Genomic DNA, 288,358 nt, shown 5'->3' with positions numbered 1-288,358 from the left:
CAATACATCTCATTGCGGCCTCATTCTGTCTCTCGTAGACTTGCATTGGGAGCTTGTGACGTAACTTCTGACTTCCTGCCTGTCAGAAGTTCCTTTTACAAGATGGTGCTGCATGACTGGAGCGGAGACGAAAAAGACTGAAGACCAATGGCATAACTACCGCGGTTGCAGAGTTCGCCATTGCGACCGGGCCTGGCAGGTTAAGGGCATGCGCAGGGCCGGATTATAGGCGGGGCAGGCGGGGCTTCAGCCCCGGGGCCCCCACCATAAGAGCTTCCAAGGGGGCCCCCGCCACCAGGGCCATACTTGCCACCCGTCAGCAATTTTTTTTTTTTTTTTCTTCACACCCTCTCCCCCTCCGTAAAGACAGTCTAATACATCAGCTGTGTTTTCGGGGGGGGGGGGTGCACACCTACATTTATTTGTATCTGCGTCTCTAAGACGCAAAAACAGACTGCGGGCGCAGGACGCTGATTGACCCCGGAAGTAGTTTGTACTTCCGGGGTCAGAGGTATGCCTGCTCCCTGCTCTGCTGCGGGGTCCAATGCCGCGGCCGTCACAGCAGGACGCCGCCCAGGCCGCGGATGAGAAGACCGGCACCGCGGCCGCGGATGAGAAGACCGGCGCCGCGGATGAGAAGACCGGCACCGCGGCCGCGGATGAGAAGACCGGCGCCGCGGATGAGAAGACCGGCGCCGCGGCCGCGGATGAGAAGACCGGCGCCGCGGATGAGAAGACCGGCGCCGCGGATGAGAAGACCGGCGCCGCGGCCGCAGATGAGAAGACCGGCGCCGCGGCCAGGAGAGGAGACTCACCGGAGCAGGAGGATGGCCGCGGCACCGGAACAGCAGCAGGAGGACGGCGGCCTATACCGGAGTAGCAGGAGGATGGCATCAGAGCAGGTAAGGGCAGAGCTGAAGAAAGATGTGTGGTGTGTGAAGCAGAGCTGTGTGTGAAGCAGAGCTGTGTGTGTGTGAAGCAGAGCTGTGTGTGTGTGTGAAGCAGGGCTGTGTGTGTGTGTGAAGCAGAGCTGTGTGTGTGTGTGAAGCAGAGCTGTGTGTGTGTGTGAAGCAGAGCTGTGTGTGTGTGTGAAGCAGATCTGTGTGTGTGTGTGTGAAGCAGAGCTGTGTGTGTGTGAAGCAGAGCTGTGTGTGTGTGTAGCAGAGCTGTGTGTGTGTGTGAAGCAGAGCTGAAGAAAGATGTGTAGTGTGAAGCAGATGTGTGTGTGTGTGAAGCAGAGCTGAAGAAAGATGTGTGGTGTGAAGCAGAGCTGTGTGTGAAGCAGAGCTGTGTGTGAAGCAGAGCTGTGTGTGTGTGAAGCAGAGCTGTGTGTGTGTGTGAAGCAGAGCTGTGTGTGTGTGTGAAGCAGAGCTGTGTGTGTGTGTGAAGCAGAGCTGTGTGTGTGTGTGTGTGTGTGAAACAGAGGTGTGTGTGTGAAGCAGAGCTGAAGAAAGATGTGTGTGTGAAGCAGAGCTGTGTGTGTGAAGCAGAGCTGTGTGTGTGAAGCAGAGCTGTGTGTGTGTGTGAAGCAGAGCTATGTGTGTGTGAAGCAGAGCTGTGTGTGTGTGTAAAGCAGAGCTGTGTGTGTGAAGCAGAGCTGTGTGTGTGTGAAGCAGAGCTGTGTGTGTGTGTGTGTGAAGCAGAGCTGTGTGTGTGTGTGAAGCAGAGCTGTGTGTGTGTAGCAGAGCTGTGTGTGTGTAGCAGAGCTGTGTGTGTGTGAAGCAGAGCTGAAGAAAGATGTGTGGTGTGAAGCAGAGCTGTGTGTGAAGCAGAGCTGTGTTTGTGTGAAGCAGAGCTGTGTGTGTGTGTGAAGCAGAGCTCTGTGTGTGTGTGTGAAGCAGAGCTCTGTGTGTGTGTGTGTGTGTGTGTGTGAAGCAGAGCTGTGTGTGTGAAGCAGAGCTGTGTGTGTGTGTGTGTGTGTGTGTGTGAAACAGAGGTGTGTGTGTGAAGCAGAGCTGAAGAAAGATGTGTGTGTGAAGCAGAGCTGTGTGTGTGAAGCAGAGCTGTGTGTGTGAAGCAGAGCTGTGTGTGTGAAGCAGAGCTGTGTGTGTGTGTGAAGCAGAGCTGTGTGTGTGTGTAAAGCAGAGCTGTGTGTGTGAAGCAGAGCTGTGTGTGTGTGAAGCAGAGCTGTGTGTGTGTGTGTGTGAAGCAGAGCTGTGTGTGTGTGTGTGTGAAGCAGAGCTGTGTGTGTGTAGCAGAGCTGTGTGTGTGTAGCAGAGCTGTGTGTGTGTGAAGCAGAGCTGAAGAAAGATGTGTGGTGTGAAGCAGAGCTGTGTGTGAAGCAGAGCTGTGTGTGTGAAGCAGAGCTGTGTGTGTGTGTGTGAAGCAGAGCTCTGTGTGTGTGTGAAGCAGAGCTCTGTGTGTGTGTGTGTGTGTGTGAAGCAGAGCTGTGTGTGTGTAGCAGAGCTGTGTGTGTGTGAAGCAGAGCTGTGTGTGTGTGTGAAGCAGAGCTGTGTGTGTGTGTGTAGCAGAGTGTGTGTGTGTGTGGCAGAGTGTGTGTGTGTAGCAGAGTGTGTGTGTGTAGCAGAGTGTGTGTGTGAGAAGCAGAGCTGTGTGTGAAGCAGAGCTGTGTGTGTGTGTGTGAAGCAGAGCTGTGTGTGTGAAGCAGCTGTGTGTGTGTGTGTGTGTGTGTGTGTGTGTGAAGCAGAGCTGTGTGTGTGTGTGTGTGTGTGAAGCAGAGCTGTGTGTGTGAAGCAGAGCTGTGTGTGTGTAGCAGAGCTGTGTGTGTGTAGCAGAGCTGTGTGTGTGTGAAGCAGAGCTGTGTGTGTGTGTGAAGCAGAGCTGTGTGTGTGTGTGTAGCAGAGTGTGTGTGTGTGTGTGTAGCAGAGTGTGTGTGTGAGAAGCAGAGCTGTGTGTGAAGCAGAGCTGTGTGTGTGTGTGTGAAGCAGAGCTGTGTGTGTGAAGCAGCTGTGTGTGTGTGTGTGTGTGTGAAGCAGAGCTGTGTGTGTGTGTGAAGCAGAGCTGTGTGTGTGTGAAGCAGAGCTGTGTGTGTGTGAAGCAGAGCTGTGTGTGTGAAGCAGAGCTGTGTGTGTGTGTGTGAAGCAGAGCTGTGTGTGTGTGTGTGAAGCAGAGCTGTGTGTGTGTGTGTGAAGCAGAGCTGTGTGTGTGTGTAGCAGAGCTGTGTGTGTGTGAAGCAGAGCTGAAGAAAGATGTGTAGTGTGAAGCAGGTCTGTGTGTGTGTGTGAAGCAGAGCTGAAGAAAGATGTGTGGTGTGAAGCAGAGCTGTGTGTGAAGCAGAGCTGTGTGTGTGTGAAGCAGAGCTGTGTGTGTGTGTGAAGCAGAGCTCTGTGTGTGTGTGTGAAGCAGAGCTCTGTGTGTGTGTGTGTGTGTGTGTGAAGCAGAGCTGTGTGTGTGTGTGTGAAGCAGAGCTGTGTGTGTGTGTGTGTGTGTGTAGCAGAGCTGTGTGTGTGTAGCAGAGCTGTGTGTGTGTGAAGCAGAGCTGTGTGTGTGTGTGAAGCAGAGCTGTGTGTGTGTGTGTAGCAGAGTGTGTGTGTGTGTGTGTGTAGCAGAGTGTGTGTGTGTAGCAGAGTGTGTGTGTGTAGCAGAGTGTGTGTGTGTGTAGCAGAGTGTGTGTGTGTGTAGCAGAGTGTGTGTGTGTGTAGCAGAGTGTGTGTGTGAGAAGCAGAGCTGTGTGTGAAGCAGAGCTGTGTGTGTGAAGCAGCTGTGTGTGTGTGTGTGTGTGTGTGTGTGTGAAGCAGAGCTGTGTGTGTGTAGCAGAGCTGTGTGTGTAGCAGAGCTGTGTGTGTGTGTGAAGCAGAGCTGTGTGTGTATATATGAATCAGAGCAGTCAGTGCAGCACCCCAGAGCGCTAAGCCACCCATCCCAGTAATGTGTACGCCACCAGAGCTGTTTGCCACTCCAGCAACATCTATGCCCCCCAGTAACGTCTATGCCCCCTGCCCCTCCTGTAATGTATATATTGTAGGCCCTAGCCCCTCCTGTGATGTATATACAGCAGTGCTGTGTCAGTGTGCATGGTGTGCAGTCATGTTAGTGATGGCCATCATGCAACACAGCCACATGTCCTGGAGGACCTGGACGGAAACAAGCGGGGGAGGTGAGTGAGGCTGCTTGTGACTTCTCCATATTAACACCTTTAATGCGTCTGTGTCTGCATGTGTGTCAGTGTATATGATTGTGCATATATTTGTCTGTTTAAATGTATTTTTGTGAATTTGTCTTCAAATATGTATATGTACGTATGCCTGTATGTGTATGTGCGTGTCTGTGTGTGGATGGGGCCCACTAAGACTCAACCGGGGACCACAAAAACCTGGAGCCGGCCCTGGCTGCCTTAACATTGGGATGAATAAAAAAATATGTGAGCAACTCTACTTTCTGTGTATAAGTGACAGCTGTGAGTTATCCTGGACTGTATCTGTATTGTACTGTGTATAAGTGACGGCTGTGAGTGATCCTGGACTGTATCTGTATTGTACTGTGTATAAGTGGCGGCTGTGAGTGATTCTGGACTGTATCTGTATTGTACTGTGTGTGTATAAGTGACAGCTGTGAGTGATCTTGGACTGTATCTGTATTGTACTGTGTGTGTATAAGTGACAGCTGTGAGTGATCCTGGACTGTATCTGTATTGTACTGTGTGTGTATGGGTGACAGCTGTGAGTGATCCTGGACTGTATCTGTATTGTACTGTGTGTATATGTGACGGCTGTGAGTGATTCTGGACTGTATCTGTATTGTACTGTGTGTATATGTGACGGCTGTGAGTGATCCTGGACTGTATCTGTATTGTACTGTGTGTATAAGTGACGGCTGTGAGTGATCCTGGACTGTGTCTGTATTGTACTGTGTGTATAAGTGACAGCTGTGAGTGATCCTGGACTGTATCTGTATTGTACTGTGTGTATAAGTGACGGCTGTGAGTGATCCTGGACTGTGTCTGTATTGTACTGTGTGTATAAGTGACAGCTGTGAGTGATCCTGGACTGTATTTGTACTGTAAATCTGAATGTGGCAGAACAGGAGAAGATAAATGTTCATTAAATTTATATCTAAATGCTACAGTTCGCGCTCTACTGTTATGGCTAAAAATGTTAACGTTTATGGGGCCCCCACCAGATTTTCTGCCCAGGGGCCCCCACCAACCTTAATCCGGCCCTGGGCATGCGGCCGCCCTGCAGATCAGCAGCCAGCTCTTTTCTTTGAGTGAGGAGCTGCGCTGTTTTGTCACAGACCATGCAGCCGCTATATGACCCGGTGCTGCCGCCCCTGACACCGGGCCCCCCGCCCCGTCATCGCACACAGCAATTATAAAGCATTGAGCAGCCCGCGCCGCTCCATGCTTCATCATTCTCCCCCTGTGCCTGCGCGGTGACTTCACTCCTGTGCGACTGCTGTGCTGAGAGCATAGAGCGCAGGATGGGAGGACGCTTACCGGAGCAGCGGTGGAACAAGGAGAGAGCTGAGGACGAAGCAGCGGTGGAATGAAGAGAAAGGTGAGTACTTGTTGGGGTTTTTTTTTTTTAAATAAATCAGTGACTACATGGAGGCCTGGGGGGCTGGCTGCATGATAGATGGAGGCCTGGGGGGGCTGGTTGCATGATACATGGAGGCCTGGGGGGCTGCATTATACATGGAGGTCTGGGGGTGCTGCATTATACATGGAGGCCTAGGGGGGGATGCATTACAGATGGAGGCGTAGGGGGCTGCATTATACATGGAGGTCTATGCGGCTGCATAATAAACATTGAGGACACCTTATACATGGACTATAGGAATGCATTATACATAGCGGTCTATGGGGCTGCATTATACATGCATGGAGGTCTATGGAGCTGCATTATACATGCATGGAGGTCTCTGGGGCGGCATTATACTTGGAGGTCTATGGGGATGCATTATACAACATGAAGGACACCTTATACATGGACGAGAGGCGTAACTTTTTTATTTTTCCATCAATCTTGCCATATGAGGGCTTGTTTTTTGTGGGACGAGTTGTACTTTTAAATGAAACCATAAGTTTTACCATATAGTGTACTGGAAAATGGCAAAAAAATTCCAAGTGCGGAAAAATTGCAAAAAAGTGGGATTATACAATAGTTTTTGGGATATTTTATTCACCGTGTTCACTATATGGTAAAACTGATGTGTGGGTATGATGCCTCAGGTCGGTGCGAGTTTGTAGACACCAAACATGTATAGGTTTACTTGTATCTAAGGGGTTAAAAAAAATTCACAAGCTTGTCCAAAAAACGTGGCGCACGTTTTGCGCCATTTTCCAAAACCCGTAGCGTTCTCATTTTTCAGGATCTGAGGCTAAGTGATGGCTTATTTTTTGCGTCTCGACCTGACGTTCTTAACGGTATCATTTTTGCGCAGATGCTACGTTTTGATCGCCTGTTATTGCATTTTGCGCAAAATTTGCGGCGACCAAAAAACGTAATTTTGGCGTTTGGAATTTTTTTGCCACTACGCCGTTTACTGATCAGATTCATTGATTTTATATTTTGATAGATCGGGCATTTCTGAACGTGGCGATACCAAATATGTGTGTATTTTTTATTTTTTTAACCCTTTAATTTTCAATGGGGTGAAAGGGGGGTGATTTGAACTTTTAGGTTTTTTTTATTTTTTTTTAATTTTTTAAAACTTTTTTTTTACTTTTTTTTTTATTTTACTAGTTCCCCTAGGGGGCTATTGCGATCAGCAATCCGATCGCTCTGCACTATCTGCAGATCTCAGCTACAGAGCTGAGAACTGCAGATTTGCTGCTTCACTTTCAATGCCGGCTGTATTCCGGCATTGAGAGGAAGTGACTCATGTTAGCTACAGGCGTCATCACATGACCCTGTGCTACCATGGCAACCGCCGAAAGTCACGTGATCATGTCACGTGACTTCCGGTGGGGGTGGGGTAAGTCACTGTCATGGCGGCGCCCATATACATATCGCTGCCAAGACTTTGACAGCGAAATGTAAGGGGTTAATGGCCGCGGGTGGAAGCGATTCCACCCGCGGCTAGCAGGCACACATATCAGCTGTAGATAACAGCTGATATGTGCGCCGATCGCCGCCGCCTGCCGGCAGCAGGGGGCGGGGCTTACCGGCACACGATCCATGACGTATCTAGTACGTCATGGGTCGTTAAGGGGTTAAAGGGGTTATCTAGGATTATACTGTTTTCTTAAAGGGAACCTGTCATCAGAAATTTAGCTTGAAACCTAAAAGTTTCCCCCTCTGCAGCTCCTGGGCTGCATTCTAGCAAGGTTCCTGTACTTTTTGTGCCCTCTTTCTGACCAAAATAAAGACTTTATAAAGTGGTACCTTTTTGTATTGAAATCTTGATAATGGTACACGGGGGCGGGCTCTCTGGTAGGTCATCTGGCCTCCGACACACATCCGTGCCGCCGGTACGTGTTTGCCATTTTTTGCACGTACCGGCGGCACGGAGACACGTTCAGCAATGCTACCCTATTGTAGCAAGCACACACATGTAAAACCACACAGAACGTGTGTCCTTGTGCGTTTGTACGTGTGTGCGTTTTTCTACACGCTGACATGTCCACGTTTTCTCCGGCAGCACGGGTGTCACACGGTCCGCACCCGTATCACACGGATGTAGTGTGGATGCGGTCCCGTGTGACACGCACCAAAGAAAACACATGTGTCAATGAAAAAAAAAAACATTTACTCACCTTCTCCAGCCCTCCTGTCTCTGCCACTTGCTGCCGACCGCCGCTCATTATGCTCATTTAATATTCACTTCACTGTGGCCGGCAGCAGCAGCAGCGGGGAGTCGGCAGGGCTGGAGACCGAAGATCAGCACCACGGACAGCAGCGCGTACCACGTGAGTATGCAAATTACCGGTTCTACGTGTGCTATCGCGGATAGCACACGTAGAACACACGTGGACCGCACGTACCCGAGACATGTACTTAAGGGTAAATACGTGTCTCGCGGCACGTGCGTGTTTTTAACGCAAGTGTGTTTCAGACCTAAAGCACCACACCAGCTTTTTTTTTTTTTATTTCAGCGCTTGACGGGTACCTTAAATGTAAGTCCCCTTCCCCTGTATCATACTCACCTTTCGCCATCTTCATCTTTTTCCAGCGTCGTTTCCATCAGTCTCCTGTACCTTTTGACAATATCATGGAGTGCCCTGGAGGTCACTTATCAATACATCTCATTGCGGCCTCATTCTGTCTCTCGTAGACTTGCATTGGGAGCTTGTGACGTAACTTCTGACTTCCTGCCTGTCAGAAGTTCCTTTTACAAGATGGTGCTGCATGACTGGAGCGGAGACGAAAAAGACTGAAGACCAATGGCATAACTACCGCGGTTGCAGAGTTCACCATTGCGACCGGGCCTGGCAGGTTAAGGGCATGCGCAGGGCCGGATTATAGGCGGGGCAGGCGGGGCTTCAGCCCCGGGGCCCCCACCATAAGAGCTTCCAAGGGGGCCCCCACCACCAGGGCCATACTTGCCACCCGTCAGCAATTTTTTTTTTTTTTTCTTCACACCCTCTCCCTCTCCGTAAAGACAGTCTAATACATCAGCTGTGTTTTCGGGGGGGGGGGGGGTGCACACCTACATTTATTTGTATCTGCGTCTCTAAGACGCAAAAACAAACTGCGGGCGCAGGACGCTGATTGACCCCGGAAGTAGTTTGTACTTCCGGGGTCAGAGGTATGCCTGCTCCCTGCTCTGCTGCGGGGTCCAATGCCGCGGCCGTCACAGCAGGACGCCGCCCAGGCCGCGGATGAGAAGACCGGCACCGCGGCCGCGGATGAGAAGACCGGCGCCGCGGATGAGAAGACCGGCACCGCGGCCGCGGATGAGAAGACCGGCGCCGCGGCCAGGAGAGGAGACTCACCGGAGCAGGAGGATGGCCGCGGCACCGGAACAGCAGCAGGAGGACGGCGGCCTATACCGGAGTAGCAGGAGGATGGCATCAGAGCAGGTAAGGGCAGAGCTGAAGAAAGATGTGTGGTGTGTGAAGCAGAGCTGTGTGTGAAGCAGAGCTGTGTGTGTGTGAAGCAGAGCTGTGTGTGTGTGTGAAGCAGGGCTGTGTGTGTGTGTGAAGCAGAGCTGTGTGTGTGTGTGAAGCAGAGCTGTGTGTGTGTGTGAAGCAGAGCTGTGTGTGTGTGTGTGAAGCAGATCTGTGTGTGTGTGTGAAGCAGAGCTGTGTGTGTGAAGCAGAGCTGTGTGTGTGTGTAGCAGAGCTGTGTGTGTGTGTGAAGCAGAGCTGAAGAAAGATGTGTAGTGTGAAGCAGATGTGTGTGTGTGTGAAGCAGAGCTGAAGAAAGATGTGTGGTGTGAAGCAGAGCTCTGTGTGAAGCAGAGCTGTGTGTGAAGCAGAGCTGTGTGTGAAGCAGAGCTGTGTGTGTGTGAAGCAGAGCTGTGTGTGTGTGTGAAGCAGAGCTGTGTGTGTGTGTGAAGCAGAGCTGTGTGTGTGTGTGAAGCAGAGCTGTGTGTGTGTGTGTGTGTGTGTGAGAAACAGAGGTGTGTGTGTGAAGCAGAGCTGAAGAAAGATGTGTGTGTGAAGCAGAGCTGTGTGTGTGAAGCAGAGCTGTGTGTGTGAAGCAGAGCTGTGTGTGTGTGTGAAGCAGAGCTATGTGTGTGTGAAGCAGAGCTGTGTGTGTGTGTAAAGCAGAGCTGTGTGTGTGAAGCAGAGCTGTGTGTGTGTGTGAAGCAGAGCTGTGTGTGTGTAGCAGAGCTGTGTGTGTGTAGCAGAGCTGTGTGTGTGTGAAGCAGAGCTGAAGAAAGATGTGTGGTGTGAAGCAGAGCTGTGTGTGAAGCAGAGCTGTGTTTGTGTGAAGCAGAGCTGTGTGTGTGTGTGAAGCAGAGCTCTGTGTGTGTGTGTGAAGCAGAGCTCTGTGTGTGTGTGTGTGTGTGTGTGTGAAGCAGAGCTGTGTGTGTGAAGCAGAGCTGTGTGTGTGTGTGTGTGTGTGAAACAGAGGTGTGTGTGTGAAGCAGAGCTGAAGAAAGATGTGTGTGTGAAGCAGAGCTGTGTGTGTGAAGCAGAGCTGTGTGTGTGAAGCAGAGCTGTGTGTGTGAAGCAGAGCTGTGTGTGTGTGTGAAGCAGAGCTGTGTGTGTGTGTAAAGCAGAGCTGTGTGTGTGAAGCAGAGCTGTGTGTGTGTGAAGCAGAGCTGTGTGTGTGTGTGTGTGAAGCAGAGCTGTGTGTGTGTGTGAAGCAGAGCTGTGTGTGTGTAGCAGAGCTGTGTGTGTGTAGCAGAGCTGTGTGTGTGTGAAGCAGAGCTGAAGAAAGATGTGTGGTGTGAAGCAGAGCTGTGTGTGAAGCAGAGCTGTGTGTGTGTGAAGCAGAGCTGTGTGTGTGTGTGTGAAGCAGAGCTCTGTGTGTGTGTGAAGCAGAGCTCTGTGTGTGTGTGTGTGTGTGTGAAGCAGAGCTGTGTGTGTGAAGCAGAGCTGTGTGTGTGTAGCAGAGCTGTGTGTGTGTGTAGCAGAGTGTGTGTGTGTAGCAGAGTGTGTGTGTGTAGCAGAGTGTGTGTGTGTAGCAGAGTGTGTGTGTGAGAAGCAGAGCTGTGTGTGAAGCAGAGCTGTGTGTGTGTGTGTGAAGCAGAGCTGTGTGTGTGAAGCAGCTGTGTGTGTGTGTGTGTGTGTGAAGCAGAGCTGTGTGTGTGTGTGTGTGTGTGAAGCAGAGCTGTGTGTGTGAAGCAGAGCTGTGTGTGTGTAGCAGAGCTGTGTGTGTGTGAAGCAGAGCTGTGTGTGTGTGTGTAGCAGAGTGTGTGTGTGTGTAGCAGAGTGTGTGTGTGTGTGTGTAGCAGAGTGTGTGTGTGAGAAGCAGAGCTGTGTGTGAAGCAGAGCTGTGTGTGTGTGTGAAGCAGAGCTGTGTGTGTGAAGCAGCTGTGTGTGTGTGTGTGTGTGTGAAGCAGAGCTGTGTGTGTGTGAAGCAGAGCTGTGTGTGTGTGAAGCAGAGCTGTGTGTGTGTGAAGCAGAGCTGTGTGTGTGTGAAGCAGAGCTGTGTGTGTGAAGCAGAGCTGTGTGTGTGTGTGAAGCAGAGCTGTGTGTGTGTGAAGCAGAGCTGTGTGTGTGTGAAGCAGAGCTGTGTGTGTGTGTGAAGCAGAGCTGTGTGTGTGTGAAGCAGAGCTGAAGAAAGATGTGTAGTGTGAAGCAGGTCTGTGTGTGTGTGTGAAGCAGAGCTGAAGAAAGATGTGTGGTGTGAAGCAGAGCTGTGTGTGAAGCAGAGCTGTGTGTGTGTGAAGCAGAGCTGTGTGTGTGTGTGAAGCAGAGCTCTGTGTGTGTGTGTGAAGCAGAGCTCTGTGTGTGTGTGTGTGTGTGTGTGTGTGTGTGTGTGTGTGTGTGAAGCAGAGCTGTGTGTGTGTGTGTGTGAAGCAGAGCTGTGTGTGTGTGTGTGTGTGTAGCAGAGCTGTGTGTGTGTAGCAGAGCTGTGTGTGTGTGAAGCAGAGCTGTGTGTGTGTGTGAAGCAGAGCTGTGTGTGTGTGTGTAGCAGAGTGTGTGTGTGTGTGTGTAGCAGAGTGTGTGTGTGTAGCAGAGTGTGTGTGTGTAGCAGAGTGTGTGTGTGTGTGTAGCAGAGTGTGTGTGTGTGTAGCAGAGTGTGTGTGTGTGTAGCAGAGTGTGTGTGTGTGTAGCAGAGTGTGTGTGTGAGAAGCAGAGCTGTGTGTGAAGCAGAGCTGTGTGTGTGAAGCAGCTGTGTGTGTGTGTGTGTGTGTGTGTGTGTGTGAAGCAGAGCTGTGTGTGTGTAGCAGAGCTGTGTGTGTAGCAGAGCTGTGTGTGTGTGTGAAGCAGAGCTGTGTGTGTATATATGAATCAGAGCAGTCAGTGCAGCACCCCAGAGCGCTAAGCCACCCATCCCAGTAATGTGTACGCCACCAGAGCTGTTTGCCACTCCAGCAACATCTATGCCCCCCAGTAACGTCTATGCCCCCTGCCCCTCCTGTAATGTATATATTGTAGGCCCTAGCCCCTCCTGTGATGTATATACAGCAGTGCTGTGTCAGTGTGCATGGTGTGCAGTCATGTTAGTGATGGCCATCATGCAACACAGCCACATGTCCTGGAGGACCTGGACGGAAACAAGCGGGGGAGGTGAGTGAGGCTGCTTGTGACTTCTCCATATTAACACCTTTAATGCGTCTGTGTCTGCATGTGTGTCAGTGTATATGATTGTGCATATATTTGTCTGTTTAAATGTATTTTTGTGAATTTGTCTTCAAATATGTATATGTACGTATGCCTGTATGTGTATGTGCGTGTCTGTGTGTGGATGGGGCCCACTAAGACTCAACCGGGGACCACAAAAACCTGGAGCCGGCCCTGGCTGCCTTAACATTGGGATGAATAAAAAAATATGTGAGCAACTCTACTTTCTGTGTATAAGTGACAGCTGTGAGTTATCCTGGACTGTATCTGTATTGTACTGTGTATAAGTGACGGCTGTGAGTGATCCTGGACTGTATCTGTATTGTACTGTGTATAAGTGGCGGCTGTGAGTGATTCTGGACTGTATCTGTATTGTACTGTGTGTGTATAAGTGACAGCTGTGAGTGATCTTGGACTGTATCTGTATTGTACTGTGTGTGTATAAGTGACAGCTGTGAGTGATCCTGGACTGTATCTGTATTGTACTGTGTGTGTATGGGTGACAGCTGTGAGTGATCCTGGACTGTATCTGTATTGTACTGTGTGTATATGTGACGGCTGTGAGTGATTCTGGACTGTATCTGTATTGTACTGTGTGTATATGTGACGGCTGTGAGTGATCCTGGACTGTATCTGTATTGTACTGTGTGTATAAGTGACGGCTGTGAGTGATCCTGGACTGTGTCTGTATTGTACTGTGTGTATAAGTGACAGCTGTGAGTGATCCTGGACTGTATCTGTATTGTACTGTGTGTATAAGTGACGGCTGTGAGTGATCCTGGACTGTGTCTGTATTGTACTGTGTGTATAAGTGACAGCTGTGAGTGATCCTGGACTGTATTTGTACTGTAAATCTGAATGTGGCAGAACAGGAGAAGATAAATGTTCATTAAATTTATATCTAAATGCTACAGTTCGCGCTCTACTGTTATGGCTAAAAATGTTAACGTTTATGGGGCCCCCACCAGATTTTCTGCCCAGGGGCCCCCACCAACCTTAATCCGGCCCTGGGCATGCGGCCGCCCTGCAGATCAGCAGCCAGCTCTTTTCTTTGAGTGAGGAGCTGCGCTGTTTTGTCACAGACCATGCAGCCGCTATATGACCCGGTGCTGCCGCCCCTGACACCGGGCCCCCCGCCCCGTCATCGCACACAGCAATTATAAAGCATTGAGCAGCCCGCGCCGCTCCATGCTTCATCATTCTCCCCCTGTGCCTGCGCGGTGACTTCACTCCTGTGCGACTGCTGTGCTGAGAGCATAGAGCGCAGGATGGGAGGACGCTTACCGGAGCAGCGGTGGAACAAGGAGAGAGCTGAGGACGAAGCAGCGGTGGAATGAAGAGAAAGGTGAGTACTTGTTGGGTTTTTTTTTTTTTAAATAAATCAGTGACTACATGGAGGCCTGGGGGGCTGGCTGCATGATAGATGGAGGCCTGGGGGGGCTGGTTGCATGATACATGGAGGCCTGGGGGGCTGCATTATACATGGAGGTCTGGGGGTGCTGCATTATATGGGCGGCACGGTGGCTCAGTGGTTAGCACTGCAGTCTTGCAGCGCTGGTGTCCTGGGTTCAAGTCCCACCAAGGACACCATCTGCAAGGAGTTTGTATGTTCTCCCCGTGTTTGCGTGGGTTTCCTCCGGGTACTCCGGTTTCCTCCCACACTCCAAAGACATACAGATAGGGACTCTAGATTGTGAGCCCCAAATGGGGACAGTGTTGCCAATGTATGTAAAGCGCTGTGGAATTAATAGCGCTATATAAATGAATAAAATTATTATTATTATTATTATTATACATGGAGGCCTAGGGGGGGATGCATTACAGATGGAGGCGTAGGGGGCTGCATTATACATGGAGGTCTATGCGGCTGCATAATAAACATTGAGGACACCTTATACATGGACTATAGGAATGCATTATACATAGCGGTCTATGGGGCTGCATTATACATGCATGGAGGTCTATGGAGCTGCATTATACATGCATGGAGGTCTCTGGGGCGGCATTATACTTGGAGGTCTATGGGGATGCATTATACAACATGAAGGACACCTTATACATGGACTATAGGGGTGCATTATATATGGAGGAGTATGGGGCTGCATAATACAATATGAAGGTTTATGGGGCTGCATTATAATACATATAGGACTATGGGGGCTACATTATAATATATGGAGGACTATGGAGGGTACCTTATACATGGACTATGGTGGTGCATTATAAAACATGGAGGACTATGTGGTGCAGTATAATATATGGAGAACTATGGGGTGAATTATAATATATGGAGAACTATGAGGTGAATTATAATACATGGAAAACTATGGTTAATTCATTATAATAATTGGAGGGCTATGAGGGCTACTTTATACATGGAGGACTATTGGAATGCATTATAATATATGGAGGACTATGTGGTGAATTATAATACATGGAGAATTATGGGAATTGCATAATAATACACATGCACAACCTGTCTCCTCCCTACATCTGTGACCTAGTCTCCCGGTACCTACCTGCACGCAACCTCAGATCCTCACAAGATCTCCTTCTCTGCTCCTCTCTTATCTCCTCTTCCCACAATCGCGTACAAGATTTCTCCTATGCATCCCCCATACTCTGGAACGCTCTACCTCGGCACATCTGACTCTCCCCTACCGTGGAAAGCTTCAAGAGGAACCTCAAGACCCACCTCTTCCAACAGGCCTACAACCTACAATAGCCCTCAGTCCAGTAGAGCAATGCGCAACCAGCTCTGTCCTCACCTATTGTACCATCAACCATTCCCTGTAGACTGTGAGCCCTCGCGGGCAGGGTCCTGTCTCCTCCTATACCAGTCTGTTTTGTACTGTTAATAATTGTTGTACGTATACCCTCTTTCACTTCTAAAGCGTCATGGAATAAATGGCGCTATAATAATAAATAATAATAATACATGGAGGACTATGGAGTTGCATTCTAATATATGAAGGGTTATGTGGGACCCTTTATACTATATGGAAGGCTATGTGGGGGCCATTATAGAATTTGGAGAACTATATACGAGGGGGGACAAAGATACAAGCATGGGATGGGAATGTTTTGTGCTGAGGGAAAAAGGCTCTTTGTCTCAGCACCCAGCTTCACCATGCTCTGTTATACATCTTCTCTCAGCACCCAGCTTGCCCATGCTCTGATATGGGAAAGCTGGGTGCTGAGGGAAAGATGCATAGCAGAGCATGGTGAAGTTGGGTGCCGAGGGCAAGATGGATATCGGAACATAGGAAAGCAGGGTACTGATAGAGGGATTTCAGATCATGGGAAACCTGGGTGCTGTGGGTAAGAGCCAAGTGTCAGTGTCATTATCTTGTACCCCAAGTGCCAGCATCATTATCTCGTACCCCGAGTGTCAGTGTCAGTACCTCGTACCTCAAGTGTCAGTGTCATTATCCTGTAACCCAAGTGTTGGTGTACATGCAGGGGGGGCCCAGGTCCAAACTTTGCCCCAGGGCCCATCAAACTCTAGTTACGTCACTGCTGAAGACGTATTATACTCACCTGCCGATGTGTTCTTCCTTTTCGGGCCTAAAAACTAACAGGTAGGTAGATGCTAACTACCTGATTGCCCTGCCCATGCAGTTCTCTGCTGGCACAGAGCATTCAATGACCACATCTGCCGGCGATTCTGTGGCTTCTGCTGATGTCACGTCTACAGAGCAGCAGCTTGTCTTCCACTCTGTTGACGGGGTGTGATTTCTTATGTCATGTTGATTGGCAGCCGGTTCCCTTCAGCATAACTACGGGAAGTCGGCTGACAATTAGCATAGCATCAGCAGTTATACGCCGCGGGCACAGCAGCCCAGAAAAAGAATTGCTCTGTTGACGTGAAGCAGCTGAATCGCCGGCAGGAGTGGGCAGGGGCGTACACAGAAATCATGGGGCCCCATAGCAAAAGTTTTCATTGCCTCGGCCCCCGTGGCCATCACATAAGAACATATCTTTACAACTTTACAACCCTTAGGCCCTGTGCGCTCTTGCCATTTTTTGCCACAGATTTCCTGCGGTTTTGCTGCATGTTTCGCTGCATGTTATGTTCATAACATCTGTGCAGTGATTCACCAGCAAAACCTATGGGACAAAAAAAATGCTGTGCGCACTATGCGGATTTTGACAGCTGCATGTTTTGCTGCAGGATTCCCGCAGCAAAAACAATTGCATGTCACTTATTTTCCGCACGTCGCTGCGGGATTTCACTCCATTGACTGCCATGTAATCGTGAAATCCCGCAGGGAATAACGCAGGCAGCAAATTCTGTGCGGTTCATTGCGTTTTCCTGCGAATATTCCCTCTGGTATTTCGCGGTTTACCTGCGGTAATGTTCATCGCTGCCCTGCGGTTTGCAGGGAAGTGATGTCATTATGACAGGAAGAGGAAGCGGAGCAGAGAGTAAACACACAGATCAGACACAGACATAGAACACACACATATATCACTCACCCACAGACATATAGAATACACATAGAAAGCAAATGTCCATATAGAAAAAAAAAACACGTGGGCTCCGCCGTATTTTTACCGTCCAGCCGAGGTAAGCACACAGCGGCGGCCCGGTATTCTCAGGCTGGGGAGGGCAAGGGCAGGGTTAAGGGTGCCCCTTCCTCCCGCAGCCGAGAATATCAGCCTGCAGCTGCCCCGGGACTGTTGCATCCATTGTGCGACAGTCCCGAAGTGTCCCCGCTCTTCCTGTTGCCGTGATGTGGTGGCAATCAGGATAATATAAGGAGTTAATGGCGGCGGATCGCCGCCATTAAGTCCAGGCTTGATCATGGCAGCGTCTGTGAGACAGCTGACATGATCAACCCGTAAGTAAAGTTAAAAAACACACACACCGAAAATTCCTTTATTTTAAATAAAACACAAAAAAGCCCGTGGTTCACCCTTTACCCCCCACGAAACACACAGCTCCGGCGTAATCCACGTCCTCCGATGCTTGCATCCAGCCGCGACTGACACACATCGCTGAAAGCAGCCTGGCAACGAGCCTGCAGAGGTAGCCACAGGTCATTTCCCACTGTCGGTAATGTGAACAACACATTACCGCTCGGGAGAAATGCAGCGTGTGCTCACAGGGACTCTATCTATCTATCCCTCTATCTATCCCTCTATCTATCCTTCTATCTATTCTTCTATCTGTCTTCTATTCTTCTATCTGTCTATTTATCTGTCTGCTATCTATCTCAGAAGGAAATTACTTTTTTTTTTTTCAATATGCTTTATTGCATTGAATGCATTAAAGCACATGTACCAACCCACATGCGGTAAAACCGCGGCAATACCGCAAACAATACCGCGGTAAAACCGGGGCAGACCCTGTGGAATTTTCTTAAGAAAATTCCGTTTTCCAGTGCACACAGGGCCTTACAAAGTAATTTTCCTCCTATTGAAGCCCCTAGCTTCCCCTTTCATTGCACCCATAAAGTATGATGGCAACATAAGGGCAAACACTGCATGATACCCCTAAAATGAATTCCTCTTCACGCACAGTATGATGACCCTACCGTACCCCTCCTCAACTACTCCGGCAAAATATGGTGACCCCCCCAACTATGAACCCCCCCACACAGTCCTCCATGCAGTATGATAGGCCTACATACAGTATAATGGCCCCCACACCTTTTCCCACTGTATAATGGCTCCCACTTACCCTCTAAGCATATAATGGCCCCCACACAGCCCTTTGCACAGTATGATGGACCCCACGCAAACCTTGACCACTAGAAAGTATAAAGGCTCCCTTATAGCTCTCCAAATATTATAATGGACCTCACATAGCCCTCCAAATATTATAATGGCCATTGTAAATGTATTAAGCAAGGCCAGGTCTTTTTAGTTGGAATGTGGCCAGAAGTATGCATATTGCATTCTTGCAGCCAGATGACCTACGCAAACTCCAGTATGGAGACCGGCCAGAGGAAGACATTTTTTCTGAATCTCGAAGATGGGCCACTGATACCGGGTGGAATAATCCAGACCTTAGAAGCCATTTTAAACAGGGTCTGTCAGAAAGGCTCAAGGACGCATTGGTGAGACTTCTGAGGCATTGGAGGCCACCGTGCTTCTGAGCATACTTATCGATAGATGCCTCAGAGATAGACTGATAATGAGTCCACCTCCTGTTGTACTTCCTAAGGCTGAAGTACTTCCTGTAAGCTTTGATAAACCAATGCAGTTAGGGGTGGGCTTCCTCTCAGTTTGATGCAAGACATTGGTGTGTTTCTTCTGTGGTGATAAGGTTAATTTTGTCGGGGTCTGACCATCGTGTCCTAAGGAAAATCGTCGCAAAAGTTGTGTCAACGATTACAACCTGGATGCATATATTTCCTCCATATGTGCGTCTCAGGTTATTTTACCTGCTGAGATTGTCATAGGTACCAAAAATAAGATCAAATCTGTCCTTTTGGATAGTGGGGCGAGAGCCAACATGGTGGATTATAGGTTTGCAAAGATTCATAGCCTCTGCAGAAATACACTGGCTAAATCCATCCCCATATTCGCCATTGACTTCACACCTGTCGGCCACAGAAGTTTTACAAAAGCAGTGCATAATATAAACATACACATGGGGACTCTTGACAAGCATCTCCTTTCCTGTTGTCTTGAAGGGTCTCCCTACTCCTATCATACTGGGCATTCCTTGGTTAGTTATGCATAATCTAGTGGTTGACTGGCAGTCTACACTGGGTGCAGACTTATTAGGCAAGTTGTATTTTAGAGGATTTTTTTTATTGTTGATCAACAACTATGTTCTCAATCAACCCAAAAGACTCATAAATATCAAGGCTTAATATTTTTGGAAGTTGGAGTGGGGTTTCTTTTAGATTTGGCTATCTTAGGAGGATATCTGTTTGTGCAGGTAACTATTACAGTACAGAATTATTAGGCAACTTAATAAAAAACAAATATATTCCTATCTCAATTGTCTTCTGAGCATCCGCAGTGCGCTTCTGAAGACGAGAAGCAAGAACCCGGATAACAAGGCTGTGGGAATCGTACGTGCGCACGAGCGGGATCTCAAGGAGCTGACGGTGACGTCGCTCATGAAAATCCATGGTATCATGCCCACAGGGGCGTGATACCACGGAAAATATGCAGACGCCCATGGGGCTAGAGCCCCTTCTCATTTACATAGGGTACGCATAAGTAATAAAACATATTTTTATACATGCACATTACACACTATTACAACACAGGGATGGGTAGGAAGGGGTTACTAGGCCACATATCACACTGCTACTATAGGTTAGAACACTTAAATTACCTGACAGGTTCCTTTTAAGAAAAAAGATCGAGTTCTATGTCCCTGATCAGACTTTTGCAAGTTGATTCCAATTACCATCTGAAACCCTTATCCTCTTCAGCTCCTCCCTGATTTATTTAATTAGATTGTTGGTACTAAGTGGCTCTACAAGTTGGATCTCAGGGTGGCCTACAAAATGATTAGAATCAGAGAAGGAGATGAGTGGCAAATGGCCTTTAACACAACTGTAGGGCATTATAAAAACTTGGTAATTAGAGTTGAGCGGATCGGTCATAATCCGGGTCCGGCGGATCCGGATTGGGTTGCCGCCGAAGTCCGGATCCAATCCGGAATCCGAGGCCATAGAAATCAATGGGGGAAAGAGAGAGAGAGAGAGACACATCAGGTAGGTATTACAGATTTTTTGTGATAATAAGATGTTTGCCAAGCTATAAAAGTGTGTTTTCGCTGTAAGGGAGGTCCAATTTTTGGACTTCTTGGTGTCATCTGCTGGTCTCCGCATGTACCCAGATAAGGTTCGTGCTTTTCTGGAGTGGGATCCTCCTGAAAATCTGAAAGCACTACAATGCACTCTGGGGTTTGTTAATTATTACAGAAAGTTCTTCTGAAACTTCTTGTGTATTGTCACAGATTTTTCAAGATGGTACAACCATTTTCCTTTTTGTAATTTTATTAATTTAAAAGATGAAAATATACAGTACAGACCAAAAGTTTGGACACACCTTCTCATCTCTAGAACAACTATTAACCAAAAGTTTGGACACACCTTCTCATCTCTAGAACAACTATTAAGAGGAGACTTTGTGCAGCAGGCCTTCATGGTAAAATAGCTGCTAGGAAACCACTGCTAAGGACAGGCAACAAGCAGAAGAGACTTGTTTGGGCTAAAGAACACAAAGAATGGACATTAGACCAGTGAAAATCTGTGCTTTGGTCTGATGAGTCCAAATTTGAGATCTTTGTATCCAACTACCGTGTCTTTGTAGAAAAGGTGAATGGATGGACTCTACATGCCTGGTTCCCACCGTGAAGCATGTAGGAGGAGGTGTGACGGTGTGGAGGTACTTTGCTGGTGACACTGTTGGGGTTTTATTCAAAATTGAAGGCATACTAAACCAGCATGGCTACCACAGCATCTTGCAGCGGCATGTTATTCCATCCGGTTTGCGTTTAGTTGGACCATCATTTATTTTTCAACAGGACAATGACCCCAAACACACCTCCAGGCTGTGTAAGGGCTATTTGACTAAGAAGGAGAGTGATGGGATGCTACGCCAGATGACCTGGCCTCCACAGTCACCAGACCTGAACCCAATCAAGATGGTTTGGGGTGAGCTGGACCGCAGAGTGAAGGCAAAAGGGCCAACAAGTGCTAAGCATCTCTCGGAACTCCTTCAAGACTGTTGGAAAACCATTTCCGGTGACTACCTCTTGAAGTTCATCAAGAGAATGCCAAGAGTGTGCAAAGCAGTAATCAAAGCAAAAGGTGGCTACTTTGAAGAACCTAGAATATAAGACATAATTTCAGTTGTTTCACACTTTCAGTATTTCATTTCACATGTTTTCATTCATAGTTCTGATGTCTTCAATGTGAATCTACAATTTTTAGAGTCATGAACTTTGAATGAGAAGGTGTGTCCAAACTTTTGGTCTGTACTGTATATATTCTTTGTTGCTTAAAATACAAAGAAAATGTGTCATCTTTAACTTTATGCCTTTTAGCGATCACTTCATATTTAACTTGCTAAGTGCTAACCTGTACACAATAACAGTAATTTTGACCAGGGGTGCCCAAATTTTTACATGCCACTGTAGCTACTGGTCTGGCTACATTGCAGTGCTCAGACATATGCACACTGCACGTTGTGTGTGCTGAAGTGACGTCAGCGTGCCTGCAGCTGCTTGATCCTGCCGGAGAGGAGCTTCTGGATCTGAATGCAAATCCCATTGAATTAGTACGAGGTGATCATGTCGCGGGCGGGGAGGGGACGCTGCGCTCACCACGCTCGGGTCCGGCGCTGCTGCTGCTTCGCTTGCTGCTCGGTGGCTCGAGCGGTGGGTAAAACCGCGGCAATACCGCAAACAATACCGCGGTAAAACCGGGGCAGACCCTGTGGAATTTTCTTAAGAAAATTCCGTTTTCCAGTGCACACAGGGCCTTACAAAGTAATTTTCCTCCTATTGAAGCCCCTAGCTTCCCCTTTCATTGCACCCATAAAGTATGATGGCAACATAAGGGCAAACACTGCATGATACCCCTAAAATGAATTCCTCTTCACGCACAGTATGATGACCCTACCGTACCCCTCCTCAACTACTCCGGCAAAATATGGTGACCCCCCCAACTATGAACCCCCCCACACAGTCCTCCATGCAGTATGATAGGCCTACATACAGTATAATGGCCCCCACACCTTTTCCCACTGTATAATGGCTCCCACTTACCCTCTAAGCATATAATGGCCCCCACACAGCCCTTTGCACAGTATGATGGACCCCACGCAAACCTTGACCACTAGAAAGTATAAAGGCTCCCTTATAGCTCTCCAAATATTATAATGGACCTCACATAGCCCTCCAAATATTATAATGGCCATTGTAAATGTATTAAGCAAGGCCAGGTCTTTTTAGTTGGAATGTGGCCAGAAGTATGCATATTGCATTCTTGCAGCCAGATGACCTACGCAAACTCCAGTATGGAGACCGGCCAGAGGAAGACATTTTTTCTGAATCTCGAAGATGGGCCACTGATACCGGGTGGAATAATCCAGACCTTAGAAGCCATTTTAAACAGGGTCTGTCAGAAAGGCTCAAGGACGCATTGGTGAGACTTCTGAGGCATTGGAGGCCACCGTGCTTCTGAGCATACTTATCGATAGATGCCTCAGAGATAGACTGATAATGAGTCCACCTCCTGTTGTACTTCCTAAGGCTGAAGTACTTCCTGTAAGCTTTGATAAACCAATGCAGTTAGGGGTGGGCTTCCTCTCAGTTTGATGCAAGACATTGGTGTGTTTCTTCTGTGGTGATAAGGTTAATTTTGTCGGGGTCTGACCATCGTGTCCTAAGGAAAATCGTCGCAAAAGTTGTGTCAACGATTACAACCTGGATGCATATATTTCCTCCATATGTGCGTCTCAGGTTATTTTACCTGCTGAGATTGTCATAGGTACCAAAAATAAGATCAAATCTGTCCTTTTGGATAGTGGGGCGAGAGCCAACATGGTGGATTATAGGTTTGCATAGATTCATAGCCTCTGCAGAAATACACTGGCTAAATCCATCCCCATATTCGCCATTGACTTCACACCTGTCGGCCACAGAAGTTTTACAAAAGCAGTGCATAATATAAACATACACATGGGGACTCTTGACAAGCATCTCCTTTCCTGTTGTCTTGAAGGGTCTCCCTACTCCTATCATACTGGGCATTCCTTGGTTAGTTATGCATAATCTAGTGGTTGACTGGCAGTCTACACTGGGTGCAGACTTATTAGGCAAGTTGTATTTTAGAGGATTTTTTTTATTGTTGATCAACAACTATGTTCTCAATCAACCCAAAAGACTCATAAATATCAAGGCTTAATATTTTTGGAAGTTGGAGTGGGGTTTCTTTTAGATTTGGCTATCTTAGGAGGATATCTGTTTGTGCAGGTAACTATTACAGTACAGAATTATTAGGCAACTTAATAAAAAACAAATATATTCCTATCTCAATTGTCTTCTGAGCATCCGCAGTGCGCTTCTGAAGACGAGAAGCAAGAACCCGGATAACAAGGCTGTGGGAATCGTACGTGCGCACGAGCGGGATCTCAAGGAGCTGACGGTGACGTCGCTCATGAAAATCCATGGTATCATGCCCACAGGGGCGTGATACCACGGAAAATATGCAGACGCCCATGGGGCTAGAGCCCCTTCTCATTTACATAGGGTACGCATAAGTAATAAAACATATTTTTATACATGCACATTACACACTATTACAACACAGGGATGGGTAGGAAGGGGTTACTAGGCCACATATCACACTGCTACTATAGGTTAGAACACTTAAATTACCTGACAGGTTCCTTTTAAGAAAAAAGATCGAGTTCTATGTCCCTGATCAGACTTTTGCAAGTTGATTCCAATTACCATCTGAAACCCTTATCCTCTTCAGCTCCTCCCTGATTTATTTAATTAGATTGTTGGTACTAAGTGGCTCTACAAGTTGGATCTCAGGGTGGCCTACAAAATGATTAGAATCAGAGAAGGAGATGAGTGGCAAATGGCCTTTAACACAACTGTAGGGCATTATAAAAACTTGGTAATTAGAGTTGAGCGGATCGGTCATAATCCGGGTCCGGCGGATCCGGATTGGGTTGCCGCCGAAGTCCGGATCCAATCCGGAATCCGAGGCCATAGAAATCAATGGGGGAAAGAGAGAGAGAGAGAGACACATCAGGTAGGTATTACAGATTTTTTGTGATAATAAGATGTTTGCCAAGCTATAAAAGTGTGTTTTCGCTGTAAGGGAGGTCCAATTTTTGGACTTCTTGGTGTCATCTGCTGGTCTCCGCATGTACCCAGATAAGGTTCGTGCTTTTCTGGAGTGGGATCCTCCTGAAAATCTGAAAGCACTACAATGCACTCTGGGGTTTGTTAATTATTACAGAAAGTTCTTCTGAAACTTCTTGTGTATTGTCACAGATTTTTCAAGATGGTACAACCATTTTCCTTTTTGTAATTTTATTAATTTAAAAGATGAAAATATACAGTACAGACCAAAAGTTTGGACACACCTTCTCATCTCTAGAACAACTATTAACCAAAAGTTTGGACACACCTTCTCATCTCTAGAACAACTATTAAGAGGAGACTTTGTGCAGCAGGCCTTCATGGTAAAATAGCTGCTAGGAAACCACTGCTAAGGACAGGCAACAAGCAGAAGAGACTTGTTTGGGCTAAAGAACACAAAGAATGGACATTAGACCAGTGAAAATCTGTGCTTTGGTCTGATGAGTCCAAATTTGAGATCTTTGTATCCAACTACCGTGTCTTTGTAGAAAAGGTGAATGGATGGACTCTACATGCCTGGTTCCCACCGTGAAGCATGTAGGAGGAGGTGTGACGGTGTGGAGGTACTTTGCTGGTGACACTGTTGGGGTTTTATTCAAAATTGAAGGCATACTAAACCAGCATGGCTACCACAGCATCTTGCAGCGGCATGTTATTCCATCCGGTTTGCGTTTAGTTGGACCATCATTTATTTTTCAACAGGACAATGACCCCAAACACACCTCCAGGCTGTGTAAGGGCTATTTGACTAAGAAGGAGAGTGATGGGATGCTACGCCAGATGACCTGGCCTCCACAGTCACCAGACCTGAACCCAATCAAGATGGTTTGGGGTGAGCTGGACCGCAGAGTGAAGGCAAAAGGGCCAACAAGTGCTAAGCATCTCTCGGAACTCCTTCAAGACTGTTGGAAAACCATTTCCGGTGACTACCTCTTGAAGTTCATCAAGAGAATGCCAAGAGTGTGCAAAGCAGTAATCAAAGCAAAAGGTGGCTACTTTGAAGAACCTAGAATATAAGACATAATTTCAGTTGTTTCACACTTTCAGTATTTCATTTCACATGTTTTCATTCATAGTTCTGATGTCTTCAATGTGAATCTACAATTTTTAGAGTCATGAACTTTGAATGAGAAGGTGTGTCCAAACTTTTGGTCTGTACTGTATATATTCTTTGTTGCTTAAAATACAAAGAAAATGTGTCATCTTTAACTTTATGCCTTTTAGCGATCACTTCATATTTAACTTGCTAAGTGCTAACCTGTACACAATAACAGTAATTTTGACCAGGGGTGCCCAAATTTTTACATGCCACTGTAGCTACTGGTCTGGCTACATTGCAGTGCTCAGACATATGCACACTGCACGTTGTGTGTGCTGAAGTGACGTCAGCGTGCCTGCAGCTGCTTGATCCTGCCGGAGAGGAGCTTCTGGATCTGAATGCAAATCCCATTGAATTAGTACGAGGTGATCATGTCGCGGGCGGGGAGGGGACGCTGCGCTCACCACGCTCTGGTCCGGCGCTGCTGCTGCTTCGCTTGCTGCTCGGTGGCTCGAGCGGTGGGCCGGATCCTGGGGACTCGAGCGGCGCTCCTCGCCCGTGAGTGAAAAGGGGAATGGTTTTGGGGATTTATTGTCCGTGACGCCACCCACGGTTGTGGTGAGGTTGTGACACCACCGCTGCTCTGGACGGGGATCCCGGGCCCGGTGAGGGAGGGATGGCAGGCGGGTTACGGGGCCTGGTGAGGTGCAGGGTCGCGGGGGCTGCGCAGTGCCGCACGGCACGGTTGTACTCACTCAGCCAATGACGAATGCAAAGTCTCCGGTAAAACAAACGGCTGGATGGACGGGTCCCACAGACGGCTGCGGTTGTTCTCCTCCCGGTAGGTTGGTGGTGACTGCCTTTCCCTGCACCTGTGTTATGTTCTCGGTTCTGGTGGCTTCCCACCGGAAACCCGCTCCCCAACTTGGATGGATGCTGAGGGAGCCCCTTTTGCCCGCAGGCTCTGGCCCTGGGAACTGTAGCCTTGGCGGTGACTGGATTTCCCTTCACGGTTTGAGCTGTTGCCTTCAATCGGGTCTTGACTGCTGGGAAACCCCGGAGGTTCCCTTCGCTAACGGATTTGACCGGTTTTACGGCGACTCCTAGCCTGGTCGGGGTCCGTAAGCCCTGCCGAATGGTGCTGGCTTCTCTTCGCTCCCCGATCCGGTACCGGCGGGCCACCGCCCGTCCCCGGTCCTTACGGTTCACCTCAGTCAGCCTCTCCTGCAGACGGTCACCACCGTCTGCCAACCTTGCTGTCAAGTGCCCGGGCCACGCACCCGGACATGGTCAGTCTCCTCCACTACCACTTCACTCCTCCACTTCACGCTACTCTCCAAACTGATCTGACTTCCTTTTCCCGCCTCCAGGACTGTGAACTCCTCGGTGGGTGGGGCCAACCGCCTCGCTCCACCCACTGGTGTGGACATCAGCCCCTGGAGGGAGGCAACAAGGATTTTTGTTTGACCTTGATGTGCCTAGCCGGGGTGTGGGGTGTGTTGTTGCAGTACCTGGCTTGTCCAGGGCACCACAATCATAGTGCTGAGGCAGGAGATCTTCAGTGAGGGGGTAGCTGGATGCTTATCACCTCCTGACAAGTTTTCACAGGACTGCAGTTACAACCCCTTTGCTAGGGCTCTGAGTGTGTTATTGCAGTGGTCTGAGCTTTGATACAGATTTGGTCGGGCTGTAAGTATCAGGTCACTAGCCCTAGTGTCACCCGCCCTGCATAACAATTCAGACCAGGGCCAGACACGGACAGCTTGGGGCTCCTTTGAAAGAAATTATACAAGCCCCCCCCTTCTATGGCGGCATAATTATACATATATATATATATATATATATATATATATATATATACAGTGCCTACAAGTAGTATTCAACCCCCTGCAGATTTAGCAGGTTTACACATTCGGAATTAACTTGGCATTGTGACATTTGGACTGTAGATCAGCCTGGAAGTGTGAAATGCACTGCAGCAAAAAAGAATGTTATTTCTTTTTTATTTTTTTTTTTAAAATTGAGAAAAGTTTATTCAGAGGGTCATTTATTATTCAACCCCTCAAACCACCAGAATTCTGTTTGGTTCCCCTAAAGTATTAAGAAGTATTTCAGGCACAAAGAACAATGAGCTTCACATGTTTGGATTAATTATCTCTTTTTCCAGCCTTTTCTGACTAATTAAGACCCTCCCCAAACTTGTGAACAGCACTCATACATGGTCAACATGGGAAAGACAAAGGAGCATTCCAAGGCCATCAGAGACAAGATCGTGGAGGGTCGCAAGGCTGGCAAGGGGTACAAAACCCTTTCCAAGGAGTTGGGCCTACCTGTCTCCACTGTTGGGAGCATCATCCGGAAGTGGAAGTCTTATGGAACTACTGTTAGCCTTCCACGGTCTGGACAGCCTTTGAAAGTTTCCACCCGTGCCGAGGCCAGGCTTGTCCGAAGAGTCAAGGCTAACCCAAGGACAACAAGGAAGGAGCTCCGGGAAGATCTCATGGCAGTGGGGACATTGGTTTCAGTCAATACCATAAGTAACGTACTCCACCGCAATGGTCTCCGTTCCAGACGAGCCCGTAAGGTACCTTTACTTTCAAAGCGTCATGTCAAGGCTCGTCTACAGTTTGCTCATGATCACTTTGAGGACTCTGAGACAGACTGGTTCAAGGTTCTCTGGTCTGATGAGACCAAGATCGAGATCTTTGGTGCCAACCACACACGTGACGTTTGGAGACTGGATGGCACTGCATACGACCCCAAGAATAACATCCCTACAGTCAAGCATGGTGGTGGCAGCATCATGCTGTGGGGCTGTTTCTCAGCCAAGGGGCCTGGCCATCTGGTCCGCATCCATGGGAAGATGGATAGCACGGCCTACCTGGAGATTTTGGCCAAGAACCTCCGCTCCTCCATCAAGGATCTTAAGATGGGTCGTCATTTCATCTTCCAACAAGACAACGACCCAAAGCACACAGCCAAGAAAACCAAGGCCTGGTTCAAGAGGGAAAAAATCAAGGTGTTGCAGTGGCCTAGTCAGTCTCCTGACCTTAACCCAATTGAAAACTTGTGGAAGGAGCTCAAGATTAAAGTCCACATGAGACACCCAAAGAACCTAGATAACTTGGAGAAGATCTGCATGGAGGAGTGGGCCAAGATAACTCCAGAGACCTGTGCCGGCCTGATCAGGTCTTATAAAAGACAATTATTAGCTGTAATTGCAAACAAGGGTTATTCCACAAAATATTAAACCTAGGGGTTGAATAATAATTGACCCACACTTTTATGTTGAAAATTGATTAAAAATTAACTGAGCAACATAACTTGTTGGTTTGTAAGATTTATGCATCCGTTCATAAATCCTGCTCTTATTTGAAGTTTGCAGGCGCTAACTTATTTGCATCTTATCAAACCTGCTAAATCTGCAGGGGGTTGAATACTACTTGTAGGCACTGTATATATATAATTTTTTTTTTATACATATATATATATATATATATATATATATATATATGTATATATATATATATATTTTTTTTTTATTTTTTATTATATAAATATTATTATATTATATATATATATATATATATATATGCAGTACAGACCACAAGTTTGGACACACCTTCTCATTCAAAGAGTGTTCTTTATTTTCATGACTCTAAAAATTGTAGATTCACATTGAAGGCATCAAAACTATGAATTAACACGTGGAATGAAATACTTAACAAAAGAGTGAAACAACTGAAAATATGTCTTATATTCTAGGTTCTTCAAAGTAGCCACCTATTGCTTTGATTACTGCTTTGCACAGCACACTCTTGGCATTGTCTTCATGAGCTTCAAGAGGTAGTCACCGGAAATGGTTTTCACTTCACAGGTGTGCCCTGTCAGGTTTAATAAGTGGGATTTCTTTCCTTATAAATGGGGTTGGGACCATCAGTTGTGTTGTGCAGAAGTCTGGGGGATACACAGCTGATAGTTCTACTGAATAGACTGTTAGAATTTGTATTACGGTAAGAAAAAAGCAGCTAAGTAAAGAAAAACGAGTGTCCATCATTACTTTAAGAAATGAAGGTCAGTCAGTCCAAAAAATTGGGAAAACTTTGAAAGTGTCCTTATGTGTGACCACCTTTATTCTGGGATGTTTCATTTTAAGAGTGTAGGAAAGCACAGCGTACCTTGCTTTACTGCACCTCTGAAAACATCTACCTGGCTTAAAGACAGTAATATCTATGCATAATATGTATTACAACTGACTAGTACAAAAACTCATCTGAACTTTTCTGAGTGCTGTCAGTTTTTTTCCACAGGCAGCACTCACAGACAATATGCTTGTGTGAATATAGCCTAAGAAGCAGACGAACGTAAACATGTTAAAGGGAATCTGTCATCAGGTTTTCCTAATATAAAGTACGGCCACTACTTTTTAGGTATGTGCACACACTGCAGTTTTGTTTCTCCAGCGAAAAATGCACACTCAGACCGAAAAACGTACCTCTGGCTGAAAAAACGCAAAAAAAACGCATGTGTTTTCGGTGCATTTTTGCCTGAGTTTTTGCCCCTACATTTTTTTTTAACATTGTCAATGGCAAAACGTAGGGAAAAACGCAGAAAAGAAGTGACATGCTGCAACCAAAACTGCAACTTGTGCACATCCTTTTGGATTTCTCAGACTTTGCTGGGGAAGGTCATACATGCAGTTTAGGACCACAAAGTGCATCCAAAACTGCAGCAAAAACGTAGCAAAAAAAAAAAGCAGCAAGAGCACAAGGCCGCTCACTTTTACAGAATTCTAGTAACGCTGGTTTCACATCAGCGTTTTCCTGCCGCACTCGCAGATCCGGCACAAGGACAGTACAGTACATTAAAGTTCACTGGCAAGCTCTGGGCACATTCGATCATGTGATCGGAGCATGTGACAGCATGTGACCGGGGCTTGCCGCACTGTCTGTGAACTGTATTGTACTGTATTGCCCTTATGCCGGATCTGGCAGTGCGGTAGAAAACCGCTGATGTGTTTGTGCCCTAAGCTGTATGGAAGTCCCCAAGCCTTTCTGCATAGAACAAAAAAAGCTTTTTTTTTATATATATATATCCACAGCCTGTATGGTCTGGTTCGATGGGCGTCTCTGGTCTTGATCCTGCGCCTCATGTCTTCCTATAATCACCATCATCTTTCCCTGTTTCTTGTGGATGATGCAGGCGCACTTCTCTCTGGTCTGCCGAGGGCTGAGCAAAGTACTGTAGTGCACATGCACAGGCAAATGCACACTACAGTCATGGCCAAAGGTTTTGAGAATGACACCAAAATTATATTTTCACATGATCTGTTGCCCTCTGGTTTTTAATTGTGTTTGTCTGATGTTTATATCACATACAGAAATATAATTGCAATCATATTATGAGTGCCAAAAGGTTATATTGACAGTTAGAATGAGTTAATGCAGCAAGTCAATATTTGCAGTGTTGACCCTTCTTCTTCATGACCTCTGCAATTTTCCCTGGCATGCTCTCAATCAACTTCTGGATCAAATCCTGACTGATGGCTGTCCATTCTTGCATAAGCAATGCTTGCATTTTGCCAGAATTTGTTGGTTTTTGTTTGTCCACCCGTCTCTTGATGATTGCCCACAAGTTCTCAATGGGATTAAGATCTGGGGAGTTTCCAGGCCATGGACACAAAATCTCTATGTTTTGTTCAATGAGCCATTTAGTGATCACCTTTGCTTTATGGCAAGGTGCTCCATCATGCTGGAAAAGGCATTGTTGGGCGCCAAACTGCTCTTGGACAGTTGGGAGAAGTTACACTTGGAGGACATTCTGGTACCATTCTTTATTCATGGCTGTGTTTTTAGGCAAGACTGTGAGTGAGCCGATTACCTTGGCTGAGAAGCAACCCCACACATGAATCGTTTCAGGATGCTTAACAGTTAGCATGAGACAAGACTGGTGGCAGCGCTCACCTCTTCTTCTCCTAATAAGCTGTTTTCCAGATGTCCCAACAATCGAAAAGGGGATTCATCTGAGAAAATGACTTTACCCCAGTCCTCAGCAGTCCACTCCCTGTACCTTTTGCAGAATATCAGTCGGTCCCTGATGTTTTTTCTGGAGAAAAGTGGCTTCTTTGCTGCCCTCCTTGAAACCAGGCCTTGTTCAAGCAGTCTCCGCCTCACAGTGCGTGCAGAAGCACTCACACCAGCCTGCTGCCATTGCTGAGTTAGCTCGGCACTGCTGGTAGTCCGATCCCGCAGCTGAAACAGTTTTAAGATATGGTCCTGGCGTTTGCTGGTCCTTCTTGGGTGCCCTGGAGCCTTTTGGCAACAATGGAAGCTCTCTCCTTGAAGTTCTTGATGATGCGATAGATTGTTGACTGAGGTGCAATCTTTGTAGCTGCGATACTCTTCCCTGTTAGGCCATTTTTGTGCAGAGGAATGATGGCTGCACTTGTTTCTTTAGAGATAACCATGGTTAACTGAAGAGAAACAATGATACCAAGCACCAGCCTCCTTTTAAAGTGTCCAGTGGTGTCATTCTTACTTAATCATGACTGATTGATCGCCAGCCCTGTCCTCATCAACACCCACACCTGTGTTAATGGAACAATCACTAAAATAATGTTAGCTGCTCCTTTTAAGGCAGGAATGCAATGAGGTTGAAATGTGTTTTGGGGGTTGAAGTTCATTTTCTTAGGCAATATTGACTTTGCAAGTAATTGCTGTTAAGCTGATCACTCTTTATGACATTCTGAAGTATATGCAAATTGCCATTAGAAAAACTTAAGCAGTAAACTTTGTAAAAATTAATATTTGTAGCATTCTCAAAACTTTTGGCCATGACTGTACATTACCATGCTCTGCCCTCAGCAGACCTGAGAGAAGTGTGCCTGTGTAGGAGTGTGACTGGGAGACTTTGTAGCGATTGTAAGTATGGAGGAGGGGTTGGATGAAGACCAGAGACGCCCATTGGACCAGACCGCAATGGCTGTGGGTATAATAAAAGCTCTTATTTGTACTATAAAGTGGGGCTTGGGGAGGTACATACAGCTTGCTAGAATACTTTACATAAGGACTTAAAGTTGGTGGCTGTATTTTATATCAGAAAAACTTGATAACGGGTTCCCTTTAAGAATGGGTTGCTACTCATGGGCCACTGCTGTGTGATTTTACCCCTAGGCCAAAGTTTGCCAGTTCCTGAATGTACTCCAATGTGCTCACATGCTTAACTTGTATGGGAACAGAATAGCAATTACAGTCGTTCATTTGTGAAAACAGGGGCGAACAGTTCATAGTGACAAACCATGCGGCTGCTATGAGACCCCCCTGTTGCCCCTTTATAACAATTTCAACGGTAACAACATTTTTGGGATCAGGAAGCCAACGGCTCACTGATCCTCTATTCATCCTGCGCGTGTATGAGTTTCTTTGGAACCATCACTCTGTGTGGTGGACTGTGAAGCTCCTACGGCTGTGTGAGGGGCATATCATACTGAATTGGGGCTGTGAGGGCCATTATGCAGAGTGTGGGTGGACTTTGGGGGTCCACCGTACTGAGCAGAGGGCTTTGGGGACCTGTGACGCCCTGGACTAGTCGGGTCATCACAGGGTACTGCACAATCTTTCTCTCCCAGTGCAGGACTCAATCTCCATGGTTCTGGGTCCCCATCTTGCAGTACTGTCTCCACCAGCATTCACAAATCCTAGTTACACCTCACACCACACCTTTCAGGCACACCAGTGGCTGCTTAAGCTGGAATAGGGTTGCCCACCTAGGGGTCAGGCAGGAAGGTGGGAGGTGACAAGTCAGAATAGTGGTAGCCCTCGAGCAGTGAGGAGCTTGAGGAAGCTGGGAGTTGGAGCTCCCAGGGGAAAGGAGACTGGGTCGCAGACGGTGATCTGGACCCGGAGGAGTCGGAGACCCGGTTGCGGGAGATTGTGACTGGGTGCTTGGCTAGTCTTGGAGGATAGCCAGCAGCCACAGTTCAATAGCCACGCTGGGACCGAAGGCACAACGGGGTACACGGACCCTAGGTCTGGGAGAAGCTTCAGGTAACCCAGCAATTAACCTGCGGAGGACAGGGCCTATATGGACTGTTCCCACGAAGCTCAGAGATCGGGGGCTCTAGCGCAATGAGGGGTATAGGGCTTTCCAAGCAAAGCATTACACTGAAATCCCAAGCGTGAGCTCCTGAGAGCAAGCTCCTCTTGCTACTCATAGCAGGGAGCGGGGCCCAGAAAGCTCCAAGCTGACGGGCCACAAAGCACACTTTAAACTACTATGCAGGAGGTAGGCCACAGACCACCCGGCAGTGCTGCGGGGGATGGGACCTGGACGAGCTCCCCTCGGAAGACAGCGACATTCAGAGACTTGGTTTACTACGTTGTCAGTGTCTGCTTTCTTCTGAGTGAGTACCTGATTAACCCCTGCAACTAGCGAGCTTGCGCTTCCCCCTGCACCCCAGACCACTATCCAGAGTCCCGGGGCCTTTCCCTACCCGTGGAGAGTAACGTCATATGGCTGCCCCACTCCATCACCCCGGGTTCTCTCAATGGCAGCGGAGGTACTCCCTATTACCGCACATCATGGGTGGCGTCACTAACTATATCTCCCCTGTAAATAACCCCCTTCTTCATTTGAGTGTGGCCCCTAGCCCCCGGGTCTGGAGACTCTCGAGCCATGAGTAATCACCCCCGGATCCGAGCGATTCGACCGCTGCAGGAGCGGCACACCTCAAATTTATGGCGTCACGAACAGGATTTGGACAGGACTCACTAACCTGGGTGACGTGCATCTTAGAATCCAAGTTGCGGTGTCAAAATTCCGTTCCCGCCATTTTCCACCCTCTTTGGCGCCAAAACGCCATCTTCCAGACCAAAAGCACGCAAAGATGAAGCCCCGCCCTTCGTTCTGAGAGTGTGGCCGGAACCGGAAGTTCCCAGAGTGCCCCAGCGTGAGAGTGAGTGGCTGGCGAAAACTGAGGGGGTGTGACGGCATGTAGCAGCGGAAGTAGAGCAGGGTCGCCAGGACTCTGCCATAAAGTTCCTGGGCACCGCAGAGGCAAAATGGCGGCAGCACGAAACTGGTCACCGGAGCGCGCTGCTCCTGGGACCGCGGCCTGGATAGAGCAGGAGATAGAGCAACTCTGCAGGAGGATGCGGACGCAATTCCTCTATATCCTAAATCACTGGAGGGAAGAGATGAGGAGCCTGGCGATGGTGGTGTGAGCCCGTGAGATCGAAGTCCCACGCAAGGAGCGGGTAAGCAGCTACCCAGTCCCGGTTGACCCGGCCCATTCGGCTGCGGGATCCAGTCTGCCCCTGCCCGCCGCAAGCATGCAGCCACCGTAACCCTCACCCTCGGCGGATGCCGAGCTGCAATCTCCAAGACCAGCAGCGGAACCTCCAGTCCCTATTTGCAAGGAGCAGGCTGCAGAGCCAATAACCCTGCCACCTGACCAGGCCACGACAGCGGTCACCCCAGCAACGGCCCGACCAGACTCTGCCACATCACCGGGACCTGTTACGGTGCACCCGGACTCTGCATCCCCGGCTGCGGAACAGCTGGTCTTTCTACCTACCAAGGCGGAGGCGAAGCCTGTGGAGATACCAGCTCCGCCGCTGCGCGGCATCCCGGCGGCTGCTGGGGCCGCAGGAGTACACCTGCAACCGATGCCAGTGAGGCAGGCGAGGCCGGATGCTGACGCCCCCTACTGGGAACAACAGCAGCAAAAGCTGCATCTGGAAATGACGAACCGAGAACAGCGACGACGAGAGATTGCTGCTCGCACCAACAGAGAGAAAGAGCATCTGAGGAATGCCACCTTCCGAGGTTGAGGGCCGCGGCACCTGGGCCATGTGTGGTGCTTCGACCCCAACAAAGGATGGGGGTTCATTATGGAAGCGGGCCTCACAGATGGGGTGTTTGTGTCCCGACGAGATGTAGAGGAGCATCTCCTGAGGGGGCACCCGGGCTGTAACCTGGAACCAGGAGAGGTGGTTTCCTACACCCAGCATTGTGGAGAGCGGGGCTGGTATGCCCTAGATGTGAAAAGGCTTGTCGTGATTGATGAGAAGGTCATGCCAGCTACCGCCATGGATTACAAGCTTTGATGGTAGCGGTACCAGGCTATCTGAAATTAATGTATATACTGTGTTTTCTTTTATTGTTTTCCTTAGTTTGTTATTTTCCTAGAAAGTAATAAGTAAAGTTTTGAAAATGCTGCTAATGTTGAATGAAAATGTTGATCATCCGGGAAAGTCACCTGATTGTCTACTAAATAATCAAAGTTAAATATGGACCATGGCTGCAGGACTACATAGGTAAGGATGGTTAACCACGGGGAGATCAACATCCAACACTGCAAAGACACCATCACGTGTTTCTCAATGCAGTGACACTAGAACAAGGCCCCCAGGAAAATATGAACAAGAATGCCACGCAGACACCATCACATGTTTCTCAACGCTGGCAGGAAACTAGCCACGTCTTTCACCGGGAAGGAACAACCACGGGAAGGGCAGTCTTTAGTCAAGGAAACCGCCTATGCCAAACATGGTATCCATCCACAGACAGCTGTTTTGGGGTATTTGCCCCTCATCAGTGTAGAGTAGGAAACTGGCTAGTGGGAGCAATGCCTAGTAGAGAACTACATAGGTAAGGATGGTTAACCTCGGGGAGATCAACATCCAACACCGCGGAGACACCATCCCGTGTTTCTCAACGCAGTGACACTAGAATGAGGGGCAAATACCCCAAAACAGCTGTCTTTGGATGGATACCATGTTTGGCATAGGCAGTTTCCTTGACTGGAGACTGCCGTTCCCGTGGTTGTTCCTTCCCAGTGAAAGACCTGGCTAGTTGGCTACAGCAGCACACTCCATGATGTCCATGAAAGGTGTATCATTGATTAATAATGACAATCTCTTTGTAGATGACACAATACATGTCCTCCCAGATATGGTATGACACAAGCAAATATATGCTTATATATTTAGTTTTTGTCTGTGTGTGCATGCGGTTGGAAGGGGCAATTAGAACTTTTGCTATGGGGACATGTGTTTTCTATGTGCACCCCTATGTGAAAACTAGTGAATGAGAACAGTAGTGATACAGCTAATTTATTCACATGCTCAATATTTAGCTTTGCCGTGGCAACAGCTAAAATGTTCAGCAACAGTTTTCTATTCCTTCGCAGCTTCAAGAACATGAAGCATTCAGTTTTTGACCTTATTGTGAATCACTTCTATAAATCATTACCATAACAATAAGCCTTCTTGATATTAGAAATGGCCCTACAGTTTTATAATTTCACACCTGATACTCATCACCATGTGCTGCGAATTTCTAATTGGGAACTTCAGCACCTGAAAACCAGGCAACTGTACAAAGTGAAGCCATATTGACTGAACCAGGGTGGTCTTCGGCTATGTCCGCACGCTACATTCTGGTTTGACAAAAAAATGCACCCTCTGGCAGACTCTTGACAAATGTAAACACTGTGTTTGACAAAAAAAGCAGTAAAAATGCATGCGTTTTCGATGCGTTTTCCTGCATTTGCGCTGCGTTCTGGACAGTGCGTTTTTAAAGGAGAAATAAAATGATAGGATAGGATTTTATAGATAGCTAGAATACATAGATAGAGGGATAGATAGAAAAAATAGATAGGAGTAGATAGCATGACTGACGGCAGACAGAGACAGAGCCATGTGATGAGAATGAACTCAGTTGAACCTCTGAGGTCAGTGCTGGGACACAGGCAGTAGGGCAAAAACTCACAGACTAATGGCAGAAGATGTAAACTGCCCAGGCCAAAAAGACTAATGCACTGCCAGGATGCAGCAAGACCTCCATTAAATGGAGACATCACAGGTGCAAAGGAAGATGGTAGTAAAATTGCACACTTGTGGCTTGCATAGGTCACTGTTCACACACACAGGCACACAGTATCTGGTAAGCAGCCTATTAGTTACTCCCATCACAATCGATGCAAGCGGGCTACGCCAGTACTAAATATGTGTTCCATGCAGGGACAGTGAGTATAATATGCAAGGCCTAACATTAAGAGGCCCGGCTGCATCCTGTATAAAATATTCTGTGCAAAAGAATAAATATGAGGTATTGGTAGGTAATATGGCCATAGTACGGTAAGCCCACAATCCGCATCACCCTCATGTTTGTGGGTCCCTAGACTAATCTATATATAAAATTGCCTTATTCTGTCTGTCTGTCTGTCTGTCTGTCTGTCTGTCTGTCTTGCTCCAAAATTGTGTCCTTACGGTGACACAAAGCTGATTGGCCGCTGGGCTCGCCATGGCCCCGCCCCCCCGCACGGATTGGCCACTCGCCCAGGCTGCTCCCCCACACGGATTGGCCGGCCGCTCACCCAGGCTCCGCCCCCCCACAGATTGGCCTCTCGCCCCAGCACCCTGCAGGCATTGGCAACTCGGCCACGCCCCGCCCCCCTCACGCAATGCACGCTAGCTCTGGCCCCGCCCCCCCACGCATTCCCCGAACCGACACGGTCACGGAGCCACGACTACCAGGTGAGTACTGTACCCCTGGGAGCCCACATCAGCGTACGCCGCCAAACCAGCCGACACATACCCTCGCATTGCTGGGGCTGGCCGGCGTATGCTGGTGTGGGCTCCCGTGCGAGCGGGGGACGAGATACGCTGGTAACCATGGTAGCATAGTTACCAGCGCATCAAGGTCCTGCAGCGGCGGAACATACACACACACATCAGATCACACTCCCTCTCACACACACATCACATCGCATCCACACACTCACAACATCCTGGGATATCGCTTGCTTCTCGGTGGCGATACTGTGCTGTGAGCTTCCAGGACCTGCTGGAGGATCACATGGCCAGAAGCATATCTCCGGATGTTGTGAGTATGAGCGCGTATGTGCAATATCGTCAATGTGTGTGTGTGTGTGTGAGTGTATGCGATCGGGTGTGTGTGAGTGTATGCGATCGGGTGTGTGTGTGTGGGTGTGTGTGAGTGTATGCGATCGGATCTGTGAGTGTCGGCAGAGGAGCACGGCGTGCTGGAGGAGGCTGGGAGTAGAGAGGCTGATCCTGGGGAAGGCTGGGATGGGGAGGCTGAGAGAAGAGAGGCTGATGATGGGGGAGGCTGAGGCTGGGGTAGGCTGGGAGGAGAGAGGCTGATGATGGGGACCGAAAAGGCTGATGCTGGGAGGAGAGAGGCTGATGCTGGGGGAGGCTGAGGCTGGGGTAGGCTGGGAGGAGAGAGGCTGATGCTGGGAGGAGAGAGGCTGATGCTGGGAGGAGAGAGGCTGATGCTGGGGGAGGCTGAGGCTGGGGTAGGCTGGGAGGAGAGAGGCTGATGCTGGGAGGAGAGAGGCTGATGCTGGGAGGAGAGAGGCTGATGCTGGGGGAGGCTGAGGCTGGGGTAGGCTGGGAGGAGTGAGGCTGATGCTGGGAAGAGAGAGGCTGATGCTGGGAGGAGAGAGGCTGATGCTGGGGGAGGCTGATGCTGGGGGAGGCTGAGGCTGGGGTTGGCTGGGAGGAGAGAGGCTGATGCTGGGAAGAGAGATGATGATGCTGGGAGGAGAGAGGCTGATGCTGGGGGAGGCTGATGCTGGGGGAGGCTGAGGCTGAGGCTGGGGTAGGCTGGGAGGAGAGAGGCTGATGCTGGGAGGAGAGAGGCTGATGCTGGGAGGAGAGAGGCTGATGCTGGGGGAGGCTGAGGCTGGGGTAGGCTGGGAGGAGAGAGGCTGATGCTCGGAGGAGAGAGGCTGATGCTGGGGACAGAAAAGGCTGATGCTGGGAGGAGAGAGGCTGATGCTGGGGACAGAAAAGGCTGATGCTGGGAGGAGAGAGGCTGATGCTGGGGGAGGCTGAGGCTGGGGTAGGCTGGGAGGAGAGAGGCTGATGCTGGGAGGAGAGAGGCTGATGCTGGGAGGAGAGAGGCTGATGCTGGGGGAGGCTGAGGCTGGGGTAGGCTGGGAGTAGAGAGGCTGATCCTGGGGAAGGCTGGGATGGGGAGGCTGAGAGAAGAGAGGCTGATGATGGGGGAGGCTGAGGCTGGGGTAGGCTGGGAGGAGAGAGGCTGATGATGGGGACCGAAAAGGCTGATGCTGGGAGGAGAGAGGCTGATGCTGGGGGAGGCTGAGGCTGGGGTAGGCTGGGAGGAGAGAGGCTGATGCTGGGAGGAGAGAGGCTGATGCTGGGAGGAGAGAGGCTGATGCTGGGGGAGGCTGAGGCTGGGGTAGGCTGGGAGGAGAGAGGCTGATGCTGGGAGGAGAGAGGCTGATGCTGGGAGGAGAGAGGCTGATGCTGGGAGGAGAGAGGCTGATGCTGGGGGAGGCTGAGGCTGGGGTAGGCTGGGAGGAGTGAGGCTGATGCTGGGAAGAGAGAGGCTGATGCTGGGAGGAGAGAGGCTGATGCTGGGGGAGGCTGATGCTGGGGGAGGCTGAGGCTGGGGTTGGCTGGGAGGAGAGAGGCTGATGCTGGGAAGAGAGATGATGATGCTGGGAGGAGAGAGGCTGATGCTGGGGGAGGCTGATGCTGGGGGAGGCTGAGGCTGAGGCTGGGGTAGGCTGGGAGGAGAGAGGCTGATGCTGGGAGGAGAGAGGCTGATGCTGGGAGGAGAGAGGCTGATGCTGGGGGAGGCTGAGGCTGGGGTAGGCTGGGAGGAGAGAGGCTGATGCTCGGAGGAGAGAGGCTGATGCTGGGGACAGAAAAGGCTGATGCTGGGAGGAGAGAGGCTGATGCTGGGGACAGAAAAGGCTGATGCTGGGAGGAGAGAGGCTGATGCTGGGGACAGAAAAGGCTGATGCTGGGAGGAGAGAGGCTGATGCTGGGATGAGAGAGGCTGATGCTGGGGACAGAGAGGCTGATGCGATGCTGGGAGGAGAGAGGCTGATGCTGGGAGGAGAGAGGCTGATGCTGCGGGTAGAGAGGCTGATGCTGCGGGTAGAGAGGCTGATGCTGGGAGGAGAGAGGCTGATGCTGGGAGGAGAGAGGCTGATGCTGCGGGCAGAGAGGCTGATGCTGGTGCAGCATGGGGGATGGAGCACGATGGGGGGTGCGCAGCATGGGGGATGGAGTACGTTTGGGAGTGCGCAGCATGGCGGATGGAGCACGTTTGGGAGTGCGCAGCATGGCGGATGGAGCACGTTTGGGAGTGCGCAGCATGGCGGATGGAGCACGTTTGGGAGTGCGCAGCATGGCGGATGGAGCACGTTTGGGAGTGCGCAGCATGGCGGATGGAGCACGTTTGGGAGTGCGCAGCATTGGGGATGCAGCAGGATGGGGAGTGCGGAGTATGGCGGATGGAGCACGTTTGGGAGTGCGCAGCATGGTGGATGGACCACGTTTGGGAGTGCGCAGCATGGCGGATGGAGCATGTTTGGGAGTGCGCAGCATGGGAGATGGAGCACAATGGGGGGTGCGCAGCATAGGGGATGGAGCACGATGGGGAGTGCGCTGCATGGGGGATGGAGCACGATGGGGAGTGCGGAGTATGGCGGATGGAGCACGTTTGGGAGTGCGCAGCATGGCGGATGGAGCACGTTTGGGAGTGCGCAGCATGGGAGATGGAGCACGATGGGGGGGTGCGCAGCATAGGGGATGGAGCATGATGGGGAGTGCGCTGCATGGGGGATGGAGCACGATGGGGGCTGCAGCATGGGGGATGGAGCACGATGGGAAGTGCACACCTCCCCCCAACACACACACACACACACGCACGCACTGCACAACACACCACACACACACACACTGGGAACCACAAACAACTGCCCTACACAGACACCCACACACACAGACAACGCTGCACACACACAACACCCAACACACAAACACCGCGGCACTCACAAATATACGCACATACCGCACAACACACACATTGCACAAAACATACCTCCCCCCAAAACACACCACACACACACAAACCGCGCAACACCCACACACACAACGCTACAGACACACAGCGCTCCACAAACAACGCAACACACGCAACACACATACAACACCGCTCTCACCCCCCGCCACACCCAGACAACACCAAGAACATGTACAGCGCCTACACAAACACTTGGTAACTATACACAACAACATCTATATATATGTATATATATATAACAAAATCATACATGAACTACACAATACGTAAATTCTAGAATACCCGATGCGTAGAATCGGGCCACCTTGTAGTCTATATATATAATTGCCTTATTCTGTCTGTCTGTCTGTCTGTCTGTCTTGCTCCAAAATTGTGTCCTTACGGTGACACAAAGCTGATTGGCCGCTGGGCTCGCCATGGCCCCGCCCCCACGCACGGATTGGCCGCTCGCCTCGCCTCGGCTCCGCCTCCCCACGGATTGGTCGCTCGCCTCGGCCTGGCCCCGCCCTCCGCATGGATTGCCCGCTCGCATCGGCCCTCCGCACGCATCGCCAGACATAACCTTGCGCTGCTGGGATCGTGACGGAGCCGGTGTACGCTGGTAACCATTATACACATCGGGTAACTAAGGTCCCTTGGTTACCCGATGTGTATCATAGTTACCAGTGTACACCGGCTCCGTCACGATCCCAGCAGCGCCAGACATACCCTTGCGATGCTGGGATCGTGACGGAGCCGGTGAACGCTGGTAACCATTATGTGGTATGTGGTACCATTATATGGTACCCGATGTGTATCATAGTTACCAGCGTACACCGGATCCCAGTACACATGTGCAGGGAGCCGGCATTATACTCCTCTCCCCCCAGGACTACTCCTCCTATTATAGTCCTCCTATTATACTCCTCTCTGAGTATAATAGGAGAACTATTATAGCATGGGGGATGGAGCACGATGGGGTGCACAGCATGGGGGATGTAGCACGATGGGGGGTGCGCAGCATGGGGGATGTAGCACGATGGGGAGTGCGCAGCATGGGGGATGGAGCACGATGGGGAGTGTTCAGCATGGGGGATGGAGCACGATGGGGGGTGCGCAGTATGGGGGATGGAGCACGATGGGGGGTGCGCAGCATGGGGGATGGAGCACGATGGGGGGTGCGCACCATGGGGGATGGAGCACGATGGGGGTGCGCAACATGGGGAATGGAGCACGATGGGGAGTGCGCAGCATGGAGGATGGAGCACGATGGGGAGTGCACAGCATGGGGGATGGAGCACGATGGGGAATGCGCAGCATGGGGCATGGAGCACGATGGGGGTGCGCAGGATGGGGGATGGAGCACGATGGGGAGTGCGCAGCATGGGGGATGGAGCACGATGGGGAGTGCGCAGCATGGGGGATGGAGCACGATGGGGAGTGTGCAGCATGGGGGATGGAGCACGATGGGGGGTGCGCAGCATGGGGGATGGAGCACGATGGGGGGTGCGCAGCATGGGGGATGGAGCACGATGGGGGGTGCGCAGCATGGGGGATGGAGCACGATGGGGGGCGCGCAGAATGGGGGATGGAGCACGATGGGGGGTGCGCAGCATGGGGGATGGAGCACGATGGGGGGCGCGCAGAATGGGGGATGGAGCACGATGGGGGGTGTGCAGCATGGGGGATGGAGCACGATGGGGAGTGCGCAGCATGGAGGATGGAGCACGATGGGGAGTGCGCAGCATGGGGGATGGAGCACGATGGGGAGTGCGCAGCATGGGGGATGGAGCACGATGGGGGGTGCGCAGCATCGGGGATGGAGCACGATGGGGAGTGCGCAGCATGGGGGATGGAGTACGATGGGGGGTGCGCAGCATCGGGGATGGAGAACGATGGGGAATGCGCAGCATAGGGGATGGAGCACGATGGGGGTTGGGCAGCATGGGGGATGGAGCACGATGGGGGTTGGGCAGCATGGGGGATGGAGCACGATGGGTGGTGCGCAGCATGGGGGATGGGGCACGATGGGGGGTGCACAGCATGGGGGATGGAGCACGATGGGAGGTGCACACCTCCCCCCAACACACACAACACACCACACACACACTGGGAACCTCAAACACCGCCCTACACAGACACCCACACACACAGACAACGCCGCACACACACAACACCCAACACACAAACACCGCGGCATACATAAATATGCACACATACCGCACAATACACACATTGCACAAAACATACCTCCCCCAAAACACACCACACCCCCACAAACCGCGCAACACACATACACACAACGCTCCACAAACAACGCAACACACGCAACACACATACAACACCGCTCTCACCCCCCGCCACACCCAGACAACACCCAGAACATGTACAGCGCCCTACACAAACACTTGGTAACTACACACAACAACATCTATATATATATATATATATATATATATATAAATAACAAAAATCATACATGAACTACACAATACGTAAATTCTAGAATACCCGATGCGTAGAATCGGGCCACCTTCTAGTATATCATATATGTACATACATAAAAAAACACCAAAAAGAGGAATGGAATAAAAACCTCCAAAAGTTAAGCAAAAACTCACAGACTAATGGCAGAAGATGTAAACTGCCCAGGCCAAACACAGGCAGTAGTACGGGGCCCGCAGCAGTGATGTCAGAGCTTCACCCGAGTTCATTGTCATCGTGCTACTCTGTCTCTGTGTGCTGTCATGAACTCAGGTGAACCTCTGACGTCAGTTCCGGGAACACAGGTAGTAGGGTGGGGTCTGCAGTTGTGATGTCAGAGCTTCACCCGAGTTCACTGTCATCGCGCGGCTCTGTCTCTGTGTCGCGGACTGATTTGTGTCACAGGTGAAGAACTCATCTGTAACTGCAAATCACCTGAGTGATGGCACTGCTCACTTCAGTCACTCGGGCGACTTTCTTTCACAGGAGGAGTACTTCAGTTGTGGCCGCAGGTAACCTGAGTGACGTCACCGCTGATAGCGCGACTCACTTCAGTTGCTGCGTGGAGCTCACAGTTAGCTGTTGTGCTCTATGGCCGCTCGCTGTGACCTTCCAATGTAGCAGAGATGAAAGCATTGTGGGACCTTGTGCAGTTTACATTGGACCTGGAAGGCTGTTTGGCGGTTAATAAAGTGGTGAAAGAGGGTGTTTTTTTGTCTTTAATTCCAAATAAAGGATTTTTTGGGTGTATGTGTAGCGCCCCTGAATACATCAGGGTGCTATAGGGAACTGCATCCTTCTGCCAGGGTGCAGGACCTACCCCCATGGTTCCAAGTTCCCAGAAACCGGTGTCTATCAGCACCACAAATCCCAACCAACACCTCACATCATGACCTGTCAAGACACACCAGTGGGTTGGTCTAGCTGGAACAGGGCCACCCACATAGGGGTCAGGCAGACTGGTAGGAGGGAAGTAGAGGAGTCGAGTGAGAGCCCTCAAAGTGAGAGGAGCTGGAGTGATAGCTCCCAGGGAGCTAGAACGACCGAAGTTGGGTTACAGACCGTCATCTGGGACCAGAGGAATCAGGGACCGGTAGCAGTGACATTGGATCAGGGTGTGACGGACATAGTCTTGGAGGACTGTTGGTACCAGAAAACCCAAAAGAACTGACCGGTTCCGAGCACGATGGGGTACAGGACCCTAGGTCAGGAGCCGATTCAACGTCCTGACAATTGACTTGCAGAGGAAGGGGACCTTTAGGGACCTTCCCAGAGAGCTCAAAGACTGAGGGCATCAGCACACCACGGGGGACAGGGTTTTCCACAGAAAACAACTTACTAAAGTCCCAAGTGCCAGCCCTTGGGAGCAAGTCTTCACTTAAAAACTGAAGAGCTGGACCTTACAGATTCAAGCTATAGGGACCCACACAGACACAAAACTGTGCACGGAAGCAGGCTCCGGATTACTATGTGACACCGGTGGGACCGGGTACTTGGATGGGCTCCCCGCAGTGGCAGCGACACACAGAGAATTTGGTTTACCTACAGCGTGTGTGTTTCCTTTATAAACCTCATCAAGCACCCTGACTACCCACAGTGAGAACCTTGGTCCCCTGCACCCTGCGCTCCCAAATAGCTACCAACACCCTGAGCCCGGGGCCTTCCCTACTTGTGAAGGGACTAACATCAGGCTGCTTAACTCCATCTGCCCTGGTACTCCTTACAGCAGCGGCGGTACTCCCATTACCGCAACCCACAGGTGGCATCACGAACTCCTCCCCTGCAAATATCCCCTTTTACGAATCAAAGTGTCCGCCAAGCCAGGTCCGGATCCCTCGAGCCACAACGATCCCGGATCCGAGCAGCCCGACTAACACCGGGGCAGCAAAGATGTGCTATCTACTTTTATTTACACACAGAAAGATGGCAGTAGATGTAAACAGCTCAGGCCAAAAAAACCCCAAACTAATGCACTACTAGGATGCTGCAGGACCTCCAATAAATGGAGGCATCACAGGTGCAAGAGGAGAAAATCACTCTACCGTTTCCAATGATGGAGGGGAGTGATTGCTTGATGGTAAAATTGCACACTTGTGGCTTGCATAGGGCACCATTCACACATGCAGGTTCACAGTATCTGGTAAGCAGCCTATTAGTTACGCTCATCCTATTAGATGCCAGCGGGCCGCGCCAGTACTACAAATGTGCACCAGGAACAGTGACTATAGTATGCAAGGCCTAACAAAAAGAGGCCTGGCTGCATCCTGTATAAAATGTTCTGTGCAAAAGAATATATAAATATATGAGGTATTGGTTGGTATTATGACCATAGTACGGTAGGCCACAATCCACATCATGGATCCTCATTCTTGTGGGTCCCTACACTAATATATATGTATATACAGTATAGACCAAAAGTGTGGACACACCTTCTCATTCAAAGTGTTTTCTTTATTTTCATGACTCTGAAAATTGTAGATTCACATTGAAGGCATCAAAACTATGAATTAACACATGTGGAATGAAATACTTAAAAAAGTGTGAAACAACTGAAAATATGTCTTATATTCTAGGTTCTTCAAAGTAGCCACCTTTTGCTTTGATTACTGCTTTGCATACTCTTGGCATTCTCTTGATGAGCTTCAAGAGGTAGTCACCGGAAATGGTTTTCCAACCGTCTTGAAGGAGTTCCCAGAGATGCTTAGCACTTGTTGGCCCTTTTGCCTTCACTCTGCGTTCCAGCTCACCCCAAACTATCTCGATTGGGCTCAGGTCTGGTGACTGTGGAGGCCAGGTCATCTGGCATAGCACCCCATCACTCTCCTTCTTAGTCAAATAGCTCTTACACAGCCTGGGGTCATTGTCCTATTCAAAAATAAATGATGGTCCAACTAACGCAAACCAGATGAAATAGCATACCACTGCAAGATGCTGTGGTAGCCATGCTGGTTCAGTATGCCTTCAATTTTGAATAAATCCCCAACAGTGTCATCAGCAAAGCACCCCCACCCCATCACATCTCCTCCTCCATGCTTCACGGTGGGAACAAGGCATGTAGAGTCCATCCGTTCACCTTTTCTGAGTCGCACAAAGATCCAAAGATCTCAAATTTGGACTCATCAGACCAAAGCACAGATTTCCAATGGTCTAATGTCCATTCCTTGTGTTATTTAGCCCAAACAAGTCTCTTCTACTTTTTGCCTGTCCTGAGCAGTAGTTTCCTAGCAGCTATTTTACCATGAAGTCCTGCTGCACAAAGTCTCCTCTTAACAGTTGTGCTAGAGATGTGTCTGCCGCTAGAACTCTGTGTGGCATTGACCTGGACTCTAATCTGAGCTGCTATTAACCTGCGAATTCTGAGGCTGGTGACTCGAATAAACTTATCCTCCACAGCAGAGGTGACTCTTGGTCTTCCTTTCCTGGGGCGGTCCTCATGTGAGCCAGTTAATTTGTAGCGTTTAATGGTTTTTGTCACTGTACTTTGGGACACTTTCAAAGTTTTCCCAATTTTTCGGACTGACTGATCTTCATTTCTTAAAGTAATGATGGACACTCGTTTTTCTTTACTTAGCTGCTTTTTTCTTGCCATAATACAAATTCTAACAGTTTATTCAGTAGGAGTATCAGCTGTGTATCCACCAGACGTCGGCACAACACAACTGATGGTCCCAACCCCATTTATAAAGCAAGAAATCCCACTTATTAAACCTGACAGGGCACACCTGTGAAGTGAAAACCATTTCCGGTGACTACCTCTTGAAGCTCATTAAGAGAATTCCAAGAGTGTGCAAAGCAGTAATCAAAGCAATAGGTGGCTACTTTGAAGAACCTAGAATATAAGACATATATTTTCAGTTGTTTCACACTTTTTTGTTAAGTATTTCATTCCACATGTGTTAATTCACAGTTTTGATGCCTTCAATGTGAATCTACAATTTTTAGAGTCATGAAAATAAAGAAAACTCTTTGAATGAGAAGGTGTGTCCAAACTTTTGGTCGGGAAAGGTCCCGGGACTGTCGCATCTAATGGATGCGGCAATTCCGGCAGGCTGTGGGCTGATATTTTTAGGCTGGGGGAGAGCCTAAAAACATTAGGCCTCCCCTGTCTGAGAATACCCGCCAGAAGCTGTGAGGCTTTATCTTGGCTGGGTATCTATTAGGGGGGACCGCACGTCAGGTTTTTTTAATTATGTATTTTACTGCACCATATAGACCCGCTCACTAGCAGCTGTGATGGGTTGCAGTGAGACAACTGTCACTCAGCATGTGGGCTTGTCTGACTGCAACAAATCATAGGCGCCGGTGGGCGGGGGAAGCAATGAATATGAGATGAGCCTAATGAGTGGCCGGCACTTTCAGAAGCAGGAGAAACAGCAGGAGCAGTGTGACAGCTGTGCAGCGCTGCGCCTGTGATTGGTGAATATGAAGGAGGGAGAGACCGACCGACCTAGAGACAGAGAGATTGAGACCGACAGAGAGAGACCAACACCGAAAGAGAGACCAACACCGACAGAGAGAGAGAAAGACCGAGACCGATAGAGAGAGACTGACACTGACAGAGAGAGAGACTGACACTGACAGAGACCAACACCGATAGAGAGAGAGAGACTGACACCGACAGAGAGAGAGAGACCGAAAGACCTGCATTTTTGTTGACAAGAACGTATCCAAAATGCAACCAAAATGCAGTACAAACGCACAGCTAAACATGTTGGTTGCATATTGACACACCTCATCATTTCAATGGGTGGAAAATGCAACCAAAACGCAATGAAGAAGTGACATGCTGCTTTTTTACGCAACGATTTTGACAAATATTTGTCAAACAAAACGTTGCCGAAAAAAAAAAGCACGGTGCTCATGGAATTTTGTGACTTCTCATACACTTTGCTGGGGAAGCACAATTCATGCATTTTGTCATTGAAATGGTGTAGTATAAAACGCAACCAAAATGCAAGAAAAAACGCAACGTGCGCACATGGCCTTAAAACAGACACTACAAATCTGGTGTGAAGCAGAACATAATTTTCAGAGGTACGGCAGAGAATTTCAGGTTCTAGTTGACTTATAAACTATTCCTACTTCTTCATGAGAAAATGTTTACTAAATAGTAAAGGAATTTCTGCCTATAAATGTGTTCATAGTGAGTTTCCGTTGCAGAAATAAATAAAAAAAAAATGCATGTAATCCACACATGACTAACAATAGTTTTCCCAAAGTCAAATACCAGAACGTAAAATATGAGATGTCAGAAAGAGGCAAAAAGTGTAGGGTCAAAAATGTCACAAAAAGGCATGTAAAAAGCGCACTCAAAAATCTGGTGCAAAAATGCTGTAGAAAATCTTCAATATTATACACCAAAAACTCAGATTTGGAACATAGCCACAGGCAGTAGTTTTTTTGTTTTGCTGTTTTTTTATGCAAAATAAAAGCTGCATTTTACAGTACTAGCAAAAGCTATGAGATTGCATAAATCTTATGCACACGCTTGCTTTTTTTCTCCTGAATGAATTTGAAAACTGCCCCTTGGGTTGTTTTTTTTTTTTTTGTTTTTTTGTTTTTTTAAATCTGCAGCATGCCAAGTCAATGTTTTTGCAGCATTTCAACTAATCCTAATGAAATGGGGGGGAAATTGCATAATGAACATGCAAAGAAAGTCTAAAAAAAAAAGCAGCAAAGTATTAAGAAAGGAAAGCTTGGTATTGTGTTAGCCAGTTAAAAAAAGATTAATTGCTCTCAGTGGGAGAAACAAAATTATAATCTTGTAGCTATGATACCTTTTAATGGCTAACAAAAATAAAAAAAATTAAGTAAATTATGTTACAGGCAAGCTTTTGAGACTTCTTAAGTCTCTTTATCAGGCATGGTATAAACATCATTATTAAGGTATAAACATCATTATTAACATCATTTAATTTATTTTTGTTAGCCATTAAAAGGTATCATAGGCTAGTGATAAGCGAACTTGTGGATATTTGGGTCCGCTGAACCAGCACAGGAAAAAAAAAAATCAAGATTGGCGAGCAAACTTGATGCTGAACAACAAACCGCATACAAGTCAATGGGGACGATTCAAGGCTGTAAAATGGCCATAGTAAGCGCTAGAGGGCTGTGGTGAAAGTTAAATAGTAGTAAGAGCAGTATAGTTATACATACCATGTTTCCCGATGTTTTCCAGAGGATCACGCTGCAGTTGGACACTCTTCCGGGTCCGCTAATTAAGATTCATGAATATTCACTGCTTTCCCCACCCACCATCTGTGCCATTGTCTGTGATTAGTTGCAGACTGCTATACACCCCCCACTCTGTGTCTGTGTGTGTGTCCCCACCTGTGAGCTTTACTGTGGCTGGATATCAAATTAGAGGGGAAAAAAAGATGTGGGGTCCCCCTCATTTTTTTACATTCCTCCACAATAAAGCAAACAGGTGGAACTGGTATTATCAGGATGGGAAGCGCCATGAATATTGCCCCCCCAGCCTAAATATACCAGCCCACAGCTGCCAGAATTAGCACATCATATTAGATGCGACATTGCTGGGCTGTACCCAGCTCATTCCGATTGCCCTGGTGGGGTGGCAAACAGGGTAATATAAAAGGTTAATGAGAGCTCACAGCTGCCACTAAGACTTAATGGGAGGCATCTATGAGACCCCCTATTACTTATCCTGTAAGTGAAAGGAAATAAAACACAAACAGAAAAAATCCTTTAATTGAAATAAAATGTACACACCCTTTTTCACCTCTCTATTAACCCCCAAAACACCCTTGAAGATCCAACGTGATCCATATGAAGTTCCACGATGATCCCAGCACTGCTACATCCAGAGACTGAAGAGAGAGAAAACATGTTCGCTCTTCACAGGCTCCGGGAAACACTGACAGCAGCGGGGGAATGCCAAGGGTGTTTTTGGGGTTAATAAAGGGGTAAAAGAGGGTGTGTGTATTTTATTTCAAATAAAGGATTTTTTTGGTGTGCATGTATTATTTCTCTTCACTTACAAGATTAGTAATAGCGGGGGTCTCATAGACGTCTCCCGTTACTAATCTAAGACTTAGTGGTAGCTGTGAGCTGTCCTTAACCCCTTCTTAGCTCAATTGCCACTGCACCAGGCAATCGAGATGAGCCGGTAAAGCCCAGAATTGTCGCATCTAATGGATGCGACATTTCTATGCAGCTGCGGGCTGGTATGTTTAGTCTGGGGGGCAATATCCATGGCGCCTCCCATTCTGATAATAACAGCCCCCACCTGTCTGCTTTATCATGGCTGGAAATCAAAAAAGGGGGGGACCCTATGTCTTTCTTTTCTCCTATATTTTGAAATCCAGCCACGGTAAAGCTCACTGGTGGGGGCTGCAGCTTGCCACTGTTGCTTTACTAGCACTGGCTATCAAAACACGTATTTTACTAAAATTATTTATGTATTTATTTTTACACTACTATACAGCAAACTAATTGCAACCAATCACAGATGCGGACACAGGGTGGGGGTGTGTATAGTAATCTGCAACCAATCACAGACACTAGCACAGAGGGTGGGCAGGGGAAGCAGTGTATATGAACCTTAATTAGTGGGCCCAGAAGAGAGTCTGACTGCAGCGTGATCCTCCAGGAAACATGATATGTTTGATAACTATTCTGCTCTCACTACCATTTAACCTCCATTTGTAGCTCACGTGATAGCAAAAACCTGCTGACAGCTTTCCTTTTAATTATGCAAGTTTTTTCAGAAATATATCTGTTGGGAAGGTGGCAACTATGGGCAAGAAAGTATCTGCTTATTTCAACTGTTCTTAGGTGACGAGGCATACCTCCTGGCTTTACAAAAACAGAATGACCTACCAAAGCACAGCATGATTTGCGAAGTAGCAACTGGCTAGGACTTAACGCTGTATAAGTTGGAGAGTCTCTATGAGAAGTGTAAAGTGTTGTCAGACTATATCATGCAACAGACAAACTGGAGCATGCTTGAGCCATTGGCAGCTAATGATGGACGGGGGTTGCCTACTTAAGCCCTTCAAAGAGGGACTCATGTCAGTACGAACAACTGTGGAATTAACAATGTATTCCCCCTCATATTTTACCTAGAAGAAAACAGTCACCCAGAATGTAAGAGGGGGTAGAGGAAGGATTGCAACTTGCTGATATGCATGGATGCCAGTGTCTGTTGGGGATCATCCAGTTCCATGTTACATACTGCAGGATGAGGAGAAGGAGGAGGAACAGGAGAGAAGTAGCAACAGATGGATTTAGACAGGGTCATTGCGTTGACACTGGTAGGGGACAACGATGATGTAACAGAAGTGAACAAATTATGCCCTTGGTTGTGCTGGCAAGCATATCAAGATCTTTGCTGGAATGTTTCTAGGATAACAGGCATATTGTTACCATTAAACAAAGAGATAACCATAGAATAGACATGCTTTTAGATCCTTACTATAAAAGCAAACTTTGGGAGTTAAAATTGGCTTATTACTTAGGATAAATTCTGGTACCTGTTCTGCAGAGCTTTCAGGAAACGATGACTGCTAACTGACCAGGAGACCCCTCTCTGATCCCCGCAGACCCAAAACATCCTTACCTGTGCAAGCATTAGGGCTACAAGTGTGCCGCCCCCGCGTCAACAGCCTGCCACTGCTGCTCGGATCCGTGGTGGCTCGATGGGTCTCCGGGTTGCGCTGCCACTCGGAATTAAAAGGGGGATATATACAAGGATGTGGAAAGTTTGTGACGCCACCCGTGGTGTGTGGTAAGGTGGAGTACCACCGCTGCAGTTGGGAGTACCCAGTGGCGATGGTGCGGGCAGCCAGGTGTTTAACCTCTCCACAGGTAGGGGGATGCCCTGGGACTCGGTGATGGTGACGGGGAGGTGCCATTGGGACGGTAAGGGTCACTTTTGTACTCACGCAGTCCAATAACGCTGAAACCGACAACTGTGGTAAACCAAAGTTCTTGATATCGCTGCAGCAGAGAGGGAGCATGCCTGGATCCCGTGCCCATTGGTGTTGCCTGTTAGTCTTGGACCTTTTTCTTGGCACCTTTTCTTCTAACTGGTCCCTTTAGCATAAAACTAGTCGGGTCCCGCTCACCACTGTGGCTAACTGGGTGAGCTTGCTCTCAGGGTTCACGCTTGGGATTTTCTGGACTATGTATTGGGAAAGTCCTATCCCTCTCGTTGCGCTAGTACCCTGAATTTGGAGTGGGTGGAGAACGGATCTTGAAGGCTCCTTCCTCGTCGGGTAAATTACCAGGACGCCTGAAGCTACTTCCTGGCCTAGGGTCCATGTACCTTGTTGTGCCCTGGCCCCTGCCCAGTGATGGCACAAGGCCACCGGCTGTCCTTCTCGACAGTCCGTGCCCCTTGTCACGATCCCCTGCGACTGGGGTCCAGCTCCTACCAGGCCCAGACCAACGTCTGCCACCTAGTAGTAACAAGGAGCACAGCTCCTGACCTCTCCTCTCGAGAGTCACCACTCAACTGAACTACTACTGACACTTCTGATCTCCCCTTCACCCAACCCCCTAAAGTGGCCAACCCTATTCCCTTCAGGCTGTCCACTGGTGTGTCTGGTGGGTGTGGTGCAGAGTGTTCCTAGGATTTTGATTAGCTTGTTCTTGGCAACACCAAAGTTCAGGGACCCATAACCAAGGAGGAGGTGGATACTGTGCATAAGGGCAGATTGCACAATACCCTGTGACAACCTGATAGGCCAGGGCATCACACAAGTAGCCAAGGCTGCAGCAGCAACAGCTACAGTATATTTAACATGATGGACCAGATGTTTTATCTGCCATTCTGCCAACTTGACCCCCATTCAACAAACAGAAATGCACTGGCTGAAGAGTCTAGTTCAGTTGTACCTAGACTGTATCCTTTCTCATGGAGATACCTTGAGTGTCAAGAACATACAATGTACTGCTAGGTCAGCAGATGGGATCAGTGACAAAACTGTCCCAGTTTGGTACGGGTGAACTGTCATGTCTAGTCTGTAGTGAACTGTACAAAGAGTTCATTTAATGTGGCTTGTGGCTTTCTCAAACCCAAGAAGACAAAGGTATCTGCAGCAAGAGTAGAAAACTTTACATTTGTCAAAATAATTCAGGTGAGTCAGGACCGACTTTCATTTACAAGCCATACCATCTAATCATCCGCATCAGAATTAGATGATTGAAAGCCTACCTAACCGTTGACTGTATTCGACATACAGTGGGGAAAAAAGTATTTAGTCAGCCACCAATTGTGCAAGTTCTCCCTGTTAAAAAGATAAGAGAGACCTGTAATTGACATCATAGGTAGACCAAAACTATGAGACACAAAATGAGAAAACAAATCCAGAAAATCACCTTGTCTGATTTGGCAAGATTTTTTTTGCAAATTAGGGTGGAAAATAAGTATTTGGTCAATAACAAAAGTTCATTTCAATATTTTGTTATATATCCTTTGTTGGCAATGACAGAGGTCAAACATTTTCTGTAAGTCTTCACAAAGTTCGCACACACTGTTGGTGGTATGTTGGCCTATTCCTCCATGCAGATCTCCTCTAGAACAGTGATGTTTTGGGCCTGTCGCTGGGAAACATGGACTTTTAACTCCTTCAAAGGTTTTCTATGGGGTTGAGATCTGGAGACTCGCCAGGCCACTCCAGGGCCTTCATATGCTTCTTACGAAGCCACTCCTTCATTGTTCTATTGGTGTGCTTGGCAATGTAACAGAGCTGGGAATGTCCAAAGGCAGACAAGATAAAGAAGAAGCTATCATGGGTGTATCATGGTAGACAGATAAACCTGTGGTGTCCATCTGCAGTCGCTGCATTTGGCTGCATAAAGTGCTCTTTGATATTCCATTCTTTCTTCCTTGGTGTGAATGGAGATCTATGTATCTTTCCCGTTAGGGTTAACGCTTTCCCTTTTAGACCCTGTGGATATCTTGAGAGTTCAGCTGCAAATCCTTATCCCCACTCCCTTAGTCTATATATGCCTGCATTTTCCATTGGTTTGTTGCCGGTGATAGAGTTTACTCCTATGCTGTCTAGATTGCAAGCAGTCAGCTTGAAATCTTCTGTGGTAGCACGTTCTTTTATGTTGCTGTCATTCTCCCAAAGTCATTTTGCAGATAAGTTGTCCGTTTGTATTCCCTATTTGTTTTCCCTGTTTGTTCTTTATGTCTGCGTAGGGTTGGCTAATGCTCATCCCGTCCGGTCACTTCCTGGGTTCTATTTCAGGGTCAGCCATTGCCTAGGTATCTTGATAAGGTGTATAGAGGCGGAACCTACCCAGAGACATCAGGAGAGCCAGGGGCCAGTGGTACGTTTTACCAGGGGCCACCATCTTCCCCCTTCCTTAGACCTAGAGACAGGGTTTTCCTCTTCCCCCATCCCTTTCGCCGTTTGTCTGGTATTCCCCCATACCTAGTGTGACAGAAGGTAATAGAAAAGTTTTTTTCAACTCACCCGATAATAGAATCACCTAGGTCCTTTTTCAGGTAGATGGTGCAAGGAGGTCAGCTCTGTGTCCATAGAGGCAATATCCACCAAAAAGTCATTTCCAGCAACACGTCCATTTTATAAATTAAAAAGCCTTTTTATTTCCATAAATTAAAACAACAGTAGGTTGTATGGATATCCATGAAAAAAACATAAAAAACACGTCTTACACGTTTCGAACTTTGTGAGTTCTTAATCCTAGACATATTGGACAAGTAAATGCAAACAGATATACTAGTGAATAGGTGGACACTCCCCCATCAGCTGACACATCATCTCTGGTAAAACATATGATGATTAATTAATGAGGACAGAATAGCAATGCTAGCAACCATGAAATTGAAAAGACTATTCTAAATCGGCTAATAAATATAAATCAGATCCGATCTAACATTCATGCGTTTAGGCACACGAGTCATACATCAAAATCCATTTTGCTTTCTTGCCTTGCAACTCACGCAATCGGTCACCCCCTTCTAGGTTGGGGAACATGTTCCACTGCATTAATACGCAGGGCTGCAACATTACCTGCATGCTCATGCAGAAAATGATGGAAAGCGCATGACAAACTTCTTGAAGTGGGGTTTAATACATCATATATGTGCGGCTGGTACAACCAACATACTGTTTGTCTCAAATTGTACAGGTGATCACATAGATGCAAAACTCGCTACTACAATTAATAAATTATTTTATCCTGTCACGGGATCCTGTAGTTGATGAAACACTTACATTTGTGTTATGCATGTATGAACACAACCCACACTGTTTGCGGCTGCACTTATAAGATCCCATTGTGGGCAACCAATTGCTATTGGAAAGAAAATTTTTTAGTAACAGGATCACTAGAAGAAATTATGTTACCAATTGTGGGTGCACGTCTAGACACAAAACGACATCCTTCATTTAGAATGTTTTTCAAAATATCATCAGTATCTAAAATAGGTAAATATTTGCGAATCACCTGTACAATTTTGTCAAAACTGGGACTGTACTGAGTTGAAAAAACAGTTAAAGCTTTATCAGTACTGATTTCATGCGTTTTTTAGATTGCCGCAAGTGGGGTTTAATACATCATATATGTGCTCACCAATGCGCTTCCTGAAACTGCGGTTGGTACAACCAACATACTGTTTGTCTCAAATTGTACAGGTGATCACATAGATGCAAAACTCGCTACTACAATTAATAAATGATTTTATCCTGTAGTGATTTTATCCTGTAGTACAGATCCTGTAGTTGATGAAACACTAAGGCTAAGTTCACACTTCCGTTGTTTTTGCATCAGTCACATGCGTCGCTTGACGCATGTGACTGATGCGCTGTACAACTGATGACAACGGATGACAAAGAACAGAATTCTTTGTCGGATTCCGTTGTGTGCGGGGGGCGGAGTTCGGGGGGCGGAGTTCGGGGTGGGTGGAGCCGAGCGGGCCCGTGGCACTGAGGACATCAGTGCCGCGGGGACTGCAGGACAAGTGAGTGTGAGTGTAAGTGTGAGAGTGTGTGTGTGTGTGTATGTATATGCATGCTGAGTGCGGGAGGGGGCGGAGCCGAGCGGTGAAGTGTCTGGCTCTGTGCACAGCCAGGGTAAATAACGGGTAAAAGCAAAGCACTTTTTGCTTGGTTACCCGATATTTATCTTGGTTACCAGCATACACCGCTCAGAGCTGGCTCCCTGCACCCGTAACCAGTGTAAATACCGGGTAACTAACCGAAGCGCGTTGCTTAGTAACCCGATGTTTATCCTGGTTACCTGTGTGGGGAGCCAGAGAGCGCATGTGCAGCAAAATCCAACGGATTCCACTGCACAAAAAAACGTTACATGCTGCGTTGCTCCCGCCCGGCGGTCAGTCAAAAAACAACTGACCGCGATGCAGCGGATGCAACGCAGCATCATCAGTCACAATCCATCGCCAATAGAAGTCTATGGGGAAAAACTGGAATCCTGCAAAATATTTTGCAGGATACCGTAATTCCTCAAGGCGACGGATTGTGACTGATACAAAACAACGGAAGTGTGAACTCAGCCTAACATTTGTGTTATGCATGTATGAACACAACCCACACTGTTTGCGGCTGCACTTATAAGATCCCATTGTGGGCAACCAATTGCTATTGGAAAGAAAATTTTTAGTAACAGGATCACTAGAAGAAATTATGTTACCGATTGTGGGTGCACGTCTAGACACAAAACGACATCCTTCATTTAGAATGTTTTTCAAAATATCATCAGTATGTAAAATAGGTAAATATTTGTGAATCACCTGAACAATTTTGTCAAAACTAGGACTGTACTGAGTTGAAAAAAACGTTAAAGCTTTATCAATACTGATTTCATGCGTTTTTTAGATTGCCGCAAGTAATAAGACCTGGGTTTACTTCCCGTTATTTCCCGATTTAATAATGCATTAGAATAACCCCTACATATCAATCGATTGTCAATGCGTTTACTTTCCTCAAAATAAGTCTGCTCAGTACTGCATGATCTGCGTGCTCTTATATATATACCCACTGGAATATTTTTGACAATATGCCTGGGATAACTACTGCTCGCATGAAAAAGTGAATTCCCAGCTATAAGTTTTCCATAAAGCCCTGATGTTATTTTACCGCTACCACAGTCTCCAGGGAGAATCAAGTCCAAAAAAGAAATAGATTCTTTCTGGATATTAGACACAAATTTCAAATTAAAATCGTTGAGGTTGATATAATCCAAAAATTCCGGTATGGCCGCTTCATGATCGTGCCAAATAATCAAAATATCGTCAATGAATTGGCCATACCAGAAAAATGTCAAAAAGAAAGGGATTTCCAACATTATAAACAAATTTGTCCTTCCACCAGTTCATGTATATGTTTGCAAAAGAGGGCGAATGTTTTGCCCCCATGCTGCAACCACACACCAGAACATAGCATGACAGAAGCAGAGTTTAACAATGTAGCAGAGCTGATTATGTCTGGTGAGTTACCATGGCTGAATAGCAGAGCTGGATTGTTGGAGGTTTCACTGAGGCAGCAGAGCGGAACTGGAAAAAACTTCATCCACAGATGATTGACATTAGTAGCAGACGCCAACTACACGAATACTCAAGTGGCGTTTTGCCAACTCAGCCAGGCTACATGCCCCTATAGAGTGTCATCACAGGAGAGCAACAGATTGCTTTGACATCCAGGTGAGCAGACGATCAAAGAAAGCTGGCAGCTGCATATAAGATAGCGTGCTTGACGCTGGATCCAGCTGAGATGAGTAAAGTACTTTTGTAGCACATATTTGATTAGGTTTTTATGTAGTTTTATGTGTTTCATAAAATAGTACCATGCATCAAGAAGGCCTTGAGAGACAATTGTTATGAAACAATGGACTATTGCAGCTTGTTCATTGCCAAGGAGATACCTTACATCTGCACTTTCTCCCCATATTATAAATGAAATATAAAATTGTCTTATAGTGCATACAAACAGTTGGCACACTTTCTCTATAAGGTATTCGTGGATGTGGTAAAGGATCGTGTATGGACTACATATCGCAGCATGCAGAGTCCTCAATGAGAAATTACATATATGTAGCAAATTACGCTGCATTTCATGAAATCCATGAGAAAAAATAGTTTTGTCCATGTGCGTCATATAACAGATTTATTTAACACATGTTTATAAGACAGTCATGGTCAGAAAGTTATTTATTTTGAAACTAATATTGAACAAGTGTAAGGATTAGAGATAGAGATATACGTCATTGCCACAAACAGCCACTATAAATATCATTCAGAAAACGATTGATAGATTTTATATGTGGCAATTTTCCTATATATCTGAAATAGGTTGAAAAGAATATTAAGGAAATTGAATATTGAATGGAAAAAAAGATTTGATCCTGTAACACTAGAAAATCTATATAATACGTAACTAGAGTATTTTAGGTGCATTATATAGGTTGGGCCTCAGAAAACCATACCCAGCTTCTTACTAAAATAAACAGTGCTAACTTTTGTGATCAGTTAACTATGCATAAAATTGCTGAAAGATGTCCATGTTCACAATTTAATCAAAGAATACTGGCCTCACAGTCCACGCACCTTACAACTATTTTTGGATCATGAAGTTGCTGTTGGTGCTGCTCATGTGAATTTTCTTTGGGGCAGTACCTATTGTTTCGGGAAGTAACACACACGATTAGATGGAAACACACTTCTATAGACATGATATATTGCAACGTGTGCACGTATATCTGAACAGTGACAGGAGTTTTAACAAATTATTGTTTTGTTTTTTTTTTGCAAAGACCACAGATCCTGTGTTATGCAACTTCATCACCAAGCCAAGTACACTGTTTTTTGCTTTAAGGGGGAAATCTGGAAATGCACCTAAAAAGCTGTCATGTTTCTGTAAATTAATCTGTAGGTACGTAGGCTTCCAGTATGGTGATTCCCTGTTTGGTTGATGATGACCTGTTCGGCACACGTACTGTAGAACACTACTGCCTTCTACAATGTACACTGGAGATCAAAATTAGAGAACAATGTATAATCACTGGCTTTTTTTCAGAAATAATGTAATCTACATTGATGAACATTTGACTTTTTTTGTAAGGGGTACACCATGTCACTAGAACCGTGTTTTACAACAGATGCAAAGTTTATTATCATAAAACCTTTATTTTGCCCAGAATGTGATATTATAATATAATTAGGGAACAAAAATGACTGTAGCACAGAGAAAGAATGTAACTAAATTTTCTGAAGGTAACAACAGTCACCAATCAGTAGAAAGTGTACAGGTCTTTCCTTTGAATGTGTTCAGCACATCTATGGCAACAGGACATCACCAGTCCCTCTCACTGCCCTGGTGTGATTTCGGTCCACTCTTCTTCCAGTCTTTTCCATAGTTCTTTGACTATTGTGGGTTTCTTGGCCATAATTTTGTCACCAAGGATTTTCTAGAGGTTTTCTATTGGATTTAGATCAGGACTCTGGGCTGGCCATTTCACTGTTTCAGTGTTTTCTGTTTCAAGGAACTGCTTTTCCAGTTTTACTGTCTGACAAGGGGCATTATCCTGCATGAAAATTGCTGGCTGATTGATTGATTGATTGATGAACAAAAGTAAGGAACCATGTGTTGATACACACTTGCATTCACTATGCATGTAGCTCTATGAGCAGTCCAACTCCTGCTGCAGAAAACATTCCCCAAACCATGACACTTCATTCACCACCTTTCACTGACTTCTTAACGCACTTTGGGTTCCCCAGTTTGTCGACGAACATAATGTTTCCCATCATACCCAAATAAATTAAACTTGCTTTAATCACTAAAATGAATTGTGGACCACTTCTCTGTCCACACAATATGCTCCTCACAAAAGGTGAGTCTAGCATTTTATGTTTAATATATCTTTATTATTATATCAAAAGCAAAGGTACAAAGATATAATTTTCAGTCAACATTAACAAAACATATTAAGTAGATAAAATTTGTGAAACAAGTGAGCATGTATTTTCAACACTTAATGACGTCCTCTGTATATAAAGTGTGAAGTTTCCGGACTCAGAAATAAAACTGCTTGTATAATGATCACCGGAGTCCTATGTGAATGTACACTTGCTGCCCAAAGTCCCTCTTACAAATATTTCTGTGTAAATTATAACATTATATATCACTAAGTTAATGGAATGGAAGGGACAAAGTCCTAGAATTGACCATTCCAGGATTATATCAAGGGTAAAAAAAAATATAGGGGGAGGAGAAATGAGTCAGGGGGAGGAAGAAAAAAAAAAACCAAAAAGAGAGAGAGAAAAAAAGGAAAAGGCAGGTAGGAGAAAAGAAATGAGTGAGAAAGGATATAGTACCATGATGTCGCACCCCACCCCACCTTGGTTGTATGCCCCAACCTACGCGGGACACTCCTAAGCCAGAACGCCTTGAGTTAGCGAAATTTGAAATTGTTGTGACTCTTTGAAGTCAAGCCAAGGGTACCAGGTAGCAAACCATGTCTGATTTGTGTTGGTGTCAGACGCCCTCAACTCCTCTAAGTGTCGTAATGTATGTAATGCGTCAACCCAATCCACTCTTTTTAACTCCTATGATGATCTCCAATGCCTGGGTATAATCTGTCTCATTGAGACTATATGAAGTAGGACAACAAATCTTTACCTATTTTGGAAAACATGGACAGTAATGCTATTTCTGGGGAGGGAATCACATCCAAGTCTGTAAAATGATTATATAGGGAGAAAACTTCATCCCAAAGTTTTCTAAGCCCTGGGCAGGACCACCAAATGTGTAACATTGATCCCGGAGATCCCCAACACCTCCAACATTCATCCGCAACCTCCTGGAAGATCCTGTGGAGTTTGTCAGGTGTTCTATGAGTCTAGCATTTTGATTCTTTCTGCTAATGAGGTTTGGTCACTGCAGAGTGGGCTTTCAGTCCAAATGTTCTTAAATGTCATGACACTGTATGACAAGACAGATCTTTATCCTATTCAGTGCTGAACTGATGAGCAATTCCAGCTGCAGTGTTAAAACGATTACCCATAGAGATTCTCTGCATTATCTTGTCCTCTCTTGCATTTGTCTTTCTAGGGCAACCAGCCTTCTTGGGGACTTGAAAGAGTTTGTGACGTGCTGGAGGGTTTCACTCACTTTGGAACAGCACACAATTTTTGCAAAGTCAGTGCAAACTAGAAAGTTAGGCTGACAGTTAAATAGGGGATGTCAGATAATTAAGGAAATTAGCACCAGGTGCCAGATTAGCACCAATAACTTGCAGTTATCTGAAAGTGTTCTCTAATTTTGATCAATCTTCTTTTTCATTTATCTCATTTACATTTTTATTATGTGCTTTACAATAAAATCAATTATGAAATAAGCTTAAAATACTGCGAGTTTACTCGTTAGGATATAATCACATATGACTACACAATGACCTTAACATTTAGGAAACTGTGTGTTGTTCTCTAATTTGATCTCCAGTGTATATGATTACTGACAGCAGCTTATCCCTCCTTGAACAGAAAAGTATCAAGGGTTGAAATACCAATTGCCCAATACTTCTCTCCCCCAATATGACTAGGGAGAGTCAGGAAGACCATATGAACATCAGATGGTCTTGCTGAAATTGGTGGCTTGAGACGAGCCTCCATACAAAAAAGCTGTAACAAAACCTGTGCATTTAGAACTTCTGTCAGCAATTCAGTTACATTTAAAGGGGTTGTCCCTCAAACAAATTTCATTTTAATCAATATTTATTGGAATAATTATAAGTTCCATACTTTGATGTTTTTTTTTAAATGCTCCCATGCTGAGATCTTACATATGTGTTCCTACTATGTACTGTGTAATGTCTGTGTCTGACCGTACAGGGGATATTGTGTGATCATAAAACATTTCCTGGGTGGGGGAGGAACCAAAAGAGCACACAGACATTACAGCACGGCATCGCAAATAATTCTTTCTTTGAGGTGAAACATTTTTTAAAAACAGGCAGAAAAATGTTTTACCTCACAAAAAGAATTAGCTATGATCCCGTGCTGTAATGTCTGTACATTCTTTTTTACTTCCTCCCTCGCCCAGGAGATGTGGTAAAATCAGACCATGTCCACGGTCAGACACAGCCATTACACAGTGCATAGCAGGGACACATATATAAGATTACCTCAGCACAGGAACATTTTTTTCTTTAAACACATCTAATTGTATACATTTTTTATTACTCCAAGATCTATTGATTAAAATCAACTTTGTTAGTGGGGAAATCTCTTTACTGCAAAGAATAGCAGAGCCTGCAGCACTTTTTTATGCCAAAATTATGGGTTCCAAGACAGCACAAAATGAGATTTTTTTTTCTAAACTTTCAAGATTCTATGGCCATAAGTATGCAGAAATTGAGATGGTGTCACAAGTATCTCCAGTCTTTGGGAGACTTTTGAAGCGTCTGGGACCTAAAGTTCACATTTCCAAGTGTTTTTTAAATGCATATTCTTTCTTTGTTCCTTGTTAGTCCAAATTGATGTGCAACCAGTTTGTGACCATGCCTATCCAATTTAAATAGTCATATGGTCCATCACCTGATGCTGGTTATAGAATCCATTTCTAAACTAACCATTGTGGAAGGAGCAAGTCTCTGGAAGTTGCTGAAGTCATGTTGCCTACAGCCCTGGTGTTTGGCTGAGACTGTGGAGTTACTGTATATCGTTTGTGTCTATGTACCCTTCTGTCTTTCTTCCCGTGTCTACTGCACTGATGGGCCTTTTCACTATTCAGGGTGAGTGGAGAGATAGCCAGTGACTGGGTGCATGACGACGATTGGGGGAAGGACCCGTTTAGGGATGTTAGGGAGCTCAGGGTTCAGACACAGGTTAGTGTCAAGAGGTGACTTGTCTTCACTCTCATTTCTGCTAGGGCCTACCTATCCGTTCCACCTCCGTTGTTACCTCTCTCTTGCGCCATGTGTTGCCTTGCCCGTGCGTGTCATTATGACCGGCCCAAAATGATTTTTACATAATTCATTATGAATCCAGCTGCAACTTTTGCACAACAATTAGGGCATCTATCACAGAAGGTGATGGATCTGCATTCACAGGTTGTGCAGATGCTGCAGCAAATTGGGGGTCTGTGGGTCTTAGCTTACTCCCAGACTCAGCCTCAACCCAACATTGCCCTCACGGACAGGTTTTCTGTGGGGGAGGGATACATTTATGGTGTTTAGGCTTGTAAATAATATTTCAAGATTCGCTATTGTTCCTCAGGGAGTGAGGAACAGCAAGTGGAGATTGTTGTGTCTCTTCTCCAGGAAAATCCCCAGTCCTGGGCCTTCTCCCTTTTGACCAATTCCCAGTCCTTGCGGTTGATGGATGAGATTTTTGTGGCTTTGACCTTTGTTTATGATGCCCCTGATTGTGTCTCCGGCAGAGGAGTTCTGCTCGGAGTAATGTAGATGGGCCCCAGACACCTAGTGTAATGACCCTGACCCTAGTAACCCATAATCATCAACATTAACAGAAATAAACACTTGAAATAGATCACTGTGTTTGTAATGACTCTATATAATATACAGTCATATGATAATTGGGCACTTGGGGATAATTTGGGCACCCCTATTAATGTTAACCTTTTTTCTTTATAACAATTTGTGTTTTTGCAACAGCTATTTCAGTTTCATATATCTAATAAATGATGGACTGAGTAATATTTCTGGATTGAAATGAGGTTTATTGTACTAACAGAAAATGTGCAATCTGCATTTAAACTAAATTTGACAGGTGCATAAGTATGGGCACGAACTTCATAGGCAGGTGTATCCAATCATGAGAAAAGGTATTTAAGGTGGCCACTTGAAAGTAGTTCTCCTATTTGAATCTCCTATGAAGAATGGCATCATGGGCTCCTCAAAACAACTCTCAAATGATCTGAAAACAGAGATTATTCAACATAGTTGTTCAGGGGAAGTATAGAAAAAGTTGTCTCAGAGATTTAAACTGTCAGTTTCCACTGTGAGGAACATAGTAAGGAAATGGAAGAACACAGGTACAGTTCTTGTTAAGCCCAGGAGTGACAGGCCAAGAAAAGCACTTGCTACTCACAGTAAAATTTGGTGGAGGTTCCATCATGCTTTGGGGCTGTGTGGCCAATGCCAGCACCGGGAATCTTGTTAAAGTTGATGGTCGCATGGATTCAACTCAGTATCAGCAGATTCTTGACAATAATGTGCAAGAATCAGTGACGAAGTTGAAGTTACGCAGGGGATGGATATTTCAGCAAGACAATGATCCAAAGCACCGCTCCAAATCTACTCAGGCATTCATGCAGAGGAACAATTACAATGTTCTGGAATGGCCATCCCAGTCCCCAGACCTGAATATCATTGAACATCTGTGGGATGATTTGAAGCGGGCTGTCCATGCTCGGCGACCATCAAACAACTGAACTGGAATTGTTTTGTAAACAGGAATGGTCAAAAATATGTATTAAATATATATATAATAATATGTATGTAAATATATGAAACTGAAATAGCTGTTGCAAAAACCCAAATTGTTATAAAGAAAAAAGGTTAACATTAATAGAGGTGCCCAAACTTTATCATATGACTGTATGTGTTTCCCTTTTTGTATTGAATTACTGAAATAAATTAATTTTTTGATGATATTCCTGTAGGTCTCTTGCGGTTTGCCGTTGGACAGGGGCATGTTTTTACTGCAGTCTTAACGGTCATTTTATTGCGGTCTTTCCATCATTTGTAACCACTGCTCTCCACTTAAAATAGTCACATGTTCCTTCACCTGATGCTGGTTATAGAATGCATTTCTAAACTAATTACTGTGGAAAGAGCAAGTCTCTGGAAGTTGCTGAAGTCATATCACTTGCAGCCATAGTGTTTGCTTAAACAGTAGAGTTGATGTAAATCCTTTTTTTTCTAGGTCCCCATCTGTCCTTCTTCCCCTGTATGTAATTATTGCAGTGGTGAAGTCTAGTGCACTCACCGGCATTTGCAGTCTTCATGGTGAGAGGAGGGATAGACAGGGACTAGGCACAGGACAGTGACGGGGAAGGGGAGAACGACCAGTTTGTGTACGTTAGGAAGGTCAGGATTCAGACACAAGTTAGTGTCAAGAGGTGACCCATCTCCGCTCACCACTCCTTACTACTAGGGCTTTCCTACCCTTTTCATCCCCATTGTTACCTCTGTGGTGTGATGGGAATACCCTTGCCCGTTCATGACAGATAGTTAAACATTGCATTCCAAAACCATGAGAATTAACATTGAGTTGGGTCCCCCTTTCTGGCTCTTAGAGCTTTCACCTTTCTAAAAAAAAAGCTTTCCACAAGATTTTGAAGTACAGATATGAGGTTTTATGATCATTTAGCATTTCCTTCACATCAAACTTTTCAAAGGTCCTTATAGACCTTGCTTTTTGTACATGTACACAGTAATGCTTGAAACTAAAAGAAGACTTTCTAAAATGTTCCCACAAAATTAGAAGCATACAAATGTCTAATGTGTCATTGCACATTTTATCATTGCTATACTCTATCACTGGGCCCAGCCCAAAATCTGCTAAAGACAACTCCTTACCACTCTTCTCCATCAATTTCAACATGAAGCATTACATACATTCCTTTGGGTATTGATTGATGAGCAGCTAACAAGCCTGGATTAATCCATCAGACTATAAGATACTAAAATGTGATGTATCCCTTGAGAGAACACATTTCCACTGTTCCAGAGTCCAGTAGTATCCTACTTTACATGTTGGAGCTGTCCATGAGTTTGCAGGCTTCAGCACAGACCTTCAGCTGCTCAGTCACAAATGGATTTGGACTCTACAGTGAAAGAAAGAATGGATCTTCAAATTTTACGTTTTACTCACTTCATACTATGGTGATTATGCTCTTTCATTTTGTGCGGTCTATTGCTTTGTGGGTGACTTCCTGAGCAGAGATGTGCAAACCCGTGGAAGTTCGGTTCGGCAGGAGCAGCTGAACCAAAACCTCCACGGGATTGGACTTGACCCGAACCTCAATGGAAGTCACTAATTCGCAGTTTGGGTCTTCACCCTCATACAGTCAGCGATAAGCAGGACACTTCCTGGGGCGGGGTTTTTTACATTTTTTTTTTTAGTTGTACACTGCATCACGCTCTTGTTCCTCCGAATACAATCCGTTCAAACACTGCAAGCGGCTTGTACTTGGCTGAGCGCCCAGTGTACCTGAGCACAGCGATGCTCGCGTGAATGGTTTGCATACGTAAAACATCCAACTCCGAATTTAAACTCTGCTTTTTTTTTATCAAGCCGGTGTTCAACCCGAAAACCGAACATCGGGTTCGCTCATCTCTATTCCTGAGCAGTATAAAGTAAAAGGTATACCAAAAATGAGGGATCAACCAGACAAAATTTTAGGTACAAAATAAACAAAATGTTTTTATTGGTGACACAAACAACACAAATCAGAAAAAAAAGTGGTAAAGTGTAATAGCCACTTACAATTAAAAACCACAACAATGGACCACCAGGATATTAAAATACATAGTACATGAATAAGATTCAAATACAGGTCACAGCAATGTTCTAACAGTACGATCACTGACTGTCTATATATTTGGTGAATTAACCTTGAGATGCTATTCACATTATATAGATGTGTTACGCTGTTTATTAAGATTCAATGTGATTTGACCATCTATACCTTGTGGTTATTTTATTTTTTTAGGTGGTCACCTACACTATGCACATACGCCATATAATTTATTTAGCGAAAAAACTGTGGGAAGAAAGGCGCAAATAGGGTCTTACCCGGTATAAAAATGGGAGGTGAATGTATAACAGGAACACTCACCTGATGCGGTTGTGCCAGTCACAACCCCTTTGATAGCATGAAAGTAACGTGGAAGGCAGCGGTCCCGCAAAAACGGAGTGATTTCAGACAACAGGAGGAAAGCAGGTTTAAATACCGCGCCAAACCACAGGAGTCCAGATGAAGTTAGTAAATCTCTTTTCTTTATTTTCACAGGTCTACGCGTTTCAAGGACATATCCGTCCTCTTCCTCAGGACAAATGCAGAGAATACTATCTATTCTATAGATAGTATTCTCTGCATTTGTCCTGAGGAAGAGGACGGATATGTCCTTGAAACGCGTAGACCTGTGAAAATAAAGAAAAGAGATTAACTAACTTCATCTGGACTCCTGTGGTTTGGCGCGGTATTTAAACCTGCTTTCCTCCTGTTGTCTGAAATCATATAATTTATTTAGGATCTGACTGGAGTTTGTCTTGCACTTTACATGTGTTTTTAAAAAAAAATGTGAGGTTCAGGTGATGTAGCACATTTTGGTGTTTACGCAAGTACTGTGTTGGATGTTCCACTGCCACAAATACCTTGTGTTTATTTCATTTCTTTAGGTGGTTATCCATACAATGCGCATATGCCATACAATCCATTTAGGATCTGACTGGAGTTTGTCCTGACCTTACACATGTACAGTGCCTACAAGTAGTATTCAACCCCCTGCAGATTTAGCAGGTTTGATAAGATGCAAATAAGTTAGAGCCTGCAAACTTCAAACAAGAGCAGGATTTATTAACAGATGCATAAATCTTACAAACCAACAAGTTATGTTGCTCAGTTAAATTTTAATAAATTTTCAACATAAAAGTGTGGGTCAATTATTATTCAACCCCTAGGTTTAATATTTTGTGGAATAACCCTTGTTTGCAATTACAGCTAATAATCGTCTTTTATAAGACCTGATCAGGCCGGCACAGGTCTCTGGAGTTATCTTGGCCCACTCCTCCATGCAGATCTTCTCCAAGTTATCTAGGTTCTTTGGGTGTCTCATTTGGACTTTAATCTTGAGCTCCTTCCACAAGTTTTCAATTGGGTTAAGGTCAGGAGACTGACTAGGCCACTGCAACACCTTGATTTTTTCCCTCTTGAACCAGGCCTTGGTTTTCTTGGCTGTGTGCTTTGGGTCGTTGTCTTGTTGGAAGATGAAATGATGACCCATCTTAAGATCCTTGATGGAGGAGCGGAGATTCTTGGCCAAAATCTACAGGTCGGCCGTGCTATCCATCTTCCCATGGATGCGGACCAGATGGCCAGGCCCCTTGGCTGAGAAACAGCCCCACAGCATGATGCTGCCACCACCATGCTTGACTGTAGGGATGGTATTCTTGGGGTCGTATGCAGTGCCATCCAGTCTCCAAACGTCACGTGTGTGGTTGGCACCAAAGATCTCAATCTTGGTCTCATCAGACCAGAGAACCTTGAACCAGTCTGTCTCAGAGTCCTCCAAGTGATCATGAGCAAACTGTAGACGAGCCTTGACATGACGCTTTGAAAGTAAAGGTACCTTACTGGCTCGTCTGGAACGGAGACCATTGCGGTGGAGTACGTTACTTATGGTATTGACTGAAACCAATGTCCCCACTGCCATGAGATCTTCCCGGAGCTCCTTCCTTGATGTCCTTGGGTTAGCCTTGACTCTTCGGACAAGCCTGGCCTCGGCACGGGTGGAAACTTTCAAAGGCTGTCCAGGCCGTGGAAGGCTAACAGAAGTTCCATAAGCCTTCCACTTCCGGATGATGCTCCCAACAGTGGAGACAGGTAGGCCAAACTCCTTGGAAAGGGTTTTGTACCCCTTGCCAGCCTTGTGACCCTCCACGATCTTGTCTCTGATGGCCTTGGAATGCTCCTTTGTCTTTCCCATGTTGACCAAGTATGAGTGCTGTTCACAAGTTTGGGGAGGGTCTTAATTAGTCAGAAAAGGCTGGAAAAAGAGATAAGTAATCCAAACATGTGAAGCTCATTGTTCTTGGTGCCTGAAACACTTCTTAATACTTTAGGGGAAGCAAACAGAATTCTTGTGGTTTGAGGGGTTGAATAATAAATGACCCTCTGAATAAACTTTTTACAATTTAAAAAAAAATAACATTCTTTTTTGCTGCAGTGCATTTCACACTTCCAGGCTGATCTACAGTCCAAATGTCACAATGTCAAGTTAATTCCGAATGTGTAAACCTGCTAAATCTGCAGGGGGTGGAATACTACTTGTAGGCACTGTATATATAACATTTGTGTGGTTCAGGTGACTTAGCGCATTATTATATACGTACTTTGTGCATGCATACGCAGTACACATGGTTCTCAATACGTTTATGTTTCTTGGTGCCTGCGCGGACGCTGAGACATGCAATGCTCATGCGCTGGCTGTCGGTGATGGTGGATTTGCTTTATGGCTCCAAACACATGTGCCGGCATTCGCCACCGCTCAGGTGGTTACTGCTCATTTTCATAGATTTAAATAGCCACCAAATACTACACATCTCACTTTTTGCTGCCCTTGAGGATGTCACTACGTGTCGATACGCGTGGGGATGAGACCACCAGGAATTCCAAGTATTTTTTGAGGGTTCTTCACCTTTGATTTGGGTTGAGGTTCTTGGGATCAATTTAGTACTAGGAATGGTTTTTATTTTTTCCAGACCTCTAATAGCATTCCTACATATGCCCTTGAGCCATGATCAATTGGCTGCATTTTAAATCCCATGAGTAGATCTGCATTTATCTTGATATTTGCAATAGTGAAACATTTGTGGAACCTCAAATTGAATATTGGTGATCCTTGCTTGAACTCTTATAATTTGAATATGATTGAATTATTATTGCTGTGACCTGTATTTGAATCAAACTCATGTACTATGTATTTTAATATCCTGGTGGTCCATTGTTGTGATTTTTAATTGTATGCGTATATTGTAAGTGGCTATTACACTTTACCACTTTTTTCTGATTTGTGTTGTTTGTGTCACCAATAAAAACGGGCGGCACGGTGGCTCAGTGGTTAGCACTGCAGTCTTTCAGAGCTGGGGTCCTGGGTTCAAATCCCACCAAGGACACCATCTGCAAGGAGTTTGTATGTTCTCTCCGTGTTTGCGTAGGTTTCCTCCGGGTACTCTGGTTTCCTCCCACACTCCAAAAAACATACTCATAGAGAACTTAGATTGTGAGCCCCAATGGGGAGAGTGTTGCCATTGTATGTAAAGCGCTGTGGAATTACCAACGATATATAAAGGAATAAATATTATTATTATTATATTTATGTGCTTTGACTCCTTTCAGTGTCAGGGGTGATCCCAGGAGTATAGTAGTGCCCTCCCCCTTTTTGTTTTTCTGAGCAGTATAAAGTAGTTATAGTGTGATCCTTATCACAGATGTATATACAGTTCCTTGAAAAAGTATTCATACCTTTTGAACTTTTCAATATTTTATAATTAAATGGATTTTATATGATATAGCAACACAAAGAGGCAAGTATTTATGAATGTAAATGAATAATACATGGTTGTCTACTTTAATTTAAAAATACAAATCTGAAAATTGTGACATGCATTTGTATTCAGGAACATCACGCGTTTTGATGCGTTTTTTTGCCAGAAGATGCAGATTTGGAGCAGGAATTTGGTGTATAAATTTGAGCATCAAATTTGCGTCTCTTGGGGGAGAGAAAAACGTGGTTTTCTGCCAGGAGATGCAGGTCTGATTGAACTCCATTCACCTGAGGTCACTGAGTTCAATCAGTTCACCTGAGGGGAGTATACCTGTGAAGCTGTACCATGGAAACCTCCAGCTGTGACCATACATAAACTCAGTGATGTCACACCTTAGTTGTGGCTCATTCAGTCTCTGCCTGAAGCCGCAGTGGGCGGTCATGTTTTCTAATGTGCCCACGCGCTGCAACTTTAGTATGTAGCAGAGCCAGGATCGTCGTGGGACCTTCAGTGGATTACATCAGACCTGAGTGGTTGTAGCATTAATAAACTGGAGAAAGAGGGTGCTTATTTAAAAATTGTATTTTAAATAAAGGATTTTTTCAGTGTTTGTGTTTATTTCTTTTCACTTACACCTGTGAACAATCATTAACCCCTTATATTACCCTAATTGCCACCAGAACAGGGCAATCTGGATGAGTCGGGCATCTAACGGATGCGACAATTTTGGGTGGGTGCAGGCTGCAATTTTTAGGCTTTATCTTGGCTGGGTATCAAAATTGGGGGGGAAACTGCACGACATTTTTATAAATTATTTAACAAAAAGCCACATATCGTCCCTCTTATTTTGATACACAGCCAAGATAAGCACATGGCTGGGGGCTGCAGCCTTTAGCCGTATGCTTTATCTGTGCTGGTACAAATCTCAAAAAAATCTCCTATAAGTGAATGCAAAAACCAACATATAGGGGACAAGGTGACAATGAACAACTAAAATTAGTTAAAATTTTAATTTATTTAAATAGTTTAAAAAGATTATTTCCTGAAATAAGTTTAGTATATAAAAATCAACAACAGGCAGGGTATTTTTTAGAAAGAGGCAAACAATGATATAAAAAATGTAGGACTGTCCAGGGTAAGATTATTATTATTTTTTTTTTACAAAATCCTAGGTAGAAAACGAAGCCTAACTATGATAATTATTAATTATACAATAAATGACCAAAGGAGATATATATTGGCTCAGTGACCTCTGATGTAAATTATCTTGGTCATATGCGACGCGCATTTCATCGCATATGACTTCCTCAGCGCTCCTTTGATATATCTACTTTGGACATTTATTGTATAATTATCACATTTAGGCTTCTTTTTCTATCTAGGATTTTAACTATAGTCTTGTAAAAAAAAAAAAAATAAATAATTCTTACCCTGGACAGTCCTAAATTTTAATATCTTTGTCTGCCTCTTTCTCAGAAATACCCCGTCTGTTGGTTTTTATATCCTAAACCTATTTCAGGAAATAATCTTTATATTCTATTTAAATAAAGACATTTTTAATTATATTTTAGTTGTTCATTGTCATCTTGTCCCCATATGATTATTTTGCCTTCACTTATATGTACAAATCTCAAAAAATCCCCTATATCAGTGACAGTTACTATACGAAATTTTGATGTTCTCTATCTGCGCTGGGTATCACAATATACAGGGGACCATATGCCAATTTTTTTTATTTATTTTAACACCACTACAGGGATGCAGCGAGTGTGTGATTCCAACCAATCACAAACGCTGTTACACAGGGTGAGGGTGTGGCCTGACTGCAACCATCATAGACACTGTGGGACTAACAGTGAGCGGGGAAGCAAAGAATATGTATGAGGGTTAATCAGCGGACCCAGAAGCAGTGTGACAGCCGGTGGTGAGGTCAGTAAGTATAACGCTCCTGCTTTATTCCTTATTTTCTTTTGTTTTTTTTATTTCTAGAATAATCTGGGTGACCGAACCTAAACAGTTACACTGATTTCCCTGAGAAGTCCTTGTTCATTGTCTGTGCATGGACACTAGGTATTCGAGTTCGCTCATCGCTAGTACTCTGTGTTGATTACTCCTCCTGCCTTGCCTCCTTTTCTTCATTTCAATTTTGCATCAAAGCCACCTGTTGGTGCGATGTGTGCATTGCTATTTTGTAGTTGTTTTCAATAAAATGACCCTGGAATCAGACCATACGTGTACCGTGATTTCTGGCACCATTTTACTGAGGACACTGGAGAGGACTGTGAGCGGTGGTGGTACATGGGGTGCTGAAACAAAAAATTCAATATGCTTATGCACCACTGCCACTCATATTTGTCTCCACAGTGTCTTCAATAAAATGGCGCCCGAGATTGCGGTACGCGCATGAGCCAATTCTGATGTCATTTTATTGACGACGTCACAATAGCAATGCGCACACGCCTCCAACATTGGTAATGGCAGCAGTGGTGCAAATGAAGAAAAGGAGACAAGGCACGAGGAGGAATCATTTACAGGACCCGACCAATAAACTACCGCTTAAGGCATTGCAAAATTACGTCATTTCTCAAAGTCTGAACATGAATTATTCTGCAATCAAGCTTCAGATTTCTCAAATGAAAGGTATCAATTTTAATCAGCATCCTAGCATCACTGCCTCTAGTTTATAATGTAAAAACCTGGTAGTTGGTTCCCTTTAAATATACTGCCAGAGCTACAATGGAATGGTTTAGATCAAAGCAAATTTATGTTTTTAAATAGGCCAAAGTCCAGATGTATATACTCATTGAAAATCTGTGAACAGCCATTTTCAAGTCTTGCCACAGACGCTTTCTATCCAATCTAACTGAGCTAGAGCTATTCTACAAATAATAATAATGGGCAAAAATATCCTCTACAAGTGGAAAGCTGGTAGAAACATACTCCAAAAGACTTGCAACAGTAATTGCAATGAAAAGTGGTATTGCAACATATTGACTCAGTGGGGTAAATACCAATGCACATCACAATTTCTAGATACATGGTTTTATAAATATTTTAAAAATATGAATCATTTCTATTATACTTCACAAATACTTGCTAATTTGTGATAGTATATCACATAAAATCCCAATAAGATAAATTCACGTTTGTGGGTGTAACGTGAAAAAATGAAGAAGAGTTCTAGGGGTCTGAATAGTTTTTTAAGGAACTGTCACTTTTTTTAAAATAGTTTTCACTTAATCAAAGTTTAACAGCTGCAAGGAGAGCCCAACAACATAGTCTAAGGGAGTGTTCAAATTTTCTATCTTCAGGAGCACATCACTCATCTGCCTCCTGATTGTGAGGGTAGGTGTACTCCTGAAGACTAAAGGGTGCTTTACACGCTGCGACATCGCTAGCGATCTCTTTAGCGATGTTACATGCTAGATCGCAGATGCGATATGCCGAGATCGCACATGCGACCGGCGCTATAAAAATTTTGACCTATGTGCGATCACGTGATCGCTAGCGATGTCGCAGCGTGTAAAGCACCCTTAAGGCTAAGTTCACACTTCCGTTGTTTTGCATCAGTCACAATCCATCGCCTTGAGGAGTTACGGTATCCGGCAAAATATTTTTCAGGAATCCGTTTTTTCCCCATAGACCTCTATTAGTGACGGATTGTGACTGATGGCCCAGCTTTGCATCCGCCACGTGACGGATCAGTCGTTTACTGACTGACCGTCAGGCGGGAGCAACGCTGAATGTAACGTTTTTTGTGTGCAGTGGATTGTTTTTTTACTGTGAGCATGTGCACAGTAAAAACCACTGTAAATCCAGTTCCAGCGGCCGAAATGATTAGCTGATCGTCCAGCTTTTGTGAACGATCAGCTGATCGCCCGGTGGCAGGCTTTTTTGAACGATCAGCTGATCGCCGGGCTTTTGCGAACGATCAGCTGATCGCACGGCGGCCGGCATATGTGAACGATGATCACTCACAAAAGTCGGCCACTGGGCGATCAGCTGATCGTTCACAAAAGCCGGCCGCCGGTAAAACAGTAAAAAAACAAACAAACAACGGATCATTTTTTTTCAGCATCAGTCACATCAGTTGTGCCAATATCTGCAACACATCTGTTGCATCAGTCACACAACTGATTGTGACTGATGCAAAACAACGGAAGTGTGAAAGTAGCCTAGGCTATATCCGCATGCTGCAGTTTAGTTGTACCAACAAAACTGCACCTTCTCTGGCAGAAAAATGCATCTTGCGGCAGAAAACACAACAACAAAAAAACTCATGCGTTTTTGCCGCGTTTTTTTTTGGATGAAATCAATGGCTGAAAGGGCTAAAAAAATGCAGGACAAAAACACACAAAGAATTGACATGCTGCAGTTTTTTTGTCACATAAAAACAATGTGCGCACAGCAAATCTAATTGTCATAAACTTTGCAGGAGAAGGAAAGACATGCAGTTTTTGGCCACAACTGCACCAAAAATTACGGCATAAGCATGGCAAAAAACGTAGCTGCACATTGGGACAAATAGTTGGAACAAGTGGCAAGATCGCACCACTGGTCCGAACTGAACATTCTTCCATGCTACTAGCAGCAGAATGTGAGAAGAGCAGGGGGACTGAAGCTCTAAAGCACAGCACCTGCAAGATGTGCATACTCCTCCCTCGAGGAACCGGTCACTCTAAGACTGCAGTGTGGCAGGTAACCCCAGCAACAAATTGTAAACAAAATTAAAAATCCCTCCACTCTTGAGAACGGAGAGGAATTTAAATATGAGAGAAATTACAAAGTTGCTTGTTTTTACTATTTACTTCGCTATCTCGACTTAAGTGTCGGCTCTGGTTCCTTCGCCTATGACCAATTCCCTTTATGCAAGTGTGCTCTGAGTTAATGTGGTAACCCAGCAACCTCTTGACATCATCACTGAAGGCCTTATAAGGTAAACTCAAACGGATATATATATTGTCTAAGTATTCAGTAAGTACAGTATTCCGTTACCACTTTAGTTTGCCTCACAATCGACTTCACTTAGTTGGTTACGTCACATCAATAAACTTGTGCTTATTTATCAACTATCTCATTAACTTTGTGCCTCAAATCTGCAGTTAACCATGTGTCTGCTGTAAGCTTCCCAATTTTTTCTCTGCTGATACGGGAGCTGCACACACTACAACTCTGCAACAGTGTGTATCTTCTTTGTAAGCAAGTATTCACTTTGCCTGTTGAACACTGTTTTACAGCTAAAGGGAACCTCTCACCTACTCACCGGCGGGGCAGTCCGATATGTTCCGGTCCAATGGGTGTCGCTGCTCTTGAGTACGGCGCCTCCTCTATTGTTGCGATCACAATCCTCCCTCTTGATTCGTGTGGCTGACACGTTCTATGCATTCCACACAGTGCCCACCATTATGCTCCTGCGCACGTGCACTTTGCAAGGCATTCTGTGACCTTTCCCCATGCCTGTGCATTACAGCACTTTGCTCTGCCCATAGCAGGGCAGCGCAAAGTGCTCGTGCATAGAAGCGCAACTGTGTGGAAGAAGTAGGACACGTCATCCACAATAAGCAGGAAGGAGGACGGCAATTGCATGGATAGAGAAGGCACCGGACCCTAGATCAGTGATGCCCATCAGACCGGAACGTATTAGAACTCTCTGCAGGTGACAGGCTCCCTTTAAGCATTTGTAGCATATGTACAGTTAGGTCCAGAAATATTTGGACAGTGACACAATTTTCGCGAGTTGGGCTCTGCATGCCACCACATTGGATTTGAAATGAAATCTCTACAACAGAATTCAAGTGCAGATTGCAACATTTAATTTGAAGGTTTGAACAAAAATATCTGATAGAAATTGTAGGAATTGTACACATTTCTTTACAAACACTCCACATTTTAGGAGGTCAAAAGTAATTGGACAAATAAACCAAACCCAAACAAAATATTTTTATTTTCAATATTTTGTTGCGAATCCTTTGGAGGCAATCACTGCCTTAAGTCTGGAACCCATGGACATCACCAAACGCTGGGTTTCCTCCTTCTTAATGCTTTGCCAGGCCTTTACAGCCGCAGCCTTCAGGTCTTGCTTGTTTGTGGGTCTTAAGTCTGGATTTGAGCAAGTGAAATGCATGCTCAATTGGGTTAAGATCTGGTGATTGACTTGGCCATTGCAGAATGTTCCACTTTTTTGCACTCATGAACTCCTGGGTAGCTTTGGCTGTATGCTTGGGGTCATTGTCCATCTGTACTATGAAGCGCCGTCCGATCAACTTTGCGGCATTTGGCTGAATCTGGGCTGAAAGTATATCCCGGTACACTTCAGAATTCATCCGGCTACTCTTGTCTGCTGTTATGTCATCAATAAACACAAGTGACCCAGTGCCATTGAAAGCCATGCATGCCCATGCCATCACGTTGCCTCCACCATGTTTTACAGAGGATGTGGTGTGCCTTGGATCATGTGCCGTTCCCTTTCTTCTCCAAACTTTTTTCTTCCCATCATTCTGGTACAGGTTGATCTTTGTCTCATCTGTCCATAGAATACTTTTCCAGAACTGAGCTGGCTTCATGAGGTGTTTTTCAGCAAATTTAACTCTGGCCTGTCTATTTTTGGAATTGATGAATGGTTTGCATCTAGATGTGAACCCTTTGTATATTTACTTTCATAGAGTCTTCTCTTTACTGTTGACTTAGAGACAGATACACCTACTTCACTGAGAGTGTTCTGGACTTCAGTTGATGTTGTGAACGGGTTCTTCTTCACCAAAGAAAGTATGCAGCGATCATCCACCACTGTTGTCATCCGTGGACGCCCAGGCCTTTTTGAGTTCCCAAGCTCACCAGTCAATTCCTTTTTTCTCAGAATGTACCCGACTGTTGATTTTGCTACTCCAAGCATGTCTGCTATCTCTCTGATGGATTTTTTCTTTTTTTTCAGCCTCAGGATGTTCTGCTTCACCTTAATTGAGAGTTCCTTAGACCGCATGTTGTCTGGTCACAGCAACAGCTTCCAAATGCAAAACCACACACCTGTAATCAACCCCAGACCTTTTAACTACTTCATTGATTACAGGTTAACGAGGGAGACGCCTTCAGAGTTAATTGCAGCCCTTAGAGTCCCTTGTCCAATTACTTTTGGTCCCTTGAAAAAGAGGAGGCTATGCATTACAGAGCTATGATTCCTAAACCCTTTCTCCGATTTGGATGTGAAAACTCTCATATTGCAGCTGGGAGTGTGCACTTTCAGCCCATATTATATATATAATTGTATTTCTGAACATGTTTTTGTAAACAGCTAAAATAACAAAACTTGTGTCACTGTCCAAATATTTCTGGACCTAACTGTATATACCATTGATCATCTGTTTGCAGATAGTATACAACTTTAATATTTGTAGACCGACGATACGTCTCCCGTACCGGAGTATTTAAGACCTTGAGATAACCAGTTTAACATACTCCTCAATATTCATGAACTGAGGTTCCCCTCAGGGCTGATTGACTGCTATACTGTTCCAAAGGCGAAAGTTGTCAATCAGCCACAAGAGGGCAGAGAAAGCTGGTGACAGATTTTCTTTAAAGGGAACCTGTCACCACTTTTTTGGCGTATAAGCTGCGGCCACCACCACCGAGCTCTTATATACAGCATTCTAACATGCTGTATATAAGAGCCCAGGCCACTGTAAGAATAAGAGATGAGCGAACCGGTCGCGGTTCGGCTCGAGGTGGTTCGCCGAACGGAGGTCTCGTTCGAGTTCGGTTCGTCGAACGTTCGACGAACCAAACTCGAACCAATAGGCTATAATGGGAGGCAATCACAAACACATAAAAATGCATTATAAATGTACACATACAGTAAATAAACATTGCCATAACACTTACCGGTCCCCGCGATCCCTCCTGCACTCTGTCTCCTGCCGCTATTCCATCCGATGATCGCTGAATCCTCCCGGTGACCGGCACTGTCAGCAGAGAAGCAGGACCTATCGTGACGTCAAAATAGCCATGTGACCAGTCACGTGGCTATTATCTCATTGGCTACAGACTGGTCACATGACTATGACACGTCATGTAGGACCTGCGAGTGCATCTCTCCGGTACACGGTGCACATTTGTGTATCGCCGTGTACCGGCGATATGCTCTAGCACACGGTCGACTCCCCGTTCCGTTAGGGACCGGCTGACACAGCCGGTCATTAACGGAGATCACCGTTGCCATAGCAACGCAGTTAGCGGTGACGTCAACGCTAACCGCGGCTCCGGGAGCACGGTTGCTATGGTAACGCGTCTGTCAGCGTTACCGCTGTTACCGCTAGCAGCACTGATCACTCACAGAGTGAAGGCTGCACGCTGCTTCCCGATTGTAGTGAGGATTGTAGTGAGGATGAGGTGCCCCAGCCCATCGGGCTGGGGCACCTCATCCTCACTACAATCGTCACTACTACTACACTAGTGAGGATTGTAGTGAGGATGAGGTGCCCCAGCCCATCAAGTGATGGGCTGGGGCACCTCATCCTCACTGCAATCGTCACTACTACTACACTAGTGAGGCTTGTAGTGAGGATGAGGTGCCCCAGCCCATCAAGTGATGGGCTCGGGCACCTCATCCTCACTACAATCGTCACTACTACTATAGTGAGGATTGTAGTGAGGATGAGGTGCCCCAGCCCATCAAGTGATGGCCTGGGGCACCTCATCCTCACTACAATCGTCACTACTTCTACACTAGTGAGGCTTGTAGTGAGGATGAGGTGCCCCAGCCCATCAAGTGATGGGCTGGGGCACCTCATCCTCACTACAATCCTCACTACAATCCTGAAGTGCAGTTTCTTCAAATTCATTTAAAGGCACTTGGAACGCTGAAATTGCTGCTTATAATTTAAGCCTCTATTAAAAACCTCTTATCAGCGCTGGTTTATTGGGGATTTATTGGGCTGACAGGGGTAATAAAGATGGAGTCTCTAATGTGTCTGTGTATTTATTTCTATTAAAGTATTTTTTCTCTGTGTGGTGTCTTTTTTTTTAACCCTTTATTGGAGATTCTTAATGGCCGGGTCAAACGTGCCTGACATTAAGAATCTCTGGCTTAATACTGGCTAGTAAAACAAAGCCAGTATTAACTCATGATTACCCAACAAGCCACCTGGCTCCAGGGCTGTTGGAAGAGTTGGATACAGCGCCAGATGATGGCGCTTCTATGAGAGCGCCATTTTCTGGGACGGCTGCGGACTGAAATTCGCAGCAGAGGCGCCCAGAAACCTCGGGCTAACCTGTGCTGCGGATTCCAGTCCCCAGCTGCCTAGTTGTACCTGGCTGGACACAAAAATGGGGCGAAGCCCACATCATTTGTTTTTTAATTATTTCATGAAATAAGTGAAATAATTAAAAAAAACGGGCTTCCCTATATTTTTGGTTCCCAGCCGGGTACAAATAGGCAACTGGGGGTTGGAGGCAGCCCGTGGCTGCCTGCTGTACCTGGCTAGCATACAAAAATATGGCGAAGCCCACGTCATTTTTTTGGTGGGCAAAAAACTTCTGCATACAGTCCTGGATGGAGTATGCTGAGCCTTGTAGTTCTGCAGCTGCTGTCTGCTCTTCTCCATACAGACAGCAGCTGCAGAACTACAAGGCTCAGCATACTCCATCCAGGACTGTATGCAGAAGTTTTTTGCCCCCTGAAAAAATTGTGGGCTTCGCCATATTTTTGTATGCTAGCCAGGTACAGCAGGCAGGTACGGCTGCCCCCAACCCCCAGTTGCCTATTTGTACCCGGCTGGGAACCAAAAATAAAGGGAAGCCCTTTTTTTATTATTTCATGAATTTCATGAAATAATTAGAAAACAAATGACGTAGGCTTCGCCCCATTTTTGTGTCCAGCCAGGTACAACTAGGCAGCTGGGGATTGGAATCCGCAGCACAGGTTGGCCTGAGCTTTCTGGGCCCCACTACTGCGAATTGCAGTCTGCAGCCGCCTCAGAAAATGGCATTTTCATAGAAGCGCCATCTTCTGGCGCTGTATCCAACTCTTCTAGCACCTGCCTGCTATACCTGGCTAGCATACAAAAATATGGCGAAGCTCACGTCCTTTTTTTGTAGTTTTTTGGCAAAAAAAAATAAAAAATGCTTCCCTGGATTTTCCATTGCCAGTGAAGGTAACACCAAGCAGTGGGGGTTAGCAGCCAGTAGCTGCTTGGATTACCCTTAGCTAGCAATACAAAAAATGCAGCGGGAGCCCATATATATTTTTTTTAATTATTTATTTAAATAACTAAAAACAAAATGGGCTTCCCTGTATTTTGATTGCTGGACATCACAGTGCTGTAAAAATAAATCTTTAAAAAAAATGACGTAGCGCTCCGCGGTATTTTTGATTCTCAGCGCAGATAAAGCAGACAGCTATGGGTTGCCACCCCCATCTGCCTGCCGTTACCTTGGTTGGCAATCAAAATACAGGGAAGCCCATTAATTTTTTCTATTTAAAAAATAGTTAAAAAAAGAATGACGTTGGGTCCCCCCATTTTTGATAACCAGCTAGGGTAAAGCAGACGGCTGTAGCCTGAAAACCACAGTTGGCAGCTTTACTGTGGTTGGGGATCCAATGTGGAGGTCCCCCCAGGCTCTTTTTTTATAATTATTTTATAAATATTAATAATTACACAAAAAAAGTAGGGTTCCGCCCCAAATTGGATCACCAGCCAAGGTAAAGCGGACAGCTGTGGTCTGGTATTCTCAGGGTGGGAAGGTCCATAGTTATTGGGCCTTCACAGCCTAAAAATAGCAGGCCGCAGGCACCCCAGACGTGGCGCATCCACTAGATGCGCCAATCCTGGCGCTTCACCCCAGCTCATCCCGTGCCCTGGTGCAGTGGCAAACGGGGTAATAAATCGGGTTGATACTAGCTGTAAAGTCACCTGAGATCAAGCCCAGCAGTTTGTGATGTCATGGCGTCTATTAGATACCCAACATCATAAACTGTCAGTACTAACAAAAAAAAGAAATCGACAAAAGAAATTTATTTGAAAAAACAGTCCCCAAAACATTTCCTCTTTCACCATTTTATTGTAAGAAAAAAAATAAAGGGGTCCCACGACGACTCTGGACCGTCTAGAATATGGGGGGGAGACACTCAGGGAACGTATCCCCCATTTTCTAGGAGTGCGGACTGTGAGGCAAATCCCGGGATATGAAGATGAATTATGACTCCAGTCATAGTCCCTCATCACTCCCTGGCAGTGCCCCCTCCCTTCTTGTTCTCAGTGTTCCACTTACACCTCCATGGCCATGTCCTGTGATATGGAGATGAGGTGGTGTGGGAACAATGGACACAGGATGACTCCCTGCCGTCACCCTGTAGTGGGGGCTGCTAGCTAGTTAGCAAGGCTATGGAAATAGCCAGACAGAACGACTCCAGTAAAAAATGGTTCATATCTCGCAAGCCATATTTCCGATAAATATGGCAACCATAAAAATGGTGTCTCTGCATGCGGACGATGCCGGCACACCCTTTTTATGGGAGCAGGACATTGGGAAATGCCCCAGGCGTGATATCAGCCAATGGGGAACTGGCAGACAGGTCATGAGTCCCCTCGTTCTGTAGCTAAATTCATAACTGTCACAATGAGAGCATTGGCGTCCGCCTACGACGCTCCCAGGCAAAGTTATGGCCCATATTCCATGTTGGGATATTGTCCATAACTCAAGCCAGGGGTGGAGCAGTGCTCCCTGTGAGGTCACGAAGGTAGGAGGGGACCTGGATTGGCCCAGGTTGATAACCCTACTTCGGCCATTTTCCAGTGTTCTTTCGCTGGGGGTCACGTGTAGGAAACATCTGTGGGAGTTCCTGGAAACCTGGTCTACAGCGCCCCCCTGTGGCCAGACGCAACAAGGTAACTGCTGGAACTGTGTATGCCTGTTTGTAACCCATGCTTTGATTGTAACTGTACTCTGACATATGTATATTCTGTAGATTCCCTATTGTATATATTGTAGGTTCTAGTGTGCTTTAGGCTGATTAAATTATATAATTAATCTTGGGCTGTTCTGTTATCTCGATCTTGAATCCCACGTCTGTGTGTTCGGCTAATAGTTACCGTAAATCGGTTGGTGGCAGCGAATTGTGCCAAGGATTATTGTGGGGAGGCCAGTGAGATTCGGGGAGATTTTATATATTCCGCCCGCGGAGGTCGGGGGAATATATACCTTACTCTCACCGGGGACCCTTCAATAATCGGCATAAGTAGTATAGCGGCCTCCTTGCTTATGGTCGGGCAATTCCATAATTGGCCTGACTATAAGAGGGGCGCTAGAGAGCGCGTCACGTGCTCTGTCTGTCGGTCGGGAGGTATAAAGGAGGGGTGACCCCCACTTGTTACCCCCCGATTGTGACGTACTGGTAGCCAGCGCGGGGGATTTCTGAGTGACCCCCCGGTGGTTCCTGACATATTGGTGGCATAGCGGTGGGATCGAGATAATAGTGTGTGTGAGTGTGAGACCCATACTCCCAGACACTAAAGACTGCCTGCAGCAGCTGTGGCTGCTGGGGTCTTCAGACTAGCTCAACACTAGAGTGTCAGAGTGCAGATACTGTAAGGTGTGTGGAGGCATCAGGTGTCAGTTCTGTGTCAGTGACCAAAAGTCTGCAAGAATGGCTGATGGCACCAGGAGCAGAGCTATGCAACTGGCCAATGCTAAGGCAGGAGCCGAAGAGAGGGAGGACGGTGCTGTGGACAGCAATGAGGAGGTTGCCCACGAGTCCTCCAGGAGCTCGACGCCAGAAAACCGTTCTGCCGAGGACATTGCACAACCTGGCACTGCTGGACAAGATGAGGAGGAGCTCACCCAAGGTTCCTCAACGAGCCAGATGCCAGCCCTCCGCTCTGAAAGGGACAGTGAATCGCCTAGCTCTGCAGCGTGCCGCAGATCACCACGTGCCATTCCACCGAGCCTGGGAGGCTCGGATAGCCTTCTTCAAATGGCTATGGCCCTTCTCCAGGCTGGAGACCAGAAGGGCTACAAGGAACTCCTGGCAGAGCGCAGGGCAGAGCGGCAGGCAGCGCGTGACGCTGAGGCTGCGGAGCGGCACGCAGAGCGTGAGGCTGCGGAGCGAGAGCGGCAGGCAGCGCGTGAAGAGCGAGAGCGAGAGCGACAGGCAGACCGTGACTACCAGCTGCAGCTAGCTCAGCTCCGGCCCTCATCAGCCACACGTGACCTTCGAGACACCAAACTTCCAAAGGTCCGTGTTGAGGACTTCCCAGTGCTGGAGAAGGATGGAGACTTGGACTCTTTCTTGACTGCTTTTGAACGGACTTGCTTGCAGCACCATCTGGACAAGGACCAGTGGGCCAAATACCTGACCCCCCGTTTAAGGGGTAAGGCCCTGGATGTCCTTGGGGACTTGCCTGCTGAGGCAGATCAGGGCTACGACACCATCAAGCGGGCCCTGATCCAACAGTACAACCTCACTCCAGAGTCCTACCGCAAGAAGTTCCGGAGCCTACAGAAGGGACCAAAGGACTCCTGGGCTGACCACCGGCGGGCACTTGCCCGAGCTGCCGACCACTGGACCCAAGGCCTGCAGCTTTCCACCGGACCGGAGATCCTGGACTTGTTCATCACGGAGCAACTCTTGTGGAACTGCCCTGAGGATCTCCGCCAGTTCATCCGAGACCAGAAGCCAAAGGGGTCCACGGCTACAGCTGCCCTGGCCGATGACTACACCAACAATCGGGCTCCGGAAGCCAGGAGAGCAGCCACCAGCAGCACCTGGAGAGGGGGTAAGATGAATTCTGCGACTGCCCCACCTGCCCCTAGACTGCAGGGGGTGTCCCCCTCAACTCCCCTCTCCAGGCCCGTGGCAGAGCCAAGACGGTGCCACCAGTGCAACCTACCTGGACACTTCAAGGCCATGTGCCCTCAGCGTCCCAAGGCCCCGGCTCCGTCCCCGTCCCAAGGGCCGCCCAAGGTGTATTGTGTGGGTGGGGGTGGTGGTAGGTCCCTGGACAGCTTCCAACCTGTCACCGTCGGCCGGTCTGTGACCATAGGACTGCGAGACAGCGCCTCGGAGGTGACTCTGGTGCGGCCTGAGATGGTGTCCCCCCAAGACTTGATCCCTGGAAAAACCCTCGCTGTCTCCGGGATTGGAGGCACTGACCCGGCGCTGCCTGTTGCTGACATTTATGTAGACTGGGGCGCAGGGCGGGGGGTGAGGGAGGTGGGGGTAACTGATCGGATCCCTGCAAACGTGCTACTTGGGACAGATTTGGGGCAGATAACCTCCCAGTTTGGGCCCCCCCCAAGGGCTGAACCTTCAGCCCGTACTGACATGACTCCTAACAATGTTAATGTGTTATCTATGAATGATGTAAGGGAGGAGGGAGTGAACTCTGATATTTCTGCTTGCATAGACACCATAGACACACACTCAGCTGCAGCTGTGACAGGGGAGGGGGTCAGAGAAAGGTGTGACAATGCCTCTACAAGTAATCAGCCTGTGAGCTGGGATCTGCTGCCCTCTGCAGGGATAAGCAGAGAGCAGGGTGCTGCAGGGGGAGGACCAGTGTGTGGGGTGGGGGCTACCACAGCAAATGTGGGGTCCCCAGAGATTTCACAGCGGGGTTCTGTTGCTGCAGGAGGGGAACAGGCAGGTGAGATTGGGGCCGGTCCAGGAGCGGAAGTGCTCCCAGGTAAGATCTCGGTGCATGGTTCCCCCACAACCGGGGTGTCAGGAAGCCAGGTAGGTCTGCCTGAACCGGCGACTTGGTCAGGAACGGAGGAGGAGCAGGCACGACCCACGGTCGCAGCGGCTGTGGCCGCTGTCACCCGCAGTGGGAGTGCTGGAAGCCAAGGGGCCTCCCGGAGGTCCGATAGCTCTTCCCCTTCTGACCAAGTGGCAGCCGAGTCAGGTGGAGGCCAGGACACAGGTCCCGGGGTACTGACTGAAGATGTGACAGTCTCGTCGATTCTGGCCACATCTAGTCAGGGGTTTCAGGCAGCGTTAGAAGCTGACGACAGCCTGAAAGCTCTTAAGGAGCAGGCGGCACAGCCTCCCTCGGACTCGGACCCGGAGCGAGTGGTCTGGGACCAAGGACGGCTGTACCGGGCCACGGTCCAGCAGGGTTCACCGGAGGCGTGGCCCAGGGACCGACAGTTGGTGGTACCCTATCCGTTCCGGACGGAGTTGTTGCGGATTGCACATGAGATTCCGATGGCCGGACACCTAGGGATCGCTAAGACCAAGGCCAGGTTAAACCAGCAGTTCTACTGGCCAAAAATGGGGGCCGATGTGGCTGCCTACTGCCGTTCGTGTGAAACCTGTCAGAGAGTGGGGAAGGCGGGGCCACGCCCCAATGCCCCACTGGTATCTCTGCCAATCATCGATGAGCCTTTCAGGAGGGTGGCTGTGGATCTGGTCGGCCCGCTGGCCATCCCCAGCAGCTCCGGGAAACGCTTCATACTGACGGTAGTGGACTATGCCACCCGGTACCCAGAAGCAGTGGCCTTGTCGTCCATTCGGGCTGACAAGGTGGCCACCGCATTGCTGGAGATTTTCTCCAGAGTGGGTTTTCCCCAGGAAATGCTCACGGACCGGGGGACCCAATTCATGTCCCAGCTGATGGAGGCCCTCTGTAAGCAAGTCCAGGTGCGACATCTGGTGGCCAGCCCGTACCATCCACAGACTAATGGCCTGTGCGAGCGGTTCAATGGCACCTTAAAGCAGATGCTTAAGATGTTGGTCGACTCCCATGGGCGTGACTGGGAGCGGTATCTCCCACACCTGTTATTTGCTTACCGGGAGGTTCCACAGGCCTCAACAGGATTCTCACCGTTTGAGCTCCTGTACGGGCGACGTGTGCGGGGCCCCCTGGCTCTGGTGAAAGAGGCTTGGGAAGGGGATTTGGCCACCCCTGGAGTGTCGGTTATCGAGTATGTCATGCGCTTCCGGGACAAAATGCAGGCCTTGACGCAACTGGTACACGACAATATGGCTCAAGCCCAGGCCGATCAGAAGCGTTGGTACGACCAGAACGCTTGTGAGAGGACCTACCAAGTGGGTCAAAAGGTGTGGGTACTGGTCCCCGTACCACAGGACAAGCTTCAGGCAGCCTGGGAAGGCCCATACCTCGTGTACCAGCAGCTCAACCCTGTAACGTACCTGGTCACCCTGGACCCTGCCCGTGGAAGGCGGAAGCCCTTCCATGTGAACATGATGAAGGCACATCATGAGCGGGAGGCATGTGCGCTCCCCGTGTGCAACCTGCCCGAGGAGGGAGAAGCGGAAACCCTCTTGGATATGCTAGCCCAGGTTAGGGCAGGCGGATCCATTGAGGATGTGGAGGTTGGCCACCAGCTCTTGGAGGACCAACGGTCCCAGCTGTGGGCCACCCTACACCCCTTCCGGGGGTTGTTTACCAACCAGCCCGGAAGGACTGACTTGGCTGTCCATCACGTGGACACTGGGGATCATCCCCCGATCCGGCGTTCAGCATATCGGGTCTCCCTGGAGGTGCAGCAACACATGCGCCAGGAGATTGACGAGATGCTGAAGCTGGGGGTGATCCAGGCATCCAACAGCGCTTGGGCCTCGCCTGTAGTCCTCGTCCCTAAGAAGGACCGAACCACTCGGTTCTGCGTGGACTACAGGGGGCTCAATGCGGTCACGGTCGCCGATGCGTACCCAATGCCACGCATCGATGACCTGCTCGATCAGTTGGCCGGGGCTCAGTACCTGACCATCATGGATCTGAGCCGGGGATATTGGCAGATCCCCCTGACTCGCAAGGCCAGGGAACGCTCTGCCTTTATTACCCCATTTGGACTGTACGAGTCCACGGTGATGCCATTCGGGATGAGGAATGCCCCTGCCACTTTCCAGCGGATGGTCAACACCCTGCTCAAGGGACTTGAAGGGTACGCGGCCGCGTACCTGGATGACATTGCCGTCTTCAGTCCCACCTGGGAGGACCACCTAGAGCATCTAGCACAGGTGCTCAGGCGGATCCACCGGGCAGGTTTGACCATCAAGCCGGGAAAGTGTCAGCTGGCCATGAGCGAGGTCCAGTACCTCGGTCACCGGGTAGGTGGGAGAACACTGAAGCCCGAGCCTGAGAAAGTGGAAGCCATCGCATCCTGGCCCACCCCCAGGACCAAGAAGCAGGTGATGTCCTTCTTGGGGACCGCTGGGTACTATAGGAGGTTTGTTCCATGCTATAGTAGCCTGGCAAAGCCCTTGACGGACCTCACCAAGAAGAAGCTGCCCTCTGCAGTCGATTGGACAATGGACTGCGAGACAGCCTTCCGGGCCCTAAAGGACGCCCTGTCCAGCCCGCCCGTGCTACAGGCAGCCGACTTCACGCGGCCGTTTGTAGTACAGACCGACGCCAGTGACTTCGGCCTCGGTGCGGTGCTCAGCCAGGTGGACTCTGCGAGCCAAGAGCACCCAGTCTTGTACCTGAGCAGGAAGCTGTTACCAAGGGAAGTTGCCTATTCCACGATGGAGAAGGAGTGCCTGGCCATAGTGTGGGCCCTGCAGCGTCTGCAACCCTATCTATACGGGCGCCACTTCATCGTGGAGACGGACCACAATCCCCTCAGCTGGTTGCACACCGTCTCTGGGACGAATGGGCGATTGTTGCGATGGAGCCTTGCGCTCCAGCAATACAACTTCACCATTCGCCACAAAAGGGGCCGTGACCACGGTAACGCAGACGGGCTGTCCCGACAAGGAGAGGTCGCGGACGGGCGCACGGGGGAACACCGGAGTGTGCTGCCCCCTAGCGCCCTCAAAAGGGGGGAGGTGTGAGGCATATCCCGGGATATGAAGATGAATTATGACTCCAGTCATAGTCCCTCATCACTCCCTGGCAGTGCCCCCTCCCTTCTTGTTCTCAGTGTTCCACTTACACCTCCATGGCCATGTCCTGTGATATGGAGATGAGGTGGTGTGGGAACAATGGACACAGGATGACTCCCTGCCGTCACCCTGTAGTGGGGGCTGCTAGCTAGTTAGCAAGGCTATGGAAATAGCCAGACAGAACGACTCCAGTAAAAAATGGTTCATATCTCGCAAGCCATATTTCCGATAAATATGGCAACCATAAAAATGGTGTCTCTGCATGCGGACGATGCCGGCACACCCTTTTTATGGGAGCAGGACATTGGGAAATGCCCCAGGCGTGATATCAGCCAATGGGGAACTGGCAGACAGGTCATGAGTCCCCTCGTTCTGTAGCTAAATTCATAACTGTCACAATGAGAGCATTGGCGTCCGCCTACGACGCTCCCAGGCAAAGTTATGGCCCATATTCCATGTTGGGATATTGTCCATAACTCAAGCCAGGGGTGGAGCAGTGCTCCCTGTGAGGTCACGAAGGTAGGAGGGGACCTGGATTGGCCCAGGTTGATAACCCTACTTCGGCCATTTTCCAGTGTTCTTTCGCTGGGGGTCACGTGTAGGAAACATCTGTGGGAGTTCCTGGAAACCTGGTCTACAGCGCCCCCCTGTGGCCAGACGCAACAAGGTAACTGCTGGAACTGTGTATGCCTGTTTGTAACCCATGCTTTGATTGTAACTGTACTCTGACATATGTATATTCTGTAGATTCCCTATTGTATATATTGTAGGTTCTAGTGTGCTTTAGGCTGATTAAATTATATAATTAATCTTGGGCTGTTCTGTTATCTCGATCTTGAATCCCACGTCTGTGTGTTCGGCTAATAGTTACCGTAAATCGGTTGGTGGCAGCGAATTGTGCCAAGGATTATTGTGGGGAGGCCAGTGAGATTCGGGGAGATTTTATATATTCCGCCCGCGGAGGTCGGGGGAATATATACCTTACTCTCACCGGGGACCCTTCAATAATCGGCATAAGTAGTATAGCGGCCTCCTTGCTTATGGTCGGGCAATTCCATAATTGGCCTGACTATAAGAGGGGCGCTAGAGAGCGCGTCACGTGCTCTGTCTGTCGGTCGGGAGGTATAAAGGAGGGGTGACCCCCACTTGTTACCCCCCGATTGTGACGTACTGGTAGCCAGCGCGGGGGATTTCTGAGTGACCCCCCGGTGGTTCCTGACACGGACCCTTCATGTGAGGAGTGTGGGTGCAATGAATCTGCACTCACTCTCCCCGGGTCCACAGCAGCAGAGTCCATGTCGTAATGGTTGCTACCAAAGCTGCAATGCCCTGCTCATGAGGTAAGGGCATGCCTAATCAGGAGAACTACTGTAGAGGAAGCTCTGCTCACTGGTATATAGGTGCTCAGAGGTAATAATAGATAAAATTAGTGAGTAACCTCGGCACTCTAAATCTCCCAGACTAAGTCAGTAAGTCACAACGGATAGTAATGCAAAATCACTCTTTATTGGTCTGTATTAAGAAAATTTTTTTGTCCAAAACAAGTTACAAATGACGTTTCGGCCTGAGCCTTCGTCAGATTGGACTTATCTGCATGTAATCCTGAAAAATGACAATAATCAGTATCACATAAGAGTGAGAGAACAATAACATAAACTCGAACAATGTAGAGGTACAATTGGGATGCAGCAAAAAAATTGCAACACAGCAAGAAATGAAACACATGATACAAATGTCATAATACAGTACAAGGACAATATAGTAATGACAAATATGGGGTCAGAGTAGGCTTAGACAGCTCTGGTACAAAAGAGATGTCAATCATAAAGTAACATGTGCAGTAGGTGTAGAGCTACACTATGCATGTCAGAGCTAATGGGTAGACCGACCATAGAAAAACAACGGAGAAAAAGTGGAGAAAAAAATGTAGAAAAAGTGGAGAAAAAGTGGAGAAAAAATGGAGAAAGAGTGGAGAAAAAATGTAGAAAAAGTGGAGAAAAAAATGGAGAAAAAGTGGAGAAAAAATGTAGAAAAAGTGGAGAAAAAATGTAGAAAAAGTGGAGAAAAAATGTAGAAAAAGTGGAGAAAAAATGTAGACAAAGTGGAGAAAAAGTGGAGAAAAAGTGGAGAAAAAGTGGAGAAAAAGTGGAGAAAAAAATGGAGAAAAAATGGAGAAAAAATGGAGAAAAAGTGGAGAAAAAGTGGAGAAAAAGTGGAGAAAAAATGGAAAAAAAGTGGAGAAGTGGAGAAGAAGTGGAGAAGAAGTGGAGAAGAAGTGTTTGTTCATGCCAGATGGGAGATAAATAATTTTTTACCGGCGCTGACATTTACTGTAACGTGATCATCGGTGTACGGTGTATACCAGTGATCACGTGAGCGGGGACCGGAAAAACCGTCCTGAATCATGATCTCCAGGGTCTCAGCTAGCCCTGAAACCCCGGAGATTTTCTGACGCCGGGGAGCGTTATTCACTTATTTCTGCCTGCTGTTTATAAACGGCAGATCAGAATAAGGCTACATTAACACGACCGATCCATTTTTGCGGTCTGCAAAAAACAGTCCGTTTTTTTTCACGGGTGCATCCGTGTGGCATCCGTTTCCGTTCCGTAGACGGTCCGTATGTCATCTGTTTGTCATCCGTGTGCCTTCCGTTTTTTTTGTGTACTGCAAAAAAACTGAAGGAGGGTAAATGCATAAATTTACCCAGGATCCATAGCTTCATCCTACATGAGGCAGTCACATGTTCACTCCAGTGCCATTTTCTACTGCTTTTCACAGCGTAGAGCGCTCTGGTGATTTTCTTGTGCTTGTGCACTTCATATCAGTCTTTTCTGTCATTATAATGGCAGAAAGACACATAATGTCCCACTCTCCTGCATTTTGTAATTTTGCACCATTTGGTGCCTTTCATGTGCCACTAAGGGGTGCTTAGCTTTGTATTTAGCCAAAAAAATGACGTAGGGTTCCCCCTAGTTTTGTAGCCAGCTAGGGTAAAGCAGACGGCTGCAGCCTGCAGACCACAGCTGGCAACCTCACCTTGGCTGGTAATCCAAAACTGAGGGCACCCCACGCTGTTATTTTAAATTAAATAAATAATTTTAAAAAAAACCACGTAGGGGTCCCCCCAAAATTGGATCACCAGCCAAGGTAAAGCAGACAGCTGGGGTCTGATATTCTCAGACTAGGGAGGTCCATGGTTATTGGACTCTCCCCAGCCTAAAAATAGCAGGCCGCAGCCGCCCCAGAAGTGGCGCATCCATTAGATGCGCCAATCCTGGTGCTTCGCCCCAGCTCATCCCGCGCCCTGGTGCGGTGGCAAACGGGGTAATATATGGGGTTAATACCAGATGTGTAATGTCACCTGGCATCAAGCCCTGGGGTTGGTGAGGTCAGGCGTCTATCAGATACCCGACATCACCAACCCAGTCAGTAATAAAAAAAAATAGACGACAAACACATTTTTATTTGAAAAAACACTCCCCAAAACATTCCCTCTTTAACCAATTTATTACAAAGAAAAACAAATCCAGGTCTGGTGTAATCCAAGGGGTTGCCATGACGATCCACAATGTCCCAGTCAATGAAGAGCAGAATGTTCCCCATTGGCTGGGAGAGCAATGCAATGCAAAGTGGTGACAGGTTCCCTTTAATACTAATCTATCAATGACCACGTTAGTCCTAGCCAGTACAGCACCAATTTAATTCCATTTATTAATGTGCCTGATCCAATAAATCATAGCCCTACCATATTGCATAGGTTGAAAAAAGACTGAGATCCATCTAGTTCAACCTTCCTACACCAATTATACATTTAGGCACTAAATCATTTATAATAACGTTGGGTGTATTAAGGAAATTATCCAGCCCTTTTTTTAAAAGTTGGTATAGTGTCTGCCATTATGTCATGTGCCATACATTTAGATGTCCCCACAGAAGGCAGTGACTGTATCTACACTTGAGTATGGAAAACTGATTCAGTGGGCAAGTCATTTATCTTTATTTTAGGTCTCCCTAAGCTTGGTCAAGTTTAATAAAATACTGGAAAACCCCTTCACCATTCTGTAACGTTTCCATTGGTTTCTATGACAACAATGCATGCCAAAAAGCTGGGGAGTAGAAATGTGAACATTTTATTAAAGAAGCTCAATTGAGTAGCCTGCATTTTTAATAGTCACAAAAAAATTAACAGGATATGGATTTTTTCCCCCCCTTATAGCAGATGTTAAAGTGAACCTGTCAGGTCCAATATGCACACAGAACCACGAGCAGTTCTGGGTGTATATTGCTAATCCCTGCCTAACCGTCTCTGCATCTAGTTGTATAGATAAAGAGATCTTTAGAAAATGTATTTCTAAGGCTAAGGTCACACAGGACATCTTTGCTGTGTTTTTGAGGTCATAAAGATGCACCTAAATGCATGTATTTCCTTGTCCCAGCAAAGTCTATGAGATTTCGATTTTACTGTCCACACTGGGCATCTTTTGTTGGCTGCATCTTGGCTGCGGTTGTGCGTTCTTCCAGCGTTTTTGGGCCCTCCAGTTATTAGATTTTACTTAAAAAACACATTGGGCGAAACGCGGTAAAAATGCGTCAAAAACACATTTCGTTTTTGGTGCTTTTTTGGGCCAAAATGCTGCATCTTTGTGGTAAAAAAAAAGATGCCATGTGTGAACAGTCCCTAAAAATTCTTCATTATTTGCTAATGAAGCCAGGGACTATTCGCACGGGTGTTAGTTCCCTTGGCTAGCCAGCCTTCTTAGCATGTAAGCAAGCCCCTGTGGGCGTGCTAAGATTGTAATGAATGTGCAGAGTCATGGTTGCACTCATCTTTGCTGCCACCGCACCTGATGCCGGATTTCGGCTCAGTGCGCATAATCCCTGGCCTTCTGGTCATGCGCACTATGAAGCTGGGTGTACGCATCCCAGCTTCAAACTAGTGTTGTGCGAATGAGCAGAACTGCCGAGGACTCATGATTATGTACACTGACCCTATGCCCAGCGTTCTGAGGCGGTGCAACAGACACAGGTACGCGCGTCACTGCCGATGATGATGTTGGGCAGTGGGCATTAAATAGCTTATTAGCACACCACTGTGGGTATGCAAAGCGGGCGGAATGAGCTCAGGAACTAATGCCCTTGTGACTAGTCGCTGGCCTCATTAGCATATCAGAGGATCTTTAGAAATACTTTTTCTAAACATATCTTTATCTATGCTACTAGATACAGGGACGGTTAGGCAGGGATTAGCAATATGCACCCAGAACTGCTCTTGGTTTTGGGTGCATATTGCACCTGACAGGTTCACTTTAAAGGGTTATTAAATAAAATAAAAAAAAAATAAGTATTTTTCCCCCGTGGCTAGAGTAGGGTATAACTTGCTGATTGTTGGGGGTCTGACTTGTAAAACCCCCAAAGATCCAGGATTTGTTATTTAATAAAGCACAGGTGTGCACAGGCGGCCTACGTTCCATTGTCCATAGGACAGCCCAAGTAAGGAGTTTAGCTGTTTACAGCATGCCTATAGCCAATGAATGGTGTAGAGGCCGCTCATATGCACCTCTGCTCCATTCAGGATGGAGCTGAACCTCAGTGATCTGCAAGTTATAGTTCACGGATGTACATAATCTGAACAATTTCTTACGTAGGGGCTGCACAGTGACTTTGGCTGCACCACAGGTCGTATGGCCAAAGTGAGCTCTACCGTGCTCGGTATTCGTAATACTTCGATGTTAATGCTTCGATGGGCGCGACTTGAGTATAATGGAAGACAATGGGGAACTAGAGCATTTTGCTGGAAGATTTCACAGAAAAATGCTCAAGTTCCCCATTAATTTCCATTATTCTCTGTACACGACTTGTGCCCATCCAAGCATCCACCTGCTCATTATGAGCACCAAGCACCTGAGCATGGTAGTGCTCGCTCATCACTGTGTCGTGGCCACATCAAGGCCCAATGCAAGTGAATAGGGTCGGTGACCCAGAGGAAACTGCAACAACGACAAGCAAATAAAAAATATTGGACCTGGTCTGCTTTTTCTGAATGTGCAACACTGGTGGACACAGAAAGAAGGGGGCTCCTGTGCCACAGCAAGTTATGGGTGCTTCAGTCCAACAGGCCATCATAATGCACTATCCCTCCTGCTTTGGAGGTGGATGTGGCCCCCTTACTTTTTGGGCCCCTGTGAGGCTGCACAGGATGCACCACTGATATGTTTGCCCCTGGGTTGTGGTAACCTAAGGAGTAGAGTAGAGCGATGTTCGAGGTTCGCCAATTTCATGTTCGAGTGATTTTGGGGGTGCTCGAGATCGAATGCGAACGTGTTACGTTACGGTCGAGAATGGTTCGATCAGCAAAAAACCTAGCTAGTGTCTAGCTGGCTTTTCACTGTAATAGTGTGAGTCACTCTGTGATTCACACTATTATCTTATTTCAGCGCATAGTGTGCGGGGGCGGCGCGTTTAGATCATAAGTGGCATCCAAAAAGTGGCTGCTATACTAATTTTGTGTCCCACTGGTGCCAAGCATTTTCCAGCACCTCTGCATTCAACCCTCATGCACATTTTGCTATGCTATTTTTATAGCAAATAGTGCTGACAGTTTTAGGGCCATAGTTGCATTGTCAGGGATAGTCAGTGTTGGTTCTTCAGCTGTCAATAAAGTTAGACCACCTCTGCAATCTACACCACCTCTCAATTTTTGCTACCACATTTTAAGTGGCTAATCTTGTCACTAACAAAATGAGTGGCAAAAGGACAGATGCTGGTGGAAAGGGAAACAGGCGTGTTGGAAAAGGAAAAAACGTTTGTGTCCGTGAGGAAGGTGGCAAAGCTACATTAACATCTGCTGAAGATAAGTGATCTTCCAGCAAAAGTAAGATGTCTACTACTTTCCGTGAACAATCCGATGTGCTCCCTTTTTTACGGACCCGAACAACTGTAAGAAAGGTACATGATGCACAAAAAAAGAACATGCTTGAATGGATCTCAAGTGCTCCAACAAGTGGCCTCTCCTCCACCTCAACTAGCACATAGTACTAAACAAAATACAAAAAGTACAAAATAGTATTCTGAGTTGTCATCCCAATCACACTTGCTTTCTCCCAGCTATCAAGTCTCCACCTGCCCTGCACAGTATGGTGTACCAGAGATGGCTGAGTCTGCAGAGCTGTTCAGTCACACTATAGCCTGTGAATCAGAGGTCTGCTCCCAAGCTACAGTGAGTACAGACCAGGAAATGGTCTGCAGTGATGCCCAGAAGCTTTGAGTCAGATTCAGGCCCTGATGACCAAGTTTCTGAGCATAATGTAGACCCTCATTCCCAAACTGTAACACCTGTTGGTGGAGACAATGAGGAACATACTGATGACGATGAGACGCAGATACCAGATTGGGATGACAACTTAAATATTCGGTCAGGGCAGGAAGAGGCTCGGTCTGAGGGCAAGGGAAGTGCAAACACAACGCTTGATGATGAAGTTCTAGATCCCACTTACGGTCAACCCACAGTCAGGCACTTGAGGAGGTCAACAGAGGCGGTGGAGGAGGATGCAACTGACGACGAAGTTACCTTGCGCCTTCCTGGACAGAGTCGGAGTACTGGTAGCACATCTACAACTGCATCCTCAGCCACCACTCTGCCTCTGAGCACAAGTCGGGGTGGCTCTGCAGGTCGCATTACCTAGCCTAGCCTACCAAGCCTTACCTAGCCTGGTCCTTTTTTGACCTTGCAAAGGATCTCCCAAATCATGTGATGTGTAAAATTTGTAGGGAATCTATAAGTAGAGGCAAAAAGCTCACCAGTTTGGCAACTTCTTCCATGAATCGTCACATGAATACCAAGCATAATTCCCAGTGTAAAGCTCACTGTGCTGCAATGCGGCCTAGCGTAGCGGGCAAACCACCGCCTGCCCCTTCCAGTGCATCCGCGCGCTCTACATCTTCTATGACTGTTGGGACAGCTGTCACACCTGGTTTTCCACGCACACCTTCCACCACTGTAACCGCAACAGGCAGTTTGCTTGGTAGGTCGTCAGTTGGTTTGGAAGGGGAAACAAGTGCGGGTGTACAGCTCTCTCAGACATCGATAGCACCAACGTTGGATGAAGGCAACATCATGTCTACGCCTGCACTTTCCTCACAAACCTGCATTTTTCCAGGGACCCCCTACTCACCACCGTCTACACACAGCAGCCAGATCTCTGTCCCTCAGATGTGGACAAATAAAAGGCCATTTCCTCCGACCCATGACAAAGCTAAGAGGTTGACTTTATCCCTCTGTAAGCTCTTGGCTACCGAAATGCTGCCTTTCCGCCTGGTGGACACAGAGGATTTTCGAGACCTTATGTCCGTCGCTGTGCCCCAGTACCAGATGCCCAGTCGCCACTACTTCTCTAAGAAAGGTGTGCCTGCCTTACACCAGCATGTCGCACACATCACCACTTCCTTGAGAAACTCTGTGTGTGAATGGGTGCATTTCACCACCGATACTTGGACCAGTAAACATGGACAGCGGCATTACATGTCGCTGACTGGGCACTGGGTAACTATGGTGATAGATGGAGAAGGGTCTGCTGAACAAGTCTTGCCGTTCCCACGACTTGTGCATCAATCCTCTGTATGTATAAGTTCCTCCAACGCTTCTGCCTCCTTAACCACGTCTGGGCCCTCCACCTCCGCCCCAAGCCTGCCTGGTCAGGCCACCAGCGTTGTAACTGCGCACAAGGAATCACACACACCTCCTTACTATGCTGGCAGCAGAGCGCAACGTCATCAGGCGGTCTTTAGCTTGAAATGTCTTGGAAATAAGAGTCACACAGTGGCTGAGTTGTGGGCAGCTCTGCTGTCCGAGTTTCATAAATGGTTGTCTCCACTCAACCTGCAGCCAGGTAAGGCCGTTTGCGACAATGCTGCAAACCTGGGTGCGGCCCTTCTCCTGGGCAACGTGACACACGTGCCTTGTATGGCTCACATGTTGAACCTTGTTGTCCAGCAATTTTTAACACACTATCCCGGCCTAGATGGCCTTCTGACCAGGGCACGAAAACTGTCTGCTCACTTCCACCGTTCAACCGCCACAGCTGAGCGACTTGCATCGCTCCAGAAGTCTTTTGGCCTGCCAGTTCATCGCCTGAAATGCGATGTGCCGACACGCTGGGATTCGACTCTCCACATGTTACAGCGACTGTGGCAGCACCGCCGAGCACTGGTGCAATACATCATGACGTATAGACTGGGCCAACGGGATGCAGAGGTGGGGCAGATCACCCTGATGGAGTGGTCTCAGATCAAGGACCTATGCACCCTTCTGCACAGTTTCGACAGGGCGACGAATATGTTTAGCGCTGACAATGCCATTATCAGCATGACAATTCCAGTCATTTTCATGCTGGAGCACACGCTAAACACTATTCGGAGTCAGGGGGTGGTTCAACAGGAAGGGGAGGAAGTACATGAGGATTCCTATGCGCAAGGGATAACAACATCACCAAGAACCAGACGTTCATCATCACCAAGGTGGCAGGCATGGGACGGTGGGGGAGAGGGATTCACAAGGGCGCATGGTAGCAGGCAAATTGAGGAAGGTGCAGGAGAACATGAAGAAATGGAGGACGAACTGTCCATGGACATGGAAAACTCAGCAGATGAGGGAGGCCTTGGTCACATTTCAGTTGAAAGAGGTTGGGGGGAGATGTCAGAGGAAGAAAGAACGGTTAGCACCTCTATGCCACAAACACAGCAAGGACTTGGTCCGCATGGATGCGCAAGACACATGAGTGCCTTCTTGCTACACTACCTACAACATGACCCTCGGATTGTCAAAATTAGAAGTGATGATGACTACTGGCTTGCCACACTATTAGATCCCCGGTACAAGTCCAAATTTTGTGAAATAAATCCAGCCATAGAAAGGAACGCACGTATGCAGGAGTATCAGCAGAAGCTGTTACTCAATCTTATCTCGGCTTTTCCACCAAACCCCAGTGGTGCACGGAGTGAATCTCCCAGTTGTAACTTGACAAACATGGGACAGTCTCGTCATCAACAGTCTAACTGTACCAGCAGCACCGTATCTGGTGCTGGTAACAGCAATTTTATTGAATCGTTTCATATTTTTTTTAGACCATCCTTTGCAAGGCCAACAGAGACAAGAAGTCTGACACATAGTCAACGGCTGCAGAGGATGATACAGGAGTATCTCTAAATGAACATTGATGCCATGACTTTGCAACTGGAGCCTTGCTCATTTTGGGCTTCAAATCTTGAAAAATGTCCTGAGCTCTCCTCTCTCTTAAAAATGAGCCAAGATGAACAGATCTGGGATCAGCAAAGACTTTGCTAGACCTTCCCCGGTGTCATCCGGGCGACAGCTATTGCTGGCCTATTTTTGAATGTTCTTGATGCAAATCAAAACATTTTTTTTGCAACTAGGGGACAAGTGCTGCCACTGAAGTGGTGTCTGTGTGGCCCAATTTTTGGAAAAAAGGGAGACTCCGCTTGGAGTATCCCTTGCTGTGTTTTTAAAAAGGAGCCAAGATGAACAAGTCATGGTTAAGCAAAGACTTTGCTACCCACCCCAATGTCATCCTGGGGACAGTTAAGGCTGGCGTATTTTTGAATGTGATTGATGCAAATCAAAACATCCTTTTTGCGACTAGGGCACAAGTGCTGCCACTGAAGTGGTGTCTGTGGGGCCCAATTTTTGGAAAAAAGGGAGACTCCGCTTGGAGTAACCCTTGCTGTGTTTTTAAAAAGGAGCCAAGATGAACAAGTCATGGTTCAGCAAAGACTTTGCTAGACCTTCCCTGGTGTCATCCGGGTGACAGCTAAGGCTGGCGTATTTTTGAATGTGCTTGATGCAAATCTACCTGTGAAGTGTACAACAGGGGCACAAGTGCTGCCACTGAAGGGGTGTCTGTGTGGCCCAATTTTTGGAATAAAAAGACTCTGCTTGGAGTCCGCTTGCTGTGTTTTACATGATTTTAGAAGGGCATGCCATGCCTATATCTGTGCCTCGTCCTCTTTTTCCTTGTCCAGCTGTTTAGTTTTCGCATGCGTATTTGTCCTTGTCACTTTCCCATGTGTTTGTGTTGTCTTGGGAGTTGTTTGTCACCTTTTGGACAACTTTGAGGGTGTTTTCAAGGCGTTTATGATTGCCTCCCATTGTTTTCAATAGGGTTCGAGAGGTTTGTCGAACGGGGAACCGTTCGACGAACCGAACTGGAACTCTAGGGGGTGGCTCATCTCTACTAAGCAGGTCACAGCCATTGACATGTGATGTAGCAGCAACGCATGGCCACACGACCTGTGCAGCCTCAACCTTGGGCCATGTGCACATATTGGGTATTTGGGGACTTTTTACCTGAGTATTTGTAGCCAAAACAGGACTGGGACAGTCAGAGGAAAAGTAGAATAGAAACACGGCTCCATTTCTGTATGTATGACCACTCCTGATTATGGCTTACAAATACTGAGGTAAAAAGTCACTAAACACTCAGTGTGCACATGGGCTAATGACTTTCACTGTGTCCATATAACAATTTTGGCTACAAGCAGCACAGGTAAAATAAGAGTTCTGGTTGCCCTGACAGGATGGCTAGTGCTTCAGGTGATGGCACTCCCTAGTGTTAGCCTTCCTGCATCCTTTTCCAGCCATGTGGCTACTCCATTTCTCCCAGACTTTCCTGTCAGTTCTCCCATCCTGTGCCCTCCCTTCCTGCACACATTATCTATGTACACATATGGCCAGAATTCGGTGACAGGGCTGAGCCTGGGCACACGGCATCACGGCTCCGGTGTCCACATGGACATTACTTCTCAGCCAAAACAAACTAGAAAAGCTGAGCGTGACGTCTACAGTTTGAAAAGGGAAGGCTCTTTCACCACAGTCCCTTGGCGGTCCCAACGGTCGCTTTCATGTTGTGAGGGTTTTGGTTCGTCCTCTACCGCTTTCGTCACTTTATTCACCTCCCCTAAGGCAGCACACAGGCTTTGCTTTTCCTTCCTATTGTTTCCCGCCGCGACCGCGCCACAGTCCCCGATAGACGCGCGCTCATGTGTGCCCTCAGTGGTTCCCCCTCGTGCTCGGCCACGTCCTCCCTCTTCACCGGTACGTACGCGAGCATGGCGCGGGGTCGCGCTCTCTCTGTGCGAGGTGCAGGCCCGGCTTGTAGTACCCGCGGCCGACGCTAAGGGGTCGCTGTTCTGCGCTTTTTGCCCCCCTCACCACCACCAGCAGCAGGAGCAGCAGTGGCCGCCGCGGCCTTAGGTCTTTTTGTCTGTGAGGCAGAGTGAGGAGCGCTCGATTCCGCGGCAGCTCAGCTCAGCCGCCTAAGCGCGGGTACATGAGAGAGAAGCCGCCGAGCGGAGAGCGCAGGAGGCCGCGGACAGCAGCGCACACGCAGCCCAGCCGCTAACACAAAGGGAGACCTGGAGCCCGCAGCGGCCCGGCAAAACATGCCCTGTGTCAGGCAGCAGTCAGCCGGGTGTCCGTGCTGAAGAAGGGGGACCGTGAGAACGAGGTGTCCGCTCAGCGGCGGCCCGACCCTCCGCCGTCGCCGTGAAGCCCCCCTCTCTGGCCGCGGCCTGAACTTTTCCGTGTCCCCCCCCCCCCTCTCCCCAGACCGGCTCCCCCGCTCCTGCCAGCGCCTCCTGTGCGGTCCATGAGCGGGCTCCGGCCGGCCGCTGGCTCCCTCCTCTCCTGAGAGCCGAGGAGCGGAGGCCGCCACCCCCTCGCCTCGGAGCCGCTCGCCTCCCGCATTAACTCTAGCGCTCTCCACACCTCGACACCACTAATCGGTTATCTGAGGACACCCCGGGGTCGCCCTGCCTCCTGCAGCCAGGTCGTACGATGTCTAACTCGACGGTAAAATCGGAGCCCGATCACCGGAGGAAGGGGCTGGCTTTCCTGGACGAGCTGCGGCAGTTCCACGAGAGCCGAGGGTGAGAGTGCTGCACATGCAGCGGGACTGCTCGGATCACGGGGGGAGGGGAGCTACCGGGGCTATATAGATCAGGGTGCACATGTGGACCGGAACAGCACAGCTGTGTGCGCGGGGGAGTCCCCCGATAGTGGGGTTACCCCATGTCAGCCTGGCCAGCTATGCCGGAATGTTATTTACTGTGGCCAGCCTGCCATGCTGGGAACTTTCTGCTCTGCCTCCAGATTGGGGAGCCTGGTAACCCCCGACCTGGCAACCTGTGCCCTCTGATCACTGATTATCCCCACAGCAGGGCTGCATTATTCCAGCCAGATTATTAAATTACAGGTTACGCAGCCGCCCCCATCTGTACACTATTACCTTGCTTTGGGATTCATTATGGCTTTTTTTTTTTAGTTTGTGTAAGGAAAATAGTTTATGTTGTGGCGCTGTACTTGATTCATACATGTGTATTGTGTCCTATGATTAATTTGTTAGAGCCAAAACATGTAATACCACTCCGACAGTATGTATCTGACCACAGGTTGGCTGTCAATAGCGGTGTCCTGTACACGCCGGTGCCCTGTACACTTAAATGCCCCATACACTTAAATGCCCCGTTACACTCCGGTGTGCCGTGCACTCCAGTGCACTGTACACTTAAATGCCCCATACACTCCAGTGCCCTGTACACTTAAATGCCCCGTACACTCCAGTGCCCTGTACACTTAAATGCCCCGTACACTCCAGTGCCCTGTACACTTAAATGCCCCATACACTCCAGTGCCCTGTACACTTAAATGCCCCGTACACTCCAGTGCCCTGTACACTTAAATGCCCCGTACACTCCAGTGCCCTGTACACTTAAATGCCCCGTACACTCCAGTGCCCTGTACACTTAAATGCCCCGTACACTCCAGTGCCTTGTACACTTAAATGCCCCATACACTTAAATGCCCCGTTACACTCCGGTGTGCCGTGCACTCCAGTGCACTGTACACTTAAATGCCCCATACACTCAGGTGCCCCATACACTTAAATTCCCCCTACACTGCAGTGCCCTGTACACTTAAATTCCCCCTACACTGCAGTGCCCTGTACACTTAAATGCCCCGTACACTCCAGTGCCCTGTACACTTAAATGCCCCGTACACTCCAGTGCCCTGTACACTTAAATGCCCCGTACACTCCAGTGCCCTGTACACTTAAATGCCCCGTACACTCCAGTGCCTTGTACACTTAAATGCCCCGTACACTCCAGTGCCTTGTACACTTAAATGCCCCGTACACTCCAGTGCCCCGTACACTCCAGTGCCCCGTACACTCCAGTGCCCCGTACACTCCAGTGCCCCGTACACTTAAATGCCCCGTACACTTCAGTGCCCAGTCTGGCATGGGTCACAGGAGGCCACGTGTATTTGTCCTGGATGATATCTTTGTATTGTATGATATACTTTACAGTGTACATTTTGTATTGGCGCATGACTTGATGAAGAAGGCCAGACATGGCATTACCTTGTCCCCTGTTAATTCTTTGTTGTGTTCCTGTTAATGAGCACATGCAGTTGTGAACCTATTGCTCCTCCTGCGTACATGGAGGTCTGTATGTGTACACGTGCACCTGACCTGTAAATAAACTCGGCTCACCCATACTGCAGGGATCTCTGAAGTTTGTTATATAGGTGGGTCACAGCATCTGGGGGTATATACCGCTGTGCTTTAGTAGTCTATGCACACACTTAGTATTGTAGTCATTGGCTTTTGGCATATTGCATATTCAAGGTGTTGTCTAGGACATTTTTTTGCTTATAGCAGCCCATATATAACCACTGCTTGCAGTAAATGGAAGCGCAGCCCACTGTTTACATGTGCTAGATCTAATTGATGGTTGTGATCACTGGAATCTGGACAGATAAGACTGTGTTCACACTGTACACAATGTGAACCTTCTCCACATCTGGAAACCTCCTGACTCGCACACCAATTTTATCCATACACTTGCATTGACACAATGAAGGCCAATAATATCCTTTTGGCTTCCAAAGCGTTAGATAATTCAGCATTTATTTTTCTAATCTGTATAGAAAAGAGCAGCAGATTGCACGTTTATTTATAAAAAAAAATAATCTTTAAAGACAACGTGGCAAATAGTGGATATAGCGCTGTATGGCTTTGCAGTGACGTGCGTCAGTTGTATTGGGGAGTACAGAGGCTGTCCCAGGGATGGGCACAGGCAGGAGACTGTCCCATGCATACAGTGTATGGGCTCCTGGCTGTCCAATGTGTGATAGAAGCTGCTGTGGAGGTGACAGTGTGCCCTATAACCTCCTGCAAGGGCTCCACCATTGCTATGTGTGCCCCTGCCTCTGCAGTGTAACCAGATTACTCACATATACAGTGCCGTTAATATCAATGTCCGTCCCCTCTGGGGCTCACAATATAAATCCCCTATCAATATATCTTTGGAACTGAATTGAGGCTAAAAAAATAGTAATCTATGGCAGCAATGTTTACTTATGGACAGCAGTTTCAGGCCAGGGATAGGTACCATTTGTTTGGTTTTTTTTTTTAGAAAGTAGTTCTATCTACTAGAGCTATTACAATAATGGAAACCCCCTCTAAACATAGGCCTACTGCTAGTGATATTGCTATAATGAGGCTATATAGAATGATGACTGCCATACACTGGCCTTCACGTAGCGCTCCTTTCCGTGTCTCAGCAGGTCCCGATTCCGGAAGATCCCTGCAGTGGGGGGCAGAGAGCTGGACCTGCATACTCTCTACACCAGGGTCATTACTTTGGGAGGATTTGCAAAGGTAAGGAAACTTTCCACGTGTTGTAGATGTCCGCTGACTTACGACCCTGCGGCATAGATTGTATACCAACCAACATGAGTCCGTGTATATACTTCACACCATCTGACCCTTCTTACTATCCCCTCAGTCAGTAGGAACCTGTTGCATGTATTGTATAAAATATTGTATAAATTTGTGTATGCACACAGTCTGACCGCTTATTTATATTACACACACAGACACACTTCTATGCTGTGTGTACAAGCCTCCTGGCTGACACACACACACGCCTCCTGGCTGATATATACACAAGCACACACATTTCTATGCTGTGTGCACAAGCCTCCTGGCTGATAGATAGATATCTATATCTATCTATCTATTTTACATACACACACATTTCTATGCTGTGTGCATTAGGCTAGTTTCACACTTGCGTTGGGTTGAATCCGCTGGGTCCGTTGCTGCGTCGTTTTGACGCATCCGTTATTTTTGTGTTGTCAACGGATCCGTTATTTTACAGGAATCCGTCAGCTGATTCCTGTGAAATAACGGACCCGTTGCGTCTGTTAGGCGTTCGTCTAATGGAATGCGTCTGCTCCGTTTTTCTTTTTTCCATTGTTTTCATTCTGGGCATGCTCAGTAGAAATTAGCGGAATCCAGCAGCGGATTCCATTGTAAAGCACTTTGCAACGGAATCCGCCACCATAGGGATCCATTATAACGATTGACGGATGTAACGGAATCCGCCGCTCGGCGTCATTTTAACGCAAGCAATTAACGTTACATGCTGCGTTCCTTCCGCCCAGCGGAAGCAACGCAGGTACATCTATCGCAATCCGTCATCCATACAAGTCTATGGGAAACAGCGGAATCCGTTAACGGATTCCGCTGTTTTCCAAAAGTGCGGATTGCGACTGAAGGGAAAAAACGCAAGTGTGAAACTGGCCTAAGCCTCCTGGCTGATATCTATACACACTCACACTACTATGCTATAGATTGTGTGTTATATATATAACACACACATACACGTATGTCTACGCTGTGTGCACGTGCCCGGCTGATGCACACACATCTATGATGCTGTGTGCACGTGCTTGGCTAATATGTACACACACCCCTATACTGTGTGCACGTGCCCGGCTCAGACATACACACATACGTTTATACTAGAAAATGGAGAAATGCACAGCTCACTGGAGAAAATTAAGGGTGGTGGTGCACGGACAACCTGCTTCGGCTGGAAGGTGAAGAACAAAATTAGAAAGGTGAAAAAATCCAGCACCAGCAAATAAAACATAAAAATTTTATTGAAGCATAATTAAAAAGCCCATAACAAAAATTGTTAGGGAGGGTACAGAGCAAAGAAACGTCAACGCGGTTCAAGTTAAAAAGGCTCTCACTCTGTCATGATTAAGAGCCTTTTTTTTTCCCGCTTGAAACGCGTTGTTTCTCTGCTCTGTACCCTCCCTAACAATTTTTGTTATGGGCTTTTTAATTATGCTTCAATAAAATGTTTGTTTTATTTGCTGGTGCTGGATTTTTTCACCTTCTAATACGTTTATACTGTGTGAATATGCCTGGCTGATGCACACACGTCTATGCTGTGTGTGTACACACACACACACACACACACACACACACACACACACACACACACACACACTAATGTGCTGTGTGCACATGCTCGGCTGATACATGCATACACATTGTGCTGTGTGCACATGCTCGGCTGATACATACATGCATACATACACATTGTGCTGTGTGCACATGCTCGGCTGATACATACATACACATTGTGCTGTGTGCACATGCTCTGCTGATACATACATGCATACATACACATTGTGCTGTATGCACATGCTCGGCTGATACATACATACACATTGTGCTGTGTGCACATGCTCTGCTGATACATACATGCATACATACACATTGTGCTGTATGCACATGCTCAGCTGATACATACATACACATTGTGCTGTGTGCACATGCTCTGCTGATACATACATGCATACTTTCACATTGTGCTGTATGCACATGCTCGGCTGATACATACATACACATTGTGCTGTGTGCACATGCTCTGCTGATACATACATGCATACATACACATTGTGCTGTGTGCACATGCTCGGCTGATACATACATACACACAGTGCTGTGTGCACACGCTCGGCTCATAGATACATACATACACACACGTGGCGCAGTGTGCACATACTCTGCTGATACATACACATTGTGCTGTGTGTACACGCTCAGCTGATACATACACGTGTGTGCACATGCTCGGTTGATACATACACATTGCGCTGTGTGCACATGCTCTGCTGATACATACATACATACATATTGTGCTGTGTGCACACGATCGGCTGATACATACATACATACACATTATGCTGTGTGCACATGCTCGGCTGATACATACATACACATTGTGCTGTGTGCACATGCTCGGCTGATACATACATACATATTGTGCTGTGTGCACACGCTCGGCTGATACATATATATATTGTGCTGTGTGCACACGCTCGGCTGATACATACATACATACACACACATTATGCTGTGTGTGCACATGCTCGGCTGATACATACATACATATTGTGCTGTGTGCACATGCTCGGCTGATACATACATACATATTGTGCTGTGTGCACACGCTCGGCTGATACATACACATTATGCTGTGTGTGCACATGCTTGGCTGATACACACACACACACTGCTGTGTGCACACGCTCGGCTGATACATACACATTATGCTGTGTGTGCACATGCTTGGCTGATACACACACATACACACACACACTCTGCTGTGTGCACACGCTCGGCTGATACATACATCCATACACATTATGCTGTGTGTGCACATGCTTGGCTGATACACACACACACACACACACACTGCTGTGTGCACACGCTCGGCTGATACATACATACATACACATTATGCTGTGTGTGCACATGCTTGGCTGATACACACACACACACTCTGCTGTGTGCACACGATCGGCTGATACATACATACATACACATTATGCTGTGTGCACATGCTCGGCTGATACATACATACACATTGTGCTGTGTGCACATGCTCGGCTGATACATACATACATATTGTGCTGTGTGCACATGCTCGGCTGATACATACATACATATTGTGCTGTGTGCACACGCTCGGCTGATACATACATATATATTGTGCTGTGTGCACACGCTCGGCTGATACATACATACATACACACACATTATGCTGTGTGTGCACATGCTCGGCTGATACATACATACATATTGTGCTGTGTGCACATGCTCGGCTGATACATACATACATATTGTGCTGTGTGCACACGCTTGGCTGATACATACACATTATGCTGTGTGTGCACATGCTTGGCTGATACACACACACACACACACACTGCTGTGTGCACACGCTCGGCTGATACATACATACATACACATTATGCTGTGTGTGCACATGCTTGGATGATACACACACTGATGTGTGCACACGCTCGGCTGATACATACATACATACATACACATTATGCTGTGTGTGCACATGCTTGGCTGATACACACACACACACTGCTGTGTGCACACGCTCGGCTGATACATACATACATACACATTATGCTGTGTGTGCACATGCTTGGCTGATACACACACACACACTCTGCTGTGTGCACACGCTCGGCTGATACATACATACATACATACATACACATTATGCTGTGTGTGCACACGCTCGGCTGATACATACATACATACATACACATTATGCTGTGTGTGCACATGCTTGGCTGATACACACACACACACTGATGTGTGCACACGCTCGGCTGATACATACATACATACACATTATGCTGTATGTGCACATGCTTGGATGATACACACACTGATGTGTGCACACGCTCGGCTGATACATACATACATACACATTATGCTGTGTGTGCACATGCTTGGCTGATACACACACACACACTGATGTGTGCACACGCTCGGCTGATACATACATACATACACATTATGCTGTGTGTGCACATGCTTGGCTGACACACACACACACACTGCTGTGTGCACACGCTCGGCTGATGTGTACACACTGGGGCAGGTCAGTCTCGGGCTCTCCCTCATGCCCGCAGCGGGTGTGGGCAGCTTCCCTGGCCTCTGCGGCTTGCTGTACGGGAGGCACTTGTGGGCCCGGCAGGCTTCCGTGCACGCAGGGCCTCGCTGCAGGCGCATATCCGGCCGCCGCTCCATGTGTGCAGCTTCCCCTCACTCACAACTTTCCGTGCAAGTCAAAATTAGCGGGGAAAGCTTCCCACATCGCTAATCGTCCCCAGAGCACGGCGCCTCGGCTGGGGGAGGGACCCACGGCTTCCCGGCCTCCGTCCCACCCCCGTGTGACAATGGAGCTTTGCGTGGAGCGGCCGTGTCCTGCCTCCGTGCCCCTACACCGGCGCCCGCCCTCTGTTACAGCTGTGCTCTCCTGTCCTAGGTCTCCGAGAAGAACCAGTGGGGAGAGATCGCAGAGGAGTTCGGCTTCCCTCGGGGCTGCGCCAATGCTGCCTTCGCTCTCAAACAGTATTACTTGCGGTGAGTTGTGCCGGCTCGCTCTGCTGGGCGTGGTGTCAGCTATACAGGTCTATGTATGGGTGACTTTACATATCTACAGGGACAGTGCGGGCCTTGGTTGTCTGTGAGCGCTGTATTAGTGGACTTTTCAGCATTGTGCTGTCAGAGGTGGCAGACTATCTGTGTGTGTCATTTCTTCTCTTATTAGTCTTGTATTTCTTAGCACACGATGATAATAGGACTGCTACTTTATTAACTCTTTAAATATGGCTTTTTCTCTGGTTCTTTACACTACTTGTTGCTTTGGCCCAATGTGCCTCTTTTAACCTTTTATGACCTTGCCAATGCTAGCTGATATATATATATATATATATATATATATATATATATATATATATATATATATATATATATATATGTATGTATGTGTGATATTACCTTATGCAAATCCTTCTCAAGTGACTTGTGCAGTCCAGGCTGCTGTCAGAAGGGATCTTGTAATTGTTGAATCATTTAAGCTTTTCCTTATGTCTCACCATAAGTTCTATAAAAACTAAAGAAATGACTGTGGGTATAGGCCAGATTTATTCTCTGTAGTAACAATAGCGGCCCATTGGATAATGACCAGAAAGCAACCCCAGATTTTCTAAGCTTGTGCTCAGTTACCATCACTGCATACTAAAGGAGTTTTTCATGATCACGAAGGTGCAACAAAGTATAATTTTTGATATCTGTTTATTGGCTAACATAGGCTCATGAATATATTATAGGGGTTGTCAAGGCTTGGGACAAAAGTCTACAGACACTGTATTTCACTGCAGATTCCAGCAACGTGTAGTGCACAGAATGGCATGCGTGATTGCATGTATGTGATTTCCATGCTGCCTTTCTTGTTAACGTATGTGATATCCATACTTGTGGTCATGTTCTGACCAAACGTCTCTGCCTTTTCACGATTCACATCTATTGATGGAACGCATGTAATCAGCACATGAACGCTGGTATACAACTCACATACATGCAGTCACATGGCCGCCCGTAATCAGCACATGAACGCTGGTATACAAATTACATACATGCGGTCACATGGCCGCTCATAATCAGCACATGAACGCAGGTATACAAATCACATACATGCAGTCACATGGCCGCCCGTAATCAGCACATGAACGCTGGTATACAAATTACATACATGCGGTCACATGGCCGCCCGTAATCAGCACATGAACGCAGGTATACAAATCACATGAACGCTGGTATACAAATCACATGAACGCTGGTATACAAATCACATACATGCAGTCACATGGCCGCCCGTAATCAGCACATGAACGCTGGTATACAAATTACATACATGCGGTCACATGGCCGCCCGTAATCAGCACATGAACGCAGGTATACAAATTACATACATGCGGTCACATGGCCGCCCGTAATCAGCACATGAACGCTGGTATACAAATTACATACATGCAGTCACATGGCCGCCCGTAATCAGCACATGAACGCTGGTATACAAATTACATACATGCGGTCACATGGCCGCCCGTAATCAGCACATGAACGCAGGTATACAAATCACATGAACGCTGGTATACAAATCACATACATGCAGTCACATGGCCGCCCGTAATCAGCACATGAACGCTGGTATACAAATCACATACATGCAGTCACATGGCCGCCCGCTCACACTGGGACCACACACTGTCACAATTCTGCAGTCACATCGAGTGCCTGCAGACATTTTGTTCCAAGCCTGGAGACTCCCTATAAGGCTGCTTTCACACATCTGGTTTTTGCCGTGCGGCACAATACGGCGCGCTGCAGAAAAAACACAACCGTTTTTTTTTGCCGCCGGTTGCGTTTTTCCCGCATAGACTTGCATTAGCGCCGTATTGTGCCGCATGGCCTTGTGTTGCGTCCGTTTTTCATCCGGCATATTAAGCCCATGTGGCGGCCGGATGGAACGTTGCCTGGCATGTTTTTTTGTGCGGCGGAAAAACCGCATTGTGCCGAATCCGGTGCGATTCACAATGCAAGCCTATGGACGCCAGATGCGGCGTCCTGCGGCAAAAAACGCATCCGGCTACCGGATGCGTTTTTTTGCACTGCGCCTACTCAGTATCAAGCCGCATCCGTCAAAAACCGGACGGGCCGCATGGAAAAACTTATGCAATGGATCCGTTTTTTTCGCCGCATCCGTTGCATAGGTTATTGAGCTGGATTGTGCCGCACTGCAAAAAACGGATGTGTGAAAGCAGCCTTAGGCCCCTTTCACATTGCGTTTTTCTCTACGTCTACAGGTCCCGTCGGGGCATCCGTCTGGACCGCCCCTCCCCCACTCTGCAAAACGTGCTCTGGATGCATGCGCCCGACAGGGCCATTCACTGTTATGAAGCGCACTGCGTTAGCGTGTTCTTTGTTTTGTGCAATTTTGTGCACATATATACGTTTCTGCAGACGGACACCCGAACGTTTTGGTGTCCGTCTTCAGAAACGTATATGTGCACAAAATTGCACAAAACAGAGCACACGCTAACGCAGTGCGCTTCATAACAGTGAATGGCCCTATCGGGCGCATGCGTCCGGAGCACGTTTTTCAGAGTGGGGGAGGGGCGGTCCAGACGGATGCCCCGACGGGACCTGTAGACGTAGAGAAAAACGCAATGTGAAAGGGGCCTTAGTGCACACGTGCTATTATTTTAAGGAAAATTATTGTTAAAGGGGTTGTCCATTAATGTGATAACCCCTTTTCCCTTCCTACGTTTTCCCCTAACAAAACAACACCTTTACAACGTCTTGCAATTCTTGGAAGAGGCAGTGATTATATCACAGGAACAGCATCATCACCGGAGGGGAGTATAGGTGGTGGTGTTTTGTTGGGGGGGGAAATGGACAAGGTATTGTCCAATGGATAACCCCTTCAAAAATACTGCCTGGCTATGGGGCCTCTAGCAGCCAGATTTCAGATTTCAACTTCCAAATTGAACTGTAGATCGGACTTGTCCTGCCTATAGAGCTAAATTCAGGTGCTTCCAACTTGAGTAACTTCAGCAGGGCTTCATGGATTGTGTTGGATATTTTGGCTCTCAAAACCTTCCGCTGCAGTTTTGCTTAGTCTTTAGTACATGGTACAGTCACTTTTGCTTTTAACATCACACGTTTTTCTTTTCTTACTGTGATGAAGTTAATTTTGATTCCTGTTGCTCTGCCATGTTTCCGTGCTGGGCATATTAGTGGATTAGCATTTGTTGATTGTTTCACCCAATACTTTGTCATGTGATGATGTGTGAATGCTGTGCTTGTTTGCTTCATTCATGATCTATTGAATGAGCTTCAGTACTTTGCATGTATCTCCCTTCGAGCTGGGGTTGGGATAGGCGATGTGTACACGCGGAGGCTGTCATCACACATATTGTAGACAGAGCTTGTGTTACTGGCTGCAGGAGCGTTCCCTGCTCAGGCGGCCTTCCTATTGGCTGTCCTAGGCTGACTCCACACGTGAGTCTGTAGTGACTACAGCAGCGTAGACATAGACTGCTAGCTAACTATCCGGAGATGGAGATCTACTCTGAAATGTGTTGGATTAGCTCCCAGTTTCTTGTCTCTCCTTATTGCTGTACTGTATATAGTTTGAATGTAGGTGCATGGGTCAGCTACTCTACTTAGTATTCACAAATAAGAGCAGTGGAGTATTAGGCCTTTTATGTAGATGTCTTATTGCTTGGATAATACTTTGATACCTGGTATTCTGTATCGTGTTTCCACTATGTAATATTCCCAAGGTGTTTTAATTTGTAGGATTCAAGATTTGGCATAAGACTAGATTGCACGATTTTGTTTTGCCCACTAAATGTTACTGCACCTTAATGCGGTCCACACTAATATATACGGGTTTTTTTTTTTAATTTATTTTTTAAATAAAATCTACTTTTCATTGCTGGTTTTACAAATGCTCTGCTCACATCCTGTATTCTACTATATAAAAAGACATGTTACTATGTTTAGTTACAATAAAGAAAAAATCCTGATGCAAGTCCCTCTGATACCAAAAATAACAAAAAACGTCTAATACATATCTCAATGAATCTTCACTGTTTATGCTGGCCATAAATGGCATATATGATGTGAACACAGGAGCCAGGCATTCTGTATTATTTATATATATAATATAATATATATAGATATATAGATATATAGATGTATAGATAGATATATAGATAGATAGATTCCTTGAGCTTTGTGACTAATTGTTGCCATCTTTAGTAGTGGCCTAATTACGTTCTGTCCACTGCAGACAGTGAGTCTAAGGCTATGTGCGCACGTTGCATACTAGCCCTGCAGAAATTTCTGCAGCAATCTGAAGAGCACACGTGCGCTTCAAATCGCTGCAGAAAATGTCCGTAGAAAAAAAAAAAAAAAAAGCCGATTCCATGCGCTCTGCCTGCAGCTCCTGCCATAGACAGAGCAGGGCTGCCGGCAAAGCGCACGGAAGAAGTGACATGTCACTTCTTGAACGCAGCGCTTCGGGCAGCAGCCGAAGCGCTGCGCTTTAAGACGCCACGTGCGCACGGCCCCTGCACAATCTCCATAGACTGTGCAGGGGACGCAGGACGCATGCAGTTACACTGAGCTACAAAGCGCAGCGTAACTGCATGTATTTACGCAACGTGCGCACATAGCCTAAAATCTTACCTTTCCCCTCAGATGGCAGAATGCTAGTGAGTGTTCTGCATCAGGATTTGTAAGGTAAAAGCAAGGGAAACCTATAATGGAAATTTTACTAGCACCTCTTCTGTGGTTGTGTTCAGCTCCTAGTTACAAATTGTATTGTATTGACAAAATACTGAAGTGCTTTAGGATCTAAAAGGGAAAGGGTCACATTTTTTACTTTTTTTTTTTTTTTTAAATAAATGTGACAAGCATTTATTTAAAAACCTAATGAAATGTACTGCTTTTTAACTTTTTTTTTTTTTTGCGGCCACTGGGGACTGCATTTTTATTTTCTGGCATGTCACTATCTAAGCATGACACTTACACATCACATATATGGCAGACAGGGTATAGGAGACTATGGTCGTGTCCGACTGCATCCCCTATACCAGGGCTGTGGAGTCGGTAAGCCAAACCTTCGACTCAGACTCCTCAATTTCTCTTGCACCGACTCCGACTCCTACATATATTGCTTATAGTTAGGTGAAAAATTTATTGTAGTACATGAACATGTGTATGTGAACATCACATATTTAATAATTTTTATGATAGAATAATCAATATATTTGGATAGAACATAAAATATATTTATTGGAATACAACTTTAGAACACAAAAAACTGTAATAAATTGCAACTATGTAATACACTATGTAATATACAGTAGATTACATATATATCTTGTGTGTGTATTTATCTTGTGTGTGTGTGTGTGTGTGTGTGTGTGTGTGTATGTATATGTGTGTATATATATATATATATATATATATATATATATATATATATATATTATACTATACTGTATATTACATATTTACAATTTATTACAGATTTACAATTTATTAGTTTTTTGTGTTCTAAAGTTGTATACTAATAAGTATATTTTATGTTCTAGCTAAATATCTTGATTATTGTATCATAAAAATAATTAAATGTCTGATGTTCACATTGTACTACACTAAATTTTTCACTTAAATATAAGCATTATACTAAATGTTGTTATTTAGTAAAAAATTCAGCACATTCTGCATTGCACTACTGTCCCCAATTTATTATATATTTTCGGAGTCGGTGCATTTTATACCGACTCCGACTCCACCAAAATGAGCTCAGACTCCACGACTCAGACTACGACTCCACAGCCCTGGTGTGCACATAGACTTATTGATCTGCAGAGCATTTACTGAAACAAGTGAACCTTAGTAAAAGTTGGCAAAGGGGGGGATGAAGGGTCTAAAAAAATAAATAAATAAAAGCATAATCTTACCGCTTGGGTTTCCAAGCATCAACCTTTTTTGCAGATTTCAGCTGAGGCCTATAAATGTGAATGCATTTCTTGGTTTACTAAAAGCGGCTGCTGTCAGAAGGCCCAAAACGTTGCAGTCTCTTAAATGCCTGTATTGCAGCTCCAAGTTATGGGCCATTACACCTGCTTTCCTGCCAGGATTTGTAGACGTACTACTTTGTTGCATCACTGCAGGCTAAGGACTTAAAGGACTAAGGCTCTGTGCCCACGTAGCGTATTTTCATGCAGTTACGCTGCGTTCTGCACCGCAGCGTAACTGCATGCGTCCTGCGTCCCCTGCACAATCTATGAAGATTGTGCCTATTCCATGCCCACGTGGCGTATTAGAACGCAGCGATTTGCATGCTGCCGAAGCCCTGCGTTCTGAAAAGAAACATGTCACTTCTTTCATGCGCTTTGGATGCAGGTCCCGCTCTGTCTATGGGAGAGGCTGCATCCAGAGCGCATGAAATCAGCTTTTCATTACGGACTATTTCTGCAGCGATTTGAAGCGCACGTGTGCTGTTCAAATCACTGCAGAAATTTCTGCAGGGACGGAATGCAACGTGGGCACATAGCCTAAGGCTGCTTTCACACATCCGGTTTGAGCCGTGCGGCTCAATCCGGCTGTGAAACCTATGCAACGGATGCGGTGAAAACACCGCATCCTTTGCATACGTTTTTTACATGCGGCCTGTCCGTTTTTTGCCGCTTGCGGCATGCTACTGAGCATGCGCAGTGGCAAAAACCGCATGCGGCGGCCGGATGCATTTTTTGCCGCATCCGGCATCCATAGGGATGCATTGGGAAAAGCGCCGCATCGGCCGAATGCGGCGCGATGCAGGTTTTTTTGCCGCACAAAAAACGTGCCAGGCAACGTTCCATCCGGCCGCCGCATCGGCTAAATCTGCCGCATGCTTAAAAAAACGGACGGAACGCAAGGCCATGCAGCACTAATTAAAGTCTATGCAGGAAAAACGCAACCGGCAGCAAAAAAAAAAAACTGTTGCGTTTTTCCTGCAAAGTGCCGGATTGTGCCGCATAGCAAAAACCGGAGGTGTGAAAGCAGCCTACCAGAGAAAAAGCCATCTCACCTGTCACCTGTGCCTACAGCTTCGATAAAGGACAAGAAAGATCTGAAACGCATTGCTGGTTTCTATGATCATTTGCCCGCCTTGAGGTTTTTTATATTACCTTTGTAAGTCTGCCCTTTTTGGATTTTATTGATTTTTGTAATAAAGCCTTGGAAATTTTACGGAGCACATGGACCTAGATCCTTTCTGCTTTTTGTACTGAGGACGTAAAGCGGTTGTCCCACAAACACCACTAATTTTAATCAATTGATCTTGGAATAATAATAATTTCCACAATTGGATGTGTTAAAAAAAAAAAACATGTTACTGTGCTGAGATAATCTGATAAATAAAAGATAAAATCTAAATGATTGAAAACGCTTTGTGTGAACATATTCTACCTCCAATAGTTTCGGCAACCCTAGTCTTCAGGATTTTGTTTTTCTGTTTTGGTTTTCAAAAAAAGTATGGATTCACAGCCACACAACCCAGTACTGCTGTGTTTGTTTTTATGCCTCTGCTGCTTCTTATAGAGAAAGAAGAGCAGGAATCCATCTCTAAGTGCAGTGTATAGGGGACATCTTAGCAGTTGGTCTCCATTCATTAGCTCAGAGAGAACTGAAAATTACAGAGATCCCGCAGTGGGGAGAACTGGTGAAAATTACAAGATACAAGCCATAGAATGGCCAGAACTAACGTTAATCCTCATGTGCACACGCATGCCAGCTTATTCTGAAAAGTTACCGTATTTGAAAGGCTTGACGTTTTTAAGTGTTTTTTTTTGTTTTGTTTTTTTACATTGTTACCCTAAAATACATGTTTTGTTTCTGTTAGCTATTGTCTGCTATTAATGATGATATACTACATTTTTATTTTAGGGTAATTTGGTAGGGGCTAGCATTATGAATATGATACTTGTAGATAGATGGGCTTTTTACATTGTATGTATTAAAGGGAACCAATTACCAGGATTTTCGTATATAACCTAAAGCCAGTGCCAGTACTGCACTTGCTCATGGGATCCCATGCTCACCCCCCGTCCTTGCCTCCACATTCTCTAATCATCCTCTCCTTTAGAGGGAAGTATAGTATAGACATACTTATGGTCTGTATATGAGCATAGGCATATTGCTATATCAGGTTATTTGACTACAGTCAGTAATTGTAATTTTATACTTCTGACTATGTCCTGGTACTGCTGGGCCTCTTTCTGTCCTGTGGCTTTATGAGGGTATAGGTTCATATTGATTTTCACTGTCATTCTCCCTCTTGGTATTGTTACGGCTGTATACATGCTGTTCATTGTTACTTCAAATTTTGCCACGTGTCATTATTGCTTGTATTTCATGATTTGTAATACTCACAATATTGCTGTGGAACTGGGCGGTGGGCGCATGCCGTGTTATTAGGTGTGTTTTTGTATTTTAATGGTTTTTAACTTTTTGCTACAAATAAAGGTTGCTTTTTACCATTTATTGTTGCTGTGCTCCCCATTATGTGCGGTACTTTTTTCTTCTTGTCTCCATAGTCCCCTTGCCGCACGGGTGAGCACTTGCCTTTAATACACAATATAATCATTTTTGGCGGTGCACCCTTTTCCTTGGTTGTTAGTACTGCACTATCAGGCTGATTCTATACATACCTGTAGTGGTCAGCTCGGATGTTTAGGTTTTGAAATCCAAAAAAGTAAAGTTTATACAATCACCAGCTTCTTGAGTGACAGCAGCTGAGGAGCAGATAATATATTCAGAGTTATCCCCTTCCCCTGTTAGAATTAGCATAAGTATTATACAAACAATTCACTGTCTCTTGCAGGACCTGTGAGGTCATACCCATGTGACCTGGTATCCAGCTTTGTTGCCTAAGGCCCCGCCCCTTCTGGTCACATGGGTATGACCTCACACAGGTCCTGCACGAGACAAATTGCATCGTTTGTATAATACTTATGCTAATTCTAACAGGGGGAGGGGCTAACTCTAAATATATTATCTGATCCTCAGCTGCTGTCACTTTAAGAAGCAGGTACTTTTATAAACTTTAGGTTTTCAAATCCAAAAAAGTAAACATCCGAGCTGACCACTACAGGTATGTGGAGAATCAGCCTGATAGTGCCAGTATAGCACTGGCTTTAGGTTATATAGGAACATTTTGGTGATTGGTTCCCTTTAAAATTAGAAGTTGCCACTTTTTTTTTTTTTTTTTTTTTTTTTTATAGCCTAGCCTGATTGCTGGGCTCTGCTCATTGGATCCGCACCACTCTTCTATTATGAGTCCCATTCAAATGGAATAGAGGCCAGGCATGTGCCCCTCTGCTTATTTAATTAATTCATTATTAATAGGAGTGCTGCAAACGGCTGAGATCAGAGCTATCCCATTGATAATTACTAGAGCAGAAGTGTGCATACTTGGCCTCGGGTTCTGTAGGGTTCCTAACAGTCAGACCTGCAGCGATCGGGAAGGTATCACTTATCCTATGCATAGGGCTGACTTCTAATCTTGTTATACATACTCTTTAACCCCTTCACGATCAAGGACGTGTACGAGGGGCTGCTGATAAGTCTTGAAAGAAGCGAGAGAGGATGATGAAACTTTACATTTATTCCACATACTCTCCACTGATGTCAACACACTTCCTACATCTGTATTCCAAGTTCTGTAAGCCTAGCAAAAAGAAGGTTTTGCCTCAAACCAGGCATCCGTAGCAGCCAAGGCATCAGCAGTGGTGTGAAATTTGGTACCCTTGAGGTGTTTGTTCAGGTTTGGAAACAGATGATCCCACTCCTGTTAGCCCCTCAGATTGCACTGTCAAACTATGACAAAGTGATCTAACATGCTCCAGCGGTGATCGCTCTGTTCCCCGCTCCCATTGGGGCTCCCGCGATGCAATTACGGGGTGTCAATGGGTTGCCATGACAGTGTGGAGTCAGATGATGACCCATGTTGCTATCATGACTCATGTCCTGTGAATGCCAGCAGAGCGCTGGCACTCACGGGTGGTCAACATTTCTGCTGATGAGAGCGATGCTGAAGCACTCCTCTGATCAGCAGAAGCAATCAGACAGTGCAGGCATAAAGTCCACTAGGGAACTAGTAAAATCAATAAAAATTGTAAAAAAAAAAGTTTTTAACAAGATATGGAAAAAAACACTCAAAGTTCAAATCACCCTTTTGCCCCATTGAAAACAAGGCAATAATAATAAAAATAAACAATACACATATTAGCGATCACCACATTCAGAAATGCCCAGTCTGTCAAAATATAAAAGCAATTAATCTAATCTGCAAAAGGCGTAGTGAGGAAAAAGTCTAAAAGCGCCACATTTCCATTTTTTTGGCCTTCGCAAGATTGAATTAAAATGCAATAAAAGGCGATAAAAACATCACATCTACACAAAATTGGTATAAATAAAAATTTCAGTTAAAGACGCCAAAAATAAGTTGTCACTCAGCCCCAAATCCCAAAAAATGAGAACGCCATGGGTCTCTGAAAAGGACGACTAAAGCTCAATTCCTTTTTTTAACAAACTTCTGAATTTTTTATTTTTACCACTTAGATAAAGGTAAAACACATGTTTGTGGTATCTACCAACTCGTACAGACCTGGGGAATCACACTGCCAAGTCAGTTTTATCATGTAATGAACAGGGTAAATAAAGGCCAAAACAATCGTGTGATTGCCCTCACCTATCCCCCCAGTGTAATTACCTTCTTAGGCTATGTGCCCACGCTGCGGATTTACCGCGGATTTCGCCGCGGATTTACCGAAAATCTGCAGCAGCGGCACTTCCAAGCCATTTCAATGGCATTTTGGAAATGCTGTGTCCATGCTGCGGATTTTTCCGCTGCGGATTTGCCGCGGATTTTGATGCGGAATAATCTGCAGCATGTCAATTATTTGTTGCGGATTTTGGTGCGGATTTGGGTATAGAATGGGGGAAAAAAAAAAAAAATCCGCGGCAAATCCGCGGGTGCGGAGGTACATTCTACCGTGGACACATAGCCTTAGATTGTGGTCCTGCTAAAGGATAAAATAAGTTTTTGTGTTTATAGATACTAAACTGTGAATTGCAATGAGACAACCATTCTATCTATTCTGGAGCACTGTCTCCCATGTAGTAATCTGCAGAGGCCGATTAATCATTGCAAAAAGTCTCATGCATAAGTTACTGCGACTTGCGTGTGGGAATTTCTCTCCCTGTAACATAGTGTGGATGTAATATCTGCTGTTTTAAGCTCACCTATCCACACGGCTTCCACACTGCATTGCTTGAATAGAGTTACAATGAAAAATGGGAAAACAAGTAGGTGGGAAGGTGCACTGAACAGTTTGGCCACTTCATGTGTGCACTGAGGCTTGTATTTGGGTGAAGTCATTCTGTGCTGACAGATTCCCTTTAACATATCATTTACATATTAAGAAAAATGTGTGTTTCTCTAGAATAAGGGGTGCTTCACACACAGCGAGATCGCTGCCGAGTCACGCTTTTTGTGACGCAGCAGTGACGTCATTAGCGATCACGCTGAGTGTGACACTGAGCAGCGATCTGGCCCCTGCTGTGAGATCGCTGCTCGTTACACACAGCCCTGGTTTGTTTTCTTCAAAGGCGCTCTCCCACTGTGACACACAGATCGCTGTATGTGACAGCGAGAGAGCGACGAATGAAGCGAGCAGGGGAGCAGGAGCCGGCGTCTGGCAGCTCCGATAAGCTGTATCCAAGATAAACATCGGGTAACCAAGGTGGTTACCCGATGTTTACCTTAGTTACCAGCAGGGCTGTGGAGTCGGGAAGCCAAACCTTCGACTCCGACTCCTCAAATTCTCTTGCACCGACTCCGACTCCTACATATATTGCTTATAGTTAGGTGAAAAATTTATTGTAGTACATGAACATGTGTATGTGAACATCAGACATTTAATAATTTTTATGATACAATAATCAAGATATTTGGATAGAACATAAAATATATTTATTGGAATACAACTTTAGAACACAAAAAACTGTAATAAATTGTAAATATGTAATACACTATGTAATATACAGTAGATTACATATATATCTTGTGTGTGTATATACACTGTATATATATATATATATATATATATATATATATATTACATATTTACAATTTATTAGTTTTTTGTGTTCTAAAGTTGTATTCCAATAAATATTTTATGTTCTATCCAAATATCTTGATTATTGTATCATAAAAACAATTAAATGTCTGATGTTCACACTGTACTACAATACATTTTTCACTTAAATATAAGCATTATACTAAATGTTATTATTTAGTAAAATATTCAGCACATTCTGCATTGCACTCCTGTCCCCAATTTATTATATATTTTAGGAGTCGGAGTCGGTGCATTTTATACCGACTCCAACTCCGACTCCGACTCCACCAAAATGAGCTCCGACTCCGACTCCACGACTCCGACTCCGACTCCACAGCCCTGGTTACCAGCCTCCGCAGCTCTCACGCTGCCTGTGCTACCGGCTCTCTGCACATGTAGCTGCATTACACATCGGGTTAATTAACCCGATGTGTACTGTAGCTAGGAGAGCAAGGAGCCAGTGCTAAACAGTGTGCGCGGCTCCCTGCTCTCTGTACATGTAGCTGCATTACACATCGGGTTAATTAACCCGATGTGTACTGTAGCTAGGAGAGCAAAGCTAAGCGCTGGTAACTAATGTAAACATCGGGTAACCATACCCGATGTTTACCTTAGTTACCAGTGTCCGCAGCTTCCAGACGCCGGCTCCGTGCAAGCGCAGGGTCGCTTGCATGTTGCTGCTGGCTGGGGGCTGGTCACTGGTCGCTGGTGAGATCTGCCTGTTTGACAGCTCACCAGCGACCATGTAGCGATGCAGCAGCGATCCTGACCAGGTCAGATCGCTGGTCGGATCGCTGCTGCATCGGTAAAGTGTGAAGGCACCCTAAGACATCAGCCAGATATCCAGGTCTAATTTTTTCACCACTTACTATGACCAGCATGCCCATATATGTGGCTTAGGAGTGTTGATCTTAGGCCTAGTGTGCACGCTGCTTTTTTTGCTGTGTTTTTTATGCTTTTTTTTTTTGGTGCAGTTTTAAGTGTTGTTTGTGGCCCTAAACTGCATGTATGACCTTCCCCAGCAAAGTCTATGAGAAATCTGAAAGGCTGTGCGCACGCTGCTTCTTTTTTGCCTGCAGTTTTGGTTGCAGAATAAAGAAGCAGCATGTCACTTCTGTTCTGTGTTTTGCCATTGACCATGTTAAAAAAAAAATGCAGGAGCAAAAACGCACCAAAACGTGGCAAAAATGCATGCATTGTTTTGATGCGTTTTTTTCGACCACAGGTGTGTTTTTCTACTAGAGGGTGCGTTTTTTGCTGGAGAAACAAAACTGCAGTTTGCACACGTACCATTACTCATAGATTCCTTTCAATATCACAAAAATATACATATTTTGACATGGATTTTTAAAGTATATACACTAGTTTCATCAGGTGTAAGAGATCTGTATAATGCTCAGCTTCACTCTCCCCACCTTTTGGTTGTATCAAACATTTAGGCTATGTGCGCACGCTGCATTCTGACTTGACAAACTGCAGCGTTTTGACAACTGTAAACGCTGCATTTGACAAAAAAATGCATCCAAAACGCATGCATTTTGGATGCATTTTTGACAGTGCGGTCCCACTCTGCTCTGCTACTCCCCCATAGAGCATCGTTTGCTGCGAGACAGAGCCACGCGATCAGAATGAACTCTGATGAACTTCACCCAACTTCATTGTCATCCCACGGCTCTGTCTGTGTGCCGGGGCCTGATTTGCAGTCACCGGTTAAGGACTCACTGGTGACCGCAAGTCCCCTGAGTGACTGAAGTAAGTCGCGCGATCAGCGGTGCCTTCACTCAGGTTACCTGTGGCCAGCTGGAGTCCTCCACCCGAGTCCCCAAATCACCCGAGTCCCCAAATCACCTGAGTGAGGGCACCGCTGATCGCACGGCTCACTCGGGCGACTTGCTGTCACAGTTGGAGGGTCCAGCGGTGGCCGCGGGTGACCTGCGTGACATCACCGCTGATAACTGATAACGCGACTCACTTCAGTTGCTCCGTGGACCTGACAGAGAACGGTTGTGGTCTGTGGCCGCTCGCTGTCATTTTCCGATGTAGCAGAGCTGGACTCGTCGTGGGACCTCATGTGGATTACGTCGGACCTGGAGGGGTATTTGGGGATTAATAAAGTGGTGAAAGGGGTTTTTTTTTGTCTTTTATTCCAAATGAAGGATTTTTTCGAGTGTATGTGTTTATGTGCTTTCACTACAGATTAATCATGGGGGGTATCTCAGACTGCCATGATTAACCTAGGACTTAGTGGCAGCTATGGCCTGCCATTAACTCCTTATTACCCCGATTGCCACCGCACCAGGGCAATTCTGGATGAGCCGTGTAGAGTCCCAGGACTGTCGCATCTAATGGATGCAACAACTGCGAGCGGCTGGTGGCAGATATTTTTAGGCTGGGGGGCTCTCCATAACGTGGCTCCCCATCCTGAGAATACCAGCCTTCAGCCGTGAGGCTTTACCTTGGCTGTTATCAAAATTGGGGCGGGACCGCATGTCGTTTTTTTTTTTTCATTTATTTTACTGCACGATACAGACCCGCCCACCGGCGGCTGTGATTGGTTGTAGTGAGACAGCTGTCACTCAGCGTGGGGGCTCGTCTGAATGCAACCAATCCTAGGCGCCGGTGGGTGGGGGAAGCAGGGAAGACGAGAAAATAATGAGCGGCCGGCACTTTTGGAAGCAGGAGAAGCTGCCGCAGTGTGACAGCCGTGCCACACCGGTGATCGGTGAGTATGAGAGAGGGGGAGACCGACCGACAGAGAGTGGGTAGAAAATGTAACCAAAACACACTGAAGAAGTGACATGCTGCTTTTTTTTTTTTTTTTACGCAACGATTTTGTCAAATATTTGGCATCCAAAACGCGGTCTAAAAAAAAAAAAGCAACGTGGCCATGGAATTTGCTGACTTCTCATAGACTTTGCTGGGGAAGCGGAACACATGCATTTTGTAAATGACGCAGTGCAGTTTTAAACGCAGGAAAAAACGCAACGTGAGCACACAGCCTAAGGGGATGTGAGCAGCCATCGCAGCTGTGACTTCCTCTTGATGTTCGATTCGTCCAAAGGTAGGGAGAGGAGCCAGCACTGATAGGCCGCAGGGCTCACATGACATAATGAGCCTCGGAAGTGGGAAAACATTGATTGAGAGGGGGTTGTCAGAGTAGTGGACAACCCATTAGGCTATGTGCGCACTAGGCTGTTTTACCCGCGGATTTGCTGCGGAAATTTCTTGAGAAATGTCTGCAATCTTTGTGCAGACATTTCCCAGCAAATCCTATGAGAAAAAAAAATAGCTGTGCGCACGCTGCGGATTATTCTCAAGAAATTTCCTTGAAGATTTTCTTGAGCAAATTTCTTGAGAAAATGAGCATGTCAATTCTTTTCCGCAGGTACCTGTGGATTTCTGCAGTACAGCCTGCAAAATCCACAGGGAACAACCTGTGGGAAAATCGCGGCTAATCCGCGGCAAATCCGCATGCGGATTTACCGCGGATTTGGTGCGGATTTTTTCCGGAGGTCCGGAAATCTTCCACTCCCAGAAGTTTCTCAAGAAATTTTCTTGAGAAACTTCACATTTCTAGTGCGCACAAAGCCTTAAAGGAGTTGTCCGACATTAGCGTAACAAAAATTTTTGAGTTTATCTGTGCTGTATTGTCATATAAATCACACCTACATTGTTATTTTTTGTTTTCTAACTTTTGTTCCTCTTGAATTATCCCTTTTATTCTCTGCAGCTCCTTGTTTACATTCAGCTCCAGCAAACATGACCACTTCCTGTGCTGAATCTCAGTCAGAGCTGTCACCACCCAGCCCAGTGTCCAGCCTCACCCCCTGCCCGCCCCCTGCACACACACCCTGTCAGTATTCTTCCCCAGCACCTGACCTGGTATCACTACAGCATTGCAAATAACAGCCCCACATCGGGCTCTGCACCGCACACGCACACATATGGCTCTGCACCGCACACATATGGCTCTGCACCGCACACATATGGCTTTGTTCCGCACACATGGCTCTGCATCGCACACGCACACATATGGCTCTGCACCGCACACATGGCTCTGTATCGCACACATGGCTCTGCATCGCACACGCACACATATGGCTCTGCACACGCACACATATGGCTCTGCACCGCACACGCACACATATGGCTCTGCACCGCACACATATGGCTCTGTACCGCACACGCACACATATGGATCTGTACCGCGCACATATGGCTCTGCACCGCACACGCACACATATGGCTCTGCACACGCACACATATGGCTCTGCACCGCACACATGGCTCTGCACACGCACACATATGGCTCTGCAACCCCCCCATCCCCATAGGGAACACATGTAGGGAGTACATACTCACCCGTCCTCGGTCCCCGCCGCTCCTGCACGTTCGCGCGCTGTCTGTGCTCTGGACATATCAGCACAGTAGTGACGTCACCGCTGTGCTGAAGAGAGCACAGACAGCGGGAGGGACAGTGATGAGAAGCAGCGCTGCGCTCCTTCTCATCAGCACTTTCAAATGTACTGGCATCGGTGATCTGTGATGCCGGTACATTTGATTGTGTGATCCTGAGCAGGGGGCCCGGTGCTGGAGCTGACACCACGGCAGCTGGCGCCAGGCCCCGCCCCCAGGTCACGGACCCCACAGCAGTGCAGGGGGAGGTTACTGGAGAGTAAAAGAGGTGCGGGGGAATGTGTGGGAGGGTGCAGGGACGGGGCGGTGACTCCTCGCACTGTACAGCCCAGCACGGAGGCGACATGCTGTTTCCACATTTGCATGTCAACATGGCCCTGCCCATGTTGACATGAAATGACCGGAAGCAGCAAAATCGTGGCAGGAGCGGTCACATGACCACTCTGAGCCGGGGGAGAGGGGCTGACAGCAGGGCAGGTAAGTGGTCTCTATCTACTTACCTGCCCCAATGTAGCCCAATGGGGAAATAAAAAAAAAAAATGTCAAAGAAGCCGGATAACCCCTTTTAAGCCTCTTTATAATTTATAGCTATTATAGTCCTGTGAGCCACTGACAGCTTAAATTAAGGGGGACGGAAACACTCAGCAAATCTGAGTTTGTACACATTATTACTTTTGGTTTACCAGTTTTGTTTTTTTTTTCTTTTTTAGTTTAGACAAGCGGCTTTTGAATTACCACTCCAGTATGTGTTTTATTCCCCCATTGAAGTGATTTAAATGTAAGTCCCCTCCCCCTGTATTGTACTCACCTGCTGCCGCTTTCATCTTTTTCCAGCGTCCTTCCCATCAATGTCCGGTGATTTGTGACCTGCCGTCTGCTTCAGTATTTCACGGATGGCACTGTAGGTCACAAATTAATGTAACTCTGAGAGCTTTGTCTCTGCATCGTTCTAGCCTGGTTCTCTTGCTCATAAACTTGCATTGGGAACTTGTGATGTAACTTTTGACTTCTGGACACTCAGAGGTTACAGGCACAAGATGGCGCCGCGGAACTGGAGCAGAGCAGAGCTGAAAATGATGAAGGCGGCAGCAGGGGGACTTGTATCTAAGGCCATGTGCACACGTGGAGTATTTGGGAAATTTTTAAACTCCGTTTTTTTAAGCCCAAACTAGGATTGGAAGCATCAGAGGAAAGGTATAATTGAAAGATGGGCTCCACTTCTGTATGTATTACCCACTCCTGGCTTGACTACAAATACTGAGGGGAAAAAAACTAGCCAAATACTCCAGCACTGTTAAAAAAAAATAAAAAAAATAAATAAATAAATAATCCTCTGCTGGTGCTTTAAACCACAACAAAATGCAAACGTTTTTGAGCAGATTTGCTGCTGTGGATTTCCCTTATGCCATGCCATATTGTGCAGTGAAACAGATGAAAGGGACTTTTTTCCTTTTTGAGTCTTTCAAAACTACCAGCAGTTGTGCCCTGATAAACTGGGATGTGCTGTTCATCTGCAGGCAGTTCAGTGTAAAGCAGCAGAGATAACTGATGCCTTCTGCCACTACATGTTAACACACAATTGCAGTGTGATCCAAGTTCACTGGGACATGAATTCTGTAGGTTTTTAACCCACTGATTGGAGTTAATAAATAAAAGTGAAGTTTTATCCAAGTCATTTATATTATAGTGTATTTAATTGCCTTTTTGGCAGTTTTGGGAGTACAAGTTCCATATTCTCACACTTGGGGGAAAAAAAAATAAAAATATTTGCAACTTTTGCATCAGCAGTTCTTATAGAAAACATGCATACAATCGGAATATTATTCTCTGAAGCATAAAAAATCTAAATCACTGCTATAAATGTACTAAATGTGCAGAGGTTAGCTGTTGAATTTTATTTGGGAAAAGTATACAAACAGAACACATCAGCATTCTATATACACTATGATACATGCAAACAATGTGTATATGAAATTGAAACTGCATTACTGCTATATAGAATATACACTTTTTTAAAATGAAGGACCAGCTTCTGTGAACCCACCAGCCACAACAAGAGCACCTTTCTCTGTTGTTCTCTTAATTACCAAACATGCCTCTCCCAGGCTAAATGCCAACAAATTTAAAGTTCATCACTAGTTAAAACCACCCTTCACTGATGCGAGAAGTGCTCAGTTAAAGAGGTATTCCCATCTCTAAGATCCTATCCCAATAATAATATGAACAAATACCTCCAATTAGGAATGTCGTATAGTTCTCCTGATATAGCCATGTCTCTTACCTCATGTGCATGGCATTGCAGCTTGGGTATCCACGGTTGCAACCACAAGCAACTTAACTGTCACTATAAGGCTATGTGCGCACGTTGCGTACAGTCACTGCAGAAATTTCTGCAGCGATCTGAAGAGCACACGTGCGCTTTAAATCGCTGCAGATATGTCCGTAGTGAAAAAAAAAAAAAGCCGATTCCATGCGCTCTGCCTGCAGCTCCTGCCATAGACAGAGCAGGAGCTGCCGGCAAAGCACACGGAAGAAGTGACATGACACTTCTTAGAACGCAGCGCTTCGCAGAAGCCGAAGCGCTGCACTCTAAAACGCCACGTGCGCACGGCCCCTGCACAATCTCCATAGACTGTGCAGGGGACGCAGGATGCATGCAGTTACGCTGCGCTACAAAGCGCAGCGTAACTGCATGTATTTACGCAACGTGCATAGCCTAAGAGTGGACGTAACCATGGATATCTTAGGCGCAATGCCCTGCACTTGCGGTAGGAGACATGGATAGATCAGTAGACTTATACTACATTTCTAATTGGAGGTATTTGCTATTATTACTGTTATTATTATTATTACTACACCTACTACATATTGGAATATGATCTTGAAATTGGAAATAACCCTTTAAGGCCTTGTGCGCACACTGCGGTTTTACTTGCGTTTTTCCTGCAGAAATTTCTTGAGAAATGTTTGCAACCTTTCTGCAGACATTTCCCAGCAAAACCTATGGGAAAAAAAAATAGCTGTGCGCACACTGCGTTTTTTTTCTCAAGAAAATTCTTTCTGCAGAATTTCTTGAGAAAATGTGCATGTCACTTCTTTTCCGCAGGTACCTGCGGTATTTCACTCCGTTCACTGTAATGTAATCGCGAAATACCGCAGGTATACCGCAGGTAGCAAGTGAAGTGCGGTATACCCTCGGTATAGCCGCGGTTTACCTGCGGTAATGTTCATCACTGCCTGCGTTTTGCAGGGAAGTGATGTCATTATGACAGGAAGAGGAAGAGGAAGCGGAGCAGAAAGTAAACACACATATCACACTCACACACAGACACACACATATAGAATACACATACAAATCAAACGTGCATATAAAAATAAAACAAAACCGCAAGCTCCGCTGTATTTTTACCGTCCAGTCGAAATAAACACACAGCGGTGGCCCGGTATTCTCAGGCTGGGGAGGGCGAGGGTCAGGGTTAATGCCCCCCTCCTCCTCCCGCAGCCAAGAATATCAGCCCGCAGCTGCTCCGGGACTGTCGCATCCATTATGCGGCAGTTCCGGAGTGTCCCGGCTCTTCCAGATTGCCGTGATGCGGTGGCAATCAGGGTAATAATGAGTTAAGTGGCAGTGGATCGCTGCCATTTAACTTCAAGCTTAATCATGGCAGCGTCTGAGACAGTTTTCATGATAAACCTTTAAGTAAAGTGAATAAACACACACCACGAAAAATACTTTATTTTAAATAAAAGACAAAAAGCCCCCTCTTTCACCATTTTATTAACCCCCGCAACACACCGCTCCGGCGTAATCCACTGAGGTCCCACGACGCTTGGATCCAGCCGCGACTGACACTGTAGTGAATGCAGCCTCGTAACGAGCCTGCAGAGGTAACTACAGGTCATTTCCCACGGCCGGTAAATGTGAATGTCCTATAATGTATCTATCCTATCCTTCTATCTATCCCATCCTTCTATCTATCCCATCCTTCTATCTATCCCATCCTTCTATCTATCCCATCCTTCTATCTATCCCATCCTTCTATCTATCCCATCCTTCTATCTATCCCATCCTTCTATCTATAGATCTATCCATTATCTTATCTATTTCTCTATCTATATCAGAAGGAAATGACCTTTTTTATTTTCTCTTTTTCAACATGCTTTATTTATAAAAAAAAAAAAACCGCAGGGACCAACCTGCGGCAAAACCGCACGAGTTTTTGGTGCGTTTTTTTTACCGCAGATGCGGTAATCTTCATCTCCCAGAAGTTTCTCAAGAATTTTTCTTGATAAAAATCACTTTTCTAGTGCGCACATAGCCTAAAGAGTGTGTCAGCACAGAATTACTGTTCAGGCCATGTACCTGTACTTGGTGCACCCTTGGTGTAGCCGTACATTTAAAGGGGTTTTCCCACAAACAATGTTAATTTTATTCAATAGATCTTGGAATAATAATAATTTCCACAATTAGATGTGTTTAAAAAAGAAAAAATTAAAAATTGTTCCTATGCTGAGATAATGTTATACATGTGTCCCTGCTATGTACTGTGTAATGGCTGCGTCTGACTGTACAGGGACGGGACATGGTCTGATCATACCACAGCTCCTGGGCAGGGGAAGAAAAAAAGTGTATAGACATTACAGTTTGAGACCACAAATTTATTTATTTTTTCTTTGAGGTAAAACATTTTTTTTTTTTTTTTATATAAACAAGCTGGGAAATGCTTTACCTCACAAAAAGAATCAGCTGTGACCCCATGCTGTAGTGTCTTTATACTATACTGCATCCTTCCCCACCCAGGATATAGCAGAGGCACATACCGTATTTTTCACTTGGTAAGTGGCACTTTTTCCTCAAACTGGGAGTAAAATGTGGATGCATCTTAGAAAATGGATATGGCTTACCAGGGTGGCGGTGGTCGAGCGGGGTCATAGGAGACAGGCTCACATAACACGCTCGGGGGTGTCGTGGCGGGCGCTCTGCAAGGGGGGTCTCGGTGGGGGGGTGCATTGAACTGACTGCTCAATTGAATCCCCCGTAGTTCACCTGATGGACTTCGAAAAAATTACCAAGTACGTGGCGCTTGAGCAGCTTGATGAGATGGACTTCAAGAAAATGGCCATGGAGTTCTATCTGCCCATGCACCACCTCTGCGGCCAGTTTCTTGAAGTCCATCTCGTCAACCGCGGGCGATTCAGTGGAGCCGGCAATCACCTCAATGCACATGCCGCCGAGACACCTCCTCAGACCGTATGCCCGCAGATCAATGATGGCCGCCGCAACACCCCCGAGTGCATCTTGTGACCCTGCCTCCTATGACCCTGCTTCACCAACGTCGCCCTGGTAAGCCATACCTGGGGGATTCAAATGTGCCCCACCGCCACAACCCCAAGCCGCAGCATCGCCGACCCTCCTGAGCTGCAACACCCCCTACTTGGAGCCCGCCACATCACATACCCGGCCTCCTGTGACCTTCCTGAACTGCTCCACCACCTCCGCTACTCCTGGTGAGCTTTAGGATTAAGACGCACTAGGATTATAAGATGGACCCTCATTTTAAAATTATTTTTTCCTATTTTCCTCCTCTAAATTTGGGGTGTGGCTTATAATCCAGTGCGTCTTATAAAACGAAAAATACAGTATATAAGATAAAAAAAACTGTTCCTGTGTTGAGGTAAACCTCTCAATTTGTTGAAATTATTATTTATTATTATTATTACTACAAGATCTATTGATTAAAATAAACTTTGTTCGTGGGAAGACCCCTTTTAAGTACACCTTCCCACCTACTTGTTTTCCATCAATCTCTCCCCTTTTCTGGCTCTATAAATCCAGAGCTGTCAATCAAGGTAGTGAAGATAGATGGATAGAAAACCAGTAGTCAGAAAGGTGCACCTAAATGTTTGGCCACACAAAGGGTGCTCTGAGTGCCTGTATTTGGTTTGAGCAGTCATTCTGACAGACTCCTTTTTAAATATTTAGGCAGTCACCACCTCCAATAGTGTACTACAAACAAACCCCCCCAACAATTAATCAGTACCTCCTAACAGATTAGAACAAGTGTAAACAGGTGCAAGCTGCTATGACTGCATAATATATACACAGTGTATACAGAGTGCTGCTGTTTTGTTTTTTTAGAATGTATGCAAATAATAAATATAAAGGTTAAACTGTTTTTAGCCTGGGAGAGACAAGTTTGATAAGTATTAGGTTAGGGTCCCAGCAGAGAGAGATTGCATCGTTGTGGTTGGTGGGCGCACTTGAATTGGCCAATTTATACCTTCTTTTTGTAAGTATATTCTATGTAGCAGAAGTGCAATTTACATTTCTCATAGTCAATGTTTGCATACATCTTAGTGCTTACAGCGTGCTTTGGCTCTGTTTTGTTTGTATATTATGGAGCCATAGTAGTTTGCACCTGTTCACACTTGCTAGGAGGTCCTGGTCAGTTTGTTTTTGTTTTTTTTTCTTTTCTTTATTTTTTCATATTCTAGAGAAGTAATATAAAAAATTATGCAAACCACTTTATACTGACTAGTTGGATAACAAGCGTTTTTACATAGCAAGAAATTGGGTAACTAGAAAGATGAGAGCTATAGTCTTTGCTTTGGTTTTGCTATGAGGCTGAAGCTACACACAGATGATTCATGCAATAGTTTCAATTGGAGCTGACCCTTGAACAGTCTGTTTTTCCCCAACCTCATATATGAGGCCCTTTTTTTGATAATAGAATGTATAAATAATGCATTTACTAAAATCTTCCATGTGTCTTCTACTCAAGCAATGCTTATTTGGGTAGCTTGAGAAGACTTTAGTGCATAAACAAGTCACCTCTTCAATCCATGTGCATAAGAAGACAGTCATAGGAATGGAGATCAGATGAGAGGCAGTGTCTGTTGTAAAGCGTTGGGAGCCGCAAACACAATAGATAGTGGACAGCCGAACGATGGCTCGACCATTCATACTCCTCCATACAGCGCTTGCTCTGCCGAGTGCTGGTGTTTTCTCTAACAGTACCACCACTGCCAGACTCCTGGTGTTAGCTTAGGCTGCTTTCACACTACGTTTTTTTAACATGCGTTATGAACGTTTTTTTTGCTGTAAAAGCGGATCCTGCTTTTACAGCAAAAAAACGCATGCAAATGCATGTGATATTTTGCAGGATCCTGTCACTTTAAGTTTATGGGCGGGCATTGGAGTCATGTGATCGGGAGTCAGTGGAACTGAACGTGATATACAAAAAGAGACTCCGGCACACTGACTGAAGAGATGAGAAAAATCAATTGCGTGCTCAAAAGATTTTTTATTTATTTCTCATTATTTTCATGAAAAGTATTGACATTGTCCGACGTTTCAACCCAGTGGGTTTTTTTCAAGGACTTTGTCTATTTGTTATAGAGAAATATTCACAGGGAGCACCAAAGGTAATGTCTTTCAGATAATCAAGATGCTATCTTGTGTCAGATAATAGCTCACATTTCCATATATGGTATATCGTTTTAAAGGTACAAAGCACCTGGCAGGCTCCCCGGCTCCAGGTCACCCCCTGCACCACCAATGCGCCTTTTTGGCCTATTACCAGTACTCCACACACTATCTTTGACTGTTTCAGTATTGGGAGCCACGTACTTTTGGGACCCCCTACATCCAGTCCGTTCATTCAATAGTCCGAACCTTATCACGTTTGTTTAAACACAGGTGCTTTGTACCTTTAAAACGATATACCATATATGGAAATGTGAGCTATTATCTGACACAAGATAGCATCTTGATTATCTGAAAGACATTACCTTTGGTGCTCCCTGTGAATATTTCTCTATAACAAATAGACAAAGTCCTTGAAAAAAACCCACTGGGTTGAAACGTCGGACAATGTCAATACTTTTCATGAAAATAATGAGAAATAAATAAAAAATCTTTTGAGCACGCAATTGATTTTTCTCATCTCTTCAGTCAGTGTGCCGGAGTCTCTTTTTGTATATGGACTTTCTTTCTCCAGAGCACCTGTTATAGAGGTAGTTGAGCCAGGTTTATTCTCTCTACTGAACTGAACGTGATAGACTGGGAGCCGGCATCTGACAGCTGTGGAGGCTCGTAACCAAGGTAAACATCTGGTAACTTGCTTGGATACCCGATATTTACCTTGGTTATGAGCAGTTGCTAGGAGCCGGGCTCCCTGCACATGAAACCAACGTAAACATCGGGTAACTAAGAGAAGCGCTTTGCTTGGTTACCCGATATTTATCTTGGTTACCCGATATTTATCTTGGTTACGAGTGTCCGCAGCTCTCAGGCAGGGGAGAGGGAGGGGGAGAGAGGGAGGGGTAGACGGAGAGACTGATCACGTGAGGCTGGTTTCTGGGCATGCTCAGTAGAGTAAGCAGGATCCTGTCTATCAGCATGCCAGCGTTCACATGCGTTTGCGTGCAGTATAGTCAGGATCCAGCAATTTGCAGTATTTGGGCGTAGCTCAAAAACGCTACAAGTAGCGTTTTTGAAAAATGTTAAAAAACTGCAAGTCGCTGGATCCTCACTATAACGCACGCAAACGCAGGTGAACGCATGTTGACGCAAGTCCATTGCAAATGCATTGAAATGAAAACGCATTTGCACTGGATCCGTTTTTTGCATTAAAAAAAACGTTCAGGACGCATGTTAAAAAAAAACGTAGTGTGAAAGCAACCTTACCTCAGTAAAAACAAAACAATCGGCAGTATGAAATCGGCCGTGCTTCATCCTTATTTCCCTTGACCTCATCGATGCGGGCAGAATTGGGGCTCCCATACACTTTAGACTGTCGGTTCAGCCCATCGATGTTGGTCTAATGTGTATGGAGAGGCTGTTAGCCTTTTTTATATTGCTATATCTGATTTGAGGTGGGGGAATAAAAGATGTTTATTGAAAAGTACTAGAAGGTGGCCCGATTCTACGCATCGGGTATTCTAGAATTTACGTATTGTGTAGTTCATGTATGATTTTTGTTATATATATATATATATATATATAATATATATATAATATATATATATATATATATATATATATATATATATATATATATATATTAGATGTTGTTGTGTGTAGTTACTAAGTGTTTGTGTAGGGGCTGTACATGTTCTGGGTGTTGTCTGGGTGTGACGGGGGGTGAGAGCGGTGTTGTATGTGTGTTGCGTTGTTTGTGGAGCGCTGTGTGTCTGTAGCGTTGTGTGTGTGTGTGTGTGTGTGTGTGTTGCGCGGTTTGTGTGTGTGTGTGTGTGTGTGTTTTGGGGGGAGGTATGTTTTGTGCAATGTGTGTGTTGTGCGGTATGTGCGTATATTTATGTATGCCGCGGTGTTTGTGTGTTGGGTGTTGTGTGTGTGCAGCGTTGTCTGTGTGTGTGGGTGTCTGTGTAGGGCGGTGTTTGTGGTTCCCAGTGTGTGTGTGGTGTGTTGTGCAGTGCGCGTGTATGTGTGTTGGAGGGAGGTGTGCACCTCCCATCGTGCTCCATCCCCCATGCTGCGCACCCCCCATCGTGCTCCATCCCCCATGCTGCGCACTCCCCATCGTGCTCCATCCCCCATGCTGCGCACTCCCCATCGTGCTCCATCCCCTATGCTGCGCACTCCCCATCGTGCTCCATCCCCCATGCTGCGCACTCCCCATCGTGCTCCATCCCCCATGCTGCGCACTCCCCATCGTGCTCCATCCCCCATGCTGCGCACTCCCCATCGTGCTCCATCCCCCATGCTGCGCACTCCCCATCGTGCTCCATCCCCCATGCTGCGCACTCCCCATCGTGCTCCATCCCCCATGCTGCGCACTCCCCATCGTGCTCCATCCCCCATGCTGCGCACTCCCCATCGTGCTCCATCCCCCATGCTGCGCACCCCCCCATCGTGCTCCATCCCCCATGCTGCACCAGCATCAGCCTCACTGCCCCCAGCATCAGCCTCCCTGCCCCCAGCATCAGCCTCCCTGCCCCCAGCATCAGCCTCCCTGCCCCCAGCATCAGCCTCCCTGCCCCCAGCATCAGCCTCCCTGCCCCCAGCATCAGCCTCCCTGCCCCCAGCATCAGCCTCCCTGCCCCCAGCATCAGCCTCCCTGCCCCCAGCATCAGCCTCCCTGCCCCCAGCATCAGCCTCCCTGCCCCCAGCATCAGCCTCCCTGCCCCCAGCATCAGCCTCCCTGCCCCCAGCATCAGCCTCTCTGCCCCCAGCATCAGCCTCCCTGCCCCCAGCATCAGCCTCTCTGCCCCCAGCATCAGCCTCTCTGCCCCCAGCATCAGCCTCTCTGCCCCCAGCATCAGCCTCTCTGCCCCCAGCATCAGCCTCTCTGCCCCCAGCATCAGCCTCTCTGCCCCCAGCATCAGCCTCTCTGCCCCCAGCATCAGCCTCTCTGCCCCCAGCATCAGCCTCTCTGCCCCCAGCATCAGCCTCTCTGCCCCCAGCATCAGCCTCCCTGCCCCCAGCATCAGCCTCCCTGCCCCCAGCATCAGCCTCCCTGCCCCCAGCATCAGCCTCCCTGCCCCCAGCATCAGCCTCCCTGCCCCCAGCATCAGCCTCCCTGCCCCCAGCATCAGCCTCCCTGCCCCCAGCATCAGCCTCCCTGCCCCCAGCATCAGCCTCCCTGCCCCCAGCATCAGCCTCTCCTCTCTGTCCCCAGCATCAGCCTCTCCTCTCTGTCCCCAGCATCAGCCTCTCTCCTCCCAGCCTCCCCCAGCATCAGCCTCTCTCCTCCCAGCCTCCCCCAGCATCAGCCTCTCCCCTCCCAGCCTCCCCCAGCCTCAGCCTCCCCCAGCATCAGCCTCCCCCAGCATCAGCCTACACCCTCCCAGCCTCCCCCAGCATCAGCCTCCCCCAGCATCAGCCTCTCTCCTCCCAGCCTCCCCCAGCATCAGCCTCTCTCCTCCCAGCCTCCCCCAGCATCAGCCTCTCTCCTCCCAGCCTCCCCCAGCATCAGCCTTCCCCAGGATCAGCCTCTCTCCTCCAAGACTCCTCCAGCACGCCGTGCTCCTCTGCCGACACTCACAGATCCGATCGCATACACTCACACACACACACACACACACACACACACACACACACACACACACTGACGATATTGCACATACGCGCTCTCACTCACAACATCCGGAGATACCACATGCTTCTGGCCATGTGATCCTCCGGCAGGTCCTGGAAGCTCACTGCACAGTATCGCCGACGAGAAGCAAGCAATATCCCAGGATGTTGTGAGTGTGTGGATGCGATGTGATGTGTGTGTGAGAGTGAGTGTGATCTGATGTGTGTGTGTTATGTGTGTGTGTGTGTGTGTGTGTTCCGCCGCTGCAGGACCTTGATGCGCTGGTAACTATGCTACCATGGTTACCAGCGTATCCCGTCCCCCGCTCGCACGGGAGCCCACACCAGCATACGGCGGCAACCCCAGCAATGCGAGGGTATGTGTTGGCTGGGTTGGCGGCGTACGCTGATGTGGGCTCCCGGGGGTACAGTACTCACCTGGGAGTCGTGGCTCCGTGTCGCTTCGGGGAATGCGTGCGGGTCCACAGCGAGCGTGCATTGCGTGAGGGGGGCGGGGCGGGGCCGAGTTGCCAATACGTGCAGGGTGCTGGGGGCAAGAGGCCAATCCGAGTGGGGGGCGGAGCCTGGGCGAGCGGCCGGCCAATCTGTGTGGGGGCGGAGCCTGGGCGAGCGGCCAATGGTGCGGGGGGCGGGGCCATGGCGAGCCCAGCGGCCAATCCACTTTGTGTCACCGTAAGGACACAATTTTGGAGCAAGACAGACAGACAGACAGACAGAATAAGGCAATTATATATATAGATTGTTTAAAGTAATACTTTGTAAAAATAAATAATCTCTTTATTTAGTATTGGTGACTGGAAAGTTATGCTGGGTTCACACATAGCGACAGCGACAACAACATCGCTGTTACGTCACCATTTTCTGTGACGCAACAGCGACCTTGTATGTCGCTGTTATGATCGCTGCTTAGCTGTCAAACACAGCAGACGTAGCAGCGATCATAACGTCGCTAAATGTGCAGAGAGCAGGGAGCCGCGCACACTGCTTAGCGCTGGCTCCCTGCTCTCCTAGCTACAGTACACATCGGGTTAATTAACCCGATGTGTACTGCAGCTACATGTGCAGAGAGCAGGGAGCCGCCACTGGCAGCGTGAGAGCGGCGGAGGCTGGTAACGAAGATAAATATCGGGTAACCACCTTGGTTACCCGATGTTTACCTTGGTTACAGCTTACCGCAGCTGCCAGACGCCAGCTCCTGCTCCCTACTCGCTTCATTTCGTCACTCTCTCGCTGTCACACACAGCGATCTGTGCGTCACAGCGGGAGAGCAACAATAAAAAAACGAACCAGGGCTGTGTGTAATGAGCAGCAATTTCACAGCAGGGGCCAGATCGCTGCTCAGTGTCACACACAGCGAGATCGCTAATGAGGTCACTGCTGCGTCACCAAAACCGTGACTCAGCAGTGATCTCGCTGTGTGTGAAGCACCCCTTAGTGTTTTATATCTCTTCACAAGTTTATTTTGTCTATCGCCTCTTCAAAAACTACTAGAACTGTTGGTGAATAGTGGAGATATATATATATATAAAGTATTTGTATGTTCTAAGCGATTCCTTGCCCAAGGGATAGCATAGATAGGCAAGTGGGTGGCAAGTGAGACTAATGTGTAATTAATTAGTAAATTGTGCTCATTGTATAGAACTTATATTGCATTTAATTTTTTCTTTCTCAAGCAAAGAATATACATTTGTATATCCCTCATCAATTGTGTTTTTATTTCTTTTGCTTTGTTTTTGAAACTGCCTCTATATATTCAATTGTAGTAGAAAAATTAAAAAATTATGATCTGACTCTGTGTAGAGTACCTATCACCAAAATGAACATGGTTTCAGAAGAGAAGTAGCAAGGACCTGCTCTCTGAATGCAGCTCTGCAGTGCTCTTCCCATGTGTCATCCACATAGCAGCAATCCACGGAGAGCAACGCTTGATCTATCTCCTAATCAGTTGATCCGCAGTTTTCACCCATCCAGCAACCCCATGCGAGTCCTGCTCTCGATCCCTCTTTTGAGCAGGAGCACTTGTAGCCCCATCTCCCCATGGACCAGCAGCGTGCTCAGATTTACATTGTTGATCTCATGTCACCTTTCAAGCACTTTGCTCCTCAACATCCTCTCCTGCTCATTGTTAGATCCACCTAGCCCACAGTAGGTCCATGTAAATCACCCAGTCCTTACAGATAGATGTGTATAATAAATTCACATGATACATTGATTACATATATTATACATGAAGAACCCCAAAAATAAGTCCAAGCAGGATTTTTAGGCCTTTTTGCAGTATGCTTAAAATATCAGCCCTAGTCCAAAAATAAGCTCTGGTTGCAGATCATCATACTAATAGTATCTTTGTAATAGCGCCTGGGCAGCCCTTTCAGGATATATAACTTTTATTGGTGTACATTGCCCCATTGTGTTGCTGTAAGCCCCCGAAGTTTACAGTCACATGCCGCTAGTTAATGGAATGAATATTCACCCCTCTTCCCCAGCCTACCCTCTGCCAGCGTCAGTGATTGGAATGTTTATGAAAAATTTGATTATTCAACCCCTTCCCCACTCACCCCATTTGTGTCGGGTGTCAGTGATTCACTCACTGTTTACTGCCGAAGGGTCTCAGAGCAATGCTTGACTGGCCTGAGTGTGACTGCCGGCATAGAAATACATGCTGACACGCCTCGGGTCAGAAGAGCCGCTGGCCAGTCCAAGCATTGCGCTGTAATCCTCAGGCAGTACTATGGCTGTCTGAGTGACTCACTGACACCGCGAGGAAGGGGGTGAAAAGTCAGTCGGTCATTACCCAGCGACCCAATCACTGCCGCCAATATAAAATATAAGACATTCCACGATAATAAGCCCTAGCAACATCTTTTGTAGCCAAAACTAATACACTGTCTTATTTTTGGGGAAACACGATGTCTATCTGGGAGGACTGGATGATTTCCAAGCTTCTACAGCAGGCTGGGTAGATCTAGTGAGGAGCAGGAGGAGGGGACGTAGAGAAACTGTGTTCTGTTGGATATATGTATATATTATAAATATGTAAGATAAATTAGCTGCAGCAGGAAGGCATTAATCTTTTTGGGTGCCTTCTTTGAAGAGGCACAATTTTTTTTTCTATACACTCAACCCATATGCTTGCTTGTTTTTTCCAGGATGTGTTGAATTTGTTTTCGCTGGATCCTACCATTTTAACAACATATAATATACTAGAAAATGGATATATATATATATATATATATTATATATATATATATATATATATATATATATATAATATATATATATATATATATATATATATATAATACATACATACATACATACATACTACATACATACATACATACATACATACATACATACATACATACATACATACATACATACATACATACATACATACATACAGTGGTACCTCGCATAACGTGTAACCCTCTTAAAGAGAATTTCGCTTAACAAGCAAAGCTTTCTGAATTTCGCTTAACAAGCAAAGCTTTCTGTAAATTTGTAACCCGCTTTACGAGAAAGCTTTGCTGTACGAGCGAAATTCTCACCGCACACACTTCCGGTTCCGTCCATCCACCACACTCTAACCCGCACTTGCAGTCCACACAAACACACACATGTACGCACGCACACACATACAGTATTATGCTCACCTTACCTTCCGTTCCACCGCCGGTCTCATGGTTCTTGTAGCTCCCGGCGAACTACAAGACCCAGGAGGCTTGCGATGGAACGGAAGGTAAGGTGAGCATATAATATAACATAATCTGTTTACCTTTTCGTTTCATCGCCGGCCTCCTGGGTGCTGTAGTGCGCCGCTACGCTCCAGTCCACGCTGTGTATCTGCAGCCATAGCGACGAGGGAGGAACTTCCTGTCATCGCTAATGAAAGGCAGAGCGCTGGCCAATCAGAGGCAAGCGGCTCTGCCTTTGACGTCAGCGCTCTGGCCGGGAACTTCCTGCCTCGTTGTTATGGTAACGCGTTACACAGCCCGGCCCCGTACCAGAGAACAGCAAGTCCCAGCAGACCGGCGATGGAACAGAAGGTAAGGTAAGCATATAACATGTGCGTGCGTGCATGTGTGTTTGTGTGACATTTTAGAAGTTGTGGAACGGATCGTCAGCATTGCAATGATTTCCTATGGGAAATCTTGCTCTGCTGAATGAGTACCTTGATTAACAAGCACAGTCCCAGAACGGATTGTTCTCGTTAAGCAAGGTACCACTGTGTGTGTGTGTGTGTGTGTGTGTGTGTATATATTTATATATTACAGTTAGGTCCAGAAATATTTGGACAGTGACACAAGTTTTGTTATTTTAGCTGTTTACAAAAACATGTTCAGAAATACAATTATATATATAATATGGGCTGAAAGTGCACACTCCCAGCTGCAATATGAGAGTTTTCACATCCAAATCGGAGAAAGGGTTTAGGAATCATAGCTCTGTAATGCATAGCCTCTTCTTTTTCAAGGGACCAAAAGTAATTGGACAAGGGACTCTAAGGGCTGCAATTAACTCTGAAGGCGTCTCCCTCGTTAACCTGTAATCAATGAAGTAGTTAAAAGGTCTGGGGTTGATTACAGGTGTGTGGTTTTGCATTTGGAAGCTGTTGCTGTGACCAGACAACATGCGGTCTAAGGAACTCTCAATTGAGGTGAAGCAGAACATCCTGAGGCTGAAAAAAAAGAAAAAATCCATCAGAGAGATAGCAGACATGCTTGGAGTAGCAAAATCAACAGTCGGGTACATTCTGAGAAAAAAGGAATTGACTGGTGAGCTTGGGAACTCAAAAAGGCCTGGGCGTCCACGGATGACAACAGTGGTGGATGATCGCCGCATACTTTCTTTGGTGAAGAAGAACCCGTTCACAACATCAACTGAAGTCCAGAACACTCTCAGTGAAGTAGGTGTATCTGTCTCTAAGTCAACAGTAAAGAGAAGACTCCATGAAATTAAATACAAAGGGTTCACATCTAGATGCAAACCACTCATCAATTCCAAAAATAGACAGGCCAGAGTTAAATTTCCTGAAAAACACCTCATGAAGCCAGCTCAGTTCTGGAAAAGTATTCTATGGACAGATGAGACAAAGATCAACCTGTACCAGAATGATGGGAAGAAAAAGGTTTGGAGAAGAAAGGGAACGGCGCATGATCCAAGGCACACCACATCCTCTGTAAAACATGGTGGAGGCAACGTGATGGCATGGGCATGCATGGCTTTCAATGGCACTGGGTCACTTGTGTTTATTGATGACATAACAGCAGACAAGAGTAGCCGGATGAATTCTGAAGTGTACCGGGATATACTTTCAGCCCAGATTCAGCCAAATGCCGCAAAGTTGATCGGACGGTGCTTCATAGTACAGATGGACAATGACCCCAAGCATACAGCCAAGCTACCCAGGAGTTCATGAGTGCAAAAAAGTGGAACATTCTGCAATGGCCAAGTCAATCACCAGATCTTAACCCAATTGAGCATGCATTTCACTTGTTCAAATCCAGACTTAAGACGGAAAGACCCACAAACAAGCAAGACCTGAAGGCTGCGGCTGTAAAGGCCTGGCAAACATTAAGAAGGAGGAAACCCAGCGTTTGGTGATGTCCATGGGTTCCAGACTTAAGGCAGTGATTGCCTCCAAAGGATTCGCAACAAAATATTGAAAAAAAAAAAAAATTTTGTTTTGGGTTTGGTTTATTTGTCCAATTACTTTTGACCTCCTAAAATGTGGAGTGTTTGTAAAGAAATGTGTACAATTCCTACAATTTCTATCAGATATTTTTGTTCAAACCTTCAAATTAAACGTTACAATCTGCACTTGAATTCTGTTGTAGAGATTTCATTTCAAATCCAATGTGGTGGCATGCAGAGCCCAACTCGCGAAAATTGTGTCACTGTCCAAATATTTCTGGACCTAACTGTGTGTGTGTATATATATATATATATATATATATATATATATATATATATATATATACAATACCGTATTTTTCAGACCATAAGACGCACTTTTTTTCCTCCAAATTTGGGAGGAAAGTGTGGGGTGCGTCTTATGGTCTGAAGCTGCAGGGTAGGGAGCTGTGGGGAGTCAGCGCTATGCAGTGGGATCACAGGAGGCAGGGAGGGTCGCAGCTACACACACACATACACACACACATACACATAAATACACACACACACACACACACACACACACACACACACACACACATATACACACACATACACACCAGATTGGAGGATCACACATATAATGATGGGGGAACATACATATTCCATGATGGGGGCCATATATACCTGGAAGGTACCCAGAATGGGGGATATTATTACCTCAGTAACACTGTCAGCAGTAAAATAACAGTGTGTCATGACCACATTCTTTTACTTTAATTTTATTTTTTTTCTATTTTTTCCTCGTCTAAAACAAGGGTCTTCTAGTCCGGAGCGTCTTATAGTCCGAAAAATCCGGTATATATAACATTTTGCTATTTTCTCTGTATTTTTAGGTGTACATTATGCAATATAAATTACCTGTAGGTCTGTACAATTTTGGTGCTATCAAGATTTCAAAATTCTTTAGTTAGGCATTTGTTTGTAAACTTTGTTTTTTTGGGGGGTTTTTTTGTTTTACTTCTGTAAAAGAAAAAAAAAAGTTTGTTGCCATTTTCTGAGACCCATAATTTTTTATTTATTTTTTATTATTCTTCTGTCATTCTGGAATTGCAGCTTTGGAGCTTGTTTTTGTGTCACAAGGTTTTGTATCATTTTGGGGTACATATTTTTTCTTTACTGTTGTGTTGGGGTCAGCCTTCAAAAAATCTGGTGTCTCAATTTTTTTTTTGTCAGTGTTTACCGTATGGTAAAATAACTTTATATTTTGAGGTGACCTTTCCAGACCTGGTGATACTGGATGTTTATTGTTAATTTGGAAGGGGGGCTGTGACTTCTTTTTCTTCCAACATTTTCTAAATGGTTTGTTTTTCTGCCCTTTTTTTTTCCCCCTCTCTTTTGGTTTAAGCTTTAGTCCTCTTAGTAGACTTTAACATGCTATAGTGGGGTTGTTTGATCTATAGTACCGAATATCACAAAAGTAGTAACGACCCCAAACACGCCTCCAAGACGACCACTGCCTAGCTAAAGAAACCGAGGGTAAGGCTCTGTGCGCATTGGGAAATGGAATTTTCTTGTGAAAATTCCGCATGTCCTCAAAGATTACCGCACCCGCGGTAAAAAACCGCGGGAAACCGCATCCGAAAACCGCATGCGGTTTGCCGCGGTTTTACCGCGGTGTTATTCGCGGTATTGCCCCGGTTTTGCCGCGTGCGGGTTGGGATGTGCTTTATTGCATTCAATGCAATAAAGCACATTGAAGAAAAAAAAAAAGTCCTTTAATTCTGAGATAGTAGATAGACAGAAGAATAGATAGAGGGATAGATAGATAGACAGATAGATAGAGGGATAGATAGATAGAAGGATAGATAGATGACAGATCGCTGCATTTCCCACGGTCGGCAGTGAGTTCACATTACCGGCCGTGGGAAATGACCGGTAATTACCTCTGTGTCTGCTGCATTCAGCCTGTCTGTGACAGTCGCGGCTGGATGTCAGCAGTGCAGGACCCTGTGGATTACGCCGGAGCTTTGCTTGGGGGGGTTAATAAAAGGGTGAACGAGGCTTGTTTGTTTTATTTAAAATAAAGGATTTTTCGGTGTCTGTGTCTTTTTTACTTTACTTACGGGTTGATCATGTCAGCTGTCACATAGACGCTGCCATGATCAAGCCTGGGGTTAATGGCGGTGGTCCCCCATCACCATTAACCCCTTGTATTACCTTGCCACCACTGCTACACGGTGGCAAGAAGAGCCGAGGACACGCCGGCATTGCCGCATATTGCATGCGACAGTGCCGGGGCAGCTGCGGCTGATATTCTCGGCTGCCGGAGGGGGAGTGAGGCAGGGGACATTATCCCTGCCCCTCTCCCTCCCCAGCCTGAGAATACCGGGCCGCCGCTGTGTGATTACCTCGGCTGGAAGGTAAATATGCAGCGGAGCCCACGTTCTTTTTTTTCTATATTTCCGTTTTCTTTCTGTGTGTGTTCTATGTGTCTGTGTCTATGTGTTCTATGTCTGTGATGTCTGTGTGTGTGATGTGTGTGTGTTTACTCTCTGCACGGCTTCCTCTTCCTGTAATGACATCACTTCCCTGCAAAACCGCAAGCAAGTGATGCACATTACCGGAGGTAAACCGCGAAATACCGCAGGGAATAACGCAGGAAAACGCAGTGAACCGCACAGAATTTGCTGCCTGCGTTATTCCCTGCGGGATTTCATGATTAACATTGAGTCAATGGAGGGAAATCCTGCAGCGATGTGCGGAAAAGAAGTGACATGCACTTGTTTTTGCTGCGGGATTCCCGCAGCAAAACATGCAGCTGTCAAATTCCGCCCAGTGCGCACAGGATTTTTTTTCTCCATAGGATTTGCTGGTGATTCACTGCAGAGATGTTATGAACATTTTCTGCAGCGAAACATGCAGCAAATCCGCGAAAAATCCGCGGCAAAATCCGGTAAGTGCGCACATAGCCTAAAGGTGCTGGACTGGCCAAGCATGTCTCCAGAACTAAACCCTATTGAGCATCTGTGTGCTGAGATAATCTTATATATGTGTCCCTGCTATGTACTGTGTAATGGATGTGTCTGACTGTACAGGGACATGGTCTGATCATACCACAGCATCTGGGCATGGGAGGAAGTAAAAAAGTTATACAGACATTACAGCTTAGGATCACGGTTGATTCTTTTTGTGAGGTAAAGCATTCCCCTTCCTGTTTTTGAAAATGTTTTACCTCAAAGAATTATTTGTGATCCCGTGCTGATATACAGTTTTTTGCATCCTCCCCTGCCCAGAAGATGAGGTATGATCAGACCATGTCCCTGTACGGTCAGAAATGGCCATTACACAGTACATAGCAAGGACACATATTTAAAGGGAACCGGTCACCAGTTTTTTCCCTATTAAAACAAAAATATCACCTTCTGCAGCTCCTGGGCTGGGTCATTTCATGTCAAAATGAACCAATGATTGCCTCTATATTTTTAATTCTTTTGAGCTTTTGTTATTTGATAATAGTATGTCAGACAATGCAAAATGTGAAGAGAAAACATTTTTAATTTTTTTTTTATTTTTTATTGATTTTCAAAGTTTGAAAAAAGTGAATTTCGGTGTTGCCTGCCTTTACAGCTCTCCTCATAACTTAGGCTAGAAATAAGATAGTGACAACATAAACACCATTCTACTCAGAACTGTACAGGCTTTTACTAGATATGTCACAAGAGTATCTTTGTTAATGGTTTACCCATGCAAATGCAAAACTTTAAAATGCATTTATGCAAAATTGGTTTCATTTAAAAATTTCCCCAAAACTGCACGTGTCTGCTATGCTCTTAGCCACATCTGTACCAAAATTCAAGTTAGGATCGCGATGGGATCATATTTTAAAATATTTTACTCTTAATAGCGTCAATGGGTATCAAGTGATCTAAATATGAAAAAAAATGTACCTGACGCCTTTAGATTGTTTTTATTTTTTTTTCTATATGAAGTACAACTTTAGTTAATTACAAATTAAAAGATTAGAATTTTTTTCTTAATCATTTAATTTTTTACAGATTTTTAATGTTTGAAAAAGTGTGAATTTTGGCCTGGTATGGCTTTACATATTTTTATCTCGGGTTACAAATAAGATAATGAAGTGGGAGAGGCATCATTTTACTCAGAACGGTACCCGGCTTTCATTTGATATGTCACTAGACTATGTTTCTTTTATATTTTGTTTTGAAAAAATCAAATTCAAAATTTTGATGCACAATTGTGAAAAAAATGTTAGTTTGAAAATTGTGAAAAATGCACAGTTATATTTCTACAGAGATTCAACTTGGGACCTATCAAATTTATATATTTTATTATATGGTTGTGTGAGTTATTACAACCTATTGAATAAAACATTTCAAAGCAACAAAAAAGAAACACAAAAAACAAATCCTGTAAGTGCCAGGATAAATACAGCTTAATCATCAGAACACAACTTGCTCAGCATTTTAAACCTGAATGCATTGAACAAACCAAAAGAAAAAAGGTGATCATATCCTCAAGTTTGATTAAACCAGGTTAAAAGAACCAAGAATTGTAACGCCTATTTATACATGTAAATTTGTTTATTATATCGCTAAACATGACATTTATGAAGTATTTAAGAAGAATAGTACAGTAGTTAAATCATTGTTAAAATATGAATTAATGAAACAATTAATAGTACGTTTTTAAATGGCCTTTTATCATCAATTTGTCCCTTCTAGTGGGTGAAATGTAATCTTGTCCATAAGCGCTTACTAGCAATGGAAATATCCTTTTGTGTTAGAGTATGTACGGCCTGTCACGGTGTTCGGCTCCTCCTGAGTTAATATCTTACTTTTGTGCACTTTTAAAGTGTCTGGCTTTCTTGGATACACAAAGGATGGCGCTGGACCAGAAGGACGCAATAAAGTCAATTCTACTTCTTCATTTTCACAATCTTTGGAGAGTACATTAGCCAGCCACATAGCCAGTTATGTCATCCATTGCCAATCTTGTGCCGCCTTCTACCGCTTCATGGATTTACTGTCTTTGCTGAATGAAAAAAATCCTTGTTTTTATTTCTGTTTCACTACATGGAATGAAAGTGTGGTATTGCCGAGTCCCTTTTATGGGTTCTGCTTCATGTAAACAATGTTTTAACAAAGCCTCCTCCTCTTCGTAATCCTGGTTTGTACAATACATGAACTGGATATTAAGAATATTTTTCTCACTCCATTTGAAAAGTTGCATGGGTGTTAAGATTTGGTCTAAATATGGCCTCTGGAGGATAGCACGAGCTGCAAGGCGTTTCACCGTGCCTCCTAAACCATCACATACACCTTTGCCATGAGCAGTGGCAAAAAAGTGCCATTCAGCTTCCACTCCAAAATCTTTCTTGTGATGGCATACATTTATAATATTTTTCTTGTTTTTATACTGTGCACAAGAGTCATCCGAGAAGTAGTAGACCTTGCTCAAACTTAGTAGGATATCTGTTTTTATCACTGAAATCAATTTTTTTTGGAACAAATGAACAGCTGTTAGGCTATGTGCGCACGTTGCGTATTTGCATGCAGTTACGCTGCGATCTGCACCGCAGCGTAACTGCCTGCGTCCCCAGCATAATCTATGAAGATTGTGCATGAGACGTGTGCACGTGGCGTATTAGAGCGCAGCGCTTCGGCTGCTGCCCGAAGCGCGCGTTCTAAGAAGTGACATGTCACTTCTTCCGTGCGCTCTGCATGCATCGCCCGCTCTGTCTATGGGAGGGGTTGCGCTCGCATGGGTACAAAAATACTCTTGTGATATATCTGGTGAAAGCCTGTACAGTTCTGAGCAGATTGGTGTTTATTTTGTTTCTCTGTCTTATTTCTAGCCCAAGATATGATAGAAAATGTAAAGCCATACCAGGCCAAAATTCACGCTTTTTTAAAACTTTAAAATCTGTAACAAAAAATAACTGATAAAAAAATTCAAAACTTTTTATTTGTAATAAACTAAAGTTGTACTTCATATAGAAAAAAAATTAAAAAATTCTAAAGGCATCAGGTAAAAAAAATATTCATATTTGGATCACTTGATATGGAATGGCCCGGCTGCATTCTATGAAGGTGCATCTTGTTGCTGGCCCCCCTTGCAGAACCCTAAAAGAACTTTATAAAATCTTACCGTTTCCTATGCAAATGAGTTTGGTTGGCCAGATGGGCGGGCTCTAATTCGTCTCCTGTCCCCCCTCCTGCCGCTGTTCGCAATCCCCCAGCTTTCAAGAGCGCCGGTGATGTAGTTGCGCAGGCGCGAGATTATGGGCGGCGCTCAGCGTCATCCTCGTACCTGCCCATAATCTCGTGCCTGCGCAACTACATCACCGGCACTCGCGCGAGGGAAACTTTATGCTCAGTCCCGCGATAGGGGCACAGTGAAATGCGCCTGCATGAGACTCCAGCAGCATGGATGATGATGATGGGGGTGGCGTCATCCATGTAAATGATGAGTGGGGGACAAGTTCTGAATTAGAGCCCACTCGTCTGGCCAAGCAAACTCATTTGTATAGGAAATGGTAAGATTTTATAAAGTTCTTTTACGGGTCTGCCAGGGGGGCCAGCAGCAAGGTGCACCTTCCTAGAATGCAGCCCAGGAGCTGCAGAAGGTGAGATTTTTGGTTTGATAGGGAAAAATCTGGTGACAGGTTCCCTTTAAGATTATCTCAGCACAGGAACATTTTGCTTAAACACATTCAATTGTGGACATAATTTTAATCAAGAGATCTTGGAATAATAATAAACTTTGTTCATGGGAAGTCTTCTTTAATGGCTGTGTCATGTAGAGGGCACACCATATTTACACTGTTATACAAGCTGTACACTGACTACTTTACATTGTATTAAATGTCAAATCTTCAGTGTTGTCCCATAAAAAGAAAATATTTACAAAAATGCTAGGGGTGTACTCACTTTTGTGATATACTGTATCTATTGCAATACGATAATTACACAATATAGCTAAAAGCCACAGGCTCCTATGAAGCTTAGTCTTTGGCTGGGTTTTACCGGAATAACTAGACAGTCAAGTGGAGACCTGTGAGAGCACTGCAGTTGGGATTGACAGCAGCATTTAAAGGGGATTAAAGCCTAAGCCACACGGCGAGAAAAACGGTGCGAGTGGAGTGCAATAAAACATCGCATTCCACTCGGACCAATATTAGCCTGTGTGTCAGCACCCATGAGCGATTATTTTCTCAGCCCTAATCGGACCGAGAAAACAATCGCAGCATGCTGCTGGTGTAATGCGAGACTCTTTTCTCTCATACCCATTCAAGTGAATGGAGCGAGAGAAAAAATCGCACTGCACTCGCGGTACACCGGTGTCCTGCCAGTGCAGTGCGAGAATGGCAATAGCCGACTACGCAGGAGAGAGGGAGAGAAATCCCTCCCTCCCCTCCTGAGTGCCGGGCCCGCCCCCCCGCAGCTGAGGTCTGCTCGCACGCACGGACCTCAGTAGCAAGGACACATGCATGACTCTCGGCTCTGCTGTACTGCCAGCATGAGCCGAGTGTCATGCAAGGGGATCGCAGTAGTCCCCGTGTGGCCCCAGCCTAACAGTAGCAATCAGAGCTTGGCTGTATAACACAGCTGGCATCTGTATGGTACAGGCCCCATACACATGTACAGCAGGTGTCAGGAAAGAGTTAATATTTATTGTTATTTATGTCCAGCTATAATTAGCACATTGTGAAAATAATTATATATGTTATAATGTGCATGAAGAAATATAGTGAACACACCTTTTGGAGAATATATACATAAACATTAGCCACTCTAATATGACAAACAACGCATGCAAATACATAAGGGCACATAGTGTGGAAAACACAGTTTTGGCATATCCTTCGTGCATAGTTCCCTACTGATATGTTCGGTATGGGTAGTTTTTTTGTGCACATATGAACAGCAAAACCAAAGGGACCGATTCATTACACAGCTTTTATCAGAATTCTGTCTTAAAACTGAAGTGTAGCAAAGTTTTTATGCAAGCACAAAGTTGTGAAAAAGGTAGCTACATTACAGTTTTACCAGAAAATTGTGTCACAAACCAATTGATGAATTGCTACCTTAGGCTTTGTGCGCACAGCTGTATCTTTACGTTGACCACAAAGATGCACATTTTTGGTCCCAAAAAAAACGCTCCTTCAGCATGCATTTCTTTTTTTTTTTTTTAAATCAGATCTTTTTTTATTAAATCATTAGGGATCAATACAGAGAGTATTTCACTTTTCATATAACTGATAACAATAAACAGATACACATGTGATTTATAATCAGGTTCTTTCTCTGCATATATGTAAATATAATAGAGTTCCCAAATCATAATTATATTATATAGCTTGAGCCTACAAACCTCGTGGCTCTACAAATAAACAAAACTTAAATTATGCAGTAATGCCTCAGACTAACAGGAACACCTCCTCCATCAGCCGTGTCGCTCCACATCATATTGCTGTACTCTCCCGCCCCTCCCAGTCCGTGCAGTCATCCATGAAACCATTCCAGTCCTCTCTCACCTCTTCATTCAAAGTCCACTTCGTCACAGAAAAAACTAGTTTTAATTCCCTTCCTCACACATGCCATCACTGCAGGCACAACAGTAACCGGTCCAGCATTGCATCCCGAACCAGTGCACTAGAGGGTAGGCCCAGCAACTCCATCCATGGCCGCCAAATGCTGGAAAACTTTTTCAATCTTTTTCTTTTTAAATAAACTCCCCTTTCCAATCTTATGACGTTATTTAATTTGTTTTTGAGCTCTGGTAATGTTGGTGGTAGAGGGTCTAACCAGTGATATGCAAGTAGCCTTTCTTGCTTGGTATAAGATACGTGTTATTCCCAGGGCTGTTGGAGAATCCGGATCCACTTCTCCTTCCCACAGACTCAACAGGCACAGGCGGGGCGACGTTTGTATTGTGATATGATATATTTGATCTATAAGTCCCAGGGTTTGGTTCCAGAAATCACCAATGTGTCCACACTCCCACATAACATGCATCAAATGGGCATCATCCTGTCCACACCTAACACACTGTGTGTTTGGTCTGAGTCCCATCTTAAATAGTAGACTGGGAGTTTTATATACCCTGTGGATGAGATATATTTGAGACAGCTTTTGGCACTCCGATACCGCCAGTTTAGGAACTTGTTCCAGTATAATCAGACCACTGGCCTTCCGTCAGGGGACCGACGTCTCGTTCCCATTTGCTTTTAACAATCAATGGATGTGTTTCCAGATGGGCAGGTAGTAATTTTTTATATAATTCCGAAATAAGACCCTTAGAGGACTCAGATGTAAGCAGCCTATGTAATGTTTGATTATGTGTCACTGTTACCGGGGTTTGTCCCTCCCCTGTCCTTTCCAGTGCGTGTCTCAGCTGCAAATACTGATAAAAGAAGACATGCGGAAGGTGAAACTCCGTTCTCAGTTGTTCAAAGCTTTTAAGAGTATTATTTTGTAGTACTTGTGACACTAAATGGATCCCTTTATCCTCCCATCCTCTGAACCCTACTAATTTTCTGGCAAGTCGGGGTTCTGCCACAGTGGCCAGAGCTCTGTAGGTCCGCTTATCCCCAAAAGAGACTTACCCCTGTCCCACACCCGAATATCATAGCCAGTGTGGAATATCGTGCCCCATTTATCTGTCTTTGTCCCACATCCAACCGGCAACCTGGGTACTTCCATACTGATCCCTCTCTCACTATATCACCACTGGTATCATACCCTCCTTCTTTGCCCCAACCCCTCAGATGTTGCATCTGGGAGGCTATATAGTATATATATGGGTTTGACCGCCAGTCCTCCCTCCTCCTTTCCCCGCTGTAGCACTTCCAGTCGAATCCTAGCTTGCTTTTCCTTCCAAATAAGTTCCCGGAATATTGTATTAATTTTTACAAAAAATTCCCTACATATCCACACTGGAGAATTATGTATAAGGTATAGTAATTGTGGCATCATTACCATTTTAATTAAATTGGATCTGCCGATATTTGATAGCGGCAAACGGCACCAGGTATGCACTTTTGCTCTGAATCGCTGTAACAGGGGTTCCAGATTTAGGGCCTGGAAATCCTTCGGGATTGGGCTGACAATTACTCCCAGATATTTAAACTCCCGGACCACAGGAACTGGAATCTGTAAGTCCGAAAAGTCCCCCGGAAGGGGGTCCAACGGCATTAAAGCCGACTTGGACCAGTTGATTCGTAGACCAGACCTCTGTCCAAAATCCCGAATGATATTCATTGCCGGCAAAATCGAGGAACGTACCCTGTCTAAATATAAGAGTAGATCGTCTGCGTATAATGATATCTTTTGTTCCACTGCTCCACACCGAAATCCCTCTACCTCCCTGGATTTCCATATTGCCACTGCCAACGGCTCCACTGCAGTCGCGAATAGCAAGGGTGAAAGCGGGCACCCCTGTCTAGTACCTCTTCCAAGAGGAAAAGACTCGGAGACCCTGCCATTAACCCTAACCTTCGCCACCGGTGAGTCATATAGCAGTTTTACCCAATTTATGAATCTATGTCCAAAGCCCATTTTCCGAAGTACAGCCCACATATATTCCCATTCAAGGCTATCGAACGCCTTAGCGGCGTCTAAAGACAAAATTGCCCTTTCCCCCGGTACCTCAGAACTATGTTGAATTCCCAAATATAATTTCCTGAGATTCATAGATGTGGCTCTGCATGGAATGAAGCCTGTCTGATCACTCTGCACTATAGATGAGATGACTCGGGACATCCTATTGGCGAGCACCTTGGCCAGCAATTTAATGTCTGTTTGTAGGAGAGAAATTGGGCGATACGAATCCGGGATCTCTGGATCTTTTCCGGGTTTTAATATTAAGACTATTAAGGCTTCCCTCATAGAGGGCGGGAGGACCCTCTGCCTTTCAGCAGCCTCTTCAAATACCTTAAGTAGTTTGGGTAGCAGTAAGGGTGCATACGTTTTATAAAACTCTCCAGGCAGGCCATCCGTTCCCGGAGCTTTTTCATTTTGTGTCTGGCCAAGCGCTTCCTCCAGTTCTTCCAATGAGATGTCCCGGTCCAGCAATTCCCTGTTTACATCACTCAGTGTAGGAAGACGAGAGCGCATCCAAATACTGCTCAATCTCAGTCTCCGTGAGTGTCACAGTTTGATGTGTATAGCCGCATATAATACCTCTTTATTTCTCTTATTATATCCTCGCTTTCTGTTACAAAGTCACCCGATTCCGTCTTTAACCTATTTATATAAGAAGATCCTTCCTGTGCTCTAATGACTGTGGCCAGTAGGTGCCCCACGCCCTCCCCCGCCATAAAATAATTTTGTTTAAGGAAATAGCGTTTATTTTCTGCCACCCACATGAGATTTTCTTTGAGTGACCTCTGTGCCTTCTCTAGAGTGGTTTTAGTTTCTTCTGTCGGGTTGAGCACCACCGCAGCCTCCGCATCAGATACCTTCTGAATCAGACTCTGGGTGTAACATTTGGTTTGATTTTTGCGTATGCATATTTCTCTAATATATATGCCCCTTACCACAGCTTTCATAGAGTCCCAAACTATATGTGGCGGTGCAGAGCACTCATGAAGATGAAAGTATTCCAGAATGTTACCAATATAAAGATCCCCCAATAAGCTGGATCCAGAAGGGATTACCGTATTTTTCGGACTATAAGACGCACCCTGGTTTTAGAGGAGGAAAATGGGAAAATAAAACTTTAAGCAAAAAATGTGGTCATGACACACTGTTATGGGGCGAGGATCTGCTGCTGAAACTGTTATGGGGTAATGTCCCCAAATTCTCTACTAAGGTACCCCATCCTGGTAATGATCCTCCTGCCTTGTATATGATCCTGCTATAAACCCCCATCCAGCCTGTTCACATACCCCCCCCCATCCAGCCTGTTCACATACCCCCCCCATCCAGCCTGTTCACATACCCCCTCCCCATCCAGCCTGTTCACATACCCCCCCCATCCAGCCTGTTCACATACCCCCCCCATCCAGCCTGTTCACATACCCCCCCCATCCAGCCTGTTCACATACCCCCCCCCCATCCAGCCTGTTCACATCCCCCCCCATCCAGCCTGTTCACATCCCCCCCCCATCCAGCCTGTTCACATCCCCCCCCCATCCAGCCTGTTCACATCCCCCCCCCATCAGCCTGTTCACATCCCCCCCCATCCAGCCTGTTCACATACCCCCCCCATCCTGCCTGTTCACATACCCCCCCCTCCATCCAGCCTGTTCACATACCCCCCCCCCATCCTGCCTGTTCACATACCCCCCCCATCCAGCCTGTTCACATACCCCCCCCCATCCAGCCTGTTCACATACCCCCCCCCCATCCAGCCTGTTCACATACCCCCCCCCCCCCATCCAGCCTGTTCACATACCCCCCCCATCCAGCCTGTTCACATAACCCCCCCCATCCAGCCTGTTCACATAACCCCACATCCAGCCTGTTCACATAACCCCACATCCAGCCTGTTCACATAACCCCCCCCATCCAGCCTGTTCACATCCCCTCCCCCCCCATCCAGCCAGCCTGTGCACATACCCCTCCCCATCCAGCCTGTTCACATACCCCCCCATCCAGCCTGTTCACATCCCCCCCCACATCCAGCCTGTTCACATCCCCCCCCCCATCCAGCCTGTTCACATCCCCCCCCCATCCAGCCTGTTCACATCCCCCCCCCATCCAGCCTGTTCAACATCCCCCCCATCCAGCCTTGTTCACATCCCCCCCCCATCCAGCCTGTTCACATCCCCCCCCCTCCCCTCCAGCCTGTTCACATCCCTCCCCATCCAGCCTGTTCACATCCCCCCATCCAGCCTGTTCACATCCCCCCCCCCATCCAGCCTGTTCACATCCCCCCCCCCATCCAGCCTGTTCACATCCCCCCCCCCATCCAGCCTGTTCACATCTCCCCCTCCTCCATCCAGCCTGTTCACATCCCCCCCCACATCCAGCCTGTTCACATACCCCCCCCCCCCATCCAGCCTGTTCACATACCCCCCCCCCATCCAGCCTGTTCACATACCCCCCTCCCCATCCAGCCTGTTCACATACCCCCCCCATCCAGCCTGTTCACATACCCCCCCCCATCCAGCCTGTTCACATACCCCCCCCATCCAGCCTGTTCACATACCCCCCCATCCAGCCTGTTCACATACCCACCCCCCATCCAGCCTGTTCACATACCCCCCCCCCATCCAGCCTGTTCACATACCCCCCCCCCATCCAGCCTGTTCACATACCCCCCCCATCCAGCCTGTTCACATACCCCCCCCATCCAGCCTGTTCACATACCCCCCCCCCATCCAGCCTGTTCACATACCCCCCCCCCATCCAGCCTGTTCACATACCCCCCCCCATCCAGCCTGTTCACATACCCCCCCCCCCATCCAGCCTGTTCACATACCCCCCCCCCCATCCAGCCTGTTCACATACCCCCCCCCCCCATCCAGCTGTTCACATACCCCCCCCGCCATCCAGCCTGTTCACATACCCCCCCCGCCATCCAGCCTGTTCACATACCCCCCCCCATCCAGCCTGTTCACATACCCCCCCCCCCATCCAGCCTGTTCACATACCCCCCCCCCATCCAGCCTGTTCACATACCCCCCCCCCCATCCAGCCTGTTCACATACCCCCCCCCCATCCAGCCTGTTCACATACCCCCCCCCATCCAGCCTGTTCACATACCCCCCCCCCATCCAGCCTGTTCACATACCCCCCCCCCCATCCAGCCTGTTCACATACTCCCATCCTGCTATATGCCCCCATCGTGCTCATATACCATCCTGGTATATGGCCTGTATCCTATAGCACAGAGAAAGAAAATAAACGTTTATACTCACCGTTTCCTCACTCCCTGCAGCACCGATCATCTTCCTCTCTGGCACGCTGATCTGTGTGTGTGGAGCCGTTCCCCTACAGCACGCGATGTCTTCCTGTCTGTGCCGATCAGCTGACCGGCTCAGCACAGATCAGCTGACCGGCTCAGCACAGATCAGCTGACCGGCACAAACAGGAAGACATCGCGTGCAGCAGGGGGGCGGCTCCACACACGGGGACGGGTGAGTGTACTGATTCACTGCACCCCGTGCTGGTAATGACGCGCGGGGAGCAGTGAATACAGCCGCACATGATCACTCCAGGCTGTAATTGCCAGGGGTGATCATGCGGCCGGCTCTTTACTATGCACGTGTCCCCGCTCGTCCTCCCGCCCACCTGTCAGCGCCGGCTTCTGCGCTGAGAAATGGGCGGGAGGATGGGCGTGCATATGTAATGAGCGGGCCCACGTGGTCACGGCAGGCGCTGCTGCAGCCTGCTCGTGTCCCCGATGACCCGCTCCACCACAGCACCCTCGTTCCCGGCCGCAGCCCTATAGTCAGACCATAAGACGCACCCCCAACTTTCCCCCAACATTTGGGGGAAAAAAAGTGCGTCTTATGGTCCGAAAAATACGGTAAGTTTCCAGATAGGCCTGGGCAGAGCGAGGGGGTTTCCCCATGCAAGCGTAACATGTAATGGTGAGTGATCAGATACACTTCTAGGTAGGTAGGCCACCTTTTGTGTATATGAGGCCATAAGTGCGTTTCCAATAGCCAAGTCTATCCGTGACATGGTGTGGTGGGAGCTAGAGTAACAGGAGAATTGTTTGGTTGTGGGGTGTTGGGCACGCCAAAGATCTACAAAACCCAGCTCTGTTAGCATTCTAGCAAATGAAGTCGGGGCGGCGTTCTCCGATATGTTTCCCGAGTGTAATTTATCTAGATAGGGGATTTTAATAATTACTTACATCCCTATCAAAAGCGTCGGCACAGATGGAAGGGAATCTAAAATAGACAATATCCTTTTTACCGGTTCGACTGAATATGGTGGAGGGATATATATCGCAACCAGAATAAATTGTATACCATACAGCGTGCAAAGCAAACATACAAATCTGCCCCCCGGGTCAATCACTGATTTGGCACATGAGAACGGGATGGATTTGTGCACCAACACACTCACACCCCGTGCATGGGTCGAGTATGTGGAATGATATTCATGCGCGATCCATCCCTTCCTCAGCCAATGAACATTATCCCTGACCATGTGGGTCTCGGAGAGACATAAAATAGCCGGTAAAAGTTTCTGTAGGTGAGTAAATATAGCACATCTTTTGTTCGCATCTCCGAGCCCTCTAACATTCCACGCTACAATATTTAAAGATGTCGCCATAAGCGTAGACTAAGATATGATCTGGATACTTCATACCTGGAGGAGAGAGGCGTTCTCCACCGATTCTCAAAAACATTAGGTTGAGCGACACGACTGAGGCACACCACACTTCCCAAACAGATTGCATCATACAACAATAAACAAGAAAAACAAGGAGAGAGATAGGGCTCCGCACACTAGTGCGCAGTGCCCCTGCCCTCAAAATCAAGTGTATCTTACACATTTCTCCCAAATAGAGAGAATCAGGGCTAAAAATACGCCCCAAGTCCATGCAGGGAGGGGGGTCCACAACTCGCTAGTGCAGCGTGTGTCCACAATGAACCGGCCGTCTCCCAACCTGGATCCTAGATGAATGTAACTGTAATGAGCTCACCAGCATAGCGTCCCAAACAAAAACAACGCCTGGCGGCAGAAAGGGAAATCTCAGGTATTCTTCGTCCTCAGGGATCTCTCATTGATATCCAGCCAAGACAATGCCGCCCCAGCCGTATCAAAAAAATGAGTCTCTCCGTTCGCAGCAATCCGCAGCTTAGCAGGGTACATCATGGAATATGGCACTTGTAGGTTGCGCAATCGTTTTTTGATCTCAATAAATTGCGCTCTTTTACGTTGCACTTCCATGGAGAAATCAGGAAATATTGATATCTTCCTCCCATCAATTGCAAGTTCTTTGATATCTCTGGCTCTGCGCAGGATAGTGTCCCTATCTTTATAGTGCAGTAGTTTAATCAGAATAGGACGTGGGGGTGCTCCCGGCTGTGGGGCACGCGCAGGGACCCTGTGCGCTCTTTCAATGGTGAAAAAAGAGGATAGTATGTCTCTTCCCATGGTGTCTTTAAGCCATTTTTCAAAGAAATTCAGTGGGTCATTGCCCTCCATCCTCTCTGGGACCCCCACCAGTCTCAAATTACTTCTGCGGAAGCGGTTCTCTAAATCATCCACCTTATTTAGCACTGTGTAGATATTTTGCGTGGCCTTTCCCAGCTCTCGTGACATTGGTGGTAATTTATCCTCTGTTGTACTCACTCTTTCCTCCAGCTCCCCCATTCTGACAGTCATCCCTTGCAGCTCACGTTTAATACAGGCCATATCTGAGGTGACAGTTCCCATCTGGCTGCTTAGAGTGGCCAATGTGGTATTGCAAGAGTTAATTGCTGCCAGAATGTCTCTCAGTATGGCCTCAGTGAAAACAGGTGTTGTTTGCTCCACATCTCCCCCTCCTCCCTCTGCCAGCGCAGGCCTCTGTGTCTGCATATCTTGTGCTGCTGAACATGCAGGGCCCAGGGTACTCACAGTCTCACCGTCGGGTATGTTTTCTCCCTGCTCCAGGGCCCGTTCAGCGCTGCCATCGGGTGCCTCGTTGTAGGTAGGCTCTATGCCAGGGGCCACTCTGGCAAACCGCTCCAACCTGCTTGCTACTCCCACTGCTCCAGCTCGGGATGGTGTGGATGCCGGCGGCGCCATATTGGATTCTTCAGAGGCGCGCTCCTGCGCGTCTCTGTCCCTTTTATTGCTGCTGCGGGTCGGCATATCCTCGCTGTGCTCGCTTCCCCGGGTGTTATAAGTAGTGTTGCAGCCCTCCAGGGTCGGTACTGCCTGTCAGCAAGGCCGGTGTGCAAGATATTTCGGGATCCAGGCAGGAGCTCACCCACGCTGCTTCCTCTCTACATGAGGTCCAGGCCACGCCCCTTCAGCATGCATTTCTTGCCACGTTTTACTGCTTTTTTTTTTTTTTACAGCTTTTTTGTCCAGTGCATTTTTCAAATCAAATCAATTGACTGGAAGGGCTCAAAAACGCAGAAAGAATTGACATGCTGCATGTTTGTGGTCACCACAAAGACGCAGCCAAAAAAAAAGCTGCAATGTGCAGACAGCAAAAATGAAATCTCAGACTTTGCTGGGTAAGGAAATGCATGCAGTTTTGACACCACAACTGCACCCCAAAGACGTGGCAAAAAACGCAGCGTGCACACAAGGCCTTAAGGTCCTTTTACCCTGCACGATTATCATCAGTAGGAGTTAGGCTATGTGTGCACGTTGTGTACTAGCCCTGCAGAAATTTCTGCAGCGATCTGAAGAGCACACGTGCGCTTCAAATCGCTGCAGAAAATGTCCGTAGAGAAAAAAAAAAAAGCCGATTCCATGCGCTCTGCCTGCAGCTCCTGCCATAGACAGAGCAGGGGCTGCCGGCAAAGCGCACGGAAGAAGTGACATGTCACTTCTTAGAACGCAGCGCTTCGGGCAGCAGCCGAAGCGCTGCGCTCTAAGACGCCACGTGCGCACGTCCCCTGCACAATCTCCATAGACTGTGCAGGGGACGCAGGACGCATGCAGTTACGCTGCGCTACAAAGCGCAGCGTAACTGCATGTATTTACGCAACGCGCGCACATAGCCTTAGGCCTTGTGCGCACTAGAAAATGGAATTTTCTTACGAAAATTCCGCAGGCACTTAAAGATTTCCACACCCGCGGGAAAAAAACCCCGCAAAAAACGCACCGAAATCCACATGCGTTTTGTTGCGTTTTCGTGCGGTTTTGGTGCGGTTTTTCCTCAGGCTGGTACATGTGTTTTAATGCATTCAATGCAATAAAGCACATTTGAAAAAAAGAAAAAAAAAGGTAATTTTCTTCTGAGATGGATAATGGATAGATAAATAGAAAGATAGAGGGATAGATAATCGATAGATGATGGATAGATAGATAATCAATAGATAGAGGACAGATCAATCAATCACCAGAGTCCCTGTGACTGCAGTTCTCCCGAGCGGTAGTGTGTTCACATTACCGACCGTGAGAAATGACCTGTGGGTGTGCGGAGCTGCCGCCCGACCACTGTGCGCAGCTGCCGCCCAATGTACACCCCACCTACTGTCTCCTCCCCATAATCCTATAGAATGTAAGCCCGCAAGGGTAGGGCCCTCTTCCCTCTGTACTAGTCGGTCTACTGTAACTTGTATATGTATTTTGTATGTAACCCCCTTCTCATGTACAGCACCATGAAATTAATGGTGCTCTATAAATAAATAATAAATAAATGGTTACCTCTCTGCAGTCTCGTTACGAGGCTGCATTCAGTACAGTGTGTCAGACGCGGCTGGATGCAAGCGTCGTGGGACGTGCGTGTATTACGCCGGAGCTGTGTGTTGGGAGGGGTTAATAAAGGGGTGAAAGAGGGGCTTTTTTGTTATTTTATTTAAAATAAAGGATTTTTCAGTGTGTCTGGTTTTTTTTTACTTAACTTACGGGTTAATCATGAAAGCTGTCTCATAGACGCTGCCATGATTAAGCTGTGACTTAGTGATGGCGATCCCCTGCCATTAACTCGTTATTACCTCGAATTGCCACTGCAATCGGGAAGAGCCGGAGACACTCCGGGACTGTCACATAATAGATGCGACAGTCCCCGGGCAGCGGTGGGCTGATGTTCTCGGCTGCAGGAGGGGGGGCATTAACCCTGGCCCTTGCCCTCCCCAGCCTGAGAATACCGGGTTGCCGCTGTGTTTTTACCTCGGCTGGACGGTAAAAATACGGCGGAGCCCACGTTTTTTTTTTTTTATTTGTAATATGTACGTTTTGTTTTTTATGTGTATTCTATATGTCTGTGTGTGTGTTATCTGTGTGTTTACTATATGTATGTGTCTGTGTGTGTGTTTACTCTGCTCCGCTTCCTCTTCCTGTCATAATGACATCACTTCCCTGCAAACTCAGGCAATAATGAACATGATGTCCTGAAAACGCGAAATACCGCAGGGAATAACACAGGAAAACACAATGAAACGCACACAATTTGCTACCTGCATTATTCCCTGTGGGATGTCATGATTACTTTACAGTCAATGGAGTGAAATACCGCACCTATCTGCGGAAAAGAAGTGACATGCAATTGTTTTTGCTGTGGGAATCCTGCAGCAAAACATGCAGCTATCAAAATCCGCCTAGTGCACACAGCTTTTTTTTTTTTCCATAGGATTTTCTGGTGAATCACTGCAGAGATGTTATGAACATTTTCTGTAGCGAAACATGTAGCAAAACCGCAGGAAATCCTCGGCAAAAAACTGCAAGTGCGCACAGGGCCTTAATAGGGTTGTTCATTTCCTTATATTCATGCAGCCTAAACAGGCTGCCGCTGATAATTTCATCACTCTTAAGCCCCCGTCACACGTAGCGAGATCGCTGCAATGTCACAGGTTTTGTGACATATCAGCAACATCGCCAGCGATATCGCTGTGTGTGACAACCAGCAGCGAGCAGGCCCCTGCTGCGAGGTCGTTGATCGTGACAAAACGATCAGGACCATTTTTTTGCTCGTTTGTCTCCACGCATCGGCATGTTTGATGGCGGGAGACCAACGAGCGCCGGTTCAGAGTGTGCAGGGAGCCGTCGTTACATGGGTCGCTGATGGCTGGTCGCTGTGGAGATCTGCCTCATTGACAGCTCAACAGCGACCATGTAGCGACGTACCAGCGATTCTGACAAGGTCGTATTATTGCCTGGATCGCTGGAATGTCTCTACGTGTAACGGGACCCATAGTTGGGAGTGCATTGTACTGTGTAAACAGTACATGTGCTGCAGAGAACAGATTGACCTGTACATACAAGTGCTTCTCAATAAATTAGAATATAATCAATAAGTTAATTTACTTCAGTAATTCAATACAAAAAGTGAAACACATTATATAGTCATTACAAACAGAGTGATCTATTTCAAGTGTTTATTTCTGTTAATGTTGATGATTATGGCTTACAGACAATAAAACCCAAAAGTCATTATCTCAGAAAATTAGAATATTACATAAGACCAACTGAAAAAAAAATCATTTTAAACTCAGAAATATTGGCCTACTGAAAAGAATATACAATAAATGCACTCAATACCTGGGTCTCCTTTTGCATGAATTACTGCGTCAATGTGGCACGCATGGCATGCAGGCGATCAGCCTGTTGCACTGCTGACGTGTTATGGAAGCCCAGGTTGCTTTGATAGCAGCCTTCAGCTCGTCTGCATTGTTGGGTCTGGTGTCTCTCCTCTTCCTCTTGACAACATGGTTTAGGTCAGGCGAGTGTGCTGGCCAATCAAGCACAGTGATACTGGGGTTATTAAACCAGGTATTGCTACTTTTGGGCAGTGTGGACAGGTGCCAAGTCTTGCTGGAAAATTTAATTTCCTTATCCAAAAATCTTGTCTGCAGAGGGAAGCATGAAGTGCTATAAAATGTCCTGGTAGACGGTTGCGCTGACTTTGGTCTTGATTTAGTGATGAGCAGACCCGTACTGTAAAAGTCCAGATCCGCACGGTTTCAAAGGTACCCGGGTGTCAGGCCCGAGATTCCGCGTGTTTGATCCAGATCTGACACTCGAGAAATTAAAAAAAAAAAAAAAGGAAAAATTAAGAAAATAAGAATGAAGTGAGCGCTTCATTCTTACTGAGGCTCCATCATGGCAGCATACTGCTGCCAGGTCAGGCATTCACTTCTGGTGCTGCGCATTAGGCTCATCACCTATGCACTGCTTTCCCCACCCACCGGCTGTCCTGGTGTCTGTGATTGCTTGCAGTCAGACGTGCCCCCAGCCTGTGTGACGCGTCTAACTGCAACCACTCACAGGCGCTGTCTGCGGGTCAGTTTCGTGGTATAAAAATAAATAAATAAAACAATTGGGGTAGGGTTCCCCCTGTCTTATGATACCTAGCACAGATTAAGCCAGAGCCTGCAGCCTCCAGCCTTGCGCTTATTTTGGCTGTGTCAAAATAAGAGGAATCGCATGTGACTTTGTTTTTTAAAATTTACTTAAATATTTTAAAAAAAAAATGTGCAGTCCTCCCCCAATTTTGATACCCAGCCAAGATAAAGCCCGATAGCTGGGGGCTGGTATTCTCAGACTGGGGCGGTCCATGCTTATTGGACCGCCCTCCCCAGCCTAAAAATAGCAACTTGCAACCACCCAAGAATGTCGCATCTATTAGATGCAAGAATTCTGGCGCTTTACCCGGCTCTTCCCGATTGCCCAGGTACTGTGGTAATCGAGGTAATGAGGGAGTTAATTGCAGACCACAGCAGCCACTAAGCCCTAGAATGGTAATGGCAGGCATCTGTGAGACACCCCCCTCACTAATCTGTAAGGGAAAGTAAATAAACACCAAAAAAATCCTTTATTTGGAATAAAATACAAAAAAAGCAGTGCGTATGCGATGAGCCTAATGCCTGGCACCGGAACTGAATGCATGACCTGGAAGCAGTATGCCACAATGATGGACCCTCAGTGAGTACAGTGCGTGCGCTCCTATCCTCCATTCCTTCTACCAACATTTTTAATCTCCAGATTCTGGTCCCCATAGATTTATGTGGGGATCAAATGCCGTACTGGAACTGGATTTAAAAAAAAGGATAATGGGGCCCCACTGGTCCCAGTTATCTGCGAGTCTGCTCATCTCTAGTTTTGATAAAACACAGTGGACTTACACCACAGGGGTGTGCTAACTAGAGTTGAGCGTGGTTCGTGGTTCTCCAGTTCGCGGTTCGAGTGATTTTGGGGGGTGTTCTAGATAGAACTAGAACTCGAGCTTTTTGCTAAAGCTCGATAGTTCTAGATACGTTCGAGAACGGTTCTAGCAGCAAAAAGCAGGGCTTTTTACAGCTACAGTGTGCAGGAGCCATCGCTGGCAGCCTGCCAGAAGCTGGTAACAAAGATAAACATCGGGTATCCAAGCAAAGCGCTTTGGTTAGTAACCCGATGTTTATCCTAGTTACGTGCAGGAAGCCCACACTTCCCCGCTTAGCTCGCTCCGCCCACTCCTGCACGCGGCATGTACACATACATACATACACACACACACACACACACACACACACACACACGTCCCCAGCCATGCAGTCCACGACACGGACGTCCTCCTGGCACTCTGCACACATGGTCCCGCTTGGCTTACCTGCGGTGATGAAGTCTCGACCTCAGCGCTGTCACTGTCCTCAGTGGCCACCGCTTGTCACATCACCTTCTCTCGCTTCCGACCCGAGACTGACTAGCGGTGACGTCACGGGCCTCTCGCAATACTTGGCTGTGAAGGTCATTGAACTCAGTGACAGGTGCTGTCAGCAGTGCAGGAGATCAGCGCAGGTAATGTACCTCGCTGACAGCAGCACTTGTCATGCCCTGCAGTGACCTGGGCTGACCCATTGATGTTAGCTCAGGTCACTGCACTGCTCTCCCAGCCAATGGGGAACATCCTGCTCTTCATTGACTGGGACAGTGTGGATCGTCATGGCAACCCCTTGGATTACACCAGACCTGGATTTGTTTTTCTTTCTAATTGGTTAAAGAGGGAATGTATTGGGGAGTATTTTTTCAAATAAAAATGTGTTTGTCGTCTATTTTTTTTTTTATTACTGACTGGGTTGGTGATGTCGGGTATCTGATAGACGCCTGATCTCACCAACCCCAGGGCTTGATGCCAGGTGACATTACATATCTGGTATTAACCCCATATATTACCCCGTTTGCCACCGCACCAGGGCGCGGGATGAGCTGGGGCGAAGCACCAGGATTGGCACATCTAATGGATGCGCCACTTCTGGGGCGGCTGCGGCCTGCTATTTTTAGGCTGGGGAGAGTCCAATAACCATGGACCTCCCTAGTCTGAGAATATCAGACCCCAGCTGTCTGCTTTACCTTGGCTGGTGATCCAATTTTGGGGGGACCCCTACGTGTTTTTTTTTTTTTTTTAATTATTTATTTAATTTAAAATAACAGCGTGGGGTGCCCTCAGTTTTGGATTACCAGCCAAGGTGAGGTTGCCAGCTGTGGTCTGCAGGCTGCAGCCGTCTGCTTTACCCTAGCTGGCTACAAAAATAGGGGGAACCCTACGTCATTTTTTTGGCTAAATACAAAGCTAAGCACCCCTTAGTGCCACATGAAAGGCACCAAAGGGTGCAAAATTACAAAATGCAGGAGAGTGGGACATTATGTGTCTTTCTGCCATTATAATGACAGTAAAGACTGATATGAAGTGCACAAGAAAATCACCAGAGCGCTCTACGCTGTGAAAAGCAGTAGAAAATGGCACTGGAGTGAACATGTGACCGCCTCATGTAGGATGAAGCTATGGATCCTGGGTAACTTTATGCATTTACCCTCCTTCAGTTTTTTTGCAGTACACAAAAAAAACGGAAGGCACACGGATGACAAACAGATGACATACGGACCGTCTATGGAACGGAAACTGATGCCACACGGATGCACCCGTGAAAAAAAACGGACTGTTTTTTGCAGACCGCAAAAATGGATCGGTCGTGTTAATGTAGCCTTATTCTGATCTTCCGTTTATAAACAGCAGGCAGAAATAAGTGAATAACGCCCCCCAGCGTCAGAAAATCTCCGGGGTTTCAGGGCTAGCTGAGACCCTGGAGATCGTGATTCAGGACGGTTTTTCCGGTCCCCGCTCACGTGATCACAGGTATACACCGTACACCGATGATCACGTTACAGTAAATGACAGCGCCGGTAAAAAATTATTTATCTCCCATCTGGCATGAACAAACAAGATATATCTCCTCCCCGGTCCCCTCTGGTCCCCCGGTGTCGCCAAAGTGCCCCCCCTGATGCCCTCCCAGAAATCCAAGATGGCCGCACGCACAGCAGCGCGCCGGCCGCATTCACCCTACTCCTCTGATTTCTGTCGCATGTGCCATGACACATGCGACAGAAAACTCCTCCCCAGGCCCTGCCAGGTCACCCCCTATAACCCTACGGTACCTGTGCAGCGTTGATCCCCCCACGGCCCTCTCCTTCACAATAGACGCTGCCGCATGCACAGAGCGGCTGTCAGCTCAGCTTCCTGTGTTCAGACACAGTGAGTGGTGGTTATGCATCTGTAAGCTAAATGGGTGGCACGGTGGCTCAGTGGTTATGTCCTGGGTTCAATTCTCACCAAGGACACCATCTGCAAGGAGTTTGTATGTTCTCCCCGTGTTTGCGTGGGTTTCCTCTGGGTACTCCGGTTTCCTCCCACACTCCAAAGACATACAGCGCTATGGAATTAATAACGCTATATAAATGAATAAATTATTATTATTACTGCAATGCCCTGCTCATGAGGTAAAGAAAATAATTGATCAGGAGAGCTATATACTACATTTCCAAATGGAGGGATTTGCTTTTATAGTTTCCCTGCTGAACGACTACCAAACATGAGAGTCCGTTATACGCCACAAGAAAACACATCTAAATAGCGAGCTCTGTTGTTAAGTATTCATTCAGCTGGATAACTGGACTTAAAGGGGTATTCCATCTCCAAGATCCTATCCCCAATATATAGTAGGTGGAATAGCAATAATATCAGCAAATACCAATATTTGGAAATGTAGAATAGTTCTCCTGATTAGGCATGCCCTTCCCTCATGAGCAGGGCATTGCAGCTTTGGTAGCAACCATTACGACATGGACTCTGCTGCTGTGGACCCGGGGAGAGTGAGTGCAGATTCATTGCACCCACACTCCTCACATGAAGGGTCTGCACTCCTAGAAAATGGGGGATACATTCCCTGAGTGTCTCCCCCCCCCCATATTCTAGACGGTCCAGAGTCGTCGTGGGACCCCTTTATTTTTTTTCTTACAAGAAATTGGTGAAAGAGGAAATGTTTTGGGGACTGTTTTTTCAAATAAATTTCTTTTGTCGATTTATTTTTTTTTTTTGTTTGTACTGACAGTTTTTATGATGTTTGGTATCTAACAGACGCCATGACATCACAAGCTGCTGGGCTTGATGTCAGGTGACCTTACAGCTAGTATCAACCCGATTTATTACCCCGTTTGCCACTGCACCAGGGCACGGGATGAGCTGGGGTGAAGCGCCAGGATTGGCGCATCTAGTGGATGCGCCACGTCTGAGGTGCCTGCGGCCTGCTATTTTTAGGCTGTGAAGGCCCAATAACTATGGACCTTCCCACCCTGAGAATACCAGACCACAGCTGTCCGCTTTACCTTGGCTGGTGATCCAATTTGGGGGGGACCCTACTTTTTTTGTGTAATTATTAATATTTATAAAATAATTATAAAAAAAAGAGCCTGGGGGGACCTCCACATTGGATCCCCAACCACGGTAAAGCTGCCAGCTGTGGTTTTCAGGCTACAGCCGTCTGCTTTACCCTATCTGGCTATCAAAAATGGGGGGACCCAATGTCATTTTTTTTTAACTATTTTTTAAATAGAAAAAATTAATGGGCTTCCCTGTATTTTGATTGCCAACCAAGGTAACGGCAGGCAGATGGGGGTGGCAACCCATAGCTGTCTGCTTTATCTGCGCTGAGAATCAAAAATACCGCGGAGCGCTACGTCATTTTTTTTAAAGATTTATTTTTACAGCACTGTGATGTCCAGCAATCAAAATACAGGGAAGCCCATTTTGTTTTTAGTTATTTAAATAAATAATTAAAAAAAATATATATGGGCTCCCGCTGCATTTTTTGTATTGCTAGCGAAGGGTAATCCAAGCAGCTACTGGCTGCTAACCCCCACTGCTTGGTGTTACCTTCACTGGCAATGTAAAATCCAGGGAAGCATTTTTTATTTTTTTTGACAAAAAACTACAAAAAAAGGACGTGAGCTTCGCCATATTTTTGTATGCTAGCCAGGTATAGCAGGCAGGTGCTGGAAGAGTTGGATACAGTGCCAGAAGATGGCGCTTCTATGAAAGTGCCATTTTCTGAGGCGGCTGCAGACTGCAATTCGCAGCAGTGGGGCCCAGAAAGCTCAGGCCAACCTGTGCTGCGGATTCCAATCCCCAGCTGCCTAGTTGTACCTGGCTGGACACAAAAATGGGGCGAAGCCTACGTCATTTGTTTTCTAATTATTTCATGAAATTCATGAAATAATAAAAAAAGGGCTTCCCTTTATTTTTGGTTCCCAGCCGGGTACAAATAGGCAACTGGGGGTTGGGGGCAGCCGTACCTCCCTGCTGTACCTGGCTAGCATACAAAAATATGGCGAAGCCCACATAATTTTTTCAGGGGGCGAAAAACTTCTGCATACAGTCCTGGATGGAGTATGCTGAGCCTTGTAGTTCTGCAGCTGCTGTCTGTCTGTATGGAGAAGAGCAGACAGCAGCTGCAGAACTACAAGGCTCAGCATACTCCATCCAGGACTGAATTTTAATTGAGATTTTTTAAAATAAAAAATCCCCAATAAACCAGCGCTAAGGTTTTTTTATTAATATTTTATACTTTTTATGGCTATCCTTGTTTTAGACACAAATTTATTCAAAACAATTCACACAATAGAACAAGGAAAAAGAAAGAAGAATAAACCACATATGGTAGAAATAAAAATAAAAGTAAAAATAAAGAATAAGTAATTGATAGTGCAGCAAACAGATACCAGGTGTCTGGTTGCAGTACCCCGGCCGGTAGTAGAGCAATTATTAAATCTAGTATAGTATATTAAGTGATGCTTCAAGGCATATGCTATTTAATGCCAATAGAAACTATCACTGCAATATGATTTTTCAGATACCTGGAGAGTTTTTTTCAATCCATAAGCAAAAAGGTTTTTAATAGTCTTAAATTATAAGCAGCAATTTCAGCGTTCCAAGTGCCTTTAAATGAATTTGAAGAAACTGCACTTCAGGATTGTAGTGAGGATGAGGTAAACTCCTATTGGAACACTTGATGAGCTGGGGCATCTCATCCTCACTACAATCCTCACTACAATCCTGAAGTGCAGTCTCTTCAAATTCATTTAAAGGCACTTGGAACGCTGAAATTGCTGCTTATAATTTAAGCCTCTATTAAAAACCTTTTTGCTTATGGATTGAAAAAAACTCTCCAGGTATCTGAAAAATCATATTGCAGTGATAGTTTCAATTGGCATTAAATATCATATGCCTTGAAGCATCACTTAATATACTATACTAGATTTAATAATTGCTCTACTACCGGCCGGGGTACTGCAACCAGACACCTGGTATCTGTTTGCTGCACTATCAATTACTTATTCTTTATTTTTACTTTTATTTTTATTTCTACCATATGTGGTTTATTCTTCTTTTTCCTTGTTCTATTGTGTGAATACACAAATGTGCACCGTGTACCGGAGAGATGCACTCGCAGACCCTACATGACGCGTCATAGTCATGTGACCAGTCTGTAGCCAATGAGATAATAGCCACGTGACTGGTCACATGGCTATTTTGACGTCACGATAGGTCCTGCATCTCTGCTGGCAGTGCCGGTCACCGGGAGGATTCAGCGATCATCGGATGGAATAGCGGCAGGAGACAGAGTGCAGGAGGGATCGCGGGGACCGGTAAGTGTTATGGCAATGTTTATTAACTGTATGTGTACATTTATCATGCATTTTTATGTGTTTGTGATTGCCTCCCATTATATCCTATAGGTTCGAGTTTGGTTCGTCGAACGTTCGACGAACCGAACTCGAACGGGACCTCCGTTCGATGAACCGAACTCGAGCCAAACCACGGCCGGTTCGCTCATCTCTAGTGCTAACATGCTAGTCAAGGCAGCATCACCAACGCTGACGGACGTACCTGTGAACGCTGATCTGGATGGCACTTTCTGGTCATGCGCAGTATGAAGCCGGGTGTACACATCTCAGCTTCAGAGAGGTCTAGTGTGCATGACCGGAAGTGCCCGGTTACAGCAGATGCAGGTACGTGCATCACCGCTGGTGATGCTGCATTGAATAGCATGTTAGCAAGCCCCTGTGCTACCATGCTAAGAGGGCAGAATGAGCGCCGGAACTAACACTCTTACGACTAGCTCATTAGCACATGATAAAAGATCTTTAGAAATACTTTTTCTAAAGTTCTCTTTATCTATGCTGGTGTATACAGGGATAGTTAGGCAGGGATTATCAATATGCGCCCAGAACTGCTCGTGGTTCTCACTGCATATTGCACCTGACAGGTTCCATTAAATATGCTTGGATACAGCACTCTGTAATGACTCTCTATAATATATGCGTTTCCTTTTTGTTAATTATGAATTATTAACATTAAATAACTTTTTGATGATATTCTAATTTATTGAGATGCACCTGTATCGGAAGCTGGTTTGGGGTGTGTAAACAGGACAAGTAAGCATGTTGCCGGTCAGCATTTAACTTTGTGCAGTATAATTACACTTTAAGTTTTTTACACCAGCTTTGGCATCTTTGGGAAAAGTTGATGGCACTTAGCAAAAAGGGGCATGGTTGTTATTGGCCTGCCACATTCATCATAATTCACTCCATATAAGTTGTACAAATTACGACTGGAGACATCTCTAGCATTCATTAGGTAGTGCGCCCTTTAAAGGGAATGTATCGTCAGAAAAAAAAAATTAAATACCTGAAAAAATGTAAAGTAATATTATTTTAATGTTTTGTTTAAATATTATTTTCTTTTTTTAATTGAGCAAAATGTAAAAATAAAAAGTTTAATATTTTCCACTGTTTCCACTGTTAAACACTAGGGGGAGCAGCTTCTGAAATCCTACAGAAATCCCACTGTAGGAAAAAGCTCACGTTACAGCTTGCAGTACAGTGGGAGGAGTCTACTCTCCTGTGTGATAGCACGCCTCCACCTCCCAATCTGAGTGTTTACAAAGGACAACAGAGAATGACATGTAGGGACACAATGCACAGCCATTTTGTTGGTGACCAGAAATGCCTAAAGTGTCACCAAGGACAGCAGGAGTATCACACAGGATAGGATTAGATACACGGCTCAGCAGACAGTATCACACAGGATAGGATTAGATACACAGCTCAGCAGACAGTATCACACAGGAGAGGATTAGATACACTGCTCAGCAGACAGCATCACCCAGGACAGGATTAGATACACGGCTCGGCAGACAGTATCACACAGGATAGGATTAGATACACAGTTCAGCAGACAGTATCACACAGGAGAGGATTAGACACACAACTCAGCAGACAGTATCACCCAGGCTAGGATTAGATACACGGCTCAGCAGGCAGTATCACACAGGCTAGGATTAGATACACGGCCGTGCAGACCGCATCACCCAGGACAGGATTAGATACACGGCCTTGCAGACCGCATCACCCAGGACAGGATTAGATACACGGCCGTGCACACAGCATCACCCAGGACAGGATTAGATACACGGCCGTGCAGACCGCATCAACCAGGATAGGATTAGATACACGGCCGTGCACACAGCATCACCCAGGACAGGATTAGATACATGGCCGTGCAGACCGCATCAACCAGGACAGGATTAGATACACGGCCGTGCACACAGCATCACCCAGGACAGGATTAGATACTGTCTGATTAGCTGTGTATCTGATCCTGTCCTGGGTGATGCTGTGTGCACGGCCGTGTATCTAATCCTGTCCTGGGTGATGCGGTCTGCTGAGCTGTGTATCACCCAAGAGAGGATTAGATACACGGCTCAGCAGATAGTATCAAACAGGAGAGGATAATACACAGCCGTGCAGACAGCATCAGCGGCGGTACTCGCATGCAGTGGGGCAAGGGCACACACATACACAGCAGCGGCGAGCAGAGCGGTGGCTGGGGAGAGCGGAGGGAGGAAGTGTCATCGGAGACGGTAACGGCGGGGGGAGGGGCGGCGGTAGCAGTAACGGGGGCTGGGGAGAGCGGAGGGATGGGGTGTCAGCGGAGACGGTAACAACGAGGGGGAGGGGCGGCACTAGCGGGGGCTGAGGAGAGCGAAGGGATGGGGTGTCAGCGGAGACGGGAACGGCGAGGGGCGGCACTAGCGGTAGCAGTAGCGGGGGCTGGGGAGAGCGGAGGGAGGCGGTGTCATCGGTAACGGGGGCAGGGGAGGGGAGGCGGCCTGTCTTAAAACACATCCCGGCGGTTGACAGGGGTGAAGTGGAGCAAACAGCATGATGATGGCGGCTGAACTCCTCCCTCTGCTGTGATCTGGACAGCCCAGGGGGCGCGTCCAGATCACAGCACACACCCACTGTAACGTTAAACATACGGTCGGATAGCGACCACTATTCTCTATGCACAGGGGCTGCCATAAAGGAGTGTGTAACCGTCGTTACACACACAGCAAATCCAACATGGCCCCCAGTGCATACAGTAAAATTAGAATAACAGAAAAAGTATATAAGCTACGATTTTCATTTTGTATTAGAAATACTTGATTTCAGAATCACTATTTTTAATACAAAAATAAAAAAACGCGATACTGTCCCTTTAAGGAATTTAATGCATCATACTCCAGTCTACCCTCCCTATCAAGACTGACATAAAAAGCCCCAGTCCTGATGAATTGAGCCCTAAATGAAAACCAGTCCATACATGCATACATACATACATACACAAATCTGAAGAAATGTAGTATGAAGCATAAAAGTATCATAAACAAGAGGATTAGACACAATGGCTCAGTGGACAGTACTGCAGATTATCATAGCCTTAGATACATGGCTCAGCATTACTCATGACTGACTAATGTGCAAACTAGCTAGCCACCATCAATTATCATGGGATCAGATGTTGGGTGCAGGAGCATAAATAATATCTATCTGAATTAGGCTGGCGCACATGGTGACGACAGCTACGACACCAGTTGGGCTACCAAAGATCACTATGTGTATCTGCTATATCTCAGCACATCACAACTTAATGGAGTCACATTGCGATCTGTGGGCTAATGTGGCCACAACAGGCCAGTCACAAAAAATTGGACTCGGTTGTGCTTTTTAGGACTTCCTTATTTTATTGCGATTGCGATATCTTAGGGACCGCAAACACTTGTATCGCATTGTGCTCTAGCAACTACACATAGCGATCTTTTGTCTTTCAACCTGTGTTACGGCCAAAGTAATTGTGTAGCTCCAGCCTTATTATGGGAGTACCTACATTGCCTCACCAATAACAAAAAGACTAAGGCCCTGTGTGCACTAGGTGTTTTTACCCCCGGTTTTGCTTCGGAAATTTCTTGAGAAATGTTTGAAATCTTTCTGCAGACATTTCCCAGCAAAACCTATGGGGAAAAAAATTAGCTGTGCGCACGCTGCGTTTTTTTCTCAAGTAAATTCTTTCTGAAGATTTTCTTGAGAAGATTTCTTGAGAAAATGTGCATGTTACTTCTTTTCCGCAGGTACCTGCGGTATACCCCCGGTATTTCACTCCAATCACTGTAATGTAATCGCGAAATACCAGGGGTATACCGCAGGTAGCAAATGATGTGCGGTATACCCCGGTATAGCCGCGATTTACCTGCGGTAATGTTCATCGCTGCCTGTGGTTTTGCAGGAAGTGATGTCATTATGACAGAAGAGGAAGCGGAGCAGAGTAAACACACACGTCACACTCCCTGGACGCCGCACAGAAGCACTTCCGTGTGACCTCCAGGTGCCCGTGCAGTCTGTGTCCTGCTCCCTGCCAGCCCCGCGGCTGCCCACCCAGCAGTGTCAGTGTCTGCCCGCAGTGTCAGCAGCTTGTCACCTTGCAGTGCGTGCAGCCGCGGGGATGCCGAGCGCTACTGTCAGGAGGTGAGATGAGATCATTACCTGCGGTGACTATCTCCTGACGTCACTGCCGTCTATGCCCGCGGCCCGAGACTGTCACTAGCGGTGACGTCACAGGCTCTCGCGATACTGCTGAGAACGCGGCGGGCATAGGCAGTGACAGCGCTGATGGCAGGACTGCAGGAGATCATCACAGTAGGTAATGATCTCATCTAACCTCCTGACAGCAGCGCTCGTCATCCCCTGCAGTGACCTGGGCTGACCTATTGATGTTAGCTCAGGTCACTGCATTGCTCTCCCAGCCAATGGGGAACATTCTGTTCAGTGCAGTGGTATGGATCGTCATGGGAACCCCTTATTGGATTACGCTGGACCCGGATTTGATTGTTCTTGTCAATAAATTGGTGAAAGAGGGAATGTGGGGAGTGGTTTTTTTTTCAAATAAAACTTTTTTTGTTGTCTATTTTTTATTTCTTACTGACTGGGTTGGTGATGTCGGGTATCTGATAGACGCGTGACATCATTAACCCCAGGGCCTGATGACTGGTGACTTTACACATCTGGCATCAACCCCATATATTACCCCGTTTGCCACCACACCAGGGCACCGGGATGAGTTGGGGCGAAGCGCCAGGATTGGCACGTCTAATGGATGCGCCACTTCTGGGGCGGCTGCAGCCTGCTATTTTTAGGCTAGGAAGTGTCCAATAACAGTGGATCTCCCTAGTCTGAGAATATCAGACCCCAGCTGTCCGCTTTACCTTGGCTGGTGATCCAATTTGGGGGGGACCCCACGTTTTTTGTTTTTAAATCATTTATTTAATGTAAAATAACTGCGTGGAGTGCTCTCTGTTTTGGATTACCAGCCAAGGTGAAGATGCAGGCTGTGGGCTGCAGGCTGCAGCTGTCTGCTTTACCCTAGCTGGCTACAAAAGATGGGGGGACCTCACGTCATTTTTTTTTTAATGATTTATTTTTTGGCTAAATACAAGGCTAGGCACCCTTTAGTGCCACATGAAAGTCACTAAAGGGTGCCAGCTTAGAATATGTAGGGGGGTGGAACATTATTTAGGTCTTTCTCATCTATCTATCTATCTATCTATTCATCTATCCATCTTTCCCTCTATCCATTATCTGTCTATCTATCGATTATCTATTATCTATATTATTTATTTCAATTCAGCATAAAAAAAACGCAGGGACCAACCTGCAGAAAAACTGCGGCAAAAACGCATGCGTTTTTCCCACGGTTTTGGTGCGTTTTTTTACCGCAGGTGCGGTAATCTTCAACTCCCAGAAGTTTCTCAAGAAATTTTCTTGATAAAAATCCCTTTTCTAGTGCGCACATAGCCTAAGCCTTACCTGATTTGGATGTAAAACTAGAGTGAAGAGTAAATAGGATTGGAGCACACAAACGTGACCTCTGGGTGCCACAGCAGGCTGAGCTGCCAGTCTCAGATTGGCTCCACCCGTGAACTCTGACGTCCGTGCCCATCCGTATGATCTCGGACCGCATTGCACAGGCTGCTGCGGGTCTTCCAACAAGAGAGTGACAGCTTTATATATTTCTTTTAAGCCTGTGATGCTCAGGTCGGGAGAGTCACATTGGACTGCACGGACAGTAAACCTAAGGGCAGATTCACACGACTGTTATTTTGGTCTGGGTGCAATCTGAAAGAACATCGGATCGCACTCTGACCATTGTTATTGTATGGAGCCAAGCACTTTTTTTTTTTTTTTTTCTTCTTGCTGACTGAGTCTGAGAGAAAAACCTGTGGCATGCTGACTTTTGCCTCCGTATTTGGATTGCACTTGGCCATTAAAGTCAGTGGTTCCGTGAAAATAGCAGCCCACACTCTGATGACGTCCGAGTACAGTCTGATTTTCATGGACTGACAGAATGAAGAAGATGGAATTTATTTTTTGCATGTTCTCCACATTTGAGCAGACTGTGAGCAGGGCCATTGGACTGATTTGCCCGGATGAGAGGACCTTTAACGCTGTCATCACTGTCGGAACCTCACCCGTTTTGTGTGCTAAGGGCTAATTCAGCTAAAGTTGTTGACAAAATGTAAATGAATTAAACTTCCTCATATAGTTTAGTACAGAAACCTCTAGTTGCACAGTTTTTCCTGACAAGAACAGAGAATGTCCTCTCGCCTACTTGTGTCGGTGACTTCGTGTAAAGAGCTGATTGTATGGCACAGTTGATTAGCTAAGCCGGACCTCTTCTCAGTCACCACGGGCTGACCTTGCTATTTGCTTCATCATGCCATGACACAAAGGGTGGAGAAGGATGCTGACTACCTATGTCAGGAACAAACTATGAAGCAGAGGTTCCTGGACCAAGAGAGGGGTTTTAAATCTACTCGGCTGGACAATTTTCTGGATTAAAGCATAATAGTAAGTATTTTACATTTTATCCCCAACTAAAGAACTTTTTTTTCACCCGTCAGCCCCCTTAAATCTGTGATTTGAGATGCTAACACTGTGTGCAGACTGTTAATACTTTGTTCTGGCTGTACCTTAATCTAGCACTGGTGTATGAAGTCATTGCATATAAATACACTTGTGCCTCAGCAAGAAGCTTTAGGTTTTAATTTATGAGTGTGTCCTCACAGCAAAATAATGGTTGACTTGGTTAGAACTTCTTATGTATATAATATTTATTGTTTTAAATCCTAATAAAATGCTTTCAGATTAAAGCTGTTATAATGTTGAGACATAATGCTGGAGGCAAGAGGTCGAGTGCGCTACATAAAATACCACAGGCCATAGTGTAAACTGAAGGGGAAATCACGCGATCAGAGGCTTGAAGTCTAATACTAAATTTATTTATTATTATTATTTAAATATTTGTAATCTACACCATTTTTTTTTATCTGAGATTTTTTTTATCCGCTTTTAAGTATATTAACCCCTTCAGCCTCCAGCCTGTTTTCACCTTAAAGACCCGGCCATTTTTTGCAATTTTGACCAGTGTCACTTTGACAGGTTATAACTCTGGAACACTTCAACGGATCTTGGCGATTCTGACATTGTTTTTTCGTGACATATTGTACTTCATGTCAGTGGTAAATTTAGGCCGATATGTTTTGCGTTTATTTGTGAAAATTTCGGAAATTTGGCGAAAATTTTGCAATTTTCAAAATTTGAAATTTTATGCCCAGAAATCTGAGAGATATGTCACACAAAATAGTTAATAAATAACATTTCCCACTTGTCTGCTTTACACAGCGCAATTTTTGAAAAAAAGAAAATTTCGTTAGGAAGTTAGAAGGGTTCAAAGTTCATCAGCAATTTCTCATTTTTCCAACAAAATTTACAAAAAAAAAATTTTTAGGTAGCACATCACATTTGGAGTGATTTGAGAAACCTAGGCGACAGAAAATACCCAAAAGTGACCCCATTCTAAAATCTGCACCCCTCACTCTGCTCAAAACCACATCCAAGAAGTTTATTAACCCTTTAGGAGCTTCACAGCAACCAAAGCAATGTAGAAGAAAAAATGAAAATTTTACTTTAACACAAAAATGTTTAGCCATAAAAATGAGTATTTTCACAAGGGTATCAGGAAAAATGCATCATAAAATGTATTGTGCATTTTCTCCTGAGTACGCAGTTACCTCATATGTGGTGGAAATCAAATGTTTGGGCACACGGCAGGACTCGGAAGGCAAGGAGCGCCATATGAATTTTTGAGTACAAAATTAGCTGCACTCATTAGCGGACGCCATGTCGGGTTTGAAGACTCTCTGAGGTGCCTAAACAATGGAGCTCCCCCATAAGTGACCCCATTTTGGAAACTAGAGCCCTCAAATATTTTTTCTAGATGTTTGATGTGCACTTTGAACCCCTGGGGGCTTCACAGAAGTTTATAACGTTGAGCCGTGAAAAGAAAAAAAATTTTTTTACCACAAAACTGTTGCTTCAACCAGGTAGCTTTTTTTATCACAAGGGTATCAGGAAAAAATGCACCATAAAATGTATTGTGCATTTTCTCCTGAGTACGCAGATACCTCATATGTGGTGGAAATCAAATGTTTGGGCACACACCAGGACTCGGAAGGCAAGGAGCGCCATTTCACAGCAAAATTGGTTGGAATTATTAGCGGACGCCATGTTGCGTTTGAAGACCCCCCTGAAGTGCCTAAACAATGGAGCTCCCCCACAATTGACCCCATTTTGGAAACTAGACCCCTCATGGAATTTATCTAGCTGTTTAGTGAGCACTTTGAACCCCTGGAGGCTTCACAAACGTTTGTAATGTTCAGCCGTGAAAATATTTTATTCTTTTTTTTACCACAAAATTGTTTTTTCAAACAGGTAGCGCTTTTTTCACAAGGGTATCATAAAAAAATGCACCATAAAATGTATTGTGCAATATCTCCTGAGTACACAGGTATTATTAGCAGACGCCATGTTGCATTTGGAGACCCCCTGAGGTGCCTAAACAATGGTGCTCCCCCACATGTGATCCCATATTGGAAACTAGACCCCCCCCCCCATACAAAAAAATTAGTTTGGCGAAATAAAAAATACAGACATGAGTAAAAAAAGAAAAAATGAATAAAAAAAAAAAATATGAGCGCCTGCCACTAAGACCAGTGCCAAACGTGAGAGCAATGCACGAGTCTCGCATCGCATCATCCACTGCAGTCTGGAAGCGAGCAACTGCGCTGGATAATGCGATGCGAGAGGGCGGGGCGGCAGATGAGAAAGGGCGCAGCGGATGGAAGATGGGAAAGGGCGCAGCGGGTGGAGGAGCGGCAGAGGATGGGAAAGGGCGCAGCGGATGGATGATGGGAAATGGCGCAGCGGATGGAGGAGCGGCAGAGGATGGGAAAGGGCGCAGCGGATGGATGATGGGAAATGGCGCAGCGGATGGAGGAGCGGCGGAGGATGGGGGGGAGGGAGGTGAGATGGGGATACTTACCTTACAGGATGGATCTAGGCAGCAGGATCACAGCAGACAGAACAGGCAGCAGATGAAGGAGGCAACAGATTGAGGAGGGTGAGAGGGGGCAGTAGATGAAGAGGATGGGAGAGAGCAGGCAGCAGATCGGGGAGGGGGGCAGAGTCTGATGGGAGCAGAGTCTGATGGGAGAGAGATGGCACATGGAGGAGGGGGGGCCCCGGGGGGAGGGTGGCCCCCAGAACATGGAGGGGGGAGGGTGGCTTGCAGCACATGGAGGGATAGGAGGTGTAGTGGCGATAAAGAAGGGGCAGCCGATGAAGGAGGTGGCGGCGGCCGCCGATCGGGAACAGCGGGGGCCGATTCGGGGGCAGCAGCGGCTGAAAAGGTGGGTGCGATGGCGGCGGGGACAGTGGCGAGAGTGGCGGCGGGGACAGCGGTGGATCGGGAGCGGCGGCGGGGACAGTGGCGAGCGTGGCGGCGGGGACAGTGGCGAGCGTGGCGGCGGGGTCAAAGGCGAGCGTGGCGGCGGGGACAGCGGTGGATCGGGAGCGGCGGCGGGGACAGTGGCGAGCGTGGTGGCGGGGACAGCGGTGGATCGGGAGCAGTGGCGGGGACAGCGGTGGATCGGGAGCAGCGGCGTGGACAGCGGTGGATCGGGAGCAGCGGCGGGGACAGTGGCGAGCGTGGCGGCGGTGGATCGGGAGCAGCGGTGGGGACAGTGGCGAGCGTGGCGGCGGGGACAGCGGTGGATCGGGAGCAGCGGCGGGGACAGCGGTGGATCGGGAGCAGCGGCGGGGCGATCGGAGACAGCGGGGGGGCTGGCAGGGCGATCGGGGACAGGGGTGGGCGGCGGGAGCAGCAACTTACCGATGGGCACCCGCAGAGACCGCTCTCCTCGGCTTCCAGGGACGGTCACAGGCCCCAGATCCACATTGATTGGAGAAATCGGTCACAAGGCCGGTCTCTCCAATCAGAGCTGGGGGCGGGTGAAGCACCGATCACCCAGCTCCAGCCAATGGCCAGTGCTTCAGCAGCACTGATCAGGGCTGGATTTAAATGTTCCAGCCATTTTCAATGGCTGGAACATTACAGTGACTGTAATTGGCTGAGCGGCGTTTGTCAGCCAATCACAGCCTCTGTAGGTTCGGGGAGGAGGCACCACCCCTCCTGAGGTCAGGCAGAGTTCCCCTCCTTCCCGAATCTACCGTTTAATCAAAGAAATTGGACTCCCCGGGGCTCCGGGACCGCGATTTCGCCATGACGTACTGGGTACGTCATGGGTCGTTTAGCACCATGTCACCGTGACGTACCCAGTTCGTCAAAGGTCGTTAAGGGGTTAAACCCATAGGCTTACGCTAGCTAAAGAGAGTACATAATGTACGTTTCTGCATTGGTTCTCCGCTATTGCTCCCCTTGACAAGCTATAGCAGTGACCGTGTGATTGATTGCAGCGGTCACGTGCACTGTAGTTGTGGTATCACTGCTGTAGTGACATCTGGACTAGGTAAAATCAGACCTTTAAACATTCTTTTAAAATGTAAGTAAATACTGCCTTACAAATCCAACTCTGATGGAAAGGAAAAAATATCCGGCGACCTGCAGATGTTCAATTCCATGACATACTCTGTTGCAAGATGGTCTAGCTACTGTATATATATTTGTGTAGGTACTACATTTCTCCAGAAGTTGCTTCAAATTGTCATTATGCACACTCCTTCAAAGAGAGCTCTTTCAGTGCCTCCGAAATAACTATTTGAGTTACACACTTTCTGAGGCATTTTAAGTGCTGATATCTTAGTGTGTGCACAATTTTTCTTTTTATTAACAGATGTGTTATCATATTTTGCTTGCAGGTATTTGGAAAAATATGAGAAAGTCCATCATTTTGGTGAAGATGATGAGGAAGTCCAGCCTGGCAATCCCAAACCTCAGCTCCCCATTGGTGCAATACCATGTACATACAACTACCAGCAGCACGTTGTCCCAGGTACGTGGATTTGTCTTAAATAGTATCAGAGATGAATCAGAATATTTTTATTTTACTGGGGTGTGTCTGAGTGGGGAGACTTTTACCAGTTGCTAAAATGAGGATGCAGAAGCACTCAGTTTCAAATTGCTGCTCTCTACTTCTAAGGCGGGCTTTACACGCTGCGACATTGCTAGCGATGTCGAGCGCGATTGCCCCCGTCGTATGGCCGATATGTGGTGATCGCTGCCGTAGCAAACATTATCGCTATGGTAGCGTCACACGCACATGCCTGCACTGCGACGTCGCTGTGATCGGCGAACCACCTCCTTTCTAAGGGGGCGGTTCGTTTAGCGTCACAGCAGCGTCACTGAACCAATAGAAAAGGAGGGGAGGAGATGAGCGGCCGGAACATGTCGCCCACCTCCTTCCTTCCTCCTTTTCCGGTGGAGGCAGGTAAGGAGATGTTTGTCGTTCCAGCGGCGTCACACATAGCGATGTGTGCTGCCGCAGGAACGACAAACAACATCGTACCTGCAGCAGCACCGATATTCTGGAAATGAACGACGTGTCAACACGATTTTGCACGTTTTTGCACTCGTTGATCGTCGCTCATTTGTGTTACACGCTGCGATGTCGCTACCAGTGCCGGATGTGCATCACTAATGGCGTGACCCCGACGATATATCGGCAGCGATGTTGCAGCATGTAAATTACCCCGAAGACTATCACAGAGTCCGTCTTAAGTCTTAGAAGAGACCAGTGCTTGACTGAACCCCTCTCCCCCTTTTATATTAGCGATCATTTTGGTCTTAGCACCCTTTTGTCTTAAGTTTTCTGAAAACTACTCTTTATGGTGATTTCACATATCAGAGTGTAGACTATGATCTTTGCACTGACCATAGGTCTTCTAACCCAAACTCAACAGACTGAGACTGAAGAGTTCGGGGCTGGAGACCCATGGCTGCTCCTTAAACTGCAGTTTGTGCAAAGACATTGATTCGCAAACATGTGTATGCAGCCTTATTGATCTTGTCTCTCCCGCCGCTACTCAGTCACTATAGAATTCCTGCCAAGTGCCACCCCTCTGGAAACAAGGGACAGTAAGCATGCACAGCGCTCTGACCTGGGAACAAAATATTCAGCCTAGTAACTGACATAGCAGGCTGAGGAGAGTTGGAAAATCTGAGCATAATCCATATCTAAATCATTGTCATGCAGAGTTCTGTTTTCTGGTATAGGTCCATCCATTCTATCACTCACTGTATCATACATTCACGAGAAACACATTAATATGTTATAATGGTATAAATCACTAATAACGATAAACTTTTCAACTTCTACTTCACACCTATATATAAAACCACTAAAACTTATGCCACCAGTATATCTTTATCACACCAGGAATGAAGGTCGCAGCTGCCATGAGACGTGTGCTCGGATCTTTTGCAAATTTCTTTAGCTGTAAGGAGCTTTAATGGTCACAGCAGAGGCAGTCATAGACACTTGCAGACTGCCACACTGTGCAATCCGTGCAGGGGAAGTCTCAGGCAAAGTAACACACAAGACATGGTGTTTTTCTTCGAAAAATAGCCTTTACAGACATTATTGTGACTGCTTTTTGTGGCCTAGTTGCTTTATACCATAACCTTGACACAGTCGACCAAAGTACAAACATCAATTAAACCTATATGCTGCAGTACCCCCAATAATTACACTTCAGAATACATCAAAGGTGCAGCAGGTCTAGGGTCATTACTTTTTCGATTCCCTTTGAGTAACAGGTGTAATTAACCTTTTCCCCTCACCCATGACAGCACCACGTGAGAGAGGGATCCGCCCAGCAAGGACAGGAAACCATTCTGAATAAAAGGGCGGTACTTCTCCCCTTCGTCAGTTGGTTTCCTGTCCTTGATGGGAGACCCCTGTTCTGAAAACCGGCGGTACAGAAAAAGAAGAAAAAGAAAAGAAAAGACGCCTACTTACCCAGCCCCGTCTGGTGTCTGGAAGAGCAGGGTGAGTCCTGTAGCACCGTCCTTTGGGGCTGGAAGCGCCGTCCACCTGCCCTGGGGGGTCCTGGTGTCCGTGCGGGAGCAGGCGGCAGGTACCGCTCGGGGGCTCCCGGTCCGCCGCTCATTTCCCCCCGCTCTGCGCTCCATGCTGCCTGGAACTTCCGGGTGCGCGCACACGCGACGGGCACGCTGGGAGATGGAGGCGGGCCTTCCGATGACGTCACCGGATGAAGATGGCGGCGCCCATGCAGCGATACGGTGCATGCGGCCCGCCATTCCGGTAGTTAGGCACTCCTGGCCGTGCACCATGGGGAGCGTGGAGAGCGGGGAGGAGCCTCACCTGGGACCGGAAGGCGGAGGATTAGTGTAAAAACGACTCTTCTGGCGCTGTCAGGGGCTGGTGCCTGGGCTCTGCAATGGACACGGATGAGCAGCAGCGCTCTCCCGTGCGTCGTCAGCAGGGCAGGAAAACGGATGACCGGAGCGACACTGGTCGGACGGGCCGTGGCAGCCATGACAGCAGATCCTCCCATGACTCTACAGCTCCGGTGAGACCTGTGGATGTTCCGAAGCAGCCTTCAAAACCGGTACCCTTCATTCCTATGGTGGTGAGTGGATCTTCGTGAATGTCATTATACTCATGGCTCCCTTGCCTGCTTGTCTACCCTTCTTAGGCCCCTAAGAAATCCACGTCCAAAAAGAAGCATAAGGAATGCCCCCTATGCAGGGAACCCCTCTCAGAGGAGTGGCGCAAGCCGTTGTGTCAGGGGTGCATCCGTCGCACAATTGCGGAGGAATCCCCGGGACTCTCGGCGGACGTCCGTTCGGCTATCCGCTCAGAGGTACAGGACTCCATGAAGGCTTTCTTAAAAAAGAAGAAATCGAAACCTGTAGACTCTGCCCCTTCTTCCTACTCCTCCTCCGGTACGGCCTCAGACTCAGACTCCTCGTCCTCAGAGGGTGATATGGGAGGCAGACCGTGTTTTTCCATTGAAGATGTTGGGTCCCTGGTCAAATCGGTCAGGGCTACTATGGGGTTGACGGAGGAAAAATCCTCTAGATCCCTGGAGGATGTGATGTTTGGAGGTCTGGAAGATAGGAAGAAGCGTACCTTTCCGGTCAACAAAAAAATTGAGGCACTTATTCAGAAGGAGTGGAAGCGTCCGGACAAAACGGGCTCTCTCCCCTCCTCCTCCAAGCGGAAATATCCCTTTGCTGAGGACGTAGCGGCCATATGGGACAAGGCACCCCGGATCGATGCTGCCGTTGCGAAGTCCTCTCGGCGAGGAGGCATTCCCCTAGAGGACTCGGGTACGTTGAAAGATCCCCTGGACAAAAAAGCGGATGTCCTTCTTAAGCACCTATGGGAGACATCTGCGGGGAGCTTGAGGCCGGCCATCGCAAATACCTGTACAGCCCGTTCTCTCATGATCTGGCTCCAACAGGTTGAGGATCAGTTGCGGGATAACACCTCCCGTGACAAGATCCTGTCAAAATTTCCGCTTCTCCAGGGGGCTGCAGCCTTTTTGGCAGATTCCTCAGCGGATGTTATTAGGCTGGGAGCTCGTTCTGCGGGCTTGTCTAATCAGGCCAGACGGGCGTTATGGCTGAAGGGCTGTCCAGGAGATCTGCAATCCAAACACAGATTGTGTGCGGTGCCCTGTGACGGTCACCTGCTTTTTGGGAAACAGCTGGAGGATGTGCTGGACAAAGCGTCAGAGGGCAAAAGGTCCTTCCCGAGATTCCACTCTGGTTCATCCCGTCCCTTTCGGAGGCAGAGATTCTCCAAAGGCAGACCCCCGGATAATCGGCGGTGGGAGCGCAGACCAAAGCGGGACTCCGGCTTCATGTTCGGGGGCGCCCCAGCCGCCTCAAAGAAGTCTGCCCAGTGACGCCAGGCTGCCGGTCGGAGGACGCCTTTCTCGCTTTATGGAGCGGTGGGAAAGCATTTCCTCCAACGCCTACGTTCGATCCATTGTCAGAGACGGTCTCCAGTTCCAATTTCTACTTCAGCCACCACAGTGTTTCGTCATCACTCCTCTTCGGGGGTCACAGTCGGAGCAACAGGCTCTAGAATCGGAAATTCGGATGTTGATTGGGAAGGCAGTCCTGTGCGAGGTGCCCGTGGCGGAAAGGGGAAAGGGGTTCTATTCCCCCCTCTTTCTTGTAGGAAAGCCGGACGGTTCCTTCCGTACGATAATAAACCTCAGACGTCTCAACCAGTTTTTCCAGTATTTCCTGATCAAGATGGAGTCTGTTCAGTCGGCCATAAAGCTGCTGTTCCGCAACTGTTATATGGCGGTGATAGACTTGAAGGACGCCTATTACCATGTCCCTATCCATCCTCATTCTCAGCAGTTCCTGCGAGTGGCGGTTTCCATCAACAACTTGGTCAGTCATTTTCAGTTCCGAGCCCTCCCCTTCGGGCTCTCTATCGCCCCCAGGATTTTTACGAAAATAGTGGCAGAGATGACGGCTCATCTACGGATACGGAATATTCTGGTGGTTCCTTACCTGGACGACTTCCTGGTGATTGGGAACTCCAAGCAACAATGTGCGGCTCATCTCCAATACCTTCAACAATCTCTACAGGACCTGGGTTGGATGGTGAATTACGAGAAGTCCCGGATGGACCCGGTCACTGTTCAATCATTTCTAGGTCTCACTCTCAACTCGGTGTGTCAGCAGTGCCTTTTGCCTGCAGACAAGATTCGGAGGGTTTCAGCCTTGGCCCGGCAGGCGATCCACCATCCCAGGATGTCTCTGAGGCAGGCTATGTCCTTGCTGGGTACTCTGACATCTTGCTTCCCGGCGGTCCCATGGAGTCGGGTCCACTCCAGGGCTCTCCAGTGGCAGGTTCTGTATGCCCAGAGAGCATTAAACGATTGTTTGGAAGGGGTCGTCACCCTGTCCTGGGCGGTCAGACGATCTCTCCTCTGGTGGACGTCCGTGGACAATCTGTCTGTGGGGGTTCCCTGGCTACCTCGGGACCGGAGGGTGGTCACTACCGATGCCAGCCAGTCCGGCTGGGGGGCTCACCTTCTCGAGCACATTTCTCAGGGATGGTGGTCGCCGCAGGAGAGACGGCGCAACCCTCGAATCTCCGGGAGCTATGGGCGGTGGAGCGTGCCCTACACGACTTTCTCCCTCACCTTCGCGGGCGGCATGTTCTGGTCATGTCCGACAACCAGTCCACGGTCTCATATGTCAACCACCAAGGGGGCACGAGATCCCCATCCCCCTCATGCAGGTGGCCTACAGACTGTTTCTCTGGGCAGAGCAGCATCTTCTCTCCCTCTCGGCTCTCCACATCAAAGGAAGTCTCAATGTCACGGCAGATTACCTCAGCCGCTATCAACTGCGGCAAGGGGAATGGTCCTTGAATCCTCGGGTCTTTCGACAGATATTGACCCTCTGGGGCTTGCCGCAGATAGACCTCTTTGCCACCAGACTGAACAGGCAGGTGGTGCAGTTCTGTTCGCTAAGCCCCTCGGACCAGCCCTTCACAGTAGACGCGCTACAGGTTCCATGGACCTTCATGCTAGCTTATGCGTTTCCTCCGATTATCATGCTGCCGACCGTTCTGCAAAAAATCAGGGAGGACAGGGCAAGAGTACTTCTTATCGCCCCCTTCTGGCCCAAACGTCCATGGTTTTCTCTCCTAAGGGCAATGTCCGTCACGGATCCCTGGGTTCTGCCGGAAGTTCCGGACCTGTTAGTACAGGGACCAGTATTCCACGCGCAAGCGAAGGGATTCCATTTAACAGCTTGGAATTTGAAAGGTCGCTGTTAAGGAGCAAAGGTTTTTCCCCTGACCTTATTTCTACTTTGTTAAAGAGCTGTAAGCCTGTTACCACCAAAATATACGGGAGAGTGTGGCAAAAATTCCTGCAATTCTCTGATGGTCCTCTGGGTCCGGAGGCCCCTGTGGAGTGCATTTTAGAATTCCTTCAGAAGGGGTTTGATCTAGGGTTAGCGGTGAACACTCTCAAGGTTCAGGTCTCTGCCTTGGGAGCCCTGTACAATTGTAACCTGGCGGCCAACAAGTGGATTAAACGATTTATTATGGCTAGTGGTAGGACTAGGCCAGTGATCATACCGAAGGTTCCTCCCTGGGACCTGAACTTGGTCTTGGATGCCCTCACGGGACCCCCCTTTGAACCCCTGACTAAGATCTCCCTGAAATTACTTACCCTGAAAACCGTATTGCTAGTCGCATTGACCTCGGCACGAAGGATCGGTGATTTGCAGGCCCTGTCAGTAGTGCAGCCTTACACTCAGGTCCTTGAGGATACAGTCATCTTGCGTCCGGACCCAGCGTATCTCCCGAAGGTTGCCTCTCATTTTCATAGAACGCAAGAAATAGTCCTGCCCTCATTCTGCAGCCGTCCCACTAATGAGGGGGAACGTAGATTTCACACCCTAGATGTACGAAGGGCCCTCCTACACTATCTTTCGGTCACACAGGCAGTGAGGAAGACACATTGTTTATCTCCTTTCAGGGTAGTACCAAGGGTCAGGGGGTGTCCAAGAGTACTATCGCTAGGTGGATTAGGGAGGCCATTAGTTTGGCCTACTCCTCCAGTGGAGCGCCTGTTCCGGAGAACATCCGGGCCCATTCCACCAGAGCGGTGTCTACCTCCTGGGCTGAGCGTGCACAGGTATCTATTGAACAAATTTGTAGGGCCGCTACCTGGTCCTCACAATCTACTTTTTTCCAACACTATCGGTTGGACCTATCCTCCTCGGCTGCTCTTTCGTTTGGTAGAAGGGTGCTTGAGGCGGTGGTCCCTCCCTAAATGGTTTTCTCTGGAAATCTCTCACGTGGTGCTGTCATGGGTGAGGGGAAAACACAACGGTTACTTACCGGTAGCCGGTTTTTCCAGAACCCATGACAGCACCCTTATATTCCCTCCCTTTCTCATCCTTGGTGTGCACTTTTTCGGTGTGCTTGTGTGTGTTTAGTGGTGGTGGAGTAAGTTCTAACAATTGTTGGAGGTCCTCTCATTCTCGGTAATCAACTGACGAAGGGGAGAAGTACCGCCCTTTTATTCAGAATGGTTTCCTGTCCTTGCTGGGCGGATCCCTCTCTCACGTGGTGCTGTCATGGGTTCTGGAAAAACCGGCTACCGGTAAGTAACCGTTGTGTTTTCCTGTTTGCCAGCAGGGGTTCGGTGTCCAGCATTTGCTGTCATTGTCAGTTGGATGAGGGTGACGGACAGACATGCAAAGAGTACATGTCTTGTGTTGCCTACTCTTTCCCTGTCCTAATCTTTGTGCAAAGAGTGGTGACTCTAGGGAGGAGTGTTAACTACAACTCTAGAATGGGGCCTATCCCACCATATAGCAAATGCAGTGACCTCTAGCGTCAAGAAATGAGCTGTCAATCTAACAACCCCATATTTGTTGACATAATGTCCCCAATTCCGTTTTTCCACACGAAAACGTGGGGCCACATATTGCTAGGTGTTGTAAGCAGCTTGCGTGACCTAAATAAGCTACCGTGACCTACAGTGTTTGTGGACCTTTGGTGGCCTATTAGCCTAAAAGGCATCCTGTCAATGTCAAACTCAAAGCTAGAACGTATTTCAATATATTACATCAATGATCAGGCAAAAAAAAAGAGTTAAGTCCCATAGAGGGACTAAGTATAAAAAGAAAAAAAAAAAGAAAAAATTTCTACCCCCAAAAATAAAGAAAAAAATGTGCATATTTGTAAAAAATAAACAAAAAAATACAGTGGAAACTTGGTTAACGAGAACAATCCGTTCTGGGAGTGTGCTTGTAAACCAGGTTACTCGTTCAGCAAAGCAAGATTTCCCATAGGAAATCATTGCAATGCAGACAATTCATTCCACAACTTGTGCAATGTCCCATCCTGGTCCCCTATTGTGCCATTCTACACATGCACAAACACACACGCGCGCGTACACACATATTATGCTCACCTTACCTTCCGTTCCATCACCGGCCTCCTGGAACTTGCAGTTCGCCCATACAGGATGTGTATCTGGTAACCATCGCGACTGATGCCGAACCTTCCGCTCCCAGAGTGCTGACGTCAAAGGCAGGAGCCGCTTGCCTCTGATTGGTCAGCGTGCTGCCTTTGAGTAGCGGCTGATAGGGGAAGTTCCTCCCTCTTCGCGATCTGGCAAATCTATATAAATCCGCTGGTTTTTGTTCGGCAAAATCTGCAGGTACGTTGTCCCGTGGGCACATAGCCTAAATGTGAAAAACCTGTGGTTTAAGCAACATTTTGGAGGAAGAATTACCTTTTTTTTTTTTTTTTAACTTTGCATTAGTGTCTAGCACCTGAAGGGTTAACAAATTTCCCAACCGCAGTTCTGAAATATTTGAAGGATATGGTTTTTAAAATGGTATCACTTTTGGGACGTTTTTTATAAATAGTTTTGTACATTTTTTGAAAAAAATGAGAAATTGTTGCTAAAGTTTTATTCCTTCTAACATCCTAACAAAATAAAGTCACATTTTAAAAATGATGCAGATATAAAGTAGACCTATGGGAAATGTTTATTTATTGTTTTGTGCAGCATGACTAACTGGACATAAAAAAAAATAAAAATTAAAGTTTGAAAATAGTGAATTTTTTATAATTTTCACCAAAATTCCAATATTTTCACAAATGCAAAACATAAAAACCTAAGTTTACCACGAACATAAAGTACAATGTGTCAGTTTAAGTCAAAGTTCACATGTCCAGTAATCATCCATTAGAACGGATCCAGCAGCAAACATTTGGCAAAAAAGTTCTGCAAACACAACTATTTTGTCTGTTTTTAAATGATTGATTTTAGCTGGATCCGTTTTTTTTTTCTTTTGTATACATTAAAGTCTTTGGAGAACAGATCTGTTAACAGATTGCTATTTCTCTTCCATTTGAAACTGATCCAGTATGAAAAAAAATGATCATTTACAAATGAATGAAAAACTGATGGCTAAATAGCAATTAGTTAACGGATCCATTTTGCATAGACTCCAATGTTTAAAAAAAACCCAAAACAAAACGGATCCAGCTGAAATTGGCAGTTTAAAGACTGACAAAAAAGTTGTTTGCCCAAGGATTGCTTCTGGATCCTTTCTCATGGATTATTACTGGACATGGGAACTTAGTCCTAAAGCCACAGGGATCCGTTGAAACATTCGAGTTACCGCATAGTAACAACTGGTCAGATTTCAGAAATTTGTCTTGGTCATTATGATCAAAATTGCTTCTCTCACTAAAGGGAAAAGGGCATAAACATTCACAGGTCAAAAATTGAGAAACTTTCTTTAACATTTATTTTGTAAAATTTTCTGTATTTTCATAAATACAAATCATAAATATACTTTCATAATGAAGTACAATCTCAGAATTACTGGGATATGTATTGGTGTTCCAGACTGATAACCTAATAAAGTAACAATAGTCACAATTGAAAAATTTGGCCTGGTTATTAAGATGAAAATGGGCTTTGGCTGATAAGCGGTTAATAACCACATTAATAGCATACCAATACATGCAAGTGTGTGTGTGTGTGTGTGTGTGTGTGTGTGTGTGTGTGTGTGTGTGTGTGTGTGTGTGTGTGTGTGTGTGTATATATATATACATATATATATATATATATATATATATATATATATATATATATATATATATATATATATATATATATATATATATATATATATATATATATATATATATATATATATATATATATATATATATATATATATATATATTGCATGGTGCTGAAACTTGATGCCGAATCTAAATCAAGATGATTTGAACACTTTGTTCTCATCCTATGCATATCACTAACGTGTATCAAGCCTGTGATTTCCATCATTCCTTGGCTTTTCCTTCTTGGTGTTAACATTTGTGTCACAATGTCACTCTGCTCTCTTGATGGGCCATTACTGCCCATATCATGCTGTTCTGAGCCGGCTGGTAATTAGAAACTAAAGGCATGTTAGTTCTTACGCTCATAGTTAAAAAATAAAATTGTCTTGGGCAACCCCTTTTAAAAAAGTTGATTTTTATCTTTTGATCAACCGCTTTGTATGTCATGAGTAGATTATGAAGTTTCCAACATTAGTGATGTGGTCTTGAATGTCAATGTAAGTTTTCCCTTGCAGCTCCTGCCCTGTTACATATCTCTTTAACCATAGTAGCCTTGTAATGTTATGTGGATAAATACGTTGTATGCATTTAATAAACTACAGTTTTTTATGCTTATTGTGGTGTTCTTTGTTTTGTTTCTTCTACAGATTATTTGCGCCAAAGTTATGGGCTTACAATGGACTTCAATACACCAAATGATTACAACAAACTGGTGCTTTCACTCTTATCCGGGCTCCCGAATGAAGTGGACTTTGCAATTAATGTGTGCACCCTACTGTCTAATGAAAGCAAGCATGTTATGCAGCTTGAAAAGGACCCAAAAATTATCACATTGTTGCTTGCAAATGCTGGTGTATTTGATGATAGTGAGTATAAATGTAGCTTTTTATTGATATACCCCCCCCAGCACATGACAGATCGTCTGCTCTTTGTGCTCCTATACACAGCTGCCTGTCAGTGACTGCTGTGTGCATCGGGAGGAGCTCGTCAGCACTATAGCGAAATGTTCAGCGTATTCTTTAATTGCTGCTTTTAATGATAGGGCATAGTTTTTTGTGCCATTTTGGCTAATAAAAGGGGCAGTTCCCCTGGTCCAAAAGTGAAATACCACCCTCCGCAGAACTGTAGGTTAAAACATCACGTTTATTGATCCGTAAAAGGGTTAAAATCCATACACAGGCCAGTCCACGCGTTTCAAGTATATCACGCTGTTATTCATGACTCACATACGTTTTACACACAGGGTTTGGAGAGTTATGTTGATGTTCCAGGATGTGATGACATGATTTAACGCTTCACGACCGGCCGATTTTGCACTTTCAGTTTTAGTTTTTCGCCATTCCTCTTCAAAGAGCCGTAACTTTTTTTTTTTGTCAATATAGCCATATGAGGGCTTGTTTTTTCCAGAACGAGTTATACTTTTAAATGAAACTTAGTTTTACCATATAGTGTACTGGAAAAAGGCCAAAAAATTCCAAATGCGGAGAAATTGCAAAAAACAACGTGTGATCGCACAATTGTTTATGGAATATTTTATTCACAGTGTTCACTATATGGCAAAACTGACGTGTTGCTGCAATGCCTCAGGTTGGTGCGACTTTGTAGAAACCAATCATGTATAGGTTTACGTTTATTGAAGGAGTTAAAAAAACCCAGACGTTTGTCCAAAAAAGTGGCGCACATTTTGTGCCATTTTCCGCCACCCATTTCGTTCTCATTTTTCAGGGTCTATGGCTCAGTGAAAGCTCTTGAGCTGATATTTTTAGTGGTACCATTTTTGTGCAGATCCTACGTTTTGATCGCACATTATTGTATTTTGTGCAAATTTTGCCGCAACCAAAAAACGTAATTTTGTCATTTGGTAAGCGGCGTAACGGCAAAAAAATTCCAATCAGATTAATTGATTTTATATTTTGATAGATCGGGCATTTCTGAACGCGGCGATATCAATGTGTGTATATTTTTATTTTTTTAACCCTTTCATTTTCAATGGGGCGAAAGGGGGTGATTTGAACTTTTTAGGTTTTTTGTTTTTAATTAAAGGGAACCTGTCACCAGTTTTTTGCCCTATAAGCTGCGGCCACCACCACTGGGCTATTATATACAGCATTCTAACATGCTGTATATAAGAGCCTAGGCGGCTGGGTATAACTTAAAAAAACACTTTATAATACTCACCTAGAAGGTCGCTCTGGTGCACAACAGTCGGATGGGTGTCTCCGTTCTCCGGGACCAGCGCCTCCCCTTTCGGCCATCTTGGTCTTCCTTATTCTGAAGCCGCGGTGCATGACGCGTCTACGTCATGCACACGCGTCGGCATTGAGGTCCTGCGCAGGTGCACTTTGATCAGGGCAGATCAAAGTGCGCCTTCGCAGGACCTCAATGCCGGCGCGTGTGCATGACGTAGACGCGTCATGCACCGCGGCTTCAGAATAAGGAAGACCAAGATGGCCGAAAAGGGAGGCGCCGGTCCCGGAGAACGGAGACACCCATCCGACTGTTGTGCACCAGAGCGACCTTGTAGGTGAGTATTATAAAGTGTTTTTTATTTTATACCCAGCGGCCTGGGCTCTTATTTACAGCATATTTAGAATGCTGTATACAGTGTGTCCACCCATATCCTGTCCACCGCCATTAACTTGAGAATAGCAGCAGCTATAGGCATATAAGTGGGGTCTAGGTATGGTAAAGAAGCCATGTGCTACGCAATGAAACCCCCTATAGTGCCACCTGGTGAAATACAAGGGAGTTAGCATTTTTATCTCAAACTGAACGAGATGGAAAAAAAAAGTGAATTGAAAAATTTTAGGGTATCACCAATTCAATACGAATCGACACCTTGCATACAGAAATGGTATGATATGAAACCCATGACACCCCCCCAAAACATTGAACGCTGGTCACGCATATGGCGCTCATTTAACTTTGATGCTCAAAGTGGCCACCGTCAGCTGCAATGCACATCTGGACTCTGGAGAGCATGCTGTATGTTGTGTTGCATGTTGTGCAATATGGTAGGTGACACATTTGCACAAGCATCTGTGATACGTCGTCGTAGGTCCTGCAATGTTGGTGGAGGGGTCGCACAGGGCTGTGGAGTCGGAGCTCATTTTGGTGGAGTCGGTATAAAATGCACCGACTCCGACTCCTAAAATATATAATAAATTGGGGACAGTAGTGCAATGCAGAATGTGCTGAATATTTTACTAAATAATAACATTTAGTATAATGCTTATATTTAAGTGAAAAATTTATTGTAGTACAATGTGAACATCAGACATTTAATTGTTTTTATGATACAATAATCAAGATAATTGGATAGAACATAAAATATTTATTGGAATACAACTTTAGAACACAAAAAACTAATAAATTGTAAATATGTAATATATATATATATATATATATATATATATATATATATATATACACAGTGTATATACACACACAAGATATATATGTAATCTACTGTATATTACATAGTGTATTACATATTTACAATTTATTACAGTTTTTTGTGTTCTAAAGTTGTATTCCAATAAATATATTTTATGTTCTATCCAAATATCTTGATTATTGTATCATAAAAATTATTAAATGTCTGATGTTCACATACACATATTCATGTACTGCAATAAATTTTTCACCTAACTATAAGCAATATATGTAGGAGTCTGAGTCGGAGCTGGAGTCGGTGCAAGAGAATTTGAGGAGTCTGAGTCGGAGTCTGAGTCGAAGGTTTGGCTTACCGACTCCACAGCCCTGGGGTCGCATACACCTGCTGTTTGATGTGACCTCATAGAAAGAAGTCCAATAGGCTCAGGTCAGGTGAGCATGGAGGCCCCTCCACGCAGCCACCATACCCAATGACTTGTAGGAAGGTCTCCATGAGGTATCGCTTCACGTCCACAGCCTTGTGAGTTTTACATGTTCTAATCATAGCATTTCTGTATGCAAGGTATCGATTCGTATTGAATTGATGATGCCCTACAACTTTGTAATTCACTTTTTTTCTCTATCTTGTTCCATTTTCGAGATAAAAATGCTAACTCCGTTGTTTTTCACCAGGTGGCGCTATGGGTGGTTTCATTGCGTAGCGCATGGTTACTTTACTATACCTAGACACCACTTAAATGCCTATAGCTGCCGCCGTTCTCAAGTTAATGGCGGTGGACAGGATATGGGTGGACAAACTGTATAAGAGCCCAGTGGTGGTGGCTGCAGCTTATAGGGCAAAGAAACTGGTGACAGGTTCCCTTTAATTTTTTAAAACTTTTTTTTTTTATTTTACTAGTCTCCCTAGGGGACTATAATGATCAGCAGTCTGATCGCTCTTCTCTATCTGCTGATCACACCTACACCGCTGTGAACACCATATATGCTCATCTCCTGTCTCACACAGCTCTCGGCCGGGTGAAACAGGAAGTGAGTCATGTGAGCTACAGGAGTCATCACGTGACCCTGTGCTACCACGACAACCATTGGATCAACGTGATCATGTCACGTGACTTCCGGTGTCGGGTGATGAGTAAACTTTAACCGAAACCGTGATTATAATGGTGCTGTCAAATTTTGACAGCTCCATTTAAGAGGCTAATAGATATGGGCAGACCGCGGATCTGCCCGTGCCTGCTAGGCACATATGTCAGCTGTACAAATCAGCTTATGTGTGCGCGGATCCTCCCCGGCTGCCCGCTGGAACGTAGTTTAAGGCTATGTGCGCACGTTGCGTTCTGCCCTGCAGAAATTTGTGCAGCGATTTGAACAGCACACGTGCGCTTCAAATCGCTGCAGAAAGAGTCCGTAATGAAAAAAAAAAAGCCGATTCCATGCGCTCTGAGTGCAGCCCCTTCCATAGACAGAGCGGGCGCTGCATGCAGAGCGCAGGAAAGAAGTGACATGTCCCTTCTTAGAACGCGCGCTTCGGTCAGCAGCCAAAGCGCTGCGCTCTAATACGCCACGTGCGCACAGCTCCTGCATAATCTTCATAGATTATGCTGGGGACGCAGGACGCATGCAGTTACGTTGCGGTGCAGATCGCAGCGTAACTGCATGTAAATACGCAACGTGCGCACATAGCCTTACTGGCCACGGTCGTTAAGGGATTAATTTAAAAACAAATCTGTTTTTGAAACCTAGCCATTTAGAAAATCTTGTCTCCTCCTGTTTTAGGAGCCTTTTATTCTAGTAATTTCCTTTTAGAGGGGAAAATAACCCTTTTGAAGTTATTCAAAATTTAATCTTATTTTTTTGTTGATCTCATATTAAGAACATTTGCGTATAAATACACCTAGTGCAATCTGATAAAAAAAATAGCTTTGTACTCGCACCAATGTTAAATAATAAGACCGTGCTGATCTCCAATTTTTTCCTCAGCTACTTTCAGCTTCAGGAAAAAAAATCGCAATAGTCTCCGTATGGTCACGTAAAACAGGTGGCACATGGACCATCCGTATGCTGTCCATTTTGTACAGATACATTACCATTCTGTAGCATAAGACACTGTAAATGGTCCTGTACATGAGTAGAATAATAGTTCCTGAGAAAAAAAACAACGGATGTCCTACACATTTCATACAGATGCTAGGTGAGAACAAAAATAAAACATTGCGCACTTGCATGATATTTGGAGTACTAAACTGATTTCACTCGCCTCACTTTTCTGGATGGAAATAGGACCCATTTTTTTATACGCAGATGTGAGCAAACCCTAAAAGTTTTTTACCCCACAAATGTAATGCTTCATATGAATCATTTTATAACCTGTGTACTGTTGAACAGCAAATGTTTTGTAATTGTGTCCTGACTGCATTTCTCACTGTTGAATATTTGCACGTTTTGTCGATTATTTTATGAGTTAAAGGGGTATTCCCATCTCCAAAATCCTATCCCAATATGTAGAAGGTTTAGCCATAAGAATATTAGCAAATACCTCCAATTAGAAATGTATTCTAATTCTTCTGAAAAGCGATCACTTACATTATGTGCAGGGCATTACAGTAGCTTGGATATCCAAGGTTACGGCCACTCACATAGGGACAGTTAGGCTATTGCGTACAGTCACTGCAGAAATTTCTGCAGCGATCTGAAGAGCACACGTGCGCTTCAAATCGCTGCAGAAAATGTCCGTAGTGAAAAAAAAAAAGCAGATTCCATGCGCTCTGCCTGCAGCTTCTGCCATAGACAGAGCAGGGGCTGCCGGCAAAACGCACGGAAGAAGTGACATGTCACTTCTTAGAACGCGCGCTCCGGGCAGCAGCCGAAGCGCTGCGCTCTAAGACGCCACGTGCGCACGGCCCCTGCACAATCTCCATAGATTGTGCAGGGGACGCAGGACGCATGCAGTTACGCTGCGCTGCAGAGCGCAGCGTAACTGCATGAATTATGTACACGTGCGCACATAGCCTTAGGTATTCATGGTTAAGACCACTAGCAACTAAGCTGCCTGCCCATGATGTAAGGGACATACCGTATTTTTCGCTTTATAAGACGCACCGGAATATAAGACGCACCCCAAACTTAGACATAGAAAAAGGTAAAAAAAAGAAAAATGGGGTCTGTCTTATACTCCGGTGTTCTCTTACCGGAGGGGGGCAGCAGTGGTGGTGAAGCGGGGTCACAGGAGGCACAGGTTGTGCTGGAAGGCGCGGCAGGTCAGTGGCAGCGGGGTCCTTGGTTGCAGGTGCCGTGGCGTCCGTGGTTGCAGGCGCGGTGGCGTCCGCGGTGGCAGGATCCGTGGGGTCCGTGGTGGCGGCAGCAGCCGTGGCGGGTGAGCCGTGCAGCAGGCCGGTGCAGTGAGTGTCCGCGGTCCCGGTTCAGTGGTGGCAGTGGCGGCGGCGACTGCTCAGTGGTGGCAGGGACTGCTCAGTGGTGGAGTGTGTCCGCGGTCCCGGTTCGGTGGTGGCAGCGGCGGTGGCGACTGCTCAGTGGTGGCAGGGACTGCTCAGTGGTGGAGTGTGTCTGCGGTCCCGGTTCAGTGGTGGCAGCGGCGGCGACGGCTCAGTGGTGGGAGTGGCGGCGACGGCTCAGTGGTGGGAGCGGCGGCAACTGCTCAGTGGTGGCAGCGGCAGGGACTGCTCAGTGGTGGAGTGTGTCCGCGGTCCCGGTTCAGTGGTGGCAGCGGCGGCGACGGCTCAGTGGTGGGAGTGGCGGCGACGGCTCAGTGGTGGGAGTGGCGGCAACTGCTCAGTGGTGGCAGCGGCAGGGACTGCTCAGTGGTGGAGTGTGTCCGCGGTCCCGGTTCAGTGGTGGCAGCGGCGGCGACGGCTCAGTGGTGGGAGTGGCGGCGACGGCTCAGTGGTGGGAGCGGCGGCAACTGCTCAGTGTTGGCAGCGGCAGGGACTGCTCAGTGGTGGAGTGTGTCCGCGGTCCCGGTTCAGTGGTGGCAGCGGCGACGGCTCAGTGGTGGGAGCGGCGGCGATGGCTCAGTGGTGGGAGCGGCGGCGACGGCTCAGTGGTGGAGTGTGTCCGCGGTCCCGATTCAAGTAATGGCGCCCGGAGCGACGCATGCGCAGATGGAGCTCTCATCCAAGGGCTCCATCTGCGCACGCGCTGACTCCCGGAACAGCGCGTGCGCAGATGGAGCTCTCATCCAAGAGCTCCACCGGCGCCATCATTTGAAAGTGGGACCGCGGACAACTGGTAAGCTGCACAGCCGCCCGCCCCCATGCCAGCAGGCTGCCCGCCCACCCTGCGTACAAGCCGCCGGGTACCTGTGCTTGCGTGCGGTGGCAGCCGGGTACCCATGGCTGTGTGCGGGCGGCAGCGGGGTAACTGTGTGAGGGCGGCAGCCGGGTACCTGTGTGAGGGCGGCAGCCGGCTGCCGCCCGCACGGGCACCCGACTGCCGCTCGCACACAGCACCCGGCTGCCGCCCGCACACAGCCATGGGTACCCGTCTGCCACCGCACGCAAGCACAGGTACCCGGCTGCCGACCCCACACAGCACCCGCTGCCGCCCGCACACAGCCACGGGTACCCGGCTGCCGCTGCACGCAAGTACAGGTACCCGGCCGCTTGCATGCAGCCACAGGCACCCGGCCGCCCGATCGCCTCAGACAGGACCCCCCCCCCCGCTACCGCTTTATAAGACGCACCCCCCATTTTCCTCCCAAAATTTGGGGAGGAAAAGTGCGTCTTATAAAGCGAAAAATACGGTAGCTTATCAAGAAAACTATACCGCATTTCTATTGGAGATAGTTGCTAATATTCTCATTATTGCACCTACTACATAGTGGGATAGGATCTTGTAGATGGGAACGTATTTTGGGTTTATCGTAAAGTATTTTGGGTTTATCCTGTACTAGTAAACCAGATGGACAAATATCAGGGGTGTTCGTTTTTAATGGTGACATTTTTGGCTTTGATATTAGGTTATCTACAAATGTATAAAGCTTCTACATGCTCGATGTGAATGATCTCTTTCTGGATCTACAATGGCATGCAAAGTTTCAGCACCCTGGATAAATCATCCTTAATATTGCGCATCTTCGCTGGTCACTGTACCTAGGGCATCTTCACGCTGGGTTGGAACTTCTGGCCTCAACTAGGCCTAGCACTTGTCATATTCGGGACATCTCTGTGCATGTGCTTTGTAAGGTAATGGTGATGTCACGACCTTACACTGCACATGGGCAGAGATGTCCCAACTTAGGCTGCTCTCACACTTGCGTTGTTTTTAATCGGTCACAATCTGTTGTGTAACTGATGCGTTGCAGATAGTGGCACAACTGATGTGACTGATGCTGCAAAACAACGATCCGTTTGTTTTCTTTTTTTACTGTTTTACAGTCAGCTGACTATTGTGAACGATCAGCTGATCATTCACAAAAGCCGGCTGCTGGGCGATCATCTGATTGTTCACAGTAGCTGGCCGCCGGGCGATCAGCTGATCGTTCACAAAAGCCGACCGCTGGGCGATCATTTGATCGTTCACAGTAGCTGACCGCCGGGCAATAAGCTGATCGTTCACAAAAGCCGACTGCTGGGCGATCATCTGATCGTCCACAGTAGCTGGCCGCCGGGCAATCAGCTGATCGTTCACAGTAGCCGGGCGATAAGCTGATCGTTCGGCCTCCGAGAAAGACATTGATTTCAATGATTAAACACGAGCTGAGCATGCGCAGTGAAAAAAAGGATTCTGCCACTCAAAAAACGTTACATGCTGCGTTCCTGCTGACCGACAGTCAGTCGTTCCACGACTGATCCGTCACGGAGCGGATGCACCGCAGGACCATCAGTCACAATCCGTCATCCATACAAGTCTATGGGGGAAAAACGGAATCCTGCAAAATATTTTGCAGGATACCGTATTTCCTCAAGGCGACGGATTGTGACTGATGCAAAACAACGCAAGTTTGAAAGCAGCCTTAGTGTGCGGAGTTGCAGAAAAATTATAGCGCCTTTTGGCACTTTCATTTCAGCTTCACCCTGAACTGCCAAAATGGGTAAGACGGGTCTTGATGCCAAAGGTTGTCTAATTCATGACGAACTGTGGCGTACTTTACACCAGAATTCTGACTGGAGTAAGATTCGTGACAGGCATAACACTTGTCAAATGCTCCTGATTCCTTAAGAGGTGTGTGCCTCTTAATGAATCGGGAGCTTCCAACTTTAACATGCCTCTTCAATTAGACCCGTGTTAAAATTCTTGATGAATGTGGATAATAGGGTGGAAAAGTGCACTGGACTGTTTGGCCACGCCAATGGTGCATGAAGCACTTGTTCTTGGTTTGAATAGTCATTTTGTCCTGACAGACTGAGGACCTTTCATCAATTTTTGTTTCATTTTGAACTGGACACTAAATGTAATAAGGGATAGAGGTCACAATAATTTGTGTTTCTTAAATTTACTTGTCCGTTTCAGAGGTATTTGCAATCAAACAGTATTTGGCACATGGACTTAAAAAAGAAATAAATAAAATAAGCTGTCTAAATGGGCATTGCTAGAGAGATTTCACTGAAGTCATGTACTTCTTCCTCTTTCTGACGCTGGCCTATCATAAGCAGGCAGCATAAGCAACATACTGGGGAAAGAAGAATATGCCCCAAAAATAGTAGGCAAACAATCTGCTCTCCTCACTGCGGAGTGATTACGTGTGCGAGCACAGCATAGCAGAACTGAGTCTGATTAACTGACTGGTTTTACCTCTGTCAGTCAGTGTGGGGGGAGGAGCAGTGCTGCAGAGTTGAGTTTCATTACAAACACTTCTAGTAGCTGTTCTCTCATAATGCCACCAGCTTTGCCAATCATAATCAGGTATCCACATACAAGTGGAAGAAGAGCACCCCCCACCCAAATATAGCTTACAGCAGGCTCTGAGTGAGACATAAAGATAGTTTACTCTCATCACTGCAGTATGATTACATGTCCTGTCCAGCAGTCAGTATGGGGGAGTGGCAGTACAACAAAAATGGCAGCACCACACTTGCTTTGGCAATGCTAATGTGTATTTGGTTTGCCAATAAAGCTCATTTGAATTTTAGAAGAGAGCGACTAGAAGTGTATATAATGAGACTGCAACACTGCCCCTCCACCCACAATGACTGCAGGTAAAAGCTGAAAGCTGTCAGTTAAAGAGACTATCAGCACAGGATCCCTGTGCAAACTCATGTATAGGAAGGAGCTCATGTATCATGGCAGGCCCAGTTATTTAAATCCACCTTCCCACCTTCTTGTTTTCCCTTAGTTTTGACCCTCTCCTCTTCTTTGATTGACAGCTCTGGTTTCAGAGAGCCAGAGAATGGCAGAGAAAGATGGAAAACAAGCAGGTGGGAACATGTATATAAATGATTAGCCCCACCATGATACACACGAGCGCCTGTAGTTGGTTTGAACAGTCATTCTGTTCTGACACAATGAGGAAACAAAAAAAAAAAGACGAGTGCTCCTGTTACAATGATCGGTGACATACAATAAGGCCCTTATTGGACTGGACTCGCCAGATAGGGTTGTGCAGTATTCAGCTTGTTTGCAACTGGCAGGTCACTCGGTCCAGATACTCATGGAGACCGCTCCTCTTCAACACACTCCCGGTTCACATGAGTATAAGGAGAGGAGAACAGAAGTGTTGCTGATTATTCAATTCAAGGTTTACTAGGGGTCCCACAAGGACTGTACTCACTGGAGGGGGTTGGGCTTCTCCGCACAACGCCAGTGTTGGCTCCAAAATAAGGTCCGTGGGGCTCTCCTGCTGGCAGGTTAGGAGGACTGCTTGAATGTGACTGAGCACTAGGTCAGTCGCAGCCACACGTACCCATGTTATTATTTGCTGTTACTCACACATCCGTGTTTACACACGGACCGTGTGACCTCACATGACCCCGCACGCACACACGTAGACATGTCAGTTTTTTCTCCGGCAGCACGGATGTCACAGGGGTTGCACACTGATGTCATCCGTGTGACATCAGTGTGACAGGTACTGGAGAAAAAGACTGTTCTTTTTAATAAAAAAAATTCTATATTTACCTGTATCCAGCAGTGTTGTCTCCGGCTCTGCTGCCTCCCGCTCCTGATCCCCGCTCATTATACTCACTGAATATTCAGTGCCCTGTGGAGCTGGAAGCAGGAGCATCGCGGGGACTTCAGTGCTGGGGACAACATTGCTGGGTGAGTATACAGCAAAGTGAGTGAGTTCAGTGTATACATGCATGTGCGCTATGTGTGTGTATGTGCTCGGTGTATCCATATGTGTCTGCTTTGTGTATACATATGTGTGTTTATGTGCTCAGTGAATATGTGTGTAGTGAGAACCTGGAAGCTGGCTCATTGAGGGGACAGCACCGGGGACTCATCACAGTTCCCAATGAACTCTGATGAACCCGTGAAGCTGTAGCGCGGGTGTCGCGGGGTCATCAGGATGTCATCAGAGTTCATTGGGAACTCCGATGACCTCCTGGATGTCACTGTGCTTGCAGAATACTCACTTGTCCTCGGCGGTGCTGTACCCAGTGCTGTCCCCAGCAATGCTCCGGCTTCCAGGTCCTAAGTGTGGTGAATAGTCGATGAGTATAATGAGCGGGGGTCAGGAGCGGGAGGCAGCAGAGCCAAAGACAGCAGGTAAATATGGAAAATCTTTTTATTTCACAGACCTGTGTTTTCTCCGGTACATGTCACACGGATGCAAACACGGATCTCACACGTGTGTTACGACCATAACCATGCGTGTGACTGGAACCTGATTAAACACAGACGTCTGAAACCAGTCTTAAGGGTACTTTACACGCTGCAACATCGCTAGCGATTGCGAGTGCGATAGCACCCGCCCCCGTTGCTAGTTCGACATTTGGTGATCGCTGCCGTAGCGAACAGTATCGCTACGGCAGCATCACACGCACATACCTGGTCAGCGACGTCGCTGTGACCGCCGAACAATCCCTCCCTCAAGGGGGAGGTGCGTTCAGCGTCATAGCGACGTCACTGCGGCGCCACTAAGCGGCCGCCCAATAGCAGAGGAGGGGCGGAGATGAGCGGGACGTAACATCCCGCCCACCTCCTTCCTTCCTCATTGCCGGTGGACGCAGGTAAGGAGATGTTCATCGCTCCCGCAGTGTCACACATAGTGATGTGTGATGCCGCAGGAAGGACGAACAACATCGTACCAGTGGCAGCGGCGATATTAAGGAAATGAATGACGTGTCAACAATCAGTTTTGGAACGATTTTGCGAGTGTTAATAGTTGCTCATTAGTGTTACACGCTGCGATGTCCCTACCGGCGCCGTATCTGTGTCACAACGTGACCCCGACGATATATCGGTAGCAATGTCACGTGTAAAGTACTCCTTAGTCCTATATTGCTGACCGCTGCACCTACCGCAACCTTGTCAGAGACAAGGATTGAACAGTTATAGCAAAAAATGCAGTATTAACAGGCACTGAAAGCAGAGAGGCTAGAAAAAATATATATTGAAATATCATTTATTTCACACGTTTCTGAGGCTGCTGCCTCCTTCATCAGGTACTACTTTACAAACGATTATCACACACATTTATACTGATTAAGAACACACCTCCAATTAGCACAATCCTGCATATTCATAAGGGATAGCTAACTTAAAGATCACTCTGGAAAATGTTCATTAACCCTTTCCATTAATCTTTTCTATTAAAGTTTTTCATGTTTATATATTTATATTTAACCCTTTTAGATGTGTAGCTATATGGATATACAGTATGTTCAGTATATATACATATTTATGTATATATTTTTAGTTAGTATCACATACATTTTTTTATTTATATATACTGAATGAAGAGAAAAAAAGGGAAAGGAGGAAAGGGAAAAGATAAAAGAAGTCATTTTATTTTTTATGTAAAATTTTAAGAAAATAATTTCTGTTTATGAATATGCAGGATTGTGCTTAATTGGAGGTGTGTTCTTAATCAGTATAAATGTGTGATAATCGTTCGTAAAGTATCGTATTTTTTGGACTATGAGACGCACTTTTTTTTCCCCCCAAATGTGGGGGGTGCGTCTTATAGTCTGAATGTGGCTGCGGGGAATGAGGGTGCTGCGGTAGAGCGGGTCATCAGTTGTATGAGCAGGCTGTAGCAGCACCTGCCGTGACCACGTGGGCCCGCTCATTTCATATGCACGCCCATCCTCCTGCCCATCATCTCTCAGCACTGAAGCCAGCGCTGACAGGTGGGCGGGACGATGGGCGGGAGGTGCATACATAATTAACAGCCGGCGCGCGTGAGCACCCCTGGCAACAACAGCATGGGGTGAGCATGTGCTGCTATATTCACTGCTCCCCGCGCATCACCATCAGCGCGGGGGCAGTGAATCAGTACGGTATACTCACCCGTCACCGTGGTCTGCAGCATCGCGATGTCCTCCTGTCTGCTGGCCACCTGAACTGTGTAGAGGCTGTGAGAACAGCGATGATGTCATCGCTGTGCGCACCGCTAGTCTCCACACAGGTCAGCTGACAGGCATACAGGAGGACGAGCGATGCTGCAAACAACGGTGACGGCTCCACACTCCATGGAGCTGCTGACACTGAGAGGAGGAGGAGCGATGCTGCATGGAGCGGGGAAAGGGGAGTAGAAATGTTTTTTTTTTTTTTGTGTGCCACAGGATACAGACCATATAGCAGGATGGGGGTATACCGCAGGATGGATGGGGGTATATACTGCAGGATGGATGGGGGTATATACTGCAGGATGGATGGGGGTATATACCACAGGATGGATGGGGGTATGCCGCAGGATGGATGGGGGTATGCCGCAGGATGGATGGGGGTATGCCGCAGGATGGATGGGGGTATGCCGCAGGATGGATGGGGGTATGCCGCAGGATGGATGGGGGTATGCCGCAGGATGGATGGGGGTATGCCGCAGGATGGATGGGGGGTATAGAGCAGGATGGATGGGGGGTATAGAGCAGGATGGATGGGGGGTATAGAGCAGGATGGATGGGGGGTATAGAGCAGGATGGATGGGGGGGTATAGAGCAGAATGGATGGGGGGTATACCAGCATGGATGGGGGTATATAGCAGGATGGATGGGGGTATATAGCAGGATAAGGGAATATACCAGGATGGCGCTATGTAGCAGGATGGGAATATATACCAGAATGGGGTACATATATACAAGGATGGGGATCATATACAAGGCAGGAGGATCATTTACCAGGATGGGGTACCTTTAGTAGAATTTGGGGACATTACCCCCATAACAGTGTCAGCAGCAGATCCTCGCCCCATAACAGTGTGCCATGACCACATTTTTTGCTTAAAATTTTATTTTCCTCCTCTAAAACCAGGGTGCGTCTTATGGTCCGGTGCGTCTTATAGTCCAAAAAATACGGTAGCACCTGAAGAAGGAGGCAGCAGCCTTAGAAACATGTGTGAAAAAAATGCGAGTTCAATATACATTTTTTTCTAGACGCTCTGCTTTCAGCGCCCGCTAATACCACATTTTTTATGTTGTTTTTGCTATTCTCTGCTAACAGTCCTTTTAATAATGCTGTTATGCTCCAGCACGTCAATACACTGCAGTGAGGAGAGTGACTGCTTGGGAAGGCTATTGTGGGGGGCAGGTTCTTCTTTCCCAGGCGTGTTGCTGACTATTTGATTGGTCAGTGTCAGAGGACAAAGTGCACGACACCAGTGAAATCTCTCTGGTAACACCCACTTAAACGGAACTGTTTTGAAAAACCAATATGGCTCGAAAAGTATCCAGAGTCTATTTAATTTACAATTCCTATAAATAGACTCAAATGAAAAATGTAACCCTTTTAAAATAACATACAAATACCTTACATGGAAAAATGTTAAAATTCAAAGACGCATGTGGTATACTGCAGCTAGTGACACATGGCTGAAGATAGAGAAATGTTTTTCACTTCCAAGCTACTTGGTTAATAACAAATTTCATATAGTATATTGTTTATTAATATAATTGCTGTAGTCAATAGTGTACATGGATGTAATGATGCCAGATTATATAGTGCATAACAAGTGCCTATGTAGAATGTTCAGAAATACAAATCCACTATGTAAAACATCAATGAGAATAGTGAATTACATACAATTCAAATAACACATTTTGTTCCCAATGGAGAAAAATAAAGAGGCCACAAGGTGGCAGAAGAGTTACATAAGCTTCACATTTTCTGAATAAACAGGGTATAATATAAATAAATGCAAGTTCTATGGTTAAATGCTCAACATTTTAACAGCAGGATGAATTAATTCAGATGCCAGTACAATACACATTTGTGCACCACTATATGAGAAAATCTCATCTCCATTAAGAAAAAGGGAGCCAGACAGTCATAAGGAGTGAGTCACAATAAGTGCCCTTTACCAGACCATGCGGGAGCAGCACCCCCTGACAAGCGTTTAGCAAAAGTGCTTCTTCAGAGGGGGCCTTTGGTGCCAAATGCTTTGATGGCTAATATCTCTGCAACAGAGAGGGGGGGAAAAAAAAAGTTATATTATATTATGTGTTCAGTGCAACATGAAAAATTTGGCTAAAAATCCGCTTTTGATAATTCTACTGCTTTACGTCAATTTTTAGTATAGTGGTATCTTTTAAAATCCCTTATGTTATATGTAGGGGTTGAGATTAAAGATTAGACTAAATCAAATTACATTTTATGTTACAATTCTCTTGTAAAGAATGGTAATTTTGGGGGGGGAAAAAATGAAAACAAAAAATTGGCCCTTATATTTATTGTGGTATTTTTTCTGTTTATTATTTAACAGCCCTGGGAACATTTTCTGCAGTGTTTGGTGATGAATGGAAGGAAAAAACAGATCGCGATTTTGTACAGGTAAAATTTTTATTTATGTGGCTTTCCTAAAATATTTCTATCAATTGCAAGAAGAGGGTTGTATGACAACACAATTAGGAGATCGGACAGGATGAATGAGGTTTCAGAAACAAGAAATGCGTTGGTGCACTACTAGCTACTTGCATAAGATCCATTGGATAGAATGAATGTCTGAGTTTTCTCTTAACTGTATATTATTTCATTATATGTAATACAATTTAGTAACTACACTGGTTCCTCTCTAATGAAGGGAACTGTCTAAGTAACCTAAACATTATGGCTAGATTAAGGATTGCCTTTTAGGATGCCAAGATTAAAAACTGATTACATCATCCACAAAGGAAAGGTGATCTCATTTTTTTTTACCCTGATTGCTCCAAGCAGTTGCAGAGTCTGGATTATTTAAGGGACATCCCAAGACCTAATCAAGGCACCCAGGGCTATCATGAGATCGTACCTATAAAATAAGTTCTTGATATTGGAATGTGATTAGACTAGAGAAAAAAATGTTGTTCTGAAGCTTAAAATTAGCTGCATTGCCAATTTCTTTGAAAACTAAGTATTTTGTGCTGATAATTATGAACTCCATTCTCTTTCTCCATCTTTTAGTTCTGGAAGGATATTGTTGATGATAATGAAGTACGTGACCTCATATATGACAAATGCAGATCTCAAGGTGGGATATTCTTTTACTCTCTATACTTGCTAAAACTATACATAAAGCATATACTGTACAGTATTTGGATTTACAGTTTTGTATTTTGCATTTATTTTTTTTTATTAGAGATAAGTATACGGTCACTAAAATTAAAGGGATTAGCCATGTTTGGGAACAATTTTTTTCATTTTATGTTTCATTTATGTACATGTATTTTGTACTAAACATCATTTTTTCAATGCAGTTTTATTACACTATAAATGGTAAGTAAAACACAAAAGAAAGGGGGAAAATGGTTAGCAAAAGTATCACTGAAAACGTCATCTCATCCTCTAAAATAAGCCATTATGTGGCACTGTCATCAGAAGAATGTAAAACTTACAGCAATCCGAATATGACCATGCAAAAAAAGAAACAAAAGAATCTGTTTTGTTTTTATAAAAAAGCAAAAAAGAGCAATAAATATCATTACTTACAGCAAAGATGTATGTTTGCATGATGTATGTATCTTTATGTTTTGTTTTTGCAAAAGAATGTAGAAAAACACATATATGGCATTACTATTTCAAGTGGAACCAATTTGGCAATTTACAGGTTGCGTGTCTCTAGGAGCACAAGCTGGACACTGCATTGGACACTAAGCTGGCATATTTGCAACTTTTACTAAGCAGCATCCACTTTTTTTTTTTTTTCCCCTTCTGGAAAACACCTGTGGTACCAGAAATAGTCACTCACTTGTAGATGAGTTTTTGGGGGTCACTTTTCATTTTTTTTCCTGTTGTTCTGGCACCATAGGAGCCTTGCAAATGGCGCTCAGACTATTCCAATGAAATCTGCGCTTAAAAAGCCAGAAAGCGCTCCTTCCTTGTTTAAGCAAAAAGTAATTTCCAGTGACATGTGGTATTGCTGCATTTAGAGAAATTGTGTAACAAATTCTGGGGTCAATTTTCACCTATTGCTCCTTGTGCAAATGAAAAAATTGCAGCTAATACATATTTGTGGTAAAATGTTTATTTCCACAGCCATAGTTATAAAATCCTGTGGGTACAAAATGCTCACTACACCCTTAGAGAAATTACTTTCAAAATGGGGTCACTTGTGGGGATTTCTGCTGTTCTGGCATCTCCACAGGTCTGTAAATGGCCCTTAAGCCCGCTACACACGCTTCAATATATCTCACAATCCGTCGTTGGGGTCAAGTTGTAAGTGACGCACATCCGGCATCGTTTGTGACGTATCTGCGTGTGACAGCTACATGCGATCAGGATTGAACGCAAAACCGTTGATCGCAAACACATCGTATCATTCTCTAGAATTGAGCGTTTTGTTGCAAGAACCTAGTGAATTGTAACGTGTGACATCCCTCATACGATTTCGGTGTCTGATGCTATGTGCGCAGGTGTGCGCTCTGCACCGCAGCTTAAAAAAGGTCTGCTTCAGAGCGCAGCTGAAAAGCTGCGTTCTGAAGCGCCTCACAATGTCTGTCATTCACTAATCTCTGTCAGTCGGTCACTGTCTCTGTCCCTCACTCTCAGTCCATGTCAGTCTATCCCCCTCTCTCATATACTCACCGATCCCCGATCCCTGGCGCTGCACGGCATTCACACTGCTCCGGCGGCTTTTACTGTTTTGAAAAAGCCGGCCGCCCATTAAACAATTTCGTATTCCCTGCTTTCCCCGCCCACCAGCGCCTATGATTGGTTACAGTGAGACACGCCCCCACTCTGAGTGACAGGTGTCACACTGCACCCAATCACAGCAGTCGGTGGGCGTGTCTATACTGTGTAGTGAAATAAATAATTAAAAAAAACGGCGTGCGGTTCCCCCCATTTTTAAAACCAGCCAGATAAAGCCATACGGCTGAAGGCTGGTATTCTCAGGATGGGGAGCTCCACGTTATGGGGAGCCCCCCACCCTAACAATATCAGCCAACAGCCGCCCAGAATTGCCGCATACATTATATGCGACAGTTCTGGGACTGTACCCGGCTCTTCCCGATTTACCCTGGTGCGTTGGCAAATCGGGGTAATAAGGAGTTATTGGCAGCCCATAGCTGCCAATAAGTCCTAGATTAATCATGTCAGGCGTCTATGAGACACCCTCCATGATTAATCTGTAAGTTACAGTAAATAAACACACACCCGAAAAAATCCTTTATTAGAAATAAAAACACACACATACCCTGGTTCACCACTTTAATCAGCCCCAAAAAGCCCTCCTTGTCCGGCGTAATCCAGGATGATCCAGCGTCGCTTCCACCGCAGCTGCATGGAGGTGACCGGAGCCGCAGCAGACACAGCCGCTCCGGTCACCTCCATGCAGCAAATGAAGACAGCCGCGCGATCAGCTGCTGTGTTACGGTTGCTGTGAGCACTGGAGACTAAGTCCAGATTTCTTGCTACTGCACATGTGCGAGCGCTGGAGACTAAGTCCAGATTTCTTGCTACTGCACATGTGCGAGCGCTGGAGACTAAGTCCAGATTTCTTGCTACTGCACATGTGCGAGCGCTGGAGACTAAGTCCAGATTTCTTGCTACTGCACATGTGCGAGCGCTGGAGACTAAGTCCAGATTTCTTGCTACTGCACATGTGCGAGCGCCGGAGACTAAGTCCAATCTTGGAGCCATTGCACATGTGCGGGTGACATCATCGCTGACACGAGGTCACATGTCTCTGACACCTTCTATGCCGATTGGTCGTTGGTCATGTGCTTGTGACGTCTTGCTCGGTGATAGGCCAGCATGACGTCACTCCTGTCGTTCTGGCAGCGGATTGGCTCTGGTGTCCTCCATCTTGGATGAGGCACAGAGTCTATATAAGACCCTGACACACGCCGCATGGTGCTCAGTCCTCTTGGTTCATGCATATGAGTAGACGCTCTGTGCGCGTTCCTCTAGGCATTCCTCTGTCTATGCTAGGTGAGCGCTACCGGCAGGGTAGCGTTCTTATACCTTACAGCTTCGGCTGCTGTCCGTATCCTTACCTCTTAGGGGAGCGGACATAGGCAGGTGCCTGAGGCACATGGTCTGGCTGGGCCTTGTGATTCTACTCGTAGGTGGACGTTGCCGCTAGGGTAACGTTCCTTATACTGCGTCTGGCAGTTGTTCGTATCCTCGCACACTAGGGGAGCGAACAGAGGTAGGAGCTTTGTGCGGCTTACGCTGCTGTTCGTCTCTTTTGCACCACTAGAAGAGCGGACCTAGGCAGGTGCCATATCTAGTGGTTCGTGTCCTCGCACACTAGTGGAGCGAACGCAGGTAGGAGCTTTGTGCGGCTTACGCTGCTGTTCGTCTCTTTTGCACCACTAGAAGAGCGGACCTAGGTAGGTGCCATTTCGCACACATTGCTTTTGTCTCTGTGATTATTAACAGAGATCATTCCACACACCCTCCAAGTAAGGGAGGAATTGCTTTACTTACTTATTATATCCTTCTGTGAGTTAACAGAGGTATTGCACTCTGCCATAGTCTGCAGCAAAGTCTTTGCACGGTGGACCCTGACTGTCTGATACTCCTTTCAGTTATTATCAGACAGCTCCCCGTAACATTAGGACTGAGCCAAGGGTCTGGCAGTTATGGCAGAATATCAGCAGTTACACCGTTACATACAAGTACTTGAGTCACGGCTCAAGAGTATAGAGGATAAACCTCAGACCATGGTGACATCTGCACATGATCCTCGACTTGCTCTGCCAAACAGATATTCTGGCGATGCCAGATCATGTCGTGGTTTCATTAGTCAGTGTCAGATACACCTAGAGGTCAACTCTTCTCGCTTCTCTACGGAGAGGTCCAGAGTAGGCTTTATCATCTCCTTACTTCAGGACAAAGCCTTAGAATGGGCGACTCCCCTATGGGAGCGCTCTGATGTGGTTACTCTGAGACATCAAGACTTTCTTGATGCTCTTAAGGCGGTATTCATGGGTCCGCAGGTTACCCATGATGCGGCCCTGAGACTGTTAGATCTATCTCAGGGTTCGTTATCCACTAGTTCTTATGCCATTGCTTTTAGAACTCTGGTGGCAGAACTAGATTGGCCAGAGAAGGTGTTGATTCCTATCTTCTGGAGAGGGTTGGCAGGCTATGTCAAGGATGCCCTTGCTACTCGTGAGGTCCCTGCTTCTCTGGAGGACTTGATCACAGTAGCAACGAGGATCGATGTACGCCATAAGGAACGTAGACTCGAGGTCTCTTCCTCACGCCCTAAGCATCGGGCTATTCCAGTTGTTGAGGGTCCACTACCATCTTCCTCAGCATCTGAAACATCTCCCACTCCTATGGAGTTAGGTCATACGTTCTCCAGACTACGCAAGTCTGGTCCTCCTATATGTTACGTATGTCGTCAGGCTGGGCACTATGCCAACAAGTGTCCTAGTCGTCAGGGAAACTCCCTGGCCTAGTAACCATTAGAGGGGGGTTACTAGAGACGTCTTCTGCACCCTCTAAGTGTTGTATCCCAGGTCAGCTCTCGTTATCTGAGAATACGTGGCCTATTATGGCTTTTGTGGATTCCGGAGCTGACGGGATTTTTGTGTCCTCAGGATTTGTAAAGGGACACAATATTCCCTCTATCATGTTAGAGGCGCCTATTCCTGTCCGTGTTGTTAATGGAACTATGTTGTCTGACTCCATTACATTGAGGACAGTTCCCTTGCGCCTTTCCCTGTCTCAGGGTCACATAGAGGAGATTTCTTTTCTTGTTTTGCCTGAGGGTATAGACGACGTCCTTCTGGGTCTTCCATGGCTTCGGACTCATGCTCCTCACATTGACTGGGAGTCTGACAGCATTATTAGTTGGGGTTCGAAATGTCAGTCCCGATGTCTTCCCTTACCACCTAAGGTCGTTGCGGTTGCATCAACTGATCTCTCTCCCATACCTACACCCTATTTGGATTTCGCTGACGTGTTCTCCAAACAGGGTGCTGAGGTTCTTCCACCCCATAGGCCGTATGACTGTGCCATAGACCTTATCCCAGGTTCGGTTCCACCTAAAGGCAGGGTTTACCCCCTGTCGATACCTGAGTCGGAGGCCATGTCGACCTATATAAGAGAGAGTTTAGAGAAGGGGTTCATTCGTAAGTCTGTCTCTCCCGCGGGAGCTGGGTTTTTCTTTGTTCGGAAGAAAGAGGGTGATTTGCGTCCCTGCATAGATTACAGGGGTCTCAACGCAATCACAATAAAGAACAAATACCCATTACCTTTAATTTCGGAGCTCTTTGACAGACTGAGAGGAGCTCAAGTTTTTACGAAGTTGGATCTGCGGGGTGCGTATAACTTGGTACGAATTCGAAAGGGTGACGAATGGAAGACCGCTTTTAACACCCGAGACGGTCACTATGAATACCTCGTCATGCCTTTTGGGTTATGTAATGCACCCGCAGTATTTCAGGACTTCGTAAACGATGTGTTCAGGGATTTACTGTTATCCTCAGTAGTGGTGTATCTGGACGACATCCTGATTTTTTTCTCCTGATCTGGAGACTCATCGTCAGGATGTCGTTCGTGTCCTTTCCCGTTTAAGGGAGCACTCATTGTTTGCTAAACTCGAGAAATGTGTATTCGAGCAGTCGTCATTGCCTTTTTTGGGTTACATTATTTCACAAGAGGGTCTGGCTATGGATCCTGCGAAGCTCTCTGCTGTCCTGCAATGGTCCGAACCTCATTCCTTGAAGGCGGTGCAACGCTTCTTAGGATTCATAAATTATTACAGGCAGTTCATACCCCATTTTTCTACTTTGGTGGCCCCTTTGGTGGCCTTGACTAAGAAAGGTGCTAATCCCAAAGCCTGGTCTACTGAGACATCTCAGGCTTTTGAGGCAGTAAAAAGACACTTTTCAACTGCTCCCGTTCTTCAAAGACCCGATGAGAATAAGCCCTTCCTCTTAGAGGTTGATGCCTCTTCAGTGGGTGCTGGTGCGGTCTTGTATCAAAAGAACGGTGCAGGTAGAAAAAGGCCGTGTTTCTTCTTTGCTAAAACCTTTTCACCGGCAGAGAGAAACTATACCATTGGGGATAGGGAACTGCTCGCCTTGAGATTAGCCTTGGAGGAGTGGCGTCACTTGCTGGAAGGAGCGAAACATCCTTTCCAGGTCTATACAGACCATAAGAATCTGACGTACTTACAAACCGCTCAGCGTCTGAATCCTCGCCAAGCCCGCTGGTCCTTGTTTTTCTCCCGCTTTCACTTCTCCATCAACTATTTGTCTGGGAGTAAGAATAACAAGGCAGACGCCCTGTCTCGCTCTATGCTTTCTACCCAGGAAGAGATTGACGAACCTCGTCTTATCCTTCCCTCCAGGGTTTTTCATACGCTCTCCCCTGTGACGTTAGACCAAATCCCACCGGGCAAGACCTTTGTTCCGCCTGATCGACAGAATGATATACTGTCATGGGCCCACACCTCAAAGGTGGGTGGGCATTTTGGTATTAGGCGGACACGAGAGTTACTGGAGAGGTGGTATTGGTGGCCACACTTAGCCAGCCACGTCAAGAGATATGTCGGTTCCTGCTACTCGTGTGCTCGCAACCGTCCATTACGGCAGAGACCGGCTGGGCTCTTGCATCCTTTACCAGTGCCAGATAGACCATGGGAGGTGGTAGGCATGGACTTTGTGGGTGATCTTCCATGTTCACAGGGACATAGATTTGTGTGGGTCATTACGGACCATTTCTCCCGGATGGTTCATCTCGTACCGTTATCGAGAATCCCATCTTCCAGGGTACTAGCCAAACTATTCCTCAAGCATGTCTTTAGGCTTCACGGGATGCCAGATCGTATCATTTGTGATAGAGGCCCGCAATTTACTTCCCGTTTCTGGCGAGATCTTTGTAGCCTTCTGCAAATTGAGTTGAATCTCTCTTCGGCATACCATCCGGAGACTAATGGTTTGGTTGAACGTACCAATCAATCTATGATTATATACCTTCGACACTTTGTTGCTGAGAACCACGATAACTGGTCCTCCCTCCTACCCTGGGCAGAATTTGCCCTTAACAATTCGCTGGCTGAGGCCACTGGGCAGACACCGTTCGTACTCAATAATGGGCAACACCCTAGGGTACCGGTACCGTTTCCCGCTGCTGCACCTCCTCCTCTTGTGGCCGACTGGGCAACTAATGCCAGAGAGGTTTGGGATCGGACTCAAGAGTCGATCCAAGCAGCTAAGGACCGTATGAAGACGGTGTCCGATCGGTTTCGTCGCCCGGCTCCTGTCTTTTCTCCAGGGGACTTTGTGTGGCTCTCTGCAAAACACGTGAGACTTAGAGTGAGCTCTGTCAAATTTGCTCCTCGCTTCCTGGGTCCTTATGAGGTTCTTCGACAGGTAAATCCTTTAGTCTATCAATTGAAGTTACCTGTCCATCTTAGGATTCATGACAAATTCCATGTCTCACTGCTAAAGCCGGCTATTTTACCTCACGCTCGTGAAGTGCACTCTCCTGGCTCTGATTCCTCTCGCTCTAGCTATGAGGTACGAGCCATAGTTGGTTCTAAGATGGTTAGAGGGCGCAGGTTCTTCTTGATAGATTGGGAGGGCTATGGCCCGGAACATCGCTCTTGGGAGCCTGAGGAGGCTGTCCATGCTCCCGACTTAGTTGCCGATTACCTGCGTCGCCGGGAGGGGGGCCCTTGAGGGGGAGGTACTGTTACGGTTGCTGTGAGCACTGGAGACTAAGTCCAGATTTCTTGCTACTGCACATGTGCGAGCGCTGGAGACTAAGTCCAGATTTCTTGCTACTGCACATGTGCGAGCGCTGGAGACTAAGTCCAGATTTCTTGCTACTGCACATGTGCGAGCGCTGGAGACTAAGTCCAGATTTCTTGCTACTGCACATGTGCGAGCGCTGGAGACTAAGTCCAGATTTCTTGCTACTGCACATGTGCGAGCGCTGGAGACTAAGTCCAGATTTCTTGCTACTGCACATGTGCGAGCGCTGGAGACTAAGTCCAGATTTCTTGCTACTGCACATGTGCGAGCGCTGGAGACTAAGTCCAGATTTCTTGCTACTGCACATGTGCGAGCGCTGGAGACTAAGTCCAGATTTCTTGCTACTGCACATGTGCGAGCGCTGGAGACTAAGTCCAGATTTCTTGCTACTGCACATGTGCGAGCGCCGGAGACTAAGTCCAGATTTCTTGCTACTGCACATGTGCGAGCGCTGGAGACTAAGTCCAGATTTCTTGCTACTGCACATGTGCGAGCGCTGGAGACTAAGTCCAGATTTCTTGCTACTGCACATGTGCGAGCGCTGGAGACTAAGTCCAGATTTCTTGCTACTGCACATGTGCGAGCGCCGGAGACTAAGTCCAATCTTGGAGCCATTGCACATGTGCGGGTGACATCATCGCTGACACGAGGTCACATGTCTCTGACACCTTCTATGCCGATTGGTCGTTGGTCATGTGCTTGTGACGTCTTGCTCGGTGATAGGCCAGCATGACGTCACTCCTGTCGTTCTGGCAGCGGATTGGCTCTGGTGTCCTCCATCTTGGATGAGGCACAGAGTCTATATAAGACCCTGACACACGCCGCATGGTGCTCAGTCCTCTTGGTTCATGCATATGAGTAGACGCTCTGTGCGCGTTCCTCTAGGCATTCCTCTGTCTATGCTAGGTGAGCGCTACCGGCAGGGTAGCGTTCTTATACCTTACAGCTTCGGCTGCTGTCCGTATCCTTACCTCTTAGGGGAGCGGACATAGGCAGGTGCCTGAGGCACATGGTCTGGCTGGGCCTTGTGATTCTACTCGTAGGTGGACGTTGCCGCTAGGGTAACGTTCCTTATACTGCGTCTGGCAGTTGTTCGTATCCTCGCACACTAGGGGAGCGAACAGAGGTAGGAGCTTTGTGCGGCTTACGCTGCTGTTCGTCTCTTTTGCACCACTAGAAGAGCGGACCTAGGCAGGTGCCATATCTAGTGGTTCGTGTCCTCGCACACTAGTGGAGCGAACGCAGGTAGGAGCTTTGTGCGGCTTACGCTGCTATTCGTCTCTTTTGCACCACTAGAAGAGCGGACCTAGGTAGGTGCCATTTCGCACACATTGCTTTTGTCTCTGTGATTATTAACAGAGATCATTCCACACACCCTCCAAGTAAGGGAGGAATTGCTTTACTTACTTATTATATCCTTCTGTGAGTTAACAGAGGTATTGCACTCTGCCATAGTCTGCAGCAAAGTCTTTGCACGGTGGACCCTGACTGTCTGATACTCCTTTCAGTTATTATCAGACAGCTCCCCGTAACATGCTGTCACTGAGGTTACCCGCTGTCACTGGATCCAGCGGTGGCCGCGGGTAACCTCAGTGACAGCAGCTGATCGCGCGGCTGTCTTCATTTGCTGTGTGGAGGTGACCGGAGCGGCTGTGTGTGCTGCAGCTCCGGTCACCTCCATGCAGCAGTGCTGGATGCGACGCTGGATCATCCTGGATTACGCCGGACAAGGAGGGCTTTTTGGGGCTGATTAAAGTGGTGAACCAGGGTATATGTGTGTGTTTTTATTTCTAATAAAGGATTTTTTTCTGGTGTGTGTGTTTATTTACTGTAACTTACAGATTAATCATGGAGGGTGTCTCATAGACGCCTGACATGATTAATCTAGGACTTATTGGCAGCTATGGGCTGCCAATAACTCCTTATTACCCCGATTTGCCAACGCACCAGGGTAAATCGGGAAGAGCCGGGTACAGTCCCAGAACTGTCGCATATAATGTATGCGGCAATTCTGGGCGGCTGTTGGCTGATATTGTTAGGGTGGGGGGCTCCCCATAACGTGGAGCTCCCCATCCTGAGAACACCAGCCTTCAGCCGTATGGCTTTATCTGGCTGGTTTTAAAAATGGGGGGGACCGCACGCCGTTTTTTTTAATTATTTAATTATTTATTTCACTACACAGTATAGACACGCCCACCGGCTGCTGTGATTGGGTGCAGTGTGACACCTGTCACTCAGAGTGGGGGCGTGTCTCACTGTAACCAATCATAGGCGCTGGTGGGCGGGGAAAGCAGGGAATACGAAATTGTTTAATGGGCGGCCGGCTTTTTCAAAACAGTAAAAGCCGCCGGAGCAGTGTGAATGCCGTGCAGCGCCGGAGATCGGGGATTGGTGAGTATATGAGAGAGGGCTGCTAACTTCAGTTACTCAGGAGATTAGCGGTCACCGGTGAGTCTTCACTGGTGACCGCTAATCAGGACGCGACACAGACAGAGCCGCAGCATCACAATGAAGTCGGGTGAAGTTCACCCGAGTTCATTCTGACAGTGCGGCTCTGTCTGTGTCTGCTGTCATCTGCCATTCACCGCTGCTACATGGCTGTCTGTGTCTGCTGTCAGCGGCCATGTAGCAGAGCTGAATGGCAGATGACATAGTAAAAACGCATCCCTACACATTACACACGCTTGGCAAGTCAATAAATAAAAAAAAAAAAAAAAAGGTGCTCAATGCATACGTCACAGAACACATGATCTAAAGGATCACACACAAAATTGACCAATTTAACATAGACTACTAACGCTCGTGTGACAGCAAATGAACGACCAACGTGAAATCTCATAGATCCCGTATGCAACCTGGGCGTACAACAGTGGGAGGGGAGGGCACCAAAACAGATTAATGAAAAATATGAGGGGATCAAAGCCACTTAGCACATTAGAAAACTAGTATGCATCAACAAGAGAAAAGAATGTGCGAAAAAAGTGGGATCACCACAATGAATAAATATACAAAAATATCTTTATTATAGAAATAGGCACAAATACCAACAACCGATTAAAATCAATTAAAAAAGCAAAACAGCTTATGGGAAACACACATACTGAGAGTGCCAATGGTCTGACACCCAAAGAATACCTCACACCCTCAAAGAGCCCCAACCCCACAAACATATAATAATGCAATGATTTAAGACACAGTGTCCATAAACTGGGACCACCAAATAAGCAGATGGAAAATGCAAAATCAATCAGACAGATCAGAGTCCCAGTAGATGCCGTGGTGGTTTGGCAATGCAGCAATGTCGCCACCAATAAGCATGATTTAAAGCAAAAATAGCCCATACAATACCACCTACGGATGGACACACAACGGGGTGCAGGCAAGGAGTGGAGGGGTGAGGTATGAGCCCCACGCGTATCGCTACAAACAAGGTGTAGCTTCCTCAGGGGAGATGTGCAATGATGGAAGCAATGTGCCTTTTTATTTAGTACAACATAATTAGAACATAATTACTAAATTGCCTACCAGCGTGTGGAGAAAGAGGCAAGGAAAGGTTGCTGTGGAAATGGAAGACGCCCGATGGAAGCTGCCATTTTGCCACGTGATCACAGTCATGTGAATGGGAAAGAGCCACAGGAAATGTAGTATGCGCATGCGTTCGCAACATCAAATAGCAAGCGGCGTAGATAATCATGCTAGCAGCGTAAAGCATCGTAGCCGGCGCGTGCGCAATAAGCAGATTATTATATGTTTGTGGGGTTGGGGCTCTTTGAGGGTGTGAGGTATTCTTTGGGTGTCAGACCATTGGCACTCTCAGTATGTGTGTTTCCCATAAGCTGTTTTGCTTTTTTAATTGATTTTAATCGGTTGTTGGTATTTGTGCCTATTTCTATAATAAAGATATTTTTGTATATTTATTCATTGTGGTGATCCCACTTTTTTCGCACATTCTTTTCTCTTGTTGATGCATGCAACCTGGGCGTGTCACATCGCAAATGCGATTGTACAACTATTTGCAACGTGTAAAGTGGGCTTTAGTCTGATCAAACAAAATTTGTACTCCAAAAGCCAAATCGCGCTCTTTCCCATCCAATCCTCAGTGTGCTCAGAATTTAGCTTACAAAAAATTATGGGGAGTTTCAGTATTTGATATAAATTGCATAACAAATTAACCCCTTCATGACTAAGGACATACTGGTACATCCTAAATTATGAAGGGGTAATCACCATCAGCTGTTGCGGTGAGTCGGTGGCGATCTATTTTTTTCCACTGTGGGTTTGTTGCACGTACATTTGTGGTTTGACCTTAGGGTTATTTTGGACTTGTGTATGAGATCTTTATTGTGTGTGGACTCATTACTGTCCACCTTTATCATATGTGTGTGGGTTACCTTGTTTGTACGATTATGATTGGTTTTTAAATGTTTTTTAGAGGTTGTCATTTAATGTAATTTTTGTATTCAGTCTTGTGTGGTTTCTAATGCAATTCAAATAAAATTTGTTTTTTTGATATAATCAATGTGGTGATCCTGTAAATTAGGTACGCTTTTTTTCTTCAATTACTCATGAGCCGGCGGCGATCCCTGCACGTCTGCTGATTTGATCCACGATCTTTCCGCAACTATTAACCCCTTAGATTGCGCTGTCAAAATGTGACAGCGCGTTTTAAATGACCACGTCGGGAAATCACCTTTCCCCACCTCCATCGGAGGCCCTGTAACACGATCACAGGGAGTCGATGGTTGCATGGTAGTGACGGGTGATGTGATGACTCCTGTCACTATCATGAATGACGCAGTTCCTGTTACAACTGGCAGAGCAGCGGCTCTAACAGGAGAGCAGCATTTCTCTGTTCAACTCTGATCAACAGAAATTAATTAGTGATCAGACTTCTGATCCTTATAGTCCCCTAGAGGAACTAGTAAAAACAAAAAAAAGTAAAAAAAAAAAAATACATACAATAAATAATAACCCTGAAAGTTCAAATCACCCCCATTCACCCCATTGAAAATTAAACCGTTCAAAAAATAAAAACTATACACATATTTGGTACGTTCAGAAATGCCCAATCTATCTCAAAATATAAAATCATTTAATCTGATCGGTAAATGGAAAAGCGGCAAAAAAATTTCGAAACTCAAAAATGTACGGGGTTTTTTGGTCATTAAAAGTTTTGCGCAAAATGCAATAACAGGCGATCAAAACGTAGCATCTGCACAAAACTTCTACCATTAACCCCTTAACGGCCGCTAGCAGTAATATTGCGTCCCTGCGATTATAGTGTTAATCCCCACCGGCTGCCACGAGCAGCCGGGGGGAATCCGCACACGTCAGCTGATTTGTACAGCTGATGTGTGCCTCACAGGCACGAGTGGAATTACTATCGACCCATATCTAATAGCGCTGTCAAAATGTGACAGCGCCATTTTAATAGTGATCGCAGTAGATCTGTATTTGCTGGCCTCCACCGAAAGTCACATGATGTGATCACGTGGATCCGATGGTTGTCATGGTAGCAGAGGATCATATGATGACTCCTGTAGATCACATGACTAAGGTCCTGTAAGAAGCAGCTGAGTACTGCAGGTTACAAGAGATAAGCATTTCTCCTGATCTGAGCGATGCTGCTCTGATCGGGAGAAAAGAATGAGTGTGATGAGAATGCTGATCCTTATAGCCAGCTAGGGAGACTAGTAAAATTAAAAAAAAAACAAAAACTAAAAAAAATCCCTAAAAGTTCAAATCACCCCCCTTTGGCCCCATTGAAAATTAAAGGGTTAAAAAAATATACACACATTTGGTATCACCGTATTCAGAATATAAAATCAATTACTCTGTTCAATTAACGGCGTAGTGGCAAAAAAATTCTAAACGACAAAATTACGGGGTTTTTTGTCCTCGCAAATTTTGCGCAAAATGCAATAACAGGCGATCAAAATGTAGCATGTGTGCAAAAAATAAGCAGTCACTGAGCCATAGATCCCAAAAAATGAAAACGCTATGGGTTGCAGAAAATAGCGCAAAACGTGCGCCACTTTTTTTGGACACACTTCTGTTTTTTGTTTTTTTTTAACCCCTTAGATAAAAGTAAAACTATTAATTTTACTTGTACCGACCTGAGGCATCTCACCGACACATCAGTTTTACCATATAGTGAACACTGTGAATAAAATAACCCCAAAACTCAAAAAAATAACCCCAAAACTATCGTGCAACACTTTTCTTGCAATTTTTCCGCACTTGGAATTTCTCTCCTGCTTTCCAGTACACTATATGGGAAAACTCATGGTTTCATTTAAAGTCCACATCTCAAAAAAACAAGTGCTCATATGGCAAGATTTACGAAAAATAAAAAAGTTACGGCTCTCGGAAGAAGTGGTGCAAAAAAAACCAAACCGGAAAATCACCCAGGAGTGAAGGGGTTAAGGTGTCCATTATCTCCTAATACTCCTTGTCAAAATGAAAAATCTCTTCGGATAGGTCATCAATGTCTGATAGACCGGGTTCCGGCACCCTCGCTGATCAGCTGTTCTCTGTCCCGGCGGCAGCATCAGTCGGAAATGCTCAGTCCCGGAGCTGCCTTGTCTTCTGATTGTGGCTGCGGCCAGGGAACTGCACATCTGCCTGTCATTCTAATTAATAGGAGGCAGATCTGCAGTACCCAGCCACTGCCGTTATCAGAAGACAGACATTTCTGGCTGCCTCCGCCTGGACCGAGAACAGCTGATCGGCGGGGGTGCAGAGTGTTGGACCCCAGCCGATCAGACATTGATGACCTATCCTAAGGACAGGCCATCAATGTCAAAGTAGTGGACAACCTTTTTGAACTGTTTTGTGTGGTATGACTATTAAGTTTAAGGATATAGGCATTAAAAATGTCACACTTTCATAAACGCAAATCACATTGACCTAAATTTACCACTAACACAAAGTACAATGTGTCACAAAAAAAAGTCTCCGGATCACTGGGATATATTGACACTTTTCAGAGCTATTACCCCATAAAGTGTTATGTCAGCTTTGGAAATATTTTCCTAATAAAACCTCCCTACCATCTTGCCGCTGTACAGTTTCTGTAAAGGCTTATTCACATCATATTTTTATATCCTGCTGAAAGGTATTGACTTTGTTTTTCAATAAAAAAAAATTACCTTGAAAATAGATTTGTAATAAAAGTGATCTGTTTTGTAAAATAAAAGCCCCATCGCATCTGTTTCACAGTTGTGTTTTTTCTTAAGTGAAAGTTTTTTCAACATTATGCTTAAAGGGGTATTCTCTTTTGAAAATTTTATCCTGATATATAGCAGGAATAATTATTATAGTAATAATAATATTAGCAAATACCTCCAATTAGAAATGTAGTATACCTAAGCTGCAATGTCCTGCCCATGAAGTAAAAGATGGCTAATCAGGAGAACTATACTACATTTTTAATTGGTGGTATTTGCTAATATTATTATTGTCATTATTATTATACCAACTACGTTGAGGGATAGGATCTTGGAGATGGGAATACGGCTTCCACTCCTTCAACAGTTTGTGCTTGTGAATGTCATTTTTTTTTGTAAACTAGTCACATTGGTATATTATTTTGTTTTGCAGAAGGTACATCTCCAGAATCCTTATGGGACTCATTATTTCACCCTCCTAGAAAACTGGGCATTAATGATATTGAAGGACAGCGTGTTCTCCAGATAGCAGTAATTTTGCGGAATCTTTCCTTTGAAGAAAGTAACGTTAAACTTCTGGCAGCTAATCGGACTTGTCTCCGCTTCTTGTTACTGTCGGCTCATAGTCACTTTATTTCTCTGCGACAACTCGGACTTGATACTTTGGGGAATATAGCAGCAGAGGTAAGACTTTTTGTACTTTTAATTATATGTAATACTTTTTCCTTCTTGGTCACAGCGTAATAATGTGGTATGTTAATGTTATAAATGTAGTTTAGATTTGATTATTGGTATCCTCTGACGCTGTTATGAGTTCAATGTGAAAGAATAATTTTACTTATTCTACATAGAATAATGGCATTTTCTGAGGGCTGCTATTTATTTCTCACAGTTTAGAGGTTCTTTTCAACACCAATAGCCAACAGTTTGCATGGCTCTAGTTTTCTTTTGCCTTCATCATGGTGGATCTTCCATGCTTTTCATCTTTCATATTGTAAAGTATGCTCTGCCTAGGTGTAGCCTCAATGCTGTGGACATGACGCGCAACAAAGGTAGTCAACAGAGGCCACATTATGACTCGTGCTATAGGTACATAAGGAAAAAAAAACAAGCTTGGTAAGAATAGAAGCCTGGCATAGATATATAGTCCTCTATACATGGTCTTGATGAGATAGGCCGAAGTCAGGCATTTCCCATTCATGAGTTATATGCTTCTTTATGAATTGGGAGCATCAGACTAGTGGCGTATACCTCTGTGCACCTCGTCACAAACCTTGCTCCAGTCCCTGTTGTAGTAACATTTGTGCCATAGTGAATGACCACAGATCGTCATGAATTTGACGAGTGGCAGTCACCCCACGTTGTTACGCCGATTTTGTCAGAGCTGGGTGAAAATGATGTTAGAACACCAGAAGTCGCATTATTTGGGCACAACTGGCAGGTGCGCTAAAATTATACGACTTTTCCGTTTTTTATGCCAAAAATGTGATTAATTGTGCCCATATTTTTGAATACGGCATACAGGAGAGAAGTGCTGATGTGAATGTGAGGCCATTAATAATAGGAGAATACTGACAATCTAATGTGTATGGGGTTGTCCCTGTCAGCATGCCTGATACCGTCTTCTCACAGAAGATAATCCACAGGTCGAATTACCGGCAGCGGGTTATGCCCTCTCCCCGTTGGGACCACATGATGTGAAGTGTTGCCGAGTTTTATGGGGGTCAAGAGAAATAACTGTCCACCTTGAGCCACACATCATGGGCCTGCGAGCCACATGTGGGGCGGCAGCTACAGGTTGGGGACCGTTGTACATGTAGAATGTCATATTTTGGCGTATATAATATTTATAATAGCTGCTTGATATGCCTTGAAATACATTTCTTTTTGCTTGATGCGGCAGAACAACTTTTTGTCTTTCCTCTACAGCTTCAGTTAGATCCTGTTGATTTCAAAACCACTCACCTAATGTTCCACACCATAACAAAATGCCTAATGTCACGGGATAGATTTTTAAAAATGAGAGGTAAACCTTTTAATTATACTTATTTGTTAGAAACATTAAATAACATAGGTTATAAGTCTTTTTTTATTCTTTACTAGGCATGGAAATTTTGAGTAATTTATGTAAGGCTGAAGATAATGGCGTGCTCATTTGTGAGTATGTGGATCAGGACAGCTACAAGGAAATCATATGTCATCTTACTCTCCCGGATGTACTTCTTGTAATCTCCACTCTTGAGGTGCTCTACATGCTTACAGAACTGGGAGAAGTAGCTTGTGTGAAGATAGCAAACGTAGAGCGAAGCATAGGTAAAATATGAATACTTTTCATTTGGTTATAGCATGCTAGTGTACACTACTTTATAAAAAACAATGTTGACATGCAAGGAGGAAAATGTATAGTCATATATTTCAATATTCTACTTTTTGTAGATACATTGGTGTGTCTTATTTCTATGGACATCCAAATGTTTGGACCCGATGCACTAACAGCAGTGAAGCTTATTGAACACCAGAGCTCCAGTCAAGTGGTTTCTGAGATTCGTCCTCAAGCAGTGGAGCAAGTTAACCCTTCTGTAACCGCTAACCCTGCTCCAGGTTAGAAATGAATATTTTTACTTTTTTGTGTGTAAATTAATTTGTTTGCTTTTATAAAGGTCTTCATTTTCATTTCAAACGTATTCATAAGGTTAAAGGCTGCTTTACACGGTACGACCGATTGTGCAATTTCACAATCGATCGTACCCGCCCCCGTCCTTTTTGCGTCACGGGCAAATCGCTGCCCGTGGCGCACAAAGTCGGTAACCCCCGTCACACGTACTTGCCTCTCGTGCGACCTCGCTGTGGGCAGCGAACGTCCACTTCCTGGAGTGGGAGGGACGTTTGGCGTCACACGGCCGCCGGCCAATGGAAGCGGAGGGGCGGAGATGAGCGGGACATAAACATCCCGCCCACCTCCTTCCTTCACATAGGCGGCGGCCGCGTGACGCAGGTGAGCTGCTGTTCATCGTTCCCGGGGTGTCACACGGAGCGGCGTGTGCTACCCCTGAAACGATGAGCAACTAAATTAAACGATATTATGGAACCTAGCGAGCAGTACACGACTCACGATTTGTGAGCGATACTGCGTCGCTAGGAGGTGTCACACAGGCCGGCATCGCCAGCGATACCGGATGTGCGTCACAAAAACCGTGACCCCGACGATCTATCGCACGATAGATTGTCTGGTGTAAAGCAGCCTTAAGTCTTTGTATATGTTCAGATTTTCCATCCATTCAGATTATAAGCTCATACTGTATAGCATACCACATCTGCCTTTAAATTTCTAATGAGCCACACAAAAGACGTCCTGCTGTATTACGAAGGCATCACACGAGGTGGTCCAGAACCTGCAGGACTAATATGCTATGTGGAAACACTTTTTACAGATAATGCATCATTTTGTCCTATCTTCAGCTTCCAGACCAGTTAATGCCCATGCTGTGCCACCTCCTGGAATTGTGGAAATTGACAGTGAAAAGTTTGGATGTCAGTGGTAAGTTTGTAAAAATGTTTTTTTTTCTGGATTTAAGTCAATTCAATGCAATGCAGGACTGAGAAGTCCTATGTGTAAAACCCAATTAACATGCAGATGTGGGGTTAATCTGCAGGCTAATAACTTTTGAAATCTGCAGGGTGTGTGCACATTAAACTCTACTGCTGGGAGGAAAAAAACTTTAATTTTCCTGGCAGCCTTTGGGGTTCAGTCACTGCTCTATATATGGAGCGTTTGTGGTCCGAAACTTACAATGTATTTTCTAACTATCTTTATCCCCTAACCACTTTAATAATTATCTTAATTACACAATTCCCTACACTTCTCCCCTTTCTATCTAATGCCTCAAGGTGGTTTTTATTTTTTTTACTGCACCACCTCTGATGTTTCATATGAAGAGTCTGAAACGTGTGGCGTCAGGAAGATGGAGTTGGTCACTTCCCATACTGTCCATCACCCCTCCTGGAACAAGACTTCACCGGGGTAGCGCTGCAGACACTTATTGGTTTCTTGCATCTCCCCCTCCTGAGGATGTCCTGGATGATGGGTGATGGACGCTGTGGCTGCTGGGGTTTGTGAAGCACTAGCATGTTACTCATCTCTCTGAGGCCACTTCCATTGCTTGTGTGAAAGACATTGGCTGGGGTGGTGCTAGATACAGTGAGTGACAGCAGCACTGTCCAGTACCTCTACCACCACCCTCAAATGAAGTGTCATCAGGGGGCGCTGCTGGTGTCACTTACTACTTTCAGCACCGCCCCTGTATGACACTTTCTTTGACGGTGGTGCTAGAGGCAGTAAGTGACACCAGGGCTGATGATGCTTTGTTTGAGGGCGGTGCTGGAGGCTGTGGGTGGTGCTGGTGTCACTCACTGTATCTAGCACTGACCCCATCGACCAGTATTCACACAAGCAATGGAAGTTTCCACATAGAGATGAGCAACATGTCTGTACTACACTAACCCCGGTCACAGCGTCAGTCAACCATCAGCCTGGACATGCTCAGGGGCAGAGATGCAAGAAACTAGTAAGTAAATACAGCTCTGCCCCCTGTTGACATCCTGTTCCAGGAGGGGCGTTGGACATTATAGATAATGACTGCAGCTCCAGCCTCCTGTGACGTCATATTTGAGACTCCTCTCAAACAAAAAGTCACACTAAGTGCAGTAAAAACCTTTAGGGCTTAGATAGATAGGGGAGAAGTGTAGGGAATTGTACAATACATAAAGGTAATTACAAAAGTGTTTAGGGGGGAAAGATAGTTGGAAAATACATTTTAGGTGTCAGACCACCCCTTTAAAGTTCTTTTCCTCCCTGCAAGCGGGGTTTAATGTGCAGGCGCCAGGCAGATTTCAAAGGGTATTAACCTGTAGATTAACCCCATATTTGCAGGTTAGGTGTGTTGTTTTTTTTTTATATGTGAGAGGTTGCCTTTAAAGGGACTGTCTACCTTTTTTGGAAAAAATATTTTTTATTACTGAAATGCTTGTATTTTGGCTAAAAAACATTTTTGCAATTGGGTTTCATTAGTGCAAAATTTCTATTTTCCTTCTAAGCTTCTGTATTGTGCCGTCTATTGCTGACTGCAGAGTGGACTAACTGAGGATCCATCAGTCTGCCTGCTATGATGGTCTGATAATGAGTTTATGGTTTTATCTGTCTCTTTCTGAACTCCTCTCAGCTGATTCATAACCACAGACCACACAAGGGAAACCAAGAGCCTGTAGAAACAATATGGTGAAACATTTTTAATGAAACCCGATTGCAAGAATGATTTTCAGTCCCAAATGCATGTACCATATGCATTTATTTAAATATTTATAAAAAAATTGTCCCTGAATTTGGACAATCTCTTTTAAAGAAGCACTGCCAGTAACTTTCATTCATTAAATGCGTGTGTACATACATGTATGCAATATGTGTGTGATAAAATAGTGATAAAATACTTAGTTCATAGTTTACACTGTAACTTTCTGTAATTCTACTGTTTTGATTGATTTTAACTAATTTCTACATCTGCTGTACAATCTAATATATAAAGGTGTGCGTGCGTATGTATGTATGTATGTATGTATGTCCGGGATTGGCATCTGCACCGTCTCAGCTACAGCCACAAAATTTTGCACACTCACACGTCTGGACCACGAGAGCGTCATAGGCTATGTTGTGAGACGAAATTTTAACCCCGTGCGTTCCAATTTACCAATCAATTTTGCCCCTATCTACATAATGGGGAAAAAGTGAAACGAAAAGTGTATCCGCACCGTCGCATTTACAATCACGAAATTTTGCACAGACACCTCATGTGACCCAGGGAACGTCGGAGACTATGTTTTGACAGGAAAAAGTTAACCTTCACTATTACAGTTACTCTCCAAAAAACATGCCTCCATTAAAGTAAATGGAGCCTGGAACTACAGGTTATTAGTAGGAGCTGTGATTGGTTGCTATAAGAACAAAAGACATTGTTGGTATAAGAAGCTTATATGTGAGGTAATAAGATATCGGTGGGGAGACGGATAGAGGGAGACAGCCAGAGAGAGCCAGAGATAGATGGGGAAAGACACAGACCTTGATAGAGACAGACGGGGAAAGAGACAGAGAAATAGAGACATACAAGGAATGAGACCGAGACAGACAGACGGGGAAAGAGACAGACGGGGCACATTACTTGGCCAATTTAGTTAAATCTGTGTGGAATATCTGTGGTGTTGAAATATATGTTGTGAAATGCTTCTATTAGCTTAGTTTTTGCCTTTTAATAATTACATTTCTATCTACTTGTTTTGTGTTTTTTTGTGTGCAGAATACATTTTTGTTAATACATTCTATTTTGTTAACAGTTATTAACCTGGGCGAAGCTGGGTAGTACAGCTAGTGCATACATAGAGTTGTATGGACTGAAGCTGCAACTAGTTAAAATTTATCAAAATTGCTGCAAAAAGTCCCAGCATAGGCAAGGGCCTAATGGCAGGGGCAGATGGCTGGAGATTTTGTCATCTGAGAGAACCAGGCCAATTCAAATGATCCTCTGATCAGAGTTTGATCTGAGTGTCAGCATAGCGTGCTCCGAATCTCTCGGATGAGAGAATCTGAGCAGATAGTAAGTAGAAGGTGAAGAATAAAATTTGTCCATCTTCTCCATTTTGTGAGTTCGCAGTAATAGGGCTGCACGCAGATGTCATCCAAGTGCAGTCCGATTATTTGACGTGTGCAGCACCATAGACTAAAGGCCCTGTCACAGAGATAAATCTGCGGCAGATCTGTGGTTGCAGTGAAATTGTGGACAATCAGTGCCAGGTTTGTGGCTGTGTACAAATAGAACAATATGTCCATGATTTCACTGCAACCACAGATCTGCCAAAGATTGATCTGTGTGTGACAGGGCCTTAACATTGGTCCAAGTGCAATCTGCTGTTTTGTTATATTGCTTTCAGGACAAAGGCAGAATGTCTATTTTCCATCTAAGGCTGGAATCACACTTCCATGTGACCTGTATAAGGATGGCATCGTCCGGACCGGCTGGTGGCTCTCCTGACCAGAGCAGGTCTGCTGCATAGAAAATAATACATGAGGTGACACGCTCCTGTCGGGAGAGCTGTTGGCCAGTCCGGGCAACTCCATCCTCACGTTAGTCACACGCAAGTGACTCCAGCCTTAGTGTGAAGTACTTGTGGCAGATGTATTTCCGAAGTCTTTGCAGCTGAAAATCTGTTTCACACATCTGAGTGGGATTATTTTGGCTGCATTCATATGACTCATTCAATAAGTGCACATAAATTGCTGCTCTTATGGTGGGACTGACAGACAGCAAAGTTGGCTTTTTATATTTTTGAGCAGTCCCATAGACAATATATGTAGAAGCAGTACACACACTATTGCATTTAAATAAGGGCACATGACCTCCTCTGTCTAAAGCTGTGGGGTGCCACTGGTGGCCCCTAGGGATCAGACACGTGCCATTCAACGCTGTTTAATTATACTCCCAGGAGCAGCAAGGAGAATTCTGTAGAAATGTCTAGGAATGTATGGTCCACAGAATTTCAGGGTAATGTCTAGGACACTGCTCACAGTTGGGGGATACTTATAATAGGGTGGATTAAGCAGCAGAACAGCTTGTAACAAGGAGGTACATTTATCAGACATTTGCTTTCTACTTAATATGTTTTTATTGGAAGAAAGGGTGAACAAAAATAAAAAAAGAATACATTTAAAAGATTTTCATAGGAATTTACTACATTCTTTCATCATTAGCCTTTTATTCCAACATTCACTTTGTTTGCTCAGCTACAGACCTCTGTGGCAGATGCCATCCAAAGTGCCACAACAAATTTCGCAGCAGCAGGGACATTTTTTTCTGTCCAAATAATGGAGATTATTAAGCATATCATGTAATTAAAGGGAACCAGTCACCAGGATTTTTGTATATAAGCTAAAGCCAGGGCTATACTGGCACTATCAGGCTGATTCTCTACATACTATTAGTGGTCAACTCGGATGTTTAGGTTTTGAAACACAAGAAAGTAAAGTTTATAAAATCACCAGCTTCTTGAGTGACAGCAGCTGGGGGGGTATTCATACTTATCCCCTCCCCCTATTAGAATTAGTATTATACAATTGATTGAATTTTTCTCTAGCAGGACCTGTGAGGTCATACCCATGTGACCAGAAGGGGTGGGCCTTTCATAATAAAAATATTGCTTCCTGGTATCAGCTTTGTTGGCTTAGGCCCCGTCCCTTCTGGTCACATGGGTATGATCTCACACAGGTCCTGCTAGTGAAAAAGTAAATTGATTGTATAATACTTATGCTAATTCTAACAGCGGGAGGGGATAAGTTTGAATACCCCCCTCCCCAGCTGATGTCACTCAAGAAGCTGATGATGTTATAAACTTTACTTTCTTGGATTTCAAAACCTAAGCATCCGAGCTGACCACTACAGGTATATATAGAATCAGCCTGATAGTGCCAGTAGAGCACTGGCTTTAGCTTATATAGGAAAATCCTAGTGATTGGTTCCCTTTAATCTGTTAAGTCATTAGATTAACTTTTTCTATGATATAAAAGAAAAATACATTTCCTAACACACTTGTAGCTTAAAGCCTCATTCAGACATTGATGATCTTTCTAGTATGAGCTCAACAAACTTATGTTTTCTGCTGCAGATAAAATAAAATAAAAAAGTTGAGTCCTTCAAATACATGAAGAAATTTGAAAAAAAACAAACCCCAAACCACCAAACGTTTTCTGATGGTTATAAGGATGCTAAAGAGTGTTTGCTTCCTGGCTACTGTAATGAGTGGGGGTGATCATTCCGAGAAGTGTTAGACTATTGCGGTCCACTCTGCAGGAATGGGGGGTGTACAGTCTGATACACTGCCTTTTTAGGCTTCATCTACATGTGATGTATTGTGTCTTTCCTGCAGGTTGAATGCGCATTTTGAAGTGAATCCAGATTCATCAGTGGCAAGGTCAGAGATGTATTCTGAATATCTATCAACTTGCAGTAAATTGGCTAGAGGAGGAATTTTAACTTCATCTGGATTCTACAAATGTCTCCGGTATGACAACTCTCGATTTCTTTATGACCCAATTACTATTCCTCAATCAGTACAATCTTTAGTCTGAATAAGACCAAATATTTGTGTGGATTTAACCCCTTAACGACCGCGGGCCGTAAAATTACGTCCTAAAAGACATAATCTTACTGCCCGCGGTCCTCCGGCGGCAGCATGCCGCGATCGGCACACATCTCAGCTGATTTTCACAGCTGAGATGTGTGCCTGCTAGGCACGAGCAGAATCGTTATCTGCTCGTGCCGATTAACCCCTTATATGGCGCTGTCAATACATGACAGCGCCATTATAAGCGCGATTGCGGTAAGCATTTACTTACCGCCCGAAACCGGAAGTCACGTGACGCGATCACGTGACTCCCGATAGTTGTCATGGTAGCACAGGGTCATGTGATTACTCCTGTACTACACATGACTTGGTTTCACTTTCGCTGTGCCCGGGGCACAGCAAAAGAGAAAGACAGCGTATCTGCTGTTTACAGCCTTCCAGCTGTGATCAGCAGATACTGCAGAGCGATCGGAATGCTGATCGCAATAGCCCCCTAGGGGGACTAGTAAAATAAAAAAAAAAGTTAAAAAATAAGTTTTAAAAAATTAAAAAAAAACAAAAAAACCTAAAAGTTCAAATCACCCCCCATTCGCCCCATTGAAAATTAAAGGGTTAAAAAAATAAAAAATATACACACATTTGGTATCGCCGCGTTCAGAAACGCCCGATCTATCAAAATATAAAATCAATTAATCTGATCAGTAAACGGCGTAGCGGCAAAAAAATTCCAAACGCCAAAACGACGTTTTTTTGTCGACACAACTTTTGCGCAAAATGCAATAAGAGGCGATCAAAACGTAGCATCTGCGCAAAAATGGTACCGTTAAAAACGTCAGCTCGAGACACAAAAAATAAGCCGTCATTGAGCCTAAGATCCCGAAAAATGAGAACGCTACGGGTCACGGAATATGGCGTAAAACGTGCGCCACTTTTTTCGGACAAACTTCCGATTTTTTTTAACCCCTTATATAAAAGTAAACCTATACATGTTTGGTGTCTACGAACTCGCACTGACCTGAGGCATCACACCCACACATCAGTTTTACCATATAGTGAACACAGTGAATAAAATATCTCAAAAACCATAGTGCTATCGCACTTTTTTTGCAATTTTTCAGCATTTGGAATTTTTTTGCCATTTTCTAGTACACAATATGGTAAAACTGATGGTTTCATTTAAAAGTACAGCTCGTTCCGCAAAAAATGAGCCCTCACATGACCATATTGACTGAAAAATAAAAAAGTTACGTCTCTCAGAAAAAGAATGGCGAAAAGAAAAAACGGAAAGCGAAAAATCGGCCGGTCGTGAAGGGGTTAAAAATGTATGTGCAGCAGATTCTAAGACAAATAGCAAAAAATGTGGAAGGGTGGATTCCAATCAATTTGCTAGCCATAGCTGGAGTAACTTTTTAGTGAAGTGGGTATGTATTATTTTCGTTAGTTCTTTCTTTCAGTATAATTTTCCTTTACATTTGTACTATTGTTCTTAGCATATTATTGCAACTATGGATGAAGAATGCCCACTTTTACTCCCCTTTTACGAATGTTTTGTAATTGTCTTATACTAACAGTCACCAGGTATTTGGAGGAGGCGGGGGGCTGTGTTGGTTTGTTTCAATTAAAAAAAATCGATCCTTGGAAGAGGCGACAACTTTGTTGTATTTAACGAGTAACTGTGCTATGTAATGACTGCATGTAACATTGAAAATCTCTTTGGTCCACTGATCTATTTTCTGTACAAATTTTATCTTATTTTCTTAATAATAAAAATGATCTGAATGAAAAAAAAAAAAAAAGGTGACTAGGACTGTCCCAGAATGGAGTAATTACCGTATTTTTCGGACTATAAGACGCACCTGACCATAAGACGCACCCTGGTTTTAGAGGAGGAAAATAGGAAAATTAAAATTTTAACCAAAAAATATGGTCATGACACACTGTTATGGGGCGAGGATCTGCTGCTGACACTGTTATGGGGGTAATGTCCCCAAATTCTCTACTAAGGTACCCCATTCTGATAAGGATCCTCCTGCCTTGTATATGATCCTGCTCATATACCCCCCATCCTGCTAATAATATACCCCCCATCCATCCTGCTGATTATATACCCCCATCCATCCTGCTCATGATATGCCCCCATCCATCCTGCTCATGATATGCCCCCATCCATCCTGCTCATGATATGCCCCCATCCATCCTGCTCATGATATGCCCCCATCCATCCTGCTCATGAAATGCCCCCATCCATCCTGCTCATGAAATGCCCCCATCCATCCTGCTCATGATATGCCCCCATCCATCCTGCTCATGATATGCCCCCATCCATCCTGCTCATGATATGCCCCCATCCATCCTGCTCATGATATGCCCCCATCCATCCTGCTCATGATATGCCCCCATCCATCCTGCTCATGAAATGCCCCCATCCATCCTGCTCATGAAATGCCCCATCCATCCTGCTCATGAAATGCCCCCATCCAACCTGCTCATGAAATGCCCCCATCCATCCTGCTCATGAAATGCCCCCATCCAACCTGCTCATGAAATGCCCCCATCCATCCTGCTCATGAAATGCCCCCATCCATCCTGCTCATGAAATGCCCCCATCCATCCTGCTCATGAAATGCCCCCATCCATCCTGCTCATGAAATGCCCCCATCCATCCTGCTCATGAAATGCCCCCATCCATCCTGCTCATGAAATGCCCCCATCCATCCTGCTCATGAAATGCCCCCATCCATCCTGCTCATGAAATGCCCCCATCCTGGTAAATGGCGTGTATCCTGTGGCACAGGAAAAAAAAAAATAAACGTTTATACTTACCCTTCCTCACTCCCTGAAGCACCGATCTCTGTCTCAGCTGCAGCGCCGCTGTGTGGAGCCGTCACTGGTGTCTGCAGCATCGCGTCTTCCTGTCTGTGCCGGCGGTAAGCTGATCGATTCTGGTGGATACTAGCGGCGCGCACAGCGATGACGTCATCGCGGTGCGCGCCGCTAGTGTCCAGATCACCTGACCGCCGGCACAGACAGGAAGACGCGATGCTGCAGGGGGGCGGCTCCACACACGGTGACGGGTGAGTACAATGATTCACTGCACCGCGCGCTGATAATGATGCACGGGGGGCAGTGAACACAGCCGCACATGATCACTCCAGGCTGTAGTTGCCAGGGGTGATCACGGCCGGCTGCTAATTATGCACGCACAATCACCCCGCCCACCCACCCATCACCCCGCCCACCTGTCACCGCCGGTTTCGCTGAGAGATGATGGGCGAGAGGATGGGCGTGCATATGTAATGAGCGGGCCCACGTGGTCACGGCAGGCTGTTACAGCCTGCTCGTGCCGCCGATGACCCGCTGCACCGCGGCACCCTCATTCCCCGCAGCCTTATAGTCAGACCATAAGACGCACCCCCCACTTTCCCCCAACATTTGGGGGGGGAAAAAGTGCGTCTTATGGTCCGAAAAATACGGTATACACAGGTTACAGAGATTGTGCTTGATAATATATACTGTTATTACAGGTCTGTATTTCCAAACCACAACATCAAGAGAGTAGAAGATACAAGCAATAATGGACAGGCTCATATTCATGTGTCTGGTGTGAAACGACGGACTTTACCACTTCCAATACAGATGTACTATCAGCAGCAACCAACTTCTAATGTATCTTTGGACACAAATGTAGGGGGTAAGTGTACAGGTATTTTTTCTACTTATTTTATTTGTAAGCAGGTATATGCAATCCTCATAGTTTAAAGGAAACCAACCATCACGATTTTGCCCTATAAACTAGAGGCAGTGCAAAATGGCACTAGGATGCTGATTAAATGATTAAAATGATACCTGTAGATAAGAAATCCATGGCTTGATTGCAGGATAATCCTTGTTCGGACCTTCAGAAATTACGTCATTTGTGCAGTGCCTTGATCATCGGGTTGGGACTTTGTGGGTCAGGACCTTTTTGTGATGATTTTTCCTCCTGACTTACCTCCTTTTCATTATTTAAATTTTGCACCTCAATTACCGCTGTTGGTAGATTCCTATTGTAACATTGTCTTCAATAAAATGGCGCCAGAATCCTCATGCGCGTACCACAATCTCCAGCACCATTTAAATGAAGACACACTGGTGACAAATATAAGGTATAAGTATAACGGTGCATGCACAGATTTATTTATTTTTTCCATCAGCACATGTGCCACCGCTCATAGTCCTCTCCACATTGTCCTCAGTAAAATGACGCCATATGTCTAGGTACTCGCATGCACTGATTAAGGTGCCATTTTATTGAAGATAATGGCACAATTTAATGTGCATGCGCCACCAACAGCGGTAATGGCGGAGGCTCAAAATTTAAATAAAAGGAGGCAAGTCTGGAGGATAAATGGTCAAAGAGGAACTGACCCACAAAGTCCTGCCCCGATGCTCAAGCCTGTGCTCAAATGATGTAATTTCTGAAAGTTTAAACAAGGTTTATTCTGCAATAAAGCTTTCGATTTAATTAAAGGTATCATTGTAATCACCAACCCTGCATCATTATGGCACTGCCCCTAGGATATAGGGCAAAATCCTAGTGGTTGGTTCCCTTTAAAGGAAAAAGACAATCTGTAAACACTTGTCCCTAAAGACAATGGAATTCACACACACATACATCTATATATATATAATTGCCTTTGTCTGTCTGTCTGTCTGTCTGTCTGTCTTGCTCCAAAACTCTGTCCTTACCGCGACAAGCGTCTCATTGGCCGCTCACCTCGCCACGGCTCCGCCCCCCCGCACGGATTGGCCGCTCGCCCAAGCTCCGCCCCCTGCACGAATTGGCCTCTTGCCCCGGCCCCCTGCATTGGCAACTCTGCCACGCCCCGCCCCCCTCACGCATTGCACGCTCGCTCTGGCCCCGCCCCCCGCACGCATTCCCCGAACCGACACGGAGCCCCGACTCCCAGGTGAGTGCTGTACCCCCGGGAGCCCACATCAGCGTACGCCGCCAACCCAGCCGACACATACTTTCGCATTGCTGGGGTTGCCGGCGTACGCTGGTGTAGGCTCCCGTGCGAGCGGGGGGCGGGGTACGCTGGTAACCATGGTACACATCCAGTAATATTGTGTAGCATGGTTACCAGCGTACACCAGCTCCCAGGTGAGCGCATCAAGGTCCTGCAGCGGCGGAACACACACACACGCACACACATAAGAACAGACACACACACACACACACACACACACAAACATCAGATCGCATCCACACACTCACAACATCCAGTGATATCGCTTGCTTCTCGGCGGCGATACTGTGCGTGCAGTGACCTTCCAGGACCTGCCGGAGGATCACATGGCCAGAAGCATGTGCTATCTCCGGATGTTGTGAGTGTGAGCGCGTATGTGCAATATCGTCAATGTGTGTGTGCGTGTATGCGATCGGGTGTGTGCGTGAATGCGATCGGGTGTGTGCGTGTATGCGATCGGATGTGTGCGTGTATGCGATCGGGTGTGTGCGTGTCGGCAGAAGGCAGAGGAGCACTGCGTGCAGCACAGCTGCTGGGACCGCACACCGGAGGGCACAGGTAGAAGTGGTGTGTGAGTGTATGCGATCAATGTGTGCGTGTATACTGTCTGATGTGTGACTGTGGAGCACGATGGGGGGTGCACAGCATGGGGGATGGAGCACGATGGGGAGTGCGCAGCATGGGGGATGGAGCACGATGAGGGGGTGCGCAGCATGGGTAATGGAGCACGATGGGGGGTGCGCAGCATGGGGGATGGGGCACGATGGGGAGTGCGCAGCATGGGGGATGGAGCACGATGGGGAGTGCGCAGCATGGGGGATGGAGCACGATGGGGAGTGCGCAGCATGGGGGATGGAGCACGTTTGGGAGTGCGCAGCATGGGGGATGGAGCACGTTTGGGAGTGCGCAGCATGGAGGATGGAGCACGTTTGGGAGTGCGCAGCATGGGGGATGGAGCACGATGGGGAATGCGCAGCATGGGGGGTGGGGCACGATGGGGAGTGCGCAGTTTGGGGGATGGATCACAATGGGGAGTGCGCAGCATGGGGGATGGAGCACGATGGGGGGTGCATAGCATGGGGGATGGAGCACGATGGGGGGTGCGCAGCATGGGGGTTGCGCAGCATGGGGGATGGAGCACGATGGGGGGTGCGCAGCATGGGGGATGGAGCACGGTGGGGGGTGCGCAGCATGGGGGATATAGCACGATGGGGGGTGCACACCTTCCCCCAAAACACACACACACACACACACACCCCGCCACACACGCACTGCACAACACACCATACACACACTGGGAACCACAAACACCGCCCTACACAGACACCCACACACACAGACAACGCCGCACACACAACACCCAACATACAAACACTGCAGCACACAAAAATATACGCACATACCGCACAACACACACATTGCACAAAACATACCTCCCCCAAAACACACACACACACCCCACACCCACACAACACACACACACAACGCTACAGACATGTAGCGCTCCACAAATAACGCAACACACAAACAACACCGCTCTCACCGCCCGCCACACCTAGACAACACCCAGAACATGTACAGCGCCCTACACAAACACTTGGTAACTACAGACAACAACATATATATATATATATATATATATATATATATATATATATATATATATATATATATATATATATATATATATATATATATATATATACATATATACATACATACATACACACACACACACACACACACACACACACACACACACACACACACACACATACATACACACATACATACACACATACATACACACATACATACACACACACACACACACACACACATACATATACTAGAAGGTGGCCCGATTCTACGCATCGGGTATTCTAGAATTTACGTATTGTGTAGTTAATGTATGATTTTTGATATATATATCAAAAATCATACATTAACTACACAATACGTAAATTCTAGAATACCCGATGCGTAGAATCGGGCCACCTTCTAGTATATGTATGTATGTGTGTGTGTGTGTGTATATTATATATATATATATATATATAGATTATACACACACACACTATGGCTCATCATAAATGAGTACCCCACCCACCACCCCCTTTAAAAAGGTCACCAAACTTTTAACAAGACTGAGCTTCATAGAACATTCTTTTAACCCATAATATTAAAGAAGGGTTAATAATATAGTTTTCATTACAAAGTCTTCAGTTTTACTCAAATTAATTGATGCAAAAATGAATACACCCCATACACCCCAAAAACTACTACATCTACTACGAGATCATTTTTAAGGACATCAGCATATCTTCTAGACCTGAAATGAACAAGTTGGCGACATATTGCAACATCTGTCTTTTTCTAGTCTTCATGAACGACCTCTTTTAGAGCCTAGACGCTGGATGGAGAAGGATGCTTATCTTGTCTCGTCAGAATTCCCCATAAGTATTGGATTGGGTTCAGATCAGGAGACATACTTGGCCGCTGAATCACTTTTACCCTGTTCTTCAGAAGTACAACAGATCTGTGTTTTGGATCATTGTCATGTTGGAACAGTGCACGTCTATCAGGGGCACAAAGTGATGGTACCACCTTCTCATTCACTTTAGCACTATAGAGCAGTACATCTGTGAATTCATGATACTGTCAATGAAATATAGCTTCCTGACACCCGGCAGCATCATGCAGCCCTACTTAAGAAACGGTGACCACCTTACCTTACTGTAGGCACCATGCTTCTCTACGTTCATTCATGGTGCCTAGAGTGAAACATGGTGCTAGTGAGGTCCTGGGGCTGCAGGGCACTGGTACTATGCTTAAAAATCATGGAGGTCATACAAATTACTATATGTAGTAGTTTTTTTTTTGAAGTGTGAGAAATTCATTTTTGCTTCCGCTACTTTGAGGAAAATGGAAGATTTTCTACTGAAAGTTATATTAAGTTGCCTTCATTTAATGGGTTAAAAAATGTTCTCTGATACTCAATCTTGTCAGAATTTTGGAAATTGTTCTTGTGCTCAGTGAGATATTGATTGAAATCCTTACTTTTCAAAGTGGGTGTACAATATGTATACACACACAGACATAATATCTGTCTTTTTTATGTAATCACTGATCGGTTGCTCTTTTGTTCCACCAGTGCCACAAGGAGCAGGGAATCCCTTCCAGAGAACTGTCGTAGCTAACCAGGCTCCTAATCTGACTGCAACACAGATGTCTTTCCCTATTCAAGGTGTCCACAGTGTGGCTCAGACAGTTTGCCGTATGCCACATAATCCTCACGGCCAGGCCCAGCAACAAAATACCACAGTGACTGTAATACAGAATAAAACTCCAATTTCATGTGAAGTAGTTAAGGCAGCAGTAATACAGGGCTCTGTACAACGTTCAGCAGTTCCTGTCACTATTGCATTGGGAGGATCGACACAAGCTTCTCTGGTTCAGAATCACAGCAATCCAGGGCAGCAGGCTTCTGTTACAGTCGTGGGTTCTCAGGCCTTGTTTCACCATCCTTCTGTTATTCAGCAGCAATCACCTTTACACACTGTGGTACCTGGCCAGTTAACATCAGGCACTCCAGTAGCTGTTATACAACAAACTGTCCCTCAAGGGCATATATTTGGCAGAGTGCAAAGTATGCCGGCAGGTACATCTGGACTTCCACAAGGTCAACAATTAATCACCACATCATCACAAACTGTTCATGTCCCATCCCAACAATCCCCAGCTTCCAACCAGCAAAAAGATACAGTAATACTAGCTCCACAACAATATGTAACAACTTCATCTTCTAACATTGTGTCTGCTACAACTGTACAAAGTTTTCAAGTAGCAACAGGGCAAGTAGTGACAATAGCTGGTGTTCAGAACCCTCAGACCTCTAGAATTGGGTTTCAAAACATTGCTCCGAAACCTCTTTCTTCTCAGCAAGTCCCCTCAACAGCAGTAGTTCAGCAACCACCGCAGCAGCAACCCCAGCAGAGTGTAGTCATTGTCAGCCAGCCAGCTCAGCCTGGACAAGCGTACGCACCAGCCATTCACCAAATAGTTCTTACTAATCCAACTGCAATTCAGGCTGGACAGACTGTTCAGTTAACTGGACAGACAAGTTTAACACCTTCCTCTTCTCCAATCCCAACTCCAAATAACCAGCTCCCCCCAGTAATAACTTCACCCTCAACCACTTCTATGTCACAAGGGCCCCCTCCTACTGTTAGCCAAATGCTTTCGGTAAAAAGGCAACAGTTGTCACCAGCACCTCACCAACAGCAGGCACAAGCGCAGCAACAACCGCAGGCACAAGTGCAAGCTCAGCAGTCACAGCCATCCCAACAGGTACAAGTACAGGTTCAGCAGCAGCAGACCCAAAGTGGAGGTATTGGACTCGCCAGTCCTGCGGAGTCCAGCCTCATTAAACAATTGTTGCTTCCCAAACGAGGACCTTCAACGCCTGGAGGAAAACTCATCCTTCCTGCTCCGCAGATACCACCTCCCAACAACGCGAGAGCACCAAGCCCCCAGGTGGTATATCAAGTGGCCAATAATCAGACTCCTTCGTTTGGTGTACAAGGGCAATCTGCAACTCCACAAATATTGGTGGGACAACAAAATGTGCAGTTAGTCCAGAGTACCATGCAGAATCAAACTGGTGTACAGACTGTTCCCATCTCAAATTTACAGATTTTGCCAGGTCAGTTGATCTCAAACTCTCCAGCTACAATATTTCAAGGAACGTCTGGCAACCAAGTCACAATAACAGTTGTGCCAAACACCAGTTTTGCTACTGCAACTGTAAGCCAGGGAAATACACCTCAGATTCTCGCCCCAATGAGTGGGACACAACCTGGTGTTGGATTACAGGTACAAACCCTTCCAGCTGCTCTTGCACAACCGGGTGGGCAACTACCAGGATCTGCTGCTTCTCCCCCTTTTAAGGGAGATAAAATAATTTGCCAAAAGGAGGAAGAGGCAAAAGAAGCTACAGGCTTACATGTTCATGAACGTAAAATTGAAGTCATGGAAAATCCTTCTTGTCCGAAAGGTTCTGTTAGCACTAGCAATGGGGAAGCTAATGAAAATGAAGTTCAAATGGGAAACCTATTGAATGGTAAAAAGTTTGACTCCAGTCTACCTCCTTCACACTCAGGGAAAACTCCGAATGAGGCCAGTCAAGTGGTCACTAATGGGTCATCTGTGGAACTGGGGGAAAATGGAGCTGCTGTAAAACAAAACTCTGAACAGAGTGATCCACAGGATGCTAAAACAGACTTGAAAAAGCCACAGCTGAATGGGGTTTGTGATTTTGAAAAGGGAGACTCTTCTCATTTGAGCAAAAACATTCCTAATCACAAAGCTTCCAATCATGTAGGAAATGGTGAAATCTCTCCAGTGGAGCAACAGGACCTTCTGGATTCTGCTCAAGTTACTGCCAAAGGTGATCAAGTAGAGAAGCTTTCCAATGGACCTATATTTCCCAACAGTTTGTCACATTTTGCGAGTAGTACAAATGACATTTCTAACCTTGCAATTCAGATACAGTGTGGTAGTGCAACAGACTTACCCAATGGACCTGTACTATCCAGTTTCAATTCAGATGTGCCTCAGCAACGTCCGACTGTAGTCGTCTCAACGCAGTCTACAGCTTCTGTTTTACCGGGTCATCAAGTTATTGCAGTGCCCCATATAGGAACTAGGATTACTCAACCTGCACTGCCGACAGATACCCGCTCTACCAATGGCACAGCAGAATGCAAAGCTGTAAAACGACCAGTAGAGGACAATGACAGGGAATCTGTCCCAGTAATTCCCAATAAAGTGGGAGTAAGGATTGTTACAATCAGTGACCCTAATAATGCTGGCTGTAGTGCTACCATGGTCGCTGTGCCAGCAGGTGTTGATCCAAGCACTGTAGCTAAAGTAGCAATAGAAAGTGCTGTTCAGCAAAAGCAGCATCATCCACATACCTTTGTACAGACAGTTGTTGCACAGGTAAGTCTTATCAGAAATCACAATCGACGATGCAAGTGTTTCGTATTTTACCAGTTAATATTCATTCTAAAGCATAAAACTGCATGTACGGATAAGTTACATTGTATGTATTGTACCTGATTTTGAATTGCATTGCCATAATTCGTGGCATCTTATCCCATAGTTGCATACCTGTTTACTGTCTCTTCTAGAACTGTAGTATGTCGCCCCCTGCTGGTTCAGAGTATGTTGAAGAAAAATGTACTAATTTATTAACATGGAATCAATATCATCCGAAACAACATGTTTGGATACACTTATTTTAGAAGGAAACTCCAGGGCATACAATATACATAGAACAAAACTGAGTCATATTCCAGAGTGTGATGAATTAAAAAGTTATCTTGATTAAATAGTCCATAAAAAGTTCAAGATTTAAAGGTAAACACAAAAAAGGGGAAGATCAGGTGCAGGAAAATGGACAAGCATGTACCACGGGATACAAAAAGGTTAAAAAGGGAGCATAGATCAATATAAGTATAAATATTGCACAGGCCCAGGACAAAGGTGGCTAATGAAAAAATATACAGGTGTAAAAAGTATATATAATTTGATTACATGCACATTATTGCACTATGCCACATAGGGGGGAAGCCATGTCACTCAATAACCAAAGTGTATATGTAGGCATAACTGGCCACACTCCCTAATAAAGGTGGAACTGATAATAGTCACCGGGGGGCCCCCCGAGGAAGCTCAATGCGAAACGCGCGTCGGGGCCCCTGGACAGCATACACCATTTGGGACCGAAACTATGGGTGAGCGGGATCGACTTTTACCTTGTTGCACATACTGATTTTGCCCTCTAGTGGTTAATTGTGGATTACTCCCCTATATGTTCACTTTTGGCGCTGTTTCACTCTAATTTAGTGTGGTCTCAGCTGTCTGATTGTTGCACTTTGGCTACCATACTTCTAGTGCCTGTGACTATTATCAGTTCCACCTGGGCCTGTGCAATATTTATACTTATATTGATCTATGCTCCCTTTTTTACCTTTTTGTATCCCGTGGTACATGCTTGTCCTTTTTCCTGCACCTGATCATCCCCTTTTTTGTGTTTACCTTTAAATCTTGAACTTTTTATGGACTGTTTAATAAAGATAACTTTTTAATTCATCACACTCTGGAATATGACTCCATTTTTTTCTATGTATATTGTAATTTATTAACATGTAAATCACCACTGCCAGTCTATTAGAATATTAGGAATGTCTAATGGCGTTAAATCTTGTAATGCTTCTAGTGGTACCCTAACATTTAAAACATGTTGGGAGGACTGTTAAGAAATGTTGGTGTTGTTGGAATATTTACTCTGATGTAATCTTTTCCGCATATTGACACTTGGAGGGGGGGAAGGAGGGGGGGTCCATCAAGTCTGGTATACTTCATGGATAGAATGTTGATGCCTTCAACATTATTATTTTTTGAAGAAAATGGTTTGTGCCTAATACACTCCAATATAGTCAGTTGGATCAGGCAAAGCGAGGTCTGATCCACTTGATATGGTACTTGTTATAGTGATATGGTTTACTTTTATTGGAGCCATGATGTTAGAGTGAACAGAACCATTTATCACTGCTGGTGTAAGGCTTGTGGGGTTTTTTCATGCTGTGAATACTCATTTCTTTTCCACCATTATGACGCCTGTGTACAAACTAAAGCAGTACGTGGTAAACGTCCGAGTACTTCTAAGTTAAATTATGACTGTCCCAAAAAGTATATTCTTGTATATAATAAAAGAGTGATCTATTCTAAGACACAATGGCAGACTGCAGTACTGCATGACTCGTGTAACAGCCATAAATAATCTAAAACTTTGTAAGTAAGACTATGTGCCCACATAGCGTATTTTCATGCAATTACGCTACGTTCTGCACCGCAGCATAACTGCATGCGTCCTGCGTCCCCAGCATAATCTATGAAGATTGTGCCTAATCCATGCCCACGTTGTGTATTAGAACCCAGCGCTTCGGCTGCTGCCGAAGCCCTGCGTTCTGAAAAGAAACATGTCACTTCTTTCATGCGCTTTGGATGCAGGTCCCGCTCTGTCTATGGGAGGGGCTGCATCCAGAGCGCATGAAATCAGCTTTTCATTACGGACTGTTTCTGCAGCGATTTGAAGCGCACGTGTGCTGTTCAAATCGCTGCAGAAATTTCTGCAGGGACAGAACACAACGTGGGCACATAGCCTAAGAGGCATTTACACTGCAAGTTACCATATTTTTCGGATTATAAGACACATCGGACCATAAGATACACCTAGGTTTTAGAGGAGGAAAATGGTGGGGGAAAAAATTGAAGCAAAAATTGTGGCAATGACTCACTGCTATGGACGTGATAATGACACTATTATTTGGTTATGTCCCCCAATTTTGTACTAATGTTCCTTATTCTGGGCCCCTTACTGGTATATATTTCCCCCCATTCTGGTATACAGTTAGGTCCAGAAATATTTGGACAGTGACACAAGTTTTGTTATTTTAGCTGTTTACAAAAACATGTTCAGAAATACAATTATATATATAATATGGGCTGAAAGTGCACACTCCCAGCTGCAATATGAGAGTTTTCACATCCAAATCGGAGAAATGGTTTAGGAATCATAGCTCTGTAATGCATAGCCTCCTCTTTTTCAAGGGACCAAAAGTAATTGGACAAGGGACTCTAAGGGCTGCAATTAACTCTGAAGGCGTCTCCCTCGTTAACCTGTAATCAATGAAGTAGTTAAAAGGTCTGGGATTGATTACAGGTGTGTGGTTTTGCATTTGGAAGCTGTTGCTGTGACCAGACAACATGCGGTCTAAGGAACTCTCAATTGAGGTGAAGCAGAACATCCTGAGGCTGAAAAAAAAGAAAAAATCCATCAGAGAGATAGCAGACATGCTTGGAGTAGCAAAATCAACAGTCGGGTACATTCTGAGAAAAAAGGAATTGACTGGTGAGCTTGGGAACTCAAAAAGGCCTGGGCGTCCACGGATGACAACAGTGGTGGATGATCGCCGCATACTTTCTTTGGTGAAGAAGAACCCGTTCACAACATCAACTGAAGTCCAGAACACTCTCAGTGAAGTAGGTGTATCTGTCTCTAAGTCAACAGTAAAGAGAAGACTCCATGAAAGTAAATACAAAGGGTTCACATCTAGATGCAAACCATTCATAAATTCCAAAAATAGACAGGCCAGAGTTAAATTTGCTGAAAAACACCTCATGAAGCCAGCTCAGTTCTGGAAAAGTATTCTATGGACAGATGAGACAAAGATCAACCTGTACCAGAATGATGGGAAGAAAAAAGTTTGGAGAAGAAAGGGAACGGCACATGATCCAAGGCACACCACATCCTCTGTAAAACATGGTGGAGGCAACGTGATGGCATGGGCATGCATGGCTTTCAATGGCACTGGGTCACTTGTGTTTATTGATGACATAACAGCAGACAAGAGTAGCCGGATGAATTCTGAAGTGTACCGGGATATACTTTCAGCCCAGATTCAGCCAAATGCCGTAAAGTTGATCGGACGGGGCTTCATAGTACAGATGGACAATGACCCCAAGCATACAGCCAAAGCTACCCAGGAGTTCATGAGTGCAAAAAAGTGGAACACTCTGCAATGGCCAAGTCAATCACCAGATCTTAACCCAATTGAGCATGCATTTCACTTGCTCAAATCCAGACTTAAGACGGAAAGACCCACAAACAAGCAAGACCTGAAGGCTGCGGCTGTAAAGGCCTGGCAAAGCATTAAGAAGGAGGAAACCCAGCGTTTGGTGATGTCCATGGGTTCCAGACTTAAGGCAGTGATTGCCTCCAAAGGATCCGCAACAAAATATTGAAAATAAAAATATTTTGTTTGGGTTTGGTTTATTTGTCCAATTACTTTTGACCTCCTAAAATGTGGAGTGTTTGTAAAGAAATGTGTACAATTCCTACAATTTCTATCAGATATTTTTGTTCAAACCTTCAAATTAAACGTTACAATCTGCACTTGAATTCTGTTGTAGAGATTTCATTTCAAATCCAATGTGGTGGCATGCAGAGCCCAACTCGCGAAAATTGTGTCACTGTCCAAATATTTCTGGACCTAACTGTATATGTTTCCCCATCCTTGTTCCATCCTGGTATACAGTACAGACCAACGTTTGGACACACCTTCTAATTCAAAGAGTTTTCTTTATTTTCATGACTAAAAATTGTAGATTCACATTGAAGGCATCAAAACTATGAATTAACACATGTGGCATGAAATACTTAACAAAAAAGTGTGAAACAACTGAAAATATGTCTTATATTCTAGGTTCTTGAAAGTAGCCACCTTTTGCTTTCATTACTGCTTTGCACACTCTTGGCATTCTCTTGATGAGCTTCAAGAGGTAGTCACCGGAAATGGTCTTCCAACAGTCTTGAAGGAGTTCCCAGAGATGCTTAGCACTTGTTGGCCCTTTTGCCTTCACTCTGCAGTCCAGCTCACCCCAAAGCATCTTGATTGGGTTCAGGTCTGGTGACTGTGGAGGCCAGGTCATCTGGCGTAGCACCCCATCATTCTCCTCCTTAGTCAAATAGCCCTTACACCGCCTGGAGCTGTGTTTGTCCTATTGAAAAATAAATGATGGTCCAACTAAACGCAAACTGGATGAAATAGCATGCCGCTGCAAGATGCTGTGGTAGGCATGCTGGTTCTGTATGCCTTCAATTTTGAATAAATTCCCAACAGTGTCACCAGCAAAGCACCCCCACACCATCACACCTCCTCCTCCATGCTTCACGGTGGGAACCAGGCATGTAGAGTCCATCCGTTCACCTTTTCTGTGTCGCACAAAGACATGGTGGTTGGATCCAAAGATCTCAAATTTGGACTCATCAGACCAAAGCACAATTTCCACTGGTCTAATTTCCATTTCTTGTGTTCTTTAGCCCAAACAAGTCTCTTTTGCTTGTTGCCTGTCCTTAGCAGTGGTTTACTAGCAGCTATTTTACCATGAAGGCCTGCTGCACAAAGTCTCCTCTTAACAGTTGTTCTAGAGATGTGTCTGCTGCTAGAACTCTGTGTGGCATTGACCTGGTCTCTAATCTGAACTGCTGTTAACCTGCGATTTCTGATGCCGGTGACTCTGATAAACTTATCCTCCACAGCAGAGATGACTCTTGGTCTTCCTTTCCTGGGGCAGTCCTCAGGTGAGCCAGTTTCTTTGTAGCGTTTGATGGTTTCTGCCACTGCACTTGGGGACACTTTCAATGTTTTCCCAATTTTTCGGACTGACTGACCTTTATTTCTTAAAGTAATGATGGCCACTCGTTTTTCTTAGCTGCTTTTTTCTTGCCATAATACAAATTCTAACAGTCTATTCAGTAGGATTATCAGCTGTGTACCCACCAGACTTCTGCACAACACAACTGATGATCCCAACCCCATTTATAAGGCAAGAAATCCCACTTATTAAACCTGACAGGGCACACCTGTGAAGTGAAAACCATTTCCGGTGACTGCCTCTTGAAGCTCATCAAGAGCATGCCAAGAGTGTGCGAAGCAGTAATCAAAGCAAAAGGTGGCTACTTTGAAGAACCTAGAATATAAGACATATTTTCAGTTGTTTCACACTTTTGTTAAGTATTTCATTCCACATGTGTTAATTCATAGTTTTGATGCCTTCAATGTGAATCTACAACTTTCAGTCATGAAAATTAAAGAAAACGCTTTGAATGAGAAGGTGTGTCCAAACCTTTGGCCTGTACTGTATATGCCCATCATCCTGTTATATTTGGCCTTCATCTTGGGTCCATCCTGGTATATATGTCCCCATCTTGATACTTATGGCCCTCATCCTGGGCCCATTTTGATATATATGATCCCTATTTTGGTATTTATGGCCCACATCCTGTGCCCATTCTGGTATATGTGTGTGTGTGTGTGTGTGTGTGTGTGTGTGTGTGTGTGTGTGTATATATATATATATAGCTATATAGTGTGTGTGTGTGTGTGTATATAGCTATATAGTGTGTGTGTGTGTGTGTGTATATATAGTTATATAGTGTGTGTGTGTATATAGTTATATAGTGTGTGTGTGTATAGTTATATATAGTGTGTGTGTGTGTATATAGTTATATAGTGTGTGTGTGTGTGTATATATCTAGTTATATAGTGTGTGTGTGTGTATAGTTATATGGTGTGTGTGTATATAGTTATATGGTGTGTGTGTGTGTATATTTATATATAGTGTGTGTGTGTATAGTTATATATAGTGTGTGTGTGTGTATATATAGTTATATAGTGTGTGTGTATATATAGTTATATGGTGTGTGTGTATATAGTTATATAGTGTGTGTGTATATAGTTATATAGTGTGTGTGTATATAGTTATATAGTGTGTGTGTGTATATAGTTATATAGTGTGTGTGTGTGTGTATATATATAGTTATATAGTGTGTGTGTGTGTGTGTATATAGTTATATAGTGTGTGTGTGTGTGTATATAGTTATATGGTGTGTGTGTGTGTATATAGTTATATAGTGTGTGTGTGTGTATATATATATATATATGATCCAACCCCATCCAGGTGTACAGTAATGCCTATACTATATTATTTGTTGCCTTACTTTTACAGATGTGCTGCTCACCATCCTTCAGTTTGGTCCTGGCATTACAAACAAAGTCTGCCATATCTCAAGGACCTAAAGTGATGTAAAGAAGAGGCGGGCACTGTGCTGTTCTGTGCTGCCCTTCCCACCCCTCTGCATTACATCACTGTAGGTCCTAGTGATGGGCAGTCCGGCTCTTTTTGATGAGCCGGCTCATTCGGCTCGGCTCACCAAAAAGAATTGTCTCTTTCGGCTCAAAAAACGGCTTTTTTTAAAAAAAAACCCTCTGCTACACCTTGTGATGATACAGAACCTCCCTTGTACATTGGGAACCTCATTCTACACCCTTGTATGTATCTAGTGAAGCAGTAAAAACAGCTTTTAGCATTATTGTTTCCGTTTCCTCAGATTGTCAGCTCTTCTGGACAGGGCCCTCGCTCCTCTTTTATGTGGTGTTTTTTGTACATGTCCTTTCTACATTAGTCAGTGCTCTGATATGTGTCGCTCCTACAAAAGATTATAATTCCTGAAAATAAAGGCGAGTTGCAATTACTGTGCTGCCTGTCACTATATGTGCAACACACACACTGTACATACTGAACACAAAGGACACACATACACACATTGTACACACATACTGTACGCACACCAAAATATGGAAGCATAGGATACTGAATAGCAAAATCAGTTTATTTCAACACAACCTGGAACAGAAATGTTTAAATGCTAACATACCATGGGTCCAACTTCTGCTGGTGGTGCACAGCACTACAAATCCCAGCAAGTGGAACACAATATGGCAATGCAACACTAGTTACATACCAACTTTTTTAACAGTTAAGTGACAATAAATGTCATTGAGGTAGTATTGCACATAAAACAAATGTATATAGGTTGTGTGCAGATGTCAGATCTATTTACATCTAAAAATACCAGGATTTGTTAACAGAAATAGAAAAAAAGTCTTAACTGCGAGAATTGTGACACCACAACGCCACAGACACATGCATATAGAGGCTAATGAATGTTTTATGTAGTCACCAAACTAGTAAAAAAATATCAATTGTGGTCACAAAAAAAAATAACACACGCACAGACACACACACACACACACAGTAGCTTCCACTAAACATTGAAGGAATGGAGACATGGCTTATTATCAATGATTTTCTCTTTTTTTTATGCCAGAAAAAAAACCTTACAGGGTTAAATGAACATGTCAGGGGTCATCTGTTCTGTGCACACACTGGACACTAAGTGCTGACTTCTATTACTAACTCTATACAATGATTGAAGCTGTATACACTTCTTTACATATGTTTGGTCTAAAATGCTATTACTTCTATTACTTACCCAACAACTGGTCAGGTCTTTACTGTAGTGGTCTTGAACCCTGACTAATACCTAGAGAAGATGATCATTGTTATCAGCAAACAAGCTGAGCCCCTCTCCTCCTACACATTACCATATGTGCCAGTCAAGGTCAGAAAACTTAAAGGGGTGGTTCACCCATATTTTTTATTGTCTAGATCGATATTATATTGAGAAACAATATTTCTCTCAAATACCTTATTTCTTTGTCGCTCCATTGGGAGACCCAGACAATTGGGTGTATAGCTTCTGCCTCCGGAGGCCACACAAAGTATTACACTTTAAAAAGTGTAACCCCTCCCCTCTGCCTATACACCCTCCCGTGCATCACGGGCTCCTCAGTTTTATGCTTTGTGTGGAAGGAGGCACACATCCACTCATGCATTCTCAGATTAGTTATATCGGTTGGAAGAAAAGAGGACCCCCACGGGGTCCCCGGCATGCTCCCTCCTCACCCCACTAAAGTCGGCGGTGCTGTTAAGGTTGAGGTACCCATTGCGGGTACAAAGGCCGGAGCCTCATGCCGTTTTTCCTTCACCATCCCTTAGTGGCTCTGGGAGAAGTGGGATCCTGACCGGTCGTCCATTCACTGGGACCGGGCTCCCTCCGCAGCCCCTGTGGGAATCTGCTGGACAGGAGTCTATTCTTCCTCAGGGATCGGGCCCTGCATCTATAAGGTACTCTGTGTCCCCATGGGGACTGTGCATGGAGCGCCTTATTCCCGGACGCTGCAGCAGCTGCTGATTTCGGAAGACCGGCGGACTTCCGCGCCGACCGAGCCTGCTTGTCGGCCGCGGTCTTAAATTTAGTCCCCGGCTTCATCGCGGCCTAGTAGCTAAAATCCCGCCCCCGGGCCTGCCTGTCAGGGGTAAGGGCGGGACGGCCGGCCTGACGTCGGCTGTGAGGGCCGGAGCATTCTGTATGTTTCCTCCCCCCTCACTGATCACTGTGGGGACCCCAGATTCCCGCACTTTTCTAGCACTGCCCACGGCTCCACTCCTCCCCTGAGAGCTCCGGCAGCCATGTTTTTTGGCATTCTGCCGGTGGAGGATTATCAGAGAAGAGCTCTGCAGCTCTGGGAGACCTAAGGCAGGGAATCTGGAGGACACACACTCGCTTTTTAGCGGTCGGTAAGCCACACCGGTCACCCGGTGCTGGTCCCCCCCCCCAGGGTGCCGGAATAGATACGTATTTATATACATATTTCTGTTCGGTCGGGCTGTATACCCCTTCCCATATACCCTCAGTGATCACTCTCCTAGGAGACAACAGCATGTCGTCCACAAGGAGCAAAGGTGCTAAGGCACAGGGTTTTTTTGCGACCTGTACCTCTTGTGCGGCTATGTTGCCTGCGGGTTCCACCTACCCTCACTGTGCGCAATGCTCAGCCCCTGTTTCGCTTGCTCAGCCGGAGCCTCGGTCACTAGTGGGCCCCTTGGCTCATGTAGACCCACCTGCTCCCCCTGTCCAGGCGGCAGGGACAAAGTTTGCTGCGTTTGCTGAGAAACTCTCTGAGTCACTTTCGCAATCCATGGCTCAGTCTATGGACAAATGGTCTGCCAAGCTGCTAGAAGCTTTGCAGTCCAGACCGGTCCTTACACAGGCCCCGGTCCCCGTTAGCTCGTCGCCTCCAGGCCCCTCTCGGTCCGCGCCGCAGCGCGCTCCCAGGTTGGGCCCTAGGTCCTACGCGGAGGACTCCTGCCCGGATCTCAGTCCCAGACCGACTAAGCGGGCTCGCTGGGAATCTTCCCCGACTTCTTCACGCTATTCGGGTTCCCAGCCCGAGGACTCTCTGGAGGACGAGGCGGACGTCGCAGCTCAGGGCTCTGAACCTGACGTTGCTCTCAATCTTGATACACCTGAAGGGGACGCCTTAGTTAATGATCTTATCTCGTCCATTAACCAGGTGTTAGATCTGTCTCCCCCGCCTTCACCTGTAGAGGAGTCGGCTTCTCAGCAGGAGAAACACCAGTTTCGGTTCCCCAAACGTACACGGAGTGCTTTTTTCGATCACTCTAACTTCAGAGATGCTGTCCAGAAGCCCAGAGCGGTTCCGGACAAGCGCTTTACTAAGCGCCTTACTGACACACGTTACCCCTTCCCCTCTGACGTAGTTAAGGGTTGGACTCCGTGTCCCAAGGTGGATCCTCCAGTCTCTAGACTGGCGGCTAGATCTGTAGTATCGGTGGCAGATGGCTCATCGCTGAAGGATGCCACTGACAGGCAGATAGAGCTCCTGGTGAAATCCATTTTTGAAGCCACAGGCGCGTCTTTTGCCCCGGCCTTTTCAGCCGTGTGGGCACTACAAGCTATCTCAGCTTGTCTGGCTGAGATTAATGCAGTCACACGTAATTCTGCTCCGCAGGTTGCGTCTCTGACTTCTCAAGCGACAGCTTTTTCTTCCTACGCCATGAACGCAGTCCTAGACTCTGCTAGCCGTACAGCGGTGGCATCCGCTAATTCTGTGGCAGTCCGCAGGGCCATGTGGCTGCGCGAATGGAAGGCAGACTCGGCCTCCAAGAGGTTCTTAACCGGTTTGCCGTTTTCTGGCGACCGATTGTTTGGCGAACGATTGGATGAGATTATTAAGGAATCCAAGGGAAAGGACTCCTCCTTACCCCAGTCCAAACCTAAGAGACCTCAGCAATGGAAAATTCAATCGAGGTTTCGGTCCTTTCGTCCCTCCGCCAAGCCCCAGTCCTCTTCGTCCAACAGGCCGGAGAAAGGCCAGAGGAACTCCTATGCGTGGCGGTCTAAGTCACGCCCCCAAAAGGCCGCCGGAGGCACTGCCTCCAAGGCGGCCTCCTCATGACTCTCGGCATCCCCGAACCGCATCCTCGGTCGGTGGCAGGCTCTCCCGCTTTTGCGACGCCTGGTGGCCACATGTTCAAGACCGATGGGTGAGAGACATTCTGTCTCACGGTTACAGGATAGAGTTCAGCTCTCGTCCTCAGACTCGTTTCTTCAGAACCTCTCCGCCCCCGCTCGGGCCGACGCACTTTTTCAGGCAGTGGCCACTCTGAAAACAGAGGGAGTTGTGATCCCGGTTCCCCCTCAGGAACATGGTCGCGGCTTTTACTCCAACTTGTTCGTGGTGCCAAAGAAGGACGGATCATTCCGCCCCGTTCTGGACCTCAAATTGCTCAACAGACATGTGAGCACCAGACGGTCTCGGATGGAATCTCTCCGCTCGGTCATCGCCTCGATGTCACAAGGAGACTTCCTAGCATCGATCGACATCAAGGATGCTTATCTCCATGTGCCGATCGCACCCGAACATCAACGCTTCTTGCGTTTCGCCATCGGGAACGAGCACCTTCAGTTCGTGGCATTGCCTTTCGGCCTGGCGACAGCCCCACGGGTGTTCACCAAAGTCATGGCATCCGTAGTGGCGGTCCTACACTCTCAGGGCCACTCGGTGATTCCCTACTTAGACGATCTCCTAGTCAACGCAGCCTTACAGTCGCTCTGGCGACTCTCCAGCAGTTCGGGTGGATAATCAACTTCCCAAAATCCCAGTTGACACCGACCCAATCACTGACTTACCTCGGAATGGAGTTTCATACACAGTCAGCGGTAGTCAAGCTACCGCTGGACAAACAGCTGTCCCTGCAGGCAGGGATACAATCTCTTCTTCGGGGTCAGTCATACCCCTTGAGGCGCCTCATGCACTTCCTGGGGAAGATGGTGGCAGCGATTGAGGCAGTGCCGTTCGCGCAATTCTATCTGCGGCCACTCCAATGGGACATTCTCCGCAAATGGGACAGGAGGTCGACTTCCCTCGACAGGAACGTCTCTCTATCCCTTGCAACCAAGACATCTCTTCAGTGGTGGCTCCGTCCCAATTCTCTATTGCAAGGAAGATCCTTCCTACCCCCAACCTGGGCTGTGGTCACCACGGACGCGAGCCTGTCAGGGTGGGGAGCGGTTTTCCGCCACCACAGGGCTCAGGGAACCTGGACTCCGGTAGAGTCCTCCCTTCAGATCAATGTTCTGGAGATAAGGGCGGTGTATCTAGCCCTATTGGCCTTCCATCGATGGCTGGAGGGCAGACAGATCCGTATACAGTCGGACAACGCCACGGCCGTCGCATACATCAACCATCAGGGAGGCACGCGCAGTCGTCAGGCCTTCCAGGAAGTCAGGCGGATTCTGCAGTGGGTGGAAGCCACAGCATCCACGATCTCCGCAGTGTACATCCCGGGCGTAGAAAACTGGGAAGCAGATTTTCTCAGTCGTCAGGGCATGGACGCGGGGGAATGGTCTCTTCACCCAGACTTGTTTCGAGAGATCTGTCGCCGCTGGGGAACGCCGGACGTCGATCTCATGGCGTCACGACACAACAACAAGGTCCCGGCCTTCATGGCACGGTCTCAGGATCACAGAGCTCTGGCGGCGGACGCATTAGTTCAGGATTGGTCGCAGTTTCGACTGCCTTATGTGTTTCATCCTCTGGCGATGCTGCCCAGAGTGTTACGCAAGATCAGGTCCGACTGTCGTCGCGCCATTCTCGTCGCTCCAGATTGGCCGAGGCGATCGTGGTACCCGGATCTGTGGCATCTCACGGTGGGTCAACCGTGGGCGCTTCCAGACCGCCCAGACTTGCTGTCACAAGGGCCGTTTTTCCATCTGAATTCTGTGGCCCTCAACCTGACTGTGTGGCCATTGAGTCCTGGCTCCTAGCTTCTTCAGGATTATCTCAGGATGTCATTGCCACTATGAGACAGGCCAGGAAACCAACGTCCGCCAAGATCTATTACAGATCTTGGCGGATCTTCTTATCCTGGTGCTCTGATAATGGTTTTTCTCCCTGGCCGTTTGCCTTACCCACTTTTCTTTCATTCCTTCAATCCGGAATGGACAAGGGTTTGTCACTCGGCTCTCTCAATGGACAAGTATCTGCGCTCTCCGTATTTTTTCAAAAGCGCCTGGCCAGGCTTCCGCAGGTCCGCACGTTCCTGCAGGGAGTTTGCCACATAGTCCCACCATACAAGCGTCCGCTGGAACCCTGGGACCTTAACAGGGTGCTAACGGCTCTTCAGAAACCACCTTTCGAGCCGCTGCGGGATGTTTCTTTATCACGTCTTTCGCAGAAGGTGGCATTTCTAGTGGCAGTTACATCACTCCGAAGAGTGTCAGAGCTTGCAGCGCTGTCATGCAAAGCCCCCTTCCTGGTTTTTCACCAGGATAAGGTGGTTCTGCGTCCTGTCCCGGAATTTCTCCCTAAGGTGGTATCCCCTTATCATCTCAATCAGGATATCTCCTTACCTTCATTTTGCCCTAATCCAGTTCACAAATGTGAAAAGGATTTGCACTCATTAGATCTAGTGAGGGCACTCCGGTTCTACGTGTCTCGCACGGCACCCCTGTGCCGTTCAGATGCGCTCTTTGTCCTTGTCGCTGGCCAGCGTAAGGGTTCGCAGGCTTCCAAGTCAATCTTGGCTCGGTGGATCAAGGAACCGATTCTTGAAGCCTACCGTTCTTCTGGGCTTCCGATTCCTTCAGGGCTGAAAGCCCATTCTACCAGAGCCGTGGGTGCGTCCTGGGCATTGCGGCACCGGGCTACGGCTCAGCAGGTGTGTCAGGCAGCTACCTGGTCTAGTCTGCACACTTTCACGAAACACTATCAGGTGCATACCTATGCTTCGGCAGACGCCACGTCTAGGTAGGCGAGTCCTTCAGGCGGCGGTTGCCCACCTGTAAGAGGGGGCTGTTTTCGGCTCTTTTTATCGAGTTATTCTTTTACCCACCCAGGGACTGCTTTTGGACGTCCCAATTGTCTGGGTCTCCCAATGGAGGGACAAAGAAGAAGGGAATTTTGTTTACTTACCGTAAATTCCTTTTCTTCTAGCTCCTATTGGGAGACCCAGCACCCGCCCCTGTTCCCTTCGGGCTGGTTGTTCTTTTGTGTACACATGTTGTTCATGTTGAATTGTTCTTTTGGTTCATGGTTTTCAGTTCTCCGAACATCCTTCGGATTGAATTTACCTTAGACCAATTTATAAGTTTCCTCCTTCCTGCTTTTGCACCAAAACTGAGGAGCCCGTGATGCACGGGAGGGTGTATAGGCAGAGGGGAGGGGTTACACTTTTTAAAGTGTAATACTTTGTGTGGCCTCCGGAGGCAGAAGCTATACACCCAATTGTCTGGGTCTCCCAATAGGAGCTAGAAGAAAAGGAATTTACGGTAAGTAAACAAAATTCCCTTCGTTGCCAATAGTGCCTGTGAGAGGCGCTATTGCAGACCGCTGCTCCCCGTCCAGTGACGTACCCGTCCAATGCTGCCACGTCACATCCGTGCGGCCGGCTGCGTTCTGAGCCCATCTTCTCCCTGCCCCTCCTCCTCCTCCCTCACAGCATGTCTCTTGCTTGCAGTGTTCTGCGAGGAGGGAGGGGGGAGCAGGAGATGTGCCGTGCTAGGAGGGAGGAGGAGGGGGGAGCAGGAGATGTGCCGTGCGAGGAGGGAGGAGGGAAGGGGGAGCAGGAGACGCGTCGTGCTGTGCTAGGAGGGAGGAGGAGGGGGGAGCAAATGGGCTGTGACAGCAGTGAAACACCGCTCACAGCTCAGAGTCTGGAAGACTGTAGCCGGCCGCACGGATGTGACGTGGCAGTATTGGACGGGTACGTCACTGGACGGGGAGCAGCGGTCTGCAATAGCGCCTCTCACAGGCACTATTGACAACATAAGGTATTTGAGAGAAACATTGTTTCTCAATATAATATCGATCTAGACAATAAAAAATATGGGTGAACCACCCCTTTAACCCTAGCACATCATTCCCTGGTACTCAATTGTGCCCACTGAACTAAGGAAGAACCACTATGTGTGTATAGCTTTAAGGGGTGCTTCACACACAGCGAGCTCGCTACCGAGATCGCTGCTGAGTCACGCTTTTTGTGACGCAGCAGTGACCTCGTTAGCGATCTCTCTGTGTGTGACACCGAGCAGCGATCTGGCCCCTGCTGCGAGATCGCTGCTCGTTACACACAGCCCTGGTTCGTTTTCTTCAAAGGCGCTCTCCCGCTGTGACACACAGATCGCTGTGTGTGACAGCGAGAGAGCGACAAATGAAGCGAGCAGGGAGCAGGAGCCGGCGTCTGGCAGCTGCGGAGGCTGGTAACTAAGATAAACATCGGGTAACCAAGGTGGTTACCCGATATTTACCTTAGTTACCAGCCTCCGCAGCTCTCACGCTGCCTGTGCTGCCGGCTCCGGCTCTCTGCACATGTAGCTGCTGTACACATCGGGTTAATTAACCCAATGTTTACTGTAGCTAGGAGAGCAAGGAGCCAGCGCTAAGCAGTGTGCGCGGCTCCCTGCTCTCTGCACATGTAGCTGCATTACACATCGGGTTAATTAACCCGATGTGTACTGTAGCTAGGAGAACAAGGAGCCAGCGCTCAGTGTGCGCGGCTCCCTGCTCCCTGCACACACAGCTAAGCGGTGTGCGCTGGTAACTAATGTAAACATCGGGTAACCATACCCGATGTTTACCTTAGTTACCAGTGTCCGCAGCTTCCAGACGCCGGCTCCGTGCAAGCGCAGCGTCGCTTGCACGTCGCTGCTGGCTGGGGGCTGTTCACTGGTCGCTGGTGAGATCTGCCTGTTTGACAGCTCACCAGCGACCATGTAGCGATGCAGCAGCGATCCTGACCAGGTCAGATCGCTGGTCGGATCGCTGCTGCATCGCTAAAGTGTGAAGGTACCCTAAGGCTATGTGCGCACTAGGCGTTTTTGCCGCGTTTTTAGCGGCGTTTTTTACCGCGTTTTTGTGCTGAAAACGCAGTGACATTGCTTCCCCAGCAATGTCAATGGGTTTTCATAAGTGCTGTCCCCACACAGCGTTTTTTTTTTAGCTGCGTTTTTGTGGTGACCACAAAAACGCAGCATGTCAATTATTTCTGCGTTTTTCACTGCGTTTTTCACTCATTGAATTCAATGAGATGTTAAAAACGCAATGAAAAACGCATATAGCCGCGTTTCTATGACTAAAAACGCAGCTATACACGCAAGGGGTGGGCACTACAGTGACGTGTACAGGAAGAGGATTCCTTCTGTTGGTAAACACAGAAGCATGAATCCTCCCGGTACCGTCACCGCTGCCTCCACCTCCCGTCCTGTGCATGTCCGCTCCGTGCGGCGCCGTGTCTGGGCGGGAGGTGGAGGCAGCGGCGAAAACCAAAGTGAACAGTAGAAAAATAAAAAAATGTCATATACTCACCTGTCCGCAGGGTCCCGGTGCCATGCCCGCTCCCATCTCCTCCCGGTACCGCCGCTCTGGCTGTGTGCAGTCTCCCCGGCCGGCAGGACCTTGCTTGCAGGACCTGGCGAGGGATCACCTGATGCAGTCACCTGACGCATCAGCTGATCGTAGTCTCGCCGGCTTCTTCGCGCCCGGCCGGCTATCAGCTGATCCTGCCGTCAGGGGTCTTCATCAGCTGATTACCGGCAGCTCTTGCAGCGATCGGACGGGATCAGACTCCTGTCCAATCGATCGCTCCAGGAGCTGCCGGTAATCACCACAGCACACAAGTGAGTATTATTATTTTTTTTTTTGGCACTGATGCATCAGCTGATTGTATAATCGGCTTTTATACAATCAGCTGATGTGTGATGGGATTCAGGCACTTGAACCTGACACATCATCTGATCGCTTTGCCTTCCAGCAAACCGATCAGATGATATTGGATCCGGATTGGACGGCGCGGGACCCTGACCCAGGATTACTGCGGAGGGGGGTTAATTTCAATAAAGATGGAGTCACTAATTGTGTTGTGTTTTATTTCTAATAAAAATATTTTTCTGTGTGTTGTGTTTTTTTTTTTATCATTACTAGAAATTCATGGTGGCCATGTCTAATATTGGCGTGACACCATGAATTTCGGGCTTAGGGCTAGCTGATAATATACAGCTAGCCCTAACTCCATTATTACCTAGCTAGCCACCCGGCATCAGGGCAGCTGGAAGAGTTGGATACAGCGCCAGAAGATGGCGCTTCTATGAAAGCGCCATTTTCTGGGGTGGCTGCGGACTGCAATTCGCAGTGGGGGTGCCCAGAAAGCATGGGCACCCTGCACTGTGGATTCCAATCCCCAGCTGCCTAGTTGTACCCGGCTGGACTCAAAAATTAGGCGAAGCCCACGTCATTTTTTTTTTTTAATTATTTCATGAAATAATTAAAAAAAAAGGGCTTCTCTATATTTTTGGTTCCCAGCCGGGTACAAATAGGCAGCTGGGGGTTGGGGGCAGCCCGTATCTGCCTGCTGTACCCGGCTAGCATAGAAAAATATGGCGAAGCCCATGTCATTTTTTTTTCTTTTTGGGCAAAAAACTGCATACAGTCCTGGATGGAGGCTGCTGAGCCTTGTAGTTCTGCAGCTGCTGCCTGCTCTCCTGCATACACTAGTGAATGGAGGATGCTGAGACTTGTAGTTCTGCAGCTGCTGTCTGCTCTCCTGCATACACTAGTGAATGGAGGATGCTGAGACTTGTAGTTCTGCAGCTGCTGCCTGCTCTCCTGCATACACTAGTGAATGGAGGATGCTGAGACTTGTAGTTCTACAGCTGCTGTCTGCTCTCCTGCATACACTAGTGGATGGAGGATGCTGAGACTTGTAGTTCTGCAGCTGCTGTCTGCTCTCCTGCATACACTAGTGAATGGAGGATGCTGAGACTTGTAGTTCTACAGCTGCTGTCTGCTCTCCTGCATACACTAGTGAATGGAGGATGCTGAGACTTGTAGTTCTGCAGCTGCTGTCTGCTCTCCTGCATACACTAGTGAATGGAGGATGCTGAGACTTGTAGTTCTGCAGCTGCTGCCTGCTCTCCTGCATACACTAGTGAATGGAGGATGCTGAGACTTGTAGTTCTACAGCTGCTGTCTGCTCTCCTGCATACACTAGTGAATGGAGGATGCTGAGACTTGTAGTTCTGCAGCTGCTGCCTGCTCTCCTGCATACACTAGTGAATGGAGGATGCTGAGACTTGTAGTTCTGCAGCTGCTGTCTGCTCTCCTGCATACACTAGTGAATGGAGGATGCTGAGACTTGTAGTTCTACAGCTGCTGTCTGCTCTCCTGCATACACTAGTGGATGGAGGATGCTGAGACTTGTAGTTCTGCAGCTGCTGTCTGCTCTCCTGCATACACTAGTGAATGGAGGATGCTGAGACTTGTAGTTCTACAGCTGCTGTCTGCTCTCCTGCATACACTAGTGAATGGAGGATGCTGAGACTTGTAGTTCTGCAGCTGCTGTCTGCTCTCCTGCATACACTAGTGAATGGAGGATGCTGAGACTTGTAGTTCTGCAGCTGCTGCCTGCTCTCCTGCATACACTAGTGAATGGAGGATGCTGAGACTTGTAGTTCTGCAGCTGCTGTCTGCTCTCCTGCATACACTAGTGAATGGAGGATGCTGAGACTTGTAGTTCTACAGCTGCTGTCTGCTCTCCTGCATACACTAGTGAATGGAGGATGCTGAGACTTGTAGTTCTGCAGCTGCTGTCTGCTCTCCTGCATACACTAGTGAATGGAGGATGCTGAGACTTGTAGTTCTACAGCTGCTGTCTGCTCTCCTGCATACACTAGTGAATGGAGGATGCTGAGACTTGTAGTTCTGCAGCTGCTGTCTGCTCTCCTGCATACAATGAACATTTTGAAGAAGGAAATGACATCAGACCTTTTTTTTTTTTTTTTTCATCAACAATCTTTAATGGCATTGTGCACTGATTAAAAACGCAGTGAGCAAAAACGCAGCAAAAAACGCACCAAATCGCGGCAAAAACGCATGCGTTTTTGCCGCGTTTTTTTAGCCGCGGGTGCGTTTTTTAGACAACGCACATAAAAACGCAGCGTGAAAAAAACGCCTAGTGCGCACATACCCTAAGTGTCAGCTCCTGCCCAGAGCTTGTGTTTACTTTACTCTTCTCCTTATCTCCTGCTTCCCCCTGAAGCAGAGAAAAAAAAAAAGCGGCTCTTTATGGCTCGTTTAATTTGATGATTCGGCTCATATCGTTCACTTCAAAGAGCCGGCTCAAAGAATCGGCTCGTTCGCGAACGACACATCACTAGTAGGTCCTTGTCAGCTACGGGAAACTGTTTCTAGTGCAGAGGCAGCAGGAGTAAAGTGAAAGTAATGTGAGCCCTCAGCACAGAGACTGCGGCTGTGCTGTGAAGGTATGCCGTGCTCTGGCCTGGACACTGCAGTGATCTGCACTTCCTCCGGGCCAGATATGACTGCAGCGGCACCCTGCTCCTGCCTCCTAAACAGCAGACGCACAGTCTCCCCAGCCTCTGCATGAAGCCGGCGTCTGGAGCTCCCACGTGTGACTGCTGTTTACATTAAACAAGTATTCATTAGCTGATCCTCACACCCGCTGACTGCAGAGAGAGGTGGGCGGGGAGCAGCTAATGAATATTCGTTTACTTTAAGCAGCGGGCACACGTGGGAGCTCCAGACGCCGGCTTCCTGCAGCAGCGACCCTCACTGCCTACTGTGATCCCACTGCATAGCGCTGACTCCCCACAGCTCCCTATCCCGCAGCTTCAGACCATAAGACGCAGCCCACACTGTCCTCCCAAATTTGGAGGAAAAAAAGTGCGTCTTATGGTCCGAAAAATACGGTATATATGTGTGTGTGTGTGTGTGTGTGTGTGTGTATATATATATATGTGTATATATATATATATATATATATATATATATATATATGTGTATGTGTATGTGTTCCCACAGCCTGATATATATATAATATGTCCCTCATTCTGGTGTATATAAAAGCCCCGTCCTAGTATAAGATCCCCATCATGGACCTATCCTCTTGTATATGCCTCCCATCATGCCGCACACAATAAAAAATAAACTATTCTACTCCCCTTCCATCCACTCCCCCAGTGCAGTGTCCTCTTATGCCAGCAACTGACTTAAGCGTGTAAGCACATGACGGCAATGCCATGCGTGCTAGTTATACGCCGACATCAGCTGCTGAAATATTCACTGCTCCCCACGGTCAGGATTATGGGTGCGAGGAGCAGTGAATATTCATTCTGTTTAATAGCAGACATCGTGATCACCCAGCCGCTGCAGTAAGCCGGTTGGTGGGTGATCACGTGCCCGCTATTAAAGTGAATGAATATTCACTGCTCTCTACGCCCATAATTCCGCCCACCTCTCGGCACCAGCTTGAGTGGAATTAAGGACATGGCGAGCAGTGAATATTGATTTTCTTTAGTAGCGGGCACACCTGTTGGCGTCAGCGATAGCTCCTGCATCCTGTGACCCTGCTCCAGCCTACTGTGACACTCTTCTGCCGTCCCACAACCTGACCCATCCTCGCAACCTACCCAAAGCCAGGTACATCTAGATTTTAAAATGCACCCCCACTTTCCTCCAAAATTTGGGAGAAGTGTATCTTAGTCCGAAAAATACAGTTATCGTGAATAAGAATTGTAAAAAACACTCACATTTTGCAATTCTTTTTCCATGTAAAAAGGCTGCCGATAACCCAATGAACGATGAAAACACTTGTTTATTGGATGAAATGCTCTTGTGCGCAGTGTAAGGCTATGTGTGCACGTTGCGTACAGTCACTGCAGAAATTTCTGCAGCGATCTGAAGAGCACACGTGCGCTTCAAATTGCTGTAGAAAATGTCTGTAGTGAAAAAAAAAAGCCGATTCCATGCGCTCTGCCTGCAGCTCCTCCCATTGACAGAGCGGGGGCTGCAGGCAAAGCGCACGGCAGAAGTGCACTTCTTAGAACGCGCGCTTCGGACTCAAAAAAACAAACCAATGATCCTTGTAGAGAAAAATGTGCTCTTTCTAATATCAGAATTAATATATTTTAGGGGTACCCTTTTTGAGAAATTTGACCTAAAAATAGGTAAAATTCGGGTTTTTTAAGTTTGCCATCATATGTGGGTGTGAATATTTCCACAAATACATATGCTTTGACTGTGATATTGCAGCAATGCAAAGTCATGTAGATGTTTGGTGTACAGGGCAAAGCACCAGTTACTATTGGTTTTTGGTCTTGAGTTATATATGGGCAAAGTTAGGCATAAATTTTATGCGAGGCGTTTTACAAGCTAGTTTGACACAAAATTGCGGCCGAAATATTGTTTTGTCATAGCCGGTAATAATTTTATCGTGTTTAGCAGCAAAAGTTGAGCTAGTATGCCAAATTTCAGCATCATAGCCAGTATAGAACTCTAATGGCTATGTGCCAAAGTTTGCAAAATCCTCTTAGCTGAAGCCGCAGGCTTGGTGGAACCTCCAGTGAAAGGTCAACAGTGCCCAATGTATTTGAGATCTGGCCCTAAAAATTTACAGAACCTCTTTTCAAACATACATGTACATCCTTATAAATTTTCAGCAAAATCGGAGAAGGTCGAGTGTGGACCACTGGTCCACTTGACATGGAATGACCCTTTAAGAAAAGCAAATTTCCCAAGTGCACACAGACCCTAAATTAGCAAATCATGCTTGTTTTGTCTAGGGAGGTGATCACTGTAGAATTAAAATGGCTGCGTTCATGTTACAGTAACAGAAACCTGTCTTAGAATGTAGGTTCCAGGGAGCATGTGCAGTCAGAACTTCTGCTGAGGATTAACTTGACAGACTGTGGCACATGTTTACTCTAGGTCATAGCACCACTCCTCATTCAGAAAGGCAGCTTTGAGCTCCTCCTTGAGTACCCCTAGTATCTCCAGTATTAGACAAGAAAGATAGGGTGGGGAGCAGTGTGAGCAGCCTCTTCTTCTTACCTCAGCACTCTTGGTATCTCCAGTATTAGATCAGAAAGACATTGTGGACACTGGTGTAAGCGATCTTTTTTTTTTTTTTAACCTCAGTACTTCAGGTGTTACCTTTTTAGGTGAAAAAGACAATGTGCTTGGCAGTATCGGCTGCCTTTCCTTAATTCAGCACTTCTGTGTATTTGATTGTAAAAACAGAGTGGACGGCAAGATGAGTGGCCTTTTCTTACCTTGGCAGCCAAGGTATCTCCATTATTGGATCAGAAAGATACGGTGGATGGCAGTGTGAGCAGCCTCTCCTTTCCTCAACACTCCTGGTATCTCCAGTATTGATCAGAAAGGGTTGACAGTGGTGTGGACAGTGTCTTTCCTCAGCGCTGTTACATCTACGTATCCATTGATAACTTAGGTATTTAGGGCTTTATTTATTTTGACCTTTTCTTTAATTATTTTTTCCTAATCGTTATGAACAAGTTTTTAATATTTGCAGGGTTTTGCATGCCATTTATGGTATAGCTGCATCTCATAAGCATCTAGATGTGATCAATAAAAGGGTTGTTCACTAGTTCGACAACCCCTTCTTTAACCCCTTAACGACCATGGGTTGGTACTGGTATGTCCTAAGCGGTCATAGTGTAATCACCGATGGCTGCTGTGGGCAGCCGCCGGCGATCTACACGTGTCAGCTGATTTGAATAGCTGACATATGTGCCTCGCAGGCACGCGTGTATCCGCGATCCACCCGTGCCTGTTAACCCCTTAAACCGCGATGTCAATTGTGATATTGCAATTTAAATCGATAACGCGGTAAATCTTCACTTATCCGGTTTCATCAGCGGCGCTGTGATGTGATCACTGTGAGCCGATGGTTGTCATGGTAGCACAGGGTCATGTGATAACTCCTGTAGCTTGCATGAGTCTCTTCCTGTTTCACCCGGCCGAGTGCTGCCAGTGACCAGAGGTATTTCTGGTTGTCCATTGAAAATTAAAGGGTTAAAAAATATACACACATTTTGGTATCGCCACGTTCAGAAATGCCCAATCTATCAAAATATAAAATCAATTAATCTGATCGGTAAACGGCGTAGTGGCAAAAAAATCCAAACTACAATTATGTTTTTTGGTCGCCAGGAATTTTGCGCAAAATGCAATAACAGGCGATCAAAATGTAGCACCTGCGCAAAAATGGTACCATTAGAAACGTCAGCTCGAGACAAAAAATAAGCTATCACTGAGTCATAGATCCCAAAAATGAGAACGCTACAGGTTGCATAAAATGGCAGAAAAAGTGTGCCACTTTTGTTTGGACAAACTTAAAAAAATAAACCTTTACATGTTTGGTATCTACGAACTCGTATCGACCTGAGAAATCATACCGACACATCAGTTTTACTATATAGTGGATAAAATATCCCCAAAACTATCATGCAATTGCAATTTTTTTTTTTGCAGTTTTTCCACACTTGGAATTTTTTTTGCCGTTTTCCAGTACACTATATAGTAAAACGTATGGTTTCATTTAAAAGTACAACTCATCGCGCAAAAAACAAACCCTCAGATGGCAAGATTGATGGAAAAATAAAAAAAGTTACGGCTCTCGGAAGAAGGGGAGCAAAAAAACCCCCGGAAAATGGAAAAACAGCCTGGGGTGAAGGGGTTAAATGCTGTAGTCCACCAAGTAAAATAAATAAATCTTAAACTCTCTTACCACATATATGCTAGTCCAGCAATGCAACACTGGGTCTTTTACTGAGTCTTTTAGCACTTAGGCTATGTGCGCACGTGTGCGCTCGGCACGGCACGTAAAAGGTGCGCTTCAGAGCGCAGCTGAAAAGCTCCGTTCTGAAGCGCATGGTGCCGGCGAGAACGTGCGCTCTGCCTGCAGCTCCTCCCATAGACATAGCAGGAGCTGCCGGCAAAGCGCACAGAAGAAGTGACATGTCACTTCTTGAACGCAGCGCTTCGGGCAGCAGCTGAAGCGCTGCGCTCTAAGACGCCACGTGCGCACGTCCCCTGCACAATCTCCATAGACTGTGCAGGGGACGCAGGACGCATGCAGTTACGCTGCGCTACAAAGCGCAGCGTAACTGCATGAATTACGCACACGTGCGCACATAGCCTTACATGACAACAATATCACGAGTGCCAGGATTCCTGGTATAAGCTTTTTTACTCTAGGCTACAGCATTTCAGAAAGGGTTGTACAAGTAGTGAACCACCCTTTTAATAACAGATATGTATTCTGGTTTTTATAATATGGAGAACTGTTCTGTTTTCAAATGTACATGCGTGCACATTACTGCTCACAAAACATTAATATACCGGTAAGTGCACCAGACTTCATGCGTATAGGCATTAGGAAATCAGGACGATTCTACCAATAGCAATGACACCAACAATTAGTGCGGCTATTGTTTATTGGGTTGAAACACAGAACCTGGTTGTGATGGCATGATGTGCACACTGTTGATTTCACTTTAGCTAATACTGTATATGAATGGCTATGTCCTCTGCCATGTAATGTGTTGTTCATAAACTGATTGCTGGGCCTTCGTCTTCTTCAATCACCCCCTGCATGCATTGCACAGTTATAGGGTATATCATTTTCCTGCTATGCTTTTATACAAGTATATAAGCCTTTTTTTTATATACTCATGGGTGGTGACTTCCTTACTTTATAAATCTAATAACTGGTTACACTTTTACTATGGGATCAAGTTATTGCCTTTCATATCCACATTAGAAATTCATTTACACTTGAAAATTTGAATAATGAAGAGTAATAATTTTGTTAAACCCCTTCTCGACCTGCCAATTTTGTGCTTTCCGGTTGGTCTTTTTTTCGCCATTCTTCCGAGAGATTTAACTTTTTTATTTTTCAGTCAATATAGTCATGTGAGGGCTAGTTTTTTTGTGGAACGAGATGCACTTTTAAATGAAACTATGAGTTTTACCATATAGTGTACTGGAAAATGGCAAAAAAATTCCAAGTGCGGAAAAATTGCAAAAAAAAAAAAGTGCGATTACATGATGGTTTTTGAGATATTTTATTCACTGTGTTCCCTATATGGTAAACTGAAGTGTCAGTGTGATGTTTGAGGTCGGTGCGAGTTCGTAGACTCCAAACATGTATAGGTTTACTTTTGTCTAAGGGGTTAAAAAAATCAGACGTTTGTCCGAAAAAAGTGGCATACAATTTGCGCCATTTTCCACGACCCGTACCGTTTTCATTTTTTGGAATTTATGGCTCAGTGACGGCTTATTTTTTGCGTCTCGAGTTGACGTTTTTACCCGTACCATTTTTGCGCAGATGCTATGTTTTGATCGCCTCTTATTGCATTTAGCGCAAAATTTGTGGTGACAAAAAAACTTAATTTTGGCGTTTGGCATTTTTTTGCCGCTACGCTGTTTACCAATTGGATTAATTGATTTTATATTTTCATAGATCTGACATTTCTAAACACAGCGATATGAAATGTGTGTATATTTTTTATTTTTTTAATCCTTTCATTTTCAATGGGGCGAAAGGGTGGGTGATTTTAACTTTTAGGGTTTTTTTAATTTTTTAAAACTTTTTTTTTTTTCTCACTAGGTCTCTTGGGGGACTATAACGATCAGCAGTCTGATGGCTCATTCATTTCTCCCAATCAGAGCAGCACCGCTCAGACCGGGAGAAATGAGCATCTCTTGTAGCAAGCAGCACTCAGCTGTTTCTCACAGGATCTGAGTGATGTGAGCACAGGAGTCATCACATGACCCTGTGCTACCTTGACAACCACCGGATCCACATGATCATGTCACATGACTTCTGGTATCGGCCTGTGAGTAGTTATAGTGCGATCTCTATTATAATGTCACTGTCACATATTGACAGTGCCATTTAAGGGGTTAAAAGGCACGGGCGGATAGCGAATCCGCTCGTGCCGCGCAGGCACACATGTCACCTGTATAAATCAGCTGAAATGTGCGCTGATCGCCGCAGGCTGCTTGCAGCAGCCCGCGGGGATTCACACTATGACCATTAGGACGTAATATTACTGCCCACGGTCGTTAAGGTGGTAAGCAATCTGTTCATGAACCTACTGCTGAGTAATCCCTGCTTAATCAGTTCAGGCCCCTATGGAAAATAAAACTATGTATTCTCATGCAGCGGTACCATTCCCATGATGTCTGTGACACAGTTCTTGGTAAATTACAGAACATTGGCAGTGGTCTAGTGACATACAACAATCAGTGGATGCAGTTTATCATTATTTTGTCAGAATCCACTCTGCCGAAATAGCGAGGGCTGCATCCATCCATTACTGTAGCACCAATATCCCTGGAACATTGTCTCATTGGATTGTGAGTATAAATTTATTTTCCTTGGGTCCCTAAACTGATTAGGCAGGGGTGGGTTGTCTTGTAGTGGACAATCACTTTTAAGTAGGGCATAAACACTAGAATACTTAACCAATTCCCAACTGAGCGATTTCCCAACTGTGCAGTTAGAACAGCGCACCTCTGGGATGAGTGCTAATAATGTCATTGTCACAGATTGACAGCAGCATTTACCGGGTTAACAGCTGTGGGCAGCGCGCAGCACCATGCATGGCTGCTAGAGGCAGATATGCGCTGAACAATACAGCCATCATCTGCCGGCAAAGATTCCTGAGCTCGCATCAAAGTCAGGGAGCCAGCATATGATGTATAGTGTACACCATGTCAGTAGGGGGTTAAAATGACTTCTCTTCATTATTAGAATCTTTAAGATTTGAATGATTTCTAATGTGCACTTGGAAGGTGACCATGTGAATCCTTAGTAAAGGTGTAACCAGTAATTATGTTATTAAAGCTGTAAAGGTTTATTTGCTGCTTGCTCTATATTTTGAGAAATGATGTAATTAACTGTGTAAAATGTTGGCTGAAATTTAAACGCATTGTTAAAGGGCTTCGAGGTTTTTTGTAGAAACTTATTCTGGAAACTAAGTGTATTCATCATGCATTTAGTAATCAAAATAGTAAACAAATAGCTTTAATATTTAGTAATCGCTAATACACCTTTTTAAGGTGCTTAAAAAGAGGTAAATAGCATTTCCCTGAGGGGTGGAAATGTACAGGGTGTCAGCTGTATATCATACATCACATTATGCTGCATTGGTTCTGATCGGTGTTAGCTTTACGTGGCCTTTTAACCAACAAGATGCCGCTGTCGATAGTGACACTGGCATATAAGTAAACTCTATGTAACCTAATGGCATGCCATGGCAACCCAAGGTCAAGTAAGGCAATATTTTAGTGGGAAAATGTAATTTTTGTGTTATTTCCTGTAAAGAATTTGAAGAATTAAAGGGAACCTGTCACCATATTTGGTGACTATAAGCTGTGGCCACCACCAGTGAGCTCTTATATACAGAATTCCAGTATTCTGTATATAAGAGCCCATGCGCTGTATGACGTAAAAAACACTTTTTTTAATACTCACCTAGGGGGCGGTTGGGTCCGATGATGGGTATCACTGCTCACCGGTCCAGCGCCTCCTCTCTGGTGCGATCAGTCTTCCTTCTACAAGTCTACGTCATCCACACAGGCCGACATTGCGATCCTGCACAGATACACTTTGATCTGCCCTGATGAGGGCAGATCAAAGTACTGTAATGCGCAGGCGCGAGGAAAGGTTAAAGACTGTATGCGCACTACAATAGTTTGAGCTGCTCTGAGCAGGGCAGACCAAAGTGCGTAAGAAAAAAGGTAATGAGACCTCAGCTTACCATTGGCAACTGCGCTCCAGGATTTGGCGGTGCTCGTGGTTCTCCAGGCCGGCCAGGCTGGTATATAGCTGAGAAGTGAAGAGTGGACCCAGCACCACTATTCAGTATATGAAAATATCAAAAATGTATTAGGTATTAAAAAATCCAACGGATCCAAAACCTGAGAGAACGTGCATAAGGTGCCCTTATGCGTGTTTTCTCAGGTTTTTGATATTTTAGTATACTGGATTATGGTGCTGGGTCCACTCTTCACTTCTTCTCAGATCAAAGAGCGCCTACTCAGGAGTGCAATGTCGGCCTGTGGGGATGACTTAGGACGCGTCATACACATGGCGCTCAGAAGGAGGAGTATGGTGATCGCCACAGAGAGGAAGCGCCGAACCGGAGAGAGGAGGTGCCGGACCGGAGACCAGCGACACCCATAGGTGAGTATAATAAAGGAGTTTTTTTACGTTCTACACAGCGGCCTGGGCTCTTATATACAGTATTCTAGAATGCTGTATATAAGGGCTGATTGGTAGTAACTGTAGCTTATAGACCCCAAATCTTGTGACAGGTTTCCTTTTAAGAAACTTCCTGACAGCAGTTTTGCATGAGTTGAGGGAGCTGTTTGTAAAATGTTATCACTTTGGGGGTTTCCTAATATATAGGCCCCTTGAACCCATTTAAAAACTTTCCTTTCTGTAAATTTCCTTGAAAATGACTTTACATTTGCTGATATAAAATTGTAATGCCAATAGCCTAACAAAGTAAAAAAAGTAACAAAATGATGCTGATGTAAAGTAGATGTGGTAAATGTGTAATAACTACTGTGTCTGCCATGATGATTTGCTGTAAAGGTAAAACAGATATGTGATAAAATGATAGAAAAATGTACAGATATCTCTGGGGCTAGGGAATCCATGCAATCAGACCCCCAGCAAATGGAATTGTTCAAATTGCCCTTTTATTCAGGAAATGTACTGTACATTATGAGATGTCTACACTTGAACTGTAGAAATGACTAATTTTGTGCATGTGTAATACAATGGATTTCCTTTGACTAGGATTGCTTGTAGAATTAATTAGGTAGGTTTTGTGTCATGCCTAGATTTAATAACCTTGATTATATATAACCATAAATCTTTTTCAAATCTTCAGACGACTCCAGTAACTGCACTACCAGCATTACAAGTCCACGGCCACATAGTTGGTTCTCAGCCCTCTCCTTACCCCTCTACCACAACAACATTAGTTCACCCTGCAGAACAAGCGAAGAAACCAGGGCAAAACTTCATGTGCCTGTGGCAATCGTGCAAAAGGTAACTGGTTTATGAAATAAGGTCCACACTGCTTTATGAGCTCGCCAATTTTTTATGAAACTCTCCATGCTCCTATTAAATGCTACCAGCCTCCTGTAGACATAGTAAAGTGTATGTCCACAGAAGTCAGATATTTGGGGAACTAGGATTGGCATGTTGAATTTTAGAAGTTTCTTCAATCAACTTGTCTTGTACCTACATTTACAGCTGGCAGAATAAATAAAATATATATTTTGAACACTTTTGTAATCCAGGAGTAATATTTTTCTCCCTACTTTCTATAAGGTGGTTTGAGACTCCGTCCCAAGTGTTCTACCATGCTGCAACAGAGCATGGTGCAAAAGATGTGTATCCTGGGCAGTGCCTGTGGGAAGGCTGTGAACCCTTTCAGAGACAGAGGTTTTCTTTTATTACTCACTTACAGGTAAGTTATTGTCTGGATAAAGGTGGCCATACAACTTAGACAGCTGTCGGCTGAACTCTTGTAACTTAAAGAAACATTTCATTAGACACGACAGCTTGGTCACTAGAAGTCGTCCATTTCATACAAGTTCATACCCGGCAGAATGAAACAATACGTTTGGGCCATGTTTTTGTCTAGTTTAAGTAGTTAGTTTTGGTGGCGGGCAAAAAAACTAGGCTTTAAACCTAAGTTCTTTGTACAGTGCCTACTAGTAGTATTCAACCCCCTGCAGATTTAGCTGGTTTACACATTCGGAATTAACTTGGCATTGTGACATTTGGACTGTAGATCAGCCTGGAAGTGTGAAATGCACTGCAGCAAATAATGTTATTTCTTTTTTTATTTTTTTATTTAAATTGTGAAAAGTTTATTCAGAGGGTCATTTATTATTCAACCCCTCAAACCACAAGAATTCTGTTTGGTTCCCCTAAAGCATTAAGAAGTATTTCAGGCACAAGGAACAATGAGCTTCACATGTTTGGATTAATTATCTCTTTTTCCAGCCTTTTCTGACTAATTAAGACCCTCCCCAAACTTGTGAACAGCACTCATACTTGGTCAACATGGGAAAGACAAAGGAGCATTCCAAGGCCATCAGAGACAAGATCGTGGAGGGTCACAAGGCTGGCAAGGGGTACAAAACCCTTTCCAAGGAGTTGGGCCTACCTGTCTCCACTGTTGGGAGCATCATGTGGAAGGCTTATGGAACTACTGTTAGCCTTCCACGGCCTGGACAGCCTTTGAAAGTTTCCACCCGTGCCGAGGCCAGGCTTGTCCGAAGAGTCAAGGCTAACCCAAGGACAACAAGGAAGGAGCTCCGGGAAGATCTCATGGCAGTGGGGACATTGGTTTCAGTCAATACCAAAAGTAACGTACTCCACCGCAATGGTCTCCGTTCCAGACGAGCCCGTAAGGTACCTTTTACTTTCAAAGCGTCATGTCAAGGCTCGTCTACAGTTTGCTCATGATCACTTGGAGGACTCTGAGACAGACTGGTTCAAGGTTCTCTGGTCTGATGAGACCAAGATCGAGATCTTTGGTGCCAACCACACACGTGACGTTTGGAGACTGGATGGCACTGCATACGACCCCAAGAATACCATCCCTACAGTCAAGCATGGTGGTGGCAGCATCATGCTGTGGGGCTGTTTCTCAGCCAAGGGGCCTGGCCATCTGGTCCGCATCCATGGGAAGATGGATAGCACGGCCTACCTGGAGATTTTGGCCAAGAACCTCCGCTCCTCCATCAAGGATCTTAAGATGGGTCGTCATTTCATCTTCCAACAAGACAACGACCCAAAGCACACAGCCAAGAAAACCAAGGCCTGGTTCAAGAGGGAAAAAATCAAGGTGTTGCAGTGGCCTAGTCAGTCTCCTGACCTTAACCCAATTGAAAACTTGTGGAAGGAGCTCAAGATTAAAGTCCAAATGAGACACCCATAGAACCTAGATAACTTGGAGAAGATCTGCATGGAGGAGTGGGCCAAGATAACTCCAGAGACCTGTGCCGGCCTGATCAGGTCTTATAAAAGACGATTATTAGCTGTAATTGCAAACAAGGGTTATTCCACAAAATATTAAACCTAGGGGTTGAATAATAATTGACCCACACTTTTATGTTGAAAATTTATTAAAATTTAACTGAGCAACATAACTTGTTGGTTTGTAAGATTTATGCATCTGTTATTAAATCCTGCTCTTGTTTGAAGTTTGCAGGCTCTAAGGGGTACTTCACACACAGCGAGATCGCTACTGAGAGCGCTGCTGAGTCACGGTTTTTGTGACCTCATTAGCGATCTCGCAGTGTGTGACACTGAGCAGCGATCTGGCCCCTGCTGTGAGATCGCTGCTCGTTACACACAGCCCTGGTTCATTTTTTTATTGTTGCTCTCCCGCTGATAAGCACACATCGCTGTGTGTGACAGCGAGAGAGCAACAATCCTGAATGTGAAGGGAGCAGGAGCCGGCGTCTGACAGCCTGCGGTAAGCTGTAACCAAGGTAAACATCGGGTAACCAAGGTGGTTACCCGATATTTACCTTCGTTACCAGCTTCCGCAGCTCTCACGCTGCCAGTGCCGGCTCCTGCTCCCTGCACACGCTAAGTTAAGCAGTGTGAGCTGGTAACTAAGGTAAACATCGGGTAACCATACCCGATGTTTACCTTAGTTACCAGTGTCCGCAGCTTCCAGACGCCGGCTCCGTGCAAGCGCAGCGTCGCTTGCGCGTCGCTGCTGGCTGGGGGCTGGTCGCTGGTGAGATCTGCCTGTTTGACAGCTCACCAGCAACCATGTAGCGATGCAGCAGCGATCCTGACCAGGTCAGATCGCTGCTGCATCGCTAAAGTGTGAAGGTACCCTAACTTATTTGCATCTTATCAAACCTGCTAAATCTGCAGGGGGTTGAAGACTACTTGTAGGCACTGTATATACACAGATCTTACTCATCTGTTTGAATTAGTGATCTATTTCTTGTTTGCTTAAAGGACAAACATTGCTCAAGAGAAGCTCTCCTTGCTGGATTGAAACAAGAAGAGCAGACCCAAGCCGGAAATCAAAAAACTTCCAATAAGTAAGAACAATAAATGTCTTGCATTGTCAATGCATAATTATTCTAAAATTGGCCATAGACTAAGCACACCTAACAAGTTTCCCAAGTTCTGAACCGCCCTGTTTTTTTCTATAATTGTCATTTGTATTGCTTAAATGAGTTGTCAAACGAATAAAGTGCTTTTTAATCAATAGATCTTGAAATAATAAGTTCCTTAACTGCTTAAATAATCTTATAAATGTGCCCCTGCTATATATTATATGCGGTGTCTGATCATGCAAAGCTGGTCTAGTTTTTGGCCAGGAAAGGAAGCATTAGTGACTTTTGATAAGTGAATTTAAAGACTACACAGCAGGGGCCCATGGCTACTACCTTCTCAGGTAACACATCTCTCTGACTGTTTAATTACAGGTGTGAATGTTTCCAGCACTCTGAGCTCATCATAAATCTAGTAAATGATGTAGGAGATCCAACAGCTACTGAGCTTATATGTGAATGACTTGAGCTCACATGACTGGTGACATGGCAGAATCACTCACTCCTGTGATAAAACAGTCAGGGAAATGAGATCCTTCACACAAGCAAATGGCTGCAGCTTCTGTACTGTCATCTGTATACACACTAACCAAGAGCTGTGGTATATGCTCACAATGAACTGGAGTAGCACTGAATGGTTGCACACTGCCATTAACCCCTTCACCCTGGACAATTTTCTGTGGGTTTTTTTTTTTTTAAGATCCTGGCCTCTCATGGTTTTTTTTTTCGAAGAACTGTCATTTTTTTAATGTTTCCATTAATAAAGCACTAGGAGAGTTTGTTTTCCGCGGGATGAGTTGTACTTTTGAATTACACCATTCATTTTACCATGTTGTGTACTGGAAAGCAGGGAAAAAAAATTCTTTAGTGATATGTTAAAACTGAACTAGTTTATAGCTTGGGGTTTTTTTTTGTTTTTTCAGTTTTTTGTTTTGTTTTTTTTTATTGAAGTTTTGAAAAAAAAAAATCTGAAATTTAGAAGTTTAAAAAAAAAAATACTTGTCCCCAATTTCCTAGACTTGTAACGTTTTCATTTCTCGGGATATGGGGTTGTGTGAGACCTTATTTTTTCTGGCTTTAGCTGACGTTTTTATTGATACCATTATGAGGTAGACACGCTGTATTGATCACATTGTCTTACAATGTTGCGGTAACACAAAAAAAAAAAACAAACATAATTCTGGCTTTTTAATTTTTTTTCCCTATGCAATTTACCAATTGGATTAATTTTATATTTTTATAAATCAAACACTTCTGAACACTGTGACAACAAATGTGTATTTATCTTAATTTTTTTTATAAATTTGTTTTTATCTTTAATAAGGCAAAAGGGGGTGATACAAACTTTTGTGGGGGAAGGGGGTCCTAGAAACTTTTTTTTTTTTTAAAGAACTTTTTACTGCATTTCTTAATTCTATTAAGGAACATGAAGCTTTGATTGCCTGTGCAATACATAGCAGTGCTACAGCGCTGCTATGTATAGCAGAAATCACGATCTCCTATGAACTCCAACTCGCTGTGATGCACCCAGAAAGCATTAAGATAATTTTTGACTGTTTACACCATTAGATGCTGTTTACCAGCATTTAAAGCGTTCTCCAGGAGTAGGAAAACAAATAGCTAAAAGATATTTTAGCTCCTTATTGACCATGCCTGTATGAACATTTAAAACGGGACCCATAGAAAATAAAAACAAGCGAATAAAAAACAGTGCTATTCCAGTGATATTAACCCTTTCCACGACTTATGACGTACCGGTATGTTATAAGTTATAGGTAATTTGTGTCCCTTTTTTAATGTGGTCTAATCTGCCGACATATGCAGCTAACGGGTGCGGGTGGATTAGAGCCCCACTCGCATCTCTTAAGCTGGGTTTACACACTGAGACTTTCTAGCGATCCAACCTGCGATCTCAACCTAGCCGGGATCGCTACAAAGTCTCTGGTGAGCTTTCAAACAGGCAGACCTGGTCAACGACCTAACAGCGATCCAGACCTGCAGAGCGACTAGCTGGTCGTTGGGAACGTGTCAAAAAAGCAGGTGAACTTCACCCGACTTCATTTAATGCCGCGCGGCTCTGTGTGCCGTGTAAATAAATAAATAATTAAAAAATCCGGCGTGCGGTCCCCCCCTATTTTAATACCAGCCAGATAAAGCCATACGGCTGCAGGCTGGTATTCTCAGGATGGGGAGCCCCACGTTATGGGGAGCCCCCCAGCCTAACAATATCAGCCAGCAGACGCCCAGAATTGCCGCATACATTAGATGCGACATATCTGGGACTGTACCCGGCTCTTCCCGATTTGCCCTGGTGCGTTGGCAAATCGGGGTAATAAGGAGTTATTGGCAGCCCATAGCTGCCATTAAGTCCAAGATTAATCATGTCAGGCGTCACCCCGAGATACCTTCCATGATTAATCTGTAAATTACAGTTAAAAAACACACACCCGAAAAGTCCTTTATTAGAAATAAAAAACACTAACAAATTCCCTCATTACCAATTTATTACCCACAACAAAGCCCTCCTTGTCCGGCGTAATCCACGGTCCTCCAGCGTCGCTTCCAGCTCTGCTGCATGGAGGTGACAGGAGCAGCAGAAGACACAGCCGCTCCTGTCACCTGCACGCAGCTAATGAAGAGAGCCGTGTGATCGGCTGAGCTGTCATTGAGGTTACCTGGATCCAGCGGTGGATGCAGCGGTGGCCGCGGGTAACCTCAGTGACAGTTCAGCTGATCGTGTTACTCACCTCATTTGCTGGTGATTTCCCCCCCTCTCTCATACTCACCGATCCCCGATCACCGGCGCTGCACGGCGTTCACACTGCTCCGGCGGCTTTTCCTTTTTTGAAAAAGCCGGCCGCTCATTAAACAATCTCGTATTCCCTGCTTTCCCCGCCCACCGGCAAATGTGATTGGTTGCAGTGAGACACGCCCACACGCTGAGTGACAGCTGTGTCACTGCACCCAATCACAGCAGCCGGTGGACGTGTCTATACTGTGCAGTAAAATAAATAAATAATTAAAAAATCCGGCGTGCGGTTCCCCCTATTTTAATACCAGCCAGATAAAGCCATACGGCTGCAGGCTGGTATTCTCAGGATGGGGAGCCCCACGTTATGGGGAGCCCCCCAGCCTAACAATATCAGTCAGCAGCCGCCCAGAATTGCTGCATACATTAGATGCGACAGTTCTGGGACTGTACCCGGCTCTTCCCGATTTGCCCTGGTGCGTTGGCAAATCGGGGTAATAAGGAGTTATTGGCAGCCAATAGCTGCCAATAAGTCCTAGATTAATCATGTCAGGCGTCTCCCCGAGATTCCTTCCATGATTAATCTGTAAATTACAGTTAAAAAACACACACCCGAAAAATCCTTTATTAGAAATAATTACCAATTTATTACCCACAACAAAGCCCTCCTTGTCCGGCGTAATCCACGGTCCTCCAGCGTCGCATCCAGCTCTGCTGCATGCAGGTGACAGGAGCAGCAGAAGACACAGCCGCTCCTGTCACCTGCACGCAGCTAATGAAGAGAGCCGTGTGATCGGCTGAGCTGTCACTGAGGTTACCTGGATCCAGCGGTGGCCGCGGGAAACCTCAGTGACAGCTCAGCTGATCACGCTACTCACCGCCGCTCCGGTCAGCTCCACGCAGCGGGGAAAGCAGGGAATACGAGATTGTTTAATGAGCGGCCGGCTTTTTCAATTATTTATTTATTTATTTTACTGCACAGTATAGACACGCCCACCGGCTGCTGTGATTGGGTGCAGTGACACAGCTGTCACTCAGCGTGTGGGCGTGTCTCACTGCAACCAATCATATTTGCCGGTGGGCGGGGAAAAGCAGGGAATACGAGATTGTTTAATGAGCGGCCGGCTTTTTCAAAAAAGGAAAAGCCGCTGGAGCAGAGTGAACGCCATGCAGCGCCGGTGATCGGGGATCGGTGAGTATGAGAGAGGGGGGGACACTTCAGTCACTCGGGGGATTAGCGGTCACCGGTGAATCCTTCACCGGTGACCGCTAATCAGGACGCTACACAGACAGAGCCGTGGAGTCGCTGTAAAGTCCCCTTTACACACTGAAACTTGCTAGCGATGCATGCTGCACAGCGGGAAACAAAGGACCTAGGAATGGTCCTGAACGATTTGTAGCGATCACAACTTCACAGCAGGGGCCAGGTCGCTGATAGGTTTCACACACTGCAATGTCGCTGGGTGGGAAGGTCGCTGTAACGTCACAAAACCGGTGACGTTACAGCGATGTCGTTTGCGATGTTGCAGTGTGTAAACCCAGCTTTAACTAGTTAAATCCCACTGTCAATCTCAGAGTGGGACTCGATGCACACCGGCGGGGAGCGCATAATTTTCCACCCCATCGGGGGCTCTGTTGTGTGACCAGGGGGGGGGCCAGTGGGTTGTCATGAAAATGGACATTTGCTCAGTAGGAAAATTGATGGGCTGCAACTGATCAGTGGCTAGGGATTGGCTATAGCAGTCATGTGACATTACAATGTCACATGACCTGCTGGAAATGGCAGCACCAGCCTCACTGGAAGAACCCCGCCAGTGACTCTGCATTGTCTTTATTTTCTATGGGGCTGAGAATTAGTTAAGCGGGTGTTGTCAGTACAGAATAACCCCTTTAGGCTCTGTGCGCACTAGAAATGTGAATTTTCTCAAGAAAATTTGTTGAGAAACTTCTGGGAGTGGAAGATTTCCGCACCTGCGGAAAAATCCGCGGCAAAAACGCATGCGGATTTGCCGCGGATTTACCGCGGATTTTTTGCAATAAATAATATAGATAATCGATAGACAGATAATGGATAGAGTGAAAGATGGATAGATTAATAGATAGATAGGCCTGTTTCACACGTCAGTGATTCTGGGACGTTTGTGCTTTTTTTTTTAAACGTACCAGAATCCCTGACATACGCAGACCCATTATAATGAATGGGTCTGCTCACACGTCAGTGATTTTTCACTGCACGTGTCTCCGTGCGGCGTACCACATGTCCATTTTTTTCTGGCACCACTGATGTTCCACGGACCACGCAGTGGTGTGGTCCGTGAAACACGTACCAGAAAAAAACGTGCTTTTAAAATAAAAAACATTTTTACTCACCCGGCTTCAGCGGCGCTCTCTGCAGCCCGTGCAGCTTGCTGCTTCTGAGCCGGCTCATTACTGTCGCGCATATTCATGATGCACGACACAGCCGACCCGGAAGCAGCTGCTGCGGGGGTCAGCGCCGGCCGGATGCTGCACCGCGGGAGCGATCAGCACCATGGAGAGCGGGAGCGCACACAGGTGAGTTGATTTCTAAGTGCAATCACGGGCCACGGAGAATGGAGCCCGGATTGCACTTAGACAACCCACGTGTGCCGTAATTCACGGAACACGCAGGGACATGTGCATGTTTTACACGCCAGTGAAAAACGTCAGTGTTTTTCACTGACGTGTGAAACGGGCCATAGGTAGATAGATAGATGAGAAAGACCTATAGAATGTCCCACCTCCCTGCATTTTCTAAGCTGGCACCCTTTAGTGACTTTCATGTGGCACTAAAGGGTGCTTAGCCTTGTATTTAGCCATAAAATAAATAAATAATTAAAAAAAAAACGTGAGGTCCCCCCATCTTTTGTAGCCAGCTAGGGTAAAGCAGACGGCTGCAGCCTGCAAACCACAGCTGGCAGCTTCACCTTGGCTGGTAATCCAAAATAGAGGGCACCCCACGCTGTTATTTTACATTAAATAAATAATTTAAAACAAAAAACGTGGGGTCCCCCCCAAATTGGATCACCAGCCAAGGTAAAGCGGACAGCTGTGGTCTGGTATTCTCAGACTAGGGAGGTCCACTGTTATTGGACACTCCCCAGCCTAAAAATAGCAGGCCGCAGCCGCCCCAGAAGTGGCGCTTCCATTAGACGTGCCAATCCTGTCGCTTCGCCCCAGCTCATCCCGCGCCCTGGTGCGTTGGCAAACGAGGTAATATATGGGGTTGATGCCAGATGTGTAATGTCACCTGGCATCAAGCCCTGGGGTTGGTGAGGTCAGGCGTCTATCAGATACCCGACAGCACCAACCCAGTCAGTAAGAAATAAAAAATAGACAACAAAAAAGTTTTATTTGAAAAAACACTCCCCAAAACATTCCCTCTTTAACCAATTTATTGAAAAGAACAATCAATTCCACGTCCGGTGTAATCCAATAAGGGGGGTGGGGGCACGGCGATCCATACCATAGTCGCTGTCCCAGTCAATGAAGAACAGAATGTTCCCCATTGGCTGGGAGAGCAATGCAGTGACCTGAGCTAACATCAATAGGTCAGCCCAGGTCACTGCAGGGGATGCCGAGCGCTGCCATCAGGAGCATAGATGAGATCATTACTTTCTGTGATCATCTCTTGTACTGTTGACGTTAGCGCTGTCACTGACTTCTATGCCCGCCGCGTTGTCAGAAGTATCGCGAGAGCCCGTGACGTCACCGCTAGTGACAGTCTCGGGCCGCTCGCGAGACGGGCATAGACAGCAGTGACAGCGCTGACGTCAGGAGGCAGGAGATCGTCACAGCAGGTAATGATCTCACCTCCTGACAGCAGCGATCGTCATCCCCGCGGCTCCCAGCACTGCAGGGTGTCAGTGTCTGCCTGCGCTGCCGCGTGACAAGCTGCTGACACTGCGGGCAGACACTGACACCCTGCAGTGCAGGCAGCCGCGAGGCCGGAGCAGGACACAGACTGCACGGGCACCTGGAGGTCGCACGGAAGTGCTTCTGTGCGGCGTCCAGGGAGTGTGACGTCTGTGTTTACTCTGCTTCGCTTCCTCTTCCTGGCATAATGACATCGCTTCCTGCAAAACCGCAGGCAGCGATGAGCATTACCGCAGGTAAATCGCGGCTATACCGGGGGTATACAGCACATCATTTGCAAATATTTGATTCCCTGACGTTCTTAATATTAAGTCAAATATTCTTGTGCATTTATACAGATTTCATTGAGACTTAGCAGTTGTGCTCTAATTTGAGGTTGGTTTATGGCAGCATGAAAAATATATTTTTTAAAAGTGATATTATATAACTAGCGTGTTACCCAATGGTAGTCAAAGGTGCGGCCTCACAAGTGCGGCTGTGTGGTCTTCTAGTAGATGGCCTGTGATATCTCTGTGTAGGATGAATTGTAGCGACATGTAAGCAGTGTTCTTAGACAAGGAGCTGACATTTTAACTTGTATTTGTTTTATCCCCCCCAGACAAACCCCATCAGGGACATCCAACCCTCGAGCTCAAAAAGCGATTGTGAACCATCCAAGTGCTGCCCTCATGGCACTGAGGCGGGGATCAAGAAACCTGGTTTTTAGAGACTTTACAGTGAGTTTAATAGTTATCTTTCAGAATATTGGCCAAATGGTTCAGTAGTATACTTCCGATCTCTAGAATTGTACACTTAGATATTAGTACTTCAGATGCTCTGTTTTCAGTTCTGATTTCAGTGGCTTACAATTCATCTGAACTTGCCAGACATCAGACCTGAAAATATTGTAATGGATTACTTAATCAGCTGAATTATTCAGTCCTAAAACCTCAATCCTTATGGGATATAAGTTTTTGATGTATGTTATAGAGCTGTACATAGTCTGCAATTGTAGGGAAATCGAAGGGAACACGAAAAACAAGCAAGTACATCGCTTCAGTGATGGGAAGATAACAGAATTTGCTATCCCTGTAATCTGACTGATGCACACAGCACTTAACTTTATTTTTACTAGATGGTCCATCTAACAGACCTGATAATCATAAGACCGCTTGTTCTGAATTATTGGCCAATGCAAATCTACTATACTTCTTCAGGTATCAGATATTTTATGTCCACATAAAAATCATTGTTGTCACCAGCATATTGCCTGTTGTAAAAAGGAAGTATATATCAACCCGTGCAAATGGGTAAATAAACATGCACCAATCAACTTATATATATAAACCCCTGGCAAAAATTATGGACTCACCTGGCTCTGAGGATGTTCATTCAGTTGTTTACTTTTGTTTAAAAAAAGCAGATCACAGACATGGCACAAAACTAAAATCATTTCAAATGGCAACTTTCTGGCTTTAAGGAACACTAAAAAAATTCATGAAAACATAATGTGCTAGCCAGTAACTGTTACTTTTTAAACCAAACAGGGGTAAAAATTATGAAATCATGAAAATCAAATAAAAAAACACTCCAATACATCACTAGTATTTTGTTGCACTACCTCTGGCTTTTATAACGCCTGGCAGTCTCTGAGGCATGGACTCAATGAGTAACAAACAGTACTCTTCATCAATCTGGCTCCAACTTTCTCTGATTGCTGTTGCCAGATCAGCTTTGCAGGTTGGAGTCTTGTCATGGACCATTTTCTTCAACTTCCACCAAATATTTCCAATTGGATTGAGATCCAGACTATTTGCAGGCCATAACATTGACCTTATGTGTCGTCTTTCAAGGAATTTTTTCACAGTTTTTGCTCTATGGCAGGATGCATCATCATCCCCAAACATCCTTTCAATTGATGGGATAAGAAAGTGTCCAAAATTTCAATGTAAACTTGGGCATTTATTGAAGATGTAATGACAGTCATCTCCCCAGTGCGTTTACCTGACATGCAGTCCCATATCATCAATGACTGTGGAAATCTACATGTTCTCTTCAGGCAGTCATCTTTTTATTGTTTAGCTTTTCTGTATGTAAATCCCATTTCCTTTAGGCGGTTTCTTACAATTCGGTCACAGACATTGACTCCAGTTCTTCCCATTCGTTCCTAATTTGTTTTGTTGTGCATTTCCTGTTTTGGAGATATATTGCTTTAAGTTTCCTGTCTTGATGCTTTGATGTCTTCCTTGGTCTACCAGTATGTTTGCCTTTAATAACCTTCCCATGTTGTTTGTTTTTGGACCAGATTTTAGACATAGCTGACTGTTAGCCAACATTTTTTGCAACATTGTATGATGATTTACATTCTTTTAAGAGTTTGATAATCCACTCCTTTGTTTCAATGGACATCTTTCGTGTTGGAGCCATGATTCATGTCAGTCCACTTGGTGCAACAGCTCTCCAAGGTGTGATCACTCCTTTTTAGATGCGGACTAACGAGCAGATCTTATTTGATGCAGGTGTTAGTTTTGGGAATAAAAATGTACAGGGTGATTCCATAATTTTTACCTCAGAATTGAGTGATTCTATAATTTTTCCCACTGTTTGGTCTTGAAAAGTAACCGTTACTGGTTAGCACATTATATATTCATGATTTTTTTTTTAGTGTTTCTTAAAGCTAGAAAGTTGCCATTTGAAATGACTAGTTTTGTGCCATGTCTGTGATCTGCTTTTTATAAACAAAAGTAAACAACTGAATGAACATCCTCAGAGCCAGGTGAGTCCATACTTTTTGCCAGGGGTTGTAGATCAGCCAGTAGTGCCGTTAAAAATAAATATTTATTTTCAGTTTGTTAGGTAGTACATTTAAACGGTGCTATTATAAAATGTAATTCCCTTTTGGAATATGCCTGTGTTATTTGAACAAAATAAAGGTTATGTCCCTTGAAAGACTGGGTGGGAAAATTAAAACTGGCTGCAGAAGGAAGGGGTTCATCAAGAAACCTAAAGTTTTAAAAGTAGTATACAAAGCAAACTTCCTATGTATCAGACACCGAATTTCGTGGTGTCCAGTAACGTTTGGCAGGAGGTCTGGCTTGGTGTGAGCAGTCCTAACACGTAAGCTATTGCTGAAGAACATGTTATGTTTGGTAGTAAAATGCTATCTTCGCTGTATGTGTTGGTGTAATGACCTGGTGACATTTTTGTTTTTTCTTGTGTAAAGGATGAAAAAGAGGGACCAATCACAAAACACATCCGTTTAACAGCTGCCTTAATATTAAAAAATGTTGCAAAACACTCAGAATGTGGTCGTAGGTAAGTGCAAGCCTGATGCTTTTCATCTAATGTACACACATAGCAGATATTTTAGTGTTTCCAATCAGCATCACAAGGAACAATTGTATTCATATTTCTGCTTATGCATTATGATTTGATCTTGACACAGGTTTTTTGTTTCTGCATAGATCATTAAAGAGACATGAAAATCACTTATCGGTTCTAGCCCTTAGTAATATGGAAGCTTCCTCTACACTTGCCAAATGCCTTTATGAACTCAATAATACAACTCATAGTACAGAACAAGAAACGGACTGTGAAATGCTACAGTGAGGGCAGGGGCCGATGTGCAGCTAGGACTGTGGTAATCACATAACATTTCAAATACTGTTACTGAAGAAAGCACTAAGTCTTAATGGAGACCATAGTTGGCGTTCTCTCCTCCCACGTTCGCAGTGAGGACACGTCGCACTCAGATCACTGACAGAATCCCTTTGTTCTGTGTAAGAAGACGGAAAGTAACTGCCATTGGGATATTCAACCAGCGGTCTGCGGGATGTTTCCCACTTGATCAGTCCAGAAGGAGACTGGTGCATTCAAAAGTCAGTACCATCCACATTGGAGTATACTTGGAAGCGTTGTAAAACCGACATGAGCAGATGAAATAGAAGCATTAAATATTTTTATCTTTATCCAAAAAGGAGCACATTTTTATATTTACAAAACTGTTTGAGCTGGTTTGAATAAGAAAAAAGAAAAAAAAAATAATTTCAGCACACCCGTAACCCCCTGATGTTGGTGGGTGCCACCAATTTCTTGCTATGGATTGTGTGTTTTGTTTAGAAATCAGTAGCTTGGTTTTCTTACTTGAGCCAATATATTTTCACGTATTTATTATCATAAAAAAAAAAGAAAAATTACCAGTCTGAATAGATCCTGTAAATATTTGTGAATAGAGCACCCTTCATGCCACTGCAGCCACTGGAAGAGACGCATTCTGTGGTGTCCTAGAAGCATTATATAACTAGGTTCTAAAGTTTTCTAGACTCTCCTGTCAATTGTAACTAATTGTGATATATTCTACGCAGTGGATGAATGTTCATTAAATCTATGTAAATAATTCAGAAAAGGTACTGATGCTGTAAAGTCAAAACAGTTTTGTGGAACTGTGATATCCCTCCTTTGTCCCCCAAACACACTTTTTTTTTTTTCTTCTTTTTTTTTTCTTTTTCTTTTTTTTATATGTATTATACACCTTGTTGAACTCATTTGCTGGCTGAAAGAGTATGGAATAATATATCACATGTCATTTTTGTAGAAGAAAAACTATTTGAAGGTATTTTGGTTTTCCCTCTAACATATATCCACTGTAAACGTTTGTCATGGTGCAGGCTCAGAGCTTGTACAGAATTTTTTGTATTTGTAAATTGGTTTAAATACATGGATTTTTATACAGGTTTTCTCCTGTGTTATATTTGCATTATGTGCAGGTATGATATTTTCTTCACTACTTTTTCTATCTTAATATAGTGTGGAATTTTATTGTATTATTCTTCCATTCTTAATACTGTACCACATTCCTGCTCAGATCTTGCTCACGTCTTTAAATTTGTCTTTCCTTTCCCACCTTCTCACATTGGCGTGAAGTGTATCCATTTATAACTGCCTATTGCCTGTTGTATTAGCATCCAAAAAATGTGGAAAAATTCCCAACCACCATTTCTGCTGTGTCCGTAGGATGTGCAGTAAAGATATAGACCTAACAGTTTATGTTATAGAATGGCTTTATTTACTTTGGTGACTGTTTATAGTTTTTAAATAAAAGACTGAACATTTCCTGGCCTCTTATTTTAAGTATATGCATCATGTCGGGGGCATTTGTACAGTGTACCGGTATAACTAAGTTCCTATGATGAGTATTTGCTGAGTCTTTAAAGGGAACCTGTCAGGTAATTTGTGTTCTAACCTAGTAGCAGTGTGATGTGTGGCCTAGTAACTCCTTTCTACCCATCCCTGTGTTGTAATATTATGTAATGTGGATGTATAAAAATGTTTTATTACTTATATGTACCCTATGTAAATAGCATAGGTCTCTAGCCCCATGGGCGTCGCATCGCTCTGTGGGCGTTTGCATGTGTTTCGTGGTATCACGTCCCTGTGGGCGTGATACCATGGATTTACTTGAGCGACGTCACCATCAGCTCCCTGAGATCCCGTGCGTGCGCGTTTACCATTCCCGCTTACCATTCCCGCATCCTTGTTATCTGGATGATTGCTTCTCATCTTCAGACGTGCACTGCACATGTCCAAAAAAAAAAAAAGTCCACAGCACCTTGGTTAAAAGACTCATGTGCCTGTGCAACAGCACAATCAGCACCTCAGGAGCGCACGTCCAAGATCAAGGGATCACTTGAAATAACATACCAATAGTAAGGATGACAGCGTTCCCCTGGGTGAAAAAACATGCAATTCTTTATTCCATCAGTTGTTTTACAGCAACGTTTCCACCTGGTGGTCTTTGTCAAGCAGGACCGCAGGAGCCTTCTGAGCATGCGCAGAGCGCGTCTGAAGACAAAAAGCAAGCAAGGCTGTGGGAATGGTAAGTGCGCACGCGCATGATCTCAAGGAGCTGACTGTGACGTCGCTCAAGTAAATCCACGGAAAGCATGCAAACGCCCATGGGGCTAGAGCCCCTGCTCATTTACATAGGGTACACATAATTAATAAAACATATTTTTAAACATGCACATTACACACTATTACAACACAGGAATGGGTAGGAAGGGGTTACTAGCACACACATCACACTGCTACTAGGTTAGAACACATAAATTATGTCACTTGTGTTTTTTGCTGCACCTGAGTGCTTTATTTATTCTTTCTTTGTCGCTCCATTGGGAGACCCAGACAATTGGGTGTATAGCTTCTGCCTCCGGAGGCCACACAAAGTATTACACTTTAAAAAGTGTAACCCCTCCCCTCTGCCTATACACCCTCCCGTGCATCACGGGCTCCTCAGTTTTATGCTTTGTGTGGAAGGAGGCACACATCCACTCATGAATCTCAGATTAGTTATATCGGTTGGAAGAAAAGTGGGCCCCCACGGGGCCCCCGGCATGTTCCCTTCTCACCCCACTATGTCGGCGGTGCTGTTAAGGTTGAGGTACCCATTGCGGGTACAAAGGCCGGAGCCTCATGCCGTCTCCTTCACCATCCCTTAGCGGCTCTGGGAGAAGTGGGATCCTGAGCGGTCATCCATCCACTGGGACCGTGCTCCCTCCGCAGCCCCTGAGGGAATCTGTCGGACAGGAGTTTATTTATCCTCAGGGACCGGGCCCTGCATCACTAAGGTACTCTGTATCCCCATGGGGGATGTGCATGGAGCGCCTTTATCCCGGACGCTGCAGCAGCTGCTTATTTGTGACGGCCGGCGGACTTCCGCGCCGACCGCGCCTGTTTGTCGGCCGCGGTCTTAAATTTAGTCCCCGGCTTCAATTGCGGCCTAGTAGCAAAACTCCTGCCCCTGGGCCTGTCTATCAGGGGTAAGGGCGGGACGGCCGGCCTGACGTCGGCTGTGAGGGCCGGAGCATCCTGTATGTTTCCTCTCCCCTCACTGATCACTGTGGGGACTCCAGATTCCCGCACTTTTTCTAACGCCGCCCACGGCTCCACTCCTCCCCTGAGAGCTCCGGCAGCCATTTCTTTGGCATTCTGCCTGTGAAGGATTTCCTGGAAAGAGCTCTGCAACGCTGGGAGACCTAAGGCAGGGAATCTGGAGGACACACACTCCGCTTTTTAGCGGTCGGTAAGCCACACCGGTCACCCGGTGCTGGTCCCCTTAGGGTGCCGGATTAGATACTATATATATATTTATATATTTCTGTTCGGTCGGGCTGTATACCCTTCCCATATACCCTCAGTGATCACTCTCCTAGGAGACAACAGCATGTCGTCCACAAGGAGCAAGGGTGCCAAGGCACAGGGTTATTTTGCGACCTGTACCTCTTGTGCGGCTAAGTTACCTGCGGGTTCCACCTACCCTCACTGTGAGCAATGCTCAACCCCTGTTTTGCTTCCTCAACCTGAGCCTCGGTCACTAGTGGGCCCCTCGGCTCAGGTAGAACCCCTTGCTCCCCCAGTCCAGGCGGCAGGGACAGAGTTTGCAGTTTTTTGCTGAAACTCTCTGAGTCACTCTCACAATCCATGGCTCAGTCTATGGACAAATGGTCTGCCAAGCTGCTTGAAGCTTTACAGTCCAGACCGGTCCTTACACAAGCCCCGGGCCCTGTTGGATCTTCACCTCCAGGCCCCTCTCTGTCCGCGCCGCAGCACGTTCCCAGGGGGGGCCCTAGGTCTCACGTGGAGGACTCCGGCCCGGACCACAGTCCCAG

The 288,358-nt window shown here is 46.2% G+C and overlaps 1 protein-coding gene across 2 annotated transcripts; it reads left to right on the top strand.

The window, feature by feature from the left end:
* Positions 1–100,584: 100,584 nt before the first annotated feature.
* On the top strand, positions 100,585–285,802 carry ARID2 (AT-rich interaction domain 2). 2 transcript variants are annotated; one of them, XM_075344963.1, is made up of 21 exons: positions 100,585–101,348; positions 104,050–104,143; positions 108,642–108,739; positions 180,502–180,635; positions 190,898–191,116; positions 206,467–206,534; positions 207,144–207,210; positions 222,500–222,750; positions 223,996–224,092; positions 224,170–224,379; positions 224,503–224,667; positions 225,526–225,604; positions 231,031–231,165; positions 234,753–234,919; positions 239,392–242,240; positions 270,862–271,022; positions 271,308–271,446; positions 273,969–274,054; positions 281,311–281,428; positions 283,915–284,006; positions 284,156–285,802. In XM_075344963.1, exons 1-21 carry the CDS (start codon positions 101,257–101,259, stop codon positions 284,298–284,300), a joined length of 5,466 nt encoding a protein of 1,821 aa, XP_075201078.1. In that variant the 5' UTR covers positions 100,585–101,256; the 3' UTR covers positions 284,301–285,802. The 2 variants fall into 2 exon arrangements, with proteins under 2 accessions (XP_075201078.1, XP_075201077.1); XM_075344962.1 differs by having other exon boundaries at positions 104,047–104,143.
* The last annotated feature ends 2,556 nt before the right edge of the window (positions 285,803–288,358 follow it).

This window comes from Anomaloglossus baeobatrachus, chromosome 4, assembly GCF_048569485.1.
Source record: "Anomaloglossus baeobatrachus isolate aAnoBae1 chromosome 4, aAnoBae1.hap1, whole genome shotgun sequence".
NCBI lineage: Eukaryota > Metazoa > Chordata > Amphibia > Anura > Aromobatidae > Anomaloglossus > Anomaloglossus baeobatrachus.
Note: the sequence above shows the minus strand (reverse complement) of the source record. Positions and strands in the feature narration are given on the sequence as shown.

Coding starts and splice junctions, on each gene's coding strand:
- ARID2 (XM_075344962.1), top strand. CDS start 101,257: ATGTCTAACTCGACGGTAAAATCGGAGCCCGATCACCGGAGGAAGGGG. Junction 207,211..222,499: donor TGACAAATGCAGATCTCAAG/GTGGGATATTCT, acceptor TTTGTTTTGCAG/AAGGTACATCTCCAGAATCC. Junction 274,055..281,310: donor AATCAAAAAACTTCCAATAA/GTAAGAACAATA, acceptor TATCCCCCCCAG/ACAAACCCCATCAGGGACAT.